Source organism: Sipha flava, unplaced genomic scaffold, assembly GCF_003268045.1.
Source record: "Sipha flava isolate LNK unplaced genomic scaffold, YSA_version1 2_pilon_pilon, whole genome shotgun sequence".
NCBI lineage: Eukaryota > Metazoa > Arthropoda > Insecta > Hemiptera > Aphididae > Sipha > Sipha flava.
In genome coordinates this window covers 1,877,628-2,103,141 of record NW_020272972.1, presented here as the reverse complement: position 1 = coordinate 2,103,141, position 225,514 = coordinate 1,877,628, and the positions used below count along the sequence as shown (strand labels likewise).

Sequence of the window (225,514 nt, the reverse complement as noted above, 5' to 3'; positions counted from 1 at the left end):
AATTAGATTTTATAGTAGTAGTTAGTAGCATAAACTAGGTTTGGTGAATATTTAATCAACGGTAGTAATTACTCCAGGTAGTTCCAACGTAATGGAATGGAAATAGTATTTTTGTTGTTTATTTCGTGATAATACCATAGGCGTAACTATGGTAAAATATATGGCGGGAGGGCTACAGCTCTCCTACCAAAACTTAAAATAACCTGCAGATTATCCTTACTCTTATGTACTATGTTAATATATTTTAGATTCTGAGTCAAGTTGGATTTACTGCAATGTGTCTTTTTTTGTATGTGACACTATTATAAGTTAAGTATGGTGTATGCGGTATGCCATGTATAACATGGAATATTTATGGGGGGCTAAATCTTGGTCTGGGGAGGCTACTCCCCCCTAGCAGCCTCCCCACTAGTTGTGCCTATGGATAATACTCATATCATACAAAATACTAATGTTGAACAATTCGTCGATAAGAGTATTGCACCTAAAAGGAACGAGTATGTGCAATCTTTTCGATTTGTCCCCCTCCCCTTCTTTGAACTTGTTCTAAAGGAACACTTAACCCAATACTAGTGCACAGTATTTTCTTTGCATAGTAGTGTGGCATACCATGAATCGACTTGAGATTTGCAGGTGAAAGACATTCCCCCAAAAATTCTTGTCGAGCAGTTTTTGTAGCGATTAATGGTGCAATAGTCGAAGTATTTTGGCATTGTATCAGTCGTTGCACAGGTTGTATTCCATAGGGCAACAGTCAGAGTATTCAGGCAATGTACTATTCGTCAGATCATTCGACCCGGCTCCCGCCTGTTCCCGATCAAGTGCGTTCGTCATCGCAGTCCAAATCAAAATCGAAGTTTTGTTATAAAGTAAACTAACAGTCAATTTGTATTATTGACCTATTATATCCAATCCTTAATATCAAATGATTTCATATGATTAATGAATAATAAAAATTCCGATTATTTGAATAATAATTAAATTGTATTTATTTTATTTTTAACAGAACAATTTAAAAATAATTCATCATATTGAATCGATAGAAACCTATATCATAGCCTGTCGAATAGTTATTTCAAGTTCTCAATCAGTGTCGTCATCAGTGTTCTAAAAACATTAATTTTTGGTTCGTTTAAACGTTTTTATTTGTATTTATTGTTTTTTTTTTTCCAATAATCTACCTCGGATGATGGTTTCGTACTCTTTAGGACGCGTTGAGTCTCGGTTGATGTTTGTGGTTGCCATGGAATTATGCTGAAGTCGGTCAACGAAACCAACGATTCTCCTGTAAATGAATGTTTAGTAGATTATCGATTAACAATAGGTTTATACGAATCGGTTTTTAATTGTATACCTACGTTGCAAGTTACTAGCTTATTACGTAAACATATAGAGCGATATTTATCTTTAAAACGAACATTTGTCATGAGCACTGTAAATATTTATGGTGACGAAATAATTTATATTTACTATAATGTTCACAGAATTATAAAAGTTGCAAAATTCCGGGTAAAACGTGTAGCGGTCCTCTCCGAACGGTCAGAACAACGATTTCGATGGGTTTGTCAGAAATTTCTGATAATTATTGTCAGGCAGTTGACGAGCTTTATTAGTTTGTTGGTTATCACTCGATGATTTAGTTTCGAAAACGTCGGATGTTATTTTTATTTCATTATTCGTTTAAGGTTTGAATGACTTAGTGAACCGCAACTGAATAGCCAATAGGTTATTATTCCCATATCGCACAAAGCAGCACAATAATAATAATTGTATAACATTAAAGCTTATGAAACTAGAAAATATGCAAAGGGTGAAAAAATATAGCTATATGTACAACCAGGGGACGCGTAGTACATTCTTCTTTCCATCTTATGATCATATGAACGGTCGGTTTTGTGATAATTTCAGTATCGCACACCATTTGATTTCAAATGCCTTATCGATGTAATAAACAGAAAACGTTTAACTCATTACTCGCCTGAGAAATTGCAATAATCGTCCCTTAGATAAACGTTTTTATCGTACTGTCTGGTCATGTTGGACGTTTCGACCGGGTTCTTCAGCGCATCAATATTCGTTTCCTGAAAATTGACCTATGCATTGAAAAAAAAAAAAATAAATAAAAAAAAAAAACAATAGTAAAAATAAATAAATAAATAATAACAAAGAATGACGATATAAAAACGATTTAATGGCCTTCCACCGAGGCGAATCGCACTCGATAAAAATCATGTTTTATCGTTCGTTGGAAATAATAAAACCGAGGATCATAAACGTGTAGTAAATATATAACGGTGATACACGAACAAATGATACAGTTTATATTATAATATATGTGATTACAAGCACACATGCACTCAAAGCGACATTTCACTGTACGTGTATATTTGACAACGCACGTACTTATCGGTTTGAGCCTAGGAAGGTTAGGTTGGTAAAAATTTTCTTACGACTGAATTGTTTTTAAATTTTGCATACCTACCTACCCGACGAGTATATCACTCGAACCGTACACGTCCGTAATCGCATATTTGTTATTATATATAAAATCTTACTTTTCGCTCGTCACCACCGTCATTGATAATTGTTTTTCTGTTACCGTACTCCAATCGCGCTCCGATCATCTGGGCGGAACCCATGAACGGAGGGATCTGTAGGTGTTTAGTGTCTTCGGTGTATGGCAATTCCGTGGGAAATATATCGTTCCAATACTGGTCTTTCGTCAGCTTCGGACTATCTTGATGCATTTCGTCCACAATCACATAGGACACCTGCGTGAGAATTAATATAATTTTACATGTATATCGTACTTGAATTGCACTTTCTAATACTTGTATATGCTTACACGCTTCGGAATTGGGTTTTCAAAACGTTAAAATAAAATAAAAAATAAAATTCCACTGACAATTTAGTACCTAGATTATTTACTATAAAACATTGTGAACTTATTGATATTGGAATAATATTATTATGGTACACTGTACCAAACTTTTTCGACATCAACTATTTTCAACCGTTTGAAAGTATGTGTTATAATGATATCGGTTTTATAAATCAGTGTTAAATAGGAAACTATAATCTATCAAATATGATTTCATAGATGACTTGATGAGCTGTGATTTATGCTCCGAGATAGAGGTGTACACTTTTCGTGAATTTCGTCAACATTTTAGAAATATCGTATATACTTTGACAGTTGACAGTTTATTTTTGTTGTCATTTTAATAATTATTGAATTATTTTCGAGACGTGGAACTCGTTGAACCGATATAAGTTATATGGTTAAACTTTAATCTTTATTTTGATCAAATAAATTATACCACTTCTCCCTCTCATGTTTCTTCAGAGTTATCGATGCGATGAAAAATGTTTAAGAGTTGTGTTAAAACTTTTTATTTTATTTATATTACACAAATTACATTTAATAAAGATTTAAGATCTGTAATCTTTGATATGCTATGTTATACACGCGCTTGAACGACTTATATTATTAAATTTGTCTCTCAATTATTTTCTAATATTAATATTTATTGCAGAAAATGTATGAAAATCTCAATGCCTATTATTTTTAAAGATACTACGGGTATTTTTATTTGTTATAAAGAACTATAAGAAATTTATTTATTGATAATTGTGTAATAAAAATGGTATGTGTCTGAAAACTTCACAAAACCTCTGTTAGTAGAAAAATTCATCCGATTTTGGTATATAATATTTACAAAAATCAAAACATGCATTGAAATCAAATAATTCAAAATATAGAATATTATCAAACAATATTATTAAGGGAGGCAGATAGCGTTAGACAATAATTATAACTCACGTTTCCCAATAAAATTTTGAACAGTTAATGAGTGCTCGAACAGTTCTACGTACGTAGAATAAACTACGTAGTTTATTTTTATTTTAAACATAATATTTTGTGTTTATTATATCTTAATGATTTTCAATCACATTATAATATAGTGTCAGTTATGTGTTCATAATTTAAATAAATTGATGTATTTTAGAGTTTAAATATTACAAGTTTTAATGGTTTATATTATAAATATTAAACATGCATTGTACTTAAACGGATAATATATTATCGAATATAATACGAGTAATAACGAACTAATATACAACAGATATAATAATAAAATTCTCGTTTACTAATTTACAATATTTTACTTTTATTTTTTAGAACGACTTAATATTAATTAAAAAAATGGAAAATTAAACTAAACGGAAATAAAATCAATTCAAGTAAACTTTACATTTAAGAAAAAATAATGCCCTTAATTAATTAAAATGTGCCATGGTGTAACTATTAATGAAAGATTTACATGGTTATATAATACTAAAAACAAATGAAAATAATGTAACTCACACTTTCATCTTCTCCACCCAATTTCCAAACAAAGCCTCAAAAACAAAATACCCATATATATTATACTTCTGTTAAGTCATATGGTATCCAAATATTAGGTTAAGCCGAACCGTCCTATATTCTCCCTTTGAGAGCATTTTAGGCAGTTTTCTAGGGCTTATTATCGAATGGCCATCCACGGTTTATTCATGATATACTTCGAACAAATCCATACAACGACCTATGAATCTCTTCACTGCGAATCCTATCCGATCAATTTTATAAAAGTTTTCACAACTAACTCAAAATCTACAAAAAAGACTTAATATGAATTATTCAAGATTAGCCCCAACGAAAAAAAAATTCTTATTAACATTAAAAATAAACAAATTATACAGTATATGTATTGAACATATCAAATGTGCTGCTAAAGGGTGACTTATTCCATCACGTTTTTGACGTTATTTCATTATATATCTTTTCTCTTTGAAACACTCAAATTTGCTTATTACACTTATAAAAGTATACTACATTTTTATTTATCTTTAGTGAAAAAAAAGTTTTTGAGAATATGCAGTCAAGAAACGTTGAAAAATTTTTACATCTACATTATTATGTTTTTACAATAAATATGTTACTTTTCTTGTATAATATTATTCGGTTTACCTGTAAGTTTCGGTCAATCATCCAGTTCATGTCGAAATCATCGTCGTCGTCACCAAAGGGGTTCACTAATGTTTCTGCTACCATTAACCAGCCCATGTAGAAGAAAAACTAAAAATTATATGTGTATAGTGTGAGGACCATATCTGGAGTGGTTTACTTCTCTACCCCCCCCCCCCCCCCCCCCCCCCCGATTTCAGTTGTTTTGTTTTATCTTTTAACGGGGTTTAAAAAATAAAAATATATAATAAAAATATTAGATTTTTTAGTTCCAATATTTTAACACACGTCCAGACACGGTTTTATATATTATAATGTTATATAGAGCATAACTAAGTTAATAAAATAGTCTAATTACTTGCAAGAATGTGAATATCGGAAAAACCAAATCAATTGGATGCGTTGGATACCCTTTAAGCGGATCCAAGTACTGATTTCCCATTAACGAAGCGATGAAGTAAACGTATACAGCTAATGTTGTTACCTAATATTATGAAATAAAATTATTTTGTTATAACTTTCGAAAGGTGATGGGCTTACACGATACAAGATTCATTGAAAATAAGTGATAAAATTAAAAACAGTTAAAAAAAAACATATGTACCAATCATATTTTCATACTTAAGATACCTAACCTAACCTAATTATTGGTACTATGAGGCTGCGTCTTATAAGCTATTTTTTATGTTTTCGACAAACTTGTATTCCACTTCGATTCATTTTTTTTGATTAAATAATTTTAGTTTTTAAACTTTATAATAAAAAAAAAATTTTTGACCACGAAGTCATGAACAAATGTAGTTGAAGATGTATTTTTTTTTTAGTTTTTACGACATAATACTTTTTTTTTATATTCTAGATAGTAAAAGCTAATCACTCACCAAAACGGTATAAATAATATTTGCCCAAACGACCTATTTATTTTTCTGCCAAAATGATTACCTTCACCCAAACGACCACCGCTCAATATTTTATTATAAATTTTAAATTGTAACTAATGCGTGCCGAGCTGTCAAATGTGTAAATCAATTAGTGCTCGTTGTCGAAACGTATACAATTATTAACATTTTTTTCTTCTTCGACATAAAAGACTATTGTTCTATTTGCGTTTTGGTTTATTAGTTTAATTAATCAGGGTACCGCGGTTTCAAAGAGTTCGGAAACTAAGGAATTCAAAAATATTGTTAAATAAAATAGAATCCTATGCTGAAGTTTATAAATATGAACTTAATGTGGTGTGGGTATATGTGCGCGTGTTTGTATTAGTTAGATGTACAAAGTTGAATTACCGACGCAAGAAATATAAGCTATACATGTTGACGGTCCAGCTACAGTTGTTTGCCTTTCGTGGTTCACCATTTGTAGACCGTTGGTATAAAGTAATATAGGTACTATATGATTCGAATACCATTCACTCAATCACTGATTGCTACACCTCAAGAATGACAAAACGTATTAACTTGAAATTCGACACATAGATTACTCTACGTACATATAAATATACACTTTAGACGAGCAACGGGATTTTTCGAAATTAATATTTTTAAAGATCGAAACAGTTTTTGGTCGATCGAAGAATTTTCACACTTTATAGTAACCTTGAAAATGTTTTATTTGATTTAAAATACGCTGATTTTGAATACTCATTGTACTCTGTCGTACTCGTTGAGGTAAATGTAAATGAACATAGTGCATAGAAATAAATTAAAATAAATATCATCAGAGTACACGAAAATTATGCGTTTTTTCAACTTAGTGTTAACATTAGTTATATTGCTCTTGTCTAAAATACAGCAATATCTCCCGGGCGGGTCCGAGTAATTCAGCCCATTGTTACAACATTAAACCATGTAATTACCCAGAGCAATTACATCGTAATTAATGAAAGGGATAGCTGATTGCTTCTAGTGTGGGAAACGATCGATAATCGTTGTAACGCCGTATTATTATAACGTAACAATGCAATAATTATTCATATCACTTGGGTGTAGACGAGCGGTACGCTGATCCAGTCGTAGCTCAACAGGCTGCCGCAGTCCGATCTGATCTTGTTGATCTCGTCCACTAGAGTTTTGATCGAGAAATCATTCACGATGCACCCCTCTTTCTTGGCCTGCGTCACGACGGTGGCGGCCCACACTAGTGGCATCCAGTAGTTCGGGTGACTGGTCTTCGCGTTCATCGACTCGAACGCGTCCTGTTCGTCCGGCGTCAGGAACCCCGACTCTACCAGGTGATCCAACGTCGGGAATCTCTTTTTTACGGCCGGACATATCATCGTCAACGTCATCAGTATGCTCAGGTTTGCGTATCTCATAATCGTACGTCTGATTAATCTTGACCGTTCGTTCTGTCGATGAAATGATAGTGTTTTTTTTTTCGGTACTACATTATTATTATTGCGCGGGATTTCGAAAATAAATTACGCGTCTTGTAAACGTATACTTATAAACTAGGTATGCATAAACTATTCTATATGACTTTTTTTTAAAAAAAAAAAAAAAAAAAAAAACATTTTTATTACGATTTAAATTAAAGTAGTTAAAACTAAAATTAACACATGCATATCGAAATAATAATTTTTACATTACTGATTTATTGCTTTCGTTTGTACTTCACCGATAACATATTTGTTTCAAGTACGGCGTTACTTCTATAATTATCAAAGTCGATGTTAAGAAAACACGAAAAAATAACTATTCACGAATCGTTGAAGTATTTTTGTATCAAATTTTTAGATAAATAATGTCAATCATTGTAATTGTAAAAATTTCTCGGGAACTTATTATAGTTATAACTATTTAATCTTTTTGATGATTAAAATGTCTTCTGCAATCGATTATGTTTTTTGATTATTCAATAAGAAATATATTTATATTATATTATATTATATACAGTTTTGATAATATAACGGTTATTCTAAAATTGTATATTTAGTTATTCAAATGCGTACTTTTTTCTTTAGGAATTTCGAAAAATATGTAAATATGAATCGTTTTATAATTCAATTTTATTAAAAACTTGAACATCATTTTGACAATCTATTTATTATTAAAATATGTAGCGCTTTTTTAGAACATCAGTCATATTTGTATTTATGATTTTTTGCTTGACCCATTTGCGTTTATGAAAATTTAAAAATAAATCTCAATGTATACTGCGTTTATTGTATAAACAACAATATTTATGAAAAATAAGTACAATACATTTTTCGGGAAGTGATTTTAAGAAATTCGGATGGCGTACACTGATATATACAAACTTGATTACAAACACCTGTAGCAATCAGGCACGTAACCAAGATTTTTGTTTGGGGGAGGTCCAACATAAAATCTACCAATAATGTTGGGAGAAAAAAAAAGTTCAAATCATAACAAATATAAGTACTCATATCTTTAGCTGTCTGTAATACAGGGGCGAACTCAAGTGGGATTAACCTCCCCTCCCCCGAAATATCAGGAACAAAAAATAAATTATCTGACTTACAAATATATTACTAATAAATTAATTAAAAAAATGATTAGTTATTTAAAAGTTTCCCGGGTTTTTAAAATGATGTATATAATATAATTATATAACATTTATATGAAAATTTTACATTTTTTCTACTCCCCTTACCGAAATTTTTTTCTGCGCTCGCCCCTTAGAGTCATACTAGTTAAAATAACCTATAAGTTGCGTAAAAAATATTTATATTGCATTAAATAGTTATGTATTTGTGAAACCTTTAAAGGATTAATATTGATATATTATATATATTAAATAACACGTTCTGTAGAGTGTAACGTTTTAATTACATTATTTATACTGTACTGTAATCAAAAGTAAAAATTTACCGTATAATTAAGGCCCGAATGCTATACAAATACGAAAGAATACCATCAAATTGTATTGTTAAATTCATTTACCAATATTTAATGAATACTTGAAGTTTCTTAAACCGAAAAAAAAATTTTAAACCATTACCAGTTCTTTACGAGTTGATAAAACGATTCTCTCTTGGATTCGTGAAAAATTAATAAAAACGACCAGAAAGGTTGAAAAATCCAAAGTGTATATATTGTAAACGAACTTTATGTATTCGCATCCGGGCTAATGAAACTTTATTTTTCAATACTTAAATAACATTTTCATCCAAGGGAACGCTTTGTGCGATGAACTCGACAAATGACACCGATATGGAAATGCAACGTGCACTCGTGAACAGTGTATACGTACTTGTCCGATGATCAACGTGCTGACGTACAGAGCCAACGAATCCGGCCACGGTATGCTCAGGTACTGACTCCACCACCGACCCACGACAATGGCCACGTAGAATCCCAGTACGAACGACACGGGGATCAGATTCATGTATGTTTGGCAGTGCAACGAAATTTTTTCGAAATAACTGAAAATGTGAGTGTTTTTTTTTTAAAAAACAAAATATTGATAAGAACGCGTTGCGACCACGTGCTCGAGATGACGGTTCTCACTCTCTTTGCGGCTGCGACAATACGGTTCTGTACATGACACTCAACGAGAAATAACAAACCGTGAACATTATCACGTTTGGCCACAGCAGCTTGTAGATACTGCCCTTCCAACTGAAACGCGCAAAACGAATGGAATCATATATAAGTCAAATTCAAACGTTATCGAATTGGTGACCCGACGGCGTCCATCGGCCACAGCGAGTCGATGTGGGGTATTGTAAATTGCGCCCGAAACGAATAGGTTATGTAAAAACAAGGTGTATGGTAAATTCCATCCGGAAAAATATCCAAGTTAAAAATGTACATGTAAATTCCGCCCAAAAAAATATGCAGGTATAAAAATGGGTATGTCAATCGTCAATTATGTCATATCTTATGAGCTTTGCCACATATTGTGGATCTAATAATTGGAAACATCAGATAGAAATATCATAAATTGTGCTCAGTACACGTCCTAGAGTCTTAAATGCTACAATGGCTCAATTTATAAAATCAGAACGTAGAAATATACGTTTAGTATTAGACCATTTTAAATTATCTAAAGTAAAAAACTTATAAGTTATACGTAGGATGTGTTATTAATTTTTTTTCAGGCGGAATTTACATGTAGCTTATTTTACCTGTAGTTCATTTTGGGTGGAATTTACATGTGCCCGTCGATTTCAATTCTTCGTTTCGACGAAGGTGTGTATTTTTATCGTACCCGCGCGAACCGAACCGGTCCAAATGGCCGTGTGAAAGATCTTACTTGTTTCGCCACTATGAATATGTGTGTCATACGTGTTACATTGCATATTAAACAACGGAATTACCGAAAAAGTAATTTCCAAAAACATCCCAGGCCACGGCACGTGGCAACCTGGTCGGTGTACGTAATGGTCATTTTGCAAACATCCAAATCAAATCTGTAAAGATTATGAGACGAGACCTCTTTTTCCGGTCGTATACGAAAACTGTTCGCATGCAACGATACTTGTACGTATAGTGTATTTATGTTTGTGTGTATGTGTGTTGTTTGTGTATTATATTTCTTCTTTTTGTTTTATTTTTATTTTATATATAAATATATGTCCCTCAACACAATTCGTAACCATGCTCGAAAACGTTTCCATTACTACGGAAACATTGCAACGAATTAGTTTCAGAAATTGTTGCGAAAGCCCCTTGGTTTCGTATTACAATTATAAATACGCCGGATCAAGTTATCATTTTACCGGTTCATTTGGTCGTTCCAGATTTGTCGGAGGGTTTGCATCGTTTTTTTCTTTTTTAATGCATTTATTCATAGTTCTCGTGAACATGGCGGATATTATGATATCGACATACGAATCAAATATAAAAAAATAAATAAACAACCATTTTACGTTTATTAAATAGATTATTAATCATAAATAATGATCGGTAAAATGTATTATGCATGTAAAGAAATAACTTAATGCATTTTTTTAGGTACCACCTACGTAATACTACAATACGTAGCGTGTTATAAAACACCGATGGGATCATAATATTCACCCTTAAAATGAACGTTACGTAGTTACGTTTGCCGATAATCTGTAGGCACTCTATAAGTGAACCCCCTTTATATGAGTTTTGTTTCACTACAAATTAAAAATCACTTGTACAAAAAAAAAAAAAAATAAATATTTTACTAAAATATTATTCGCATATGACGCAAAATTTACTCAGACATTATGTACATATTGTTGTTTCATAGTTGCTCTGCATAAGTTATTATCAATACACGCGGATGCGTTGATCCATTTAGTGTTTCAATTTCACTAGAGTCATTCAGTTCGTCATGTTTGTATCATTGAAGCAATAGAGTTCCGCAAAAATAAATTTCTTTCAGACTCGCTATTTTACTACTGACAGCAAATGTGAGAAATCTATAAACAATGGTGACAAGTTAACTACGTACATCTAATGAACACCATATTTATAAACCATGGAGATTTATTTAATTTAAGGCAAATATTTAATTGTCGAACATTATCAATTCATTTGGTCTGGCAATGTGATTAGGTACTAAAAAATGTTCTGAAAGTATAAAACTCTAGATACTTTATATCTGATGGGTTATTGTATTATAATAAAAGGATCACTGATAAAGAGGGTACCATATGAATATCATATATATATATTTTTAATAAAAATGAATCGAATGTAAACATGTATGTATAATATTCACGAGAACTGTGCTGTTACTTTATCTCAAACTTCAATAACTCGAGAAAATATTACGTTCCTCTTGTATTTTCTTACTTCAAAAAATTATATTTTTAAATTCTCACTGTCTAAAACATGTATAAAATATAAATTACATCATACATATATAGTAAAATTTAAATAACTTGACATTTTATGATGACACAACCTAACTCAACACAACATATTTTCATAGAGTGATTTCATTCTCTAAAAATAATCAAGGTTTTCAAAAGACTTTTTTAATGTTGCACGTAATGATTGATATGGTAAGATCACCGTTAAAGTTCATATAGGACTTTATGATTGATTCGATATGATAAATGATTTAATCAATTTTAAAAATATGGTTGGAAAATAATAAATATAGTATCTCACATTAGAATATAACAATATGTAATTATGTACACTAATATTACATAATCTAACATTACAGGAGTGTTTGTCGCTGTGTTATAATGCATTTCTTCGATTATAATACGAACAGACCATCAATCATCACGTGACGTACGATATACACGCATATTATCTACTTTTACAGATTAATGTGGTTAAATTAAGTTCTATTGAATTTTTACATTTTTCTATAAAACTAAATGCCATTACACTTTATTATTAAATACAATTTATTTGTCAATAGTAAATAATGATTTTCATACTTCTTTTTATCTCTATTACTATATAGAAAATATTTTACACTGTCGAGATACTATTAGTAACAAACTAATACAATTAATTCTACAGAAAGCACATACACATACACACACACATTTCAACGACGATGATATTCCATTACGAAAACACAGATGTGGGATTCAAAGTTATCGTGTGAGCGACTATTAGTATAAACCAGTCGTTAGCAGTAGACCATAACGCGTTATTTATCACTTAAAGTATTTTTAATTTTATTTTTATTTTTTTAATCATTATACCGGAGCAATTGCAATTAGTTAATTATATATCGTCACGGTGCATATTTCCGCTGAAATAGGTAAATCTAGTAATATAAACAAATTGAGAAAACTTATCAAAGCTTTACTCATATTTGTTTTATATGCATGTATACAAAAATGATCAGTTCCCTGAGAACAAATTAATTGAAATCAAATTTTAAATCCTTTTATTGGAATAGTTTGTAATCAACTTTCTATTAATTCCTTGTGTTTTATAGTTTGTAGTCGAAACAGGTAATTAATGTCCTAAAATTTCATCTATTAGGTAATTTTTCCTTAAATTATTGAGTTTCATATTGAAAAATATACATATGTAAGTAATTCCTAACATCGATAATGTTTTTAGTGCAAAATTTCGTAGAAATTTTTATTTTTCATCTGGTAATGTTTTCCAAAACAACACATTTATCTCTTTTCAAGATAGAAATGGATCTGTTGAAATTAAATAACTCTAATTGAATTAAAGCATGTAGATTTTCAATTTCAACAGTAAAAGGATTATTAAATACATTTATTCAAGGACGTATAAGTTCAATATCTTCAAATAGTCTTTTGAATTTTATAGTTACTTTATATAAATGGGTAATGCAATTTTCAAAATTAAATTTTTTCTTAAATTATATTTTTATAACCTAACAACATAGAAAATGTAATCATTTCTTTTTAACTTTTGCATGTTTAAACATATCCAATTTTTTTTTTTTTGAATCCATATTAAAACCTAATTACCTAATTTTAAAAATTGTTTTTTTTTTTTTTTACTTTGAAGTTAAACATTTATTTATTTTTTTTTAATATTGATAAAAATCAGTTGAAAATTATAATGAATATAGAAATTGTTTATCAACCATTTGATTTTTGAAATAAGTAGTATCAGTTGTAATTTCAAGAATTTTAAGGCATTTTAATATTTCTTTTCTTAAAAAAATATAAAATATTCATGACACATTTCCCGATTTAACCAATTTGTATATAGTACTAAATCAGTAATTACCAAATACGTATTAAGAACTATAATGATACTTAGTACATTAAAATACTCAAGTTTATATACATACTAACGTTTTCATATAGAAACGTTTCATATATTTAAATTATTTTATCACCCACGATCAGCTTTTAACTTCAACACATTTAACTTTTTTTAGATCACAATTATAGAATTTAGAATTTATAATAAGTTTCATCATAGTATATTCATTTTTTTTTCAATATCGATTAATACCATCGAAACCATCGAAATCAATGTCAAAATTATGTTATGGAAAGAAATTCGAGTTTAGTTACATAATATCACTCGAACTTTGCTTCTAAAATACCTCGAAAGTGACAAAAAAATAATTTAATGAGATTTAGAAGGCATTTTGTGTGCAATGAGTCGATGAAGTATCAATATTTTACCCACAACGGTTTTTGGTGAATTCAATGGATTACAGGAACTTTACTATTATATTTACGAAATAATGCATTAAAACCAATATTTTTTTCTTACCTTTGATTTTGCATCATCAGTCACAGCCGATGAAATTTTTTTAAATCCACCAATTATTTTAACTGCATTTTTTACAGTATTAAATGTATCACTTGTTTTGTTGATTCCATGCAAGGAACTACATTTTAATAGTTTTTTTATGAAATTTGAATTATGAAAAAATAACTCTAATAAAAATTAAAAATTAACTTACATCTGTAACATATGTGCTTTCTTCTCATGCTATTGAATAATATGCATAATTTTTCATCAAAGTTTCCAATGTCTTACGAATGTTACTATTATGTTCAACTGTACAAGGTATCTCAATGTGTCTTGAAAGTGATATTTTTTTAAATTCACTTGCCTTTTTGTTTTCATTTATTGATTTAATCATTTTACTGTATTGATTTTAATAAATTTATCATCATTCTTCGATCTCTAAGATTTAAATATTTCATAATAAATAATTTATGATGCCATTATAATTGATTGTTGTGAAGTTTTTGCTTTTATTATTATATTTTGTTGAGATTGGAGTTTTCTTTTAAGATCATTTACAACACTTTATCTTTGCGATACCGATGTATGTTTCATATTTAAACGAATTATTTATCACGGGATGTTTTTTTTAAATTGTATTCTTTTAGATAACTAAATAATCTTCTTCTTCTTCTTCGCCTTCGCCTTTATATCCTAACTACTCGTATTTAGGGTCGACTACTCTTGTCTTAAACTTCCACTCGTTTTGATTTCTACATCCACTACGCACACATCAACGGCCGTAATATCATTATCAATCGTATCGTACCATCTATTTTTTGGTCATCCTCTTCCTCTTTTTTCTTAAACGTTCATTTTCATAACAACTCTTATTGCTTTTGTTTCTTTTAGTCTCATTACTTTAGTCTCATGTCCAAACTTAAATAATACAATTTAAAAAAAATGATAACGCAATAATGTTTCAACAAACTAAACATTGAGTTTTTTATTTTTTAATAATAAAATAATATTTATTCTCTTATAAACTGTTAAAAGTTAAATTTTTATCGTTGGTTTTACATTTTTTAGCGTACATATTTTAAACCCTTCAAAACACAAAAATAATTAAAACAATGAAATTAAGTAGCGTGATACAGTGGATACAATTAAACTGATGAATTCATTAATTTACGAGTATTAATTTAAATTAAATAAATACTTATTTACTATGTTCGCTCTGCTTCTATATAGTTAGACATTTAATAATTTAGTTTCAGTTCAATTCTAGATAAGAATTCATGTATACGTTTTACGAATGATTTAATGAAATATTTTTATATATTTTTGCATTTTATACAAAACAAATTGAATAAGAAACACCGGCCAGATAAAAAAGGTACGTGGGCCGCCAATCGTCCATCCCTGTTACATGGCATTTATGAAATACTGATGATGATTGATTTACACATATGTTACACTTTTCGTGGCAACGAGTTAAAGTACTTTAGTTTTTAATCGGCTCTCAAAATATTTCAAATATAATATAACCAAGTAGCACTGTTTCTTAACAAATTATTGTTTGTTCAACATTTTAGATAAGAGTTAAAAAAAAAAATATACAGTCTATTGTATTAAGTTATAGGAAAAATGTATTTATGAAAATCTCAAAGGGGTGGATCCATTTATCACCTTCCTCCTATAATACGACACTGATCGCAGTGCATACCAACACTGCAGTAGGTATACATGGTAATTTAAGCTAATCGGAGAAAACGATAGAGCCTTTACTCGTATTTGTTTTACACGCGTGTGTACGAAATGTGTCATTTCAGGAAGAACGGTAAGAATAATAATGGTAATACTTTGTTTTTATTATTGAATGATATACCATTTATTACTTAAAACAATAAGTATTTGGTTCACAAACAACACTTCAGTCAGTGACGCACAGAAGATTTTTGACAAGAATGTTGAAAATATATATTTCGAGGTACCTACCCAACCCCATCAGTCTGAGTTTAGGGATAGTATAACTCTTATTTTTAAATGTTTTTGGTTTTTTCTTACTAACAAAGATACTAAAAATAAAATTTTTTAAAATAAACCTAATATTAATTATTTTTCAATTTTCTGGGTATTAATTTATGAGTTTGTATAGCATAATAATTATTGTATAGCATAATTTTTGGGATTGAGCCCTACTACTTATTCTAATGTGACGCTTTAGTTCTAGAATAAACAATATTAGTATGCTGATTTGGATAGCTGAAAAATTAGTATTAAATTAAACAAATATTTATACAAGTTCACACAGAACTAACCATCCACCAATTTTCTGAGGGATGTCAGTCGATACCCTTGACCCTTCCTGTGTGCGCCACTGACCTCAGTATAATAATACTTATAAAAATAAAATGTATAATTAATCATAGTGTTTCTCGCTCATACCGTTCAAGTTCACAAAAAGGCGTACACTGATTTTGAAAGGCTTAATCGTTTGTAATATGCGATTGCGAGTTTGAAATAATATAATATTTCGATAAAAAAGGCATTACATGTTATACGTACATGCGTACAAACGTTAAATCTGGATCATGGTATTACAATTATCAATTTACGTAGAGGTAATTGTGAGATGAGTGACAATATTAACATTCATTTAATACTATACGTTATACTCGTATCCGAGTCGCAGTATTCGTGCTCGTGCATCAAAATATTATTGTAATATTCAAATGACCGAGGAGTTACAAGGTAGGTCGTTCAAATGCCCGCGTGCGCGCCTCGTAATGGGTTTCTTGATTTCCGTCTCGTAGTCCTTGGCATGGCGTTATTATAAGCTATTATTGTACGCGTTATTACGTTAATCCGGAAGAGTCGTTTCGCGTACACGCCAGGGACTAAACTTGGTTAAATCTGCTGCTGCAGGTACCTTGTACCCACTAGCATTGAGCAAACGGAATTGTTAATTATTACGGATCCGCTTGTGTTGGTAAGTCGCAGTAACAACTTTTCACCGTCGCGGAGGTGATATTTTTTCATCAAAACAGTTCACAAACACACACACGCACACACACACAGACGTGTACATAGGCACTATAATAATATAATTGCTCTGTCGCGATTCGCAAACTCTGGGCCCGGGGGAAAAATCACAATTTTCTGCTTCTCATTTTATCCTACTCTCACCTCCATGCACAAACGGAAACAGCTGATTTTTGAGTGTCTCGAACCATACACGTCATGCAAAGCTTAAAACGGTGTGTAAGAACTTGGTCTCTACACCTCTCACAGTGCTTGAAATACGTCCTCTTTAGGATTTTTCGAAAAGTTCTCTCGCTCGACCGTTGGCTCAAAGCAATTGCATACATTAAAACCTACTGCAATTAATTATACGCTTATAAAAATAAATTCTTAACACTATTAACAATTACGTCTCATCGGCGACGGTCGATCGTAGCTGATTGCTCCGAGAATCAGTGATTTTTTTTTCAACAACAACTTACTCATATAAAATATTAATCATACATTGTATATTTATTTACATAATTATTTATTGCTTGCAATTATGCGTGTGACGTTCAAAATGGTATGGAAATCATATGGTACCACTTGAGTTCTAATTGTCGCTTAATTCAGTTCTGTATGTGCACTTGCTGCCTCGGTTACGTACATCGAGATCGCATTGATAATCACGATATTTACTCGCCGAACAATAATTAGTATTATTGTCAATCGATCATTCACAAAGACTCTAACCAATTGTTTTTCTGCGCGGGTCTAAAAAACGACAGTCAATAATATTTATACATATACAGTGTAATTATTTTTGAAGGTAACACTAAATTATTCTGTCCAGTGACATTGGATTGAAGTGTGGTATTTTTAAATAGTTCGCGACTGTTGAAATACATATTTTTTTTACAATTTCCAAATGTTTAACCCTTTTGTTATGTTTTGTTATGCGTAATACAACTTAGATTTTTTTTTTAAATAGAAACACCTAATTTCAACAAATGATTTGGATAGACCCACAGAAAAACAGAAAGCAAAAAAAAACCATTTTGGACATGGATAACATAACTCGCAATACAAAAATGAAATATAATAACGTACTGTCGTTATAATATAACGCAATGAATATTAATTATAACATATAATAATAATTTTTTTTTTGTATTGAATGAGAGATTTTTTTGACGGTTAGGTTAGCATTTTTCACTTATTGTTATTTTTTTCCCATTTTCTTCATTCAAATAATAATGTTTTATCTATAAAAAATATAGTTTTTAAATATTTATGTATCGAAAATATTGAGGTTTTTTTTTAAAGAATATGGAACGCTCATTATCATCTTGCTGCACTGAAACGTTAAATCCGTCATCGAGATTTTTTGAACGATTTCTACTGCTGATGGATACCTATAAACTAAAACGATTTGAATTTGACAATGCAATAGAACAAAATTAGATTCAGAAGTATCGTTTTGATAAGTACTAAAATCACAAGTAACATCACATGAATCTTTCACGTCGTTATACGACTATCACCTCATAAATCGTTGAACGGCGTTTCGTACTGGCAATATTCGTACATCAACGTCGTTTGTCACTGAAGTGGTATCGTCTTGTTGTCTTTATAGAATAGAGATTTAAACTGGGTAAATTTTTAACACATTAATTTACCAATTGTTTCTTTACAAGTAAATATTTTTTATCGAAAAAATTAGCATGTGACACCTTAAATTATACGTTTGAACGAGGTGAATATTCATAACATATCAATAGAATGGAATAGTTGATATTATAAAAATTAAAACGTCAAACGTCAAACATGCCCACAATTATTGATAGTATATTACATAACATATCTTATACCATAAATTATTATCGATATTAACAGCATACTTGTAGATATAGTATGAATCTATGTTTTATAAAAATTTCATAAAATCATGTTAAACTTTTAGTATCATGAACACTCTACTATTCAGTAAATAAAAATATAAAAATAAGCCTTGAAATAGTTATAAGTTCATGAAAAAAGAGGAAGCGAGGAGTTCATAGGTCTATCTCTATAATGACATAAAAAAATTTACAAAACATACAGTAAATTAACATACATTTTTCTCGGTAAATTACAAAAAAAAATAATAAAAAAAAAAAAAATTGTATATTTTACATCTCCATTATAAATTACTAACATAATAATAATAGTATTTAAATAGGTATTGTGCGCGCTTATATTCTTTTTTCAATATTTTTCGTTTGACTTTTACGTATAAACCATTAATTAGTAATACATTTCAGGTTAATTTATAATAAATCATGTATTTCATTATAGTAATAAAAATCATGTTTAAGATTTCAAACTCAATAAATAAGAACGTTAAAAAAAATTATACAATAAAAAAACTTTTCTCATGACACATTTTATGGATGTTGAATAATTTATTTGTATACCAAAATACTTTACAAACGGAGTAAATATATTAAAACGCTAGACTTATCAGTATATATAAATAATGAGTTCAAAATGCAACAACGCCTCTTTAGAAAATGTTTCGTATTCAAGATGTATGTATACTTTATGGCATCGATCAAAAAATAATTGAGCAAAATCGAACAATGAAAATTAAATTAAACAGTAAAATTTTTATAATTTAATATAAATTTAAATGATTTTGAGAAACTTTTTAATATTTGGTACATTATACATTTATCCGATTCGATTTTAATATCCATACATGGGTCTTCGATATCTTTTACCGATACTTATTCGTTGATTTTAAAACCGTAGCCAGTGGAAACATTACTTGTTTACCGTACTTACTGTATTTTTTTGTGATTGTTGTTCGATAACATGATATTAATATTTAATGATTCATTTTGTAAGTAATTGAAATATGATAATCATACGTCCATGGTTGTACTGTTTTGTATTTATTTGTTGTTTGTTCTACACAACTTTTGGCCGTCCAATCGGTGATGATTATATTAAGTACGTTACAGTATCACAATATTATTATGGATAGTGTATCGTAATCTATTTTACGCGAATTGCTTTTAAAACGACAATATCACTAAGGAATAAATAAAAATCATGTTACTGTCGTATAACCAACAACTATTATGATTAAACTCGAAACATTGTACTCCATACTGCAGTTCGAAAAATAAGTAATAACGATTATCCGTTTTTATTATTTCCAGAATGAAATCGAACAACGACCGTGTATCCGAGGTAGAGATACCTTGCCCGGAACAAGACGGTTCTATCAAGTATGTAGAGAAATTGATAAACAGATTAAATGGACTTTCAGCCGGAACCGATAACTCCTCGTTCGTGCTAAAGATATCGTGTAGAATCAAAAATATTTATGTGATCGGCAGTATCAATGCGTCATCTGTGAGACTGGGTGATTCGGAATTTGGTAAAGATTTTACAACCAAGAAAGTAACCCCAGTTACGACGACCAAGTTACCTGGATATAATTACTCAAAGTTCAAGCCCACTAAAACATGTATGCCGGAGTATTTCGATAAATCCAGGAGCACAGAACCGTCTGTAGTTACATCGAAAGTTCTACGGCCATCTACGGCTATCGAACAAGAAACGGAAAGTAAGATAGGAAACAATTGTCATTGTCCTTCTAGAGACAACGTATGATGTTTTATGATTTTGTTCTATAGCTTTATTATATGATTATATTGTTATTAAAACCCTAAAACTAAATCATTTTTTATTATTCAATTTAATCACTGAGCTTTGGACATACGTAAAATTGTCCTGAAAGAAAGTTATTTTATACTTTTATAACATTCCAGAGAAAACACAATTAAATAAATAAATAAAATAAAATAAAAATAAATAAATAAAATATTTATTTTTGCTTCAAATCTATAAATCTTGAACTTGGGTACAATAATTTTGTATAAGATGTAAATTTTAATTGGAAATGGTTCATGATATTGGATTAACCTATTTATTAAATTTCTGTCATAAATGAAATTCGTGATTAAAACACAAATTAATTATTAAAGTTTATTTTATTTTATTTTTTCCTAGATAGTATTTTTTTAAATTTGAATATAAAAATAACCTTATTTTAAATATTCAACAAGCTAAGTGCTTTATGAAAATATTACACACAATTTAACTGATAACTAACTAATACCTAACTGATGAAGAAAAACCATAAAATATTTATATACATTTATTTTTATACTTAAAATAAATGTCATCTACTTTTATAAAATATTATCATAAATCCATTTGAATTACGTAAATACAAAATTTAATAAAAAAAATTAAGAAACTTTTTTTTTAATAACTTTTTATTAATTTAAAAACCTTAATATGGTTAATTCAACAATAAAAAAAAATGCAGATCTAGCTAATTTTTTGTGATTATTTAAATATAATTTACTAATAAATTTTGTTTTATAATTAAATAATAATATTTAAAAAAGAGCGTCTATTAAACAATATTTTTTTTTTATAGTGAATAATACATTATTTGAATTAACAAAAAATTATTGGCTCGTTTTGATTTTTAAATATTTGATTAGACATTACGATTGGCTGATTTTGATTATAATTGAGCAACTTTTATATTCAATCTAAAAAGATATTAATCATATTAGGCTAATTGAATAAAGTTGGTTTTTTACTAGAAAATTTGAATGAAATTTTTTTTTCTTAACTGTGAATAATTAATACAGCCAAGAATTTACGTATAAATAGGTAACAACTGAATCGTACATATCACGAATGCGTTATACTAGAACGCACATGGTGCTATAAGTTACAGCATGTGAAATTATAGTAAGTCATAATTAAATAAGTTTTGTTTTGATAGTGGATGAATACACATATAGAAACTTTGGAGAGGCTGGCGTGGTTGTTTTTTTTAATATTCTTCCATGCATCCGATTCGGACGCGATTGACGCGACAACCTAATTCACACATTGATATGAAAGTTTCTAGTAGGCAACTACATGTGAATTAAAAATCGTATATTTTATCGTATTTGTTAACTGTTATACTTGTATTAACATAATAAGATAAACACGAAAATTTAGAAAAATTTTCTATTACAAAACATAATTTATTTTATACCAAAAATTTTAGAATAAATATATTTTAATTTGAGCATTATCAGTCAAAAGACGGGCCTCTTACTCTTAGACATAGTAGGACTCCATTTACAACATTTCGGGGGGTGCTCAAGCACACCCGGCAACCACCATGCGTATGCCTATGAATGCATATTAATGACGGTACACATGATATACTCGTAGTTATCACATGGACATGACATGCATGGGGTAGTACACGCTGCCGTATTATAAAAATTATTATTTTACCGAAAATGGTCTGCAAGTGTGGTGGGTTCGAGGAAATCGTTCAATTTTTAAAAGATATATTTGAAAGTAATTTGTTATATGTTCTCATTCGAAGGCATTCATCCTACAACTCTACAAACAGAGATATACACGCGTTGCCTCGACAACGATTACTTTATACGAGGGGGTGGGGGGGGGGGTCGTTTATTCTAAATGATTTCGAGTTGAACGCATGCAATAGCGTAGGAATGGTGACGATCCGACGATGAATGGACGACTCGTCGGGTTAGCGAAAAATGCTTGGCGTTGAAAAAATGAATACTGTACGCACAACACAAAAGTTTAAACAATTTTTTATTCGTTTAGTAATCAAGTGTTTTACTTTTGATAATCGTCTACTTACTAGAATCGAACATCCCCAAACTGTACGTTTTTCAATGATACTTCTACAAGTGGCACGTCGGAAAAGGACTTGCGATCCAAAGATATCGAATCAAACAGTGTCTTGCAAACAAGCGCCGCACGAGTGTGTCCAGTCGTCAAAATAATATGTCTTTAATCGCTCATATACACTCACAACGTATGTCACTGATAATTGGAAGATATATCAAATACGCGTCGAAACGTAGGTCCGTTAAAACATGAGTACGACGTCTTCAGTCGCGTTTCGCCTAGTTTTTATTATACTTTAATATTAGATATTGCGTATGTCGATGTTGTCTAATAGTACGATCAACTAACACGACAAGGCAGTTTAGGTTATCAGCAGCTATAAAACGTGGTTTCAAGACTAAACTATTTTAACTGAAATCATAATTTTTCTTTTAGAAAAAAACAAACGAGAAACAAAACAAAAGTTTTATCAATAACCTAATAATACGATATTTTTTTTCGAAGAAAACAAGGAAAACCGATATTTCAGGGTGCAATACAGTTGGCTCGGTACAAACGCATCGCGATGCAGAACGAGTTTGAACGCAAAAGGGTCACGCAATAAAACGATATAATTTTTAATTCGGGACGCATATGAGCGGACAATTTTTTTTTTTTGCGTTCGCTCTCGGGACGATCACATCGAATATCATATTGGGAGACGCCGTCGGGAGTTTGTTCCGTGTCGACAGGCCGCACTTATCGGCGAGCACGCTGAAGTACAACAGCGGACTCCGGGAACCCGTTTCCGTTATTTCAGTCGACCTTCGCGAGCCGTCCAAGGTTTGTCGGACAAACGAACCTCTCCAGGAGTCTCTCGGCTGCTGCGTGGTGGGTACGTTGTAGCGTAAGGTCACACGAGCGTTTCGTTAGCGGACGTTACTTTTCCGGTCACAATAGCTAGGGGGACAACGCCAGTTATCATGAAAATGGATGACGAGGAGGTTACGATTTTCGCGAATACCGCTTTGAAAATGATTACTCCAGTTTAAGTATAAACAATTTAATTCGAGATGATGATAATACATCACCTTCTACAGGCGAAAAACACTGCAAAACGTACAAGATCGGACGTCAAAACAACGTTCGTCCGTCTTCGACAAATGAATCTAATAATAACCTACAGCACCCGATAAGCAAATCGAACGAACCGTAAACCCAGCGGTCGTCGTAAGTGCGGCTGCTAGGTACAATCATAGTGCGTTTCGACAACGGTGCGCCACGACGTCCGTCGATAAAACGCTCGAGCGACCTGACACGTAGTGCCGGAAAAGTTCCTGATTCGCCAGAGTTCGAAAATCCGTTCTGGACTCGGAATTCAGATCCTTAAAAATGTAATCAGCAGATGATGACCAACAAACAAGTTTCGACGGCCGACGCGATCAGTTCATTTCTTAATCGCCATACACGCATAACGTTAAACGCGAAATTCGGACACCGGTAATCCGCGGTTCCGAGGTCTGTGAATCCGAGTTTCGAAATCCGAGCCCCGGACGCGTTAAACGTCGAACACCGGGTTGGTCGGGTGTACCGGATGACGCGGATGCGGTTCCCGTCGTCGGGTAGGTACGTCGTCGCGCGCCACGTGCACACGGCCGCGGCGGCGGTTGGAAGTCGCGAGGGCGCGCCAAGCAGCCGAACCGTCCGAGCCGACCGTTGCCGACCGTCGGGCGCACCAGTCCACACGCATTGTTGCGCCAACGCGACGTACTCACGGCGAACGTGTCAAAACCGCTGTGCCGCGTGCAGGGACCGACGTCAGCCCGCGGCGATCTTCTCGTCTCGTCCACCGCGCCGCTACCATTCCGATCGAGTTCATCCGGCCCACGCGTCCCGTCGCGAACCGAACCCGTTTGCAGGCCGATCCCGTGTTCCCGGAACGAAAGGTACATTTTATTTTCATTTTTCGTCCCCGGCGCGAATCGGTACGGGTACGACGTTGCGTCGACGAGTCGACGATCACCATCGTCCGACGGGGTGTGGTGGGGTGGGGTATCGTAACGAAAACCGTTGACTCCGATCAACACGAATAATAAAATCCGTGCGGGAAAAAATGTCATACGGGTCCGTAACGTCAACGTTGAACAACATTGAACTTTTAGTGACTAAAAAAAAAAAAAATTAAAATAAACGCCTAATTTTCTAAATAATAGTATTAATCGCTTCCCGGAATAATGGTCGTGACGAATTTGTACACGAATTCCTGTTCCTTCTGATATTTCAATCGTGAAATATTTTGAGTTTTAACTCCGGGCACCGCGAAACGGTCGTAATAAGTTATTTAAACTAGTTAAATCATCGATGTAATCAGTAAGCTAATCGAATATGGGTCGATCGAATCAACTTTCAACCCGGTTATGGTGGCATTTGAACAAATTAAAGAAAATATATATACGCATCGCTTTGGTCAGGGCCATAATCGGAGTAGTACATCAAACAGTAAACTTGGTTCATCAAGAAACTTTGAATTTCTACTGAAACACTAATAAATTATTTCAGAAACAAGAACTTACTTACTTCATTTCGTTAATTACGGTATATACCTGTTTAAATCGGGTACGCCCACATTTATTGTTTATTACCTAAAACCAAATCAGGTTAGCGTTGCTGTAATATTTGCATACGTAATAGTTCTTGTACAATATTCATAGATATTGCGATTATCATATACTTATTTCATTCTTTTAATCATGTTTTAACGTAATGTGAACATAATAAACCGGTAGTATAAATATTTCTATTTCTAAAATGTTTTAAAAATTATAGCTGAATTTCAACTCTTATTATTGTTACATTAGTAAAAAGTGAATAATTAAGTTATTAACTTTCTGTATTTTTATAATTTAAATGATTGAAAAGTATATAAAATTTTTAAAAAAAAAAAAAGAACAATAACAACTTAGTTATCAAATTAATTTATAACTTCAGCTTATTTATTAAAATATTTAATTTTAATTATTTTTAAGATGTCTTGTACTTAAGACTTAAAAATGTTGAATATAAATAGCGGTAATGTCCAACTTTTTAAACATTTAATTAATATAATTTTTTTTTTTTAAATCTCATTAACTGAAATATTATTAAGAATTATTAGGTGTAAATAACATAAATTAATTATTTTTTACTTCTCTTTTCGCTTTCGTAATCATAATACAATTTATTGATACAGTATACTTTTATGAATCGTTGAATTCTGTTTCGTTAATTGATATTTATATTTACGTTATTTTTCATTATACAATAGTAAAATCTAAATTGTCAAGAAAAAACTACAAATCGTTAGAACTTCAAGCAATCAAAAATAAACCCGATTATAGAAAAAAGTTAAGACTTTGATCATTCAACTATTCATGCATTTGACAAAATAATTTAATTTTACATTTATGAAGATCCTTTTTACATCTATACTACAAGATTAAAGAATATAAAATGCAATTTGAATTAATTTTTTTATTTTTATTTATTGCTGTTTGGTTATTATATTTGTTTCGAGAAAAATATGATTATATTTAAAGCCTGGACGTGTGTATACGATCAATCATATTACATTTTTTCCCTCAGTATTGGCAATCTAAACTTAAAAAAAACCTGCTTTAAACTAAGTAAATCATTATTTTTCTATATTTATAACATGCGCACAATAAATAATACACTAAAAAAATGTTTTTTTAAACTGATATTTTTTTTGAATAAAAAAAATAATTAAAAAAAAGCAGGATATTAATATTTTTGTATCATATTTTATATTTTATTATTATATCAAAAGAATCAAAATACTCCATAAATCTAAAATATTATTAGGTGATTTAATACTAAATACGAAAAAAGTTTACAAGCATATGGTTGAACAGAAAACTTGAATTTGAGAAAATATGATAAAACTATCAAAACATGCATTTGTATTTTGATATATTAATGAGTTTTTTCGTGTTAACGACTAAGCTTATTTTTTTTGAAATCGAATTTTTTAGGAACAAATGGTCTTGTTATAAACAAAATCAAGTTAAGTCATGGTAACTACATTAAACTTCAACCATCGTATATTTATGGCCACCTCATTATTAATTATTTATTTTACTATTTAATAATATTAAAATGTTTATAAAATTGTTAAAATTAAGTGAAAAATTAGAATATTCCAATTTAATATACCTTCAAATTATTGTAATATCATATGTATTAATTAAAAACAATACTAGAAGCAATGGATTTATTCTAGTTATTTTTTTATTATATTCCATAAATGAAAAATAAAATAAATGAATAATACGGTAAAAATTTTCGTATTTCAATAATGCTACGTTTGAATGGGCATTGAATTGATTATTTATTTTATTCACGGATGATTGGTTTAAATAATTAAATATTTTTAATTTTTAATTAAAATTCAGATTTGTTAAACATGTACTTTTCTAAAATAGCAGTTAAAAAAAAATACATTTAAAAAACTATCTAAAAACTATCAATTAATTTCTTATGCTTATTAAATTTTGGAATATAAAAATAATTATAAATACCAAAATTTTTATTTTAACTATAAAATCATTAAGCTAGGTGTTTTATTTTCCTATTCTCCACATAAAAATCCCATAGGTACATGGTTTTTCAAAATTTACTTTAAAAAGTGTATAACATTTATACACTAAATAACTTCAATTTGCGTTTTGATTTTTTAGTAACGAGACTACAATCTAGTAACAACAGATGCAAGGAGATTGGTACTTTACGCCTACGTGTGGATAAGAAAAAGAAAGCATGGGCAAAAGAAATTCAAAACTGAAGCAAGATACAATTGACAAACTAATAGAAGACACATATTGTAAGTTTTTCAAAATATTTTGATAAAACTGAATTTCTATAACGGTTTAAATATTTTTAATCATAATTTTATTGCATTATAGTTGAGGCTAGGAATTATATCGATTATACCTAGGCCAATAATAGAAATAAATTGAAATAATTACATAAATAATTTTATGTCCTAAAAATATACAAAAATTTGTATTATACGAGTAAATTATCAATTTAATAAACTATTACTAAAAAAATACAATAAAATAAGGAATTAAAAGATTAATAGATATGTTGATAAAATAAATACCAAGTAATTTTTTTTTCATAGTCATTGCTTATTTTTTTTTTATCGATTATTAATGATTGCTAAATATTGCTCAATGAAAGAAATAATAATCAGGGATTAGTCTAAGGATTTTTATCAACTACTCATTTTGTTTAAATAAGTCTATCAAAATAGAACTATGATCTCAAAATATATTGTCAAATTATAGTTAAAAATGATAAAATGTGTAGCTTCTATGTGAAGTAATTTAAAATGTAATGTATTTAAAAAATATAAAACAATTTACATTCGTGTTAAAATTATTTTTTTTTTAATATTTTTTAATAAATTTCCTTTTTATTTTTTTCATAAATCATAATGTAATGTATAACTTTATATGTAATATATATATATATATATATATAGTAATGGTTATATATGGAGTAATATATTGTTCTAATTAGTAATTTTTATGACGATGTTTACGAATAACTAGTTATTGACTATTGGATAATGAGAAGGAAAACAATGAATTTGAGTGATTAGGATTTATATTTTGGTTTTTATGTTTAAAAATGTGACGGAAAAATATAAACAATAAGTTTTTCACTATAATTTTAGATACAGATGGGTTATTCGAGTGAGCAAGCTACATCCATCATGGGGTGTCAGGTCTAATTCGGACTATTAGTATACAGTTACAATGGGATGTATGTCTTTATGATGAAACAAATACAGACGTTTGACAACGGCTGAACTGATTTATATCAGCAGGAACTAGTGTTAACTTATTTTATTAGAGGTGTGACAAATCCCAAAAAACCTGATTTCTATTGTCTTGTTCCAGAACTAAAGTGATATTGCCACTAAAATTACAGTTTTTATGTAAAATTTTAAGTATACATATCAAGAAAAAATTAATGATAGTGAACCATCGATTACAACAAGAAAAAATGGTTTTATGTCAGCTAAAATTTGTTGAGGCAATACATTTAGAATAAAAGAAAAAAAAATGACTATATATTTTACATCACCTTTATAATGATCGATTTTTAATGTGTATATTTGTGTATTAAATATCAAGTCATGTAATAGCTTTAGAAAAACTTTGAAGAAATTAAAGCATTAAACAAATGAACTAGTTTTTAACAAATCTTGAAAGTTTCAGGTAAACTGAGCCTCGCTCGAAATATAATTTAAAAACATTTAAGTTACTTCAAATCACGTAATTGTATAAGACGTCAAAGTGAGAATAGAAACCTGTAGCGACTAAAGAAAAAACTTATATCATACAGGCATTTTAAATTTTAAATTATTTTATTTAAATATTTACAATCTGATACAGTATATAATCAAAAAGTAATTTTATTGTACGAGAGAATACATTAAACTTGATTGCTCAACCAGGAAGACGTATAGCTGCCAACATAAGATCGATTAGCTTTAATTACAAAAGACCAGTTTCGTATAAGACGAATTAAAAATTTGATATTCTGGTAGGGTTTTTAAAGGTTGATGAGTAGGTTTATATTGGATTTTATTTTTGAGTAAAATCTATTGTAATTGTTTGAGGTGGATTCGAATGATATCTGTGATCTTTAGGTCTCAGTGGATTGTCATGTTAGTGTCAAATTATAGTGCTTTGAGAATTATTCGAAGACATGTTTATATAGGTACCAACTAATACTTTAGAAATCCATTCCAGTCAATATTAAATGGGGTATTTAATTTAATGATATTGTAGAAAAATTAAAACTATATTAAATGGAAATGTTAAAAACAAACATTCTTGATAATCTGACTAAAAATGTCTGAGAACTTAAATATTAGTTACTTGAAAGCAGTATAGAATTGTCCATTAAGTCGACGAAGAAAAATAGACAGTTCAATAATATGGTAATTTTATTACGATTACTGTCCTTTACTATTGAATTTAAATAAACATTACATGTGAAAGTTTATTAATTTTAAACAATACGTAGGTGACAGTGCTTTTCCTTGGTCTACAAGTATGATTACCTGAAGTACTTTTACTCTAACCTTTTGTAGTACGTCGTAAGCCATTTAAGTAATACGCTATTAGATAACGCATATAAACATCGAATTAACTCACTTTGTCGGAAGTACAAACGTTTATCACTGTCATCGGGGTATTAAGTATGAATAAATTATAATCTACGATATGGATATTTACATTATTTTCTTGGAGCGTCACGCGGTAACGATGTAAATTTGATTGTGTAGGTCGTAAATAATTTTTGATTCAAAACGCTGGCGCTAATACTAGAGATTGGATTCAGTAGAACCATGGAAGTTAAGTGTAATCCGTACAGTCAACCTGTGCTAACCTAAACTAACTCGAATGTTTGTTCGATCTGAGACGTGTTATTTATTGTTTTCGTTATTTTTTTTTTTGAAGTCATGATTTACATAAATCCTATTGCTACACGATCTGTTTAAAAAAATACAGACTGTTTTTGATCAAAATCATTAAAAACACATGATACTTTAGGTATAATGTTTTCGTAACCAAATTTCGAAACTTACATTTATTGTACATTTATTTTACCTATATTCAAATGTTACCAAGGTTCGATGATTAACACTACTTATGTATGTGATAAGAGCTTTTTAAATGCACTATGTTTTTTTTTGGCATATAATTATATATTATATGTTGTTGTATTAAATACTCTGCGAATAATTAACCATTTTTACTTTGTCGAAAAAAACAACCTTATTTTGGCCATAAAAGCTATTATGGATATTTTTAAGTACTTATTTTGGTTCGCGTGTAAATATTAAATAAATAATCTATTCAAAATTAAAAAATAATGCGTGCACACATATTTATGTTAAATATAACACTAACTAGGTACGTTATTACAAATGACCTAATTGTATATAAGATTTCAAATTTTAATATTACTGTATTATTAAAAAAATATAAATAAACACTATTTCAGTTTAAATGTATAATTAAATAAATAACGTATGAAAAGTGCATTTTTCCGAAAGATGTTTGAATTAGTAGAAATATTGTGAAAAACGTGAAAAATATATCATCACAACATGTGCATAAATACAGTAAAATTTTTTTTTTAACTTAAGGAGATTTCAGTTATCGAATCTCAAAAATCATTTTTACGACACATTTACAATATTAAAAGATATATACATGTTAGGTGGTGGTTGTAATTTGTAAATTGCAATTTTTTGAAAACCAAGAACCAATACATTTTCAAAACTTAACATAATCATTATACTCGTCCAATATTGTTGAACAAGATTTATATGAAAACTTATATTGATCGACAGAATCATCTAGTTTTGGATTGTGATTTTTTGAATTCACAGTTTTATGTATTGGATCGAATTAGATGTTTTACGAACTTTGTACTCATGGAAAAATGCTCAATATTCATTCTAGCGCCTCATGGTTATTTAGTAAGCATACTAAGGTCACACGAATATTTTTTAAACGTCTGTTTGTTTTCTGTCTACACATTGTTATTTGTTTGACACTATAGCTGATATATAATGTTTTTAAATAACTGCAAGTAGTTCAGCATTATTTCATTTTCATCCGTGAACGTTGTGCGTCATTTCTGTATTAATAGAAATATCGAAAAATATGATTTTAATATCTGTTGGATCCATTTCACGTGGACGTTTAATATTATTAACCTTTTATATTTTTTTTAAACCGGTAAACCGTTCGTTTTTAGTGAGTCATAACGCGGTGATACATTACAGATATACCACTTAACTCGGATCAGTTATCTGATCAAATTAATTATATTTACAAGCATGTCAAAGTCATATGAATTTTGTATACTCTTACAGCTGCCACGAACGCGCGTCAACAAGAGAATGCGCATTTTCCAGCCGACGAGTAAAAATATTCACGATCTTATAAGCATTGCGTCTATTGTGAAAATAGTTTATACATTTCGGGTAATAATTTATGACGATTTCGAGCAATGTTTCAAGAATGGACGAAAGGAGACGTCGGGTGTTCACGGGAACAAGACGAGCGTAATGGAAATATAGCGTATTGTGATTAACATAATATTGCGACGATGAAAATAATGAGTACCTTTTCTTGTGCCAGTGGAACAACAAGATCGTTAATAAGACATTCGAAAATAATACATCAAACGCAGACACACCACTATGGGTAGGTTAGCATCATAAATTATTAAGAAGTATATTATTATCGTTATACGATATTTTTCGTCCGTCATCTGCGCGGTAGCGTTACTTATTGAAGTCGTTTGGCGGTCCTTGAAAACCCGTAACCATTATGGAATAGCCTCCGAAGTACGTATTAGATTATTCCACGAAATATTTCACCGTGTAACAAAACGTGATGTCGATATACGCATTCTTAATTTTGTTGAGTTTATTTGTATAGTAAAAACATGTTTATGGTTTTAACAATATATATAATAATAAATATTCATCTCAAAACATATCAAGAATCACATCAGATATGCATAAGTAAACATTTACAATAAACATTACTCTTTACCGAGTTCACAAAGATGCACAGCACTCAGATAATATTTTTGGCTACTCACAATGCTGCGATGTCAGTGGACGTACTAGGAAAATTACACTATTGCCAACGTGCTACTCACAGTATGCTACGATAAAACATAGCGTAACCCATGGCAGCGTCGAACGACTGTCTGGTACGCACCGACACGCAGTTGGCAGGGATACAATAGTGCGGCGAACCACGGAAACGTTCCGTGTAATGCCAACAGGTTAATGACGTCAGGAAATCCCGGATACAGATGTCGAGCGGGCACTCCTCCTGGCGGTGGCTCGTTCAAACCCGGACGGCAACGGCTCACTTGACCAGTGGTGCGACGGATCCTTGACTGCTCCTGATGGTTTCCGAAGTGGACGACGATCTTCGCTGTACTCGAGCAGCAGGGGAAAAGGTCTGATTGTCCGTGCACTAGATTATACGTGTAACAACCGTATTCGTATGTCCGGTGGACCGTTGCATTAGGGGTCGGAGGGAAGTCGATTGTTGGTCCATTTCGTCGATCTTATGCACAAGAATGTTCTATTTCCAGTTACCAGCGTTGTCCGCGAACGCCATACAGTGCAATAGGAATAACGTGCGGGCATAACAAACGGCCACGACCGCCACGCTGTGTCTTGATAATCTTATAAGTATAATAAACAACCCGACCGCACTGACGGGTTGTTTACTGTTATTGTTGATTGTCAACAGATTAATCGATAACATCGATTTCGTAAATCGTTAGCGCTCCGTAAAGGCGAGACGCACACACGCGACATATGCATGAGACTGTGCTGTCTCGTTACAACCGTAGAAATATTACCACCATCATATGCACCGACGCGCGAAGTGTTGAGAAATCAGAACTGACTGAATTGGTCGAATTAAAAGGGCAATGTAACGTCGAGGTACATATTTTACTGGTTCTCTGTGCTGTATGCTGTATATGTGACCACTCGGTGAAATTGACAATTTCACGAATAGTTGATGATTTCCTGGTATATCCTGGTATTTCCTGGTTGATGATATAAATGGCTTTTAAATACTTCGTAAAATATGAAAATATTTCGCGATATATTCACTCCGATTCAACACGCTGAAATTATTTTTTCGCAATATTGTTGTTTCATGTAATGGTCATGATATTTTATACTTATTACGGTCAACTCTTCAATCGAGTTTTATCAACTGCTTAATAATAAAATAATAAAATAATAAAATTATGCATAAACAATTATTTGGCTATCCGAAAGGTGTAGATATTATTTATTTTTATATATTATCGTATCAGTACTTTTTTGATACGTTGATATTCGATTTTCAAGTGTATAGTTGCAGTATAGATCACATTTATGTATATTCACAGAATTAAGTTCAATTTTTTGATAACATTATTTTCAATATTAATACAATAAAATAATAATAATAATACATCATATATAAGATTAATTAAGACATATTATCATATAACACCTAATCAAATATATTATATTACTATATTATCGTTTCATTTAAGTATTAAAATTTAACCAACGATAATAATGTATTTATTGTTTTAATAATATTCACACATTTAATTTTAACAAATCGATTGTTATTATTGCAATGTTTTTCGTTATATTTATGTCCAGTCAATATATAATTTAGACGAAAACCAGATTATAAATCCGATAAAACAAAATTATTTTGAAATAATTTAAAACCAACCGTTCAATACCTTGTGTGTGCAATGTGCATTGCACATCTGCATTTTATTGCAGGTTCAGTTATTGTTTGATTTTGTTTAAACATATTTGTAGAAAAACTACCACATCTCTACATAATTTATAAAAAATTATCAATAAATGGAGTAAGATATTTAAACAATGATTAATTGTGGCAGCACAAAATATCTCATGATCACAAATAATCCGATGAGCTTTGTATTTTCGGCTAATATTCAGTGTAATAAATAAATGAAAAAAGAAATAGACGTGTCATTTAAACTCATGTATTTACAAAATGTTATTCATTTTTTTTATTAAAATGTCTTAATTAATATATAGCCAAGAGACCCAACAGTAGGTCTTTTTGGTATTTATGTATTTTTTCTTAAATGATAATTATTATTTACAGAACCATTAAATGTGTGTTCATGAAATATTAATTAGTCAAGGTTATTGTTATTTATTAGAAATAACTAGAAATAAAACTATTTTTTTTTTTTTAATTTTCCTCCAAGTATAACGTAATACTTATAGCAAAAGCATTCATTAGTGGACAAAATCAGATCATCTTTCTGTAAGTAAACAATATGGTAGAAAAACCATTTATAATGCCAATTTATCAGTAATTGAAATGCTGCGTATTATACCCCCTTACCTTTCTAAAAAAATACATTTCCTGCAAAATAAGTAGAAAATTCAATAAAGATTCGATTATATATATATATAAATAAGTAGTGAACATATCACGAAAATTAATATCTATAGAAAGAGAAAAGTTGTTTGCCTTTCTTTTGACTGGAAATATTTGATAAATTCTATCCAGCAGCTCAAAATGATAATTCTCTTCACCTATAAATGTAATCGATCCATTAAGAACTGTTGCATAACATTTTTATGCATAAATTTAAAAATAAATAGTAATGGTCTAATTGCTTATAATATTATATGAATACAAACTTAATTATCTTATTAATTTTAAATATTACTTATTTATACGTTCATTATGGTAGTTTATCGAATGATTTTTTTTACAGTGGTCTCTTTTGGATTCTATCATTTTAAAAATTATGTAGATTCAAAAACCTGCAATAAAATATAATTAAAATATACATTAAGTATGTTTAATTAAGATAAAAACTATTTTATTGCAACAAAACATTATTAACATAAAATATAAATTTACACTGTCTTACATGTCTATAAAATAAGTAAACTCAACGCGAATTCAAAAAGAAAATCTAAAATAAGTTTTTAATAAATAAAATATGTATCGAGAATAAATATTTTCCAAGTACCAAAATGGTTTTAGAAAACTAAATGTTTCTTTCATGAAATTATTAGTAATGTCTTCATGAAAATCTTAAGATATTGCCATGTCTTAGTGTTCTATCATCATTTAATATGTGTGTGTGTGTATCATATCAGCAGGGCAGTATTAAAATTGTTTTTCAATTCGGAGTGGTCCCCGAAGAGTTAAATTTTGTACCCAAGATGCGAGACAAGATTTTCGTGTAATAAATTTTCGCCATCGTCTTGATGATAAGAAAAAGTTAAATCAATTTACACTTTTTTCTTACCAATATCAATTGAATTTTTCTCGCAACCTAACCCTAAAATGTAAACTTTTCTTGTTTCGTCGAATGATGAGATAATTTTATATTTTTGACCCTTTCTTCCTTTCACCACATATATAGCTCAGAAAAAAAGAATTGGAAACACTGACACATTGTTTTTAGCTTTTACAAATGATAGAATAACTTAATCAAACCACAGAACGTTGTATGCACCAATACCAAATACAATGTTATATTTCATTAGAGTTTTCAACTAAAGAATCATAATACGTATTTATAGTAATATGTATATTATATTTCGTTAATACATATATGTGTGTGTGTATATATTTATAAATTATAGTTTTCAACATTTTTAAACATTTATTTGAATTTTAATTTTTATCTAGTGTTCTAAAAATGCTATTTGTGTATCACGATCCTTGTAAGTTTATACTTTAAATTATGTTTTTTTTAAGCATTTATGACTATTTTTTGTTTCGATTTTATTCGATTGACCTTTGAGTAATATAATAATGTATAAAAAATAGTAATACTCGTTGCAAACAAAATATAGTATGTTTATGTCCGATATTAAATATTTTATTACATATTCACTTAAGAAATACTATGATATAACATATAAAATAGTTCAATATCGCATTCCAAATAAAATAAAGCTTGATTTGTATTTTGATACATTGATAAATTAATAATAATTCAATTTACATAATACAATTTACAAATAAATTGTATTTATTATAGGTTCGGTTATTATAATCAATTCCTTCCAATATCAGGGTTTTGGACCAACAATAAACTACATATTTTATGCTACTAGTTAAAAAATAAATTTATTTTTTATTTTTTCGCTTTAACTCAGTTGAATTAAATATTAATAAAGATCAAAATATTATGTTAAATCATAAGGAGACTTGAGACATAATTTCAAATTCATATTACGACTACGATAAAATGGAACAGTAAAAATCAAAATCGTAATATTTCTTTAGATAATATAATTTTATACCAATATTATTCAGTTATTTTATTTTACAAACTATTAATTCCACACCAATAATTGTTTTGTTGGACATTTTTTATTGAATTAGTTTCGTTTAGGCTTTCGATAATTTGATGATATTTTCCAACTATAAAGTACCTTCTAAATAATAACTATTGTAAACGCGATTAAATATAGATCACACGAATGATATAGATTCAAAAAACCAAAAATAATTATTTTATCTATACTTGTAAGTAAAAATAATATAATAATATTCATCTTGGTTATAGATAAAATCGAAAACAAGTTTAGTGCCTCATTTTTAAAGTTCAAAACTTATTACAAAATATATTATTTTAGTATATAATTCTAGCTCTATTTATGATTAATTATTAATATATTAAAAATCTTTATGGTATTGAATTTATTTTTTAGTCCTTTTTTTTATGGTAAAATTCAAACAAGTAGAAAGTTATGATGTTTTTTTAATTTGCCGCTGTTACATATAATAAACAACTATAATTCCGGAAAAAAACAAATATTATTATTTAAAAAGGTATTGCATTAAATTTTTGGTTGACTTGCGTTGTATACTAATTACCTGTTCTCGAAGTAAGCGCGATAACTATTGAAAATCAAGTGAAAAATCTGAAGAAAAAAACACACTAAATGTTGTCGTCAGGTGCTCGGATCAACGTTTATTACAGGTTTATTGTTAACCTAAATTTTTTTAGCTTCCAATTTCACGACGCCGCTCCGAATGATATATTATAATACAGTCATATGGAATGCATCTATGTTACTGGAGTTCTGAAGTTTGGAAAATCATATCGCTCGAACACCGGTTAATTACCGCTACCAAGTTCAGTGCTGACCAACATTTACCGGTAAAATATTGATAAAAAAAAAAAAGAACCGGATGTGCCTCGCTCTGCTGTACAGTGGAGGATGGAGTTGCACCTCGTTTATAGGGCAGGTCATTACAATAGATTTATTAAATTTTAATGCAGTGATAGGTATCATTGTATACGAATAACGATTTTGAACGGAGATGATTTGTTAGATATATATAGAAAAAATATTATTATATTATAATAATCTTATATATAGAAAGCAGACATCCAAAAATTTTCTATTTGGATATAATTTCTATATAAATATCCTATATAACTATATTTAATTAACAAAAAATGAGTCGAAACGGCTCTTATTATTTTATTAGAAAAAAATCGAATATTTCAAATGCCTATAAGTTCCTTAAAAATTAGTATAATATTAAAAAAAAAAAATACGCTTAAATAAAATGTCAAACTTAATAACTAGTAAAAGTTTCGAATTTTTGCGACTTTCGCTTTTTGAATAATGTCAAATATTTAAAATCCTTTGAGGATAAATCGTTATTTTATGCAATTTCGTAATAATTTAAATTTCAAACGGTCATAAAAATTTTTCCTTAAAGTCCGGTAGAAGTATTTTTGAAGTTATTAGAAGAATAACTTATGGATTACCTCGTGTTAAAATTTTACACTTTAAGTATAAAGAGAAAAATGTTATGAATTTTTAACTACAAAATAACATACAAATTATCGCTATTTTGACTTATTTCATATAAATTTGGACTTTATGTGCTTATAAAAAAATTTTGTGTGAAACGATTTCCAATTTTTTTTAGTTACAGTAAGTATAATTTATGATGAACCTTGTATGAAATTTTCAAGAGATTTGGACAGCCAAATTTTTTTATAGATATTAAAAAAAAAAAAAACTGAGAACAATTGAAAATTTAAATTGTATATAAATAAGTCAAAAAAATTCAAAATACTTCGAAACGTTACCATATATAGAAAACGCTAATTTAAATATTTGGTGAAAATTTCAAGTGTATGCGGTTTTTTGTTTTTGAGTTGGAGTATTTAAAAAAAATATAGTTTGCCAAAACGTGGTTTTGCGTATAAATTCCCGTTTTTTTTGTAATTTTTTTATGGTTTTTTTCGATGTTTTTAAAAAGTAATGAAAAAGTTTGATTTTTGACTTGCTAAAGTATCATCTACATTCACTTTCCTTTCAGAAAAGTTGGATTTAAGAAGATCGAAGCATTTTTACTGCCTAAAAACGTGCTGACAGACACAAAAATATATATATAAAAAAAAAAAACACACATCATTGTAAAACCAATAGATTCCATCACTGCGTTCAGAATCTAAAAAAAAAAAAAAAAATGACAAAATTACCGATAAATTATATAAAAAAATTCTAAGAAACGCAATCGATACGCTCGCCTAACGAGTGGCGGAAAAAAAACACAACACATGACAATCGTTCGTTATCGACTAAATGTGCGTGCGCGAACCTATATACACGTGTATACGTATTTTAAGTCCGCGAACGCGTGCACCGGTGCTCTATAAACAAGCGATTCTCGACCGGGGGGTCGCCAACATCGCCAATCGGCTTTTATAATATACTTTTTTTTGTAAAATATATAAACAAATAAATACAATAATAGCAGTTTGTAATATTTTTCAATGCTCACATTACAAAAGGATCGTTAGACCATATGGTAACTTTATAGGGGGTCGCGGACTCAAAAAGGTTAAGAATCGCTGCTATAGACGTTCTCATCGGAGCGTATTCGCGCGCGCCCAACGTACCCGCGACGATACCCATTTCAAGGTGCGAATCCTTAGAGCGCGTCTATGGATGCGGCTGACGCAGCGCGACTCTCATTTTAACCGTTTTTCCTATTTTTAAACGAAACCTATTCCCATCACCGCCGCGCGACTGACGACCGCTTGGTAGGCGGTCAAAACGCACTAGACGCGCGACCGACTATCGTCGACTTGTTAATTTGATACCGTTTATTTGATTTACTATCAATGTCTTATGATTGCAATGCAGATTATATACCTGCCGCGCGTCTCTTGCCACTGCGTTTTGTTGTTGTACGGAATACCTACTCAGTCGCGTCGCAAAAATTCAAATCGCGCCGCGTCAGTCACGCGTCTACAGACGCGTCCTAAGGAATCGCACCTTCAAACTGTTTGCGAACGTCACGAGTCACGGTGCTCGTACGCGATCGAATGATCACGCGTGCGAAAAAACGAGCGTAGACGCACCAAGACCCGCAGGGACTACGCCTCCGCACCACCAACCGCCGATTTATACGCCGACAAAACTTGTCACCACTCACTAGGTGTCACCACTCCGCTGTAGGAGCGGTTTCGCATTTTTTATATCTTTCAGTAAAGCGTGTACACCTGAAAATAACGAGAATAATTTCAAACCTGATGATCATTTCGTGTATTGAGATTGTAGAAACAGAGGATTAGACATTATCTCAATACGAAACGCGCAACATTCTGCGATTCATTATTTTTAATATGAACGTATTTAGGACGTTAGTTTTCTCTTCAACCCATACCCTAGTCGTGCTTACGTGAACGAACGCCGCGCAAACGGACGTTGGGTATTTAAATGTCTATACGTATATTATGTACATTAGAAATGTTCCGGGTACCCGGCAATTACTCGATGTCATAATTAAGACCCGGCTCTTACCCGGTGCCCGGCGTAACACTGAATTTTGACTAGGTTCTTATCTGGTATCCGCTTGATAATCTGTGCAAAGAAATATGCACATCATTTTATGTAACAGGAAAAATCCTTGGTTACGAATTATAATTTATTTTGGTACGGTGAGGATTAAAGAACCGTTTCACATATCTGGTTATTATTGTGTATAAATGTTGTTTTTTTCTATGAATTCGAAAAATAAGTCCCGTGTTTATTAATGAATTATATTATGTAACAATCTGAAATTATAATACATTATTCAACATCGACTAACACCCATTACTCGCTTGTCGTCTGTTTATAATTTGAATTTTTTTTTTTTTTATTATTCAATCAATACTGTGATATTATGTTATCGATGATGATAAGGAGGCGCGATATCGTTACTTTAATATTATTTTTAACTGCTTAACTGACGGCACGCTACAATATAAATTAAAAGTGTTCCGATTACCCGATAGCCGAGTAATTTATGTGATAATTAAGACTCAGTCCTTACCCAGTACCCGGCGGTACCACTGCATTTTTACTTGGCTAATACTCGGTACCCGGTTTATAATCAATTTTCTGCTCAGGACGTCTCTAGCACATATGTGTGTATAAAGCCGCATCGAGATGCTCTACGCCAAGATTGTACATGTGCCGTGCGTAGGCTTGTGGAGATCCGAATTTTATTACCGTCTACCATGTTAACGTTATGTTTTGCCGATCGCAAACCGGCGTGCGTGTTAAAACACAATATTATAGTAATAATAATAATAATAATAATAGCACGAGAGAAATAATATATTTTCGCGCAGCGCCGACCGTACGCGAGTGCCATCAACGACATAAATTACAGTGAACATAATATCATTTGACGTTCTAACTGCAGTGCACGCGTGTTTGGTTTATGGTTGTACGCACACACGCGTATTGGGATGGACAGGGAAGAAATGAAATCTTTTCCCCGAAATCGCAAGAAAGTTAATATTTATATTTATATTATATTAACCCATCCGCGCACAACCATGAGCACTTTTTGTTCGCCTGAAATACATTTTAAATGGATAAAGTGATCACTATATCAAACTGTCCGTCGTTATTTATTATTTGTTAAAAATCGTTGTTAAAGCAGCCCACGAAAATCAAAAAACCAGAACATATGTGTATTGGTTTTATGTAAGCTGCGGCGAGAAAAAATTTAACATTATACATTCCGCGGCAATTTATTTTATATACCTACGATATTATATAAATAACATTATACATAAGTAATATTTAACTAAATTTTATTTTAAGAATAATATGCAAAAACAAAATACCTCTTCTTTATCGAGATAAATGTTGAGTTCAGGTAGCTTATCTATATCTAGATAAAAAATATGATCTGAGCAAAATTTAATTGAGTTGAAAGTGTGGGACTCTGCACGGTTCTTACGATCCCTCTCCAAACGGTTTATTTACTGAACGTAGTCCATTTCACCCAAATTTTATTTTTGTAAGATTCCCGTTTCGTACGGACTATTTTAAATAAATTTAAAATTAAGTTGGCAATGATTATTTAAATTATATTATATTGTAATATACTTTTATTTTAAATTTTATAATATTGTAATATTTGAGTATAATTTAGCGTTATCCAGAGAGCACCACGAGGAGGTGATACTATTTGCTTTAAAAAAAAAAGAAAATCGTTTTTCAGTTCACAAAAATGTTATATTTCACAAATTTAAAATTGAGTCCATAATATTTATTAAAACGAATTATTAAAAAATCAAATTTGTTCAAATACTCTATAATATTTATAAAAAAAAAATGTCGGTATGCGCTTTACAGGTTTTGCTCGACCTAGATTCGATAACGACTGAATTTCTTATGTATTATAATTTATTTGTTATCAATTTTATATATGATATTATACATAAATTATATTTATTTTGAATTAAATTATTACAGGTTTTATAACATTCGTCTTTTCGGGATCAGAAGCTTGTTTAGTACAATTTATTTTTGCCGTTTACTTAAGTAAAATATTTTACTGAACCGTTGCCAACTTCATTTAAACATTTTCTAAACTAATCTTGGTGAAATGGGAATCTTATAATTACACAATTCGGACGAAACAGGTACCCGGGTAAAACGAACAGGATCATTTTTTGGCGAATCGTGTTCCGCCCTCGTAACTGGTGGTCTCTACAACGACCAGAGCTCCCAGGACCGACTAACTATCTGTGTGCTTCAAATGCTTAACACCTCATGTTTATAGGACGTGTCAAAACGGTGTTGCATATAAGCCTCCTGTGAAAGTTTTGCGTGTGGCCTGTGGCTCAGGTGTTCGCATCGATATTTTGCAGAAAAATACCGCTTTGTGAGCACCAATAAGTTGGGGGAAAAAATGAGTGCCCGTTATTTTCATAGGGTGTGACGATAACAAATACCGCGCAGGAGAACGTTATTTTTTCACCGTTGGAATCTGACCTACATCCAGTCTGCGCTGCTGGAAGATGATTTCGGTGGAATACGTAGAGTCCCGCGGCGCAATTTTATGTACACAAGAATGCGCAAGGTAAACGTTTCCGTGACGATTTTTAACACCGTTAAGTATGATATATGATAATAAGATTTTCATATAGAAATGTTCCATGGAAAAAAAACAGACAAACATTAAGAAGATTAACACTTCTATTGTGATAGTTTCAAAATATGATTATAATGTATTATAGCCCTTTAATAGAAACAGGAATATATTTGAACTCAGTTTTTTCGATTTAATGAATAAATCGTTCCCTGATATTATTTTTTTTTAATATTTTATTCCTCCTACTGTATTGTGCTCGTAAATTATCATATAATTATCTTCAGAATGTACTTCCATTGTATTATGTATCAGGAGTATTTTTATTTCTTCGTTTATATTGTTATGCTAATGTTTATAAAAAATAATAATAAAAATTAACACAGGTGAATTGAATCTTAGAAATATAAATATTTTATTTTATTTATTTATTAAAATAAAAGTATATTTAAAATTGATAATATTATTTTATAATAAGTAAATTCGGTAATACATAATTCAATTTACGAGATCATGAAATCTCGAAGGAAGTCCACCAAAGTGGATAAATTTTAACTTGGGGGGGAGAGAAGTTTATTTGGTTTATTAATTCAAGCCAGGATGAAAGAGATCTCAACACCAGTGTCTTTTTAACCAGCGTGAGAGGAAAGATTATTTGGTATGAATTCACTAAATTGGATACTAGTGGATTTTTGTGTTTAATTGATTTGATGTGAAATTTTTATAGTATTATTTAGCTGTAAAAAAAACTTTTTAAATTTATTACTATAGTAATAAATGCAGATGTTATTTGATATTATAGTGTAGATTATATTTAACGAAGAGAGATTGACTGAAAGGCCTATATGATATATTTGGGAAGGCTTGGCTTATTCCCTTATTCGAATGCCATATGCCCAGATGAGTTTTAACATTATTTTATTTTATTTATATTATTAATTTGTTATTGATTGAGAGCTTAGACTTAATAATTGGAAATAATATATAAAGTCTATTATTAAGAATATTTCTTTTAGTTTTTAGGTGTGGACCCCAAGCAAGACGCTTGTCTAAGATTATACCTAAATATTTGGTTTGAATTTTAGTTGTGATTTGGTTGTTTTGAAAGTAGATTACCGGTGGAACGCCTTTTATTAAAGTGAAAGGGATATGAAAGGACTTATATGAATTAATTTTGATTCTTCACTTAGAAGACTGTTCAGAAATATTATTAAGATGAATATGGAGGTTTTGATATGCTGTTGTGAGTTCAAAATATGATGAAATAATTGCCGTATCGTCAACGTAAGTAGCTATCAATGTATTTTTGAAGATGGGAATATCAGCAGTACACATTTTGTAGATATCTGATGATGAGTCACTTCCTCGAGGAACTCCTGCACGGTTTGGAATTGACATAAGAGAGAGTTGCCTAGATAGACAAATAATGAGCGGTTTTATAGATAAGATTTGATCAACAAGTACAGTGGAGTTGGTAGGAGCTTTTTTAATTTAAAGAGTTTCTGTGTCAGAATCTGCCAAAAACTTGCGATACGACTAAAAATACTTTCGGACAGTAGTTTTTGTTATTAAAAGAAGCGACTATTTTATAGCTAATTTTAACATTAAAATTTCACAATATGATATAGAGAATTTCTACTGAACTTAAGGATTTTTGATTGCATCAAATACATAAATTATTATTCAGTGTAAAATGTAAGTGCTATACTCGTATGTTTATATACATAAGTATAATAAATCTAAAATGAGAAATTTTTTTTTCATTTCGTTTAAAAAAAAAATAATGTAAAATATATACTTACAAACATCGTCACGCTTCATTTTATTTTTTTTAAATTTGTCTGTTGTTTGTTTTCCCTCTTTTCACATACATTTACAAATTTAATATGTCAGATGAACTAATTTATAATTAACATATACTGAGCTTGAGTAGCACTTAAGATTTTCCAAAACTTTTTCTACTATTAACATAAAATTATTATAGAACGTACTAAAGCTTTATAGATAACTTGCGTTGGGTGCAAAACTTTTTTCCCTTAAAAAATGAATTATTCTTTCACTAATTTAAACTTTTTAGTGGCTTCATGTAGATGAAAACTTCTGTTTTAACGAGAATTTTAACAAGTCCAATGAAAAAATTATGTTTTTGTTCTTGATTATATATATACAATGTCTTATTTTTTGTATCAACTATTAAAATAACGGTTAAAAATGTTAACACATCCTAAACTTTTGTTGAGTATAGACGTTTATTGTTGTAAATAATTATATTATTTATACCGTTTAATGCATAGATAACATATATTGATAATATATTTTATAATAATTACACATTTTTCATAAGCTCAGGATATATTAAACCATACTTTTAATGAATACGTACATACAGTATAAATATATAATACTCGTAATACTATTAATGTATTATTTCAAAAAAATATGATTATTTTTTCGAGATGAGAATTTTTTTAAAATCATTGCTTACTTGCTTCACTGATTTATAATAATTTTAACATTTTTTTCTATAACGAAAAGTTATCCACTTCAATCCAGTTATTCGAGTAATAAAAACTATATTACCTAGTAAACTTTACAATTAATAAAATCAACAACTCTGAAAAAAAATTATTTCAAAATTGAGAGGTCAAATTAATAAAGTTTTATATTTGTAAAAATATTGTTTCAAATTAACACATTTCGTTTAGATAATAATAATAATAATATCTTAATCTAATTTGAATTTGTTATTTTTCTCAGGCATTACTTTTATTATTGCATAAATACACCAGGTCGATTTAAATTAACCATATATACACAGCAAACCTAACGGCCTAAGATGAAGTTACTTGATACCATAGAAACATTGCGTTTTAAGATGGTTTTCGGTTTATCTAGAAACGATTTTATATCGAAAATACTGTTATGCTGCAATACTAACGACAGTCCATGTCACTGTGCAGGCCAAATTATTAGGTTAAACGTTCTGAGTATATATCGTTGAGATTTCAACGTGAAAATATCACATTTCCATGAATGTGTTTTACGAACACACATTGCAGTCGAAATAAAAACAGAATGTTTGATTCAATTCAATCGGAGAATACGTTTTTGCTTTCCTATTTGATTTCCCAAATAATTTCTTTTTCGTTTATTTCTTCGTGAATATAGTTGAATGTTTAAAAATCCAACTCCGTTATAGCTGATAACAGTTATATCATTCAATAATCAAACGAATCATGAGTCTATCGATATTAATCTGCACATTTACTTACGCAATTATCAGCATTTGAATCTAATACAATTTTATCTGCAGTTTTCAAAGTTCTCAATGGACCGTAGCGGTCCCTGTTAAAACGTGCGGAAAATATTCTGAAGAAGGAAAACATTGAAGTTAGTCATATTTGTTAATTTTATTTAGCATGGAAACATGAAAACTATACCTTCCACAAAAATTTAAGAGGCTCTGCGTCCACGAACCTGTGCATCATGAATAATAAACGATCGGCTGTATTCGCTTTTTTCTGATGTTTTATAATATTGATTATGTCTAAGATTTTACATCAGTATACATCATTTATAATATTTTTAATGCGCTTATCACGATTTCGCAGTTTGAAGTAAACTACTAACGGATTCGTTCTTTCGGTTTTTTAATTTTTGTAAATCCCATGCATCGACTCTACAGATTGTCCTGAATTATTATTAAAAGTTCAATAATAAAATCTAGGGGATTTAGGATTTACTATCTTCATCCGTCGTTAGCTATTTCTTAGATGTTCGAAGGTGAAATGTATATTTTGTTAATTTTTAACTGTGACTTCGACAATATCTTTATAAGTTATTGGTTTTTACACTCTTTATGATTTAAATGTTTCCAACAAGTAAATTATGTAACATAAATTGAAAACAATTAAAAATTTCCCCAAATTTCAACAATACGTTTGTTTCAAACTGTTAATGCTTCAATAGTAATATTTCATAGCGATTACCATTATAATTCTGAAAAATGTGTACAACTGTGTATCACGATCAAGCAATTTCGAATTGCATAACGTTTTGAACGATAAAATATCGGTAAATCGTATGCTATTATCATACTTGTACAAATTTTTCCATTTTTGCGGAGGTTTTTATTTTTACGATAAAAACAATATTCAATTGACTTGTTCTAGTGTATTTTATTTGGCGAGTAAATTGTTCGAAACCATCTGAACGTTATATTTTAAAGCACCGCAATCAATTAGTTCGGTCGAAGATAATAAAGTTATGTGTTCATCTTAATCAGCTAGATCCTATCTGATCGTCATTGATTATGTCAAAACCATAACATTTGAAACAATGTCGGTGATTGAATACAATTCTGGGTGTACCGCTGGCGGTGGTGACTTTGATTATTGCAACGTGTACGTAACGAGCCCACGTAATGTTTTCAATCATTAAGTCTGTTCGACGTTCATCGTTTTGCAACAGTGTCACGGTGTAACGATATTTAATATTTCAAAAGTGTTTATATTTTATTTTACTGTAGTGGTTGTTTCACGAGAGAACCAATGTTGGTTTCGCGGTATCGTCTGACGATTCCATTTACATCCGTTTTGCAGATTTTCGATTAACAATATTGCAATTGATATAAGTATTCTACAGACACGTTGACATATTCGAACACTACGGTTGCACACGAAGTGCATAACTACAATGTATTGGCAAAACGTACGCGAACCAACACCATTCGATGTATATTTATTTTCTTTATTCAGCATCGACAACAGAGTTATTAGTTTACATTAATGTTTTACAACTGGGATTACATTTATAAACATATTTGGTATTTATATTGAGTTTTTTCTTAGATTATGTTGTACATTTCAAATTTTTTGAATACACAATTATTTTTTTTTTTTTTTTGCATAGGAATAAAATCCTAGGTTGTCTGGAATTTGGTTTTCTTTTCTGACCTCTGCGTAAATTGGATAGTGTATTGTGTTTTATTGAAACGATTATATTGCATGAGGGACATATCGGTGGTTCAGTTTTTTCCACCTGGAATCAATATGTTACTCTGATGTGACCGATTTTGAGTTTCTTTAGTATGGATTCTTCTTTTCTGCTTAAGCTGTTGGGTTTTGACCAGGATGCGATTGAATGATTTATTTATTTTAGGTGGTTAACTGTTACTTGGTACAATTTAGAATTTCATAAATAAATACAGGGTATTAATTATCAAAATTGTTGTGCATGTTAACTAATGATGATAATTGCTATTAGGATTCTTAATAGATTTGATATGTTTGTCCGACACCATTTGCCTGACACTACTAATACTTGACACCTCAATTATCTGACAGTACATTTTACATATTTTTACTGAGCGAAGTACTAATTTATAATATTTTATCATTATTATTCATTAATATGGAATATTAAAAAAAAAAAAAAAAAATTTAAAAATTAGACAAATATTTTATCGTCGATAGTATTGTTTTATATGAAAAGGTACTAAGTATTAAGTAATATTCTATATAAAATGATACATGAAGTGATTTCAAAAGAATTATGTGCATGATCGAATTCGAAGGATAATGAGAGGAGGCAATATAAGTCGCAAATCTATATTTCCACCAAAAATGTTGGTTCGTATTCGAGCGAATGGAATTAGGAATTCCTAGAACTCAAAATCGCATAGGGAGTTGGCACAGGCTTTTTGAAACTTGTTGGAAAATGTCATATTGATGTTTATATAATTATCGAAAAAATTCAAATGGAACGGAGAGTTGAAGATATAATACGTGGAAGGACACACACTCCAACTCGAAGAGAATGCGCTGAACGAGAAAAACGTATTAATGAAATTATACATAAACGATGGGGAAAATCGTTTAAATTTATCATCCCTAATGGGAATCGCACATAACATTAAATTATAATTAGTGTAATATATTAATTAATTCTTTTTTTATTATTATTAACTGTTGAGGAAAATTGTAAAACCGCCTAATACATTGTTTTTAAATATAACATTAAATAGTAAATAATATACTATTTTAATTTTTGGTTCAGATTTATTTATAGTATAACTTGATTACTTGATGTAATCGGACAAATTATGTCGGATAATTGAATGTGGGGGAAAGTGTACTGATCCCATTATTAATTGCATGTCTAGCTACTTTATCTGCTTCCTCATTTCCCTTTATTTTATTTTGTTCTGGAGTCCATATAAAACGTATATGTTTATTGGATTGGTAAATTAGATTACTAATTTTTTGGCCAAAAAATCTATCTGTGTGCTAATTTTCAAATAAATAATAAACTTGTTATAATTGCAAAACAAAAAAGACTTCCGTAAAAATAACTATATCAATATTTGTAAAATTGAAACGCTGTAATATTGTTTCTATTTGAAAAACAATGTACGACATTTATTAAGTGGATAGAGATCATAATAAACGAAGTAAATAAGATTGTATTTTTAAAACAATTTCCGGTCGACAAAATGTTCAAAACATCTTATTTAAAAAGAGAAAATATCTGTTATTGCTATTTTTTGTAATTTTTGTAAGATGGTTGCTGAACTTAATTTTCAGAATTCATTAATAAGTAAAAAGAATCATGAATAACAGTTTTAAATAATTTACTTCATTTTGACACAGATTAACCAAGTAACAACCCCAACACGATAAATGAGGAATAAAATTTCGAACTTACGTATTTCTAACTTCAAAATTTTAATTTAAAAGTAAATCATGCAATTTACGTTATTTTCTATAGCTTATATATGTATACATGCAATATTTGTAATTCGATAAGTTATTATAATTATAAACTGTAGGTTGTCTAGTTATTTTAAAAGGAACAAAATAATATAAAAGCTCCATATACCATATAAGTAAATAAACAAATCATTTATAAATAGGAATAAATATTTTAATAAACAAATATTTTATGTATAGAAATAAAAATATAAATGATCAGTGCTAGGGTATTATTATATTTATAAAGCACAACCAGTTTCGAATTAAAAATTCATCATCAGGTATATACAAAGTTAATAAAGTTGGAAAAATATTCTAGGGCAAACTTATATATATATATTTTTTTTTCCGGCTTTACGATCCATCAAGGATCTTTACCACCAAAACTACCTCTTCCCATTTCTCTCTATCATACGCTATTACTCGCCAACCCGCCAATCAATATATATATATATATATATATATTACCATTTGTTTATTTATTTATATTTAAAGTTCCGTTTCAAGTAATGTATTTATATTTCACCATTAATTAATTATTTGTATTAGAAAAAAAAATATTAATACTTTCAATAATGTTTACATTTCCACGTCATGCACCAATATTTTACTTGTCAATGTTAATAAAAAACACAAAATATATATTATACTTGACCTTATTTACTTCGTATAAAATAAGAAATTAAATTGTTTTAAAATATTTTAAAACTGTTTGTATCCCTAATATATAATGTGTATGAAAATGAAATAACAATAATAAGGAAACATCGTATGCACTATCTTTTATATTATTTAATGCCTCGAGTGAAATTTCGTTTAGTATTGATTTTCTATCTTCATGCGTGAGAAATATATGGATACATAAAAATATAAGTAAAGTAACATCGGCATTGTTTTCCTTATTTCGCAATTCATCCATGTTAAAATAAACAATTCCAATGCAATCACAAGAGCGTCATCTCAAAAATGAAACTTTAAAATATAAATTGAATATATTCATGTTTTCCACGAAGTAGATACTTATCGATATAATAATATAAGTAAAACAATAATAATAATAATTGATCAGAAAGACGTAGTATGTTTGATAGTCAAGTTGTTTCAGCTTAATATTACTATATCTATCATTTCACTTGTGTGTATGGAAACAAAACTTTCAGTATTTTTAAAATTTGATAACTACAGGGCAAATATTTATTCGTGAAAACACTTACTAAAATAAGAATGTATTCATTTTTAAAAATTAAAAAAATAAGATAAAATATGTAGTATATAAATTGCAATTTAAAATAGGAAGTTTATAAAAACATATTTGAATTTTAGAAGTTAGATTTAAGTGATTAAAACTTTAAAGGCAGAAATAAAACTTAAATTATTAAAACTTTTACAAGTCCGACTTCTGTAAAAATAGTCATGACGTAAATACATATATTATTATTTGTATAATATGGATGCATACAGATTTATTTAAAATATTTTATAGTTTGTCTTATTAAATATCCATAGTACTAGGTATGCTATTCGGTATCGTATTAAATATACGAATCTTTTGATAAAAAGGTCACATCCAAAATTCATATTTTTAAGGTAGTTCCATGGAATCTTCACTTTTACTATTTTTTTTAAAAAAAAGGTAGATGTACATAAGCAGTAAAACTTGCGCCTTTGATTATATAATGAAGAAATTCATGAAATTATATCACGGAAATGTTTGAAAAAGATAAGAAAATACCGTAATAAGAAAAATATTTTCGGGAAAATGATTGAAGATGAAAATCAAACATTCTATAAATGGTATACAAATTCACAGGTGACACAAAATATATTATAAGTGTTTTGATTAAGGCCTTTTACACACGGAGCTATTAAAAAAAAAACTAAACTGTTTTGTGATTGAAATTACTAATCGGTTACTAACGCGTTGGTGATTCAGACACATACACGAGGCTACTCATAACATACCTACTCGTGATCGAAACCTGTAGTTTGTTCTGAGTGACTATGGATGAAGGATGTTTTTCGTCATCTTTTTGCTACACCATGGATGTTGACAATGATTCTAGTAATGAAGAAGTAATAATAGCATACTACTATTACAGAAGAAATAAAAAAAATAGGTTTTGGGTTTATCCATACCTCGAAAAAAATTTTCATCACCGATTTTTTGTTCGTTCATTTTTACACAAATAACAAATTTTTGCAATAGGTAAAACAAAAAAAGCTTCGTTGAGCACCAAAATATTAAAGTGAGAAAACTCAAAAGTGACTTGACAGTTGAATCACTCGGAACTTATTACTAACGCGTTAGTAACTGGTTAGAAACTAGTAGCGCCGTCTGTTATGTTCCATTGAATAACATTGGTAGTGACTCTACGGAGACTAGTTAGTGATTTGCGTTAGTATTTAGTTTCAAATGAGTAGCCCCGTGTGTAGAAGGCCAAACTTTTAGTAATTTTCAAGTACATTATTTTGGGCCGTTGAACTTAAATCATTGAAACATGAAAATACATTGCTTTTATTTTATGCGGTTTCTCATCAGTTCGCGTTCGTCTACGACTTCGATAAAGACAGTTTTCTTCGATTACGTGTGACTTGTTGTTATGTATAAAGTCATTAATGAAAATTAATTTTCGTCGGAAAACATTCGCTTTAGTAAACAATTACAATTAAATAAGTTTAATAAACTAACGGAAAACATTTCGCAAATGATTTTCTATGTTATGTTTTAAATAATTACTAAACCGATAAATAATTTATTTCACGATTTATTATTATTCACGTTTTAGAGAAAACGATTCGTGTACGTTTAGTTTTAATCACTTTGATCACATTTGGATAGAAAAAATGTACAATAAATAGTAGTTAGAGTTTTGCACATGTTCTGAGAGGTTAATGTTGTGATTTCAACATTGGACGAACGCATACGACGCGTCGCTAATAATGTTTTCGAACGAATTCCGAAAGCTGTCCGACGGATCCGCGAAAACGACTAACTAAATGTTAGCGAGAAATAAATCCAGAACGCATTGCAATGGATACGAGAGCTGCCAATATGGGCCTGGCACATGGTTTGTTCCACGTGAATGCACTTGATTTGATCGGTCGGACGTTCACTTTAGCCATGCTCCGGGATATAGAACACTCGTATTGAAATAATACGTCCATCGATAAAATAATGTACCGCGATCCGTCCATGATCGACGCGAGACTGGTTTAAACGAACCGTGACATTCACGAAACACAATTTACGACAAATAAAACGTTTGAAGGTTATCATACGGAAAATAATGTCACGAACAATTTTGTTATTGCATTAATAATAACGTATTTCAATGAGATCTGTCAATTTTGCTATCACATGTATTCGTATTATTTACGTTATTTTTTCTAAATGTTATTAGATCACTAAAGTGACAACGACAAGTTGCATTAAGTTTTTGAACAATCGACTGTGCTACACGAAATTAAAAAAAAATATTTGCCATGTGAAATGCGTCTTGACTTATGTGCGTATAACCACGAATCAAAACAGAAATAAAATGAAATAATAAAAAAACTAAGAAATACAGACAATTTTTTTAACGTTACATTTATTTACCATTATTTCTCCTTATAACCAATACAAATAACATGATATTAATATTGTTTAACACTTATTTACTTGTATACTTTGTTGCTTGACAGTAATGTTTTCTTGAACTATTTATTTATATTTATTTTGTATTTCATTATAAATTATATTAACTTTTATTTATATCGACTTATGATAATGATTAAATACAATTGATCATAATATTATATTTTTAATTTATACAACATTTAAATGCATAAAAAATTAACATTTTACATAAGAATAATGTTCCAGTATTTATCTGTCTAAGCTTGAGGTTAAGTATATCAATAATAATTAAACAAATATTAAAGGTTCCGTGGCAGCACATTGACAAGTTTTACTAACTTGTTGAGTCGTTAACCCGTCCATGTCTTGTCAATAGAACTCTTTGGAACTGCCTTAGCCGATGATCCATCGACAAACGTTCTAATTTACGTATTTTAATTTCAACAATAATTTATGGGCAATTTCGTTAATGCTTACTCGTTCGTTTTCCATTAATTACGAACTGCTATGTCGCTGTTCTATAGAGCTCATTAATTTAAAATATTTTGCACGATCCATTTTTATTTTGATATCCCCTACAATAATGTTAAAAACTTTTTCGAGTGTTCTTTTTACGATTTTATCTTGATTAATATCTGCATTCCGAACTATTATCTTTGTACTGGTATATAATTATATCTATAAATAGTGAAAATGTTTAATTTGCATTTTTTAATTTAATTTTGTACTTACTTTTTAATGTTTTTCTCGTTCTACGTTAAAATGATCATAGAAATCCCCATATTTGAAATTCTAAATGTTTTATTATTTTTGCGATTGGTGTTTTGTGTTATGACATCTTAAAGGTCATATTATGCATTCTAAAATGGCGGATTTATTATACGTTGTATTAATACTGTACTTTTATAATTGCATTGGTGAAATATTTTTTAGATTGTTCATCGAAATAAAATTTGATAATTCCAAAATGTGTATCGTAAAATTAATGAGGCTCTCGTTATGTTAATGGTATCCTGGTTAAATACGATGTAGAAAATGCCGTTTGTGCACAATATGGTAATATAGGTAAGCTAACACAATGTTAATTGCATTTTATGTCAAAAACCATGTAAAGAGGTGTGTCGACAAATGATTTTCCATCATAAAAATCTGTTGTAAATGAGGCACGTAAAATATATTAATTATAATCTGAGTTAAGGATTAAATTCATCAAATCGTAGTGACATTTTTTTTTTGCTAATATAAACGAAAATGTTGTAATAACTATTAACCTATATTCATTAAAAATACACGTTACACGGACATTTTTATTATATATAATTTCATAACTCTGAATATTTGAACAAAGTGAACAACTAAAACGAATGTAGAGAAAAATATAATATACTTCGATGCACATCAAGCGTGATATTTCCATTACACTAATAATATATATAAAAAAAAAAAAAAAAAAATGAGATTATAGGCTAATAATTAATGATTTATAATCGTTAAGCATGAGTTAATTGCAGAAACCAAACATCCACATTTACGATTTGTTATTTTTTTAAACCTAGACAAATTACGATCATTTTACGATCATGTTTTCGTCTATTTACTTGATTGACAACCTAATTTAGTTTTAAAAACTGTTTTATTTTACGTATCAAAAATATGGACATGTTGCACGTTTAAAACCAATCAACCTATCGTTTTAATTAAGATCATAGCTAAAATGAAAGCAGAGGTTTTAGCCTGACATTACGTTTAAGTCATTGTAACATAAAATAAATATTTTAATTTTACTTTATTATTAATACACTTCATAATAAAAATTTTTGATAATTTATTGATGATCAAAATAAATGAGGAAAACCCTTTCTTTGAGTTTTTTAAACGTTTAATAATTTGAAACTTTGAAAATAATTTTGTAACTTTATACCATATGTTTAATTTTTGAAAATAGGAATTTAAAATGTACGTACATTTTGTAATTTTTTTTTTTTTTTATGATTTACCAAGAAAAATTTTCATAAATTTGTCTTGCATTTTAATAATTTTTATACGTGACCATAGAGATACCTCTAGGAAATCCTCGCTTCCTCTAATAAAATCTTTTAATCAAATAACCTTTAGAAAAATGTATACATCAAGGTAAAACATTATATTTTTAAATTTTAAATTATCTAATCACCCAAAAAGTATACAATATTACTCTATTTTTATGTGACAAAAATGCTTTTAAGTAGTATATACGATTTCTTGTTTCATTTAATTTTGGAGATCCTTGTATAAGAAATATTTCAACATATCATAAATAACGAATTCAAATTTATTACATTTTATTTTTGGATCGTTTTTTTAAGTAGAAAGGAGAAAAGAAGACACCTAATAGTTTAAGGGATAACAGCTAATAAAAAAAAAAACATATTTATGGGTAGTATTTTCCATATCCAATCTGTGTACATTTTTAAGGTAGATTGAGTATCACGAGAATAGGCCAAAAGTCATTATAGAGATGAGGGTGTACTCATCTTTTAACATCTTTTTTTTTTTTTTTAAGTTCTTCATACAATAATTATTCAATCCCTTTTATTTTTACATACTTTAAAGGTTTTTTAGATTATATTCAATATATTATTTTATTTTTATCATATAAAATTAAATATATTTTATTAATTTTTACAAAATTTGAACACTATTTTATTGTGTTTTTATTTAATACGAACAAAAACGAAGAAATAACCCATATAAAATGGCACTTTAGCTTAAGCGGGAAAAAAATGGTTTTGATTAACAACGCGTAAAAAGTTTGTGTTAACGTTTAAAATTATAAATTAAGAAATGGAATTGAACATAAATAATGAAAAAGTTTAAAATATCGATAGTATTTTTCTTGACAAATCACCACTGAAGATCAGGTGTCTAAGAACCCATTGAGTAATATATTGACTGCAGACATTTCATAATAACATAAAGTAAAAAAACTGTTTGTGCACAATAATTATATTGAAAACTAAAACTGTAATGAACTTGATCTTATAAAAATGACAAAACTTTTTATTAATTAAAATGAGTTTTAAATTATAATTTAATTAAATAAATATTAAAGTAATAACATTGCTGCAGTGTAATTATTTAATTAGTATTGATTGTTTAAGTATACAATAAAAATAAGCTACAGCACATGTTTCGTTCGATTAGCGAATTTTAAATGAATATTATATCATATGTGAAAATCATACTGTTAATGTGGTACGTCTATAATCTAATAATGGTATTTATTAATTATCATTATCAAAGATAATTATAATTAATTGGATATTGGGAAATTATAAAAACTTTAATTTTTGTCAAATACTACTTAAATTAAACAGACACGAGCAACTTGAGACTCGTTGACCACCTCAACAGAATAATATTTAACATTTTAATAAGATCTCCATGGAGCTCCGTCCTTATTTCGTTACGGTTTCGTCAATTCAATTTCGACTTCATACCATCGCGTCATACATACGTGATAGATTGTACGCATGCACATATTGTGAATCGTTAATTGGAGTTGTGCGAAAAAAAAAAAAAATTAAAATAAATTAAAATGGACTGTACAATAACTACAAAAAATAATAGCTAATAATTACGTCTTATTATATTATTATAATATATAGGTGTAATAATGTGGCCCTCGAGAGTTTCAAATTTTGAAAATAACTACTCTTTAGTGACTTCCAGTGGCCTATACCTGATATATATATATATATATATATATATATATATATATATACATACATTTTGTATAATGTTCTAAACCTGATGGGCGAAAAAAAAGTACCTGCGGAGACCTATAGCCCACAACGATAAATTTCATCTCGATCAATGTCAAAATGTTTGAGAGTGTAATCCTCCGGTCAGACCTCCGTCCGTTACACACACGTACAGGCACATATGTAAGCATACTCAAACTCACACATAGATGCACATAAGTCCATATACGCCTCATTATATGCACGGAAAGTGTTCGATTTTTTTTTTGCATCATTTCGCAATATGAGCTATTCGCATTGGCTTAAGAAATAGCCGAAGGCGGTGTTCGTTGCGAACGACAGGTCGTTTTATGAATGACCAGCACTATGAAATGATTGCCGAGATTCCTCGTAAACCACTGTGATGGCCGATCGCCGATTCGCTGGATGTAACAAAACTCGGAAACGTGCACGTCAGTCGTTCTTATCCACTTACCTATCCTATCCGTACACGCCCAAAAATGTTGTGACTCACCCTCCGTATTGCCGATGTGGATACGGGTGCGAATCCTCCGAAACACTGAGACTGCAAGTGCGTTTCTTTCGTTCGGCAATTTTTGTTTCGACGTCTTGTACATTTCACCCCGTCGAACGGGAAGTACATTATACCGTAGGATATAGTATACTTTTGGAATAACCCAAAATCCGTGCATTACAATGCGTGTCAAACCATGATACCATCACATGATACCATCACGATATGACGTTAAATGTTTAATAATATATCGTGTATTTTACAATAAGCATATTCTGCATGAGAGCCGAAACCCAACGAGATAGTTGCACCAAATTCAACTGCGCCTGTTTCCCACATAACATAAAAGTCCGACCTTCATCCATAAAAATCCAAATTTTATTTTTATATTTTTTATTTATAAATCGACGTGATTCGGCTTTTTGTAAACGGTACCGTTCAAATAGAACAGTGTGAAACCTAATCAAGATACTTTGTACAAAAGTATCTTTATATTATTATTTCAATAAAATCCAAATGGATTCCAAGTTTACATGGACACTTTACTCGCTTTGCATATAAATGGTTACTCGTTCTTATCTTACTATTGTCCCGGCCGTTTTGCCGATACGTCTATTTGTAAAGAAGTCGTGTTTTCGAGTCGGCCGACCATATTTCAGTACATCACGATATTCGTCGTTACCATGAAAACTGTTACGGAAAAAAAAACACCGTTCAAACGTTATCCAAACAAGACTAAATTTTGCATAGAGACCACTCTATCAGTCAATCTGGAAAAAGGCATTTGCATTAGAATTCAGTAAATAAGAAATGAGCCGGACAGGATACAAAATCCACTCCGTTCCGGCATATCTATGTTTGTTTACATTTTTTATAATGCGGCCTAAGTTCACGAACTAAATATTTAATATTTTTTCGCAGTTCATTTTATTTTCAAACATATGCATAGGAAATATGTTCACGTATATTTTCTAAATAGTTTCTGGTTAATTTTTCCCGGGAAGTGCAGGGAAACTGCTGACATAGATAATCATCATATTATGTACATATATACATAGATTCCGACTAGTGACGCATAGCAAAATCTCAGTAAATATTACAAAATATTATAGAATGATGTTAAAAATTGATGTTCGTCCGTTAAAGGGACTTAGATGAGTAATTTTGTGATCACTATGTTATTATTTTATAACTACAAATTACAGACGAAAAAGGACGAAAGAATCCGATAAAATATGCAATTTACTTTTGGTTTTCAATCCCATTGCTTTTATGTTTACGAGATATAAAAAATAAAAATAAAATATATTTGCCACTCAATTTTTTCGAAATTTTTCAAAACATAATAAATAATAAAGTATAATATATCTACTGTTAGACTTTTCATTAAATCTCAATTCTAGATTTTATGTGAAACTTTCTTATGATTGTATGAACCGATTTGAAATATATTAATAGTGTGACATTTTAAAAACTCGGTGAACAAATATCATCTAGTATATCAATTGTTCTTTAAATATTTCATGTATAGGCGCCTACGTACATATTTATGTTTATAGCTTATAGTCAACTTTATAATCGGCTTAAATATTACACATTAAATCTTGATAAATTGTCTCTAAATCTGTACGAGTAATGTATGTTCTATTTTATTTCCTCTCGTATATATTATACTTTATTATTTTCACAAGAGAAATTCATGTTTACAATAGTTACTTTGACTTCAGAAGCAATAATATAAATTTTATATTTTTATAATAAAAAATCAACGATATTATACTATATTTCAAATAATATAATTTTTTAGTTGCTAATCAGTTATATCATTATAATGTAATTTGATGGATATATAATTCCAATGTACTGGGTTAAAAAATATAAAAATATAATTTCAAATATTTTTTTATATATTTTAATTAAATTTTTTTTAAATATTCACAATAAAAAACATATAATGCTAGTGTTAATATTAAGAAATAAAATTAATTTAAGGCTAAAAATATAGTTCCTTCGATTTGTGATAAATCTAGTGTACTGGCAATGTAAATATTTCTATATTTCTGTAATTGTTTACTTTTTTACTTTTTTTTTTTGACGTGGTATAAAAATTGTTGAAACAAATTTCAATTCGTCACAACTTTTGACTTTTGTTTAGTATCAATTTTTCAATATTTGTTTGATATTATTATTTATATTACTACATATATTATTATATATATTATACATATATTATTATAAACCATGAGGTATTTTGTTTCAATTAAATACACCCAAGGACATAGGCGCAAATAAAGGGCACAAAAGGGTCTTTAGCACCTCAGAGTTTAAATTTAGAACTGTGTATTTTTTTTAGGCCAATCTACAATAATTACAAAGAAATATCGTCAATTTTATTATAAGCAATTACCGCACCCTCAAAATTTGGGCTCTAGTTGCGCCTATGATCAAAGGCATGAAAATAAATAACATAGATAAATAGATTTTAAACAAATATCATTTTAATTAAACATTTACATTATGTATAATCTTTTTTAAAGTTTAAATACAAGTTAATTCTTATTTATCTGTGACTTTCATAATTTGTCCCCGCAGAAAACATATTTTTGTAATAATTAAAATATTACATTTCATTACAGTGTTATTGTATACAAAAGGTAAGTTTTTTCATGATTTGTAAATATCTATATTTAATTTAGATCGTACTGAGAAAATTCTTATTTAATATATAAATAACGTTCTTTCGTCATATATATTTAAGGAATGGTACATAAATATTATGTGACGCAGTTATATTTTGAAAGTTGATTACATCATTTAAAGGATAAATGATTCGATACGATGTAATGATTTGATTGGTTTCTTATAACACCTATTCCGACGAAGATTATAATGGTGTACAAGTTATAGTAGTACAGCATAAAAAGAAGGTACGATCCTTTAGTTAATCAATATTGAAAAAGGATGATGCAGCATTATCTAACCGAGTTTTTCGTAATAATAATACGCGGCCTAGCGTGGCGATAATTTCGATTTTACCTGTTGGGACATTGTGCTCAACATCGTACCGATTGAAAATATTTTTTATTTGTATGAAGTTCTCTATACAAATTATTATGCAATGAAGAGATTGTGAGTACCTGCATATTAAAAATATTTTTCATCCGGATAATGTAGAGCAACACGTGGTGTCATCCGCTGTTGCCCATCCGTCTGTACTCTTAAAATCACCATTTTGTTCCCTCAGTGCTCGTCTGAAAGTGTATAAAAATATTTGTTAACACCCTTACGGCAGCACGATAAGATCGAGAGGTGTATACGTAGAGAGACACGAAGAGTTTACGAAACTCGTATTGAAACGATATTCATTTTTACTGGTCTTTCGAATTTTTACGCGAATCAGTGATAGCGTGGAATCGGATGGATAAACGTAGACGTACGAGGCAAATCATCTCAAGATTCATTCGGTTTCGTGCAGTGTCACCAATTTCGAGTCGGATAACTCGAGACGATGACGGAGAACCTAATCGTTTTAGTGATAGGTCAATTGTAATATTTTAATAGATTTTTTTTTCTGCCCCCGGGAGCGCGAATATCTACTGCACTAAAGAGTTGTTATGCATCTCTTGACGGCATCATAAAACGTTTCTTCGGCGCCTCGCTCCGCACGTCACTTTAACATCTTTTTTTACTCATATTTTTATTATTATTATTATTATTATTTGTATATAATGTTTTGAGTTTAAAACCATGTGAGTTATGAAATGTCCCAATTTCTCGTCGTAGCGTTATTTATTTTGTTAGTTCGTCCGTCAGATATGCATCAGTATAATCACCTGTATAGAATCATAGGGCATGTATTCGAGGCAAACGACGAGTTCCATACATTCTCTCTTTCACACATTTTTCCTAATTACACTAAAAGGAGTGGCTATTAAATAACGAGACTTGAATTAGTGATAAGGTACGAGAAGATATAAAAAACAATGTTGGTATATTTATAATCAATAAATATTACTGCATCAAAAATTACCAGTTTTAAAGGGTGTTCGTTTTATAAATCACGTGCGCACATTGTTATTATTCTGGACGAAAAAACAGTAGTAACAGTACTTATGTTTCGCATGAAAATTAATATGTTTGTTTAGTTTGCTGATTGCGGGTTATAGGTTTTTAATTTGCTCTTCAACAAAATCTATTTATTTTTGATTATTTTTTGACTTTTTGGCAATCATGAATTATGACATGAACATAGAATTCATAAATCAACATAACTGAGTGGAAGTTATATAATTTTTTTCAAATGTTGAAGGTTTTTTAATGATAAAGTATTTCAATTGAAAAAGAACCAAATAAAACGAAAACAAATTCGTGTCTATAACTGAAGGTTGAGGTTAATTGAAATTTGATTTAATATTGGGATTGTTTACTGCTTTCATTACAACACCATATATAAATGATCTTTATGTTATATTCATAATGTTTATTTTTTTTTAAATTTTGCAAACATTTAAAATGTTATAAAATAATTCATCCTATTTAAAAAAATTAAATTTGTTGTAAGATTTAAACAATTAATTCAGGACGAGTGTTACAAGTTAGTCAATTACATTAAATTGTATGTGCAATATTTAAAATTAAAATTGTTCGATAGAAAAGCTGTTTTTACCTTTTCATCCTTCCCAAGAAAAGAAGTATATAAAACAAGCCTTTTTTTACATATCATTATCATGGAGAACCTAAAATAGCTGAATTTTGTACGGCTTATATCTCAGGTGTCTCCACAAAACACACCAAATCGTTTTCTGTAGAAATTCTCTAGACGAACTGATTTCTGCGAACTTCTTATAACACTTTGTTGAATTTGTTCAACATTTTCATTCGAAGTGTTTGATCGACCTGATGACTTCCCTTTAAATAAGCTACAAGTTTCTTAGAAGGTTTTATGTAATTTTCGAATACTTTGGACTATTAGAGGTTCAATATTAAGCTTTCATCGAAAATCACGCAGCATGGTTATAACAAATTCGCACTTAATGAAACGGAGCAAACACAACAGTTTTTGTTGATCGGTCGACATTTTGATAATAATTAATTAAATCTCGTTACTTGGCTATGGTGCACTTTACCGTAAATTATTGGTAATCGATAAGAACTCGATAACTCTACCATTCAGATGGTTTGTATTTCGTTTGCCACAAACTATAGAAACAATATTTATAGTTTACTTTAATCGGATGAATCATTTTGAAACACATCACTTTAGATTAAATATTACAAGTTCGTCAAGTAGTAGAGTTTAAAAGATTTTGTTCTTTATGCATAACCATTAAAAGTCATTAAATTTTACTCTAACTTTAATGAATACATCACATTGATGTAATTTATTTTATTCTTTTGATAATATAAATAATGTCTTAAGCCAACCATTATTTCAATACTTAAACTTTTGTAGAGTTCAATTGGATTGTTCTGACTTTTAACTTAGTATAACTGAAAAACTTCAAATTTTCGATCAAATTATACTCTCATACCCATCCTTCCATTCTTAACTATACACTTTATTTACAAGTCTAAGTAATATTTTCCCTTGATATAACATTTTGTGGGTGGATTGAGCTATTACTTCATAACAATTCAAACAAATAAAAAATAAAAGTAATTTTTGTCTCTTTCAAAAAAAAAAAACATTTTTTACTTCCTGGTATAAAACAAATTGTATATCGTTCAAGGATAAGAAAAGGTAAATTCAGATTAAATGATTTTAAAATTAAACGTTTTTACTGTGCATTCATCATAATAGCCAATTATTACTATTTATTGTTTTTTTGTCTTACCTAAATGTTTAAAGTGATGATGGATAGTTTATTTTATACCGAATGAAATCAATTCTATATTACGTTAAATATTATTCAAATCAAATAAAATAAAAGCGTATAAACTTATGATATAACATTAAAATACTTACGTTCATCTGCATAATTCATTGAACAGGTTGCAGGTTAACGTAAACAAAGTTATTAAATTATATATGAAAGGCGTGCAACCACAACCACAGTAAAAATGAATGAACGACTCGCGTAGCAGCAAACATTTTGTAATACCGTTGTTGTTAAGTAGCAAAATGGGTAAGGTTATTTGATTTGAATTAATTTCGATTTTAAATCAACCCATTTATTATATTTTAAGTTGTTAACTTTTTATACGAATCATCAACATATACGTACTGTGATATTTTCAAACATTAACTTTGGAAAGCGAATTTACGTTTCGGACCGACGTACACAGTTGCGGTTTACGCATGTAAATAGCAAACAGCATATTAAATCCGGTCGGACGATACATGACCGTTCGTTTGGTGTGCCACACAGTTATAATAGAGGCGCGCGTAATAATAACAGCGCAAAGCAGCAGGTGTGTGCGGTCAGTAAGAGTATAATATAAACTCGTTGCACCAGGGGACTCGTGGCGCGAATATAGGTTAAATTTATACGTGGACAGGGTGATGGATTATAAAAATTTGAAAATCCGATGGTTAATAGTACTCGCAGTGACATAGATTGAACACGTTTTAATTTTTCGTTTTCTTTTTTCTTCGTGCGTTCTATTACAGGAAAATGTTTTGTGAAACATAAATATTAACGTTGATATACATTTTTTTCTTTACCATTAACGAATTTTCCTGAATTTATTAAGTTAAACTTAGTTTTAAATATTTACATTTTTTAACTGCAATATATATGCCAGGGTGCAACTATAGAAACATTTTTTTTTAGGTTTTTAAAAATTCACAAATTTAAATAAACGGAAAAAGAGAAAATTAAAATAATAATAATACAGTATTAGGAAAAAATAATTATAATAAAAATAACCATAATATTATAATAAAGGATTTGTCTAGAACCTCACGGGGACGAGCACGTCTGAATCTACTTTGAATGAGAATTAAACGCAAGTGCCAATTACTTAGCACAGCTAACTGAAATAGTTCAATGTTGTTTCTTATTTGTCTCTCATGTATGTTTTGAAGACTGTATACAATGTGATATTTCAAACAAACCAAGGAATAGATTTGAATATTATCCATAAGTTTTGTATTATAAATAAATTGTTACCGCAGCTTGTTTATATTGCATGCGAGTCCAATTTCTGAATGCCAACGTGCGAGTAAATGAGTGTAAGTATATATATTTTTATTTTTTTTTGCTCGTCAACAGTTTTTTTCTAATTATTATTATTAATATTAATGGAAATTTATTTTTATACATACTAATACGCTATTTTTTTTAAAAAGCTTTACTACACAACCAACACGTTATTGACGTATAGGATCACCACTATATATTTTATACTTTTCACGAATACATACATATTATTAAATCTGTTATACATACTGGTACACTGGAGGGTTCAAGGGTAGCAGCTGCTATGACTGATTTTTTTAGTGGTTGAGTAAATCCCTGGTCCCGAAATATCTGCAACATAATTTTACTACGTATAATAATATTAAAAATAAACTATAAAATAACATAGCCATTAGCCTATTAGCTTATATAGAGGTAACTGTCAAATTACTATTGAGTATTTTATCATCCATAATAATATTATCATCACAAAAAGTTGAAGATATTTATCAATAACAATAGCATATTAGGAAATGTTTTTACATGTTGATTTATATTTGTTTATAAACAATGACGTGACAAAAGACTTTATTTGAGGCACGTGCTTCAATTCAAAAGCCTGATGGGTGTCCCGGGTCTGGAAAGTTTAATGTTTCAAGCTGTAAAAAGGATTTCAAAATTGATTTTGTAGAAGCAATAAAGAAACTTGGAAGATCATCCAATTATTGATAGTACATTTTCCTACAGAGTTTTTAAATTCACAAACATTCTGGTGTGTCTCCTCATAAAATATCACTGAAGATGGGACTTCCTAACATATTATGAGAATTTTAAATTCTCCTAGGTTATGTTATTTTTTACGAAAAATTAATTAAATAACAATGGAAGTTGAAATGTTGATCAAAAGTGCTAAGGATGAAAAAATATTTTTACTAAAATTACTTTTATACCACAACAATTTTTCAGTTTAGTTTAAAAGAGTTCGGTTTCTAATTAAAGTTTGTTTTACAATGATAATAAACAAAGCACAAGGATGAATTTTAATTTATTGTGGTGTCGATATGGTAAATAGCTGTTCCTCAGATGGACAATCGTATGTAGCATTTTCCAGAGTTGGAAGATCTGACCATTTTTACGTTTGTACACCAAAAAATAAGACATTGATTATGGTTTATCAAGAGGTTTTGACTTAATTAATTTTTAAACAAAAGCTGCGTGCGGAAAATTCCCAAAACAATTGTTAGATATTGGTGATGGGAAAATTACTACAGATGAAATGGGATGCATACAATTACCGAGCGATTTCTGCACAGTCATTTTTATTTTTTATTTTTATTTATTATATAATCATTATAAATTAACAATATAAAGATATGAACTTATGTACTTTTTATGATGATCAATCCCCTTTAAGCTAAGCTTATGTTAGGGATTGAGAGTATACAGTTTTAAAATAATTTAACAACAATTTTTAAATTATGTACATTAAAATATTAATATAAAACAAATACAGTCGAAAAAATAAAACTAATAAAAAAAACAAAACAAGTTGTTATCTATACACAAATTATTGAATATTATTACTTAATACTTAACATACAATAAAAATGAGGCAATAATTATAAAAAACGTATTAAAAATTTAGACTAATTCTGAAAATAACCAGTTATAAATAATATTTTTAACATTACCTTGATGTAATTGAATTTTTTTTTGCTTCATAAGGCATTAAATTAAAATAGGTAGGCCCCAGATAGTCAACAAATGATTGACCAAAAGATTTTTTTGAATTTTTTACAAGAATGTTATAGACTCTATTTTCTCCTTTGTTTTTAAAAAATGGGTTACTGTTTTTTTTTTATTAGACGTTTAAAAATGTACATAATTACAATTTTTTTATAAAGTGATCGAATAGGTAATACGACCAAATCTAAGTAATTTTGTCTAGTTGATCCTTCCAGAGTACATTTATTTAAACAAATTCATACTATATTATTTTGATTGACTTGCAAATGTCTTCAAATGCCATCTCCCAGTCCACCCCATACTAATAGACCATATTGATATGTTGATTGATACAAGGCAAAATATATCATACGTATAGTTTTTTTTTTGGTATCAAGTTTTTGAGTTTATTAAATTTGTAAGTTATTGCGTGTAGCTTCCCTACAACATTATGTGAATGAAAATTCCATCTTAGGTTGTTATCAAAAATAATCCCTAAGTACCTTATTCTTGAGACTACTTTAATACGTTTGCAAGTGTATACGTTGCATATTTCACTATTAGTGCAGCTATGTTATTGCGTTTACTTTTGTGAGAGTTTTATTTATGGAACAAGTTATGAATATAGTTTTATCATTACTTAATATTAGATTTTTTTCACTAAGGTATTTATGAACTTCGTTTATACCAATTGTGGCTTTAGAATGAACTCCTTCCCACGATTTGTTCATGAAAAGTAGACACGTATCATCAGCATATGAGACTACCCGACTATCCAAATTAAGATCACATACCGAGTTTATGTATAAAATAAATAAAATAGGACCCAGAACACTGCCTTGAGGAACACCATATTCAGTATAATTATCTTGGCTTGTAACATTATTTATTTAGACTCTTTGTTTTCTATTTGTTAGATAACTACGAAACTAAATTAGACTGCGATCATTTATTCCAAGACTAGGTAATATTTGTAGAATAGTTTTGTGATTTACCGTATTAAAGGCTTTAGCTATATCCAAAAAAAATAACTATTACTTTGTGTCCATTATCTAGTTCATTATATATAAATTGTGTTGTACTATAAAGGGCATCATCAATACCTAAGCCAGGCCTAAAGCCAAATTGGTTCTTGGATAACAGTTGATTTTTCTCCAAAAAAGTAATTAGCCTAGCTTTAATTAGTTTCTTTAGAATCTTGGAAAACTTATATTAGGAATATTGGCCTATAATTATTTATATTTTTACAATCCCCACCCTTTAAAAGAGGCTTAACTACCGCAACCTTAAAATAATCAGAAAAATACTTTGTTGTATACTTAAGTTATAAATATAAGCTAGTGGATTGACTATCAAATCAATAATACTTTTTAATATTTTAATTATTACTCTGTCAAAGCCGTAGTGTCATCTTTAAAGTTATTGACAATTTTTAGAATATCTGAGTTCTCAATCTTTTCAATAAATAAATTGTCGAAAGAAAAATTGTAAAAAACATTTGAAAATTCTTTGTTTAGCACATTACCGAAGCTCTCAGCTAGTTGTTTTTCTATGTTAATAAAAAATTTATTAAAAATATCTGATACTAATTTCGGTTCTTTATTTGCATTATATATCTTATCATTATTTATTATAGTTTCAAATTTATCTTTACCTTTAGTAATAGACTCGGTTACTTCATTTATAAGTTGCCGTGTCAATTTTTGATTATAGGAGACACTTTTAAATCTCTTTTCATAGAATTTTTCTTTTGATAGTCTTAGAATATTTGTGTAATTATTTTTATATTTTTTATAGTGTAATGCCAATTTTAAGTTATATGAATTTTTTTTTACATTTTAATGAGAGAGCTTGCTTGTGACATGTGGAACATAATAAGGCAGCTGACATCTACTCTTTTAAACGTTTGTTTTTGGAATTTATTACTGTATAAGAAGTAGATTTATCAATTGCAGTATTTATAATTTTTTGAAATGCATTACAACACTCATTAACACTGGTTTCTTTGTATATTTCAGACCACTTTTTTTCATACAAAAACCTATTAATTTTATCATGATCAATTACAGGAAAAATATTGTTTTTAGTTTTGTGAACATTATTAATAGAACAACAGGTTGAAAATGGTCAGTGATATCAGTCTGCTGTACAGCAGTATTAACTGTACGAATTAGGTGGTCATTACTTTTAATAAATATGGGATCAATACAAGAGTGGTTACGACTTATGGACAGTCTAGTGTTAATGTTAATGAAGGAAGCAAAACCATTTTCTGATAATGAATCCAGATATTGGTTATTAATTGAATTATTACCTAATATGTTAATGTTTATATCCCCAATGAGTATCGTATAACCACCTTTGTATTTATATTCATTTAGAACTTTTCTTAATATACTTATAAAGTTACTGATGTCAGTCGAAAATGATCTATAAACGCATAGAATATTAATTGGTATACAGAGATTTATCAAGGTGAGTTTCACAAAATTAGTTTCAACAAAATCATATTCATATAATTCTACATTAAAAATATCTTTAACAAAAATAAAAAGACCATCGTTTTGATTCCTATTTATGGATGAATAAAATAAATTATAACCGTCAATATTGTTGTTACAGTGAATGGATGCATCATGTCAGGTTTCAGTCAACACAATTATATCTAATTTTTTACTATCTATCTCATTTTCTAAGAATAGAATTAATTTATCAAAATTTGAGTTAACACTTCTTATATTACAACATAAAATATTTACATAATTGTTATTTAGATTATTTTTCATATTAAAAAATTCTGAGAAAGAATTAAAATAATTAGTTTTATAGCTTGGATAACCGCTTATATTGATATAGTTTTCCATATAAATTAAGGATCATAATACAGTTAAAGGTATCTAAAGAATAAAAGTGATAAATTAAGTAAGTTTGGATAAAGTATGGATATTCATTCTTTTTTATGAACAACTTAGAGTCCTTAAACCAAACAACTTTATAGTACACATCACGAGCAAAAACTTTAGCTTTGAAGAATAGATTTATATTAAATTGTGTTAAACTATCATTTATATAAATCTTATTATCACTCCAATTAGTATTTACAGATTTACCTGCTGATTTCATCTTCCTTACACTGTCCATCATTGATTTTTTGCTCTAGTATGTTTGTATTTCTGCCATTATTTTCTTGGGTTTATTTTCAATTTTCGAAAAAATACGAAAAGCTTTTAGTATATTTACTTTTATTCCAACCGACTCAGCGATTTTCTCCACTGTTTTTACGCAGTCTTCATTATTTACCTCCGGAACGCCAACAATTTCAACGAAATTTTTTATTACTTTTTGTTCTAATACATTCAAACGTTTATCTAGAACTGAAACTTCGCAAGATGCTCTCATTGACCAGATATTTTCCAATGAACACAGACAATACACAAATCATGAGTGGCTGGTAGAATGAGAAATTTTAGCAGCAAAAAATGTGGATGTCAACGAATTGAATCTCAAGATACAACATTTGTTACCAGGAGACTTGGTGTCATACAAATCTATTGATACAGTTTGCGGTGCTACTGTAGCTGTAAATTATCTAACAGAGTTATTAAACTTGTTGGATTTACCAGGCATGCCACCGCATAATTTACAACTGAAGATTGGATCTTCAGTTATATTGATTCGTAATTTGAAACCACCACGGTTGTGCAATGGCACGTGATTAGTCATTAAAAAATTAATGAAAAATGTTTTCAAAGCCATCATTTTCAATTTCAAATTCCGAGGTGAAAATATATTATTACCGCAATTCCCTATTATACCCACAGATATGCCAATATAATTCAAACGCTTTCAATTTCCAATTAAATTGACATTTGCAATGACTATCAATAAGTCTCAAGGCCAAACGATATATATCTGTGGCTTAGATTTAAGCACATCATGTTTTCCACACGGACAATTATACGTGGCGTGCTCTCGAACCATCTAGTTTGTGTTAGCGAAAGATAGGATAACAAAAAGTATTGTATACTCTGTTGCATTAAGGTATTGTTATTGCTTTTACTAATATTATCATAATTAGCGGTATATATATTTTTAAAGGATTAATTTTAATAAATTATTAAAAAAATAAGTGTTTGATGTTTTTTCATTTTTATATTCCGTTACCGTTCGCAGCATTCTATATTTCTTCCAATTATGCACCACATATACACTTATATTAAATTAGTTATTTTTTTCTAAGAAATTATTCTCTAGAAATAATTTATATGAAAAAACAATGTTTGTCGGGTCAGCTATTTTCTATTAACGATTCGTGCACGTGGCCTAAAATTAAATTCTAATATGATCGACTTTGAAATCGTCCGCGGTCAACCAGTCGATCGCGATCGACCGTTTGGCCGCCTCTGAACTTTAAAACTTTAGGCTTACTTGAAAATATATTTTAATATCACCCCTCCCCAATAAACAATCCTGAGTAAAGTATTTTGCATTTTTATATTAGAACAAAATAAAATAAAAACTCATCAATATTCTATTTTTCCATTTTTTAATTTTTTTAACTCTATCTTGTAATGTTGAATGGGATGCATTGTAGTTGGTTGATGCTTTGGTATAACTATTTCTATCATCAATAACTGATTTAATAGCTAATAACATTGAACTATCGTCCCATGATTGACGATTTGTTTTACGCGCATATAGTTACGAACCATCTTTAATAAAAGTTATCAAGTAAATTACTCGTATATAGTAATTATATAGTCTCGTATAAAACGCTGGGACGATTCCGCATAGCATACGGTTTTGCCTCACAGTAGATGGCTTCAAATTATCAGCAATTGACTAAAAAGTATAAGCAAAATTCATCCAAATTATATCGTTAAATAATCTGTACTAACTTTTTCGTAATTTGATGTAGTTTTTTTCACATCAAACAAGTATAGAAGTTTTTAATAACAATATGTGAAAAATAAACAGTGATTATACATATTTTGTGAAAACAAGATTTTGAGCCGGAATTTATTATAAATGAGGTTAATAGTTATCGATAACAATAACAATAACGGTCATGGACAAATAAACATCAATCATTTTTTTTCCATCTTGACTGATTGTTCAAAAAACCTTATCATACGGTTATGTCTCTCGTACGGACTTACCCCGCTTTCACCTATACATATATATATGCAAATGTACATGTTTAGTATTTACAATATCGCGTATATTCGTGCGCTACAAAACACATAGTTGTACCGTGATTGGTTGTTTTCGACTCGAGACAAGTGCGCTGCGGGATGTGATTACGTATGTTGTATTTCATCAGGATCAACGTGGGTAAAAAGCAGCAATAGATCTACAATAGTGAAAGCTGTTGGAGAGCGCGTCCGATGTAGATCGCAAAACATTAACGGCATGATGGTGAGCGGAAATTAAATAACGATAAATGAAAATAATTAAACGAGACGTGTCCTGGGGGCAGGTTGTACGAGGAACACACCGAATCGAGGACGACAGAAATTATGATTTTATCGGAGCGTCTACGACGCGACGTTGTCGGAATCGTGGACCAACACCCCGCGCAAACAGAATCCGGTGCGTGTCGGACGTGGTCGCGACCGTTCCAGGTGTTCCTCTCCTGCGATGGACGTGTGTCGCGTTTACGGTGCACCCCGCGGACCGGTGGTCGATCAGAAAATATAGACGTCGACAGCCGTTCCTGATATGACGGCTGCCGCGTCGGGCAATGTTAGTTTTTCTGTGAACCGCTTGTCAACGGTATTGCCGTTTAGCTTATAACGGTCCGACGTAATCACCAATGGCGGGCGTATAGCAATACGTCAAAAGCCGAACGGATTCGGTGTCGGCCGTCATGACGGCTTTTGGTGACTTAATCACCGAAAAATCGTACGTCGAGTTCGTGGGAGGTCGCGGTGAAAAGCAGGACATGTTTTGCCGGCACGTATGCGTGCGTCGTCACACGAATAAAACCGCCGCACGAAGCGATGACCCGCCCTGGGACGGAAAAGCGGATCTTATACATTAGGTTTTATTGCATAATATATTCGCATAATGCGTTTAGGCGGTTTAAAATGTAGGAGAGGTATACCTCGCGGTGCAGATAAAATAAAACGAGAGAAACGTGATCCTCACGAAAGTCTCGAGCACGCGTCGGCTCTCATAAAATTCCTAGCGGAACGGTGACGTGACGGTCGGTCCGACGTGAACGAAAGCGCTCGCTTTCGTGTGCGTCAGGGTTTAAAATTGTACAAAGTCATTCATGGCGGTGAAAACCCTCGGAGAGTTATGAAATCCAGACAAGAAGAAGACAATGCAATAACCGTGAGCGAATATAAAACGCGCAATGGGCCACGTCGAACACAACCAGTATCGTTTTGATTGACACGAAATATGTGAACGAAAATCGAATTTGTCAACACAAAAGTCAAACGGCATTATAATCTTATTTATAAATATTTTCATGTAAATATTCATATCATACAATGTGCCTATACAATCTTTCAACTTTAACCTTTGATAAAATCTTTCCACGATCGAATGTGGAAACAAATTATATTAACATGTATGGCGGACTAATAAGAAAAGACGTGTTAAGAACGACTACATAATATCAGTTATATCGGAATACGGACGATTTTGACACATCGGTTATAGTTTATTTCAATTTTCCGTTGCGGTTCCGTAGAACTTAAACAAACATCAATCGTATATCATATTATATTATACATCAAAGTGTCAGGACATATTTTTGGTTTTTTGTTTACATGGTTTTCGAACACCAAACTACTCTGCGTGTTTCGTAGAGATTCGATTTTGTAATCGCTCGAGTGGAATAATAATAATAATACCTTTTCTGAACGAAAAGCAAATGATTTTTGAATAAAAATTCAACGTTATACCGTTTTTATTTTTTTTATTTTTATAAATAACGAGAACGTGTAAGATTTTAATATTTTAGTATTCAGTCTTACCATGTTATATTTATTTACACATTTCAAAATCATAAAATCGAGTGAATTTTTGAAGGAACAAGCTCTTGTAACCGAAAGTAATGTTGATTTTTCCAATCTCATTTATCATGCACCGTTAATTTTCACGTGATTATAACGTTTTAATCAATAAAATTACTAACGCTTATTTAATTTATTATAATGACTCTTAATATCTTAATTTACATGATAATATTAAAAAAAACTAAAACGTGTTCAATCGCGTTACACCTGGCAAAGCACCAAAAGCTATTTCTACCAGTGTATTAAATTATCATTTTATAATAATGCACGACGATCTTCAATTCGTTTAGTGAAAAACTTTGTTTTCAGAAAGTTTTGTCAAGATAAACAATAACTGGTGTGATGTTCAGTTGAACGTTGGCTACTTACTTGAAACCCGTGCAACCGAAATAAAAATCTCGACTTCGGAGTTCACAAAGCGTATCTCTACTGCCTCTACTTATTAGTACATTCTACAGCCGTTTCAATAATATTTAGATCAGTGCCTCTCGAACTCTTTTGTCATAGGGTTTTCTAAATTTAATGTAAAACTGTCTAGGCTTTCTTAATCGAAATCAATAAATATTTTTTTCTTAATTATATACTAAAATTACATGTACTATTTCACACGGATTAATTATTAATGTATATAGTAAGTCAATGTGTTTTATATACTTTTGGAACAACCTTATTATGTGTAGTATTAGACTTAAAAACATTTATAAATATAAATGAATTAAGGCTAGAAAAAATTCTTTACATAATTTTTTTTTCGGCCACCAGTTTGAAAAACACGGATTCAGATGGTACAAATTTGCACCTTAATTTTCACGGCAAAAGCATTCAATCGATGTTCGTTGTGCGACGGCATGATCGCAACTATGATAAATTAATAACCTTACGCGTGCGTTCATAATGAAATAAAAGCTGTTATTGTTTAACACTTACCGTGGTGTCTACTGCGCGGTTCGTTGTTCTTAGCACCGAAAACAGGCACGCGATAAAGATGAATGGGAAAACGAACACCGCAAACGTTATGCGACCGCAGTGATAACGTAACACAATAAAGGTCCGCTCAAACCAGTGGCGGCGCGAAATATTTTACTTTATGAGTCCTGTTAGGATTTTTCCCACCCACCCACCCACCCACCTAAAAAGAAATTTAAGGGTAGCTTGTAAAAAGAGCTACCCCTCTCTCAAATACATATTTACGAATACCCACTCGATATCCAATGGTCAATACCCACCCACATACCAACCCACTGACTTGAGTCCAGGGACTCAAAAATCTGCCGTCACGCCGCCACTGGCTCAAACCGAAGCGATAGCGGCAGCGAAATTTAATGTCTATACGATCTAATACGAGCGCACTGTCGTGAAATTAGTACCGCGACAAAAATATTACCGCAAGATTGAGGGCGATATTTTTATTATTCACTCCAGGCACTATATCTTTCGCTTACCGCTGCGATAATCAGTTGTAAATTCCCAACTACGAGTTATCCACATTTTATTATTAATACATTAATATCTATAGAAAGCTTATCATTATCATTGTATGATATATTTTGACTTTATATTCAAACACATATCTATTCATCGTACACCTTGCAGTTGAATCTAACGTCGTGGTGTTTGTATGATTCTCTTGTTTAAAATTTATTATTTATAATAAAAATGACCAATAAAGTTGAACAGTCAATAGCTATTGTTAAAGAATATCACATCATATATAATATGACACTTCCAGAATTCAAGGATACGAGAAAAAAAGATTATATTCTTAATTTGTCGTTGTGTACTTTAAAATATTAATATTAATAAATAAAAATATAATAATAACTAAAATACATGTTCGCGTATGGGTGTCACAATGTCGACTAGTAATTTTCGGCGAAACATTTTGCTCTCCGCTTAGGTTAGATCAGCGGTATTTAAAAAGCGATAAATTCCGCTGCCGTTACCGCTACCGCTACCGCTTCGGTTTGAGCGGACCTTTATGCGGAAATAGAGAATATAAAGCGTAATAATTCAAGACGTGACATCACATCGAACTATTTAGGATGCTCAAGTAAGATATTTCACAAGAGAAAACGATTTATAATTCAATGTCGTCAAGAAACATCCCGTAGGAACAATAATGATGTGCGATAAGCCGTTACACGTTAATATTAAACACATTCAATATATTTTATTGATCACAATATATTACCAATAATTTCAAACGGTTTGCCATCACTAGTTTTGCCACGAACTACGGCAATACGGATTTGTCGGAACGACATATAGTTATCAACATTGATCGCCAATGTAATATCAAATAAACTGATAAGTTATTTAAAATACAGTAAACCACAAAAACGTATAGGGCGAATAATAAATATAAATATTGCTATCCGTGTATTGGTTATAATGGCGATAAAATCAAATTAATTTTGATAACTTTTAATTTATCAAGGTAAACGAGGTAGTTGAAATGTGAAACTAATAAATGCACTAGAATTGTAAAATAAAGAATATATTAATATATAATAATATTAATTTCAACACAACTACGATATTTTAAGTTATATTAAAAAAAAAAAAAAAAATTAAAAAATTAAAATTAATAATGAATTATATATTAAATTTGAAATGTTCACTAACGACATATATTTATGAGTCATATATTCATATACCAGTTCAAGATGTGAAATAATATTTTGATGTGTAATGTTAAAAATAAAAGCCAATGTATTAACTACAAAATTTAAAATTTGAAAGTTGAACAAAAAACTGCATTAACAATATTAGGATTGAAACTGTAATGGTATTATTGTTTTATTATTATTATTAATTGTATTATATATTTTAACGGGATTGAATTATTATTTTGTTTTTCGAAATTTGTATTATTATTATTATAATTTTATCGACTTTATGTTTTATTAGAAATGGAAAATATAATATCATGGGTAAAACTTGATTCAACCACTCAAACTTTGTTTAAATATCAATATTAACGATATAAATGTTTTATTAATTAATATAAATATTTATTATCAACTGATTTGTATTGAAAGAATACATTTAAAACTAAATAATTTTGAAAATATAATATTTTTTTCTCCGTAGCCCGTTATTAAAATTAAAATGCTCACATATTATTTACTAAAATTCATAAGACATGTAATATTTATATTTGTTTGCACTAATTTATGATTGTGTTTTATTTGTGTTTTGCTGCTTAGTTTCGGAAAAAGAAATCAGACAATGGTGAGTATACATTTTTTATTATATGTTTTCATTTATTATGTACATTTTTTTTTTTTTTTGATTTCGACCACGTAAAATAATTTTCATCTTTATCATTTCCCGAACAAAAAATAAACACAGTAATACACAGATGAGTGTTCAAAGAAAAATATAGCATAAAGGAAAATGTTGAAAATAATAACATAAATCATTTTTGGAATTCCTTACGCTGAAAGTTATCTGCTAGGCTTTTGACAGATCATATTCGCTGGCGTGTCGTTAAGGCAAAACATTACGGTGGACGAAACACGCAGGATTAGCCCTTTCCCGAGGAAACTCATTCTAACTGGTGATTTTGTTGTTATTTATGCGTATGATATAATGCAGGGGAATATGTATGCACATTTTTTTTTAAGTAACACAATTCGTTTAAGTTAACTCGATCGAGATCGATAGATCAATTAATTTCCACGGAAGTGTTCAATTGATTAATGTTTAATGTTCAAATTAATGTTTTTAGCGCAATCAAAATATGTTTATCATGATTTCGTGTGAAATAAAATAATATTGGAAAAATAAATAAAACTTTTATCAGGCATCATCAAATTTATACGGATAAAATTGTTTTGTTTTTATTATTATCAGCAGATAATGTCTAAAAGCATTTCAACATTTGACTCATATAGGCGTATATTATAGAAATTCGAAATTGTATACAAACAAGTAAATGTTTAAATTAATACCGTCCAAATATGTTTTGTTTCGAATTAGTTGTCGACCACTACGCTATTATGAGCATTTAGTTTTATACATAACTTGCTTTGATCGATTTTGTACATTATATGCAAAATGTCACACGAAAATACATTAATTTTGATATTTATCGTATTGATCGTTTAAACATGTGATTCATAAATTACTATCGATATTATCGGAGTGACGTATATCATATAAACATCACATATATTGTATACATCAGAAATCATCATTTCTTTGAGTGTTCTCGAATTAAATATACCATCTAAAGCGTAATGATCCTTATTACCCATTTGGATTCCATTCAGGGAATCTTGGTTCCCAAATCATTCGATCATAGTGCTATATTTGAGACGTGCGTATGTGCACATTGATTACGTGTGTCGGCATACGTTGGACGATCATCGGTAATGAATAACCGCTGTTAAAAACAAATCACAACAGGCAGCCCGTTACAGTTTAACATGAGTAAAAAAAAGGGCTTTTTTATACTTAAATAATGTGTTTTATTTTCTTCAAATTAATTTCTAAAAAAATTTACAAAGTCAAAATTGGAAAAAAAAAGTATAATTTGCATTATATTCATATAAAACTCTAGAGAAAATTTGTTTAACACTATTCATTATGATTTTATAAATGATGGAGTTGCTTTCAGGGTTTTTCCAAATGTATTTCGGTTGACTTTTTTTTTTTTTTTTTATAATTTTATTATTATTGTTTTAATTTTTTCTCGACCTGTCATGTTTATGTACAGTATTAGTCCAATATGACACGAGCATTGTGGTTTTCGACCAAAACATTTTTTTCCATGCGAATATTTCGGACGAATGACTATGAAATGCACAAACATCTAATGGAAACATAGAGGTTCATAAAATGTCTAAATGCACGTATAACACCATAGTATTTCATAATCTTTTTTTTTTCTATTTTTTAACTACGCCTGTATGCGTATTAGTGAAGTTTAATTATACTTCTTGCTGGTTAGTTTACAGCACGTGTTCGGAATAATGCGTACGCGAGCACACAAAACACTAATAGAACCATGAGTTTTCGAGGATCATGATTAAGTAGAGATTCCCATTCTGAATTTCCGTGATTTCACTTGACCCGTTGAACGCATTTATAGCTTAGGTTCTGTCATAATTCCATTGGAGGTTAATTGGGTACTGGTTAGATCGTATATACCGCAACGTAAGAATTTGAGCTCAGCAGCGATACTGCGATATTTTCAGCTCACTTCCACCCCTTGAACCCTCTTAATCGAGGTATTGAGTTGAACACAACAAATATAATATGCATGATATACATTTTAATCATAAAAATTATATCTAAATAAAAATAACAATAATAATTGATAAATCATAAGTTAATATAGTTTTTCACAATTCGTTTTAATAAATGTTTAAGTTGAATCTACCTGACCATATTAATTAATTATTTATTAAGAAATGTTACAAAATATTATTATAATAACAATTAGTCATATTCTAAAGATATTTTGACCTTTGGCAATCGTCGAGTATGGCAGTGGAGTGATTTTACATTGCACTAATATTCCTAGTTGTGTTTTATAAATATGTCAATTTTAGCTCGTTTCAAAATTTTGTTTTATTTTTCGTAAAACATTTCAAACTTTTGAGTATGCAAAACCGATTACACATATTTCTGTAACACAAATTAATACAACGCGAAACACTTAACAAAATTAAGTTATTTATTTAATTTATATTTATTTATATTAAATAATTTATTAAAAAAAAAATAAATAAAAAAATCAATGGTATCGTAAAATAAATATTTGAATTACGTGGATGACATTTCAATATTTCACCCTTGTATTGAACATTTTACTGTAACGTAGTTTCAAGTTTTGGGTTTGATTGGTGATTTGACGATCGATCGGTTTTACTGTTCTATTGAGTTTAATGCCCATAGGGAATTCTAATTTCAACAATTTCAAATAATTTGCACATATCAAATAATGGTGAAGTAGATAATTTGGTCTTGTTCTTCTAATGCAATTATATCTTAATTACATTATAATTATATGAAATATACAAACACATTTAGTAAACACACTGTGTTTCAAATGTATTACAATGTATTTGACTCAAGTGCTTTTTAATCAAGTACTTATATACCTACCGTTATACGGCGGGCAATAACGGACTAATATCTAACTTTTCAGTCATACTATTAAATGTTATTCTATTCAATTAAATAGCCTATACGAAATTGTATTTGGATCTAAAACTAACTTTTAAAACAAAAAGTATCAAATTCCATTCAAAACGATCCTATTAAATATGAAAGTTTATATTTCGATGTACATGATTAATGTGAGATTAAAGATTATAATATTAACCACGAACTCATCAACTTATTAGTTATTAATTATTATAAACTAAACTTTAGTTCCTCTGAACATCTTAAATATTGATAAACAATAAACAACTGATGTGCTATTAGTTTTTATGAATCAATATTTTGTAGATAATTAAAATTGTCTTTTAATAAAAGTAAAAACTTAAAACATATAATGGCAAATTTTATGTCCTATTGCATTAGAATTACATAAATTATATTATCAAATGGTAAAAACTATGTCAATCAAACGAGTATTTTTTTGATAAAAAAAAAAAAAAAAATCTATTCTAGTATACGAGTACAACTACTACAGAGTACACGTTATGAATCAAAATCATACACTTTGATCAAGTTTGACTTTAAAAACTTAAAAATTGAATATTTCGAGTTTTCTTGAACAGCACTGCTAAAATTTCTAACATTTAACGAATAATTAATAGTGTTGGTAGTGATCGCCTTTCACTGATAAATTTATATAAATTGTAGTGAAATTGAATGAAATAAGGAATGCAATCACGCGGGAGAACAAAAATATAGGCCAACTCAAATTTGGTTGGAATTAGTTGTAAGTGTGGCCCATCCTTATACAATACTTAGTATTTCAAGCGTCTTCAGATATAAGTAACGATTGCACATCATCTAGAACTTTGGAGATTACAAATTAACGTGTGGACATTATCAAAAATGTATTATTCCTATCAACTAGTCCTGATAACCAATCAAATGAAAGTATTTAAAAATCGAAAATCAGCTGGACAGAATGATTTTATTTTGTGATTTTACAAGTTCAAATGAAAATATTACAAAATATGGGATTAATTCCTGAACTATACGTACTGCAGTTCGGTACGTGTATTAAATCCATCTTGAACAATGGTATACAATGGTAACAATTAAAAATAAATGTCAAACAAATTTTTTGTTAGTAAGTACTAGTACAAAGTAGAACTGTATATTTTCAAGCACATAATTCATTTTTTTCAACGTAAAAGGTCGAATTTTTATATGAACAGGTCACAATGGTTTAAATTATGTTTTCTGAATACATTACATACCTGCAAATAAAGTTTTCAACACGTTTTGTAAGAGCTGCACAGTTAGGCATTTCGTTTAACAGTCGATTCGTTTTATTACGTAAAAGACAACAGTTATGCGTGCCAATTAATTTAAATTTGAATTCGTTGCATTTAATACATATATGATTATTTCATATTTACCATAATATATATTTAAGCTTAATATTCATATCCATGGTTTAAACTAATTTAAAGATATTTTATAATTAATTATTTGATAAATGTAAAAAAAAAAAAAATCAATATCCATAAATTAATTAAATTATAACATTTCTTGATTTAATAACGATTTTTGCTCAACTGCAAGATAAAATAAACATTAGCAATTTTACTAAAACTTGTATTTTATAATAATAAATGTTTTTATAATATCATAATTATTATGTTATAAGTGCGAAACCGTATGAAAACGCATTCAATTGACATTTTTCATCTCATGCAATATGAAAAATAATGCAATTGTCGATTATTCGTGTACGTACACCAGAAAAAAATGCTATTAGTAGTATTGACATACATATTTTTTAGATGATTAAAAAATCTAGTATTTATTACGCTAACAATATTTTATCTTGATAATACAAATGTTGTTATATTAATAAACATATTGTCATATACTGCAGTAGTTTACATTTTTAAGCAGACAATAAACTGTAAATTTGGTACATTTTATTATATTCTCTCAACACTTTGTATTAATCATTTTCAATATACATACTTAGTTTGATTATTATTTCGTCATTCCGACAGTGAAATATACTTGAATGATAAAAGCATAAAATCGTATTATTATAAAAATGTTTAAGTTAAAAAATTAGTTTGTTCAATACAAAAAACATTTTATTAACTTTATAAATCAATATAATTTAGTAAATATTTATAATTGTCTTTCACCAATTTAAACCTATTATGAGTGTTGGTGCATACGGTGTGTTTCTGATAGTAAGAGACGTTCTCTTTCACCAAATTAATGAATATAAAAATTCAAATATCAAATTTCTAATAAATGGACTGTATGATAATAAATGTAAAATAAATAAGTAGCCTAAATGGCATAATAAATAAATAATCAACGTTGGTCCTACAACGGCACAAGTAATAATGATAATATAAATGATTAATAAACAATGTTGACCCTCCAGCGGCAAAACTAATTATATTACAATATATAAATAATAAAATGGGTGACCCACACGGCACACACACTAAATATGATATAGATAATAAATAAATGCTCTAACCTAGGTCTGTCGACCTATACTAAACTGATACGACGAATAATAATTTAGTCGACCAATAATCACGTACAACTGCGACCAGTGCCGTCACTAGGGTGAAGCGAACGAGTCATTTGCCTTGGGCACCTGAAGCTGGAGGGACGCAAAAATATTAAATAATTTATTTTAAGAAATGTTATTTCTTGTTTTGCTAGAAACCTAATCACAATTTTTCAGATTTTTCCAAATAGTATTATACATATTAAAAGCTGCGAGTGTGACAACTTTACAACCTACGGGGCACATTGCTTCAGTTTTGCCTCAGGATAAAAAATGGCTATGTATATACATACTATATGAATCGTATGCCGACAGTTGTTGACCAAGTCCCCATCACAGCGCATCATAAACGACGATGAAAAACCACGTCGTTCGCAAACGCCGCCGAGAAGTAACCGATGTGGAACTATGTTAACTTAAAGTACGAGAGTAACTTTAAGTAACTGAACGCCGCTTACCAGACAGCAGATAAAATACAACACAAAGAAAAACGTGGTTTTGGACAAGATGGCTGTAAACGGGAACGAGAATGAAATTCAATAAAACTAATTCTGATGTGTACACATGGGGACGAACACGAACAGAGAGAGAGACACATTCGCCACGAAAGCTATGGCCGCCTAGATACCATTATTACGATAAAAATGTCTCGGTGCAACCACATTAAAACTGAAAACAAAGGAACTCGAGAAAACTTGTGGCATCAAGAACATAACCTTTAAGATTTTAAGACTTATCTTTAAGACTTATCTTTAAGACTTATTTGTTATAGATAGAAATTGAAAACGCGGAATAGCGAACGTTTCGCGTGACGATAACAGCGCGATCACGCAGTCGGTTAATCGCGCATGGTTTTAGGTTAACCTCCGCGCCAACTATAACCGCAGCCGTGCGATGCACCGCTGTGCATCACAGGTGAATTATAATACAAAACAGATAAAAACATGAAACAAGTAACTAAACGCACGGCTCAAACAATGACAGTTGTTGTTGAATATATTATTTACGTTTTCTTATTACACGGTTTATAGTGTTTTATACAAAATTTACTATTCATGCGTAAAGTAATTAATAAATGTACGTGTTGGACGTTGGATAAAATGTTGTACCTAATTAAAATTTGTTGTGCTAAATTTAAATTAGCTTGTTAATCATTTATAGGGCTCCGGAAGTTATTGCAATAAAAAAACGTTGAAAATTGATTGCATTATTGCAGCAAAAAATACCCAAAGTTGCACTTAAAAATTACGCTTACAATTTGTTTTTATTAATGGTTTTTAGTTATAATATTTTACTCTTAAGAATTACGAATTTTGTAGTATGATTATAGCCTTATTTATTTAGTTAAAAATAGATACTGTTTAAAATAAAATATAACAAACTTATAAATCAAACTAGTTTTGTTCGGTTTTTCAGGAACTTGTAAGCAATTTTATAAAATTTAAAAATAATTAATTTTATTATATAATAAAAATTTGGATACCTTCAAAAATGATTGCACTGCACGATAAAGGATTTCTTCAGGTTCTCAAATTCGAAAGATCTCCTATTTGAAGGTAATAAGTTCTTGTATATGGAAAAACTACTGCTTTCGTCAGGAATTAAATTTTTTGTATATTTTTCCAGAAATAAACGGAAATCCTTGTTGTTAACTTTGTTTAGAGGAATATTAGCAGATAATAATGTTTGACAAAGATCTTTGGAAAATGTAGATTTTTTTTTAACACAGTGTAAGTTGTTACTGTACTTTTGAAATTGTAGCGTTTTGATGACGATTTATGGCTCGACTGTGTTTATCAGTTTTTAAATGATGTGTAACTATGTATCTTCGATCTGCAGATACTCGAACTTCATATAACATGCAAAAAAGAGCTAACCCATCACTCGAAAATACATTTTCCCCAAACTCATTGACGTATTTCGATAACATCAGGGCCGTATTTAGGAATTTGACACCAGAGGGTAACAATTAAAAACGCTTCATTATACCAAATACAAATTTCTGCGAGTTGATAAAGATCTTTCTGAATAACAATTCGTTGCTGGTGTACACAAAAACATTCTAAATTCAGTATCAACATAAGGATAAATTGTTTATAAATCTTTGAATCTATCGACAGTACTCGATCGTTACCGAGTATGTGTGTGTATGTGTGTGTCGTGATGCCGTGATTTATATTTTTTTGAGGTACACTTTTTATTTTGTAAAGAAATTTCACTTCAAAAATATTAGATCATTAAATATTGAAAATATAAAAATTAGCCACCCTCTCATATTTAGCCGCCCGGGGTAACAGAACCCTGTAGCTCCCTCCTAAATACGGCCCTGGATAATACATTAGACACTGATTGCTTATTTTTCGACATTTTTGACGTCAATACGAAATAATAAGACACAAACCTATAAAACGACGAAACACGTTACGACACTAAACGACTGAACACTGAAGAAGTGAAGACTGAAGTAAAATTCTATAATAAACTTAAAGCTACAATAGTACAATCTAAAAATCTCGATAAACCGTCATATTTACCCCAATATTTCTGGATTAGTTTCTGGAAAATAATATAGGTATTAATAATAACTGCGACATTATCGCATTTCCGGTCGGTAGTGGCGGTCTACCTAAATCCCGAAATAACGCGTAGGTTAGTACTTTTAACATACCTAATACCTTTAAAAAAAAATTAAATTATCTTATTCACAAATTACAAGTATATAAAAATATACAATTAATGAGAAAAATCAACAAAATTATATTCAAATAAAAAAAATGGTCAAAATTGCAATCAAATTGAAAAAATGGCTAAAATTGCAAAAAGTTGCACTAAAAACTTTTAGATATTAATCCGTACTCACATGAGATGAATTTAAAACCTACTTAGCAACAAATCCAAGCAATGGAAAAAAAAGTTACAAATGCAACGACATCCGAGTCCTAATCATTAATATTACCCAATCGTTAAACAGGCATAGGTATACAATTGAACAGATGGTCAACTCGTTGTTTCGGTTTTGTTGGTTAGTTGATTTGTATTAATTACTTTATTACGTTAGTATATTAATATTAAATAAAAATAATTGATTAAATGCAATTATTATATTTGTATAAGTAATTTAAATACTTTTTTAAAATTAGCATAATTTAGAAATTTTTCGCAGAATCCACGCGTTTCTCAGCGCACGTTTCTCAACACTAACATAACTTCATTAAAATTATGTCATCGTTAATATTTAAATAAGAAATTCACATAGATGTTTGAAGATTAATAGGTAAAATATAAAAATATTCTATGAAAGTCTGAGAAATTGGAAAATCAAATTACTCGTTGACTCTTATTAGGAGTATAATCTATAGGTACTGAATTTCCACAAAAACGGAGAAAAAAAAATTAAAAATAAGACGAGAACGTTGTCTAATAATAATTCAGCCTCACACTTTACTTTTTAAGGTCAATCGTTTAACTTTCGATTTAGTGTCCTAAAAAGTTCAAGATATCTTGTTATATCTAAACACCGGTTTGATTGATAATTCTTAGAATAATATTTATTACATTCTTACAGCAAATATTATAAAGTAAGTCAATTGTAGTTAACATTTTTTATACCCACATAAGTATTTTTAAGCATTTTAAAATGTATTTGTGTATAAATATATTGCACTTGAATAATAAAAATAAACTATAGGTAATTAAAAACTGTATAAAAATGTATAAATAAAAAACAATAAAAATAGTTATTCTAAAAGACAATATTATTACATAATTAAACTAGATTTACTTTATGTAAATATTTGTTTATCCAATAAGATTTTTAAGGGTAGGTATTATGTAAACAAAAAAATTAATTTTGATGTTATTCCGAATATAATTTAAGTAAATACATCTTGTTCACACTTATTTTTATATAAAATAATTTAATATACCTAACCTACATCGTTTTATATTTTTTTAGTAAGCATTATAAAAATCATACTATACTAAGAACAATTTATCTGTATTTAAAACTTATGAATTTACTAAATTTGATAAATCCCACACAAATCTAAATTAATACATTTTAGATTTAGATAATTATATCTAAGAATTAAACATTTTATTAATTTTATTGTTATATTTTTATATTATGTTATGGTGCGTAATATTTTATTTACTTATTTCAATATGCTGTATCTATATACATAATTAATATTTAAATGTAGTTTACATACATTCATTTTGTATTTAAATATACATATATGATATTTATGTTATATTTATGTTGATTAATAAATAGTGTCTACATGCAAGCTACTGTATGGTTTAAATTATATTATATTAATTTCCTTAATTATTAAAAATAAATAAAGATGTTTAAATGGATAAGTGTAGTTAAAAATTGATAATAAAATTTTTTAAGTTATGTACCATATCGTATACCAAGAAATATTGATAAAAAATAATAATAATATGTATTATACTTGTAAAAATACTCATTTGTATAATTTAGTAGAGTGCCCAATTATAAAATTGAATTGTATTATATGTGTATGAATATTCATAACATTAAGTTAATATAATATAAAACTATTATCTATTCTAATTTATAAGTCTTTATATTATATAATTTATGTAAAAATAATTATGCTTTAATATATATTTAAATATCTATCTACATTATTTTACCAATATTATTTATTTTTATTTATGTTTAATTAGGTTTGAAAATATTTTCTAAATACTCGAAAAAAAATTGAATAAATGTATTAATTTCTATGAATATCTACCTATAACTAAATTTATTTGTAATTTGTATATCATTTTTTTTTAATGCAACAATAATGATTTCAGTTGATATGATCAAAACTTTTTACTTGTATTAATATGATATTTTGTTAGATTGAAACAAATTATTCTATCAATAAAAAATATATTTTATTGAAATGATAAAATTAATAGAATCGACAGCAAATTTCTTATGTTTTGTTTATAAAAAATATAATTGTATTAATAAAATATTTTATTATATTGATCACATATTTTGTGAAAATAATTTTACCCATAACGATATGATACTCGTATTATCAAATTAATAAACCAAGTTTAATTAAAATTATAAGATGTTTGTCATTTTTGAAATAATTATGAATTGACATTTTAATTTTGTTAGTTGGACAAATCTGTTTATATGCTGAATTGTGACAAATAATTTGTTAATCGAATTCATATTTTTATCAATGTTACTAAGGTTATTTTCAGTGTAAAATACTCATGGTCAGGTTTGGGGTAGTATAACAATATACAGAAATGAAAAGTTTAAGAAATTGTTGTCACGCGAAAAACGTATTAGAAATTCAAGCTGAAAAGGAAAACAGAATTTCTAGTTACTAAAGCGAAAAAAACAGTATTTTTATATTTTGGAATGCCATGGCATTTTGTAACTTTATCGTAATCTCCATTGCGAATTTCGATTGATTACTTTGACTCAAAAACGCCATAATTAATAAATGAAAAAAGAATATTTCCATAGTAAAAATAATTAAAACATTATTTTAAACATTATTTAAACGGCTGATGGTTCTTATCTAAGAAACAAAGAACGTTTTAATTATTTAATCAGCTAAGCGTACTGGTTTTTATAATAAACATTTAGGGCAGTGGTGTAGAGCTCTAAAAAGTACTATTGTCAAATATATTTTTCAAAAGTACTATTCAATAAAAATATTCAAATCAAACCCATGGGGGCCTCTCCCCATATTTGAAATATAATAATAATATGCTATTACATCATATGAGTAGCTTTTTGCATTTTTAGCTATAATAGTGCTGATTGCAGGAAATAATATTCGTAGCCACTGTTAGTCCCAAGATGGTCCTAATGACCATTAGATGATAGGCCTTTAGGATTACCCATCCCATTTAAGCTAGTTTTTTAACAACACTTGTGTTAGAGGGGGTTAGGGGTTAGGTGCCACTGATCTAGGTTCGTGATCAAGTGTTTTTCAAAAAATTGACTTTTCACGTTTTCCATATCCGTAAAATCAATGGTGCTCACACGTCGATGACCGACGAACATATTTTAATTTGGTATATTACATATCCGTGATTGATCAATATTGATGTTCATGTGATCGTAATAACAGACGGCTGTAGAATTTTATATCAGGAAGAAATATAAAAACATATTAATAACAATATTATAATATGATTATATGACCGGTCGTTACTAGGGTTCGTGCGAGAATCGTATAGTTATGTTGATTTGAACAAAAATCTACGTTCTATGCTATTATTATGGTAACATTATTATGTGATATCGGTGTTTTAGTAAGATGATGAATCATCATTGATGATACATAACGTGCTCGATATGACACGGCACATAACTCTTCTAATCTTTTTGATGATTTTTATACGAAACAATAGTGATAAATGGCAATATTATTACTATTACGTTGATTGCGATTCGTTCTAATTCATTTCGTGTGTTTGCAGGCACAAAGGTTTTCTAAAAGATTGCCCGAACGGACTGCTCACGGAACAAGTAAGTTCATCCATTACGTTTATACACATCTTAAATACAATTATCACCGATCCCTTTGTAACCGCATAAAATAAATTCGAAAGTCGACACGTACACTACAGCATAATATCGATTCGTTCTATACTTTCAAGTTATATTGTTTATATCCGATTTAACAATAAAAAAAAAACTATGACTTTTTATAAAAAAAAAAAAATTAACGAAGATATTTGATAGTTATCAAAGCATATTATAATTTCTACTTTAATATCAAAATATAGAAACGTACTATGAACTGTTTTATATTTTAATTTTGTTATTTATTAATAGTAATAAAAATAAAAAGTCATTCGTTAAACACTAGTACTATGTGTTATAATCTTTTCATGTGAAAATTAAGTTAAATTAATCTTATTTAGAATTTTTAGAATTATGGCAACAATGATAGTTTTTTGTCCAATTTAATATCAAGGATTGTACTGATATTCTGAGTTATAAATTAATATACCATCATGTGGTTTTACCGAATAATTGATTTTATAATATTCTTATTGATTTACAGGGCTTTATAAAGATATACAGACAGTTTTTCCCACAAGGTGATCCAACAAAATTTGCGTCACTGGTATTCAGAGTATTCGACGAGAACAAGGTAAAAATCGACTTTAATATCTTATTCTTAATGAAATTTATAGTCATGGGTACAAATGTACAAATATGTATTTTTACTGTTAAAGTACAACAATATATTGATATAAATATTGTAGTATAACAATGTTTCATTTACGATTCTTTAAACGTAGTATATAATATTCTATATAGAAATACATTTTTATGTCAAGGAATTGTATTTTCATAGTAAACATATACAAAATACATGTATATAAACTATTATAAAGGTTTAATTTTAAACACATATTAAAATTTATTTTTATATCATCAATGATTGATGATCTTTGGTAGATTTTAACAATATATTTCAACAAATAATATGATATTGATTTTAACCTCAGGTTTTCTTTTATAATGAAGAAAATTTGAAATATTTATGCTTACAAATAAAAGTTCTCTACGGTATTTCGTTTTTATTTAACCGAATCTAAATATTTTTTTCAAAATTTAGATTTAAGCTTGTTTATATGTTTATTATTTTTTAATAAAAAAATAATCTTTTCGTTAGAAATTCGTGACCAACATATTCATTTACGCTCTCGTATTCTCTGGCACTGTATTTGTGTTGCTTGCTGCATATCTACTCTTGCGTTTATTCAACCAAATGATAAATACAACACCAACGTAGTTAATAATATTAAAAAAATATATATGTGTACAACATTTTAAATCTTAAATAAATACAGGTATAAAGGGGGTTTTTGAAATAGAAATATTATAAAAGTTAATATTATTTTTTACGGCGATACTCCATGCACCATTTATTCGACTCATATTATAGTGACGCATCTCATTTTATGTCTATATAAATCTTGTTGAATTATTATCCAATTTTTTTTTTAGAATTCGTCCAATCATATTAACTCTGCCTGGTCCAGTTATCCATTATGCGTTGTATAAGCTTATGAACTTTCCTATGGTTTCAATACATTGAATATAGCTTTCTATGTATAATTATATATATCTTTGGATTTCAAAATATTAGTACCTAGCTTAAAAAAGAACATTTTTTATATCATATGATTAAATAATTGTTAAATAAATATGAAATTTGTGAAAGTTAATAACAAAACAATTCATTAGATATGGTTATTTTTTGATATTCGACCATGTATAGCTGAGGGTTTAGTGTTTTACAATAAAATAATTAGGTTTATAGTATAATGTTACACTTATTAATCATAGTTTGAACGAAGCATTGAAAAGTGATAATATAGTATTTACTATACGTAAAACCCTTTATACGTGTACATACAGAACTTAAATATATTATATATCGTCACCAATTATTCACATTTATGTAGGTAGTATGCCACAATAAGTTTAACGCAATCATAGAATAATTTTTTTAAATTGTAAGTAATAATGTGCTTTATAATTCACGAAGAAGATTTATGTGAGCATATTATTTTTTATATCAAGTTGTAATATTATTTTATTTTAAGTATTTTTTATATCTGTTGTCGATAACATTGAAATTTATATTTATGTGGTACAAATAAAGACTTAAATCTAAATCATACATTTATTTTGTTTTATGATGTGTATCAAAAATGATTGATTAAAGTACATTGAAATATATTTCTTACAACTTTTTACCAACATAAAAATTATTTCTATTAATGGCCGATTTTTCTTTTTTCAACTTTAAACGCAATGTTCATTAAACATGTTTACGGAATTTGATTTTCATAATCTCACTCGCATCGGGGAATAAAAAATTAAAAAAACATAAAATCTATTGAGAACCACTAAAGAACATTTTGATTGATAATAAATGTTAATAGGTTTGTTATTTTAAATAATAAATGTCAATTGTATAGATGTTATTTAACTGTATCATTGAAAAGAATGTCTTGATTATTATGCTATGTAGATAAACCATTTCATCCTTAACAATAGGCATTAATCGAAATCCTTTATTTATTTTGTTTATTTTATTTATTCTTACATTTATTATTTTGTTTCATATATTTTATACTTTCTCTATATGGTTTATTTTTCTTCAAAATAAATGAGTTGTATAAAAATTTAATTTTAGACTTCAAACAGTTTCGGTGGAGTTTTTTTTAAACGTATTTGTTCGTTCAATGCTGCATAATATTACCGCATTTTCAAGTAAACGAGCTATTTTCAGTCGTCGACTTAAATTAAGAATTTACCAAAAAATTTACTATTCTAGATTCAAGTTGTTTTTAAATATTTATTAACTACTATTATAAGTATTTATTTCATTTATTTCTAATCAAACAATATTTAAATTCCACAACTTTATTTTGCTGGATATTATTCAATTCGACAGTCATTTAACAAACATTAGGTCATTTTCGACGAATCTTCATTCTCGCTGGCTCCTCTCCTGAACTACTGTAAAGTACATATGTATACTCCACCATGACACGAAGTCTAGTCTAGAATCGCATGGCCGGATATCCGGTCGTTTAAAGCAAATACATTTGACATTTGGCGAAACAACTGTCCGAATAATCTGAGTCCAGATCAGTCTGCTATGGTGCAAAAATCGTGATCGTGGCACTGAATATTTACACCAAGGCCCTTTCCTATGTAGCAACACCACTGCCTTACACACAGTTGTTCAATTCAGTTTCGTCTGTTGACAGAATCGTGAATTACCAAAATTGTTTGAAATTTTTGGTTATTAACGATATTGTCGGCAAAAATGATAAACAATTTTTGTAGCATCGATTCAGAGGGAAAAAATTATGAAACATGACGCAGATATTGCTTACAAGTTGAGCCATTATCGTTTTCTTTTGTCACACTCGAAGATTTATTTTTGTTGGAACGCAATCGTATTTTTTTTATTTTTTTTTTAACCTTAGTTTTCGTTTCTAAATCTAACACAAATATTTTCAACTTTTCTCCACCCAATAATATTACGTTCATATTTCTTTACTGTTTATTTTACAATATTTATTTGGTTTTATTTTTATAAAATTTGATGTCAAACATTACTTTTTTTCTTTTTCTTTCTATTGCATTACGTTACGTCGATACGAATTAAAAAGCGAACGCGTCAAATGTATAAATGTTATTGAGAGGCAAAAATACAATATTTTATTTCCAAACTTTAATACTATAACTTGATGATTATGCGTTTACAGTGAAATCTATCGAAGAAGACTTCTGAATAAAATGAAAATCCGTTTTGGTCGGAAATTGTCTGTTATCCCGTTAGAAATTTGAGGGTTTTATAACTTTTCAAATCAGCCGGAAGCCAGTCTTTACCGGAAAATGTTCCTGGTCTCTTGTGCGATTTCGTTTTAGACAAATTCGTTGTAATATTGTACTGTTATGGCCAGTTACACCATTGTAAGATATGAAGTATAAAAATGTAATTTTTTTATTGTTTATTAGATATTACATTTAATGCGCCTATACACATACAAGTGTTGCACTACTGGAAAAATAATCGAGTGTTCTCGTTTGTGACCCAAAAGAGAAATATAATCATCTTAAATATATCAGTTACTTAATGGACAAGAAATGTGCGTGTTTCGCAGGCGGTACTCTGTATAAAAAGGATATTGCAATCATCTGACGGGGAATTCGATAAGTGAACATGAAATGTAACGTAAAATATTTCCACTCAGTACTCGGAGGTTATAGTTCACATCATCTGAGTATAACATGCCAAGTGGAAAGACGGTTCTCAAATGTTCCGCAACGATGGTTAAATAATAAAATATATTTGATTGGTTATGATGCGGTAGTACAAGTCGGAAACTAATGTGGCCAAGGATGCGTAATATGTATATCCCCACGTAATACATGGCTCGGGAATATATTCAATTTTAAGTTTTAAACACACGCGTTTTAATGGTATTGATTCTTAGATAAATGCTCGAGTGTAATACAATATTTAATACGACGTTTCAGTTCGTAAGTATAGGACCAGAAGGCTCACATCTAAATGCATGAAAATGTAATTGTTCAAATACCATTATATCAGTTTCCGTATTGTTCTGTATAAGCGTTATTCGACAATGTTAATATGTCTAAAAAACCATTTTCTTGTTCGCAAACATGATTTTTACTGAAACAAATATAAAACTAATGTACATAAAACACACTAAGGAATTTCTAACCAGAAAGCTTATACATCCACGGGGAATCTCAATAATATCTTTAAAATTACTCCTACAAACATAGTACGATTGGTAATAATAGTATTCATTTTTCTCAACTTCATCAGATTATTTCACTGCAATGGAATAATGGAATAAACAGATTCAAAACATTAAACGCAACGTTTTGGTCAAGCTTTAGCTTAATTCTTATAGACGACATGTCGAGTTAACACGCCAAAAGTTTAACTTGTACCTAAACATTTTTAGATTTCATAGACGCCATATTGTTTCATTGCCATGTAATACGTTATATCCAATGTTCTCGCTGTTGTGTGTGCGAATAATGAATCGATAAAACGTTGTAATTATACAGCGCATAAAATAAAATAAATATAGCTGAAAAAATCTACGTAACAGAAAATATAATCTTATTGTGTTTATCATTTTAAAAAAAAAAAATGCCTAAATTAAGCATACATAAATATGAGCATACTTGAGAAATCACGACCTACTTACAACACTCCTCTCGTCGAAACAATTTCATCGATCTGCTGATAAAATGCATGGTCTTACACTTGTAATTTTTAATAATAAAATTATAATCAATTGCGCTGTTTTTGAAATATCTTACGCGAATGTGGCCGCAAGTTACAAAACATAGTTTAAGAGTTATAATAATTATATTCTTCTTGCATTTATTATTTATCACAACAAAAAAATTTATAAATTGCTATAAAAATAAAATATGATTTCGTTGGTTAGTTACTCCTAATTAATTTATTATTCGTATGAATAAAATGTACACAGATTAAATTCAATGTATTAAAATTATTAATTTAATCTTCATAATTATGATTGTGAATTGGCTTTTACCGGTTTGATATAATTTATTTTAATCTGACACTTAAGTCTGCACATCCTATAGAATGTGTGAATAATATAATCTTATAATTATAACACGACTTTCCCCAGTATAATACAATATTAATATAATTATAATATCGTAAGTCAAAAATGTGTGTTTTTTTTTTTTTTTTATTATCAATTTTGAAAATCAATCTTATATTATATGAATATTATTGTTTACATGAAATTAAAATTATCTGATTCAAGCATAAACACGCTGAAGCTCAGTCAAATACAATAATATATTACCAAAAGTTCGACAAGTTTCACGTCGATCGATTGTGATAAGTTATTTTTGAAACGACGTATACAAAAACATAAATTTATAGTTATCAATTCTTTGTGATTTCGTAGAAGTGTACATTATACGTGAATATAATTAGTTTAATATATTTGATTAAAACCGTATTTTATATTCATAAGCCCAAAGCTTTTGTTGATTTTCTACTTCAATTATTTCACGATACTAATGAAACACATTGTTTTGCAGACCTTAAAAGCAGACCTTAAAACGAAAAACGAAGTTTGTTTTCTAGCTATTCGAGACATCAAGATAATTTAACTTGATTTGAATGTTAAATAATTAATTATATTTTATTAAAGTTTCATAATTAAACTCCTCTCAAAGTACCTGATTTATAACAATGATACAATGATAATTCTAGCACAGCACTCTGGTTTTTTATGCGTGAACAGTAATTATTTGCTGTCAAAATTGAAAATTGTTATAAAACAATTGCGGCGCTACGGGGAGAACGGTATTTTGCATTTGGCGTTATGCATTTAAAATTGTGCAACGTTAACGGATTTCGATCACGTCCGAAACCAAGCATAAACTAGCTTCCCTCTTTTCTGATGTATTTATTACACGCAAACGTGTGATTTAAAAATCTTACCTCGTTCTCTACGCACCTCTGCGTTTCGCTCATAGGTAGCTTATTGTTAATATTATTATTTTTTTCTGGTGCAAATTACCCGTGAACATCTGTGGCTCCTCTCACATTTTCCAAATGATAATAGCGTACAACTCGAGTGATTCGAATAACCCCCTGCGAAATAGTATTTCGAAGCGACAACAAGAGAATCTAAAATTTACGCGCGAACAGTCGCTGGAAATCGGCATATCCGATATTTCTATGTATGGTCGATATTACTTACAATGTACAACACGTGTTTTAAATCAATCGACCACTTCCGAAATCGTATTCAATATTTACAAATCGTCGCGTATGTTTGGCCAATCTTTACTGATACTGACTATGACATTGTAAACTGTCCACTAACTCGGAACAAATAACTTGTTACATGAACAGCGCGATAACGGGTTGAACATCATGCGTCACAACGGTTCATTGATTTGAATAGTATTGGCGTTTTCCGGTTTTTCGATTTCAGTTTCAATCGAAAACGAACCCAAACCGATTTAAAAATAACATTTTAAATCAAATAATTACCACTGCGCCGAAGAACAACGAGGGTTTGAAATGTACTCTACGCACGTTTTTTCATTTCATATAAGTCGTAGTATACATGTACTGTCTCGACCATCAATGAGGATGAAAACACGAAAACACGCGAGTATTGTCACCGGGATTTCTTATTTCCGTCGATTACCATTGTTCCGTGTGTTGTTTGTACTTCGAGGCTGTCGTCAGCAATCGCTTATTATTTTTCTGTTTTTTTTTTTCGTATTCCTCCGTTTATCGCCCCATCGTCCGAAAATCACAAACATCGGTGATGGAATGTGACGTAGTTTTGTTTCCATAACGTTCGCCATCGTATGGAAGATGATCATTTTCCGTTTACGGCGACGCATTACATCATCAAACTGATGGAACGACGAAATAAGAATTTCATGCCATTACGTGATTACATGGTTATAATTTAAGAATATTATAGTTTTCATATTCTTTTTTAGGTTTTATAAAAATACAAAATAATAATCGGTACATCGTTGGATCGTTGTCAGTGCTGCAATCTTAATAGTTTAAAAATCGTAATTCTCATTTCGATGTCAGTTTTTAATTTATATACGTTGTTTTATTTCCACGTTTCAACATGATTACTGATATGGTATTGTATTTTAATTTGACGGCAAGTACAATAGATCTTTTTCATCGATTTTCTGTTCAATTATTTTTTAACGCACAAATCAAAACATGCGAGCAAACGAAATATTTGATACATTAACGGCAATAAATTAAAATGCTTAAAGTGCGTGTACACAACGTTAATTTTCATATGAAATATAAATACAAAAAAATTTTTTATTTTTTTTTTTGATTTTACAGTCGTTTTTGATTGAGTGATTGAAATGGACCAAGTAAACACAAACCGTCTTTCCCAACGAAATACATTTATCCGATAAGTTTGGATGCTATACACGTCGTATTTACATTTAGACCGAGTGACCTTAGAATTAAGATGGTTACAGAAAACGTAGAAAATGCTGTGCAGTTCGATTCCACTTTTATGTTAAATATTCGATCAGTAAAGCAGTACAGCTAACTGCTAAGTCAATCAGCAATATGTACGCATATTATCTATTTTCGAACTTATTTTTTCATTAATTCTAAAAACAATACGTTAACCTTGCTGTGTTTGTTTCTGCGTTCGGGATTTTAATTAAACCCAGGCAGCCCGCAGGCAAAAGATAGTAAACCAAGTCGGAGAACTAACGGATAGGATCTTATTGACATGAAATCCTTAACGTCACGGAACATCATTTAAAATTAAAGCCGTCCACTCCATTTCTAAGTTCTTGTCGTTCCAGGATCCGTATACAATTATTTGGTGATCCGTATAAACGATCATTCACTTGTGTTTTCAATTTCTGGACAGAGTCCTTTGATGAGAGAATAGAAAATTAAAAAGACCTTTCGGTGAAATAATACTTACGATGTGAGGAGAGTCCAAGAATGCCATATATTTTACCACTATTTATTACGAATTTCCTTAAATTATTTAATGCATGATTAGATATCTTATCACTATATGGCAATTAATTAAAATATTATTACTACCCGCACTTCATGTATTTTTTACAAGATCTACGAAATCTAATTTAATTTAAGAAAATGTCTAGGGCCAAGACTGGACTCCAGATTTGAATGCAAAGTTATGTATTTTTATTCAAAAAGTTGTGGAAAATATATATAAAATTAAAAAGTTTGATTTATTTATGAGAATGTCAGTTTAAAATGTTATTTATACAGCCCATTTTTTAGCCAAATTTTTATTTTCAATGCGTTTTATGTATTCAAGAGGATTTTAATACAATTATTAATTAAATTAGGCTACGAATATTAATTCTAATAAACTTCGTTTGTCCAGTGAAGATACATTTAAAACTAAAGTACCTACTATTACTGAAACAATAGTGCTAATATCGTTTTAGTAAATCGTTTAATTAACAGATTTAAATGTTTGAAACAACAGTAGGTATATGAGAAACAATGTTTTTAATACAAATTATTTGATACGATGGAGCTACTAATATTTTAATTTCATTTAAAAATGAGCTAAAAATGTTTAGAATTTTTTAGAAATTAAGTAATGTACTCTCCGCTGCTTTTCCAGATATAGTAAATATATAATAATAAATATATCCGATAACTAACGCTATATAATTTCTCTTTTCGTAGAGTAACAAAAAAAAAAAAAAAAAAAAAATCTTAAAATCTCGAACAACTACTTATATTTTTCGCAAAGAAGAGACAACTGGTGGGCTATTACTGTTATAATCTATTCGGTTAACATTCACTCAAAATGTTTACACCACATGACATAAATAACACTCAAAATCAAATAATCAATCAATCTTTGAATTCTGTTTTATTCGTATAGTTTCCAACTAAACACACTAGTCCCCGAAACTATTTGTCCCGGATAAATTGATTTTATTATAACAAAAATGTCGCAACAAAAAAGCCCCTGGTTATGATCGCATTACAAAGTTTACCAAAAAATATAATCCTATTATGATTTTACATTTATAACGCAATACTGCACCTATCCTATTACACACAAACCTGGAAATTCTCAGAAATAATATTAATCCTGTAACTTAATAAATCCCCTGAAAATGTAACCTCTACTGCTCTAAAAGTTCACTTCCAATTTTATCTAACGCATTCATAAATATATCAATAAAAATTCTTCTCCCCTTGGTTACCAAAGCAAAAATTATTCCAGACACCCAATTCGGTTTCAGATATATTCATTCGACCATTACCCTTATATTATTCATATTTGAATAAAGTGGCGGACAATCAGAATAAATAAATCAAAGTCCTTATACATGTCATTCACGTTAAAAAAATTATTGTATCCACAAGTTACAGCGAACAATTTTAATATATGTCTGCTTCGAAGTAAAATACCTAGATATTATTTAAATAAAAAAATTAACCTGGAATCTACAGCTGAAAAATAAACGTTAAGTTTTAAATACCCAACTAAGGCTCTTCTTATCTCATCTAAAACGAACATTTATAACAAACTAAGATTTTAAAATTCTATATTTAAGCCATTATAGATATAGAGCATCTAATGATAGGGAGCTGCAAAATCCTCCAATATAAAAACAATTCAATACTTCCAATCCATCTGTCTTAGCCTGATTCACTCTGCGCCTGCACCATATACAACAAACAATAACTTTCACAAAGATTTCAAAGTTCAAATCGTTAATAAAATCTCCGAACAATATTACACCAGATATAATAGTAAAATCTGATTAAACACATTAATCCTCTAATCATTAATCTATGAACGAAATCACGAAAACCAACGACGAAGACTAATAAGAAGATGGTGTGTGGACATTCTGCTTTAGTAGCTCACATTGATTAAAACTGCTAATCAAACCTACTTATTATTTTGACATTTTGTTCTTGTTTTAGATATACTTTAAAACAATGAAATTTTTTTAAAAAATACGGTTTTTTTAATTTTTTTTTTTTTTAATGCAATGTAATTAATGTTAGTTGATTCTACTGTTACAGATTATTCAAATATTACGGTCAAAACGTATTGTTATTTACTAGCTATATTTTAACTGATTAACAATCCGTATAATTTCTTTATATGAAATCCTATTTTTTATTGGTTACAATAACTTGAACATTTTTTTGTTGTCTTTATTGATTTTATGTGTTTTTATGAAATCGTATAGCCACCATCTCCAAGTAGAAACTTTGGCTATAGCACAATTGATCTGATCACAATTGTATTATTATTATTTTTATTATATGTGCGTACATCTAGGTTTATACTTTGTATAACTCACGTATTTTTTATATATTTATTTCACACTTGAATATCACATGGTGCATATACACTACCAGGGATGTAATTTTTCACCGTCGAGAAAACGATCAATGGGAAGACATGTGAGAAATGCGTCCTCTTTTGTACAGTAGTAATAACATGAAATGTTGACGAACTCACCTCTTCTTAATCCACTCAGGCAAAACCTTATAAACCGACATACGCTTCTACCAATTTATTCTACAGATATTTCACTCGGAAAATATACTATTTTTTATAAAAATAATATACAAGCTACGTGTCATACATAGTAAGATTTCTTATTATAATAATAATAATTTTTTTTTACTAATGTGTTGGATTTTTCAGAAAATAAATATTTATATATTAAAAGTATATCTTTACACCCGAAAGGTTTATTCTTATTATAAAAATGATTTTATTTACTAGAATAATAATTCAATTTTGTTTTTTTTATTTCAGCGAGATCGTTATATTTTAATTTAATATAATATAAGTATCAACGCCTGTTATTATTTTTTGGACAAACGAATCATATTATTAAATTCAATAACAATTGACTACATATTAATAGAAGCATCTAATCGCATGACAATAAATTATTTAGTATTTTCCAAAAAACGATAAGGCAAAATTAATAAGTTTAAACGTTGTTTTAATATAATTATTATAATTACTTTGTATTAGAATTTTAGCCTGTTGCTTCTATTTTTTACATAGTCGCACGCTATTACATAACGTATGCTATTATTTTTTTTTTCATATAAATACACTATTTTGCATAGTTTTAAAAACCAAATTTCAATATTTTTTTAAAAATATCAACTAATTTATTGATTTTATTATTTTATTTGTTATCATCTAATTTTTACTTTATATTTGATCGTTATATTATATTATTATTTTCTTATGTCGTATTTATCATATTTGTTAAAAAAAAAAAAAAAATGAAATATATGTGTTATAATATAATTATTACATTTGATATAGTTTGTTCATTGATGACATGCCATCAACATGCCGTGGTAAATATATTTCGTGTTCTCTGAAAACCCCGCTGAAAACTTGTTATATTTTAACATTGTTACAACTTAAAGTTATTATGACATGATAAGTTGAAAAGTTAATATTCATTTAACTAGAGTGCATTACACGTGGACCAGCAATTTATCATGCCGTTGACATATAGGCCTGGAATATTGGGGGTTTCAATCAATAAACTTTTTGCCCTTAATACGTTATATTTCAAAAAAAAAAAAAAAAAAAAAAATAAAAAATAAAAAATAAAAAGAACTATTTCTGTGTTCACTTTGCTTTTTTAATAGTAACCTTAAAATAAACATTTTTACTTATTATACAGCGTAATACGATTCTTTGATAATAAAAATAATAATCCTATTACTTTAAGTACGAGTATAAATTATGGTAAAGGTAATAATACTTTGGGAATATTGAGTGTAGAACACAACTGCAATAAACGATAAATTAATTGAAGATTAGTGACTAGTAGAAAACACATTTATGTGGGTTGTAAAATATTCTTGTGGTAGTGGTTAAGTATTTGTTATGTGTCTTTATACTTGACATATCGCCCTTACGAGAACAGATTTTAAATGTAGCATTAAGAATTATTAGCAGAGGTCTGTATACTCGAATTTTCTGGACAATGACGTCATGGATACTGGAGCCAGAAGTTTAATTGTTACTTAAACTTGAGTTGGAATGAAATGGTAACTGTCAAAATCTAGGTACTGGCTACGATGATATCATATTTCTGATGGTCTCTTCGTGCTGAAGTAGTATGAGAGCTGAAGTGAGAAAACCTCACTTCAGTCTCGTGTCTGAACTAGATCAATGCATGACATGGCATGAGTATAGGTTCAAAGATCTCGGTGTATACTATTCTGCTGGGTCGGACTTGGTTTTCCGGAAACGAAAGCCCATAATTTACTGAGAGAGATTTATATTGAAAAATATTATCATCGTCAACAATGTTGGCTTTGTGGTATCGAAACGAATACCTACTATTTCAAATGATCGAAAGTCTAGTGTCGTAATAATTAAATGTCATAAAATTATTTCTCATAAATGTCATGTGTAATAAACAAATCTAAAAGATTTCTAAATCGAAATTATTTTTGTATATAGTGGAAATTATTATTCAATCACATAAACAATTTAACTAAAAATTTCATTTAATCTTTGATTTAACCATCTATTATTCTTTATCATCTTAATTACACTTCATTTTAGCTGATACTTATAGTACAGTAGACAAATTAATTTTTAATATTAATAATTATTAGTTTTTACTTAGGAAAAACATCCAGTCAAAAACGTTACCCAAAAACATTTTTTAAAAAAAAAAAATTACTGTAGTCAGAAGATAAATATTTTGTTGGTGTTCGTTGGATCAGGGCCCAATGCTTCATAGAGGTTATCACACTAATCGGTTAATAAGGTTGGCTCTGATATATCTGTAGTTTCGACTATATCAAATTATATGTTTGACTGTTATTGTTTCTCTGCATGCAGGACATTGGCCAGGTTCAGTTTTGGTCGTTAGATGTCGATGGGTCAACCATGTGTGGCCTATTGGTAATCTATAAAGTTGGCCGTGGTAAGTTTGGTAGTATGGTGGTTTTTATTTCGTTCAAAATTGAGTGAAAATGTGACCACTTGTGTTCCCATTGGTTTAGGATTAAATCATCGAAATAAAATGTAATATCTGGGACAGGGGTTGCATAGAGTTGATGTGCGTCAAGGGATAAGATAGAAAGTTTAGCAATAGTGTGTCCTGATTTATTTCCATGGATACCAGTATGACCTGGAATTCATATCATGATGATGGTTTGGGCATTAAATTATAGCGACAATATCTGATTTTGGATTTTTCTAAATACGCTTTTGAGTTGGTAATAGTTACTAATACTGTTTGGAATACAGAGGAAATCACTAAAAATAATGGCTTTGGAAATGTTAATTTCATCGATGATTTCGAGTGTGCGTGAGATCGCAAGGACTTCTTCAGTGAAGACTGAACAGAAATCAGGAATCTTTAGCGTTACTTTAACTTCATCGTATATCACCGCAGCTCCTTCTCCGGCATTAGTTTGGATCCAAATTCAAAAAACGAAAATTTATCAACATAACATTTATGAGAAACAATTTTATAACATTTGATTTTTATAACTTCTGATTTTATGACAATCGACATTATGACATTTGATTTTCGAACACTTGATCTAGAATCGTCGGAATGAGCCAGATAAAAACTGATAAGGTTGAAAATAGTTGCAGATAAAGTATAAAGATCTACGTAGATCTTGAGTAAAACAGGATGAAAAAATCAAAAGATAATTAATGTTAAGTCACGAAAGAAGATTTTAGAGATAACGAATAAACGCGTACATGGTGTAATTTTTCGATCATATAAGCCCGCATGTTTGCTACTAAAATATATGTATGAAATATCTTATTACTTATTAATATCTTACCTGTCTACTAACATAGTATTTCAATTTGAATACAAATAATTATAAAAAAATCTCATAAACCAGATTTTATCTTTTAAATTTTAATTACCTACATACTTATATCAACAATATTTCAGTTGAATTAACATTTAATTGCTAAAACATAGAGTGTTATAAAAATATACAATGGCAACATGTCAAAATCGTGCGGTACATGTGTATAATGTGTATTGTATATTCATCAAACTACGTTTTATACTACTTGTCGGCTATTATTTTCACTAAACCCCGATCTTGGGGTGATCATATTAAGTGGGCTCCAATTATTTCAATATTGATCTCAAATTTGGCAATAAAATGACTCTTAAACATATACTGTAGATCATGAATTATTTAGTTATTATAGACGGTAATTTGTCAGCTGTCAAAAAGCATATTAATCTATCTTGCTAGATTACAGTGCTGTTGTTAACAGTTATATATTACGTAAAAATATATATACGACATATATTTGTGAGTGTGGTGTGTGGGGGTGTGTTTGTGTGTGTGTGTGTGAGTGTGTTTAGTGCTACGTAGTTGATGTTTAATACGAGTATAAAAGTAGTACTGAGTAAACCATTTAGTCATGTAGTCTAGAGATTTCGTGATTAATTTTGTTTGTCATTTCATTTATTTTGCATTTATCATTGAACAGTAAGTTGATACTTTTCAATTATTATTATGTCAATATTAAAATGTATACTTCCTCGATCTAATATTAAATTAAAATTTACCAGGACCAAGTTCGTTTTCAGTTATTCCTCAAGTACTTATGGGTAATTAACTCATTGTGTTGAATTTAGTAGTTTCCTTTTAAGAATTTGTTTATTTATACATTAATTTACGAGTATTAACCATTTACTAATTTTTAATTATTATTTTTTATTATTTTATTATACAATTTGAACTTAAATTAACTTAATCTATTTCAAAATATCATCTTTCTACGCAGACACACTAACTCTAACGAATTGTTAACAACTTTAATATATTTCATACCCTTTATTGATGTGGCCTAGGGATTTTCTATCGCATTAGTTTTTATATCTTCAGTTATGGCAAAATGTTGAGCTTTGAGATCAAGTTTTAATTTTGGAAGTAGCCAGAAGTCACACTGTGCAATATTTGGTGTATATGAGGTTTGTGGAATTGTGGACATTTTTTTTATCTGCTAAACATTTCAGAACGTCAAAAAATGAGTGACACTGTGCATTATCGTGATGCGAAAACCAACCATTTTTCTGGTCTTTTTCGATTAATCGAACTTCTTGAACGTTTTAAAACTTCAATATAAAAACCGGGATTGACTACTGGTATTTTTCCATTTAGTAAGAATTACAAGTGACTTTAAGTTTTACCAAGCTTAAAACAAAATATAATCTAAGCCCGTTGTTCGAATTGTGATATTTTAAAAAACGCGCTAACTCTGTTTCGTATGCATAGGATTACGACAAACGCGAGACTAATGTAGTTTTAAAGACTAAACCTATAGATAGAGAATTAAGCCTAATTTCATGTTCCAACAATCAGATATTTAATAAGAAAAATATTATTTTTCTATAAATAAATTCCGAAAACTTTTCTTTCTACTACGTTAATATATAATTTATTAAAATATAAAACTTTAATTATTGATCATGTTACATTTTAAACTGGTGGCCAAAGTACATAACCAAGGTTTTAGTATATATTATATAAATGTTATTATTTATTTTTGCTCGACACTATCATATTCAAAAACCAATAACATGTTTCTAATCTGGATCATTTAGTGAATTATCTTAGAGAACGGCTCGCGCGTTTATTCTCTCATTTAAATGTGACGATAGATGGTCAGATAAGTTTTAATTACATAATTTTTTTTATTAACTATACTTTATTTACAGTTTATATTAATGTGCTTTCAGAGTCTAGTCTTAACCATCAACTTTTAATGTAAAAACTCATTATTTTATGTGTACATATTTTTTTTTTATTTCATCATTTTATTGTCAGATTCATTAAAAAGATTACTATAGCTTATTTTTAAAATACATTGAACAATGTTCTAATACTGTTTGTTTTGTGTATTATCTTGATTTTTAATTTATTATATTATTCACATTGATTTTGCTTCTATTAACCTATGTTTAACGAACTGTATAGTTATCCATTAATTGTTAAGTAACCGATTTTAAATAAATTATAAAATTATTTATTTTTATATCAAATCAATTTTGTTTTAATTTTGAGTACAACCAATAGTGTACTGTTTTATGTTTATGGTTTTTGATGCCTTATACCATATATGACTATGTAATTTAACTTTAAATAATTAAGATCATTTAAATATTTTCCAATTTTAAAATCATGTAATTTCAATTATATTTTTAATAATTTAGCTACTTATAGATGTATTGGTTATTATTAGTATTATTACTAGTATTTTTCATTAAATATTCATTATTTTTACCAAAATCTTTCAAATAAATTAATGATGAATATTATATTTCGAGATTCCCAAATATTGGTTGTGGTAAAATAATCAGTCAGCGATTGATTGATAACAAAAAAAAAAACAATTTATGAAAAATAAATTATAAATATTAAAAAATAAAATTCGTATTGAACTGGGGAACGAATCAAATATCATAATTAAATATAAATCATATATTGTATTATGTACCAACATTGTGTGTCAATCATTAAAAAAATGATATGCTATTATATTAAAAAGTTAGGTTAGTTAATTTTATGAGCGACTAATTCATTGTGAATGTTCAGTGTTGAGTAAAAACAAGTGGTGGTTACATAAATGTCTGAACTGCTTAAAATTCCGCTCCAATCACAAGAATTTAAAACCTAAGATAACCAATAAAAATCTGTTTGGTTAAAATCAAAATAACCAGCAAATTAATCAGATTCTATACAACACGTAGAAATATTGAAGGTAATTTACAGTGTAGGGCGATATAAAATGTCTAATGGTACTTATCAAGCTTCATGAAAACGCGAACCTTTGGAATATTAGAAAATACTAAATCTAGTGATGAGCCCGATAAGGCTCAGGGAGTGCTTGTATTATTTTAACGCGCGGCAACGCTGCAGCACCGCGACAAAGACACTGTATTCAATGGACACGTCAAATAACGCAATTACGACGTTGGAATGCATTCAACGAATACTGAGTTTACTTTTCTTAATTGTTGCAGTTTTTACTTATATAATTTTCGTCAATTCCATCAAAAAGATACTAGGCAAGTGTTTTGCACTTATTACCGTATATATGGAATATTGACATTTTTTTATCAAACATTATGATGCATTTATAGAAATAAATTAGAATTAATAAGGTAAATAAATTGAAATTCGTGGCTCATTTAATTATTATTGTTATTATTATTATTTTTTTTTTTTTTTTTTTGTAATACAAACCGAATAATCAAAATTCTGACATTATGAATACGACATATACACATTATAAATGTTTGCATGATTATTATGAAACAATAAAAACATTTATTTTGACCGTCGTTTTATACTGATCTAACATTATTATAAGTATGCTTATGTGTAAAAATACGGCTGTTATAAACTGCGGCAAAATTAATCATTTTCTAAGAGTCTATGTGTAAACTGCGGCAAGAAAACATTTAACATTATACAATCTGCGATAGAACCGATAAGATACATAACGCAAGCTGCATACATTTATTTTATACACCTACAATATACCTATACTATATAGTAAATATTATGTACCTAGTTATACCTATATACGTATATCGTTTAATCAATTATGTTACGTTACGGCTTGTGAGTTCCCATTTTTGATTCATATTCAAATTTGAATTTAACATTTTTTGACTCTATTAATGGTTCACAATTTTTGCTAAACATCGTTGTAAATTCTATCACTTTGAACGAAATATTAAACTTTTAACTACTCCTACTGACATCTACGAGTATCACTAGTAAGTAGGTACTAACTAGTATAATAAAAAGTAAAGAAACCGATATTTAATGTATTTTGTTAAAACTTAAAAATACATTTGGATTTACCTTACCATTTTGTATGTAAAACGCAACATAACATAATTAAACGATATACGTACATAGGAGGTGGTAAACATTGGAAAATATTAAATACTATATAGTATTTAATATCGTAAGTATATAAGTATTTCTTGCCACAATTTACATATCGGCTTTTGGAAAAAGGCTCATTTGCCGCAGTTTACCATCACCCGAAAATACCCCTTTGTTCTTTTTTTTTTTTTAGTTTAGTTTATATTACTTATATAATTTTTATATTACAGCAGTATTCCTATAATCAGCACAATCTCAATAGTTAGAATCGCAAACCTAATAGTTTTATGGTGTTCTACTGTGTTATTTGAAATTACAATTAAATTATATTTTAATTTATATTTAAGTTATTATATTTTCATAAATCAAATTCCTGGCAAAGACTTTTGAGATGTAAGATAAATAATTCAAAATTGGATAATAATAATTAATTAAATTTTTTTTTAAATATTTCATAGCCCTAGTACTCATAAATATATTTATAAATGTTTAAGTATCTAAAAACATTTTTATATAATTAAATTGATTCACCATGTTCTATTATTGAATATTTAAAAATGCATAACATTTTATTACTTTGAGTGATCTCACTGCGGCGGATAATATCGATTATTCGTTATGGAAATCCACAAGACTTATGAAGAGGTCCCATGTACAGATACCACCCCTCCGTAAGGAACACAGTATCTGGGCACGCAATGAACAAGAAAAAGTCGAAATATATGCTCGGCATCTTGAACATATATTTATGCCAAACACTATTGACCCTGAGCTCGACATTTTGCAATGCCAACCACTTAATGTAGCATGTGAAAAAATCAAACATTTTTCGCAGTTAGAAATTGCTAAAGAAATAAATAACAACTTAAACTCAAAAAAATCACCAGACTATGATGGAATTAGTCCAAAAATACTGAAAGAACTTCCAAAGAAGGCTATCATTCATCTTACACATTTATACAATACAATTTTGCGCATGGAATACATTCCAGAACAATGGAAACGGGCACAAGTTATCATGTTGCTCAAACCAGGATAACCACACAAAAATGTCGCATTATACTGACCGATATCACTCCTTCCAAGTTTATCTAAACTTTTAGAGAAACTTCTACTTAAACGCCTAAAACCGATTATAGAGGAAAAAAATCTTATACCAGAACATCAGTTTGGATTCCGCAACTAACATTCAACAATCGATCAAGTACATCGAGTTAATAATGTGATTAGTAATGCTCTTGAAAAAAAAAAGTACTACTGTGGAGTATTCCTTGAAATGGCCTAGGCTTTTGACAAAGTCTGACACAAAGGATTCTTCATCAAACTGCGTGATTAGCTGTCATATACTTGGTGTGCATTTCTTGAATCATACTTGACCCGTCAATTTTGAGTCATACACGAAGAAGCGATAATCGAATGGAAAGTAATAGTTGGAGAATTTGAAGATTTGATCAACATCAGTTTAAATACGGGCCCTTTACTATTAAACTTAAATTGTAGGGCCTTGTTTACAACATTTTGGGAGATGACCGGGTACACCTCTCTCTCTCTCTCTCCCCCCATGATCATGACTATGGTAACCTATTTTTTTAATAGGTGTGGAGTTTATTGCTCATTCGATTTCAATTAAGATCTGTATCTTTCTAAATTAGTTTGATCATTATGGTTTATATTCCAAGAGTTGAAGTCAAGGGGAAATTTACATACGTATACATATATCAATACATGTCTACTATTTGTTGTATTTATAGTATATTTCCTTTGTAGATCTTTATTGCGTAAACGTCGATTCGCATTGATCAAAATTATTAACAAAACAAAAAACGATATAAACAACAACAACAACACAACAATAATAGACTTGTTATTTTTATTATGTTGACATTTCAATTTTGGGTTAGGCTGTATTCCCAAATCCAATAAGAATAACTTTGGTTTTATTAACTTACAACCCATTCTCGTTGGTGTTTTATACATTTATATATATATATATATATATATATATATGAGTATCATAGAATAAATTGGCATCAGTGGAAATTATATTGGGTGGTTCAAATATATGCATACACTTTAAATATTACAAAAAAATAAAAACAAAACATTATACTTGCAAGGTTGTAATATTTTAATACGTTATTCTTCGACAGATGGAGGGCGAAAACCATAATTTTTATAATATATTAGTAGAAATTTTAAATAAATTGTAGTTAAATATATTTAATGCTATGCCGTCAATAATTATTTAACTATCTGATTAGTGTGCATAATATATCTGTATAAATAGTATATATTATATACGTTACGTATAGTCTAAATAAGACTGTACGCTACAGTAACTTTTTTCATAAGACAACGAACATGAATGTATTTATTTTATACAAATATAATTTAATCGTATAAACTATCAATGATTTATATTTAAAAATGTGACGTTTATTAGCTCTAATAATTATTACTGTTTTTTAAAATTATATAAGGTTAAATTAGATAAAAAGTTACTATTAAGTATATTTCTATCACATTAAATACGTGTATTTTTAAATCATGTTCATTTAGTAATAAACGAATAAAAATAGGTACATTTTTTTATTATTAATTATTTAAATTTTAATACGTTGATTAATTTTTTGTTTATCATGTTGAATTTTGATACTGGAATTTTTCAACTGATTAATCATCAATAATATAAAATAAAATAAATAAAATATGTTTATGTACTTATTTTACGTCTTAATTAACTGAATAAAAAAGATTATTTTAAATAAAATAAATCATAATAATTTATTTTTTATTTAGAGAAAATTAACCATTTTACAAATGTAACTTTTAAATGATGAAACTTATTAAAATTAACTGTTTTTGAACTAAATCAATTTAATTGTATTTTAAATAGTTATCTATTATTTTATCTAGATATGTTTTGATTATCTATGTACAACACTGAAAATCACATTATATTTATCATTATACAGGCATATGTGTATAATTTGTAGATATTTTAGACACTCGTATTGTACGACTTAGTACTTTAGCAAAAGAGGTACTTATTTTTGATATTATTATATTTAGTTTTTTTAATCTCGTAATTTATGCTTCATATTATCAGACCAAAATAAATAAGATTCTACAAGAAAAATACAATTAGTACAAATTATATTTATTTAAATATATTTTTTTTAAATGTTTGATGACATAACGATATGTTATTATAACCGAAAAAAAACAAAAATTATTTACGAACAAGAATTTGATTCTGATTTGTGTTCTTTAGAGTTTGTATCAATAGTTTTTAAGAAGTTGGAGTACTATAATTTGATAATGGTTCTGATTCCGAAACTGGTTCTTTTCGGTTCGGTATCAGTCCCTGATAAAAATCAATGATATGATGACCTGTATTTACAGTTATCTTTGAGGTGTAAAATTGAAATTTAAAAGCTCCAAACTAATTCTATGATTTTCAATCTTTGATGCAAAAGTTTTGAAAACGAATTAGCAGTTGGTCGGATGAATATTATTTACATTTAATTATATTAACGTAAACGGTATGAGTACATATTATGCTCGTATAAAAGTAAACCTGTGTTCTGAGGGGATGAACAATTATGCCCGACGCAGGTACTCTTTGTGTCCTGTTTCAAGCATAATTTGCGTTCATAAAACGGTATAACTAAACTCGTAAATTATGTCGAGTATGTTACAACAGCGTTAATGTATAAACGTATATACGTATAATTGGTACAAAACATTCACACTTATAGGCCACATAGAAGGCAAGATGAGAACGGTTAAATGTATTATATATAAATGTAATGATATGAATCCAAAGTAATGGGTAGAGGACGATTTTCTTTAAATCGTGTTTCGTATTAAAACTACTCTGCGCATCTGTTATAAACTGTTTCAGTTCAAAAACAAATAAAAATATTCTACATCCGCGAATATAGATCTAAAATTGTATAAATGTATTGAATAATTATATTTTTGAGACGGAAACACCTAATTCGGAAGAAGACATCGTCTAGATGGTGCTAAACTCTGCCGCCACCATCCATATCATTAGTTTTATTCATTTGTTCTCTGGCCTCCCAAAAAATATAATATTTTCAACTGTACATCTTCCCATATTCTTATTACGACGTTTATCGTTTTTTGATAAAAATACGAAAATGCGTGAATTGAAATGTCCCTATCTCTCTCTCACTCTATCTCTCTCTCGTGTCGTACTCGAGGGAATTATGTTCATCGCAACAGCCACTCGACGAAATTTCACAAAACATCATGTAAAAAGAGTGTTGTCCCCTCAGCCTGCACTCGTCGCGATGTAGGTACTCACAAGTCGTTAGTTTACATCTGGCGTTGCAAGACCACAATTGTGTTCGATACAATACTTAACAATGTATCGTATAGTCAGTGGTAAAACTAGAGGGGCGAAGACGCGGATTCATTCCCGGGCGTAACATTTTAGATGGTGTAAATTTTGTATTATAAGATGTATTATTGATTACTAGATTGATACTTTTAACTTTGTTACTGATAATGTGTTTAAAAATCAGTAAGTATGATTGTATCCTATCAGAAAACAATTATAGGACAGTGTATTTGATTCTTGGTCTATGATAGGGCATAATTTTATAATTTTCCCCGGGTGTATGCGTTTATGCGTAAATTGGTAAATATGTATGTATACAAATATTCAGTGCTCGACAAATTAAAAGCCCCAATACCGTAAGATTATCTGTGATTCTCAATAATTGTAAGTGAATGCGTGTTTGTGTGTTTATTTTTTACATGCAATCGATAATACCAAAAAATGGTTGTGGATAACGCAGACAACCATTTTAGATCAGATATTTATCATGAAAATTAAGGAAAATAAAAAGGGTTTACGGAATTTATTTCTCGAATAAATATCAATTTACTTGATTAAAAAAGGAAATTTTTAACAAAAATGATCTTATTGACGTATGAAAATTATGAGAGGTTCTTAGAAAAAAACAGTTAAGTCACAGACTGCTGTGGAATTTCGTTCTTAAATAAAATGATCTTGATCGCGAGAAAAACAATAGAACTAACAGTAGCTAAAATCAATTAAATAAGACTCAAATCATAAACTTTAAACAAGCAAGTTCATTTGAATGGTTTTAAAACGAATTCCTAGATGTTATTTTGAAAGTGAAAGTTCGAGTAAATATTTAGAAATTATTATCACCAAAGCGCTACGTACACATATATTCTACGAAATATTAAAAGTAAAGTTCGTGATACTGGTATATGATGTGACGAAAATGACAAAAAACATAAATATTGTTTTCAACGAAGCAAAAAAGAATTCCGTAGAAAACATTTTTTTATAATTTGATTCTAATAATAATATTTATAAAATTTAGAAATAGAAAAAAAACAATATTTAGAGTTTTAAATTCATAATTTTATTTTAATGTATGCCACGGCATTGTTTTTAATTATTAAAGCCTTTCAACGTATAAACAGTGATTATCGTTCCGACGGTGTAAACTACTCGTACATAGAGCACGGTAATGAGTTGTAGTAACTTCCGACCCTTACATTAAACCGCCTTGCACCGTTGTTAGAGTATTCGTTAAACCACGGCGCACCGTAACATAGTCGACTATTTCCAAATGCCAGAATTTTTACTTTTAAATATTATTGACACCGCCTCACTAGACTAGTTCCTGGTACTGGTAGGATTGGTGGTTTCCAAATCACATCATATTTAAAACGAGCAAACCGTATTGTGGTATTTATGTACGCAGTTAACCAAACGAAACTTAGGTTTGGGTTATGTTAAATTACACAGTTATGTGTTCGATTATTAAATAAACCATAAAGTATCATAAACTAAGTTTCTATGTGTTTCTAAGTGTATAGTGTGTATTGCATGTATGTATGTATAAGTTTAATTTTGTTTGTATAAATTATAAATTACATTCGTTTTTCGTGCCGAAAGTAATGAACAGTTTTCGTAATATGGTTAATACCAAAATAATTCATAGTGACTTAAAAATTACTTCATCAATATGCATAACTAGATTTTTTTCCCTTGATTCTAAAAACGTCAAAAAGTATAATGACATCGAAAAAACTTCATCAAACTGTTAACTTTAACAAACTTGGGATTATAATTAATTGACAATTTAAGTTTTTATGTATTTAAAATACTTGAGATAGTAATATTATGTGATTTTTTCCAACAATGTGTCCTTAACACTATGGCAATATATTTGATTTTTTAATAGCTTCTATATTAATTACATTTTAAACATGTCTTAAAATTTGTAAAACTTATCAAGGTAATAAAATAATAGACATTTCAATTTGATCGGTGAATGTTTTATGTAATTACTTTCGTGTATAAAACTAATGAGTTGATGTTTTAATCTACAAAAATGAATCAAAAATAAATAAATAAATGGAAAACTTTTTCTATGGATAAAAATTCTTAAAACCTGATATTTATAATAATGAATACATATTTAAAACGTAATGCTGTAATTCATTATATACACTTCATTACATCGAATCACTCGTGTACCAAAATAAAAACGAATTTACCTTATTTATATTAGTTTTCTTGATTTTCTAGAAGATATTTTCCTGAATTTTTTTAATTTCAATTTCATTTGTACTGCGTACGAGAGTTATTAAATAAATTACTTTTGCACGTACTTCCATTTATGTCTATATAATCTTTTTGATCATGATTCAACAAGACTTTTTTATTAACGGGTTTCATTTTTTTTTTCCGGCCGCCAAAACATTGTCGTTGTAATTTTCATATATTCAAACAAAGCCAAACAGGCCACCGACGCAGATGTACAATTTATGTGGACACACAGTTCAATTGAATAGGTTACACGTCTATTTTAACTGGAATGCAATCGGGTCATTAGAGTAATGAAATTTAATAAAATAAAATGATTGACGTATTTTATTGACGAGTATTTCATTAAAACGTTTAAACGCGAATGTTATTATTCATCAAATCAAATTTTTAAGTGTTTTATTTCATGACATTCATAAACAATATGATTTGTGATTTTACACGTTTTATAAACACAATAATTGCTTAATACAATATAACATTAATGACACTAATTTGGAACCTCCATCATCAATATTATTTAATCAATATCTGTCTTTACTTAAGCTAAACGCAAAAGCATTCCGAATGAATGTCAAATGACCATTTCGTCACCATCGTTATAAGAATTTAACGAATTATATATTTACCGTCTATATAATATTAGCATCGCGACTTGAGACGTTTAGCGTTAAGAATTATTTGTTCTTATTGCCTTAACTCATTATCTCATAAGTATATTATTTAAACTTAATTCTGTTTCATACACAAAAATAAAATGATTCTTTTTTTTTCTCCCATAAGATTGAGGGATCGGTAAGATGAAATAAGATAATACATTTTTAACAGATACTACTGTATATATTGCATCGTTATACGATTAACCATCAATTGAGGCGTTGACATGGAAAAGGTATTAAGTCGAAAAAAATCAATTTTTCGTTTTTTCGTTGAAAACGGATTAAATACATATGTCAATGGCGTGGTAAAAGAACTAAATCAAATTTCTTTATATATATTAGGAATTACGTTGAATACAAGATGACGCTAGTCGTGAGTCATTGTGCTTTGGCTTGGAAACGGTATTAAACCATCTCAATATTGTTTTTTTTTTTTTTTGATACGAACATTGTTATCAACTATCGTTTAATATGATTTATCACAATTCAATTAGAAATTAAAATAGAAAAGAAGGTTCAAAAAATACTAAAAACAGTTTTTTTCCTTTTCCTATAAGATTTGGTTTTTATGGCTTAGTACCTTTTCCATGCCAACGCCTCAATTAACATCATTTTAATAATTTTTTTGAAAATCATCATTAGTTTTGGTTAATTGTGAATACAAAATTGTATGTACATAGTTCTAAACATTTTTATTTTACATGTGAAAATCATGCATACTCATTTGAATAACATTTTTAAAAGCAATATATATATATATATATTTATTAATTTTTGCGTACACGCTAATTACCTGCCTGTTTATTCCTTCAATCGATGGATATCTTGCAGAATATTTACATAAACAAATTCGACATTTTTGCTTATTAACATACCCTGGGAGGTGGAAGTAAGCCCCATCACTGAAGATTATCCTGCTAATGAAGTCTGCGTGTGGTTGGCTCAAAATCCATTGTGCAAATAATTATCTTGCCATGATCTGTTGGCTTCAATTCCTGTGTCAATTGGATCTTAAACGGATGCAGATGAAGCTCGTTTTTCAAAATTCGATAAACAGAACTTCGTGACATATCCAGTTGCTATGAATGACGGCGAACAGACTTATGCGGACTCACTTTAACACTGTCTTGCACTAGCAAAGTTTGCTAGAGATCGAATGTTCCTCTGATGGGTGGCTTTCTATCCGCAATTGAGCCAGTTTCCTCGAATTTATCTATAAATAAATGAATTTATATATAAAAATTTTATATTTTGGACATTTTTGTTTTACATTTTATTTTTACACAAATATACCGGACTCTCATTATATATATTGAAAATAAAATAAATTTAATTTAATTGAGTTCAATTAATTTTCACAGAATACTTATATCACTGTTTTCTATACTTGGTATAGTTTTCAACTGAACTATATAACACTGAACTCTTCGTGTTTTTTTTTACTTTTTTCGAAAATGTTGACAAAATAAATTTAGTTTAACAAAAAGCCGTGAAAATTGAAGTTCCTCATAGAAATCACTAAGTAAGTAATAGTAATAAAAAGTTTTACAATCGTTTGAATATTAAATTTTAACAAAACAATAAAATCATGAAAAATCCATTACATTTTTTTAATTTGAAATTCATAAAACTTTCATTTTTTTTTTTACATAAATCTTGTAAATTATATACAAGATTATTCATAAGATTTTCTTGGTACTCAATATAGGAAATGTTGCTGGAAAGTCGCAAAAATGTTTTACAAACATTACAGAATGAAATTTTCAGAAAATCAGATATTTCCAAGAATTGACATTACATAATAATAGTTATTTAATCAAAAACATTTCAGAATCGAAATATTTTTATGAAATTTTTGCTGTTTATTTGAAATTTGAAATTTTCTCAAATTTTAGATGTTTTTTTTTATTTTATTTTTTTAAAATTTAGAACATTAAACGTTTAATGTAGCTTATTGAAAAATATGGTTTTCTACTATATTAACCATCATAAGAAATGTGAGCTCATAAACCTCTTTTACTCAAAGTTATTTTATCGAAAGCAACGGTACGTTCGTTTCAAGCTTAAAGAACGAAAACCCCAATATTCTTCACCCATCCCTGTATCTCACCTTACCGTGAAATCTCATCTTACCAAGGAATTTCGCCTTCTATTTCTTTGATGTTGTATAAATATCCTTTGGTATAGTTTAAGTGGTTACTGTCAACGATTGCCTGTAACAATTACCAAACTACGTTTTCCAGTAACCACTACTAACCATTATGATACTACATACATACACAAAAGCATTTTATAATAAGCTAAATTTAAATATCATATCATACATTCCTCCTTTGAAAAATGTCAACTAAACTATTATATTAATAATTTTATTTTCATCCAGTTTTCTTTTTACTATATGTAAAATCCAAGTACCATAAACGAAAAAATATAAACAGCAATTTATTAAAAATATTATTATGTTATACAAAGTACAAAATAAAATAATATTTCAAAGATAAAATGGCAGTCACTTTCGATGTCCGTCTCAATGAGTAAGCCATTTAACCAATTAATTTGGATTATTATTTTGAATTTTATACTTGTGAAAAATCTTTCTATTTAGAAAACTGTAATGATTGAATTCTACGGTTGAAAAATTTGCATTATGGCGAAAGTTTAAAAAACAGAATTAACGACTTTAGCAATTAACTTGCAGTGTGCTAGTTAATTTAACTTTATAAATGGATTACATTACATCTTCTTATGAAAAATAAAGTAAAATACAAATATTATGATTTTAGAATTTAATCTAAACTTTAACAGTAAAAAAACAAAATCTGATTGAAACAACTTGGTTCTAGAGAACCATGTGAAATTCCGGATATAAGTAGAAAGTTATTTATACTGTTTCTTATACGTATATTATATGATATATAATATATAATATTATTATTTATCCAAGTACGCGTAGAACACTGTTAAAAAGGAAGTATATATGTTTTGATTTTTTTTGTCATTACTCATTATTATGTAACCAGACATACGTAAGAAATATATGTGCAACATTAATATATTTTATTATTTATTTATACAAAAAAATTATATAATTAATAAATAATTTTTAGTCCGTGCATTTATAGATATTTGAATATGAACTGTAAAAATTTTAATTTAAATTATGTATATCTAATAATAAAATTTATGTACACAATATTATCCTTATTATACGACTGTAATATAGTAAACGTAGGTATATCGATGGATGAAAAATTTTTTAAATATATATCATGAATTTAAAAAATATTTTTTTACATTTTATATTAGCTTAACTCGGGTTTCATTCCTAATATTGTTTTTCAGGATGGCTCCATAGAGTTTGAAGAATTCATCAAAGCCCTATCAGTGACGTCCAGAGGAAACTTAGATGAAAAACTTCACTGTAAGTATTTAGTTGTTTTTAATTTCTTGCTTACTATTTTTTCCCCATTCTCTTTCCCGTGATATTTTAATGCAATACCATACTAAGTAATCAAATTTAAAATATAATACCAAAGTTTCTGTATTTTTATTAATTGATACCTTTAGTTGTAAACATAAAATTTCATGCGAAAAATCTGTATCTATGTTTTCTATATTATATCACGTTTCAGTTTCAAGTAATTCGAATTTCGATGAGATAAAAAAAAAAAATTTGTTCTAAAAATTATGAGCCTTCCCTTCATTACCATATTATTGTAATTTGTGTTGGTATTTTTTGTCAATGCGAAATTAATTGATAATTATTTTTATTTAAATGTGGTTAAAAACTGTATTCCAGAGACGTAATAGATATTTTTGTTTACACAAATATAATAAAATTAATGTTTCTAATTTCTATAAATCAAATATTTTTTGATCCGTGTTGTATCTAAGCTAATATCAACATTGGACTTACATATGTATTAAGTTTAAAAATATTTAACCGATTTGTTACTCCAAGTTTGTACAAATTATATTTATTCGTAATTTAATACGTAGATTAACACAAATAAATTATCCTTTTCATGATCACTCCATTAAAAGTAGGCCTTTGAAGCGGCATTCGAAAAATAATTGTCCGCACTGCGGTGCACTGAATTTTCGGCAGATACTTAAAGATCGAAAAATAAACCAATTTAAAGTGAAAATTATTTGCTAACATTAAATTTAAAATACTACCTCACGTCTTACATGCAGTACAGCACACTTTTTCTCCCTCTTCCCTTTCTATGTACTATGTAACACCAACTGTTACCGTGGTGTTTACTCAAACGAACTATTGAAAATATATAGTCGCTAAAAAATGTTGCGTGAATATTCACATTTATTTAACAATTATTATTACCTTTTATTTTAATTTAGTTTAATTTATACACATGTGTATAAAACAAGCATGTGTATATAACTGTGAAATCGGCCCGTATCTAACGTTATGTATAAATTAACACATTTTATCTCAATCCATAGGATTAAAAATAAAATTGGTTAGAGTAGATGGAGGGACGGAGGGAAAATAAGCTCAACTAATTATTAATGAATTAACATAAATACGGATTCTCCAATTCCAAGCTAAAAACTAGAATTTTATATTTTGAAATAAGAAATTTGTAATTTAAGATTTTGAAATCAGAATTTTATATGTTTCCATATAATATGGTTTAAATTGTTTAACTTACATTTTGTAACAATTTTGTTAATCATTTTAGTTGTTTTTAAATTAAATTAAATTTTCATTTAAAATGTAAAAGTATAACCATAGACGCATTCTCAATATTTTATTCATAAGTTTTATATTGTTGTTTATGTCATTAACATCATACACACCGATGCTGATTGCTTTTTTTTTTTGTTTTTCAATATTTTTTTTTTGTGACATTTTTACTAGTTATAATCATATTTAATATATAGGTATATACTATCTGCCTCATGAATTAGCTTTTTTTTTTTATTTGTCATCTCACGTTTACTGTGTGTTCGACCTCCATTTACCAAACCACCTAGCGGTCTACAACAAGAGTTAATAATATCGAAAAATAATCATCATTTTTTATGTAAAAACATAAGCGTCATTAGTGAGATAAAACCGATAAATTATATTAGATAATTATTTCATTAGAAAGTGACGTGTAGGACGAATTACGTAAACCAATTTTCGAAAACCATGTGAGAATATTACCAAGTAAGATTTGAACAAATAAATAAATAATAAAATATGTGTACATCGTAATTTATATGAACTAATAAATTATAAAAAAAAAGTATTAAGTCAAATTAAAGTCATTCGAGAAAGTATAAAATAGTTGTAGAGACTATTGGGATTAGCATACCAATGTATTTTATTTTAATACAGGCCGCAGCCCAAAATACAGAATATAATTTTAATATAATAGAAGTACAATACAAAACGGTTAGTAGATATAACAATTTAAATAAAAAGGGGGAAATAAGACAAAAAAAAAAAAGAATTATAAATTTAACTTAAAAACTAAAAAACGGTTCCTCATTGGCAATACGCATCATCCTATTTAGTGATTTTTTACGGGAATAATTTTTCATACACAGTGGAATAATGAAAGGATAGGAAGAGTGGACCTGGACAGAGGAAATTTTAAATTTGATCTCAGATAGAAGTTCAGAACAGTCGATCGACCCATTGATGAGTTTGACTCGGAAGACCTTGTTAATGGTAAATCGTCTATCGACCAAAGGCTGTAAATCTCACTGCATCATAATGTAGTTTAGAAAATACCGGACGTACGATAAATTTTCGATCAAAAGACATATTTATTAAATAAAATTGTGTACCACTCGAAAAATTAAAATTTTTTAATAATAACCATGAAAGACGCATAAATATACATACCTGAAACAATTACAAACTATCAAATATTAATAATAATAAAACGTTAAAAATTACAATAAATGCATTTAACGTTAAGTACGTAACATTTGAATAACCGAAATCGCAATGATTCCGCATCAAATTATTCTATTGTTTTCACAGTTCAACGTCGTACGCGTCGCTTTAAAACAATTAAGTTTCAATGGAAGTGAGTCAATTATTTTTACGACTACACATAATAGATCGGAACCGACTGTATCGTTTCTGAAAAATCTAGCACAGGTGTGACCAAATGTCGTCCGGTGGATGAATTTTAACCGGCCCGCAAGTAGAGAAGAAAATTACTTTTTTTTAAAAGATATTTGTGATGAACATTTACATTTTCCCAGCTTGAAAAAAGTTTTTGATGAAAAAGACGAGATTGATATCAGAAATTTTTCGACGTTTATGGCCAGTTTAAATACTGAATTCGAAAGACGTTTCGCAGATTTCAGAAAAAATCAAAACGTTGTACAATTATTGAACAGTAGTTTTACTCTGTAGCCTGATGGTGAATGGATTAACGAAGCAGTAAAAGTTTTCAAATACAAAAAAGCATATCTTCAAATGAAAATAATTGAATTCCAACCAGATGAAGTCCTAAAAAATGTGTAACATGAAAAGTATTCAAAAACTGAAATTGATTCTACACACGATGGATTTCGGTTGAAATATGTATCTGAGAATAAATACCCGACGCTGAAATTATCGATGGTGAAAATGTGTACAATGTTCGACTCCACATACGTCTGTGGGTCTGTTTTTTCAAAAATGAATTATATTAAAAACAAATTCCGATCCCGACTCACCAACGAACGAAACGATGATGAAGGTACCGATCACAAACAAGGCAATATCTGCCATTTTTCTCGTTCGAAATATTGATATAAAAATGTTGGATGCAATTATATTTTCATTGGTGTCAATAGTTAAGTGTACATTTTCTTTTGATATTTTTTATTTAGAAATAAAATAGTTTTGGCCAACCGGCGCGTCGTAATGAATTTAATGTGCTTCGAATTTTCATGGCCCGCGAACATTTTCCGAATCCTTAATGTGGCCCGCGGAAAGCACCTACCTATTAATCGGTGAACCCTTGCTGTCGGCGTTTGTTATTTTACTTTCAGCCTTCAATACATTTCCGCGGCGGATCGATCGCGTCCCAACGCCGTTCTACTATTCCGAGCATGTAAGCTACTTCACGCGTTCTACCGGTGGTCCGTACTCGAACGTTTCATCACCGACCCTAACCTTTGGGCGCACAGTCCACGTGCATTAAAGTGTTTAGCGAACCCGGAGCTCCATGGTGTCCGGTTAGGTCCGCGCGGTCGAAGTGATGGGGGACCCGAGACAGCGGCCTTTGACAAATGTATTTCAACGCCGGCAGTCCGCACCAGATAGAAATCGATTATTGATGACAACGGATTGCCGGTCTCGGGAAACAACATTATCAATACAACGGTACCTGTGGCCTACGTGTAAACGTTTACACAACGAGTTCGGTTCGACGAACATCGTGCGGGTGGTGATTTGTGATGTGTCTTACGCACCTCGCTTGAATAAGAAATGTACTAACGTGCGCGTATAATCATTTTTTAATCGTACGGCTGAATCGAGTTTTAAAAACGTATTGGCAATACGGACGGATTCATCTTGCATCCTAACGAATTGTGCCATCATCGTTGCAATGCACTTCAAAAACAATAAAAATAGGCCGTTTACAAAATGTAACGGAAAAAAAAAACAGACTAAAAAAAAAAAAAAAATAACAGGATACAAAGAGAACAATATCAATAGGTATGATTTTGTAAAACTATCCGCTTCGTTTCATAAAACATTGACTAACAATATTATTTTTAAAAAAAATAAAACATTTCTTTTTTAACAACTATTATTTTTAAATAATTGTATCGCGCACTTCATAATATTTCATTTGTTGTTGATTAACAAAACACTGAAATACGGTATAAATAAGGAAATGGTTAATACTCGTAGTTGAATATGTACATAAATAGTTAAGTAAAATATATAAATGAATGCGTAGTATGGAATATTATTGTACGTCCATTGTATGACCGGTTTCAAATTAAAAATTAATCGTCAGGCATATACAAAGTCAAGAAAAAAAAATAAAATAAACAGAATCCTGATTTTATTGACTTTGTACGTACCTGATGATGCACTTTTACTTCTAAACCGGTCGTACATTATACATAATATATTATTACCAAGGCTCGGAACTTTATGCGCTAAAAACTACTCAAATATGTGTATACATATGCGTTAAAAAACATCAGTATATGCGATTAATATGCATTTTATTTATTATTTCTATACATAAAATATTTATTATTATATATAATTATAAGTAGAGGTAGTGCGTAGAGGATGTAGAAAATCGAAACGAATGGAGGTTTAAGACAAGGATGACCAACCCCAAATAGTTGTGAGAAAGGCGAAAGAGAAGAACAGATAAATATATATAGTTATAAATAGAGCGTGGATTTATATTCTTTTAAAATAGTCAAAATATGATGCTTATATTATCTTAAAAATTTGAATATATGCTTTTATATCAAAATATATAATTTTATGCAAAAAAAAACTAATATAATAATGATTAATACAGTTATGAAAATAATAATATATAAGCATAATGTTTTTTTTTTTTTTTTTAACTTAATTTTTATGATACATCTGAATATAATCGATGCTTATCGATTGGTAATCATAGTTATACCGTAAATATATAATATTGCATCGTTTACATATTTATCATAAACAACTTGTTCGCTATTTGGACATCCAAATGATGGACGAATTCCATCTCTATAGTTTAGGTATTCATTTTGTGAAATGTTACCATATCTTGTTATTACTTGAAGTGGAAAAATCACGGTTCCATTTCGCGAAATGAATATAAACACTGTCCATTTTACGAAATGGACTATAACGCAATATGGATGCGACATATACATCCATTAGAAACATGTTTTACATAAAAATCCGCGCTTTAGTTATAAGTTATTAGGTTTATCTTAGCAATATAACCGTTGTCCGTTGATAGCAACACGCCCTTTGGGATACTATCTCTTCTTCTTTTTCTTCTTCTCCTTCGCCTTTCTCCTAACAATTTGGTGTCAGCTTTCCTTGTCCCAAACCACCACTCTAGATTTTCTAAATCTCCTACGCGCACGCCTACAGCCTTAATATCGTTCGCAATCATAATAATAGGTATCTAATTTTTTTAATTTTTTTATACGTATATAAAATTGCGATGTGAACTGAATTCATTGATAGTTATTTTGGTATTTCACCTAATACACATAACAATGATATTACAATCTCTATTGCACTGAGAAATCGTTATAGTGATCGCGGAAAAATTAATTTCTATCGAAATTTACCAAAGCATTATTATTGTACCATAATATAAAGTGGTCGTTATCAGTATTTATATATTTATAATCAAGATAGTTAAAGTTTGATGAAAAGTGTATGGATTGTATAACAAGAAGAAGCAATAATACACAATTATTCAGTGTTTAAATTTTTATTATTTTCCACATGTGCCCCCAATACATGTAAATTGTATTTTATTCAATAAATTACAAATATTTGTATATTTTTCAAATTTTTACTGCATATTATATCATATATGTACGCACATATTTGAGTAATTTTTAGTGCATAAATTTCCGAACCTTGCTTATAACGGAAATAAAGATATTTTCATATTTTACCGTGTTTGCCCTATCTATACCGTAACGATCCACGTCCAATAGAGACAAAGTGCTACTAACATTTGATGATAGTGATCGATGTTGAGCGGTCTGTTAGACGGTCAAAAAGTGATTTTTTTCAACTCGATTTTTTTTATGTTCTCGCGATGAAAAAAAAAAAAGTAGCTGTATCCACGCTGTTGCTATTTTTCTTGAAACTAGGAATAAAATTATCATTATGTAGGATTACCCATGTCAACGATGTGTAAGCTACAAATTAGAATTTGTCATGATTAAACAGATTTTATCGAATTCCAAATTTAAGCTTTAAATTATTAAAGTATTAACTCCGACGTGCAATACTATACGGTGAATTTCAAATACATAATGATGTTTCTAGGTTTATTCTGTGATTAGTTTTTAACTTTAACATTACCATAATTTCCCCTTTAGAGGTTCTGTTTATTCTAAGCGAAAAATACTTATGATGGGTATATTCAACCATGACATAAACTATCGAAAAATGAAATGATAACTTTTTCGATCGAAAATGTTTTATACTTACTTAAATAAAGCTCATTTGTTTTCAATCGAATCCAAAATCATCAGTTACTCTTGTTTGCGATTTCACAGCAAGGCGATTACACAATGTATATTTTTAATTTTTGTACATGAAACTACTTTAAGGTTGAACATGTTACTTTAATGTGAATTGGATCGTTACGTTTTTAAGTTACAGATATTCTATTGTGAAGTGTATAATAAGCCAATATTTCTAAACTGTTGTCCAAGTCCTTTTGAAGTTTAAATTGTCGGTCATATTTGTAAATGGTTCTGTAAAATGTATCGACTTTCACTTACTTCTTGCTACTGTCTTATAAAAACATTTTAAAACGTATTAGATCCTTTAATTCTCAGTAACGAAATCGAGTAACTGGATAAAGATGGTATGATTTAGTTAGAGCTCACCCATAAATGATACATTAATTATTTATTTATTCTACAAAAAATACGATAATATTCTGAAGTATTGGCATTCGTATTATTATCGCTGCTTTAATTGGTTTTTTAAATTGTTTAAAAATAAACTCAAAAGATACAATTTGTTATAAATCATAAAAACAATATTGCCTAATGAAATCCTAAATAAATTGTTAATTTATTTATATTCATGTGCAACTGTATACAATGTACATGTGTATATACTATACATGTGTACAATGAACAATATCAAATGTTATTATTCAACTTCAAATCATCTCTTTTAAAATTACAAATATATGAGTATAAAATGTTCGGAATAAACGAATTAAATTGAAACAGTATTATTTTAATTGGATATAGCTCGATGCTATTTTCTAGAGTTATTTGTACAAAATATTTGTGAATTCAATTGACTCTTTATTGGGACAACACAGATATTTTTTTAAGTGTTCACAAAATGTGTAGAGTTATTAATGGTATTATTTTAATCGTCAATATGGCAGTCATTCACAAAATAACGTGTGGTTATGTAAATAAAGTAAATTATTTGAAATACATTTAACTTTAAAATTGTTTAGAGTATATAGAGATATAAAAATATAAATTAAAATGTACGTGAAATATGTACTCGATTTAATAGTTGACTAATTTTGAACAATATTAAACTCATCTTGTCTATATTTAATCAAATTGTTTATTGATATTTTGAGGTAAACCTAGCTTTTAGATAATGCTACTAAAATTAGTAACATCAAAATTTCATTAATTGAATGTGTATAGGCATACAATTATTTATTGTTTATAATTTCTTCTTCTTTTTTCTTCTCTTTCGCCTTTCTCCCAACTATTTTGGATTAATTATTTCGAAAAAAAATTTTAAAATAACTTACTTGTTTAAATACGATTATCTGTTTACGTATTTACAGTGTACTCGCGAAGGCCGCTCACAAAATGGCACGACCGCGAATTATCGTAATTTTTTGGAATGGTATGGTACTGTCGAATGATGATTGTTTTGCGTTTATGTATTTTTAAGTATCAATTTGATTTGATTTTATTTAAATTCTCAAAACGCAAGCAATGAAATGCACGTGATTTTTAGTGTCATGAATGCAATCACAATCACAGTTATGATAAAATGTTTATTTTTTCTTTATTACCGTTTTTGATTGTTTTGAGTGTTGGGATTTTATTTAATAACTCTAAGCTTCGGTTAACTGTACAAACTGTAACCGCGATTACAATGTGATTTTAAAATGCTGCACCTGTAGCAAGAAAAAAAAATTAACAAACGCAATAAGGCAAACCCGATACGGGCCCGCATGCCACTACAAATGGAATTGCACTTTTACATATTTTGGGTTGTAATTTACCATACGAATCACTATGGGTTGGTGGAAAAACAAAATTATTTCATCGAACCGAATTTTATCCTCGATGCGCAGTATACACGAATCGGCACAAATACGATTTTCCACTTTTACAACACATTAGTACATAATTAATTCTGTACTTGCACAGAGTTTATTCCTATCCCAAGAATCGTATGATTTAATTTTTGCGTGGTTTTTGCTCTGCCTGTGGAGAAACTTTTAAAACGTTCTTCGCACGCCACCGTCCGAGTTGAATAATTTAATATCAAAAACACAAGGAATGGAGAGGCCAAATGTATGTGACATTTTGGATCGTCGTTGCGAATATATGTATATTTTGTACTGTTAGTATAACTCCTATGTGCATTTATATAAATGCGTGTGTGTAATTTAGTTTCACGGGAAGATATATTTTGTCCAAACTCTAGTATTTTCGATCGTACACGCACGCACGCACGCGCACACATCGACATTCTAACCGGGTAGATTCCTTTGGCAGATTTGCATATTCAAATCGCGCATTTAACCAGAGAACTGCATGTAAATATAAGAATACATTTTATGTCTATAAATGTGACTTAAACCAGCCGGAATTAACGCGGGACACGGATACGTAAATACTTGTATGTACGTATGTAATTTTGTATTTTGTATATATTATATACATATTTACATTGTGTACATTTATAAATACATCTACGAATATTTAGCGTATACTATAGTGTATATACACTAAGACAATGAAATGATATACGAGTACGTTGTATTATGTGTTACTACAACATATCATAATGTACACGGGTTTATGTAATGTACTAAAAACTCATATCGACGCGATATGAAAACTTTGCAAATCTATACCACTTATTTCTATAAGCTTATGTCTTAGTAGGTATAGGCATAATAAATGAAACTGATGATGTAGTAGTGCACTAGTGATGTAAATGGAAACTCAGAAAGATTTATTTTTATTTTTGTTCAAGAAATTTACTTAGACAATATATTGGAATTATATAAGCTGAATTAAAAGTTTTTTCTACTTTTCATTTAATTTTTCTCGAATGAAAACGTAATTATAAAAACAATTTATACTTCTCTTTTATTTTCTGATCAGAAATAATTTAGTTATTTTCATAATTGGTACGGATGGTGGTGATTGATAGAAATGTTCCATATATACTTTCAAATACTTCTTATTAAAGATAATATCTATGTTTTGAAAATAAAACTATGCAGTAGATAGTTAGTGAGTATTGAATAAATAAAAATACTAAACAAAATTATTAACTTTACTATTTAATATTTTTATGCAGGGACCGAAACCTTGACGAATTATATGGTTCCAATTCCTGTTGGGTTTCTAGAAAAAAAAATATTGGTTCCGCTTTTGATGACAATTCTAAAATAACTAAAATTTGGGTTTCGGTTTCTTTTTGGTTCTTAAAAAATGAAAAATTAGTTTCAAGTTTGGTATTATACTAATATGAGAAAAATTTGGTTCTGTTTCAATTCTTTTAAAAGTATTACTAATGTTAATTAGCGTCAATTATAGCGGTTAATACCAATTTTCAACCAGATATCCTACCATCACTTAGGAATAAAAGTGTACTCATCACCGTCACGACTACCCTGTTTCAAATATCGTTTCATGGTTTTTTATAGTTTAAACATTGATTTGTGAATTACCACTTGTTATATCATTATTCGGTATTTATATTTTGTAAATATACACTACTATATATTTTTAAGGTTAGAGAATTGCGATCGTAGATTTCAGTAGATAGTACATTGGAAGGTCTGTTCTACTTTCATAGGATTTTAATCTAATCACTTTACTTCATAGATATACAATAATTATAAGTATGTGCTTTACCTTATAATGATCTTTGAATATTAAAACATTTTAAAATAATTAATAATAATGCTAATAGTAATACTTAACGTTTAGTTATCACCAATTGCTATTGTCTCTATGTTATTTTAATTTCTTAATTGGTTTATGTAATCACTATCTGTAATTGTTGAACTGTAATAGTTAATAACTAAAGGTTCTAAAAATAAATGCTAACAGTAAAAAATTTTTTAATATTTATTGATGATTTAACCATAAAATAAATATATTAAAAATAATAATATTTAAGATAAGAAAACTTTTGAAATGTAAGGATTTTATGTAAATTATTTTAATATTGGTACTTATAAAAAGATCTGTAAATATTTGATGATGTCTACCTAATCATAAATTATACATCATAATGAATAACAATCGTCTTTGTAATGAATTGTGCACGAAATACCACTGATTTATTCACTACTTAATCGTTCGTTTTTTTTTTCGTTAAATTGTATTTCAATCGATACTATTTGATGGACAAGGGTAAAAAAAAAATTATTTGGTTACCATAGTTATACACTCACAGAGATGTACTTACCTTGGGTGACGTTCGATAATAACTTGTTTAAAAAAAAAATAGTGCGAAACCGACGTTGTTATTGTTTAGCTGAGTTATTCGGAACGATATGGGTATACTAAACGTCTAGTTTTACGTCAATTACTCGACTGACAACGTGGATTGGTAATTCACTGTTTTTTTAGTTTCTGAGTTAAATGTTAAAAAAATATTTTAAAATTATTAAAAAATTGTATTGTATGTACGGATATTATAATTTGCTTTTTTTTTTCGTAGTGCTTTTATACTATAAAATGTGTTCAGTGCTATAAATTACGAGTATATATCACTTAACGTATATCATTAAAGAAATAAGCAATACCGACATCGATTGCCGTTGTTAACAACACTCTACACCCGTATCTCGGTTGTCTTAGTTATAGCCGATTTGAGATAATGGAAACTACTAAAAGTACATCATTGTGTATATACAACATTTCTAACGCTGTTTCCTTATATTGATTATGTAAAAAATGTATTATAATTTTAAATAATATTTAAGTTTTCCCGTTCGGTTTGAATGGTGCAACAGTTAAACGGCAATGTTTTTTTTTTTTTTTTTTTTTTTTTTAATGTTTATACGAATATATTGTAATATAAGAAATATGCATTTAACAACGATAATCATATTTCACTTTGCTTTCGTTCTCGACACATTTTCGTTTCAGATTTTAAGGAGAGAGTCGAACTCAAAGACTTTTTTAAAGAAAATCAACAATCTATGTTATTTCACAATAAGATAATATGATAAAATAATTTAAAAACACACGGAAAATATCAAAGTAGGGAGGCCATCCAGTCATAGAACCTTCTGTAGCACGATTTAAACTAAAAAACTAACTAATTAACTAAAAACAATTAATCAACACACATATAGTTGTTAAATTACTCTCTACTTGACTACTAACATAATGTGAAATAGGTTTAACACTAAATCATATTATTGTTTAACGACTATTTTGTAATTCGTGGCGACCACGTTTATTAATTGCAATTGTATAATAATAACTGGTTTTACATTTTATAGTAGAATAAAATATTATCAACGAACAGCTGCTATCATATTATCGCAAGCGATGTGCGTATACTTACAAAACAATAAAATATGCGACAGCCGGATACTTAAACAATATTATATAATATTGCAGAATACAATTTTCGGATGTTTGCAATAAATTGTTATTGTTATAATTTGTTATTGTTTATCGTCTTTTAGTTTTTATCGTCAGTTTGTTGATATTGAACCGAGTGTCTAATATAACCGCAACTGAAGCTTCTGATTTTATTTTTTATTTTTTATTTTTACTCCAAATGACTTGTATATTAATTTTCGGTCCGTTGCGTTCATATTGATCTATGACTTTCAAAAATATGTAGCACAACATCGACGGTATAGAACTTTTTCTTATCAAACCATTAGTTTTTTAGATCTTAGTGTATGACCGTCCATCAACTGAGCAGCAATAATATTATATCACCACTTATTCCAGTCCTATTTCTGTTATGATGGTATTATGACGGTCAAGTGCAATTATTTTCTCTGGCTCGAACAAGTCATGACGAAATCAAAAAAAAATCAAATCGATAAAGAATGTATAGGCACAAAGATTAAATACGACCATGTGCATAACATGAGTAATTTTTTGTTATTTCTTTGGGGATATCGCCTTGTATATTGTCAGTTACCAATAACTTATTGTTTTATGTTTTACAAGAAATTGACTATGCTTGATTAATTTAAATATTTAATCAACTTCCAAAGAATTATTTGTAGTTCCATTACAATAAAATAACGTGCTTGCATTGTTATATAATACTATGAAAATCTCGTTTTTAACAACAGCGTACTTATTACAGAATAAAACCAACTAATAATTTATCTAATTTGAGTCTATTATTTATACGAATTCAACATTTTTGTTTGTATACTAAACCTAATTAACAATTTGTTATTGTAATGTAAAATATATTATATATTGTTTATATCATGATTAATTATTCAAATTTTATAACAAACAAATTTGCATATTTTAAAACAATTGGTGAGAATAACAAAATTAAAATTAAAATTGTATAGTTGACATTAAAACAAAAAAATTGTTTTGAGTTGTTTATTAATTTTAATATTGTTCATATTTTAAATTCTTTAAGTGTTGTTAATGTCTTAATTTTATCAAGTAAAAAATAAAACATTTTACATTTTAAAACATAACTGAAATATAATTTTGATATTATCATACGTAAAGAACTCATTTAATCTAAGTTGATTCAAATGATAATAGTATGACTGTAGGTACTAATAGTTATAAGATTTACATGCTTTCTCGTTGAAATTAACAACAAACTTTGAAATACAACCGAAATTTCCACTGCCGGATAAAACGATGAAGGACAAACCCTAAGTTTTGCTGTCTTGCAGGCTTTTTAGATTTATACGTTTTCAAGCAATTAACTTATAATTTAATTATAAACATGAGTAATGCAAGTTGAACTACGATTCTCTAAAATGTGTTTCATTTAATTATACAGAGTACACAGACTGTAAACGATAAATATTGATAAATATAAGTCACAAAACAAAAACAAAATCTATTGACAAAAATAAAAGTATCAAATTAAATATATTACAATGAATTATCTCGAATAGCACAGTGCACGCTGAAAATATCAGTATTGACACGATTTTTACTTGGGTTTGAATAGACCGCTGTTTCGTGGCGCGCGCAATGGCTTAAAACATGTTATGCTCTCCATTGCGTTTATTATAACCGAACTGCAGCAATCATCGCTGTGCTATTTTAAACGTGTATATTCGATTGCACAAAAAGAACAGAATACATTGTTAACGTACGTGAAGGCCCCGTGTCCAAAAATCCGTTATGGGCCACCGAGCTTTTTTCGTTATCGTATCCGTCATCCGGACGTGATGGTCATCGAATGAAATTTATTCGATTCAAAAAGTAATGGATAACTTATCCGTACAATATCCATCGGATAAGGCTTATCCCTACATTAAAAAACCGATGATCGTCAATGTTTTCTTATGTGTCGGATAACTCGAGTTTAACGACGGATAAATGTGATTGAAAAACCAGGCCCAAGACGACGTCCCGTATAGACAGTACTCAGGTCCCCTTTAATCATTAGAGATCTATTATTATTATTATTATTATTATTATTATTACTGTTATTACTATATATGTATTACTATATATATACTAAACTATATATACTGTTATTCGTCTCAATGGATACCACTAGATAGTACATCATACGCTGCTGATATTGTTTTTGCATTGTTATCACTTCCGTCATATATATTTATTTACTCACGTTTATTGGTTAAAAAAGTTTTTCATTTCATCACTGTCGTCTCGTGTTGAACGAGAATACAAATCGACTGGATTAAAATGAACGCGACTGAAATAACGTTATGGCGGTCACGAAACGTTCATATTTTCCCTCTGGCGAAAAAGTTTCTTTCCTTCGAAATGTTACTTGTTTCTTTACGAAAAATGTTTATAAACATGTACAGATTTTCCACAAGAATGATCATTTATAATGCATTGAAATTTATTAGTGAGGTCGCACAAATTTCAGCTGTATCTTATTTATTTCCAATTGATTTTACGTTTTAATTTTAAAATTTGCCAACAAAATAGCCGCGTATATATATAAAAACAATTTTTTCTCTGGATAACATCTATTTTTTACTTTGTATTTTTTTATTTTGTGAATTTTTGATTTCTAAAATTTATATTGATCTTAGAATTTATATAATGTATGTGGTGTCCAATACGATGTAAAACAGTTTCAACACTCATTCAAACATTTGCTGTAGAGGTGGATTTAAAGAGCACCACTGCGACGTTGTGATCGATTTCTTCCATTGGAATATTTTTTTTTATTCTTTTTTTTAACTCTGGGATTCGGCAACAATAGTTCAGTGGAAGGATACAAATCTTAAAATATTTTTTAAAGATGAATGGTCTTCGAGAAATTGTTAAAAAGTTGGACCATAAATAGCGAAAATATAGCCTCTTTATATGTAAAATACATAAATATTGATTTTTTTTAAGTCCCATATCTGATACTGCAATAAAATGATTCTATGGTGAAAATAGACGATAGAATTATTTCGTACAGATCTAATTGTTTAAATAGTTGTAAAAATATATATATTTACTTACCAACACTCAATCTAATATAATTTGTTTTTCATTCGGTTGATGTGCACCCGTGTTTTTACATTATTTATTGTTTCTATTTGAAATTCATATGTACTAGTATTCAAAATCTGAAAAAAAGATATCAAGTTTTAAAAAGAGAAAAAAATATAAGCTGCACCTAAAATGTATTCATAATTTAAATTTTACGATATGATAAAAATGTCTTCGAGTCTATAAAGAAAGTTCGATTTTATTTTATTTGGATAGCCATTATAAATATTTATTTTTGCGTCCTATTATTTATACTTTACGATTATTGTGATATATTGGTTTTATTTTTACAATAACGATTGTGTGCCCTTACTTTTTATAAGACCCTTCATTACCTATAGTCTGTGTGCAAATGATTTATTCGTATTGGAAATCATTAAACCACTACTTGGCATTACATTTGAATTTACATCTATTCGGACCACACGGATTTTATAATAAACACACGTTTAGTGCGCCAAATTGGTAAATATTACGGATTCGTATAGTTTACACGCTTGTATACCTATGATAGGTATATGTTATAAGGTGACATTAGAAAAACGCGGAAACTTCTGTACAATTATATTTTATAAAACAATGTTTGAAATATTCATTAAAAATAGAAACTTTTTAGTTTTGCTTATGCGTTTTTCGTTTACGATAAAGTATGATTAAAAATTGTTTTTAACTATGTTATTTTTAATAATTATGTTATATATTTTCATTTCGATCCAAACCGGTACCAAAGAAAAAAAAAAAAAATTAAACTTACAAAAGTAAACTTTCTGGTAAATTCAACATTTAATTTTTAATTTATCCTCGTTGTGCTGGAGCCGAGACTGGAACGCAAAATGTATTTTACATTACGCAACTTATACAGCCGCAAATATTTTAAATATACATGAACAAATACGAATGCATAATTCAAAGTAATTTCTTCTTATTAGGTACTATATTATTTGGCAGCAAACCCGGGAGACATGCGTTCGTTTAATCTTTTAATTTTTCAAAGGAACCATATCGTTATACGAATATGTGCTAGACACGTAAAACCCAACTACGTTTTAATGCCACGGCCTTGTTATATGTCATTTATCATGATAGTCAACAACACCTCCAATCTGTTATGGTGTAATTTAGTACGAATCATTATATTTATTTATAAGTATTTAGTAATTACGCTGTGTTTACTATAATTACTGTATAAAAACTTAAAACTGAACACGAATGAATTATAAAACAATCAAATAATTGTAACACGAAGGAAGTCACATGCAAATCACGAAAAAATCAGTAAGGAAAAGTTCCAGAATGTAAAACAACGCCATTGTCATCCGAACGTGTCGATCAAAGACAACGGGTAACCAATTGGCGAATTCTTCGAATTCGAAGAAGACAATTCAACTGAATCACTGTAAAGAAGAACAGATATTCTTTCTCTAACACCAAGAAGATGAATTCAAAAATCAACAAACATGTCACCACCAAGCATAATTTCCACGTGAATATGACTTATTTCAAGAACAAAAAAGAAAAAGAGAACTAGAAAATTATCATTACATACTTATGAAAACACACTTATGAGAACTATATTGGAATTATTAACGAAAACTATAGCTGATTGTATATTAATATTATAAATATATTATTATTAAATATATTAATATTATAAATATATAAATTAATAAAAAAATGAGAATTATATTGTTGTTATTAAACAAGATGATTATTATTACTATTGATGAATTTTATATGTTATATTAATTGGATGTATAATATTTTTGTGTTGAAATTTAATTATTTTTTATTTTTAAAAAATAAAAATATATCGACAAAAGAAAAAAAATATATATATAAGATAAAAATATTTTTATGAATACTGGCGGGGAAACTAATACGTCTCCGTTAAAATTAGCTACTTTAACGTAAAAAAGGAACCCTAATGAAAAAATTAAAGAAGTTGGTCTCAAAAAGAAAAAGAAAATTTAAACTATCGAGAAACAATTAAATTAATTAAAAAGTTATAGCTTCAAATATCAAATAAATAGTCGAAGTAGTAATAAAACTGAGCACACGTAATTAACCATCGAACCAAAACCCAATATAAAAATGGCTCAACCAGCACCTAAGTCACTCTAAGCTTAAAGAAAACATTTAAATTAATACCAAATTGTTCGGGAGAAGCCGATGTACATCAATTTATGAATGCATGCGATATTGCAGTAAATTCAGTGTGTTTGAGCCGGGTGTAACAAATGTTATGCCGTGCTCCCGGACACCGACTGCTGCGTTTATTACACACCACCGACCGACTATGTTTGTGAGATGTGTAATGCGGTGTATAGCTCGACTAGTAGTGTTTGGGTTCGCCTCACAAATACTAGTGAGCTATGTGATGGTATTGTGTGTAGGAGTGTGTATATATGTATGTGTTTTGTGTGTGCTTAAAATTATGGAAAATGGTAACTAAATTTATGAATTATGTGAAATTGGTATATAATTGTATATATTGCTGGTACAAATTGAATAAAAAATCACAAACAAATAGAAATAATTCACAGCAATGCAACAGTGAAATAGATAATTATGGCCCTTTTGGCCCAACCACAAAATAAATAATAAATAAATATATAGAACTCACAATTCGGTGGAGCGCAGACTGGCCAGCTGCAACAACCTAAATACCGTAATAATATAGAAATAAATTATAAATATAAGCCCTAACGGCGATTTGCGTTCGTAAATGGACAACAAAATTAGCGATTAGCGTAATACAAAATAATAATAATGAGTCTTTGTGGCGATTTATGTTTAAAAATAGAACTATAATAATACTTGGCGATTAGCGCACGTAAAACTATAAGTAAAATAATTATAAAATGATAATAAATGGTGAATAATCGGTGATTTGGGCCTACAATAAAATAATAAAATTAATAAAGTAACAATTACGACGATTAGCACACGTAAAAATAACAATAATGAATCACGATTAGCACACACACTAAAAAATTGTAAAAACAACATAATTCATTAACATTCCCGGACGGTGGTTGACACGAGAAGAAGAAAAAATATTAAATCACACACGGAAATTACAATAATACACACACAGATATCGGCCTTTTCAGTTACATAACACACGATAATAATTCGCAAACAATTATTAAAATAAACTTAAGATTACGTGCGCGTGTATGTGTTGATTGGCCGGTGGTGGTTCGCTCAGGTCGTCGACCGCCGAACGCTTATCTTAACTCAGTGGATAAGAAAAACGTAACAACTTTTAATATATTAAAAATACGATACATAACTACGAAATTATCGGGTAAAGCTTTAGATGTAATCAAAATATAAAGATACAACTAAATGAGTAAACATACAAAAAATGTTTAAGCGAGGCATTTGAATCGCAATATTTGGTGTCATCTTTACAATTAAAAATAAATTTAATTTAATTTAATTACGGTAAATCTGTAAACAATTAAACAGATAAAATAAAACAATTATATTATAAATTATTTAATATTTAAATGTTTAATAAAATAAAACATGAAGTTAATATCATTCTAATACGCAATAATTAACAGTGTACATGTACATTTTTGCTAACGAAATTATTACCTAAACATTAACTGATTAAAAATACCAATGACATTAATTAATTTTTAGAACTATTGAATTATAATTGTTATTTTCTACGATAATTTCGCAAACATTTTAAAGTTTCTGATCTTTCTACTAAAAATAAAGATAAAAATAAGCACATCAAATCATCATTATTAACATAACTGAATTGGGAAAATAGAAAATGTAATTTTATAACCGATGTGAGTAAACGTGGTATAATTTTATTATTGTATAAATATATTTGTAAATTTCTGTTTAAATTTAAAATTAATCTTCTCAACTTTTATTATCTTCATCATTTAAAAAAAAAATATTACTTCCATTAGTTTTAATATTATGTAGCTTAAAATAAGTTTATTCAAAAACATTATATATATATAGGTCAGGGGGTTAGAGGTTATATAAATATGTTTAAATATTATTATTTAAAATTATAATTTAGTATTGTTTTGAACCCTCATTTCCACACAGCCATAGACTTGGAAGTCTTTTGTTGGAAAATTAATAAACATCATGTATTGTTAATTTTGAGACGTAAAAATTGTTAAATTATTTAGAACAACGTAAAGAAAATAACTATGAAACATTTAGAAAGAATATAGAAACCAAATGAATTACGAATACAAATAGTAAAGCAACAATAGGAAATTTAATTATAAAAAAAAAAAAATATTAACAAATATAATAATTTAATAAATAACAAAAGTAATAATATTTAATAAATTATAAACAAAAAAAAAAAAAAAAATTATGGAACAAATTTTTAAAACTTAATAAATATAACAATCTTTTTTTTCTTCTTCTCTTTTTTCCTTAATATCCTTATATTTTAATATTGTGTAACCGTGTTGAACTCACCACCCAGCATTCTACAATGGTTACATTTTCAATCATACGACCACATCGGCATTTATTACTCAATACATATGATATTAAACTGTAGCAGCTTTCCCGAGAGATACAAGGCAATAAAAAAAAAAAAAAAGGATCCGTTAGAAGACGGAATGGTTACAATTTTATATGACATTATTTCAAGGGCGATACACTACGAAACATTCTTTACTGCGGCTCGAATTTCTAATTTATGTACTCAATTTTATCATTGCATTAAAAAGAATTTCGATAAATTTGAGTCATTTGAATTTCGAAAATCTCCCCCACCCTTGACTTGACGATATCGTTTTATTTTCACGCAGTGACCGATTCAAGCATTTTCTCCCGTCAATCTGCACACAATTAAGTCATAGTTATTTTTATTATGGCATGACTTATTATTACTTATTATTATAAGATAGTTTTTTTTAACGTTTCAAACGTGCTGTACTTTTCAAATATATTAAATAAATAAATATATTTTTTTTTTAATTAAAATAAACTCTTGGCAAAAATTGCCATATTTGGAGGTATTTTTAATATTAAATTAAAAAGAAAAAATAACAAAAAATACAATAACATAAAGTGCACAGTTATAAAATACACTGCTTGGATACTACAGATACATACAGTTAAATTGTAGTGTATCTTAATCAGGGCTTGCAAACGTTATAATAACGTTATGATAATCTTAACGTTATATTTGATAAAGAACAATTGAAATTTGTAAACGTTATTATAACGGAAAATGGATAAACATAAATAAATAAATAACACAAAACACGTTTAAATTTTGAATAACGATAAACTCAAAATTTGTATAACGTTTTGATTGTAAATAACTTAAAACAATTTTTTTTTTTCAAATGCGAGCCCTGATCTTAATGAGTAGACCGACTAATTTGATGAAATTAAATTTGATTGATATGGATATTGGCTTAGTGTTATATCTAGAGATCCCAGAAGTTATTTTTCAAATATATTATTTACGTTAGTTACTTCACCGTCACAGAATATGTATACGGGTTCATCTTGATCGAGAATGTATAAATTAGTACGTATCACAGTTTAGTACTAGATTTAGTTTTACAACTTTCGATCGAACCAAATATGAAGTGACGTAGCGTCATCTTGTTCGAGTATGAGCATTGATTATTATTTCGATTTTCTTTTAATTTGTAATGATGTTAAAAACAAAAAAACAAGAGTTATATAAAAATAAAAAATAAATATAAACACATATTTTAGATCACTTGTGCCTAATTCGTAACATACATTTATTCATGGTTAGAAATGGTATTTTAATAAATATCGCTTAAATCTTACATTTTATATGTTTATTTTTATAAATTAACGTTTGAAAATTTTCTAAAACAAATAATTTTATTAGTTGAAACATAAAATTAAAATACTATTAATAATAATATACTGAGAAACCTAAAATATTACAGATAATTTGTACATAATGCCTAACTCGTTATATTATATTATTACCTTATATAGTACTCACTGTTTTATAATTTAATATATAATATATACTTACTAATTTTATGTAACAACACACTCATAGTTTATTGTGTAAAATACATACAAGGTTAGGAAAGCTAATCAATTGTTTTTTTAAACTCGTTAAGTTACACTTAATTAATTAAATTCAATAAAAAAGCATAAAAATGTTTTATTTTTAAAATTGTATTAAGTATTAATATATAATTAACAATGTATTATTTTTTTTTAAATATTGAAATTTGACATGTGGTTATTAGCAATTATAATACCTACCTACTTATATTTAGTTGTTTTTTAATTCAGATTTTAACCGAACAGAATAATAGTATTTTGGATTTGATTTTTTTTCCACACTCAACACTATTTTAAATTCTAATTTTTTATTTTTTTGTTAAATATTTTAAAACAATATTTCGTAGAAATATATATTAAAAATAAAATGTGTAGTTTTAAGCATTTATTTCAATAAAACAATGCTTTATATTAAATACAAGTGATGATTGTAAATCATTTTATATATGATTATTATATCATAGTGTATTATGAAATCAATGCCATAGAAGTATGAACATATTTATTTTCATATTATTATTGATTTTATGAACTTAAGTAAAATACAAAATATAGTTCAATTTTTATTTGATAAAACATAAGGATGTTACGTAAATTATATAGTTATTTATAAAATTAAATCGTTAGCTGGAAAAAAATATAATATATATAACTGAAGAAAAAAAGGCACTTAACGTCTAAACTTAATTTTAACCATTAATTCGTAAGTTAATTAATTTAGTGTTCTTACCGTTTTTTCAGTTTTTCTACGGCTATCTTAAACTCAATTAAATCTATTATTTATGCATAAAAATAATTTAAAATGTAAATTACATTTTAAACAGGTGTTTCCATTTTTTCTGATTTCTCTTCACTATTTCAATCACGTTCTCGTGTACACATATGGAACAGCACACACTCGCGGTTGTAAAGCGAATTAGAAACACAGTTTGAGGTTTATTTAAGAAAAGTTAAGCTATGTACCATAAGTGTTAAATTTATTAACTACGGACGGTTTTGAAGAGAATATGTAAAATCATCAGATCTCAACCGTCACCTATAATATTTTTCCACCTAATTGAAAATCATAAACATGGGTATGTTTAATTTTTACATCATAAACCTTTACTACCGGTAGAGCACGTAATCTTTTTTTTTTTTATAATTACATCGGGTTGTACTATTGGTTTTTCCGTTCTGCATAAACTTTTTATGGTATTTTATGTATTATATTCCATCGAATACTCAATCACGTTGAAATATGCACCCACTGAAACTTCAATTTAATATAATTAATTAAAGAGCTCGATCGTTGTAAGCGCGGAAAACGAATCGTTATAACGTTATAGGTTATGGAGAAGATCCATATGCCGGGATCTATATTATAGAAAGCAAGATTTAAATAATCATTGCGTAAAAATATCGTGATCCTAAAATCCCGTCCGTAGGTGTAAGCATCAACTATACATCCGACGTGTAATATAGTTGAAATTGGAGCATTAACTGAATAAAGTGTAAAATTAAACTTTCTATACAGCGTGTGATTACTGATATGCTAATATCATGGGAAGTCGTAACTCTAATTACGAGGTATTTCGTTCTCCTAAAGAAGGTCGTAACCTTGCATCAAATGAAACTTTTAAAACCTAATGAACCCAATATTCTAATTTTCCCTAATATTTTCGCACACGCACACTAATCAGAAATCACCATAAAATAAAAATATATAGTGCACTGCATCGGCAGTGACATTTCTCATAAAAGCGTTGTGAGTAAAAATAATAGGTGCCTCAGTAATTAATAAAATGTATTATATTTTAATGTATTTCTCATTTAAATTGCATGTAAAATATTGTATGGTTTTCTTTTTTGAATTTATATTTTTTTTTCATATAAATAATGCAGTTTAAATTAATTATTTACTTGATTATGTACATTACAATTGTTGGCTATATAAGGTTAAGTATTTTGTTTAATTTAAAGAATTCTATTGTGTTACTTGCTGTATCTAGATTTGAACCGAAACTTGTTCCAATTGGATGGCTTATATTGAGTGTCTCTCTTTATTTTTCATACTTTCTGCATTCCTCGGAAATATGTTTGATTGTGAGATTTTATAAAAACACAATCATACGTAAATACATAATATAGGTACGAGTTGAAGTAGACTTATCTTCCCAAGGCTATTGACTACGCTCTTCTTAGAGTCTAATGTTTAAAAACTAGGATAAATCATTATTATTTACATAAAATATGTATTGATTTTACCATCATCATAATCTTCTAATAGAAACTTCTTCGAATAACTATTTAAAAACTAAATTAAACAAAAAATAAAATTATTTAATTAACTACGATCTTATTATTATTTTATTTCTTATATTATTTTTATCTTCTCTCTAGCTATATCTATCTTAAATGTTAATATTATTATCTAATTATGTATTGTTCTTATCATATATATTGTAATTTGAACATTGTCGGTTATTTTTATAAATAAATAAATAAATAAAATAAATTATAGAGAAAAATGGAAATAATTATTTTTCTAAATATAGCTAAATAATACGAATATTATTTTTATAATAGACCGAAAGAAAGTACTTTTTTTTTTGGCTTTTTTTAATATTTCTTATAATATTTGTTTATTATTAATTTTCATGTGGTTTTAAGTATTGTGAACATTATAGGCACAAGCATTGATTATAAATACTTATTGTTTTTACAATCAATAGTACGAGTGTTTATTAGTAATATACTAGTACTATAGTAATAATCACGATAAGTTCAGGGAAAGCTAATTTACTATCAAATGATCGATACAATACTATTTTATCAATTATTTTCAAGATTTATAACGTATGCATGCTATTTAGTAATTTGTTACTGATCTTTATTCAAATGGAAATACATTAGTCACCTGTTCCTGCACACGTACCTAATCAATCAAAATTGTAATAAAAGTTACAAACTTAATTTATCCTAATCAATTTTATGTAATTAGCAATGTTTCTAAATAGCTAAAAAACTTTAAGATATGCCATATGCCCATTTGGAAAATTATTACATTATACTTGTCGTGCATAAAATTAATAAAATTAGTACGTGAGTTTTCATTTCGATAATTAGTTTACAAAATAATGAAGTACTACTTTTATTATATTATTCAATATTTAATAATTATTTGTTATTCGCTCAAAATAATAGTAATAATAAAATAATAAATATTTTATGCGATGTACGGTATTATATAAATCAAATGATTTTATAAAATAATTTATTGTTATAAACTTAAGTAAAAAAAAAAAAATGACTTTTAAAATAACTTTCAATATTTAAATTATCATCCCGTTATTGAGTTTTCCAAGTAAACTTTTCTTTTTTTTTTTTATATCAACCCATAGTTTTGAAAGTTTTGATATGAATATATTTTGCCACATATTTTTTAGATTCTAAATAAAACTTTGAGAAAAAAATCAAGCTACATTAAAAATTGTTACTTTACCTGTAGATAATGCAACTTTAAAATATACATCGCCAGTCTGTTCATATTATATTTATCCTGCAGTAATTTGGTTTACTATATAATATATTTTTCAGAACAAATACGTTTAAATTTTAACCTTTGATTTTATTGCGTCTGTAACACACTACTTTTTATATCGATGTCTGTAGACAAGTTTTTCGAAAAATGTGTTCAACGTGATAAATGGCCTTTAATTCCAGCGGTTCCATTATATTAGAAAACGATTATGTTTCGATGTTAAGCTGCGATATAGAATGTAAGGAAAGTTTAGGTAAACGAGTTCCTGCTGCAGCTTACTACGCAAAATGGGAATACGTGCACGAAATAAATGATTTGATTTCCTTGGTGGACACAACACTGGAAAAACGTAATTTGCTGAAGAATGAACGAGCAAACAGCTGAAAACATGAATTATACAAACAAAAATATGACTCCGTACACTGTTATTAAAAAGCCGACGAAACCAATTAAGACTATTGGCACAGGACTCTTAAAGTATTGTCATAATTACCAGCGAAGCCAAAAGAGGTCACCTGTTCGACATCCGTAATCGCAATTACACGACACGAAACGTTCGGTAGTTCGACATGGGTCGAATGTGTATAACAGAATCGAATCATAATAACTCAATATGATCTTGATCAACCACTTCAAGTGTTCAACGAACTTTTTGGAAGAAAATTAAATATCGTTTACTGATTAAAGTGTATCTCGTGCTCTTTAACTGTAAAACTTCTGCAGCTTAGAGCAGCGTTGAGCGAAACGTACCGTAGAATTCAAACGGTTCCCATTAAAAGATATAATAAATGATAGTTATAGTTGAAATAAAATAAAGTATTCGCTATCAAGTAATTGGCTGCGTGGAAATGAAAAGATAGCGCTTTTAAATTATATTATACTGTGTTCCCAACACGTCAACATCGAAATACGTACGCGGCTAAAATCGAGGTAATGTATTACGAAATATGGTAAACGTATCGAATTTACGACAGCAGTAGTCAAATTTTTACAGGTTTGCGTTTCTGGTTGAAAATTTTTACAATAAGACATTTTGTATCTTCACTCTTTTTTTTTTTTTATCTGCCGTCATGGTTTTCATAATGGAACGTTGTACTCTTCATTTCATAGGCACATTTTGACATTTGCAACACATATTTGTTCTTGAAAAAAGAATATTAAACTCGTTTTTCCTTGTTCGATAAATAACAACAGAAACTATTATAACTGACAAAATATAGATTTTCGTTTTGTATTTTCAGAAACTGTTAGTATTATAATTATTTTTACATACATTTAATTTTCTTATAAAATTATATTAATTTATACCTATGATTCTAAGTAAGTATATTTAAAATAATTTTTTTCACCCATATATTTCATCAGATATGAATATAATCAAAGTCTTTTTTTTTCTTTTTTTTTTTTTAAATGATTTTTTAAATTTTTTTCGTAAGCTATGTAAGAAATTTGATATAATTTTAATAATTGGTTTTTCTTGTGTTATGCTATAAGGATCTAATAGAAATGTTATGAATTTTTATATATTTTAATATTATATATAATATATGAAAATAATTTTTATTTTACATATTTGGTATATTGTTTTTGTCAACTTGATAATTTTATGATTTACATAAACAATACGCATTTTTTTAGTTCTGCGAAATGATTAAGAATTAACTGGATATAACACGTGATGAAATAATTATTTGTGGTTTTGATATGGAAATATGGTGCATCTACCGTAGTGATGCTATATGCTATGAAATATACTCCCCGAACCCGTTATAATTCATTTAGCTGACGAGTAATACATATCTCGTACACATTATTTATTTCAAATGCTCCGTCGGCTGCGTTCGTTTTAATTCGAATGTTGATATGCACACTAACAGTCAGGTATCGGATACTCGTAGTAGAATATTTGCATTTAACCTCTCTGCAACTATTCAAAATAATTCGAACGCGTTGAACACGGAATAAATTAGTATGACGTAGTGATTGATATCATGTTCACGTTTACGCTTTTGATCGTCACTGCAGTGGCATATGAACTGTACAATTTCGATTGTGTAAGACCAATATGTATATAACGTATAAAATATGAATTAATTGACACTATTGTGTTCGTCGATGTTAATACGTTGACATTTATGCGATGTACTTATTGTAAATTTGGCTCTAAGTCAAACAATTTACGGTTATTGTAGCTAATCTGAAGAATGAATACTAAATGTTGAACTTAATACATCTCGATCTCTATAAATATTCAATTGCGAATAGTTTAAAAATTATTTAAATTATTTCAGAAAAAATGTTAAAGTTTATTGTGGTTTTATGATACGAAACAATAAAATGTTGCAATTTAATTCAATAACTATTCCGTAATAGTTGTTAATTAAATAAGTTCATTTGTTATTTTTAATTATTATTTATTGCACTTGTTGTTTTGCGTACACATGCTACAATTGAAAAATATCGTTTATTACGTACTGACAGATATTTAAATTTAACGTAGTCGACTTTTTCCGTTTTTCACGGGTACACGTGTATGTAGTTTATATAATAAGAAATAAATAAAATATACCCTCGCGGTGTATTGTTTTCGATATACAATCTATATTGCCGTATTTTAATTCCGAATCACTTGAGTCAAATTTACACAAATTTATTAGGATCAAATTGGTTTTTCAACCTTAAGTTATATAAATATGAACTGTTATGAATCACTGAAGTTATACAAAAATCGTTCAATACTCGTTTGCTATAAGAGGAGTTTTATTTAAATTTTTTTATCATCACAAAGATAATAATTATAGCAAAAAATGTTACATAATTATATACGCTGTCGTATATTGGGTTATAACTATTAAAACATCTATTACGCGTTTATTAAAATTCTAAAGAAGATTATTTAAATTTTTTTTTAATTTGCCATTTACGCGTACATAATTTCAACTGTCTTAGCAAATTATTTTCTTGTTATTAGATTGTTGTCGCTTTGTAACGTGTTCAATGCAAATTGCAAAAAAGAGGTGCTCTCTTGTGCAACTCGCTCCCTATTAGTAATTAAAAATGTAGACGTATTTTTAAGTTAAGAACGACAGCTCTAAAGCCTTTCAAGCGAACGAAATATTTCGGTCGATATGGTGACTTTGAAGTAAAACGATAACATTAAAAATAAAACCGACGTATAAATCCTTTGACAAATAAAAATAGTTAGCGCAATTAATCAAACGTTTATGACATTGGCTATTATCACAACATTAATTTTTTGATTATTTATTCGTCTTAAGAATCATAGTTTATTGGTCAAAATTGTATGATTCAATTGACCAATTCAAACTTTGGGTGTTAATGGATCGTTGGATGAACAATTCAAGGAAAAAAATAAAACATAAACACTGAATTGCATCTTTTGAAATTAATAAATACCTATTACAGTATTGGATTTCATTGAAATAAATTGTTTTAAGAAAATTTGAAAGTTACAATTTTTTTTTTTTTTTCATGGGCGTTTAAAATATTTGAATTTACAAACTCGATAAAATTTATGAAAAACTACATAATTTATGTTGTTATAAATTAGTTTTTTTTTTCATCGTTAAATCATCTGAATATTTATATGGATTTAAATTAAACGATATTTTTCATTTTATTAGCCAAAAATATTAGGCCAGAAATACATAGACACAGGAATTGGATATGTTACATTAGTATTAAAGTAGGTATTATAATAGTCATTTGAATTGTTTCAATTTTTTTGTTTTTTTATTAATTTATAATAATACATTCCCAGCCTATAAGGTTATCTACATCTATGGATAATAAGTAACATTAATTTTTGGCAATTTTAACAGGATAATAATTATAAGTAGTAATGATAATCATAATAACCATATTGACTGTTGTTATTGAATTTATTATATCAAAGTTCAATTGTTATACTTAAATGCAATTTTCTGATATTGTAAAAGTATATTTAAATAACATTATTACGAAATTATTAGATACATACAATAATATAAAGTAGGTTATAAAAATAATTTATTGATATATAGAATGATCCATCCATCCAAACGTCCAGCCTCACCATCCGTATTATTAATTAATATTCGACCATCTAGTGTAGTATCTAAAATCTCCTTGTTTTTCACGATATTTTAATTTTTTTACTGTTAGCATTTTCTTGGTTTATTACGTTTGATATATTTATATTTATCTACGAATACATTCATAGCAATATACTCGTAATTGATTAAAAACGGTTGAAATATCGAAAAAAAACCTCTCGCAAATAATCACCGCCCGGATAACTCTAAGAATTGTTATAACGTTCATGTAGTATTATTATTTATTTATTCGATACGAACTATTGATTGCACTGAATTACACGCATGTACAATGTTTACATATTCCCTTAGAAAGTTAACTGCTGTAATTTAGTTGAAAGGAAAAATATTGGTACTTATATTCTGCTCGGTCTCATAATTCATTTTATAGATTCATAGTAATAATAAAAAAGCTAAACAATTTTTGATCGAAAAACCATAATATTTTTGCAAAAAAATCGAAATGACTGTTGAACATCACAACTCTTAATCATTATTGTTTCAAATATGATGTCGGAGAAGGATGCTTTGAGTGTGTTGGATAGAAAATCGTACCAACGAAAGCATATTCAGTGAAATTAATCAATGCAGAGAGACACTCAAAACCATCAAAACAAGACGATAGTTTGTGATTGGTCACATCAAGGCACAAATACAAATTAGTTTATAGAATAATAAAAGAGAAAAATGAAGGTTAGAGAACTTAATTCGTGGAGTAAATTATCTTTGATATTAGACTATTAAGTTATTCAAAATTGAAGAAGTGAGCTGGAAACAGGAAATAACGAAGAGCGCATATTCGAATGCGAAACCAACCATAGTCCTGAATCTAAGAAGAGAGAATTATTATCGTATTGACAAAAGAATATGAAATTAATATAATGTTTAATTTTCTTGTTAAATTCTTTGTTCTTTAATAATTATGCTAGTCCTGTTATCATTGTTCGTTTATAAAGATTAGTTGTATATATTTACTAAATAATAGTGAACCTTACTCTCCTTTATTTATACTCACACACTCTTAAACATATACATGTGTTAGAATACTCCTCATAAGCGAAGTTATTAAGTTAAGAATATCAAACAGAAAACGTTTACTCCTTTACAAATAAGTTTCACCAATGTACTTGTTAAATTAATAGAAATTCAATTTCATTCGTATGCAATATATTAGAAAACATTAATGGCATTGATAGGTAACGAGTTCAAACACAATTACATTGCTGTTTATTACAACGTCTGCGTATCTACTCGTATATATTTATAAAATGTGGTCGGGTTTTAATCTTGATTCTATTTTCGGTGTACATATTATACAAGGTGATTTTCTCAAAGTTAAAAACACTCGATTTCTCGATCAATGTATGTATTAAATGTTTCTTTTGAAAACGAAATACTAATACTTGGTATAGTAAACATTTATACAACAAATGTGACTCGTACAACTCATGTTTTTATGGTAATCGCATTAAATGAATTATTTGTATATTTCAGTCAATATAAAATAACTAATAGAATTATAAGAACAAAAATATTCCCAAATTTATTGCATTTTTTGATTTAACGAAACGTTCGTTACAAAACGCATATACACAAACGTTCTTTATAACTTTGTCATAAAATGTAAAGCTACATATAAGATTTCGATAACGTTCTTTAGTGTTATATGTATATATATATTTTTTCATTAATATTGTATTTCTATGATCAATAAATAGTATTTATAAGAACCATGAGGAAAGTGCTGTTGATGAATGAGATTTAGAGTGAAGACACAGTATTATTTTATTAAACGAAATATTTTAGGTGACGAAATCACACACATACACAAAATCACTAAAGTTTTGAATAAATATAAAGCTGTAATCAGAAATTTGCAAAAAAAAAAAAAAAAAAGTAGGATGAAACTAATTTTATTTTTATTAAAAATATAAGTACCAGATGAGGGAGTTTTCGGCATAAATCGCCTCAAAGTTAATTTAGATGGGTCTACTGTTACCATTGTATATGTAGAGAATTTTGTGAATTTTGTTAAAAAAAAAAAAAAAAAAGATCGTTATAAAATTTAGTTTTAAACAAGTTCGATCCAATACCAAATATTATGATTAAATTGTAATCAAATTTTCATTGATTCATTGCATAGGTACATAATTTGTTCGATGTCAATCACTATACTGTACAAACATTTTCAAGCCTGTTTATGAGATTGAAGCGTTGGATATAATAAAAAATAAAAATTGTTTGCCGTAATGACGATATAGTTAATTTTATGACAAAATTTAGATTTGTCTTTAAGGACATAATAATACGAGGTTAGACCGTGACAACGAACGCACTTCGACGGGAACAGGGAGTGCCGGGTTAACGAACGATCTGACGCCGGAATACGCACCGTTGATCACCACGTAAGCCACGAGGTTCCTGAGGGGAATGTCTGTTTCCTGCAAAGTGCAAATCAGCCCGCGGTAGGTCTTCCTACCATGCAGATAAAATAGGTACTGTGCAATATTTGGTTTTCCGCATGGTATTTTATATGCCACAAGTCGTACAAATAATAAACCGATATCGGTATGTTGACGGAAAAACCGCATAATAAATAAATTTATGACAAACATTTTGACAATGATCTGAATTACACGGTATTAATATTGGCGAACACATTTTCCGCACGGGCCAAAACACTGTTCGTATGTAATTTAGTTAACAAACGTCGACGATTTAACTCATTTTATTCCGTTCGCAATACCATTGTCAACAATGATATTTCTAGTATACGTATCTGTTGTAAAATCGAGTAAAATATAAAATCGGCCATCCAAAGTCCAGACACAGCGGAACCTATGTCACGTGGTATTAAATTATATGTTATTGTCACAGTTATGCGTTTTTAATATTGGCATAATTTACATATTCATTGGCGAAGACCACCAATAGTTTTTAATCCTTTCATTCGAAAATCGTCAATGCTATGTTTTATTCAACCCATCCAAACATTTACCGATTTATAAATATTTTGATGAATGTTCAACGCGAAACATTTATAAAACTTAGAAAAGTTCATATTAATATAAAACAAGAAATTATATAAAAGAAAAAGAAATTTGAGATCAGACGCAGCTGTTGCAATCGAACACAATGACTAGGTTTGAATACATTACCCTACATTATTAGATAATAAAAAATTAAAAAAAAAAAAAAAAAAAAACATTAATTTTCAACCACACCTGTAGAACCTGTTTGTTACAGACAGTCCAGAGTCTGTAAAACTGTAAAAACGGAAAGGAAAATGTTCTTTTTTTTTTTTTTTTTAAATTTGACAGGATTCAGTTGGTACTAAAACATGGACTCGATCAGTATTATACCTAAAATATCAATATCACGGGACTTAATTGGTGCGTACCGTAAAACATTCCGGGACTCGATTCGTCGTAAAAGGTTACATTGAGTCCCGATTTTCGTTCGCGACCCGGAGGAACTATTCGTACGTCTCCGGGGTCTTAAGCAACATAAAAAAAAAAAAAAAAGCTGCTAGTGCTCTCGGCGGCGAGTGGTTGAGCCGTTTTATACATATAAATTGTTAATGTTTTATTGTTTTTTTTTCTTCTTTCTTTCTTTCTCCACTTCGCTTTCCGCGTCCGAGACGGGGTGGATGCGATTCCGGTAACACCGGCGCCAACACACCAGTCTAGTCGAACGAGGGGCGGCGTATACGCAGTCGTTACGCTGCGGCGGCGGCGGCTACGAGGAACGGTCAACGTCCGTGCTGGCCGTTCTCCGGTCGTTTTTATTGGATTTCTCCGTAGAAATTAACCCGAACGTTAAGCGGCCACACAGTCCCTTCGCCGGCGAAACGACCGGGTGGGTTTCGTACGCGTGTACGGCCGTTGCCTCGTATGGTCGTCTGCAAACGCAGTTATATTACACGTATATATCAAGCATCTGATTTTTTTCAACAGGGCTATCTGTATCTACGGATGTTTACATAATCGGTCATTTTTGGCTACTTCAACCGTGACAATAATCTTAACGGTAATAATAAGCAATTGTAATAAGTACTTCGATTCGGTTAGACATTGCATAAAACAATAACATAGTAGCGCGAGGACGACGGGTATAATTAGACGTAATATAATTTATAATAATATACTAAAATAAAATGATCAACTAATGCGAATAGTGTGGACAACCGCGTTTTAGACGACTTTGAGACGGTGGACGTATGTGTAAATTGAAGTGCAATGAGCCCGTTGATTTGTGAAGTGAACTATGGTAATGTACAGCAAGAGCGGCTTGTAGGCTCTTGCATTTCGATTATTAGGAGGTCCTTGTGTAGGTTATCGTTTCGTATGAACCACGATGCGTTCATAATTTTTCTTAATACTTCATTTTGGAAAATTTGAAGTTTTCTTATGTGTGTAGCTGCACAGGTACCCCAGATAGGGCAATCCTAAGTAAATAGAAGGCGTAGTCATTGCTTGTACAGTAATATTGAACATTTATTACGTATAACTAATGATTTTTTATTTAGTATTGTCTAATGTAACATCCAGGTACTCGAACGCGTTTGTTGAACCGACGACGCAACGGTTTACCAGCGATCGCGTTCTCTGTCTCCTAACCGATCGCTTTTTCTTATCACTATAAGACATTTTTTTTTTTTTTTTAATCAATGATCCTCAAAATCCACTTTTTTTCTTTAATACATTTAGTTTTAATAATATTAAATTCAAGTAATTACATACCTCAATGGTCTTTTCTATCAGTTGTATTATTCACTCCATGTAATCGTATAAAAATCCTATTTTTATTTTCTACAAGTGAAACACCGATTGAACATTCATTTTCAAAACTTGAATTTAAATAGAACATTAAAATTATAGGATTAACCAATAAGAATGTGAAATAATCAAATCATACGAAAAAAAATATGTAATTACATTTAAAACATATACGATTTCAAAAATAATGTTCTTCCATAGATCAAACTTCGTAATTATATTTTATTATTTTAGTAATCGTATTGATTACAATGTTATAATTGAGATGAGCGTATTTATGTTTTCTTCACGTTGTATATGTGTGTGTTTGTTAACATAAAATTGCTTATTAAAAGTGATTTGTAATAAAAAAAAATACGTATCAGATGTTCATCCAATATGGTATAAAAATAGTACGATAACAATAGGTCACTGTTTAATAATTTTATAGCTGAAACGTGTTAATAAATTTACTATTTTTCTTTTGAACAACAGCCATGAGTACTGTTATCCACGTTCAATATATTACGGAAATTCGTGTTGGTACGTATCGTTTTACCAGCAGCGTTCAGGGTTCCCATTGGGGGAAACGGTGCTGCGGTAGTTCGTTAGTCGGTGCTCTCGAATCGCATCCCGCGACCAATCTACTTCTATTACTTATCCCGATTCTTCGAATTTCATCTAGAACGTCGGCGTTATACCAGGGGCGTAGACTTACTTCTACAGAGGGGCGAAACTAATTTTTCTTCAATACAAACTTAAAAATAATTTACAGTTCATTACCCACAGCTCATGTATCTGTTATAATGATAACATATTATAATGATAGACTAGTAATTTATATTATTAATTATTTATACATTACATTTTTTAAGTAAGTATATGTGCATATTGTATTCAACCAAAATACGAGGCATGGGGGACGAATGCACCCTACGCCCCCTTCAAATACGCCCATGATTGAGGCTTAAAATTTACAAGTAAAATTGTTGGTAATATTTAAATCAGGTAAATCTTTGATATTTGTGGTTTTTTTTTTTTTTTAATTTAATACCATATCCACTTAAAGTCGATTTTTGTGTAGTTCTTTTTCAACACATATCTGTGTTTTAAAAGTTACACTTGTGTTTTATTTGATTTTTTTCACTAAGTATGGAACCGACAAAAAACCCAATTCAGTATTCGTGTAATTTGATTTCGTTATAAAATGATCCATACTAAAAAAAATTGAAATGTGTAGGTATCTCACATATAATCAATTCCTTAAATATAGAATCCGGGAAGGGGAGATCGTCCCTTCGTCACCCCTAAAATACGCCCCCACGTTATACAGTGTTTGAATTAAGCAGCGCACTGCGTTTACGACATAAATTCATTGAAATCACTCTGAATTCGAAATTTAATCTTGGAAAAATAATCGTCGTTTTCGCGTATTGCTATAATATGGTTCGTGGTGTTTTTCTACAGAACCATGAATTCGTGGGTACAGTAGAGAAGAAAATCGTTCGCAACGATTTTAAAACCTTTTTTTAACGATTACCTTACCTACGCGTAATGACGTTTATGTTTGCGCTTAGAATACGCTCGCAATCCAATGTGTGTTCTGTGCAGTTAAACACGCACATTTTAATAATTGAAAAATTCCACAGCATCGCATTATCCTCGAAATCTTCCACATGAACTGAAATCGTTTGAGCGTATGATATATACTTAGATAGATGGATAGAATTATATCCGACGACAGTTGGGCGCTCGAACGTGTTTTCCGCATTGTGCTAAACTCGTTACTCGTACCTTACGTACATAGATTATTACAAAATTTATATTCCACACAAGACGTGCCCAAACCTTTTTTAATTTGCAGACCACATTCGAAATTTATATTTATACTGAAGGCCATATATACAGGTTTATTTTGATGAAGTATTCAATAGATATATTATATTATATGATCTGTGGTCACTAAAAACGACTTTACGATTTTTTGTGTGTGTTTAGAATACTGAATATTTCCACGCCAGTCGCTTGTTTGTTTTCATCGTTCAATAACTGCATGCGAAAAATTCCTGATGATTTTATAAAAATAAAAGAATTATCAATGCCTATATTTACATCATTTGTTTCTACATATATTTCCGAACACATGTTTTCCCGCATGAATTACGCTAAATGTTCGGACAGATCTTGTTTGATCAAACATTTATATTTCTTATTAAGAATTGATATTACACATTTTACACTAAGTATTGAAATATTGGTTGAAGAAAAACAAGCCCAAATTTCATATTAATTTATTTCTAAAAAATATTTGAACGTTGAATGCATCATTTTTTTCATTTAATAAAATTAAGAATTTAAATATTTATATTGATTTGCAATTTTTAAAAACTCATTAAAGTAACATTTTTTTTTAAAATATATATACATATATATATTTAATACTTATAGAAATGTCTGATTTTATAAAATACTCACGGGACGGTTTAAGTGCATTCGGGGGTTGGGCATGCCTGCTCTTCTATACGGTCATGGCACTCAATTCCTTCGGTAGTAATTCTATTGACGCACGAAACACAATACTTACTGCTGTCCCGATTGTTATCGGTGCTATCATCGCATACGTCTACTTTCGGTATTGCCTGCTGCATTGTATAATGTAGTGACTACAACGATTTTGCCTACTTTTGTGTTGCTCACATTTTTCATGAACTTGAATAAATTGGGTTTACTATCCAGTGATTTATAAGTAGGTATAATGTTAAAATGTCCGTATATAGACGAATATCATACACAACATTCTATTGTACTGTGCTATTGAAAGAGCAATTTTTTTTTTTTTTTTTTAGCAATAAGCACATAATGTGAATTGGGGTTTGATTTTCAGATTAAAAAAATAATCCTTTTATAAATTATATCACGTACGTTTTTCACGTAAAAAAGCTTTATAATCAATTTCTAATTTTGTTGGGTTGTAACTAAAACTGCAGCTGCGTATATTGATTTGAGATTTTTATCAAGTTTTTGTTTTCCATTTTGATCAATAACAAGGTACCGATTTAATAACTGAAAAGTAGGTCGCTGCTAGATTAACTTAAATATAATATTCAACCAACTAAATAAATTCATATTAATATTTTATATAATTTTATATTTATTATTATAAACAATTAACCTATATGATAAATGTCCATATGATTTGGTTTAAACACAAATACAATGAGACGTCTAAGCGCGACTATATTATAAATATAGCAGTTGAAAACTTTTCGAAAATGTACCTATCACTTTTTTAATTTAAATCAAAATGTTTGTATTGAATAATTGGGAATTTTGAAATGTAGCGAAAAAAATAAAAAATAATAACGAATGTGCATTACATAGTTACGTACGTAAGTTATGTTTGCAGATTTGTCGAGTATTTTATACTCTTGTTTATTGTAAACAACAAATAAACCCTCATTTTTGTTAACTCTGAGTCTGTTTCTTTTTTATTTTAACCGATCTTTGTTTTAAAATGTGCATTATACAATCACAGTACCCCTCGTATTTATTATAGCATTAGTAATCAAACATTATATGCGAGGACGCTTATAAAAAGAGACCAGATTTTCGATTTTTTTTTCATACAACATTTTTGTAAAAAATCTTCAAGAATCGAATGAAACTATCCACAGATATTAATTTAGATTAATCAGTTTTAACTGAAAAAAAAAAGACACTTGAACAAATGTATTATTAAATAATTCGACCGGTAGAGGGCAAGTGTGAGTGTGAGGTTGTGTGTGAAACCTTCGGAGTTGAAGCGGTAGTGAGTAACCATACGGTAATTAAAAAAAGAAATACGTTAAACTTTAAGCCTTTCACCTATAAAGTTTTACTTTTGGTCAATCGATTCCTTTTCGTATGCACTCAGGTACGGTACGCACGCGATTGCATGTGAGCACGATTTTTACAATACGAGTGCGGAGACGAAAATTATTCCACGTATTTGAACGTTATCTAAATGTTTCATTTATACCCGGATCACGGTCACCCGAATGTTAACTCGTACTTCTACTACGGTAAAACGATACGAACGAGGCATCATCATAGCCATCCGACAGTAGCGGTAATTGCTTTATTTAATCAAATATCCGAGAATTGGTTTTATTTATGAATCCTGTCGGCGGACCGTAGATAGGACATATTTTCCTTCACTCCTCGTTCGACCGCCGTTGTGGCACTGAACACGTATAAACTTCCATCGATTGAAAACAAAAGCAGTGGCAGAGAATGCGCAAGCAGTTTCGTAGACTCAGGGTCACTTGGGGTCGCACTTGCGACCCCTGAAAATATTACAGGTTTGCGAAAGTATCTTTTCACGATCCTAAAATATCATGTGTACAATTTTCGGAAAAAGAAATATATTAATTCAAAAATTTAAAACCTATGTCCAACTGTAACATCGATAATTCAACAATAAATTAATTTATATTTTAAGAACCAATGTTTAAATTCAAAATTATGTACTGCAGCACTAGCGTAATTATATTTCATAATGAAACAATAAAATAAAAAATAGTAAATGGTTCATACTCTCGTAAATTATTATATAAACAAATTGTTTATATATAGGAATTAATTAATTAATGCGTTGTCTGGAGTATCAATATATGTGTAATGTATGATCGATTTCGAATTAAAAATTCATAATTAAGTGTATACAAAATTAATAAAATTGCGATTGAATATGAAAAAAATTGGACAGGATAGAGTAATTTTACTATATTCGATTTGAATGCAATAATTGTATTCGATAAAAAACGATTCTGAACAGACGAGGGAATTTTTTTTATTTAATTTTATTCGTTTCTATGGTGATAAACAAAGCGTTTTAAGAACAGCTTAAGAACAATTTATATAAATGTGTAATTTATATAATTATTTAATAATTATAATTTATAATTAGGAAATATCATAAAAAAAAAAAAAAAATATAAAATAAAAGGAAAAGTTCAAAAGTCGCTCAAATGTTTTGAAAATTTTACCATGTTTAGGTAAGGATAATTTAAGTAAACAACTCAAATTTCAAGTTTTTACGAATGTTTTTAACCGAATTACAACAAAAAACTCCCAAAATTAAAATGTCTATAAGTAGCTCAAAAATGGCTCAAATTTTCCGAACTTTAAATCGTAAGGAACAAAATGCAAAATACAACAAAAAAAACCACTTGTCATTTTTCATTTAAAGCAATATTTCTGGTAGAAAACGTCGTCCGTAATTATTTTATATTATAAAATAGTGAAATCATAGGTTTTTTTTCCTTTAACAGCTTTTATTTCGAGTACCGATTCGAAAATCGAAAAATTACCTTCCCAAAGTACCAGCACAAGAACATTACCTTTCAGAAAAGATGCTACACTTGATACTTTTGAGCAAGTTTAGAGGGAGAAAAAGTGTTTACAGAATAAAAAAGAAAAAGAAATAAATATCATTGTAAAACCATTACATTCTTTGCTCCGCTCAGAATCTAAAATAAAGGAAGAAATACTTTGAAAAAAATTGATCGTTATACATAGAAATAATTTATTGTTATTGACGAGATTATTTAAAATGAGTTCTTATTATATAGTTTATAAATAAAATATAGTTAAAATATATACACGTATAATTTAAATAATATAGTTCATACCTATAATACATATGTTAAGAATTAGAAATACTTTATTCACTATTTATTTTTATCGAAAATACATTGGAAAAATATATTTCTTCTAAAGCGGTTAAAGAGGACAAAGTCGTAACAAAATGTCGCGAAGAGCATAGTACTGCATAGACACGCGAGTACAGCGAAAAGATAACATAATATGACGTGCTCAAACGAAACAATGCCAATCCTGTCCCTTATTGAAATTTACTCGTCGAACCTTAGCGCACTGTATGCTGAGAACACTGCCAGTCACACACGTAAACAACATGTACGTGATTGTCCTGCACAGTGCATTGTTGCGTGCCGGTAATTCAACAGCTCTGGTGATAAAAAGTCTAATAAGATGTTAAAAATATTAATTAAATTTTAAATCAAATGCAAATTACTATGAAAAATATTCTAAATTAAACTATAAACTGGCGTAAAGGTGCTTTCTACACGCGGACTGAAACGCATCTGAATATTGATCTATTCGGAACTACCCTGACAAGGACCGCGTGGCAGTCGTTATCGCAGTCGGCTGTCGACGGCCGCGTCTATGTTTTCTGATCAACCATCAGTCCACCGACAACCAAAGGCACATCTAGGGGGCGAGGAGGGCTTAGCCCCTTAAAAATATTCCATGTTATACATGGCATACTGCATACAACATACTTAACTACTTAACTCACAATATTGTGAGTTATATATATATATTGTGAGTTAATATTATATGTAACACTATATAGTGTCACATATAAAAAAAGGACTCACTGCAGTAAATCTACCTTGGCTCAGGATCTAAATTATATTAACATGATATTTAATAATAGGGGTAATCTACAAGTTATTTTAAGTTCTGGTAACAGGACTGTAGCCCTCCCCCAGACTTTATACCCTAGTTGCGCTTATGCCGTCAAGGTGTCCCCCGGTCTCCCACCGGATTGTTAGATATAATTGTATTTAGCCATTGGAACTGTACTACAGGTGCCTATGTATGATGGTTGTAATAAGAGTTATTCTAATACTTTATCCCGACTCCCCCCCCCCACCGTGTTATGATAGTCGTAAGGGCGTACATTTACATACGCCCGTAACAGCATTTGAATGTCATGAAATAAATCCGACAAAGGTTTAAAACTATCATGTTTATATTTTGTTTTCCCTTAATATCTTATACCGGTTGCGTATCCCCGTAATTTTATTTTTTTATTGATGTTTAATACGCTAACATAACAATAGCAAGTATGGTCTTGTTATTGTTATTCGAGAAAAAAAAAATTGAAACCATTTGTGTTTCCTTTACATAAAATGTGCGTTAACATGTACATATTTTTATGACGTTCGTTTTATTAACGCAACGTTATCCTTACTACGTCAACCTTTCACTGGTGCAAGAGCAAAGTAGTATGCGTATTTATTCGAACTCGAACCAAAAATTTCATTTTAATTTTTTTTTTTTTATCTGTATCTAAGACTTTTGATGCGTGTGTTTGAATACAATCATGTGTGTGTGTGTGTGTGTGTGTGTGTGTGTGTGTGTGTGTGTGTTTAAGTGCTTCTGAGACAGCTCTTATCACTCGTTAAAGGTTTTTACGACACCCTATGGCCGACCACTTGAACGACGTGTGTATTGCAATGTAGGTAATAATGGATAGTCACTTGGAAAGCGAACATTTTATTAATAACGGCGGTAATATCACCCTCTTAGTCTCTTACGGGATAAACAACATAACTTAAGATACGCAATATCTCAGATCCACTACTCGGCTTACATACTTACTACGTCGTTGTGTATGTGTGTATGTAGGCACGTATATGGTTGACACTAAACCGTGGTCGTAGCGTATGCATCATTTCGTGTCGCACATCGTTTGAGATATATTAAATTATGGCACTCGGCGGAGACTTCAGTAGCAGTATTAAAAACGCGCTTCAACGAAATAATTATATGAGTTTAAATCTATTTCTGAAAAGGGTTATCAATAACTTTATTTTTGAACAAAATAGCATAAGAGATTATATGGTATGAACGTTATTAACATAATGACTACGATGGCTAACTTTTCAGCAAGTTTTTAATGTTTCTTTTAATTTTTTCGGGGACGTTTCCTTCTATGCCGTCAACCGTATTTGAATGAAAGAACACATTAATATTCGTGATGTGTGCATTTTAGAAACTTCCTATCATATAAAGTACAATATATTCATAGATCTAGTTTCGAGGTAAGAAATATTTTATTTGGAACGAATCAGTGAATTTCTTTTTAGTTTTTGATCAATTACACCAGCTCCAAACAATTTAATTATAACGGATTTTCACCAACAATCTATAATAAGCTAAATAACATGTATGCAATAGGAAAATCGATATTTGTAATATGTTTCAGGACATCGCATAAGGTGATCGATGTGATCATAAGAAGTTTTTTTTTTTCATTTTGTTTGTTAATAATCCATTGATTATAATGTATGCCGAGATCAAGAGACACATTCGGCCGTAGTTTTGCAGCGGATCGTATAGCGTAACATTTTCTAATAAGTTTTTGAATAAAACGTCGATTGTGCAATTAATATAGGTGGGGAGAAGCCCATTGGTACGTCACACTTGCCTTCCATCGAATTCCCGTTGCTAAACGTTTCCGTATATCCATATCCGAACAATCGTCAGCATTCCATTTCATAACGATACACCGCGAACACGTTGCGGCACAAATCGTTAGTAAAAATCGGCTTAGATTCTATTTCATTTGCACAAGGATACACCGCATACGATACGACGTTAATATTACTTGTGTTACATTGCGTTCAGTAATAATATACGATAACTGGGCGGGCTTCAGCGTACCACTCACTGATCGAGCGGATTGGATACCGCGTTGTTTTGTACGGAATGTTTTTTCGCGATTCGAATAACTGTAGATTGTACCCGTAATCCGCGTGGAGGTCGGAACCACCAAAGGAAAATATGTTCCAGTACAATGGAATCGTATGCGTTCATACAATCGTTGGAATGTCCGCATTTTTAATGTTGTTCAACGTTATACGACGTCACACGACGTTACGACGTGCTACACGAGTGTGTATTTCTATTTCGGAAGCATCAAGGCATGTTTCTTACAGAAATGTTAGCTTTAGATATGCGTGTACTGGCAGTGAAATATTTTGATAAGTGTTCACGTTTTAAATCGTTTTCCCGTTTACACGTGTACTATAATGATATCTATAATCGGAGGCGGATCTGAAGCTTGTTTAAGAGGAGAGTGGATCGAATAGGAATATCATTACTATTATTGTATCATATTATCCTTTTTTTTATTTTTATTTTTTATACTGAAACAGTCTACAGTCCATACAATGTGTATGTTCAGTAAGTAGGTTTGATAAATGTCGTGTATAAAAATATTAATATGAGTTGGAAAATGATCCACTAGTAACACCCCAGCACGTGTGTTGATTATTGCGAGATGCTAAAGCAAAATGTTTCCACATCATTTCCTTTCGACAATACACTGTGGGTTATCTGTTCGATGATGGTTTAGTGATCAGAAGATTAGTGTGCGATTGGAGTTTACTGTGGAATATAGCATAAAAAAAAATGTTGGTTCGATTTAAGGCTCAGTCTTTGAGATCTTTCTGAAGGTTACTGTTTGTACAAATGTTGGTTTTATATTTATATTATTTTATCGTATCAAATGGAAAAAAAAATATATACTCGAAATAAAAAATTTAAACATTTAAATTGTAAAACATTATTTAACGTAATTTTTAAAAACCGTACAGTTTCTTTTTTATAGATAAAAAAAAAGTTTCGATACTGTGCAATAACAATGTTAACGTGGCATATGAACAACTAAAGCGAGGATTTATATGCATTTGCATTTTCATTCTAATTGGTCGTATATAGTATGATATGCTAAGTTAGCATAAAATGTATTTAATGACACAACGATTTAAACAATTAAACTTTTTTAGTGCATTTGTTTTGCATATTTCGACATTTACACATTTATTTTTATTTGAAAAGCTTATTTTACGATTTTAATTGCATGTTTTATATTTTTAGTGCATTTTCGATGTCTTTTTTTTAATAGTTATTGTAATATAAGAGGTAAATTTGTTTATAAAACATTTTGAAAAGTATTATCAAAAAACGAAAGCTACGACACCTTTACTAAAATATTAAAATTTTTGAATGGTGAAAGTGATTAAATTCAAACCAGCAAAAATGTATCTCCAAATTATATATTATTTAAATACCTATTACTTCTGTAGATGAAGAAAAATAATTTTCAAGATAGACGTATACATTTGTTGAATAGAAAACGTCAATCAATAGTTTTTGAAAATAGAGCTAAAATTTTTTCATACAATGCAATTCACATTTAGATAAAAAAAATATCTTTTTGGATACATTTTTGATATTAATTGATTCCTTTTTTTTTTGCAGATAAAACTACCTACAAAATTATTTTGGTAAATTAATTATTTAAAAATTAGGAGAATTTATGTATTAATAAATATTGATATACAATATGAAAATAAAACAATTAAAAAATACATATTAAACGTGCCTTTACTTATTTATTTGATATTATTACAATAATAATAATAATAATAATAATAATAAAATTGTTTTCCCAATAAAATTTTACATGCATAGATCTATAAATAGTATAAAACAAAGTCACTTCCAGTGTTCGTCCCTATATATGCTTTTATATGCTTTAATATACATTTAAATGATTAGATAGGTACAAGATAAAAGATTAAATCCAGTATAATGAGAATGAATTGATGATAGTACTCAAGATTAATTTATATGCAGTTAATAATTGATATGAATCGAAAAACTTGACTGCGTACAATAACTGTTAACAAGTGTTTTCAATTAAAAGCAATTAACATAATTTTTTAAAAGCCGTTTGTCATTTACCGTTTATACGCTCAGTTTGTATTACATTATTGCTCAAACTAACAATTTCCGATTCAACAAACTGAAAATGAATGAATTTGGTTTTTGTTTTATTTTTTCACACCACCAAATAGTTTTGAAATTTATTTTTATTTCAATTAATGTCTTCGTCATAAGTTCCCAACAAAGCTATCAATGTAGTATAATTAATACAATACGTATTGTATACATATTATACTCCAACGTGTGATAAATTGAAACAATATAATTTAATTAATAAAAAAGTTATTTTATAAACGTACAATGGTAATTTTTTCGTATCCACCTTGAAATTCATAAAAATTCGTTAGATCTATTATACTATTATTCTCTTGTACTTTATGACTTCATTGAATTTGTTTTGTAGCCGAAATCGATTTTTTTTTTCAATGATAATAACTTAAAAACCAATTTCATAGTACACGCAAGTACACAGTGCTGTGGCCTCCTGCAGCTGCAAACCAACACAAAGTGCCAAAAACTTGGTGAATTCAAATTGGATTTTGGAATTGAAGCCATGTTTCCGAGAAGACTTAACTGCTCACAAATTGTCAAGTTATTTGTCTTAAGGCACTCCATCTCCCGAAGAAAATGTTTACACCTCTACAAAAATATTTTATTGCTTTGCATAGCGCTTGTCGCAGTATTGTTATATCTGATATTAAAAAAAATTATACATATATATATTTGTAATCATTAACCGCTACATTATACATGTACGTCATATCTGTTGAATTCGAGTGTAATATATTTCCATGTGGACGGGAGCGGATTTATTATTGTTGACGTGTATAGCTGAAAAAAATGAATAAAATATTGCACATTTTGGATGTCCACGAATGATGATTGTTATCGTTCATTCAAAAGAATACTATTGGATAAATACATATAAGTGTGTTTTGTGAACAAGCAAAACAAAATAAATATATATGTCACGCGTACCGACCAATGTTTTAAAACATAAAATAAAATAATTTTTTTTCAATTATCTTTATAAATTAAGGAAAGATAATATTGTTTTCCGCATATAATTATATATTATACAAAGCGACACGAGTCTACAGCGTAATTCTCTGTGACGCCTATATAATGGTTTATGATTGGTGACCAAAAAATAATTTCTTTTATGACATGCATCGTATGCATAATTAAAACAACGACTACGAATGTAGATAAAATGTGGGCTCTGTTTTGCGGTTGAATGCGAAGGGAAAATAAAGAAAATAACGTATCGATGAAAATGTTCATTGTTAAACGTATGATCCCGCTCATGTATTGCGATATTAAGTTTCAAACAATATCACATTGTATAGGTAGTAAAATATACCAATATCATCTTTCAGATAGCCGAAGACCTTTCACGGAGGATAATATACAGAATTCATCAGTTCTATGTACAACTATATTTACTATTATTATTATTTTAATATGTCTCCGCGCTGGACATTTTTTGTTCGGTATTTCATTACGGCATACAATAATAATATCATAATCATAACGTATATAATAATATATCGATTTCCCAGATGAAAATAATGTTCTTGTGCAACACGATACAGTATGATTTCTGCCTATAATGATACATATTGATCATAGCGAGTATTAATCTCATTATTGGGCATTAATATTATGTGTAGGATTAGATAACATTATCGAGTGCGATTTTACCGCCAAAATTTATTTGAGAATATTGAAAAAAAAATGTTTAATCCTGTGCTATAAGGTCACAGTTTAATAATAACGGAATAACATTCAAACTATACGGGCAGAACTTTTAGAATTATGCATTTGAAGCACCTATCTTTTTTTTGTTGTTCAGTTTCTAAATGAAAATACATGTGTATTCGAATTTGAAATTCCTAATTTATAATTTTAAAATAATTGCATGCTCTATATTCTATTAAACAAAATTACATTTAAATATTTTGAAACTATTTTTATCACGTAAAAATTATTTATAAATAAATACATGTAATACATTTTATTATTATTAATACAAATTTTTGAAAATTTTTCTATCTGGCTTTTTAGGTAATTTTTAAAATGTTGTTTCATTTCAAAATTTCGTTCATATTAAATCTAGATTTATGGTACAAAAATATATTTTACCAAATATTTTTTAGTACTAAAAAAAAAAATGTCAAAGCATTTAAATTCTTATGCCCAGATTTATTGATTTATAAGCTTGAATAATTTAAATCACTTTGGATAAAATTGGTACTACGATCAATCTTAAAATCAAAAATTAGTTTTAAAAATAAAATTTCCATTAACAATACTCTCACTAGATCCACGTGGTAGTAAAGTATTCAAATTCGAGTTCCTACTCAATCTTTAAATATTGTCCCAATCCAAACCTTTTATACCATATGTTTATGGCTTGTTAAAAAAGTATTCTATACTCATAGTATAAATGCTACTCTATACAAAGACTCAAAAATACCAACAATAAATTAACTTGCAGAAACCATTATAAAAGATTCCACTTCAAATTAAATGTCCACATATATAATAGGCATTCTCACAACACATATCCTGACGACTCAAAAGAAATTGGTCAAGAAAATTATTTCTTAAAAAATATATATATATATATATATATATAATAGGTTTGTACAGGCATGCGTAAGACCACATTTTCATACGTGAATTTATATTGATTTAGATTTGATTATGTATGTCCAAATCAATGATAAGTTAATATCAAGAGAATGCCAGTGTTGTGTCCGTCTTTTTCAAACGTACAGCGTTTAATACAACAAATTTCATATTGATAGTTTAAATATTAGAATAGATCTATCATGATCTATCATCAAACTTAAAGGGAACAATATTATCTGCGTGATGTCGTAGCTTTTTTTATGATGTTTTAATTTCCAAGCTAATTAAGAATATATGAAATATTACAATTTAAAAAAAGCTCATGAATCGCTTGGAAATATAGTGATCATCTGTGCAGGACATTGCGATTGTTACCACATTAATTATTTAACGATACATCATGTTCCTGGTTGATTTAATTTCATAGTAAGAAGATAAGTAAGTAGTTAATAAACAGAAAACATGTATTTCGAAGGAGTTATAAGTTATTATACAATAATTTAAGTAAAAATAGCTAACTGCTATGTATAAGTTATTAGTACTTGTCACCACAACTAGGGAGAGATTGAGGGTTGTAACTCCTACCCTTTATCTAAAATATATATTAACTGAAAATATACCACTATCTAATTTTCTCGTAGAGTTTTGAATTTTTATAATATACATATATGTGTTTGTGTGATTGGACCGTTTTATTTCGAAGCGCGTTTCGGTTAATTAATTTCTTAATACTATTATTTCAATTATAATTCCACCCATTCAATTAGCGTTATAATCAAAATAACCGTGCTTAACAATTGTATTAATAGCATCCAAATTAATCAAATCGCAACGATACAGCACGCGAAAGTAATTGTTTCCAACCAACCGACTTTAACGTTATTTTCTTTCTTTCTTTTTTTCCCCCCGTCACTGATTTGCTCCATTATCATTATTTTTACTTACCATTTATTATGATACACCGGCTGGTGAATAGAAATTATTTTACGGCAGGTGCATATTAAGTACATGTAGTTGACACACATTTTATCTTAGACAAAAACATTTTAATAGCTATGACGAACGATTGAGTGTTGTGAGTACCATTATGTACTTTTGCGATGCATGAACATAATTAAACGTATTAAAGGTTTTAACGTGCCCGAAAATTTAAAATAAAATTTGTTGATACATATATATTTCTGAGACTCAAACATAGTTAAGGAATCTTATACCTACTACATTTTTCCGTTCTAACTCGATAAAACACTTACAATATTACTATGCCTTCGAGGCTGACAAGGAAATCGTTTTTCGATTTACACACGTTTTCAGTGTTCTTCTCAAACTTTTAAAAGTAAAATTAAGTTTTGCGAATAAGACATTATACTTAAACACCCTTAAAGTCACTAATCCATAAATCATAAATTTAATGTGCTTAGGTAAGTCTTAGTATGAAGTATAATAGGAAGTAGTAAAACAGGATAGGTATATATATATATATATATATATATATATATATACACACTATTGTATATCGCACTTTATTCGCGAATATCCATAATATATTATAATATGATTTAATTATATCTCCTGCAATCGATAAAATAACTTTTTGTGGGGAGCTCATTTATACAAATACAGTATATTTTACTACACGAAATACCCTAAAATATTATTAATTATTGTATAATAAATATCTGTGTACTAGAATATTATATTTAGATATATATAGGCAAGGCTTTTAAGACAAAAGTTTTTTTGATTTTTAAAATTAACAACGTTTTCTGGTATAATAAATTACAGATTCCTAAATCGGATAAGAAAATATGATACGTGTGTGCAGTCAGCTTTTACTTCGCCACTTTCTTCTTCTTATAAAATAGTGCACTATCTTCGCTTTCAAAATCCGAACGTCTCAAAATATATTTAGAGATTATTATTTGCGGTCTAGTTTTTCATCCAAAATATTTATGCAAAAGTGAATGCAATTTTCGTCAATTATTTTGCCTTGAAAGTTTATCAGTGGTGGATTTAACAATCAGACGTGTCCGACAGGTTGTGAATTTAATGTTAAAATTTGGTCATTATTCTGGAATATTTTTGGTTTATAACTAATTTATTTTGGATCAATGAAATGCTCTATTTATGCATAAAATAATATAACTCGAATGTTTATAAACTTTACATATCAGTTATATGGTTGAAATTGAATAGTACTGACAAAAACATTAATTCTACTTGTAAAAATAATATTAATTCGAGAACGGCGAGTGAAAATAGGATAAGGATAGGCAGGTTTGGAGTCTCATTAATCGTAAATAAAATAAGAGGAAATATAGCATAGAACAATTAGGAAAGCGGCAGCAACAATCGTCAAAAAAAATAAAAAGGAAGACAACTGATTAAGTGATAGTTGGATATAATTGGGAACGATATGAGTATAGCTGGTGGGTGTATTAAAGTGACGTAGATCAAGACAAATAGAGATGGAAAACTGCAGGAGGTTGAATATTAGTTGAAAGTAATCGAGAGTGCCAAGGAGAGAAAAATAAAAATACTATGATCCAAATATGAACTCTAAATATTATAATTTTATTATAATATTTATAATTATTCTTACTAAAAATATTTAGACCTTACCTAATCTAACTTTAAGCGAGACGATTATTGACGGTAATCACAAGACCATTGAAATGCAAAGGAAAAAAAGAGGCGTGTTGAAATGTAAAACTGATTAGAGCTTTTAAACTAATCAATTGGATGTTTTTAGTAAATCAAATATGAATATTCACGATAACCCGAAGTCAAACGTCCGTCCGGGATGTTTCTATTAGATTCGTCTCAGGAATGATGTTAGCATATAATTAAACACGTCGACGACGACGGTAACAGTACAATATACAACAGTAGTTCAGTGAAACCGAACGGGATATTAAAAATTATAACATACACCTGTTGGTGGTGAAATCCAAACTAGTGTAATGTACATAGGGCGACGGATGAACTAATTCCGTAAATATCAAATCGATCGAAACCTCTAATGATGCGATGCATGATGCTGGGGATAGTGATTTATGCGATGGTGGACTCGGGTCGGGGTTCGGTAGGGACACTTCATCGTTCCGTATGCACGTGTGGGTAATACGGTATATCGGTACGGTGTACGTTGTTCACTCACACACACACACTCACATACCGCATATTATATAATACATATTATGTATGCGCACGTGGAGAAGCCAATTATTTGCAATCACCAAAGTACGGTTAATCGCAAATGGTCTCGTCGCGTTCAACAAACGCCAAACGGCGTACATTAGTATTGTATTACAAAAACTATATATCTCTAACCAAAAACAAAACAAGAAAAATATTATATTTAGTGGTGTACTACTGGTAAATATATTCGTGGGTATACGCACTAAAAAAATATGGATATCGATCTTAAAATAAATGTCCTCGCTTCACTCGACAATTTTCTCCTCTCGATACATACGAAAAAATGTAATTAATCCTTTGTGCCCAGGGGTGGATAGGCCCATAGGGTAAAAGGGATTTTCCCTGTGGGCCCTCGTCCTATATTATGTTGGTGACCCCCTCGATACCATTAATTTTTTCATGGAAATTTATTATTTTTTTTTTTTATAGTTAAACTATTTAAATTAAATTAGGATGATTAAATATAATACATTTTTTAAAAGCAAATTTTTTTTTTCATTTTGATGGCCTCATTAAAATATTTCCCTGTAAGAAAAAAACTACCTATCCACCTCTGTTTGTGCCTACATGTTTATCACTTCTAACAAGACTATAAAATATAAAACTACAACATATACATTTGCCACGCGTTATAAATTGCACGAGATTTAAGAACCACGTGCTGAATGCCCACACTCCATATTATTTTATTCGATGTTATTCATTACGTTTAACAAAATACATTAAACACAGCGAACACTGTAATCTTCAACGGATAAATATTTCGTTCGATATCATAGTTTATAACAATTTCTCCAATGAAATATTGATATTACTATTAAATTATTATTATTATTATTATTATTTTGTTATTTTAGAAGCGTATACTCGTAAAATAATATTTTACATTAGGTATACGCCGAAAATCGAATATCTACTGATGGGTAGACACCGCGTATACGTACCAATACACCCCTAATCGTATTATAATATTTATCTTGTTTTGTTTTTACCCCTTCCGTCGCCGTGCCATAATGATATACGACCGTTAATAAAACAGGAATACGAAAATACGTATGGCGTACTTATGGGATGTGCAGGCTGTTATTTCATGTACACATATTGGTACAATGCGAGCGATATTTTATCGAGGACGTATTTTTTTCGCAAACGTTATAAATTTGTAGTCAGAAATCGACCGATGAAAAATAAAACAATACTCTATGTTTTCATTCCTACGCGCTTTTTATCAACAGACGGCAGATATAATAATAAGTATAAGTCATTTGCGTTTTTACGATTGTTTAATGTACCTACGTTACCATAACAACAATCCTGGCGACGAATTAAGACAGCGGCGTGCTATTCGAGATCCCGAATGGCTTTTGAAATTAGTTTTGTCGAGACCAAACCATAATCGTCCCTAGTTTTTGGTTTTTTTTTAAAAATTATTATGATATCGCATAAAATACTGTCGTGGATTTTCAGTCAGTACGAGAAAAAGTTCTTTAAACCGCGTGTATTCTGCACCGACTTCAAAAAAAATTAAGTAAAAATTAACTTTCAGTGAACTCTGCAGTAAATAATGAGTATTCCCACCATGCAGTGTTATAGCGCATTTATTTAGGAAAAGAAAAACTAAACAAAATATCTTAAATTTTAAATTGGTCACTATTGTAGGTCATACTTAAATTTTGAAATTATTTTATGCTTTTCGTTGTAATTTTCCTTTGTATACTTGATGATAGTGTTCTTCATGGTCCGGTCTAGTACCGTCCAAACATACAAAAATTATTGAATTGCCGGTTTGATCTGGTTCAATATTTTTAGGAGTAGTTCGGTCCAGTCTTCAAATCAAATGCATTATTTTCAGTCCAGTCCGGTTTCAAAAAAAATAAATGAAAATCACTCCAGTCCGGTCTCAATCATAGTACTTAAAATCTAAATACAGATATTTTTATGTAAACAAATAATAGGAAAAACATCTACAACTTTAGGTATATATTTATTTATAAAATCGGGTAGTCCGGTCCTTTAATAACTGGTCCTGTCCGGTCTAAAAATAATATGAAGCCGTCGGTTCAGTCCAATTTTGGTCTTTAATTAACGTTTAAGTGTGGTCGGGTCCGACTTCGGACCCCTGGTACAACTTGTAATCCGGTCTGGTCCTTAAAATAATGGACCGTGCAGAGCACTACCTGATTAGTTTCTAACTGTGTTGCACTCGTACACTCGTGTACCCGAAAATAATAAAACGAAACAACGTCGTTTCGTTTCGTATCTGCTGTGTAAACAAAACATCATTGAAACATTCTGCGCAGTAGATCGCGTACCTTTCATCGTATCACGCTCTGCAAAGAGCGTGCGCATTTTATGACAGTCGGAGTTGTTTCACATTTTTACGACGAGAAAATAACAGAAATAACACAAAAAGGTGATATAATTCGCACCAGAAACTGTGCTTTAGCGGTCATTGCGGTAAGACTTAGACTTAGACGTTTTGTAAGTCCAGGGTGGTCAGTGATCACCATCGTGGTCTCGTCGATTTGAATAAGCTACTACTCGATGGTCATCTCGAACACCTGTTACATCGAAAATATTGTATTTATTTATATGTATATATTTTTTTTGTCAAACGGACGGACAACAGCCTTTCTTCTGTACGGCCTCAATGAGATTCACGTAGTGTGAAGGTCAACACGCCACCGCGGACGGAGTACTGTTATTTCATTCGCAATATCATTGATCTCCAAATGATTATCATTGTCATGTTGAAATCAGTGTCTGTCAGCTGTAACGTCGGGTCGCACATCAATCGTCATGGTCAACTGTATTTTTGTCGCATGCGGAAAACGTACAGCCGGATAACCGTACATCTAAACGTATCGAATAAGCGGCTCACGTGTACTCGCCCAGTCGCATGATGTTATCACGAAACGGAGGCGGTGAGAACCGACATTCCATTGACCATTAAAAAAACATTATATACATTATTATTAATTAATAATTATATACATTATATACAATAAGAACTGTGGAACTCGCCGAGTTGTACGCCGAAAATATTTATTTTTTTCCTCCACAATCGCAGACACTGATACTCCGTTTTGCGTAATGTGAACGTATGGTAGTGGACTGTATTTAGATAATAATTGCATTTTTAAATTACAATTATATTTAAAATTAATTTTAAAAATGCTGCTTGTCAGCGTTACACGAATCGATTCTCATATCACGTACAACGTTCGACTGGACACCCGAATTCGCTTAAGAATTTATATTTTATAGTCCTGGTTTATAATCTTAACCGCGATATCATAATATAATATTATCTAACCATACATCGATATTAAGTGACACAAACAAATACAACGTGATCATTGCGTTCAGCCTTGATGATAAATTTAACATTTTGATGTAACAGTTAGGTATATTGAATATATATTATATTATATAGGGCGCATTCGAAATATTATGGCGAACGAAATAAATATGGTTCAAAATATTATGTCGATACACTACGGCAGTTTAAGTTCAAATGCGAAAACCATCTTAAAACAAATTTTTCTGTCCTAACATTTCAGAAGATAACATATAACCAACAGTGAATTATATTTCTAACATTGTTGATTAAAATATGATGTGTTTCGAAGTGTATATTATAATTCGTTGTGTAGTTACTTAAAACCCGCACCACAATTGTACATCGCAACGCTTTTTTTTATTTATTATTATTGATCATTATTGCATTAGCTACTGGTGCACTAGTTATAAATTAGCATTTTATTTACATATAGATTACACTTAAGTTTATGTTTATATTATGTTATATAATTATATTTCCTTTGAGAAATTTTGTAGTTAATATTTGGTGTTTATATACACTTTTTACCGCGATAATAAATCACGTACAATGCGTGTCGGTACACCACGATGAGGTTTATCTTGATAGCACGGTGTTGCTAAAATACGTGTACAATACAAATTCAACTTGGCCACATAATATTATTTGAAGAGATAATTTGGTTTTCTCGTAGTGTTACGTCTAAGAACATATAAATCATCATCATCAACTTTTGTGTAACGCGCTACTCGTATGCTAATGTACTACCACGAATGAAGTAATTCGATTGCACTGCATTATATTAATATGCGCTTCGTCTCGGTGACGTTATCGAGGTGTGTGCATATCTTAATGTGTATCGCGTATATAATAGAAGACTTTATCGTTAATAAATAATAAACATAAATAAGAAAATCGTATTTATAAAACTGTTATGCTTGGAATTAATTTACTAATTAACTTTACCTGAAGTATGGAAAGTACCATTAATTACTGCTGTAACGAGGGTACAGAGTGAAATATCTTTGGACACTTCGAGAGGTAGAAAAAAAAATATGAAACATAGAATACTAGAACGGCCATGTACTCGTAAAAACCATCGAACAAACCGGTTTTAGTCGTTACAACGTTTATTAATTTTCAAATCAATGTCTCGCAAATACGATTACGCATACGTTTGTGTTAAATAATATTCTAATTTAAATATTTCAAACACAATTCCAAATGTAGATCTCTGATAATATTGTTTTTATATGTATTTATTCCGTATGAAAATGATGTGTATAGTAATAATTGGAAATCACGTAAGGAAAATGTACAATGGTAATGACTAGGGCTAGGATTTGTATGCAATAAAAAATTGTAAAATATGCATTTTATTTACTAAAATATGCAAAAATATGTATTAAATTTTTATAAGATAAACACAAAAATATAGTTACAAAAAAAAAAAAATAAAATAAAAAAAAATATTGAAATATATCAGTGGTTGACTATTTGTCTTAGTATAATATAATTGAGAAATAAAATAAAATAATTTAAAATAAAATTTATGTTTGATAAAAATATCAAGTTTTATACTTTAATCAGCAGAGCTAAAATGAAATACGAAATATTAACATTTAATTATAAATATTAATTATGAAATATACTATAATTCATTTTTCGCATTATTATAATCAAAATATGCAATAATATTCATGTTATTCAATATATACAATAATATGCATTTTATCCAAAATATGCAAAAACATGCAAAATAAAAACATCGCTATATATCTCATCATGAGGTGATTCGTGGACATTACTGACAAAATCAATAATCAAAAATGGCAAAAAAAAACATGCTGTTACATACAAATCATAGACCTGGTAATGACATTTGTTGCATATGCTATTCTTATAAAAATTACTATCAATCCGTTCGTCAATGAAAATGCGCGGCGTATTCGATTTTTGTGTTAAAACAATAGCCCCTAAATAATACATTTTGTTATGTATATAGATGGAAAAAATTACCTCAATAATTGTACTGAATGGGTTTTTAATTTTTTTTTTTTTTTTAATATGACCGCGATATTCTGTCCTTATTATTGTTTAGTGCAAGAAAACGTTTATACTACACATATAGATTTAATAGTAACGCTTTTTTTCTTTTTCTTTCCCTCCCTCTTTCTGTACCGGGCAGAGGACACAATTCATGTGGTCTTAAACAACCTCGATTATTAATTAATTGAACAATTTGATCATGCATCTGATTGAAAGTCAAAGAACACCGATTGAAAACAAAACGCGAGATGGAATGATAGAAGATAGATTAAATTATGATGGAATGCTGTATCAAAATAATTATTTGATTATAATTATTAATGATTATTAAGGTAATGCTATTAATACAATTGCAATATAAACGTGTATATTTTGTTTATAAGTGATCAATCATTATAACGTAATAAAGAATTTAATAAAACTATAAATGAAAAACAATAATAAAAATAAAATAAAAAAGCGTCTGTTGTTAATATTAAAAGAGAGTACTTATCGCGTAACCACTTACACAAATATGGTATCAAACTATAATTAATTAGAATTTCGAAGCTGTTTTCGTCCGTTAAAATCATCCGTTAAAGTTAGCTGCTACTTGTTATGAATTTATCTAGCAATGATTCGAGCACCTCATGTAACCAATACAAGCTCATCTATCTCGTTGATAACATTTTACGATTATGATAAAGAATTTCCATCGTCCGGCGCACCGTCCAATATTTTATTGAAATATTTACGATAATCCGATTAATTCAGTCGGCATCCGATCGGCAATCAGATCAATTGAACTCGACGAGGAACATTGAAATCCATCGGATCGGATTGACAATCGAGGTTGTCGAGGAACACACGGACGTGTTACACATATTCCACGCGGCTCCGTGTCGCAAACCTGTATACCGGCGGATCAAAGTGTTTACCCGTTGCAACGCAATCGCGCGATTGCGATTGTATAACGATGGTCGTGCAGCGATCAGCAACAAACCGGCATTGTGTACAACTGTTATGCGCTTAATAATAAAGCTCGCGCACGTGGCCCGCGCGAATCGATATAACTCAACGGTTATTCAACTGTCGATCATAAATTACGTGTATTGTAACCGTTTGCCGCGTGTAACGTCCGCGTCGTATCGGAATTTTTGTTGTCGTACAACACGTAAACGGATCGTTTCGTCACGTTCAATTTGCGTTTGTTTCGTCTTCCCCGATCAGTAAATTGTCCATCGTCCGTCTTAATGAGCGTTCAAGTTTATAGCCACCAGATCCTTGGGGGTAGGGAAGGGGTTCGAGGAAACTGGCCGTACCTTACATGTTGGGGAGGGGATGAGGGCTAAATCTTAAATCTGATGTCAGCATCATATCCATCAAAATTTGAGTTAACCCGTTATATATATATGTATATTCGTGTTAGGTATAATTAATAATAAAATACTAAAATAATAACATTATGATGATAAAAAAAAAAAATAAAATAACGAGTAGTTATTAATATAATGTTGTATAAATAATAATATAGTCACAATTTGTTAATTAACCCGTTAAAATAAGCAAAAGTCGATTAACTACCGACAGCATCGAAGTACCGTCTTATTATTCGGATTATTATTTTTATTTTTGACAATTGAAGAAATTAATTTTATAATAATAATAAAGTGATTTAGGGGAGGGGAGGAAGAAAATCAATAGAAAACGTTGACGTAAGTTAGGAGCTAATAGGACCTAATGAGACTGTCTGACGAACGTTGACATTGGGTAGGAGAGATCAAAAGTGCTAAAAAATTTGCATACGTAATACTTGAATGCTCCCTTAAAGGCAAATTCGTCTCAAACACCCCCTCTCCATCAAAATATGGTTATGAGTCTGTATATTGTGCAACAATATTTTCATACTTTTATCCGGTTGAATACAGTTCGTATTTACTGGCTTACAACTGTTGAACTACGAACGAAATTTCGAATTTACACACGCACAAAATCTAATGAGTATCATTAATAATTGTGTTTTCTTTTTGAATTTTAGGGGCTTTTCGTTTGTACGATGTCGACAACGATGGTTTCATAACAAGAGACGAGATGTACAACATCGTGGATGCTATATACCAGATGGTGGTGAGTAAAAAAAAAAAGAAAAATTCAAACCCTAGAAAATAAATGTAAGCTGTATAACACAATATATCACTAGATATGTATAAAAACGGCTCATTAAAAAAAAAAAAAGACCAATCAGACTCTCCGTACCGTATTAAAGTTTTTAAAAAAAAAAAAAAAATATATTTATTTCGTTAAAAATTGTAATTTATCAAAATACAGGAGACAAATCGTTAGCGGACAAATATTTGTAAATAATGTGTTTAAAAGTCTATTGAAATAAAAACTAAAATACGATTAGGTTATGCGAGTCACGCGAGTTTCGTTAATTTCGAAAACTTAAGATTTAGAAGAGCAGTCATATGAGCAATAAAACTTTTGTCTACTGATACGGAAATCGAATGTCACTGTGCAATTGTTTGTGAAACTACACAAGTTCCTATAAATATAAATGCACGTTGATAAATCACCTCGGGGTTCGGATCATATACCTACGTACGGTGTTACGCAATGCTAGTGTATAGAATTTATATTTCTGTGTACATTTCACAGAATTCTTATCGATTCCAGAAACAACTTGACGATAACAGTCATTATTATAAGTACTTTATGAATAACATAATTAATGAACAGTTAGTGGGTCATCTGCGCTTGGATTAATGATGAAACGTTAGTCTTACACAGAAAAATCAATAGTGGAATATTTATAGTTTTATGGTGTAGAACATTTAAAAACGCATTGTTGCACCGAACGTCAGAAGTGAGGTACTCAATTGTACAACCCATTATTCGGGGTAAAAGAACTGTTGTTCGATGTTAGAATTTAATCCTTTCACATTAAATTGACAAATATTTTAACTTGTATATTTATAAACTTCAAAACCTATCGCAGACACGCATGGTGTCCAGGTTTTTTTTTAACCTGCGCATGATACGTGGTGTGTAATGATAAAAACATATTATACAGTGGTGCATTATTTTTTGCCAACCCTTCTTTGGTATTTACGGTTTCTCGTCTATTTCTCATGGTCACGCATAACCGTGTAAGAGGATACCCGAATAGTTCTGCGTGAACGAGATGATTTTGAGATAAAATAAAATAACATTTTTGACCGATGGCAACAAAAATATATGAAAATCTAATTTCCCATGCGTGTCGTTTTTTTTCTTCTATCAGACGGAGAGGACTTAAATTTCAGAACGGTCCACTAAATCAACAACCACGCACACGTTATTTACAATGACTATACGTTTTAATGCATATACATAGTTTGGGCTTCGTTCTCATATCGAATATTTACAGTAGACAGGATGGTTTTTTAACGTTTAACATTTACGGCGGAAAAAAATTTGAAAAAATTTGTACAAAAACAATTAAATCCATCGATAAAATGAATGTCAAACGGTTTAAAATTACAACTTTACAAGGATAAAGGAATATAAATATAAAATATAAATATAAAAAAGTATTTGAGTGTTACCCTTGGATAATAATCAGTCAACTAAAAACTAACGATGTATGATATATGTGAATAATGTATAATAGACGTAATACGGTTGACGATACGCAACAGGTTTTAAATGAGAATGGATTCATCGATTACTACATGTAAACAGAAATTTATTTATGTTACTGGCAATGTGGAATACTGGGCAATGTACACATTGCCCGGTTAATATGGTCCTGCCCAGGCAATGTAAACCAAGAATATTATCTAATATCGTTATATAATTTTTCTAATAAATTTAATTCAATTATGAATTTATTATAATATATAATATAATATTAATATCATTATGTTATATATTAGCTATCGAATTATTAAATTATCTAATAAATTAAATTTCTAAATTTTATTATATTACAAATATTTTGATAAAAAAAAAAAAAAAAAAATCAATATTATTATTTTAATTTTAGTATAAACTATAATTTTATTATTAGTTACCTATTTATTTACACAAGATTTAGAAGCATGACACTTGGAATTGCATAGTCTATCTAATTTTCTACATTTTCATTTATTTGTTTTGCAACCCTGAGTACAAGTACACCGATCATATCCTTGTCCTCCTAAATTAGAAAAGGAACGGGCTGCTTCTCGCAATGGAATTGAATTACCCGGTACATCTTTGATCAGTACAAATTTTTCTTTACACATCGTAAATTGGTTTATATCAGGCAATGTGCCCATAACATATACATATAAACAATCTGTAGACAAAACGATAACATGATCAATAAATGAGTAGTGCGTTTTTGTTTTTAGTAATTTATATTTATATTTATTTAAAGAAAATACATTATTAACTAATTGTATGAAAATTCTTCAATCAAATATTCGTTTATATTATATATTAAATTAAATTGACACAAGCATCTCATGGAGAAAAACGATCCTTCCATATGTGAAATGTGTGGAGTGGTCTACACAGTCAAACACATTATCATTGAATGTCAAAAATACGAAGACATGAAGAAAAAACATCAAATATCACAATAAATCGGAGAAGCACTCGGACCCGACCCTCAATCAATCACCAAAATCCTACAATTTATTAAAGAAATTCAGCTATATAACCTAATTTAAGCTCTATTATAAGTCAATCATACAATTGTAAAATAATTTAAGTTAATGTCAAAATAATGGCCATAGAAGCCGATGTTTTTAGATCAATAATAAAAAAAAAAAAAAATTAAATCGGTTAATTCACCATCGTTTTGTAAAAATGTTTAAACAAATAAACAGTAGAAAACAAAAAAAAATTTGACTCAAAAGTATTAATCTCACAATGGGTGTCAATATTACATAAAATTACAAAAATGTTTCTGATATATTTTACGTTTATTTTATATTGTGGTAGGTACGTAATAGAATTGCCTATTATTATAAAGGGCTTGAATTTGAATGCACTAAAAACACTTGCAATCAATTAAATTATATTTTTTCTTAATGAAATAACATTTAATACAAATTATTATTTATAGCTTTAAGATTTAAATAATAATATGAAAATTTTAGAAAATGTTTAAAATTATTTGTAATAATTTGTTCTTCGGAATTATTTGTTGTATACATACTACATACACACTATATACACATAGAGAACACAAATAAAAACATATTGATGGGTTAAATACGATAATAATGGATCGAGTTATTACACATACTATAATGTCATATTAACACTGTAAGCACCACGTAACTGATTAAGTGGTAATGTTGCACATAATAAGACTATAATAATAACAATACGTAATTTATTATAGTATAGTAAATATATGGATTAGGTACAAACACGGTTTATAATATACTTATTTACGTATTTCTTGGTTAGGTAATAGTTCCAAAAAAATATAATATTTAGATGCCAGTGTTTTTATAAAATTGTAAATTGACCCACCAACTACAAAAGTTTGAATCATTTTGTTTAATACAAACGTAGAAATATGAATGGTAATTTCATTATGTCCCGCATAAACATTCACTGGAACACAAGTAAAAAACCTAAAAATCCTGAATGTCCCACTAAAATCAAAATGGCTGATATTCCTGCTCTCTATTGTCTGACATTTTTCAAGTACCGTATAAAAGTAACTTTCTATTTTTCTACTTACTCAAGTAATTTACGCTAATTTATCTAAAATTTTTCTCATATTAATTTAAGTAATACACTTTTGTTTCAAATCCTTTTCATAATTTCTATTTGGAAAATGAAAAAACTTATATTTTGTGTGCTTCTATTCATATTACTACGATTTACTACACAACAAATTTTATTTGATTTATTTATATTAATAATATATACTTAATATTACCAGTAATTAATAAAGTTGGCTTAAAACAAGAAGTACCTAGTATAGGTATTATGTTATTTATGTGTACAAATATAAAAGTGAGTAGGCCAAATGAAAATTAAAAAATACTACTGCTGGATAATTGTTTTTATCATGTGTTTAAGTAAATAAAAATAATAATAATTATAATAATAATCTGTTTATTATACAAATTTAATTATCGATTAGATGTATTAAAAAAAAAAAAAAATGCAAAAAAAAACAATGTGAAAAATATATAAATATTTAAATGTATTGAATACAATTTAAAAAATCAGAATTGGACGCTATAAAAGGTGCATAGTATTAAAACCGGTTTATTGAATTTGGAAAATATAAATGTTCAAAAAAGATAAATTTGTTGATAAAAAACACGATTTTAACCATATAATATAGATTTGTATTAACATTATACTTGTATATATTTATACAACAAAAGCAAAATTATACTCAAAAATAAAAATTAGAACAAAATCAATGAAAAATTGAATTTTTATGTTGCTCATGAAGTAGTGACTATAGGAACATTGTTTGAAATGCTCAATGAAATGTTTCGGCCAATAGCTCGAACAACTACAGAAAAGTTGAATTAATTTTCTCCGGGGACGGACGTTGAACCGGATGGTTTTTTGTTTTAAAAATAAGTAATAAAAAAGCGTGTATGAACTGGTTGAACTTTTGAAATTAGAATATAATCGTGTTGCTCTAAACACATAGTAACTAAGTCTATAAAATGATACTTTAACAGAGTAACTATAACTCAAAAAAAAAATCAATTCCTGTAAGTCTAAACGATTTTACATAATATTCAAATTCGTATTTATATGCAAGTCCTTTTCATATTTTTGTGTAGCATGCAGTTCTATGGTGTCACTACAATAACAATAACTAAAACGCATGAGTGTCTGACTAAGTTTCTAAATTATACAAAAACAAACATATTAACAATATTATATTATAACATTAGTATTGGTTTGCTTAAATATGGTTGATTTTTCGACGTATAATAATTATTATTATTAGTTTGCGTGTATATTAATAGGTCATTATGGTTATGGATATGCATTAATTGTGCATCTTCATATTCTTCATTTATAAAATTTGTTCATTTATAGAATTCTAAGCCAGGTTCAATAACATCCATCAATATATTGACTTATATGCGACTATAAATAGCCTGCAATAACGCGCAATACAGCTGTATTATCATATATAGTACAATGAAAGTTATTTTCGATCACATCGGCCACTTGTTGCGCTTAGTGCATTCTATCGCGTTTTCGCGCGTTACCTGGTCTGCTGAATCGACGAAACGGTCTTAAATCGTCACAAATCATTCGGGTGACGAGGGTGAAGGCAACAATTTCCATAATTGAGTTTTATGTAATCGAAAAAATAGCCACCACGATAGTATAATACCGATGTAAATCTCTCGATCGACTATCAAACCGTAAATTACCGATGCATGTACATATATACGTGTTTATCAAATATATTTTCGTATAATCCACTTAGGTGATAAAAGAATAATTACCAGGTATAATAATTTAAAATCGCAAAAAGAAAGAAAAAATAAAATAATTTAGTACACTACAAAATATTAAAATAACATAAGTCATGAGTATAATGAATAGATAGAATTGATTTAAACAGTATTTAATAATTTGGGTTAACAGTGCATTTAAATATCTTATACAAACAAATCAAAATTATTAGGCCAGTTATATACACGAGATATACGATCAATAGGGTTGTTGGAACCATATGAAGTGTGGTGAAACAGAATTGTGAAAGTAAGAAAAGACCAAAAATTGAATGAGGAGATATTAAAGTTAATGAAGATGTAGCAAGTCTGAGCAGGCAATGGTACCTTTCACATTTTTTGAAAGGAACAACACGCATTAACTCACGTCTAATATCGAGAGATACTAAACTAAGGTTGGCTTGAATAGAAGTTAAAGTAAAACTGAGAAGATTAGGATGAAGGCCAAGACATCTTTTATAGCCAATGAGCTGCAAGAAACGTCTATGCACACGTTCAAGTGATTCAATATGACCAATTTATAAAGGGTTCAGTAAAATTGAGTAATACTCTGAGAAGTCAGACTAGTGACATGTACAAAGTTTTAAGACATATTTCATCATTGAATTCCTTGGTGCATCTGATTAAAAAGCTAAGGTTTTTTAAAGCTTTAGTGCGATATTGTTTTCAATATGAGAAGAAAAAGAGAAAACTATTTTTCTATTGAAACGGGAATACACATAATGAATAATGAATGACTAAACAATCTATGAATAGGAATAAATAAGGAGTATTTACTAGAACGTATTTAGTTATTAGGGATGCCATCTGGTAGAGGAAAGGGATTTAACTTAGAGAACTAAGACTTTGAAAAATCTCTCTAACTGATAGCTTAATATTTGCCAAATGCCAAATAAGCAAGGATTATGATTAATTTTACTAACACAGTCATTTATATTTAAACTATAAGTAGAATGGACAGAGCTAAAAATTTTCTTAAATAAATTTGATACCGCATATTCACCGGTCGAATAACTAGTACCAAACTCATTGTATCAGGTTACCTATTATCTAATTTCAAATTTTTGATACATCGCCAAAAAGATTTGGGATCAGTAGTGAGATCTGATTGAATTTTATATTCAGATATTGGGTATGACATTTTTAAGATTTTCTTTTGCATAATCCACGTATATGGAAATTTAATTGTATCTGACGTAGTTTTGAACTCTGCGTAAGAGTTTTTTATTCAAAATTAATGTTTTAAGTTCCTTACTGTACCATGGAGAAAAACTTGATTTATGTTTCAAACATTTCGAAGGAAATAAGTTGATGACGTTAAAAATAGTGGAATAATAGTTTGTAATCATAACAGAAAGCTCTAAAGTTTCATTTAATAACGAATCCCAATCAATTGTATCAAAGTAATTATTCGTGAAATAATAATTAGTTCTATGAAAATTGAATTCAAAAGATGTGAGGTTTGGATCTAAGGATGGTAGGTACATGAGATGGACTGTCGTTTTAAGGAACCGGATGTATCAGTCAGTTGGAACTAGAGAAACGGGACATTTTGTATTTATTAGTGGTATTTGAGTGAATATAAATAAACAATTATTGTATTGACAATAAATGCTATATTAGTTCACCAACCAGTACAGACAATGCATTGTTAAAATACAGAAATTATATTTATTATGTGATGAGAAGAGGAGCGGTAGGAGTACATACTTGCGAAACTATCTCAGGAGAAAGAATATCAGTTTTAGATAAGATAGCTGTAGTAGAATTTTCTTGCTTCAATAATTTAGAATTAATAGATTCAATTTTTGTACTTAAACCGACTAAGGCATTCATAATATCTGTGAGTGAAAAATCTTTCTTACTTCCGGATGAAGTTGATTTTATCGGTGATATATTCGTATTTATGATTGTACGATGAAGTATAATTTATTTTAAAATAATATAAATTCTGTTAATGATAAGAATGTACAGTCAAGGTCATCAATTAGTATAGGTTTGACGTTGAAGTCATGAACGTTATCTAGACGACCAAAAACAATTAAATACTGGCCTTGATGGAATATTATCAACATAACATCTAACACTGAAAACAACAAAAATGTAATAAGCCTATAAATCAATAAAAATTGGAACGCTTAATAACTGTACAAGTAAGAACTTTATATAATAAAACAATTTGGTAAAAGTTCATGATTATATTATATTTTATTTGTACATAAAATCGACGAGTCGTTATCGAAACGGACAGGATGTAAGATAAACACGACCGTATTCAACGAAGTCGATTTATGAACTGATTTTTCCTGTCTTTTTTTTTTCCTGTCCAAAATACCTAGTTTCCATGTTTTTTGCCTAATAAGGTGCAGTATAAAGCAAAAATGTTTGGTATAAAATTAATAACTGAATTAAACAATTGCACCTCAATGTTAAACTATTACATTCCTGGTACGGTCATGGCTCTAATACACATATAGTATTAAAAATACTCTTCTGCTTACAATATAAAAGTGTAATCCTTTTTCCCCTAACGAATCTAGAATTTATTTTAAGAAAAATGTGAAATTTATAAAAAAAAAAAAAATGAAAGATTCGGAAGATTCGAACGCATTTGTTTTTGATTTACGAAAACACATGTAGAACTACAACTTTTCCCCCGTCGCATGTGCATGTTTACTTAAGGAACACAATGATGTAGTGAAAAGAGAGGGTAGTTTCAAAATTTGTTTTGATGTTAGGTTCAAAACGTAGAGCCCTAAAGTACACAAAATAGATGCCAAAACGTCCGCGAACTACTGGTAATAGTACTACACGCAACAATTTTCTCATACAGCAAATAATCGTTTCTGTTCAACTACTCAATTATTTAGGTTTGGTTTTCAACAAGTTTTCGTGTATTTACATAAAATATCGTTATACTAGTTTCAGTTAATTTCGAGAACTTGGCTATATATAATATACATATATATTATACGTATTATATATTATATTAATGAGTAACTCGTAACCCTTATTGTCTCTACGAATCGACTTAATTCACTGGTTTCGTATCCGAGGTATTTACAAAAAAAAAAACAGTCACACAACGTGCAACAAATTCGTCACATAATATTTCCTGTTATTATAATAAAAAAAAATTGTAATACTACATTACTTGTTAGCGTGTAGTAATTATAATAACAATAATAATAATAATCGACCGTAAAAATAATATAACCGGCATCGATTCGCGATGTTCGAATATACAGTTGAATTCACTTATAACAATCTCTAAGGGAATAGAGAATCAGATCGATATATCTGAACTTTGTTGTATCCCGATGACAAAAAAAAGACTTGAAAAGTCGATTTATTAAACAAATAATATAAATAGTAAATATTTTTATCATAAATGTGTAATTGTACAAGCCAGATTATGAATGAAAAAAATGTATGTAAAATGTATTGGCCGAGTAAAAATGGTAGATTAAGTACCGGTTAAGAGCCGATTTTTAACTTTGACATCGAGTAATCATCTCTACTAATTATATATATGTTTACAATTTTTTTGAAAAAAATTAAAAAATCAATTACTTCGTCCGTAACTGCGAACAATACGAGATTTCCAACTTGCCAGACGAAATCCAATTCGTTGTTATTGACGAATAAAAAAAAACTACATTTAAAAACGTATTCAAAAGTAACATTGTGACGTCAAACACGATGTAAAGTGGGGTCTGACCAGAACATATTTTAAGTAATTTTCACTAGGTGACGTTTCAATAAAATTGTCTACCATCGTAGTTTATAGACGTGGTATTCTTTTGCAGAGGAACAATACAGGGAAAATCAACTGCTGTCACTAGGATCGTTATGAGAATGTGTTGGTTAGTGGCACGATTAACCACCGCTGGGTAGCATTCACTGGGGGTCGCTAGCATAGGCGCAGCTAGGGTAAAAAATTTGGGGGCTACAGCCCTCCTACCAAAACTTAAAATAACCGGTAGATTAGCCCTACTCTTGTATACCATGTTGATATATTTTAGATTCTGAGCCAAGTTGGATTTACTGCAATGTGTCACTTGTATGTGACATTATCGTGAGTTAAGTATGCTGCGTGCAGCATGCCGTGTATAACATTGAATATTTATGGGAGGGGGGGGGCTAAATCTTGGTCAGGGTGGGCTACCCTAGTTTCGCCTATGGGCACCGGTGCTTTGAATGTTCAAATATGCTCTGAGCCGAAATGCTCGCATTCGAGACGGAAAACCGACCGCGATATGTAAAGGGTGGGGAGTCGGTGTAAACGGCATCGCGGTATTGCGCGTAACGGACACCGGCCGCTCGTATCGCGCGAAGGCGGAGGGGGAAACCGGTCGTAAGTCGCGGCGGGGCAGTGCGCGTGCGCGTGGGCATAAGGGGTAGGCGGGGAAGGTTCACCGGTCCACGAGGCTCGGAGCCGTCGGAAACCGATGGCAATAGCGCGACGAGCCGCCTGCCGTCGCGATCATGGTGTTCGACGTGCTCTACTTCATCGCCACTTTCGAACTGGTGCTGTACGGTTGCATGGTGGCCAACCGGTCGTGGCTGTTCTCGCCGTACCACCGAGCGATGACGCGGAGCTGGTCGCCGACCACGGCGTACGCAGCCGACGGGCAGGACGACCAAGACGACGACGGGTTCGACTACGAGTCCCTGGCCATGGACAGCTTCTGACGCCCGGGACACGCGTTACCGTGAGTGCGCGCGTTCGATCTAACCGTTTACCGCGTAGGGGCGAGGGGGTTGTCTTGCCGTACGGCTTGCGGTGCGAGAAATGCCGACGTGATCGACATTGCCCGGTGAGGTCTTATCGTAGTTGAACACAAAGTAAGTCTTACGATAAAAGAAAACTCCCCCCCCCCCCCCCCATCCGATTCAATTGAGTAACATCTTTTTTTGAGCTCTTCGATTACGTTTAGAAATTGCGTACGTTAAAAAATTCGCGCAATCCTAAACGTTTAATGAACATTTTCGTAATGCAACGTCGGCTCATCTCGCACCAGACCGCAGTTCACGAATCGCTCGCGAAAAAATGTCTTCGTGTCACCCTACCCGGGTACCGACTGATGACCACGGTGCGCCGTCGTTGCGATCGCGACAAGCTTTTCGGGATCGATCCGTTCAATGATCTTAACCATTTGTGGTGACACGCGGATTTCTTTAAGATACTTGAATAACTATTAGTTTTCGATTAGACGAGGAATTTTTTACCGTGGTCAGAGAATTTTTTACTGTTGTTGTGTCTGCGTACCAGGAATTCCGACCAGGAATCATTGCGATCATAGGAGATTTTTGATAGGAAGTGTTGTTCAGATCAGCGTTTCTATAACTTTTTTTTCCACGGAACCCTTTTTCATGTCCACATTTATGGTGAAACCGCTATTTTTTTTATAGCTTTTTAGCTTTTTTTTTTTTTTAAGATTTTTTGTAAATAAATTATAATCATACAATAATATTGTGTTAAAGGTATTTTATTAAAAAAATATTTTAAAATAAAAATAATACTATAACAATAATAATTATTATTGGAGTAATTATTACTTTAATTAGACTAAATATAAATTTAGACTATTCCATATGGCTTATGCATTGTTTTTAATAAACTACAATTTTTTTCTATAATTTAAACATGTTTTCACAATCACTAATCTTTAGTTGGAAATTTTTAAGTAATTTTTTTAAAAAATTTTAAAAAAATTACTTAAGCTTCGTGGAACTCTGAAGTGATCTTCACGGAACTCCAGGGTTCTGCGGAACACAATTTAAGAAACGCTGGTCTAGATGGTGCTTAGAAAGCGGTGATTTTTCGAATTATTCAATAGTATAATTTGAGTATTTTATTTAATTTTATTCAATAATTGCCAACGGAACTAACGAAAAGTCATATTATTACGGCAAACTAATTTTTGGATCTAATCGAATTTTAGTTTTCATCGTAACTCAAAAAATAATAATTATGAAGACGTGACATTTTCATTGAATGCTTATATCACAGTTTCCAATACACATATGATATCATTTTTTGACCATTTATTGATAGTTTAAAATTTAAATTTAAATAAATCGAATACTTCAATGAATTTCCATTAAGCGATAATAGTTATTTAGTTGATGATATTTCGTGATTTCGAAATATTTTAATAAAGATTTAATTTAATATCATCCACGCATACTGCTTGTGTGTACGAACGAGTAGAGAGAAACGTCAATACCCACGGGTATAAGAACCGTTGGACTATTTACGATGATGTTTTGCATGCTCGTGTTCTATCGAATTTCAAAAGTTCAAATGCTGTTCATCCATTTTATTTCAATGTATCATATTGTACAGGCGATATACTATCCATCCAATGAACATAACGAGTTTATAATAAATTGTTGTTGTGAAAGGTTTTCGAAAGTTAGTAAATTTTTTGTATGTTTTGACCGCTCTAGAATTGAATAACGCAGAATATGTACACTATGCACGTTTAGAAAAAAAAAATAATTTCGAATACTTATTATAATTATGCAGCTATTTTACGTTGCTAAATTACGAGGGTAGGCCGGGACGCACGATTTCCGATGATAACGAACATGCGGGGGTTGACGTGTACGATAATGACACCTCCGTTTGTTTCGCGTGAGCTCATGTTTATTTGACGAACCATGATTCCGAGGTAACATTTCAAACAAATCAATAAGTATAATATAGATTTTTACAATAGTAGCATAACTCACCTAGTAACTATGTACTTATAGTTCGATTTTTAGCAACGAAAATAATGTGTTTGCGTTTATTTTTATTTAAATTTAATTTTAAAAATTCTCAAATAGGCCGTGATGTATTTTGACCGTATTATATGGTATATTTTTCGTATGTGAGATCGACTCCTTTGTTACATTATTCTCTTTAAGTAGTTTGTGAAGCATTGTATTATATTAATTCGTCGAGTTTGATATTAATGATTAACTAATAACCAATTGAGTTTATATGGAAAATTATAATTTCTTACTCATTAATTTTTTTTTTCATTTTTATAATACTTGTTTAAATTTTTATTGTTATATTTTCATATTTTTATATTTTTATTTTGTTATATTTTGTTTTATTTATAAAAATACTTGGCACAACGGTCGTATGTTGGATGATTTTTTTCTGTTTCTTCAAACCCCTTGGTATGTATTATTACTGTACTAGACAGTAATGTGAAATTCGACCTGGTGCATAATTTAAGCGTATTTTATGATGCAAATGCATTCTCCAAAGCAATGTTACGTTGTTTCTAGTGAAACGTTTTGCACTCATATTTATAATAATGTATACGATGGTCGTTGATAATGTGTATCTCGTCTAAACTAGTAGAACTACATGCTCCGCAGATGTAATGTATACGAAATATTTAACAGATTGAAGTTTTGCTGAATGAATATTACGAATAATTTATAATTGCGCTACTGTAATAGATTTTATAAGTTTAGGGAGTTACATACTGTACCTATTTAACCTGTCTACTGTACCAAGATAATTTTGACCATAATCTTAAAGATTATTTTAATGAACACTATAAAATATTTTTTTTTGATAAACTGAAAAATTATCATAACGAGTTCTTGTTCACCTCGCAGTATTCAGTATATGATATGTTTAGTTTACAAAACTTTCATTATTTCCCCCCTGTTTTTTTCGTCTGTAACCCGACGCTACAAATATACATTAATGTTACTAATGTTACATTAATGTTAATAATTAGTATCATTACAGAAATAGCAAAATCCATAATTATTATTTCCGTTTTCGACTAAACATTGTCGACATTCAATTCTTACTACACAACTGCAGTATATATTACTGTGTGTACAAATATAGTTTATACCCGGACATGTTTGTGTTTAATAATTTCCATTTTTTTTTTTTCACAAGAAATGGATATCCGTAGTCCATTTACCTTTGTATTATCTACAAAATGTCGATATCTGGTATCAGAACCACAGGACCCGTGCACCATAATAGGCGGATTGTGACATTTTCCACGAAATTGAAACACGCATTAAAAAGGTACTACCGTTTTAAGGGTATGTTTTATCGTTGATACCACGTTTTCATTTACATTGGGACGAAAATCGCGTCACGCAATATTGTATTTTAATTAAATACATAACCGACTTGTCTGTTGACGATATAATTCAATGTTGATACACTACAACATTTAAAACGATTAGATGAATGAGTTATCATGAAAGTTCTGGCGCTGTTTAAGTGGTTCCGGTTAAAATTAGATTTATAATCCGCTTGTCAGTAGAGGTACTTTTATTAATCAATTTCGATTTCGTGGAATGGCTTGAATGAACCATATACGAGATTAAACTACTGCACTAACAAAATGTTAAAAATTTATTTAAAAAACAAAAAAATACATTTAATCGAATTAATCGAATAACGCATTCATCATAATATATACCATATTATAGTACTCGCTTTACTTTAGAAAACATATATGTATAACTACATTATGTTGGCATTATATTTCACATACTATGAGGACAGAATTTTAATGTTAAAATAAAAATGTTGAAGTTCATTTACTTAAGACATATTACATACATTATACATAATAGTTTACGGTTGTAAAGCTACAATTGAAATTAAAATTATATCATTTTAATATCGAAACGATTTCAGAACAAAATTGAAATCAATTATTGTTATGAATAATTCTTAACAACATTTCACTGAAAATCGTAGGAAATTTAGATATTAATAATAATCGTTATGTGCATCAAGGTCTATATAACCCAAAATATATATTGCTAAGTTTCCAATGTTAATGTCGAATTGACTTTAAAGCGTGAATCTAAAAAATTAATAGGATTTAACATTTCACATGAAATATATTATGTTTTTCATAGCATGCATCGAATCATTATAATATTCTTTAGTAATTAATTTATGAACCATAATAATAACAATACAATATTGAAATGTTACTCAACACTAAAGCTAAATTAAACAAAAGTATCCTATCAGTTGAAACATTACATTTTAAACAGTTATTGCTGTACAATGATTAGAATAAAACAGAAAGTACAAGTGGTAAACGTAATTATATCTATATTATGTAGGTTTTCATATTTTTGGAAGTGTGCGACATACCGCGACCCTAAGAATTTACTAACTGTAATGCATTTAATTCTGAAATATAGAATTCACTAAAAGAATATCTTAAAATATCTATTTTATCTTTATTAAATGTTGTTTTATAAATTACTTTACTTTATACCAGCGGTTCCCAAACCGTGCACCACGGTTCCTTAGGGGCACCCCGAGCACTTTCTAAGGGCACCATAGCCAACAGTTCATAAAAAATAGTTTAAAATGTTTAGAATATTTTTTCCTTATTATTCTCGTAAAAACATTTTAGCGAATAATGTAATATTTTTTATCGTATATTCGGACATTCTTATTTTAACCTTATTATATTTTTATGTAATAATTATGATCATAATAACAATAATTTTTATTTATTTTTTTTTTAAGTTTAAAAATCCATCAATTTATAATTTAGCTAAATTTTAATAGAATTAATAAAATTGATTATCTGTGAGTATTTTTGTTTTGTTTTGTCTTTCAATTGGTCCAAAAAAAAGGCACCGCGGAAAAAAGTTTGGGAACCGCTGCTTTATACTGAATTACTTCACAATTTGTATTACTTTTCCGCTTGTCTCATTCCTACTTACCAGTTTCATACATCAATTATTTTTTAGTCTTCTTTATTCTATCTTCCCGGTTTTTTTTTTTTTTTTTAAAGGTCCTCTTTTCGATCTTATTCCTTAATGTTTCCATTTTATCATTACTTTTGATTATACTTGTGTCTTTTCTCTGAACATTTATCGGTCGTAACAACTATTTTTATCTTTTTTTATAAAATTCATCATTCCTAAACTCATCTATTTTCATTATCATAATTACTCTAATATGTATTCGTTCAACAACGTAATTTTTATTAATAAAATATAAGGCAACACATATTGCTTTGTGTTTTATTATCAAAAGTAATAAATATTAGTGCTTGATTTTTTTTCCTATGATAAAACCATAGCCTTAGTCAGCCTTCGTTTTGATTGAAATAATTTATTGTTTTCGCCCGAAAATAATTTAGACTAAAGATATTTTTACATTACCTAGTTATGATTAGTTATGCTTTTTTTTTTAGTTTTTTAACGCTTGTTATTTGATACGCTATAGTCATAATTTCTCTTACATTTAACATTTTACATTAGATTTTGTTTACATTAACATGAATATTCTTGAAAGTAGTTAGATTTATGATGATACAAGCATTTAATACGATCACGATAACTTATTTCTCATTTCCAAAATGTCCATTGTTTTCATTTTCTCTAACAGTGTTTTAAATTTAGTCTACTTTGCTTTTAACCAAACCATTTATATAGTTTCCTATTGTTAGTAATTAAGTCATCAGAAAATCTGAATATTGATTATATTAGCTGATACGATTACATTCAGTTCTGATGTCGATGATTTTTTCTTAATTTTATATTATTATTCATTATTTCTAGAATACTCGTTCAGTAATTAGACTATTATTATCTTACTTTTGTGTAAGCTGTTATGAAAAAATCAGTAAAATATTATAATAATTTAAAACGGTCAAAATAATTATTTGAGGAAACTTTTTACACAAAATTTAATGAAGAAACATTTATGTAATTATTATAATATACATTAATATTTATAGTTATACTCTTTTAACATATTTTCTTCATTTCATAATATATAGGTATATACAGAGTTACATAACTATAATATATGCTTTTATGTTATTTTTATCTGACATATCTTATGATCATAATATATATTCCATCTATTTTAGGTGTCTTATAGTTCTTATTGAAGTTAGATCACCTTTATTGTTTTGTTTTGGAAAGGTACAGTAAAATATCAAAGTTTACAAAGTATAAATTTAATTTATTATTAATTATTAATTACTTACCATACTACTAAGTCGTGTTGATACTGTATTTATAATGGTGTATGATATTTAAAACATTTGTGATTATTTCTCAGTGAATTTACATTATAATACCTTCATTAAAACTTCTTTGATCTCGATCGTAATTTAAAACTACGATTTATATAATTATAAGTACTATGTAATGATGATTTCCATTTATTATTATCATTTAGTTGATATACATTTATATATATAAAGGAATACCTTGAACTCGTCACGCCTACCCTTTCAACATTCAACATAAATATATAGGTAATAATTCTTATGAAATAACCTATTTCACGTAACATTTGAATAAAGTATTAATTTTATGTTATTATATATTATACCATTTTTTTTTTTTTTTAATCTAGTTCCAGTATAAATTAGTTATTGATATAATACTATGTACCTACTAGTTTATCGACATGAATATACTTTTTTTTTTATATAGCAATAAATCTTTATAAATCTATCAACTATAAAGTATTATTTATAAATCAATCTACATCTATAAAGAATAAAATATAAAATGGATTATTTACATTTTATGTTAATTAAGAACTATTTATTTAAATATTTATCATAATCATGTAGTATATTTTCCGTACTTACTGAATTATAAAATAATAACTATTTAAATAAATGTTTATGTTTTAATTGTAATCCTGAACGTATACGAGAATAGTTAATAAGGATATAAAATAATATTTTATCTCCTAGCTGTATCCATGAGTAGTGAATAGATGTTCCGATTCCATTTTCATAGTGTTTTTGAATATTTGATTAAAATATGTTAATATTTTGACAACATTCTTGTACGATGACAATAAGCAAAATAACGACAAGCAAAATTGCTATAATACTTTAAGAGTTTACCTATTATAACATAATACGATAAAAATAATGGAGATGGAATATCCAGAATCAACATTTTATCAAATAAATGTTGAAGATGTCAAAATATTAAGCCATGAGCAAGTTATGGAAATCGGATGATAAAAGAAGCAATACAAATAAAAAAATTCCCAAGAGAATTAAATTGTTCGTGTCACTGGTCTTAAAAGATGTACATAAATATATTTATCATGTATCTGAAATATATATATATATACGAGTATAATATGCCTATTAATAATATTATTATGGAAGAACAACACGGATTTTGCCTTGCCCTGATCGTTTATCAACCACAAATAGCTTAATTTTTCATAATTTTATTTTCAACTCTTTCCAACATCATTCGCAGGTTCACTTGGTGTCATTTACACGAACTATCGATACTGTGAATCGTGTAGTCTAAATTAAAATTCTAAAAGAGTACGGTTTAGGTGGGCTACTGTTGTTTTGATTCAGATCCTACCTGGAAAATACATACCAATGGGTAAAACTATCAAACTCTAAATTTAATGTGTTCCTTACTTCCTCCGGTATACTTTAAATTGGTCACCAATCTCCATTCTTATTTTCTATTTTCATCAAAAATCTATGTAAAGCGTTACATCATTGTAATTTTTTATGTTTTGTTAATGATATCAAACTTTATATGCAAATTAACTCTATGGACAATTGTTTTAAGATATAATGTGATTTGGATATTTTTTTTGTTGCATTTTTCGATAGATATGGTTTATCTCTGGATTTAGCTAAGTGTAAAGTCATGATATTCAATAAGATCCGCTCCTCTCTAATTTTCTTTTATCATCTTCATGATTCTATAATGTCTAGCTTTGATGGATTTATGTAGGGACTTTGGTTTCAAGATTTCCAGCAATCTTGACCCCAGTCTTCACATTGAGATGGTTTGCTGTAAAGCCCTAAGAGTCTTGGGTATTATAATGAGACTATCAAAGGATCTTAAGCTTACTACTTAATTTAAAGTAATATGCACATACTGTTCGTTCAATTATCGATTATGGTGTCATAGTATGGGATCCCCATACCGTCAACAATGCTTACCAGATTGAAAGATTGCAGCGTAGGTTCTTGAGATCCACCGGCTACTTTTCGGGCATTAATTCTGCACCACATTACTACACTCCAGTTGCAAAAAAAAACTTGGGCTAGCTTCATTAACGGAACGCAAGTGTAATATGGATACAAACTTCTTAATAGAATTGTTAGCTGGTATTATAGATTCTTCGACCTTACTCTCATTTATAAATATTAGAGTTTTAGAACGCACCTCTTGTTCCATAACTACTTTTAAAGGTCTGTGTACCATCAACTACTTGTCTAACGATCCGTTATAACCTATGATGTCTAATGCCAATACGAACACCACTTTTCTTATTTAACCATTAGTATTATAAATCAGCGTTGTTATATTCTGCATCGAAGATGTCTGATTTTGTTGTTATACAATACCTTTATTTCACCATCTTTATGATTGATATTTAATAATTATTTTTGTTTATAATTATTGTAATTAATATCCAAACCTTTTATTATTATTTGTTAAGTGTTAAAAAGGCTCAGCCCGTATATATTTTAAAATTAAAATTAAATAACTTAAGTCCTTCAGAATTTAAATTTCACACACCAATAATATAACATATAGCTAACTATCTAATACTTACATGATATAAAATCCAAAAACCCAAGATGAACTTCATGTTTATATATTATATAAATATAAAAAAAATATAAAATAATATTTTTTATTTGGTAATTATATCGCCAAAACTTAATTTTATTAATTTTGTAATATATAGATCAAAATAAGTATAATCGCAAACATCCAGAAATAAAATACTTTTAACTTTAAAACAACATTTGAAAAACAATAAGCCGACCTACCTATACTTTAGAAATGTTGCAATGTTGTAATTATGATAGTGTATATTTCCCATTCTGAGACTATTATAAAATATTTTCAAGGTCACATGTATGTATGTACATTATATAGATTTTAACGAACGGTCTGCTATTTCTATACTAGTCTTATTATAAACATAAACCTATTTAGTTATTTAATACGACTGTGTTTGTAACAGTTACATTATACCACGGATATCTTAGTATTTAGATTTAAAAAAAAATAATAATGATAATTAATAAAATACCTATCGGCTGTTGGTTGTGACGTGTTTTAAACCTTGACGTCCTAAGATTTTATTCATTGATTTTCGTTACTCGCGTACATTTTTCTTTGCAATGCAATACACAAAGGTTTGATTATAAAATATATTATGTACCACCTAAATGTACTTATTATGTGCATCAAATGAATATTATTTCATTATGTAAAATATGCATGTAAACATTATTTAAAAATATTAAAGTCCCACGTGACGAATGTTTAACGGTAAACAATGTATTCGCCATGCATTTATTATAAAATATATTTTGTTTTTAATACGATTACAAGAAATAGCATCATATGAGTACGGATTGCCGACGAGATGAAATCTTCAACGTGAATTAAAATCGTAATAGAACAAGTCATTGTTTTCCTGAATTCGCCCCTGGAAGGTGTTATTAAGCCGGACGGATTAAACGGTTGTACGTGACTCGGGATTAGTTGTACATTTGTATGTGTTTTATTTTATTTTTTTCCATGATAGTAATCATTATATATTACGTTTTATGCTTGTGTCGACGTTAAACGGATTCAATTTGCATGGACCGTGGTATAGTCATTTCGTAAAAATGTCTGTCCACAAAAGACAAGACAAGTATATTAAGTGTATCACTGGAATCAGAGGCAAATGTTTTTAAAGCGCGTCACACTTTCCACATTTCCCTAGAATTTCGAATTACTCGAAATATGGCAAACAAAAATCAATATACAAACAGAAAAGTGAGTAAAACGTTTTCAACTCAATGACACACTCGTGGTTTTTATTGTCTGCATGCAGAGAATTACGTAACGAGTTACCCACACGGGTATATTAGTCCTGTACATTTACTCGTCAAGTTGTTTCATCTGCAAACGTACGGTGTATATACATATATTCCATGTTTATTTTATTTTTATTTTTATCGTAAATGAAATTAGATTTGTTGACCATGTGCATTCATATCAGCGGTGTGCACAATGAACATAATAACGTATACACGTATACTTAAGCGTATGTAACGTATATCATGTGTAATCGAATAAACAAGATTACGTGTTATATAATATATACAGTTGCGTATTAAATTGTTTGTAACACTATTGTTTGCGCGTATTTTTCTGATCTTATTTATTACACAGTTTTTTGTGGGATCGACATTGCTATTGGTGAACTGTAAGGAAATGTACTGTACACTCGAAGAACTACGATGAAAATTTGAGAATTCAATACAGATATTTTTAGTGGAGTGATAAAAAATAATAATAATATGATAGGCGATCATTACTATTTATACATATTTACGACATACGAATTAATACATTATTAGAATATTGTTTTAAAATTACCTTAAGATTGGAAAATCATGGTCATATTATTACTTTAAAGGATCGAATTCATCATGAAAAATTATTTTTAATAACAATTAAAAATGTTGCTATTATATTCATCGTAGTTAGAAATGTAATAAAAATGACTTAAAGTTGTACATTTGTGAAAAATATGGCATTTAAAGAGAAGGCTGTTTTTCAGTTTGTCATTGGTATGTATTGGTGCATTAAAAGATTTTTTAGATTTTTGGGATCAAAACAGTTTTAGGCTTTGGGTTGAATGTGTAATTTTTTCCTTTTTTGTTTACCTCGAAAATATTTAACTAATTCAATATATTGATCTGAATATGACAATTTATGTACTAAATAAAAAAAAAATTGAATACGACGGATGTGCGTTTTTTTCATTTATTTTTTTTATATTGAAAGTATATTGGCTCTAAAATAAAATATTAAACAATCTTATTCGATTATTATTCATTAAATCTGTTAAATATTTTTCATAAACTATACTCTTTCTCTCTTCGCGCACGCACACGCATTACACGTGTCAAGCATAGAAAACGACAGTAATCTTCATCAGCAATTAGTCTCCCAGATTAGATAAAAAAAAGTTGAACTCTAATTTTTTTCCTATTATTTAATTTTCTTTACCAGTCAGAAACGAAAACTCAAAGACGATATTAATTAATTGTTGTTGGCCACAGCTCTGCAGTTACCTTTTTTTTTTCTATTACTGATGACATTTCAAATTTATCTTGTTAGAGATTGGTTCGAGACAATTTTTTTTCATATCAAATAATTTTAAATTTAATCGATTTAAAGAAATCATATGGTTCAGGTTAACAATTTGGTAGATCACAGCTGACAAATATTTCCATTTAGTTTACTTGAAATCTACATAATTCAAAACCTATTTAAAATATATATTCTTACTGTGGTTGGTTAATTTAATCAACGATTTGTTCCATATATTCACTCTACGTATAATACTATCATTAACGAAAATACAGTCAATATTTAGAACCAGTATCCCCTCGCTTCACTATTAACTAAATTATTGTCATCAAACACACAACTATTGGATTCAATATACCTTCTCGTTGAAATGTTAAATGTGCTAGATGTGGAGAGCCGCGTGTTAAAACGATGTTTGAGTCGATAAAAGCTCTCGTAAAAGTTAAAAAATAAATCCAAGGCAAACATCGAAATCTTGAATCAAATACTTGCCAAGAACGTTGTGTCAACACCGTATAAGCTTCACAAAATCATCTCATCCGTGTTAAATCATTCTTCGTCGTATTCATCAGTCACACGAAACTTTTACTCACTCGATCGTCCCTCTTTCGAAGGCGATTTTAATTCCTTTATTTCTTTTCTAATCCGTCTCTTCCATTTCTGCCCTTGAAGCTTTTGACACTATTTATTTTTTTCAATTCGATTTTCCTTTTTAATATTTTTTCAACACTATTCATCGCGCATTCAACTCTAATTCTTGTAACGAGGTGCCCGAACAAACGCATACAACCAAAATCCGATTTCTGTGTACAACGCTATTTCGTGTTGTGTAAAACGTATTATTATTATTAATATTCGTGAGGAATAGTATATAAATTATTTATTTGTAAATTTCGTATGTATTTTTTTTTTTTTTTACTTTTGTTACTTTTGAAATGCTTTTATAGGCTGTACTACGTGGTGTTGGAATGCCTGCAACACGAGACGAATAGTGGCGTATTGCCATTTTTAAGAAGTTTTTTCTTATTGCCGTACAGTACTAGAGGTATTTCATACGTCGTTCGCATAAAAATCTGCCCTCCAACAGTCAATTACGTTGTTTTCAATAAACTCGTTCTACGTATTATATACTATAAATACATACGTAATACGGTGTATGCAAATACATATTTACTAAGAATGTTGTATTCCTCTCCCCAAGTATCACATTGGTGCACGTCCATAACAATATGTTTAAAAACTTTACGGCAAACGTTCATTTTCGACCGTTGGTTATTTTTGAAAATAATACCACGTAGGTTTGCTCAATATCTTTATTATACTGTACTGCTTGCATGCGAATGCAAACCGGACGTAGACCCGTAGATGTTAACTCATCATATACAGTGGAAGTCAAAATAGACGACGGTGTAGCCGAAAAATCGTAAAAAAAGTGCAACAAAGTATGTCGGTTTTTAACAAATAAAATTGGACGAAAGTGTCAAATTTTAACATATCCGTTCACTCGTTGCTCACGTCATGATAATCATAAACCACAAAAACGGTTTTCTATCTGTTATTCTATGTATAGTAATTTACGATACTATGGGGTGATCGGCGGTTAAAACGATAAACGCGTTAATGTACCACCCGCTTTGTTGTTGTTCAATTTTATACCGTCGCTTGACAAATATTTTTTTTTCCATTGCAGCGCAAACAATGCTCCGATGTTTACTTCACCGCGATAACAATGTTATGAAACGCTGTTATCATTGTTATTGGAGGGCCACGTTTATTTTTTTTTAAATTATTTTATTCGGTTTATTTATTTGGAAATCGACATTTCCACATCTAAACATAATTACGCGAATGTTTTATTCAAACGATATATTCGGGAACCGTCGAAAAAATAATAAATATTTATCATATTTATTATACAAAAATACAATATAAAAAATATCAATTTATTTTTAATCTAAACTTTATATCAACGTTTGCAAGATTATACTCAATTTGGAAACTTTTTTTATATGTTCGCAAGATTTTTTGTATCGATTAGAAAGTTTTTATGGGGCCTAAAAGTTCTATACCTATAGTGAGATTGTATTTTGTCATCGACATTGCAGAGATTGTTAGTTTTTCACGTCCTGGACCGTCCACGCAGCTTGTCGTGTTTGCCGTACAAATAATTATTAGTAAAAGTATTATCGCAATTACGCATTATTGAGATACACCATATACACAAAAAGGTGCTCGTTTGTTAAAACCTAAGAGGATGGCAATTATGAAAAGAAAAAAACTAAGAACCAACTAAATTTCTTTCGTAAAAATTACTGAACAAACGTTTATTTTATATCAAAATTAAAAATTTGAATCGCTATGGTTTTATAAAGTTATAAAACAAAGAAATTAAATATTTATACATTAGTAATAATTTATAACAGGAACTAATTAGTTGCGTTCATGCAAACCAAATCTTTCAACTATACTCTGTTCGCCGAGAGATCGCAACTCGTTCACACATTCTCACCACTTTTCAACGCGATCGCTTTGCCGTCTATAATTTTTATAATCGTGCACGAAAACAACGACAACCAAATAAACAATGTCCAATGAAACATTGCAGGTTTTTTGAAATAGTTATTACTTATCGCTTGGTCGAAAATATTTTATTTTTTACATTTATTTATAACCAAATAACCTTGTTTCAGCTTGATTCTATTCGATATTAATCGTTCGCATAACAACAACGACAATAATAATAATAATAATAATAAACTAGCGACAGTATTCGATTATGCACGTATTGTAATGAGGTACTTGACCGGTACGCCGTACAAAATTACTCGTTTTTGCTTTTATACCATTTATAACGAGTATATTTTGGTTCATCGATGTAAAACGATAAAAAATCGTAGACATTTTCGATTAATTATCATTCATTTTTGTCGACATGAAAAATATAAATTATACTTTTTGGTCATATGTACATTATATATGTGTTCTGTGTTCCGTTGATTAAATCTTTACGACTCGGTCGTGTTTTCTTCTCTCCGAAGCAGACCTTTTTTAGCAAATCATTGGGCATTAACAACGCACAATCTTTTATAAACTAGTTTGTCTAATGCATCGATCTTTAGTCCAGTTATTTTAAATACTAATTTTACGAGTTATATATATATATATATATATATATATATATATATTTTTAGATTATTACTACTGAAAATCAAAAATTTCTCGAATTAATTACTAATTTAATTACCTACGAATAATATTTGATCTGTTTTGAGCGATCATAATTTGCGCATTACATTTGACGTAATAAAATATGTGATTATTATTAACTTATTAAATTGATTACGTCATGTATTATGTTATCGAGATTTCGAATGGCTTTCATTAAATAATTTTAATTTATTTTTCATTTTTTTTTTCATCTACAGGGACAACAACCCCAGGCTGAAGACGAAAACACTCCGCAAAAACGGGTGGACAAAATATTCGATCAAATGGACAAAAATCACGACGATAAACTCACATTGGAAGAGTTCCGGGAAGGGAGCAAAGCAGATCCAAGAATAGTGCAGGCTCTATCCTTAGGAGGAGACCACAACGCAGCGGCTCCACAAGCAGCTACAACATAATCTGGTCGGACACGAGTTTTCAATGTTGGCGATGTTATCTATTTTTTCGTATATAATTTTTGATTCCCCCCCCCCCCATCCACCTACATACGCTAATATAATATTATATTTGTCTTTAGCGTTTATCTCATACGTAGTACACTTAAATCTTTTTACGGACTCGTTTGTAAATTACCATAATATAATAAAATATTCATGCTCGTAATAAGTAATCATGTACGATTATAATTTTAAGATTATACATAATCCACCCACCTCAGTGGTCATGAGTGTGCAATTTAGGAATATGTTGTATAACTTTGTACTTGTATACTTTCATATAGGTCTCATCAGTTTTATATTACTATTAAACATATATAATAAGAATATAAAGAACATACACTCGTTTTTTTTTTTTTACTTAAAATAATATGTTCATTACTTCTTGTTTAATTCAATATACTATAGGAATCACTATGAATTTTTTTTTTTGTTAAAATGATATTTTTAAAATAAAAATCAAACTCATTTAAGCTAACTCGGTAATAATTAGAAATTTTCTAGTCGTTTTACTATTAAGTAGCATTATGGATCAATATACGTTTTTATAATTATTATTATATTATATAACCAATAATATACTGTAAATTGCTCGCTCAATGTAAGTTTTGTTTTGAATCTACCTCTCCCTTAAGATTTTTTTTTTCGTCTTTAAAAAAAAAAAAAAAAACACAGAAAATTTCGTTCGAAAATATTTTTATAAAAATATAAATTCGCAATACAAAAAAATAAACGATTAGTCATAGGAAATACTACTTATCTATCTTATCTGTACATTTATTCTAAAGTAAACTATAATATTTTAAAATCTGTCCTCCTTTTCGGTGCTCTACAACTATTATTATTATTATTATGGATGTTCTAAATCAATGCTTCTCATACTTTTTTGTTATGGGGCTCCCTAAATTTAATGTAAAACTATCAAGATCCCATAAATGAAATATATTAATTATACACTAAAATTACATGTACAAATTTCACACAGATTAATTATTAATATGAATTATAAATTAATATTCTTTAATGTAATTTTGAAAAAAAACTTTATAACAGTATTTAACTTTAAACATATATAAATAAATTAAGGCCCAAAGAAATTGTTTATATAAAATAATTTTTTACTTCTCTCCAATAATACAGCCACGGCTCCCAGTTTAAGAAGCAATGTTCTAAATAATATCGCACGCTTATTTTAATCTTTACAATCTAGGTGATAAATATAGTTAGATAACATTATGTAAAATATTATTAATTTGTAACTTTTTTTAATTCGATTCTTTTCAAATTATGATAATATATTGTTTTCGGATAATTTTACGTTGTAAATATTTGTTAATTATACATTTGGTTCCGGTGACTATTTATTATGTATCATATTATATTGTCGTCTATTCATTATTATCAGCTTATAAATAAAATATTGTTTTGTTTGAAATTTTAGTTTACTGAAGAATGAAATCTAAATGAATGTTTACCTACATATTCCTATTTCCGTGTTAACTTTACAGATTAAACAATAAGATTCCGGTCTACGGATACAGGTTTTAAATGGTTCACCTACACAATAGCATTGAACGGATCATCAGGTTAATAATCGAAAAAAACTCATTCTCCAATGTTCTCTGCGTCCATGGGCATAATTTTTATTTTAAATGTTGTTATCATTTATTTAAACAACGTGAACCGTATGGATAACATACATAGTTTAAATAAAATTCAAAGTCTTGGTATTGGACATAAATATAATTTTTTATTATAATTTTTTTTCATCATAATTCTGTAAAGTTTTTGAACAATATTAGTTTTAATATTTACGTCATGATTAAATTTAAGTAAGTAATCATATTAATACTACCCAACGGCTACTACTTCCGATGGTGATTTTCGTGAATAAAAAAAATAATAATAAATTTATTTAATTATATTCAATAAAACTATGAATATACATAAACAACGAAATTTTATCCAAAGTCTAACCGTAATTCAAAACAATAACATAATCGATAAAAATGTGAACACGTAAAGTTCAAATTTTCAACGCAATATGGATAAGACCAATAAAATGATTGTGATGAACAAACTGATTTGATGAACATATGTGAACTCTTGTGTTTCCACAACCACCTTTGGTTGAAAACTCAAAAAAGATCGAAAAAATGTATTCATGCATTACCGATATTTTATTAAGAAACACATATTTCGTAGACAATTATTATTATTTTTTTTTTTTATAGTACTCCAAAATAAGAGAAGAGTGGTTTCAAATTCTGACATCACTATCAGCAACCTCGTTATGATGTTTACAACTTTATATTACTGTAAGTGGGTTATAAAACCATAGTGCAACAAGACTTTTCGATATATTTCAAAAAAAATTATAATTAAACTAAAATTAATTTCTCGGTTAAATTCCCAATCTCATGGTAGTCGAAATTACAAACTCTATATATATCGAAAACTACTATTGTTTATCACAATGCAGTTTAAATTTTATACTTTTAATGAAAAAAAAAACCTTTTAATTACATATCTGATATTGTTCAATTGTTAGCTACTTTATATAATGTGTAACGTTTTGATTTTGGTAGCGTTCATAAATTATGGTCGCTATATGCCTACCAAAATGTGTCCGAGGATTATTAAATCGGAGATGGTAGGTATTTGTTCAAATGATAAGATATACATGTAAGAATTAATTTAACAAAATATTTTATTTTAATTAATTACTGTCAAGTCGAGGTGTTAATTTATATAAATTTGATAAATTATTGGAATAAAATAAGAGGATTTTAAAAAATATTTATAATCAATTTATCGACAGGAACTACTATAATATTCATTTTGTAAGTGAAAAAATAAAAACGTTTTAATACGAATAAATACATTTTCATCAAACGCATTGTCACGCGACGTGATCACAGACACACTTGTATTAATGCTATCGATATAGATGTGGGTACGACAATGATGAGTCGAGGAGGGACCGTCACGTGGTGAAACAATAGTGAAAATAATAATAAATATTGCGCCCAACTTTGACGAGTTAGGCTACTACTCCGACCGCCTTTAATCTATAATAGATAGACAACCTAACCACCAATCAAGCTGGGCCACGGCTGCTCTTACGACGGCAGCAGCTACGACACGGAAAGAAGGAACTAGAGTTATGTTACAAGGGGAACGAGGAGAAAGAGTTTAATTATGAATGAGGGAACTTCTGCGGTAGGTCCGGTCTAGTGCAATAAAGCACAGGGTTCACATATAATCGGAAGAATACTTATCAACTAAAATTAAATTACGTGATGACTAGACGACTGGTGGTGACTGGGAGGATAAGTTCTGGTAACTAGATGATGATTGCTGAGTTTGGTAGGTTTATTTTGTTTAAATAAAGTAAAACACATAAAATATAGTTACACTGTAAATTTGAATGCCTCGCTGGCGAGAAAAGAATAAATAATAGTAATCATAGGCGTGTGCACGGGAGGGGTCCGCCCCCCCCCCCATGCAAACTCTGGCTTTTTCTTTAATAAATGTATATCTATACTATACAAGATAGTGAACATTTTTACATTTTACATGAATAAAGCAAAGCCAGTTGTAATCTCATAGTATAGAATATATATCTGTGAATAAATGTAATAGAGTTATTAGTTATTAATCAGACTAATCAGAACTTGAAAATAATATAAAAATTGAAGAAGTAATTAATACATTCAAAAACCTTACTCCCGTGGACAGAAGGATGGAGTTGTAAATAGTATAATAATATGTTAATAAGGATTTCTTAGATATAAGTTGTGTAAGTTTAAATAGTATTTATTTTTATATTTGCATATTGAATTAAATAATTTATAAAATTAAAAATATTTAATTATACTAGTAGTCTTTAGTAAAAGAATATTTGATTCACTTTTTTTAAGGGGCCCCCTTGTGGACAAGTCTGCGTACGCCTATGATAATAATAAATGGTTGCCCGCAAGAGCAGATATAAATATATGAATAATTGCCGTAATGGCGAGTACAAAAAAAAAAAAACACCAATATCCACGTATGATTAATAATAATTTGTTGATGATCACACGAGCAACAGAAAAAAGATACGTGGCACACAAAAACGGCTGACGAACGAAAATAAAGAAAAAAAATATCGTAAGCTTACGTAATTTGTGGTTAAAATATTATAATTACACTTTTAATCGTCAATAAAATTCAAAACATTCAATAAAGTGGAAAAAGAAATGGATAAGGAAAACGGGTCGGCGCGAATAATAATGTTTTTTGTGTTTTTGGAACAACGCACCTGAAGTGCCTCAAAAGTCTAAGAACGTGCCTCCTTGTAACCATTATCAAGATTTTTGTCGCATAACTCCAAAAAATCCAATTTCGATAAATATATACAATATTCTTATTTTTTATAATTTTTCTTTTATATCATTTTTTTCAAAAAAATGTATTAATTGTTTTAATAGATTAAAGTTTAAACTCTTCGTACATTTTATTAAATAAACTACGGTAAAAGTGTAATAAATAGTTAAATTGAAAATATATAAGCTTAACAAGTACTTAGATATAACTGAAATGCCATACAGTCCTATCAACAACTGAAGACAGACGCTTACAGCAAAAATATTCAAATGTTGCAGCGGATCTATCATGTACAATTTAGGAATGCAGAATTAAATTTACTTACCACATTACTTTTTTGTACAGTGCCTGTGTCAGATTCAATAACTACTGATATTTGTTTGGGTTCCATAATAATATATCTTCCTTGAACATTTGATATATCCTTATTATACTTATTGATATTATCATTTTCTATAAAATAATATAATTTTAAAATTTAAAATGTTCAAAAAAAATTTGTAGGTTTATAAGTTTATATAAATCTATTACTTCACATGTAAATTAAATTACCATTAATAATGATATCACAGGAATTCCTTGATCATCATCATCTCTTCTTCTATAAATGATTTGGCAATAAAGAAAATCAAAATACAATACTAGAACCATTGATTAAATATACGTAATATATGTATATTTAATCAATGTTAATCAATCAATTAGTTATTAAATCAAACTTCCCTTTCTAAAGTATGAGTATAGTTTTAAATTTTTGATCCATAATGAAATAGGTAATATAATATTAATAATAATAAAACGGTAAATGACCAGCAAATTGCATGTGTATTACAATGTAAATTACAATGTAACAACGGAATTACGGAAAATTAAAACAAATGACAAAAACATAACCAGTAACCAAAGACAATACGATAATAAAAAATATAATACTATAATTGTTATTACTACTACCATGTCTATTTCTTATACATACTTATTTCTTATCTATTATATATATATATATATAGATATAACATGACAGCAAACAAAAACAAATCTAATAATAAATCAAACGGATTTCTCCATTCTCGATGGTCACAGAACGCCGTTGTTGCACTTGGTAGTTTGTTATCACTTATTTTTAATAAATGATTTATTATTATTAGAAGTTACAATGATCTCAAGTAGAACATTTGCACATTCTGCGTTTTCAACACACGTAAACACTAGATTCACCATCGTTCTCAAAATGTCTGGAGGGGTCCACGGCCCTTCGGCCACCCCCACTGGATCCGTCCTTGAACCAGTGACTCCAGTATAGAAAATCTCCATGTTTTCGTGAAAGAATTAAGAAAAGAACGATTTAATGTTTTAAATTAAAAAGTCGATTTGCTTTATGGCCAAGTATATCATTACACCCACATTTTTGTGTTATTTCAAATCTCACCGCCCCGGCAAGAAAATTATACCATTAAGTACCCTTTTTTTACACCTGAGGGACCTGTGGAGGGGAAAATAAATGGAGTAAGAGGAAGAGGACAACCGATTGAAACAAGTCTGGGGAATAGGATGAAACTATTTTCCCTAGCAAGCCAAAAATAAGTGAAAATACTAGCAGATAAAAGAGCAGCTACAAAGCGAAACCTTCGGTCAACAAAAAAACAAAAATGTAGTTATTAATATCGTTATATATATTTAAGAGACCGTAAATCGTTGATCGAGCGTTTCATTGTCAGTTCGCGTATCACGAAAAACGAACAATTTACCTTTTGAAATGATCGAGGACGACGCATCGTTTGACTGTTATCACACGTGGAGGTTGCAATGATAACGGGTACTAGGTACAGTGATTATACCGGGACGTCGGTATTGTGAGCACGACATGTTCGATTTCATTTTTAGGTTATCTGAAAATCGTATCACTCGCCGAATGCCGATTATAGCGAAAAAAATTTGGAAATTTTTCTTCTCCTGCCGTTCGTTTATTTTTATTTCCCCTGTCGCTTGATCGGCTCTTTTCGTGTTTTCCGCATATCACTAGCTCGATATAATTTCTACACGTAAACGACTACCAACATGTCCGTTTTGATACAGTGCTCAAAGCACATACGCACCGCGTACAGCCTTAGTCGACAGAGATTTAGCAACACTCTAATATCGAACGCGAACTCGCATGTTTCCCGTAGGACACTTCAACAAGAGCCCAGCAATGGAAACACTAATCCGTTTCACAGTTCCAACATACTGCCCAACAGGTAAGTTTTCACGAACCCTGTTTTATGTGTGCCCGCCGAAACATTGACTCTTATACTTTTTCCATAATCGATTCCATCCGTGCAGATCCTTCTTTTCGTCGGCCATTTACAACTCTGCGGCCAACAAAATTGACGATTGTATAAATAAACTCGATTCTGACTTGCGGCGATATGGTCGCATAACTAAAAGAGAAATCGAAGGGGTTCTAAAAGAAATCACCAGGTCGAGTAAGCATTCTGACTACTAAATATTTTTAGATCCATTTTATTAATCCGGCATTAGTCGGGCTATGGTCAAAGTGACCGTACTATTTTTAGATCTTTAATAAAACATTTACATTTTATATTTCAATCATTGACACTCAGTATATCTTTTAAAAATGTTATTGATTGTATATTATTGTATATTATATGAGTATCAATGATTGAAATATTAAATGTAAATGTTTTATAAAAATGTAAAAAAAGAGCGGCCATTTTGACAATAGTACAACTAACAACGAGTTAATTACAATTGATCTTTTACAGGAACAGCTACACCAACACAATCGTTAATGATACTTCGGTGTTGTGGAAATTTGGTGCCAGATGAACTCCCTGAAAACCGTACAGCACTCGCTCAAAAAATTTGGAAAACTATAAATGACATTGGTAAGAAATCATCTTTTGTAATTATATAGCTTAATTAATATTAACATTTAATTTAGGTGTTCCTCTGGATATAAGCCATTACAATACATTACTTAAAGTTTATTTAGAGAATGAATTTAAATTCTCTCCAACAGAATTTTTAGAAGATTTGGAAAAAAAAGGTGTTGCACCTAATCGTGTAACTTTTCAGCATTTAATCAACAGTTATTGTCAGTTTGGTGATATAGATGGTGCAAGTCGTATTCTAGAGTTTATGCGAGATAAACAGTTACCAATCAATAGACTAGTTTTTAATGCTCTTGTCTTGGGTCATTCACAAAATGGGTAAATTAAATTAATTGTTTTTTTTTTTTTGTTATTTTGTTAGTTTCAATTATATTATGAATATTTGAATGTATATTGAATACAATATTGTAAAATGTTTTAAATTGTTAATTATCAAAAAAAATTTGAATGATTAATTTTATAATTATTCTACTTTTAGAAGAGTAAACTTAAGTATAATTAAATTACATTTTATAAAATTCTCTCTATATATTGTAAATTATATTTGTGAATGCTTTTAGCTTTAATTAAATGTTATCAATATTTCAGTGATATGGAAAGTGCTGAAGGTATTTTAAATATTATGAAAGAATCAAATCTAGAACCCTTATCAGATACATATACATTATTAGCTTCGGGGTATGCCAAAAAAGGTGATATTACTAAAATTTTAAACTTGATAAACATTTGTGAAAGTAAAGAAATAAATCTAAATAATAAAGAATACCTAGATATTATATATTCGTTGGCTGTTAATGGACATGGTGATCAAATTGATCAAGTAAATTAATTTTTAATATGTAGCTAAAAATTCTAATTTTTAATTATAAATACTTAGTCTACTATATTACTACTTTTGTTTTTTTTTAAATTTAGATTATTCTTAGAACTGAAAAAACAGTTGGATACAATCAAGATGTCATTAATTGTATATATAAATTAATAACTGCTGGTAAAGAAGACATAGCATTTAAATTATTTGATACAATGACCAAACCTATAAAGTCTGATGGAACATCTCCACCAATTGGTCGGTTTTTGATTGCTCATCTTACAAAAGTTAATAGTGTAAGACTAGATATATTTATTGTTTTATGATTTTTAAAAATCTATTATGTTTATTAAATTTTATTTAAATTTTATAGTCTCTTGATCATGTCATTGGATTTTGCACAAAATTGGTGTCTGAAGGTTTAAATCCTAAAGCATTCGAAATAGCTACTGAAATGGCTTTGAGAAATGAATCTGTCAATTTAGCATTAGGAATGTTTGATTACTTGAAAAAAAATGAACACACTATTAAGCAACATTATTTTTGGCCAATTTTAGTTGCTAAAAATAATCAAAATGATTTGGAAGGTAATTTTCTATTATTTATGTACATCAATTATAAATTATTTAAATGTTTATTATTTAATCATAGGATTAAAAGAAGTTCTGAAGATTATGATTGACGAATATGAATTAAACCCCAACATTGATACACTTCGTTATTACATCTTACCATCTATGTTTAAAAATGGTTTAAATGGAATACAAATCATAAACGATTTACAATTAGTAGGCATACCAACAGGCACAAGTACACATTCATTAGTTTTGTATTTATTGTCTCAGAAAGATATTCGCCAGGCTGCAGATATTGGTAACTAATTAATTAATATATGAAATAATTATAAAAGTGATTGTAATAAGAGTTTTTTTTTTTTTTAGCTGCAACAAATAGAGCTTTTTACCTTCCTTCTTTGATTCGTCGTCCATTAGTTAACTCATTTTTAGCTGGTTATGATATAACATCCTTTGTTGTAATACTTCAACAAATATGCAATGGTCTTTCACGTTATAGTCTTTTTACTTCTACTTCTGATACAGTAAAACAAGAAAACTTCAAAGACACTGAAAAAACAGAAAACCAGATTATTGAAATGCGAGAATTCATCAGCCAAGTTGTAAATGATGTGGTTAAAAAATTAAAAGACAATTCTGGTGCTGTTCAAATCTTACAGGAATTATTTGAGGTAAGGTTTTTTTTCTATTATAATTGTTATGTTTAATAATTGAATGTTTTTAATTAAATTTATAGAATATGTATGGAAGAGGTTTAGGAATTAATGCTTGTGCAGTAGAACAAATACAAAATCATCTACAAGGAAAGTTAACTTTTGAATTATCAAGCTTATTAGAAAATCTGTCAGATTCTAATTTAATTCCCAAAGTTGAGCTGAGTGTTAAGCCTGGTGGATATACATTTTCCGCCGTAGTAAGTATCAACAATATCTATATCAATTATGTTCTATCTTTTTTAAAGTCAGTCTTATTTGTTCAGCAATCAAAAAATAGAAAAATATAGTGATATATCTGATTTACTGTTAATTTTTTATAAAATATAAAAATATAATTAATTAACCTTTAATATATAATAATATATTAATATTATATATATAATAATATATTAATATTATATATATAATAATAATGTAAATAAAATGCATTATTAGGTGAGAATTTGAATAGAATTAATTATAATAATATTATTATTTATTTTGGTTACAAAAATAAATTTATTTGAAACCATCATTAATTATACCTATACATATCATTGAACATTGTGTTGATAACATAATATTCACACTTATAAAGTCATGTCCAGACCAAGAAGCATGTGTTGCAAACATGTATCACCTAAAATGTAATGAAAGATGTATCTGAAATTTGTCACCAACAATTGTGTTTATAACATTGTGATAGACAAATTTTTGTTTCCTATCCGATGTAGGAAAAACATTTACATTGTTATAGTTGTTATAAACATGATCAGCTGAATTGAATTCAATTTTGTTGATGTATTTTTAACATTTTATTGTCAATAATAGTGACATGTCCTTGTTAAATGTTGAGATGCTTATTTTTCATGTTGATTACTTTTATGGTTCAATTTTTATTCATTTTTATTTTTAATTTAGAATGAAAGTACTTTGGAAAAAATTATTGAGAAAGCAGAATCCATGGGTGAATCTAAAAATGGTACTAAAAGGCAATTGCTGAATTTGTATTGCAAAAATAAAAATTTGGAAAAAGCTATTGAATTGAAAAATGTAAGCATATTTTATATTATACTAAAAAATTCATTTTTGTAATTTTGTTGTTATAAAAACTGTTATTTTTTTAATCTACATACTTTTTAGAAATTAATAGCTGAAGGATTTAATATACCAGATGGATCAATGGTTCTACTTATTGATTTATATTTAAATCACAATATGTTAGTTGAAGCTAAAGAAATTTACCAGGAATTAAAAAATAAAAATTCTGATTTTATTTTAGATAAATATAAAGTCATAAAATTGACTGAAGCAATAGCCCAAACTGAAAGTATTGAAAGTGAGCATTTTACATTGTTTTAACATTTAAAATTAATTAAATATATTAGTTTATGTTATAAATACCTAGTTATATTTGGTTGTAAATAATTTCTTTGTATAAAATCATACCTTTATTTTTTATAGATGCTATTAGTTTTCTATCTTCTGTGAAACAGTTTGATGATAATAACGAATTTACATCATTTCAACATGCTAATGCTTGTTGGAAGTTATTAAATACTGTAGCTGAAACTGGCAATGTAGAAAATGTTCAAAAAATGTTTGACCTAATTGTCAACAATAATTATGTCTCTGTATCCAATATACTGCTGGGACCTTTAATTAAAGTTCACTTGAACAAGTAATTTATTTTATAATATTTTGTTTGTCTTAAATTTAGTTATTTTACTGTTCATATTATGTGTAGTGATGATGTCAAAGGAGCTTTGGAGAAATTTGAATGGTGCTGCAAAACATATAGGTGTACTCCATGGAAAAATGAATTAGCAATAAAATTCATTAAATCTGAAGATGCTACATCTTTGCAAGTTTTAACCGATTTAAGTACTACTGTACATGGTGAAGTGAATTCTTTGTATGATTTGATGTTTGCATTTATTGAATGTAATCGTATTAAACAAGCTCGTAAAATATTAGAGGTAAATGAAAAAGAAGTGATTTATGAAGGTTTATAAAGTTATGAGTTTGTAAAATATTAAAAAAAAAAAAACTATAAACTTAAAAATTTAAAGTATTGTAAAAAACCAATGTATAATCACAATATACAACTGATTTTATTTGATAATAGGTTAGTTCACTTTTACACTAAGATTGTATTAAAAGATTTCTTACGTTTACTTTAATTTCAATTTATATCTATTTAAAATAGAATTTTAAATTAAACCATTTTACAAGTTCCAATATATTTTAATTATAATACATTTTTTCATAGTAAGCAGTTAAATTTTAAACTGTTAACAATTCAAATATTATTAATTTTTTTCAATTATATAAAATCTGTCTTTTGGAAAAGTATCAATACTTTTTAATTAAATATTTGATATATATTTTTTTTTTTTTAGACTCCTGGCTTACGACCTAGACAAGACCGTATTGATACAGCTTGTGCTAAATATGGATCTGAGGGTAAAGTAGAACATATTAAAAATTTGCTAGAGGTTACAAGAGATAATGTTGCATTTGATAGATCTAAGATATTTAACCAACTTCTTGAGATCTATAGTAAGGTCACATAATTTTGTTAAATTCTATAAGTATTATAAAAAAAAATATTTTTTAGGTAAAGAAAATAAAGTAGATGATGCAATGGCTCTTTGGACTCAAATGCAAGAAGAAAATACCCAACCATCAGATCATTTTATGTGGAATTTAAAGGAACTTTTAGAAAACAACAATCTGGAAGTTCCATTTACAGTTCAAAAACCAAAAGAAAAAATGATATCTTCTGTTCCTAGTGATGTTAAAAACAGTTTACATAATCAATTGAAGTCATCTATTGAAAATAATGATTTAGATCAAGCTCTTGTATTACGTAAAAGTATTTACTCACGGTCCTCCTCTATTCAACCAATTATTGAATCTGGACTGATTGAATTGTTAACACGTGAAAATAGATTGAATGAAGCATTTGAAATTGTTAAAAACATGTTAGAAAATGATAAACCGATCACAAGAAATGTATTAAATTTCTTGGTAGGAAAACTTTCAGATGCTGGTAACATTGCATGTTTGGAATATTTGAATGGTAAAATTCCTAAGGTATGATAATTTTATATAATAATTATCTCAAAAACTTTAGAACAATATAAAATGGAAAATAATTGTAGTATTAGCAAAATAATTTTAAACTTTTTGTTAAATATAAATTATCAGTTTGTTAATATCTATCAATTACATCATTGAAATTAAATGATTTATGACAAGTTTTTTAGCTATTATGATAATTTTGAAAAATTATTTTATTTGCCATTTAAATTATAAGATGCTAAACAAAAATTATTCATCGATTGAAATGTTTGGAATTAAAAATTAATGAATCTAAAAATATATAATACAATATTTTATAATATAATTTTATATTATACATTTTATAAATTTATTTTATATGTATAATTTTATACATGTCATATTTACAAATTCAATGTATACTTTATTATATAATACTTGTGTAGTTTAGAGTTTTATTCAAGATATTACTGTTTGTGATAATATATTAAATAAAATTATAAATATTATTTTCTAGCAAATTAACAATAAATTGGGGTTGAACAGCAAGATATTTAAGGCATACCAATCTCAAGGTAATGTTAACGATCTACTAGTTCGTTTAGAAACCAGTATTGATGAAAACATTGACAATGAAAGCAAATTATCTGATATTATAAAGAATATTCCTGGTGGTAGTTTAGTTAGCTTTCTGAATTCTGACAATTCAATTATACCAACAAGTTAGTATGATGTATAAATATTGAATAAAAACTGTTTTTTGTTATTAATTTTTATTAATAAATATAATTTGATGCTTTTATTAGTTGAAAGATTACATAACAAAGTATTGCCACATGGTTATAAATTGTTTGGAAATAGCTTGTGGTCATATTATATGTTGAATAAGGATTTTGAAAAGGCTAAAGTTTTAGCCAAAGATTTTGAAAATGAAAAATATATTCAATATCGACAACTAATAGCAGATATACGTTCAAATCATAACATTGAATTGGGTTACAAGCTCTTGGAAATATTTCCAATTTTTAAAACAATGAATCAAAATATAAACTCTGGATTGGTTTATAGTGCTATTATAGACTCATATGGTTGGTAGCACAGCAAAAAAAAAAAAAAATCTAATGTATATATTATGTACTAAATATTAAATGTATTATTATAGTTTCTCAAGAAAATGTTAATGAAGCTTCCAAAGTGTTGGACACAGCTTTAGAAAAAATTTCATTAGAAGACATAAATAGTTCAGCTTTGTTCAGACTTAAAAAAACATTAGAGGCTAGCGGACAAACATTCAAATATAATATCGTATCAAATAATTCTAAGGTATCTATAATTGTTTAATATTTATATTATATGTTTTATGTTTACATTATGGCGTTCAGGCCATTTTAAATGTATTAAAATATCTATGTAAGAATAATTCTTTATTTGTGTAGAAATTTAATATTGTCATTGATGAAATTCTTAAAAATTAGTTATTTCACATTTCACAAAAGATTATTTCAATATTCTTGTAATAGTATTATTATCAGCTTGAATCACAATAATTTAATTGTGTGTATTAATTTCGTTATAAGTGGTGTTAACCATTATACCCAATTCAATATTTATTTTTTTTTATTTTAATAGCTTTAAAAAAAAATTTTCTATCACAAAATGTAATAATTATGCGGTGAAAAAATAGTAAATTAATCTTACTGTTACAATATTTAATAAATATTATTGAATAATACTTAATTACAGTTATAAACAGTATTGATTTTGTTATGTATTATGTATTTGTTAGTTAATTTGATCAAATAATTATTCAGCTCAACGACTCAACAATTTTAAGTTTAATTTTATTCAAAATACACAGTAAGAATGTATAAATATATATAATTCTGTTTTGTTTTATATACCTAAATTTAAAAAAATTGTTGCTAAAATTACAATATAATCTCTGCTATCTTGAAATTTTATTAATTTATTTTGCTATTTTAAACTAATATCTACTTTATTATTTTTAAAACATTTAAAATAAATTGTATTACTTTTATTTTCTTTTTATTGTAATTATTATTTTTAATTCTCTTTATGATAAAAAAAAATATTTTTATCATTTTTTATTATTATCATCATACCTATTATTATTTTTAGTGTGATATTAACTATATAAAACTAAGTTAATTAAAATTTAATTAATAACTATATTTCTATGATAATTCGAATAATTTTGATAAGATATGATGACATTGAATTTTCATTAAATTCAATAATTATTCTATGTTGACTAAGTATTAAATTTGAGGTAAAGATATTTTGATTTGATACATTTTTTATCCATTGATCTTTTAAATTTTAAACAACATTAATTATTGTGTTTAAAAAAAAATTGTATAATTAGTGTAAATAATTTTTCATCATAGAAACTATAAAATAATAATTAAATAAATTAAAAATTAAAAGATTTTATTTCAAAAGTTAATTGTACCAAAAATGTATAACATTTCATCAATTGAGAACGGCTGGACCGATTTGGCTCAAATTTTTTTTAATTGTTCGTAATTGCCAGGAGAAGGTTTTTACGGAAAAAAATTTTGGAAAAGTTCTATTGTTTAATAAATCGTAGTTTAATTTAATAATTTTTGACCCGGTCAATAACTGCACAATTGAAAATGAATTATTAAATGAAACGATTAAAAAACTATTAAAAACTATTTAAAAAATATTAATTTTATTTTTGGTATTACATGACGGGTATTGCATAAATATTAAACTACAAGATCCCGCAACAGGTGCCAAAACAAACAAGAATGTTAGTTTGAAGGATTATTATGCATATCAGTTGATGATTAGACGCGATCAGGACAACGTTATTCTACGATGTCGTGAACTTTATCAACAATTCATGGTCGACATATATGTAAAGATAGAGAGCGAACGATTTCGATACTTGCGATTCAATCCAAAAAAGTTGCGTGTGGAAGATTCTCAAAACAATTGTTAGATATCGGTGGTGGGAAAGTTACTACAGATGAAACGGGATGCATACAATTACCGACCAATTTCTGTACAATCATTGATTCGCAAGATGCTCTCATTGACCAGATATTTATCAATGTACATAGACAATACACAAATCATGAGTGGCTGGCAGAAGGAGCAATTTTAGCAGCGAAAAATGTGGACGTCAACGAATTAAATCTCAAGATACAACATTTGTTACCAGGAGACTTGGTGTTATACAAATCTATTGATACAGTTTGCGATGCTATTGAAGCTGTAAATTATCCTACAGAGTTTTTAAACTTATTGGATTTACCAGGCAAGCCACCGCATAATTTACAACTGAAGTTTGGATCTCCGGTTATTTTGCTTCGTAATTTGAACCCACCACGGTTGTGAAACGGCACGCGATTAGCTATTAAAAAATTAATAAAAATGTTATGGGAGCCATCATTTTAAATGGCAAATTCCGATGTGAAAATATATTATTATCGTGAATCCCTATTATACCCACAGATGTGCCAATACAATTTAAACACCTTCAATTTCCAATTAGATTTGCATTTGCAATGACTGTCAATAAGTCTCAAGGCCAAATGATGTCTGTCTGTGGCTTAGGTTTGAGCACATCATCATGTTTTTCACACGGACAATATACGTGATGTGCTCTCGAACCATCCAGTTTGTTTGTGTTGGCAAAAGATGGGATAGCAAAAAATATTTTACACTATGTTGCATTAAGGGATTGATATATTGTTTTTTACTAATATATATATAATTTTAAAGGATCAATTTTAATAAATTATTAAAAAAATAAATGTTTGATGTTTTTCCATTTTTATATTCCGTCGCCGTTTACAGCACTCCATACCTCTTCCACTTATACATCACATTCTTTCACACTTATATTAAATTAGTTGTTTTTTTCTAGCAAAATATTCTCTATATGACAAAACAACTTTTGTCGGGTCAGCTAGTTTTATATAATATTCGTAGATCAAACATTTATTTGCAAGTTTTATTATTAACCAAATTTTTTCAAGCTAGAAATACTTCCTCTATCTTTAATACAAGGAGTGTTTGGCCGAATGAGATTTTTTTCTTATAGTTTTGTGATAAATAATTTGAATGATATGTATCATTTCCGAGGAAGTTTTAGTCGTGTCAATCTACTGAAAATTTTTTAAATTAGTATAATTTATAACTACTTTTTTTATTTAATATCAATGAATAAACTTGAAGTTTTTTTTATAATTTAATTATTTGAAAAATCCTTTTGTTAGGCTCTTGAATTTACATTGTAATAATTCTTGTAGTTGATTATGTTATTATATATTATACTATTATTTATTATTACTACTATTATACTATTATGTACTGTTATATATTTATTTGTTGATACTAAAAAACTATAATGTATGTTATATTTTATGTTTATTTAGAAGACAAAATTAAAGGATCCAGAAATACATAGCGACTCCAGTGATTCCAGTGATTCCAGTGATGATGAAAAAGTAGCAAAAGTATAAACTATTTGTTTCCAAGTTTATATAGTAGTAGATTTTTCATTAATGTGTTGTTGTATTATAATTATTATTATAATTTAATTTTTTTTTTTTTAAATAAAGTAAACAATTAAAATTCCTAAAAATAGTGTACGAAACAAAGTAATATTAAACATCATAAAATGTTGTGTTATCTATTGTTATAAACATTTTAAAATATGATTTTTATTTTCTTAAGCTTATCCAAATCTAAACAACTGAATCTGTGATTCTCATTAGCATTTATTTTTCCTTAATTTGAAATATTGGGTGTATCTTAAACCATTTGTCTGATAAAATAATGTTTATACAAACGTACCAGACTATAAATATATTATTTTATGTTAATCTAACGAGTATTGATTGAATACATTTTGACTGTCTATTGACTAGCCAAAATCATTGATATTTTCTGGAAATTCAAGTAATAATCAAGTCAAGTTGTAGGTTAACCATGTTGTATAAAAAACATTCATTATTGACCCAAATATCAACAGTATGTATTAACATTTTTTCAATGTTCAAATTCTTTGCTAGTGTTTGAAAAGAGATTACAATTAATTCACATTAGACGACCATAAAGTGCAACTAGAGACAGGACTTAACTCCCTTAAATATTTCCGTTTCCCTCCTAAATTGAAAATAATTTATTTCAGAATGTTGTATTTGAGATTGAGGTAAAATCTAATCACTTATGTCTATAATCTCATTATAATTATTAAGGTTGACAATTCTTATCATTCTGTGCATTATGAATTTCGCTTTACTTAGGAACATCCAAAATTAAAATTTGTTTCACAAAATCGCGCTTTTTCATATTTTAGTTTTAAAACTGAATCTTTAGTGGTAAGTAGTGAAAAATGTTGTCTCTATGTAAATGTATAGATGGGGATGTGTAGGCGTAGGCAATGCGGACAGTGGTGATTATAAAGGGGTTGATAGCTGTATCGCCCCAACCCTTTGGTCTATGTTTTTTTTTTATAATAAAATATTTAATAGATTATTCGTCTCGTAATTATTTGCGTTTCTAATATTTTCCTTATCTGCAATTCGTAATGTTGTCTGTGCGCTGACGTTATATTTTTGAATTAATATTAAATTTTAATTATTTTTGTTCTTATACCACATATAATTATAATAACATGTACAATAACATTTAAAGGATCGAGAGTTCACTTCCTCCCGAAAATGTTTGACTTGCTTTAGCATTTAGGTACTTAAACGTCTTAAATAATAATTATCAAATTGACGGTCTTATAATTTATAGTTAATCGGATTCATTCAGTTATTCCTCGTATACCAATCCACCACGGCGCCGCCCAACACCCTAAAATATTCATCTGATCATGATCAGAACTGAATCTCAAGTTCAGCGCCACCGGACGACACATTACTGAGAGTAACTCGAATTTAATAACTTTAGCGCGATATTAAAATATTGAAAAATACTTACATTGTTTTTGTACTTTCTTCTTGCCGTTCTTAAAAACACGACTGTTGTATAAAATAAATTACCGATTCCGAGACGAGTTTCTCGTATACTCGTAATAAAGTGACCTGGTCAAGTCGCTTTTCAAACCATACGTTGTTATTATTATTTTTTTCTGACACTTCAGATTACAGTTTTAAGACCAAAATGTTTCATTTTTACCTGCGTCGGGGCGTATCTAGAGGAAGATTTTGAGTATTCAACTCCGCCCTTCGAAATTTTAACGAATTTTAAAAAAAAAAGTTAAAATCATCAGGGCTTACTATTTGAAACAATGGGTCTTTGTTTTTCGCGGTTTAAATTTATTTTTCTTATTTCACTTCTAATTTCTCTTGAGCTCATGACATCGTGGAAGTCAACGTTTCCTGTTCGCAGAAGTTTGGGAGCATATCAAATATTTCCACAAATCGGTTAATAATATATAGTCCACGCATTGTTTATTAAATTAACATTATTTACCATCTTTAACTTACGTACATAATACATGCGCGCCTATGCCTTTACATTTTTGGTACATACAATTTTTCAGAATAATGAACACGGTCGATGAACGTTTTACCGTGCGTATGTGTACATACCTACATATTTGTTTTATGCTTTTCAAGCGCAAGTTATACAATATCACATATCACGTAGTACATATTAAGATTCTGTTGGTGTTTTTTTTTTCTTTAAAAGTTTTATTGTCTTACTAATAAAATGTTTAGCTATATTATATTATTAAGTATTTAGTTCACATCGACAACAAATATAGACGCGGAACAGGCAGTCCTCAAACGACAACGCTTCACACTCGTGTATTTACCAGATTTTTATCAAACGGCTACACATAGAGGGTCCACTGCCGTTTCCGAGGGGGAAACACCGACGGAAAAACAATATAATAATGGTCAATTAAACAATATACACGAACTAATCGTAAAACAACTGATATGTGTGATTTAGACAATAACGAAATCATAATAATAATAATATAAATCATAAAGATAATATTGTTCATAATAATAATAATAATAATAATAATAATAATAATAATATTAATAATATGTATAGATACGTATACTCAATACGAACGTCAGATGATATTGCACTTGAAAACACTTTTAAAGTACGTATTTATTTATTCTTAGTTTTTCGCCGCGGTGGGTAAAATAGCTAATGAATAATGTGAATTGTTTTTCTGGCTCGTAAAACGTGTGATAACGTACATGTATTGGGTAGGTACTCTTGGTTTTTAACTACACATTATTTTACGGGTGTAATATTGATATTTTTGAGTTTTTAACATGTGAATTCTGTACATAACATCTGTAAATAAATTAACGTGCGTGAACGTACCAATATGCGGGAGAATGTTTTGGTGGATTCGATTAGAGCTATTCTCAGAAAATTTGAAATTGATATTGGTGTTAGACAGTTAGAAATTAATAATTTCTTATACGTTTTAACGACGTATGTATACATATATAATATATAGGTATTTGTTTATTTGTATATTAATGTGTAATACTCTAACGCGCTAATTAACATATTATTACATTGATCCAACATTATAGTATTATACATATTTTTGTTTACGGTTTTTTAAACCAAAAATTACAACACATTTTTGGGATATCTTACGAAAAAAAAAAAAAAAAAATAATATAGTCAATTGTTATAAAATAATAAACAATATATTCTTAACCAATACTGTATTTATCAGTTGTTAACTAGACATTTCGAAATACGTTCAGGAACAAAATTATATATATTATGCATTTTAGAACTTATCTCATGAAATTAATTTTACATAATATTTTATTCTTATACTTACACATAAGTTATGCATGTATATTTTTCGTTTTTCGATAAAAATTAGTCCCGTTAAAACGGCATTGCTGCAAAGCCTCTCTCGTAATAGTATAGAATTACGTTAAAAAAATGACGCGATTAACTTTCGTCAACAATTTATACATATTATGTTATTTCGGCCGAACAAAATGAAAACGTTACGTTTTGCTGTAATATAATAATTCCATGTAGTTGTTTTTTTTTTAGAGCGAAATCCGAAAGAAAGTGAAAGAGTAACGTGGTATTGATATTCGTTAAATGAAGGTATACCGGCTATTTTTCAGTATATTATATTCTTTAAAATATTTACTATTTGCGCTACCAGTGAAAAATAAGAGGAAATACGAGAGTAACAACAAGTACAACAAACAAGAACTCAGGCTTTATATGTTATGTACGATCAGAAATGTAACATTTTATTCCCGCTCTACGCTTTTTTTTTTTTTTTTTTTTTAATCAATTTTATTTCGTTTTTTAAATATATCATTTTAAGTATACCTAATAATATTATTCGAATATATTACAATATTTTACATAAATAAGTAACAATAACAAGATAAATAGTACATTTCTTTATGAATATAATTTAATAGTTATTTTTTTATACTAAAAGTTATATTATTGTTATTATTATTATCTTCATTTTTTATAACTTTATTTTTTTTCGAAGTAATGGTAAATTATAATAGAGAATAAGTATAAAAGAGATTAACAAGAAACATGCGCCTATCAAAAATGTCGATTTAACGTTTTGTCTAGGATATAATATAAGTATATCGTTATATTTTAACTAGAAATGAAGTAATAGGTAATTTTTTTTCTTTTTAAGATTATATAATAATAACTGTTGTTCCAATTTGTTAATAAACGCACCCCTTCGGTCTTTCCGAGGATAACAATAATATTATTACAATTAAATAACGAAGACTATTATAATAACGTGTTAAATCTATCCGACCAAACAAAACGTAATAATAATAATAATAATAATGGTGGTAAAATGGTATTTACACAGAGAACTTATAATAATATTATAGTATATAATAATATATTGTATTATGTTCTGAACTAGGTGTTTTAAAAACTACATAATACGTTTACACGAAGCGAATAACAGTGGCTTAGAACAACACCCGCTGGGGTTAACGAAGATAATAATATAATAAACATATTATATTATAGACAGTAATGTCCGTTAAAAAAAAAAAAAAAAAAAATGAAAGAAAAACCATAATAAGACGATATGAGTAGGTATACCATAAACTGTTATAAATGTATTCGTAAACACGCACGATTATGTATAACTGTGGGAAATGTGTATACGGGGCCTTTCAAATGTAACGTGACGACTGAATATGAAATATCCCGAAAACATTATGTCTACGTTACGTAACGGGCGAATAAAATTGTTGCGTAGTATTATTATTGACATCAGATGTAACTGCATTTTTCTACGGTCGAAGATGTACAATTGATTTACTTGTAAAATGTATTGCTGGTAAGGTCTGTAAACAACCCTCAACATTGATGTAGCGTACCATTTACAACTCGAAACACCCTGTATACACACGTTTATTACATCGTGTGTGTATAATTATATATATATTGTAATACAATAACACGGAGAAGACATAAGTAATCAGAGCATATCATTAAAATAACATCGCGTAATACGGTAATAATAATAATAATAATAATAATCGTTATTCCGACGTCCTTTTTTCTTTAAAATATCGAAAATATCGTCTCTCGCCACGCGTAGCGGAGTAACGACGTTTTCGACATTTCTAGTATGAACCAATAATAATAATAATGATTACGACAAACGACGGACAAATAAACATAGTTTTCTGGGGTACGACGAAACAAAACGGATGCGCGGAACGACGACGAAAGGGTCCTTTGCACGCTGCTGCGGTTAGTACGATACAATTGTTGTTGCGTATTATTATTACGAGTGATTTAAACGCGTTACGTGAACATGTCGATGAGGTAGTAGGCACGCGCGACTCGGGAAGAGATAGAGAGAGAATATTTTTATAAAACGAAATATAAACGGAAATTGTTTTTGCTTTGTTTCTGCTCTTATCGCTGTACAATTGTCATTGTGTACGCATCGCGGATATCATGGTAATATACAACCGTGTTGTTCGCGTATTATTTTAGAAATCATTACTAAACTATATGTATGACGATTATGTTTTGGAAATTATGTTTTTTTTTCTTTTATGATATTACGATTTTATTATCATTATTGCGCGCGCGTCCGACCGGGACGGCACGTTTGCGCGCAATGACGACGGCGATGACTTAGGGTAGGAGGTATATTATGTGGTGTGTCGACGATGTTTTTTTTATTCATCATCGGTCGGTGGCAGCAGCGGCGGTGGTGATGGTGTGGCGACGGTGGTGGTTGTTTTGCGGCTTAGTTTTTGGCGTCGTCGTCCGGATCCTTTAGCGTGTGCCACTGCGCGATCGGACGCCTCGGCGATGCCAACATGTCGGACCAGTGTCTCAGTTCGGTACCGGTTGCGTTGTAGCCCAGTACCACTTTGCCGATGGGCTCGGACGTGCCGATGCGATCGTAGTCGACGACCGTCACTACCAGGTTGACTTTCTGCAAGTTCGAGGGACAGTAATTAAAATCAAGATATGAAAACCGTGAGTGATTCGTGTATATGTATTTTTAAGAAACTCATAACGCGAACGACAAAGCACAATCTTACGCATAGATAATTTATAAGAGATTGTTATGCATTTCCGATAGCAACAATGTAATAGATAAAATATAAAAGTTCCTGTCTGGATTATGAAATTGTACACCCTGCACGATCTGTTCCGATTTGAAAAATCATCACGAGCTGTATGAAAAAAAACTACTAAATATTTTATATTTTATTCACGCGTTGATATTGTAGGGACGTTTTTAATAATCTTCAATGAATTATCTGTGGGTTCAAATGTAATACATTGTTGTTATTTTTTTATACATTTTATCGGCTACGTTTTCGTACCATTTTTCTATAGATAAAACAGAATACAAGTTTTGGTTTTCTACCACCTTCAGAATCAGAATTCGCTAACGGAACTGTTTTTTTTTTTTAAATAAATTTCTCTTTAAAAAATATGTTCTAGCCATGATAATGTTAAAGAATTCACAAATGGTGATTGATCAATAAAATTTAAACGGTTTGAGAAATAAGACGACTGGAAGCAAACAATCAGCAAATACAACAATGATTTCGACGATAATATAATTAATCATACAAGCCAAGAGTGATATGATGCGATATAAATTAACGTTTATTTAAATCCGCTGTAGAGACACTTCGATGAGTTACATACAACGAATCTGCTGTTGTTGATTGAGTACGAGAATAAAAAATAGAAAGATATTGCATATTTTATCAGTTACGTATTACACTGCGTACGGGGTGAGCTAAGTACATAGAACATATACAGAATTTAGACGGTATTCAGCTATCACCGGAGTGAATATAGGACATGATTATATTTAGTGTATGTGTAGTTGACGTCAAATCTTTCTCCCGCAGAAGTCTAAATATTATCGTCTTATTTCATGAGAACACAATTTTTTCTATCAATAACATTTTTACTTTCGGCCTGCAATAAGCTGAAAGTTAGTTAATTTACCGGTCAAACTGCATTATTTTTGCTTAAATTGTTGCTGTACGTACACGGGCATACAGTAAACAGTTTAAATAGTTTAAAGAAAAACGTGAAAACTTTTTTTTAATACCGAAAATATGAGACAATTTTTTTTTCACCACTACACAAGGTCACATTTAGTTTAATTAAAATCATCAAAGTTTGCTACGACGGACAAAAGATACGTCAAAATATTACGTCAGTGATAACAATAATGATATAGGAGATATTCGTTTCGCTATAACGTCATAATTTATTCTACGGCATTATACGTTTACACAATTTCGAGTGAATATTCAAATATTTCGAATCCATCGAAAACGACATGATTTCGAATTCCAATTTATTTCGGTACATGCATACACAACTATAACATTTTATTTATACTATACATCCTCAATCGATCAACGATTTACAAAGAGTAAAATAAAAACTTTTCGCTTTCATTTTTTGCGTTCAGTTTAAGGGATAATCATAATATGCAAATATTATATATTATATTATCTGTAAATATTATAACTAACGATCGAATGTTTACTCTGTGAGGGAAGTTGTATTTTTTTATTTTTATTATAAATAGCGCGCGATTCATGATTTTTTTTTGTTTGAATTTAATAGTCTTTGAAGTAATTTATAATAGAAAATACTTGGGTTGTTGCATTGTTATATAATTATGAGAAAGTAATTTGTAAGTTAAGCTAGCGATTCGAATCAAATTGAAAATCAAACCCAGACTAAATACACTTTTGTAGACGCAATATGATATTAAATTATATTATTTTTACCACAAGTTTAAAAAAAGGAAAGAATCCTAAGAATTAGTAAATGGTATTGCTGTATTGGTCTTTTGAAGTTGAAACCAATGTATCATTGCTCTCGACAAAATAATTGTGATCGAGTGGACTAATTTATACTTCCAAAGATATAATAAAGAAGCACACTTTTTAACTTTGTCGGATACCACGAATCGTACGTTATTTGGTGCGATAACTTGATTGTTCGCATTTCATTTATTGTATATATACAAGTGAAAGAGCACA

At 29.0% G+C, this 225,514-nt stretch overlaps 5 protein-coding genes across 7 annotated transcripts in view; 3 read left to right on the top strand and 2 right to left on the bottom strand.

Annotated features, from left to right (window-relative positions):
• Positions 1–1,022: 1,022 nt before the first annotated feature.
• On the bottom strand, positions 1,023–10,369 carry LOC112686128 (bestrophin-2-like). Its single transcript, XM_025558282.1, has 10 exons — positions 10,299–10,369; positions 9,487–9,597; positions 9,230–9,401; positions 6,993–7,361; positions 5,370–5,495; positions 5,015–5,122; positions 2,556–2,771; positions 1,979–2,081; positions 1,182–1,285; positions 1,023–1,107 (listed from the first exon to the last, which is right to left on the bottom strand). Exons 1-10 carry the CDS (start codon positions 10,367–10,369, stop codon positions 1,084–1,086), a joined length of 1,404 nt encoding a protein of 467 aa, XP_025414067.1. The 3' UTR covers positions 1,023–1,083.
• Positions 2,694–20,769, top strand: LOC112686024. Its single transcript, XM_025558125.1, has 2 exons — positions 2,694–2,775; positions 20,313–20,769. The coding sequence occupies exon 2, from the start codon at positions 20,314–20,316 to the stop codon at positions 20,767–20,769; it is 456 nt and encodes a 151-aa protein (XP_025413910.1). The 5' UTR covers positions 2,694–2,775; position 20,313.
• Positions 20,770–24,529: 3,760 nt separating this feature from the next.
• On the top strand, positions 24,530–201,176 carry LOC112686155 (frequenin-1). The gene is made up of 8 exons (XM_025558338.1): positions 24,530–24,767; positions 27,558–27,700; positions 76,590–76,614; positions 88,547–88,595; positions 89,137–89,226; positions 117,745–117,823; positions 175,286–175,374; positions 200,303–201,176. Exons 2-8 carry the CDS (start codon positions 27,637–27,639, stop codon positions 200,501–200,503), a joined length of 597 nt encoding a protein of 198 aa, XP_025414123.1. The 5' UTR covers positions 24,530–24,767; positions 27,558–27,636; the 3' UTR covers positions 200,504–201,176.
• A 5,610-nt stretch (positions 201,177–206,786) lies between these two features.
• LOC112686068 (leucine-rich PPR motif-containing protein, mitochondrial) lies at positions 206,787–217,604 on the top strand. Its single transcript, XM_025558186.1, has 20 exons — positions 206,787–207,147; positions 207,233–207,375; positions 207,676–207,798; positions 207,855–208,122; positions 208,393–208,624; positions 208,720–208,911; positions 208,989–209,202; positions 209,267–209,488; positions 209,557–209,861; positions 209,927–210,103; positions 210,807–210,938; positions 211,029–211,224; positions 211,350–211,566; positions 211,633–211,864; positions 212,288–212,447; positions 212,506–212,984; positions 213,469–213,673; positions 213,758–214,039; positions 214,114–214,274; positions 217,382–217,604. The coding sequence occupies exons 1-20, from the start codon at positions 206,969–206,971 to the stop codon at positions 217,466–217,468; spliced, it is 4,206 nt and encodes a 1,401-aa protein (XP_025413971.1). The 5' UTR covers positions 206,787–206,968; the 3' UTR covers positions 217,469–217,604.
• A 3,964-nt stretch (positions 217,605–221,568) lies between these two features.
• LOC112685988 (synaptotagmin 1-like) overlaps positions 221,569–225,514 on the bottom strand; it is a 38,477-nt gene continuing 34,531 nt past the window's right edge. For all 3 annotated transcript variants that reach the window (XM_025558066.1, XM_025558068.1, XM_025558067.1), the window contains exon 10: positions 221,569–223,422. In XM_025558066.1, the coding sequence (XP_025413851.1) occupies positions 223,231–223,422 (192 nt within the window). In that variant the 3' untranslated portion in view covers positions 221,569–223,230. The remainder of the gene's footprint in view (positions 223,423–225,514) is intronic.

Excerpts from the sequence above, each read along its gene's own strand:
- LOC112686128 (XM_025558282.1), bottom strand. The coding sequence starts at position 10,369 with ATGACCATTACGTACACCGACCAGGTTGCCACGTGCCGTGGCCTGGGA. Across the intron at positions 9,598-10,298 it reads TTTTGGAAATTACTTTTTCG|TTGGAAGGGCAGTATCTACA; the intron begins GTAATTCCGTTG and ends TGCGCGTTTCAG. Across the intron at positions 5,123-5,369 it reads CGATATTCACATTCTTGCAA|TTTTTCTTCTACATGGGCTG; the intron begins GTAATTAGACTA and ends TATAATTTTTAG.
- LOC112686024 (XM_025558125.1), top strand. The coding sequence starts at position 20,314 with ATGAAATCGAACAACGACCGTGTATCCGAGGTAGAGATACCTTGCCCG.
- LOC112686155 (XM_025558338.1), top strand. The coding sequence starts at position 27,637 with ATGGGCAAAAGAAATTCAAAACTGAAGCAAGATACAATTGACAAACTA. Across the intron at positions 117,824-175,285 it reads CTTAGATGAAAAACTTCACT|GGGCTTTTCGTTTGTACGAT; the intron begins GTAAGTATTTAG and ends TTTGAATTTTAG. Across the intron at positions 175,375-200,302 it reads ATGCTATATACCAGATGGTG|GGACAACAACCCCAGGCTGA; the intron begins GTGAGTAAAAAA and ends TTTCATCTACAG.
- LOC112686068 (XM_025558186.1), top strand. The coding sequence starts at position 206,969 with ATGTCCGTTTTGATACAGTGCTCAAAGCACATACGCACCGCGTACAGC. Across the intron at positions 214,040-214,113 it reads TGCTATTATAGACTCATATG|TTTCTCAAGAAAATGTTAAT; the intron begins GTTGGTAGCACA and ends GTATTATTATAG. Across the intron at positions 214,275-217,381 it reads TCGTATCAAATAATTCTAAG|AAGACAAAATTAAAGGATCC; the intron begins GTATCTATAATT and ends ATGTTTATTTAG.